Source organism: Lissotriton vulgaris, chromosome 2_2, assembly GCF_964263255.1.
Source record: "Lissotriton vulgaris chromosome 2_2, aLisVul1.2, whole genome shotgun sequence".
In the NCBI taxonomy this organism is placed as follows: domain Eukaryota; kingdom Metazoa; phylum Chordata; class Amphibia; order Caudata; family Salamandridae; genus Lissotriton; species Lissotriton vulgaris.
In genome coordinates, this window is record NC_141688.1 from 56,973,410 (window position 1) to 57,261,767 (window position 288,358).

Genomic DNA, 288,358 nt, shown 5'->3' on the forward strand with positions numbered 1-288,358 from the left:
CAAGTGGCGTCGATCTCAGCTTGAGGTGAGGTCAGTGTAGTGCCATTTCGGCATCTGACAGGACTATAGGTTGAAAATCCGCAGCAGATAAAAGTCGGTATTGGCGGATCACACCGGAGCGGCGATGGCCTCAGAAACAGCAACAGTGTCAGAGTCAGAACAGATCTAGAGGGCCCAACTGGCACCAAGGGAGGTCTGGCCAGTGTGGTTCCAGTTGAGAGACCTCTCAACCCCATGGGGCCCTCCAGAGGTAGTAGGTTGCACAAACTGAAGCAATATATACTCTTGGATTTGGGCAGAGAAGTGGCAGGCTCGTGCAGAGTGAAATGAGGGGCAGCTGCACATAACTTTAGGAGCGGGTCCTAGAGGCGTGGTGTCCTTATGCCCTCTCTAGGGACTTGGAGTGGAATGATGGGGATGAACTCTGTTTGGACTTTTTCCTTCTTGTGAAACTTACCTGACAAATGGGACCTGGACGACAAGTCCTCCAGGGAGATGAGATGAACCCAAACATGACAGACAGACCAAGTGAGGATCAGTGACAGACATTTGGCAGTAACATACCCCACAAGCCTTAAACCCTATTGAACTGTAGGGGTGGTGTTATAGTCAATAGTTGTCCTGGTTTCTTTAAGGACAACTAGTCAGTTCCGCGCTCCTGCCCTTGTGCGCTATTGTTATTTGACATGTCACTCATCCTGGAGTTCTCGTTCGAACCCTGCTGCTCTGTAGGTTTGGCAGTTACAGCGGGAATACTAGGATGAGCGGTCGTGGGTTGTGCTACTTACCACGCATGTAACCAATAAAGGTTTTCAAACTAAACCTGCGTTCAAGGACCATCATTTCCACACAAGAACCCTATTTCAACATTTGGCGACGATTAAGCATGGGCGAATTTTGCGGATCTCGCGTTCGCGAATTTTGCGGATTTGCGAACTCGCAATCCGCAAAATCCGCGAATTCCCGCGAATTTGCGGATTTTTTTTTTTGTGTTCGCCCGTGTTTCTGCCAGTTCGCGAGGGTTTTTACAATTTCGCAATTTGCGAACTTACCTGTCGGGTCGCAAGTTTCGCGAACTTGTTGTTTCTACGTGTCCAGCCTGTTTGGGACACTCTTCTTCATCACTGCCACTCTCTGACTACTCATGCCACCCTCTGGCCCACCCATGCCACCCTCTGTTTCATCACAGCACCCTCTGGTTGTCCAGTCAGTGTACATTATTGTGGCAACGCAAGCACACCTTCCCTGCCTCAAGTGACCTGAATTAATTTGGGGCTGATTAATGTGTCACAGAATATTTTTTTAGCTGGCGCCTGCTTCCTTAGTGCTTCCTGATTAGTGAACTTTTGCACTTGCTAAGTGCTTTCATTGTTGCAAAATTAGTTACAACACCTGCCCTGCCCCAACTGACAATAATGAATTAGGGGCTGATTAATGGATTTGAACTGCCAGCCTGGCTCCTGCTTGTCTCCCTTAGCTGTAATTCAGGACTTTTGTGGCATATGTGTAACTATTCTGAGGTTCAGAGCAGGGTCACATAATAGTTGCAACTGGCAACTGAACTCTGGAGGGGCCCCTCAGCAAGCACTACAGGAAATGGCTACTAATGATGAGCCTGAACTTTTGAACCTGGTAAGTAGTTTCAGTTTTGATTAGATCGTATTTCTGCAATTTTGCACTCATTCGCGGGGCGCGAAGTTGTACTGGGAAGCCGCGAACTCACGCGAACAGTGCGAGCAAAATCCGCTGCTCGCGGATTTTGCGGGAGATTCGCGAATCTCGCGGATTGCGAATTTCCCGAAAATCCGCAAAATCCGCGAGCGAAACGGATTTTCCGCCCATGCTTAGCGACGATTCTGAGGAAAGAACCTGGTCTTGCCACCTATTTTAGCACGGAAAATTGGAAAATAAAGAACAAACAAGGTAAAGCATTTCTTAATGTTGAGCTGCGCAATTAAAAATCCTGGTATCCCCCTTATAACCACAACCCACTGACCGACTCCAACGCTCATTGTAAACATCTTCAAGCAACGTACTTCAAGCAACATACTCCAAGCAACGTTAAGAATCGTAACTGGGAAAACTAGGAGAGAACTTTTTTCATGAACGTGCCTAAGGATTTCGCACTGCTGCCTCAATGCTGACCACTTACTTTAAAGCGCCAAAACACGTGTGCAAGTATTGATGTAACTGTGCGAGAGTTTAACTTTATCTATGGTCTTCATTTCTTTTGCATCTTTGCCTGCCACTGCTCTTTGACAGAGTTTAAGCACTTCTGTCCTTGCTGTCCGCACAATTCAAAAGACATTACGTAACCCTTTCCGCATTGTCAACACCTTATCAGTGTACAAGATCAGCCCATTGGACTCCAACATAGCGATTTGTTTCACGAGGGGTCACACCACAGGTGTGCTTATCCTCCTCCCTAGAGTGACTGCCACAGTATCTTCTCGTGTGTGGTGCCGCAACTTTTGTGAGATGATGTTCATTTTGGAGCGTCTGAGTTAACATGTTGTATGGTGGGCGTGGGCACTTTATTTTGGTGTTTCAGGGTCTCTACTATCTGCCGTTGCATCTTGGCAGTTGGACCGCTTACTTTCAAACACTCCTCGCGCTTCACATCACATGAACCTTCTCAGCACACACAGCATTACCTTTCTCATGCAGCCTGCTGCGCCCCACTGTGACGTCTGTGAATCATTTCATGTTGCTGCTGAGGGACGCCTAGCTGATTCAACGTCCCGTGAGCCATCCGGTACTGCGTGCTGTTCGTCCCACCATCTTGAGCTTGCACCTTATCACAAACAACAGCTTTACTCTGCGTCTGTTATATCGCATCACCTCAGGCAATTGCAGTTACCGGAGTCTACAGCCATGGCATTCGCATCACTTATTCCTGCACTATTTTCCACAGCGTTTACAACCAGCATATTTTATTTACAGATCTTAAGGTTATTCTGCACTATAGCAGTTATCGATCTCTCGAAGGAACTCATTAACTCAATGTATTTCCCGCTGATACCTTTCATTTCTGTTCTGCTGTTTCCTCTCAATGACTATGCATCTACTGTTATGAAAAGACCGCAACAGTTCTATTTGAAACAAATGCCTTCCCCTAGTATCCAGACACCAGACCACGGTGACCACTTTATTTTAATTTATTATTTTCTGGGGACAGTATTTCTTCTTTGCTATGTATTCTGTACAATGCTATTGTTGAAAAAGCCTAATTGTACATGTGGATTTATTTCTTACCACAATCTTATTTAGGTATTCTCCATGGAAATGATTCTTTGTAGTTATATTTAAAAACATGTATTTCCTGAATATCTTTACGATCATATTTGAAATAAGTAATTACATGAGTTGCACGCTCAGTTTTTCTGTTTAGAATTGGTGTAGTTCTACGGTGTTACATTATACTGTGTGGCATTATATTCCAAATGCCAAACCTACTTAAATATTGCAGTTTTTACATCTTTCTATGGCGTACATATACACCCATTTACATCCAGTTTTACAGTATGCATATAATGTTTCGTACCGTGTGATTTGTACAACACACTTAAATATACACATACACATTGAGAAAAAATATATATATTTGATTTGTTCAGTGTGCTATGTTCACACTTCATACATACAGTTTGCTTTGTTCAGTGTGCCATGTTCACACTTCATATTTACTTTTTGCTTTGTTCCATGTGCCATGTTCACACTTCATGGGTACTTTACACCACATCTGCGCATTTTACCCATTGTTTCATGTGGTACAACCACAAACAATTTACCCAGTTTCATGTCGTACAACCACATCTGTGCATTTTACACATTGTTTCATGCTGCACAAGTAGTTTGACCGTTCCACCCTCAGTGGATTAGTCACTTACAATGTATTCTACTATTTACAAGTAGTTTGACCATTCCACCCTTCCGGGGATTCGTCACTTACATAGACCGTTCCACTCCCTTGGGAATTTGTCAATTAAAGTTTCTCCTACACTTTACTGTATTTTGCTGTTTTACCATGTTTCTTACTACTGCTGTACACTGCTCCCTGTACTTCTTTCATCATTTCACTTTTTCAACTGCTTACTTGAACCCTGTACTTTACTCTTGTTGGCCTGGCCAGCTCTCATTATGCTTGTACTTGGGTTTTTTTTTTTGTTTTTGTTTGTGTGAGGGAGTGGGTGCTTTTTTTTTGTGAGAAGGGTGCATGAGTTGTTTTATTTTCTTTCCTGCTGTCCTTCTTTCATTTTCATAAACTATTATTATTCTCATATGCAACAATTGTTCCAATGCTCATTTCTGTTCTCATTTCATTGCATTTGTCTGCCCTGTGCTTTTTGTTAAATTTGACTTTTGCGCTGCTTGCTAATAATGCGCTCTTTTTTGTAAAAGAAAAAAAGAGGGTGATGTTATAGTCACAAGTTGTCCTTGTTTCTTAAAGGATAACTTGTCAGTTCTGTGCGCCTGCTCTCATGCGCTATTGTTATTTGACATGTCACGCATCCTGTCACTCATCCTGGAGTTCTCGTTCGAACCCTGCTGCTCTGTAGGTTTGGCAGTTACAGCGGGAATACCAGGATGAGCGGTTGTGGGTTGTGCTACTTATCATGCATGTAACCAATAAAGGTTTTCAAACTAAACCTTCGTGCAAGGACCATCATTTCCACAAAGAACCCTCTTTCAACAGGTGGCTTGTTCCTTGCACACTGGAGAGAATTTGTAGCCCAAAAAAAACCTCAAGATTTCCAAGAAAAAAACAGTCCCATAGAGACTAGGGGTAGTTACCGATCTGAGTCTTTAGGCATGGAATGAAAGCAACTGATGTCAGCACGCATGGGTGTCACCTATATGCTTGTGCAGGTCACATACGGCGCAGACATTAACGCTGACCCATTTGCGCAATCTTTTGCCCCATTGCTGCCATTTCTTGGCACAAAGGGGGTAGTGCTTCAAAGTTTTCCCTGATCCAGTAGGATGCCCGAGTAATATTCTATAGTTAAAAATCTGCAGTTAAACGTCCGTTAGTATGAGCCAGGCATGCATTTCTGATAATCTTAAAAGCAAAACTGCAAGATTATTTGGGATAAAACCAGAACTGCCACATGATATGCAGCTTCTTGACCGCAATTAGTATTTTTGGCTACCCCAGAAGAGTAGGTAAACATGTTACTGGGAAAGATTTTGTGTGGCCAGGTTAGGATTTATTAGCGGATAATGCAGTGTTGAGGGGTTTCTAACAGACAGCTTTGCAACCTATGTGATTTAACCAATCAGTTGGCACTCTGAAAATATGCCTTTAGCTTCATGTAGTAGGATACTGTTTGCACCTGTTACTCTGTATTTCAGCATGATACAGATTACAGCTATGAAGGTGCAGTGGCTTATCAGCACCAAAAACCTGCAAGAAACACCATTTCCGGTGAGGTCTAGGCACAGTTTACAGCTCTGCCCTCCCTCAGCAAATGTGGAAATTGCCTCTACTATCCGTATTCATTCTGGACAGTAGAAGTGCCACTATGCTAGACTAGTGGTTGCTGTGTGCTAAACAAGTACCAAATAACATAATAAATGTACAATCCAGTTTGTTTGTTACATTCACCAGATAATGCACTTCTATTTAGGATAATTTGCAGCTGGGAAATCAAACAAACAAATACTTTTTATTCGGTTTAATCACCAGTGACAAATATTCACTCATTCAAATATCAGATGAACTGCCCAGCAGCAGCCCATGCAGGTACGAGCGATAGGGTTGTGTGTGTGTGTGTGTGTGTGTGCACTATTCAGATGTAACTTGGGCCAGAACATATTCCGTGCCTTATTGAACGAAGCGCTGCATTTCTAAGTCTAAATTTTCTCTCTTGGTCACCAGCATTACAGTGAATAAAAACTGTAAAAGGCAAACAGCCCATATTCTCAGTGATGTATGCCACCTAACAGTTTAACACAATAGTTTGCATTGCACTCATCGTTTAAAAATGGTCACTTTCACGAATTTATGTTTGTGATACATACACAATTAACAAATAAGGCAAACTACAAAATATAAATTCACATTTCAGTACTGCCATATCCAAAATCTCTTTTCAAACCACGTTTTAATACTTTTTTAAATATTATGAAGAAGTTTATACAACGCAAAACTGTGTCAGTACTGTGGCAAGTATTACATCTACATCAAAAGAAAACTTTGGGCTTATGGAGAGCCACATATATTGTGGAGAACTCTACTCTTAAAGAGCAACTGGATATTTCACTTATTTTTTAAATATAACCTATTATTGTTTTTAAGATGTGTTGATGCCTCTTCTTAATCTTTCTAATCGGTGTATTGTAATGAGTTATTCTAATTTTAGTTTTATCCTATTTTCTATAATTTAACCAAACTGATGTGTACATTAATTCTTCTCTTTTCATATTTTATGTGCGTACTTCATTTCAGCTACCCATGTGGTCCCATTTTTATCAATCAGTTTGGGCTCCCATCACTTAATCTATATTTTTTGGCAACTCTTCTTTGCCAGGAGACATTTCCCACACAGATTACTCAATTTAAAGCCTGAGTCAGCATTGTTGGGATGAAGTCCATCATTTGTTGAGGTCTCTCTACTGTCCTAACAGCACTGCCAACCAGCCTCTTAATTGAAATACCCGTGTTTGGGCACCTACATTAACTGTAACTAAGTTACAAACTAAAGTACGATATAAGGTAAGACTATTCTAATTTGACATCTCAGTCACAGCGGATGACTCCCCCTCACTTCTAGAATATTCCCAGGTCATCTACAAATGCACCCCATAGACAATCATGTTTTAGGTATTTATTCCTCAGTGCCCGGGCAATTTCATTCTCCCACCAACAAGTTGGCAAAAAAAATATACGTATGATGTACCGATTAGTAGGTCCCTTGAATGGTAAACACTTATGATCACTAGGATAAAAACATAATTCTGCAACAAAAATTAACATTTCAATCAACATATCTTCACGCCGATGAGAATTTATATATTTACAACCTAGGAACAACCTCCTCATGTCCACATGTTGACTGGTCTATGTTGCTATAAAAAAAAAAAATGGAGATGGAGACACACAAACATGACGAAAAGAGAGTCACTTCCTACGGGATGCATTTATTGTAAATAGAAAAAAAAAAAGGAAATTCAAATCATTAGGGAGTTCATTGCAGAAAGAATGGGTCGTCTTTGTAGTTAGAAAGCTTATGTATTTTTGGCAAAATAATTAAATGATTAAAAATCCTAGCTCCCTGTAAATATTTATACAGTTTGGATAGTACCTGCTGATTTTGGACATTTTCGAAACATCTCAAATATCTGCTAGAATTTTCAAGCAGAACAAACGACGTAAAAAGGAACTAGAGAAGAGGAACAACCAGGGCCTTCGGAAAAGCAACTACAGTATATCGAAACTGTGCTGAGGTGTTAATTTTTTGCAATGGCAGCTCGGATGAGGCGCTGATGGACTGAGAAGTTAGATCCTCCCTAGTGGGTAACTGCGGGGAAGCAGATCAGTTTCCCTCACCCTAGTGGAGGATCGGCACTCTACTTGTGTGCTCTTATGAGAAGAGACAAAACAGGGGCCCGGAAAGGTATTGGAGGGTAGAGAGACTCTAGCATTAAAATACAGAGGCAGCAAGGGATCTGTGGCAGATGAACAGAACTCTTTAGATCAAGACATGCAAATGGGGCAGAGTTTTCTGTGTACTAGTGTGGGGCGAGGTCTGAAAAATGTGTGCCAAAGTTTATTCCACGACCTTACAATAAAGTTTTCACTACTTTCCTGATCTCAGCACAGCCACGCAGATTGTGTTAGCTTCCAGCTGCAGGATGCCCTGCCCAGAGAGGGTGGCATATATCGAATCAGGGGCTAAGCATTCAGCTCTAGGGACATTGCAGGTGTAAGTGACCCAGAGATAAGAACTTTGCCATAGAGCTACACAGCTTGGGAAGGCAAGTGCAGCAAAGTAGCAGCACAGACTCTTTACAAGCGACGTGACGGGAGTGGGTGCCATGACAGGGGTTTGCTAATGAGCAGCAACAGTCCATCTTGAGTACCTGCCATGAAGGGATTTTCCTTTAGTTTCACAAATGCTGCACTTAGCAGATTTATCTTTTTAAACTTATCAAACTTTGCAAAGTTACAATTCAGCCAATTTTAGTTAGCGTGCATCCTAACATTTCGGGATATTTAAAATGCGTCAGTAGAGTGCATGCAAATTTGACGTAGCTTGATCATGTAGTCCTTAAATTGACACTGTATTATCTGCACTTTTTTGGCAAGTGAATCCACAAAAATGTGCATGATTTCCACATAGGTTTGCATATTTTCCCAAGGATCTGGACTGGCAAGGGAGTTTTGTCAATTTCCTCTGGTCTAGAAGGTCAAAGCCTCAGGGGCTATTTTATGGCGAGGGATCTTCTTCCCTCTTCAGTAAATGCTGTCACTACGAGACCCCATACACTTAGTGCTTATCCTCCTACTCTGCATGGCGGAGTGGAAAAGTGACGTTTTTAGGCCAACAGAGATGAAGAGACATAGTCAGTCTTGTAGGCCTCAGTTTGGGACTGTACTCCGCTTGTCTGACTGATGGATCTTACAGTGGGAACGAGGACCTTAAAGTTGTAAGTTTACTCAAAACAACTTGCCATCCTGTTTTCAAATTCAGACACTGCCCTTAAACAGTCTTAGGGGCATGGGGAGACCATAAACAAATAGCCATAGTATTCAACATGTACAAAAAGTCACAATGGTACAAATATTTTACTGCAATCTTTATTATAAACAATTTTTAAACAATATCACAAAGTTATTTACAACCAAATTCGATTAATAAAAGGCAATACACGGTTTGCTACATTGGGACGCCAGGCAACTGGAGAGGAGAGTAAAGCCAATAACAGCTCAGGACATGTACAAAATGCAAGAGTCAAGATTATTCAGCCTGGAGAACATAAGGTGGACGAAGCAAACAGGTGGTCGAGATGAGAGGATATGATCATAAACGAGAGCAAAGGAAGAGGCTGAGGGCCTGGGGCAAGTGAAAAAGAGTGGCTTTGGGCGAGTGGGGATAACAGCCAACCAAGATGTGCAGACCATTGTCAGGAACATAGAATCTGGAACAGTGCAAGACATAAAGCAGGCACAGAAGCATCTAGACAGAAGTTTCACTTATGGTGGGCAAAAAAACCACAAGACTAATACGCTGGGCTGGAGAAAACAAAAAGAGCAGAGCAGGTGTGGCGAGGGGCCACCCCCGGTCCAGAGACCTTGAGTAAGCTTTAAAATACTTTAACAATCCTAAACTCCAGTCACAGGGAAAATCATAGGAGCAAGGTAAGCGTACTTGGGAAAAGCAGATGCCAAACACAAGGCAATTAAGAAAATCTATTAGAACACTGCAAAGGGCACTGAGAAGCCAGACGAACAAAGTTAATGGACAAAATGGATAGAAACAGCATCAAGAAAACACATCATAAGCACACACTCTGTGCATTAAGAAAATACAGAAGCAGCGCCTTTTGGCACTGATGTATACAGGCAGAATGGGCATTAAGAGTATATGTGCCGAGCATTTGGACACGAATAGCATACCACCAATAGTCTACCACAAATAATGAAAGCAGACATAAGCAGGAAAGTTAAAACACGCCTGTGCAAACCAGTTCGGATTAGGACAAATGCAGAGAAAAATCAGAGCAAAGTGGGAACTAGAAGTATTTCAAAAAGGATACGCTGGGCATCTGTTTTGACAGGAGGACTACAACCATAGCTCCAAAGAGCTCGCGAACCAGTGATAAGAGAATAACAAACATCAAGGGTCGACACTAGTGGAAATCCATCTTGCTGACTGGGCAGCAACGGAGGGACAGAGGAATTAAACAGTTTATTACAATTCACAAATGGGCAATGTAGCTTGGTCCTCCTGATGGACTTCCGTTAGATGCTTTCAGATTGCCATACGATAAGCAGAACATCCATCCAGCTTCCTTTCGCACAAAAGCACTCTTATATTTTATTACAATTATGTGTTCAAATGGATGACAAAAGTCACTATTTGGAAGTCGGGGACTCCTCAAGTTTCAAGAAGCCAAGTGTTTTTCTCCATTTCAGACAGCTTCTGATGTTGTTTTTCATAATCCTTCAGCTGTGAATGACTGGTGCTTGAATGAAGCAACAGAATGACACAAAAGCTGCCGTAAGCGTAGAAGGTTGTTAAGATAGCACTGTTTTCAGTTTGCTTGCTGCCAATGTACCAGGCATAGGTACCATGAAAGGCTAACAAAATGTATCCTGATAGACACTGCGTCCTCTGTAGTTTGCTTAGGATGAGATTGCGGACTATGGAGCACCCCCCGCAAAGATCAGCTCCAAAGCAGCTTGGATGTCACCTCCGGTTGCCTGCAGTGCCCTCAAGCTCAAGTCGTCATCCTGGATACCCATGTCCCTTAGCTGCTGGAGCTGTGGCTGCCACTGGCTCTGCTGTGGAAAAAAGAAACGAATAAGACAGTGAGCAGAACTGAAGAGGCAAGTGCACAACAACATGGTTCAGAGGTGACGAAAGCCCCACGCTTAGAGATATAAAGGAGGAAAGATATTAAAAGGAGGGATAGGAGCGTACACTAGCTGAGTGGCCAAGACTCATGGTTGTCATACCACTGATACACAGTATTCTGAGGAGAGACAATGTAACATGCTTTTTGTTCAAGGCACCTTATAGCACAGAACTTTGGAATTTCTAAGCTAGGCTTATCCACTGTGCCTCTTCGCAATTCATACTGCCTCCTGGCTCTCTATTCATAGGCAGAGGAATACGCTCACACTGGGCCACACTTCTCTTCAATGCTGAACGTAAATATCTGCTAACTTAGTAAACTATTGCAAACGGGTCAAACCTGTAGTATGCGCATAGTTCGCAACTAGCCCTTAGCCCATAGCCGTACCCAAGCTCACAAAGATCCAGCAAACCTCTGGTAAGAAAAGAAGTCATGACAATCTGTACCAAGCAGAAAGAATCATTTATTGTCTCTCAAAGCAAAGACTCACATAGCAGCTCATTATAGTTCACATAGACTTCTTGAAAGCAGGTCCATCATTTCCGAGGAGCATATTATACATACACACACACGTAACACACCTTTTCTACAAAAGCACAACATGAAAGACTGCCTTCTCAAGCAGAAAAAAACAGACGTCTGCAAGGCTCTGAAAACCCCTCAATTGGTGCTCCAAGGTAGGAACATTACAGCCTCTCCCCGCCTAGAGGTGTAGGATTAAAAAAAACAAAATTATAATCAACTCAGTTTCCCTGCTCCTGTGAGTCTGTCTTACAGTTTTCATTTATTAAGTTACTGCCTTGGTCACCAACATATGTGGAAGTCGTTCATGTAATGAATCATTTTTCCATTAAAAATATATATAATTAAATGAGACTAATCTCCTTCCACCACCCGCCTGAAAATTAGCACTCATCACACTTCTGCTGAAAACGTTATGTATTTTTAAATTAGTTAATTCCTTCAATACCTAAAATATGCATCTTATCCTCGTTATATTTCCCCAATGGGAAGTTCATACCTTCCAGTCCCTCTGAAGACTTAAGAAATGTATTAAGTTGTACTAAACCCAGGCCAAATCCCTGTACTCATTCCACCACCAACTGGTGATAACAGAATGAAATGTCAATCCCTCCACCTACGGATTAAAATCCTTTAAAGTACAGGTATCACATTTACCAGCCTTTTACAATCTCGTGTAATGGAGGTGGACCGCTTTAGGGCTACATCAATTACTTCAGTATTTTACATTCATCTGGGTCTCAGTCCATCAGTTAATGAATTACATTTACAGAATGCTGATGGCTTTACTGAGGACTGCTGATCCCTTCATTGTGTTGCTTCCATCTATATCCACTTACTAAATGAACATCACTAGATACACCTTCTGTCACATTGTACTTTGTTAAACCATGAAGCGGGGATGCGGTGGATCCTTCACATCTTTCTTTCAACAAGAACGACTCCTTCCTTTATATTCAATAGCAATATTTCCTCTCCCACTGAGGAGATGCTAACCGGACTGCAGAGTCCACCCTTTTCCGGTTCCACTCTTGCACCAGGATAATTGTGCTCATCCGTAACACTACATAAATGCTTTCTGATGCAAACAGTTTATGATATTAAAAATGCAATGATGATCTCCAGTCATTTCTCACATCCCTCCACCTTTGGAACATCCTTTTTCTGTTACATAACAAAACAAGTGATCATCCTGATGCACTGAGGATGAAATAAAATAGATTTAAAGCAGCTCTTCGCTGCTGCTCCAGAGAACAAGGCATCTGATGCATTGCACTGCAGCACACAGAGGAGACTAAAACATTGAATACCCAATAAGAAAGAAAAGGGAAATACGCCTCTGTGCCGGCACAAATTGATAAGGACACTCCGTACAAGAAAAAGCTGAATCTTGTTTGTGTTTTCTTTTGTTTAATGACAAAAGCTCGGCAAGCGAGACCCAGCGAGCACTGACGGGGGTAATTGAGCCGAATAGGTTTAAAATGTAACAGGGTTTGATAGGGGAGGATGAACAAGACTTTATAGAAGTAACCAGAGATCACTTTGTATTTTACACCTTTAAATACCAGCCTTGTAATTTGAGGTATCGGTATGAAATGTCTGCAGTGTAATTTAGAGCTACATTATTTTGTGAGGTTACAGTCAGCTGGTACTGCGAGCAGTTTACTAGTACCTTCACTTGCTCAGTCAATGCTAAGAACTGATTAGGCCAGCTGTGCTAGCAGTTAACTGTAGCTACATAGCACGAAGGGCAGCAGTGCTCACACGTCTTCCTATGAGTTTTCGAAGTCTTTACCAAGCATTCAGACACACGAGTAAGAGCTCTTCTGTCTTACAAAATATTGAAAGCTTCGAAAGCAATTTTAGCGCTGCCTGTAACTACTGGTAACTGTGTAAACTGTGTCCAAGTGGTGTCTGAGGATGCCTTACAGGATATGCATAGGATGAGGGACAGCTCAAATGTTTCATGAGCTTCTGAGAGTCTTCACAACCATAAGAGACTAACCAATGTGGAACAGAGAAAAACACAAGCATTATCATCAGGACAGAAAATAGCCCCAAGTGTTCCTATCAGAAGGTATTTAATGTGCAGTCTGTACTGACGACTAAAGTTGTTCCATTAATCACAGGCTCAACATCTCAATTCCCGCAGCCAGTTTTAATTTCCTCCCTCCCATCCACAAAGTTATTGCGAATCTCGGATGCTATTTACCTGTGGTGCTGGCTGGCCGGACACTTGCAGAGCATGCTGCAAGGCCTGGCTGAACAGATCATTTGTGATGGGTGTTCCAGACTGGACAGATGTAGACATTGGAGATGTCCCTGATGAATGCCCCTGTAGAAATCAAAATGAACACTGGTCTTATTACCCACATGCAGTAGAGTCTCTTTGTCACCAACAGTTACTACGAAATAGAGCACAAGGGTTTTTCACATTGATTTTGGAGGGCTTCCCAAAGCACCACTGACTGAAGAGACGTTTAGCGTGTGCCTGTGGAAATTTACACACAAAAGCATAGACTAGTAACACAGTAATGTTTGCTTCTATTCATAAAAAAAAATTTTGGGGGTGGGGGGGGGGGGGGGGGGGGGAGTGATTAGCTTAAGTGAACTTGCAATGTCCAAAGAAATGGTAATTAGATTTTTCACTATTTATTATCCTACCACGAAAATTATATTGCCTTTTCTTTGATGGGAAAAAGTACTCTAGAGAAGGTGACTAACTTATCACTCCACCTCTGTACGGTATATAACTGTTGTAGAGGTTACCTTCTTGCCAAAATCATCAAGCTGTCTGCATCTCCTGTCAGACAGCGCTGTACAAGAATTCCAAGAATTTCAACACTCTGTGTGGGTGGTAACTGTCCTAAATGAGTGTTGTTTTGGGCTCTAAAGCATTTGGCTAAAGTATCTGCTTCGTTATGTACTACTAATAGCTGGTACAAGAAACTTCGGAAGTAATGGTTTTGACTGTATTAGATGAAATATGGCTTTATTTTTGTCCCCATCTTCAAGTTAAACATGGCTGTCAGAGCCCCTTTTGAGTTGGCAACAAGGCAAGCAGAAGATACTGGGCCCAACCGTGGAGGTTGTGGCCCAGCAGTGTGGAATTCCTATTGCCCAACGCCCAGAACATTGTTTGAAGTCAAGGAGATCAAGTTTCCATGTTTAATTTGCCTACTGGACGAGCAGGCCCAATTACCTGCAGTACAACCCCATTGGCTGCCAGTTCACAGTACCTCAATTCTGGATCTGAGAAAGCAGTTGAGGTAAGATTTGTATCCCTATGTGTATGCTGTTAGAAATGTTATTTATGGTTCGTTAATATTAGGTCTTTTTTAATAGAATGAGAGCTGTAAGGAATCCTGTGAGCTCAGCTTACACTACAGACATTGGTTCTACTATGAAAACATGTACACGTTTGGAAAGTTAAACAATTGGAGGATACCTATAGTGCTCACAGAATGCTCCCTGTTTAAATGAAAATACTCAAAGAAGTCTGAAAACAAGGTTGAAGATTCTTTGCTATTTTTTGTGCACATTTTACTTTGAAAGTAACTTAAAAAAACATTCAGTTAAATTGTATATATCACATGGGGCTTGCGTCCCTGCTTTTATCTTACTCCAACTGTGGCCTTCAGAAGAGTCAAGATGCCGGGGGAGATTCTCTTCCACACATTCCACATTATGCAGCTTGCACCACGCCTTTACAGCGGGTGACCGGGTCAGAGTGCTTAGGTGGTTACAAATGGCACAGCTTCCAGGTGATGGAACAAGGTTGCATACGTAACGAAACTTGCTTGTATTCAGCCCTCTCGAAATAACATAACATATTAATCAACATGTTATGTTTTACCTATAATTACATTACACAACATTTTTAGTAAGAAGGGGAAGTTTGCTTAGATGCTTTCACTAACTGTAACCCGAATGCATTAAAATGGCCGCCGAAATCACGGGAACACTTCTGCGCATGCGTCTGCCACATCTACGTGGTATGACTCATCTATCGCTTTTGGTGGGAATTCTTGCAGCTGCGCACTAGTGCCAAGATGGTCGCTTCATGTCTCACATTTATGCACATGCTCCTGCTTAAACTAAACTTCGTATGTTCTGCTTAACTATTAATGCTATAGTTCAATTAAAGTAATGGGGTTAGAGTAGAAATAAGTGGTATGCAGTGCATTAATTTCTTTTCGCATTCTAATGTGTCTCTCTGACTTTATTATTAGCTCGTATTTGGGCCTGAAATTGATTGAACCACCATACTGAATTTACTTTGCTCATGTGCGGGGAGCACTGAGAAACCTCAAGCGGTAGCATTGAATTCGTGCCAAAGACTGTCTTGCCTGCAATGTTCCTTGGAAGCGCCCGTTTGACCCCACAAGAGGAAGATAACTTACAAAATTGTTTTAACATTGTATATTAAATGAAATAATATTGCTGGGTGGAATAAAAGTGCATGGGAAAATAAAATTATGGATGGGAACATTGATCAATTACAGTGAATAAAAATTATTTCATACTGGTATGGTGTGATGACCTCTCCTCGCCTTTCTAACAAATCAAATGAAGGGAATACACACATTTGCAACACTGGAGGGTGGTACATTGTCCTGGAAAATAGTAGAACTAAGGTAGGCTTAGTCAGTTATTTTGTCCGACTTGTCACAGACCGGTCACTGACGCAATGTATGCTGAAGGAGAATCTAGAGCAGAGTGCTAGTCAAGCACTCGGTCAGAAGAATCTGGAGTTTTGCGGAGGGAAAAGACTCGATGACCCAGTTGGGTCAGAATGTTAGCCGCAGAGAGGGGTGTCACGCTGGCGTTGCACTTAGCTGAGGATACCTGTCCTGACCTGCACCCGTCGGCACCTGATTAGTCGGGAGCCCTTTTTCTTGTCCCAGCCCGTGGCCAGGGTTGGTCTTCGCACAAATCTAGGTAAATCTAATCTGTGTGGGTATGTCCTTGTAACGTTTCCCTTTCTCACCCTTCCCAGGTACCAATGTCTAGAAAATAATCTTTAAAGTCTTGCAGAATTATTGCTTTAATAATTATTTTCATAACCGAAAAGTCTTCAGTTTCACTTTTGTGGCAGTTAGCTCACAAAATATTGCATAGATAAAGCGTTTAAACTTTCCCTGAGTCTGTGGTTATTTCATGAAGGTAAATGTTATAAATCTACCTATTGTTCTAACTCCCTTTCCGATCCTTACGACTTCGAGTACAGGTGACAAGCATTTGGTAACTCATGGTGAACAGGTATAAGTGCTAAAAGTGAATATAATTCGGATAGGCAGGAAGTTGAGCAGGATCATCATTTCAAGGTGTGAATGTTTATGGGCCCAGGTGAGTATGGTAAATTCAGCTGGGAATCCAGCGCGCCATCACAGGTGCAGTGGCTCTTTCTTGCTGGTAAGTCTGTGAACAAGCAGCAGGCGGCTTCTGGATTTGCTCTAGCATCACTCTGCTGTTAATGGGGACTTCTGACACAGATGAAACCATCCTAGCGGCATCCTCCTGGCACAGGGGGTCACAAATATAGGTGACAGTCCCAATCAGGTCAGATCCTCCGGGCGACTGCCCCAACGGTCTCACGGGTCCCCTCTGGGCACATGGTGTCACATACACAGGTGATGGCTCACAGTGTTCGCTGCACGGTGATGTCCCCAACACTCACTGCCTAATTAAGAGTCTGCGGGGGAGCAGCGGTGATTGTCCAGCCACAACCGCCAGGGATTAGAGATCCCTGGCCATGGCGCAGCAATCTTGAGGCCGCGATATGCTTGCAAGTCCCACCTACAAGTCCCACCATGCATATTGAGAGTTTCCTCTTCGCCCCTGTTGTCATGGTAGTTCCTCCTCCTGGAAAATCGTGGCAAAGAGGAAAATAAGGAAGCCCTACAGGCCCCCTTGTTGCTTCAGGGCCATTGGGTGCAAGCACATGCCCCTGTGTGCATGCACTCCAGTTCCTGCACGGCCTGGATTTTACTGTCCATGCTGTGCAAAAACAGTTTTTGGAGTTCCCATTGTGGTGCCCATTTTCAGAGGCACTGCTGCGGGACTGCCTAGAAAAAGCCCGCCAGCCAGGAGGAAACTCGTAATCTGACGAGGGGTCCATATACAGGTTTGATTGTGTGGGAGCGGGTCGCCGGCATGGTGGCCCGCTCCAGCACTGCCAAACTCTTAATCAGGTCCTCAGTGGCATTGGCTTTAACAGTCCCATTGAACCCCCTCCTAGCACACAGGGGGTACGGGCTATGTTTTTGGCAAGCTGAAGACTGGTGCTCCAGGCACAGAGCAAGTGTTCTTTGCTCCTGGGTAATGGCCTCTCACCGAATGGGAGACTGGCAGACCTTCTTGGTCCCTAGTCTTCGTTCCAGCAGCAAGAAGTTTGGCAATCTCTCCTCTCCTGAGAGGGTGCTGCTGAGAGCCTGAACTCATGCTCCCACATTTATAGCCCAAATCAGACACTTGTGATTTTGTTTCAGGCCTTTAAAATTAGTATTCTGTGGTGTCGGCTCTTGAAGTGCTCGTTCCTCTGTACAGCCCTTTGTCAAATGGACTGTCTGCCACTGCAAGAACGGATCCAGTTTTGAATGTCCCACAACACAAGCAAAGAGAGTAACCGGGGATCACACCTGGCTGTCAGCCTGCCCCAAAACACGTGCCTTAAAAGTTCAAAAAGCTAAGCCTTCATCTCTATCAAGATTCCCCGGTAGTGCCAACCTTATCAGTTCCACAATCACCCTGACAACGAGCTCATGCTCTAATGACCAGTAACTCTTCCTGGAATCAAACAGCACTTTGCTGTGAACTTCGGATGTTCTCCTGCTTGCCCTTCAGCGTGTGTGCCCCACTCCATCCCTCAGAAAGGTCAGCAATACACATATCCTGTATGGGGGGATACAGTCTGCAACTCTACAGCTCCTAGGCTTCCAAAATGGAACTCACAGGCCTCCAAGTTGTGTACCATCCAAAGGCACACACATGCAATCCAGCATACACATGCAAGTATCACTCACCATCTGGCACTATATGCAATTCATGCAGGCCAAGGGTGAGTTAAATACACAGCCATGGAACTTTACATGAGTGGGCCCATAAGCCCCACTCCAGTAACAGGTAAACTGATTCTACTGAAAAAAGAATGGGTAAGTTGCCACAACTGCACTCATGCCACTAAACTCTAGGTAGAGGCAGTAGCCCTCTATATTCACGTGGGTAGCTCTTGGTACACCCATCAAGATCTAAGCAGAGGCCTAGGTCATGGTTTACATGCACAATCCGTGATGGTCCGTGGCCGAAAAAAGAAAATAAATCTGTAACAAGGATTCAGATGTCAATAAAGGGGAACTCTGGGCAGAGGTGCACGAACAACGCCACTTTTCCATCCCAACAATGGCCGAATCCTTTTACTGTGATGGAAGCTGCCATTGCAATCTAGAGATGGATCTGGGAGTTCTGTGGCTGAATAGAAGAGTAGTTCCACTACCCTTCAATATCTTCATCTATTATGAGAGCCGTAAACTATAGGTAGTCTATCCGGTTTTTGGTTTCAACCCATTACGAACAGTGGAGAAAAAAAAAAACTAGGCAGAGATAGATAACTTTTCATTGGAAACTGAAAACTACTAAATAAACAACAGATGGCAGCAGAACATTTTTAACAAAAATTATGCCATTATACAGGAATGACCCTCAAAGTACTTGATTTTGATATCGTTTAACTGAAAAGGGTCGGTCAAAGGAAAGTTTTGTATGCACTGAAATGTGCTTTGATTTAAATGATTGAGCAAATAAAAATGGTTGGCTTGCTATTCCGTCATATTTTAATGTCCGCAACCATGAGAATGAGAGCATGTGTACAAGTTGTTTCACATTTTAAAATCAGTACTATTCATCAAAGCAATCCATTTAACATTAAAAAAAATGGTTCATTTATTTTATACAAGTATAGAAGGGGAAGGGAGGCTTTGAAAAAAACAAGCATTTACAATGCAATAGGTCTCGCATTAGGAAAGTTTGAGCTATTGGTATTGTAAATTACAAATATTTTATTTATGTGTTGGTTTTGAAAATAGCTAAATTAATAGCTTGGTCATTTACAATGCCAATAGTTTTAACTTTCGCAAACGTGACACCTATTGCATTTGTAATGCAATATGTGTTGTATTTACATGACTTAGATGTATTAATATTACAAATAACAATGGCTTATTTTTTTTAATAATTAATACTTAAATAAAAGTTATTGTAATTTATAATTGCAATAGCTTAAACTTTTGTAAATAACTTTTGGGAAGATTATGTTCAGTGTATTTTATTGTGATGAAAATCCAAGAACAGCAGTGAAATATTAACATTTTTGTGACATTTGTAATAAAGCTTGAAAAATTGAGAGAACATATTAGAACCCGTTGTTGTTGAATGGTTGCACAGAGTGATGCTGTGGTCTTCAGTGGTGCTGAGTGATGCTGTGGCCTTCAGTGGTGCTGTGGCCGTCAGTGGTGCTTAGTGGTGCTGTAGCCATCAGTGGTGCTGTGGCATTCAGTGGTGCTGTGGCATTCAGTGGTGCTGTGGCATAGAGTGATGCTGTGGTGTTACTTATTTAAATATACAGTTGACAGGCTAATTAATTTTATACTTTGTTTTAAAAAAAAAAAGGGGGGGGAGGGGGTGTACACAGTAAAGGGCACTGCTGCTTTACCGCTGGACAGCCCATGTTCTGGAATAGGTCACCCAATCTGCATGTTCGGCATGGATTACTGTAATTCAATACTTGAGTGGTAACCACTCACTGCTCGTGTACACCACTATTAAATCTTACTGGTTAGATTCTGCACTGGTTACCAGCTTTTTGTGCTGTAGTAGCTGGAAGGATGGTGTACCGAGGTCCATGAGGTAGCCTGTGTCTATGGCTCATGAACAAGCCAACTGAGCGGGCCTCAAGAACATCTTTTGCAATATCTCGAGTGGCTTCCTCTGGGACTACTTTTCTGAAAAGGGTCTTTGCAGCTTCTTTGGGTTGTCAGGTTGTACCAAGGGCAGGTTATTCAAGTACAATGGACCGCAGCGTAACAGTGCCACTGTGAAGAGTGCCTGGGAGTCGCATCTTTCCACTACCATAGTATGAAATTCCACTTTAAAAAATATATGAACCTAGCTATTACAAGAAAGCTTGTTTTAAGACTTTGATGGCGGCATTTCGAAATTGGTCTGGGATTAGGAAAAAATTAGGGATTAGCAGATACAATAGGTACAGGCCATCGATCGAAAATGCACAGATACCGGATGTTTTATCAGATCTGCTTTTGCAGAGATGGGAGAAAGCAGGGGTATATAGGATAGGTGATCTATTAACAGGCGATCACATTGCCTCTTTCGAAGAATTTAGGATTAAATTCAATATTGATCGCCACGTTTTTACAAATACGAGATTTTCTTCTCAAAGAAGCTGGTGGTGCAATGGGAATTTCAGTAGTATTATTGATGGAAGCCTAATGTCATACATCCAAACTCAATTTTTTCTCTCTATAGCTTATTGCTGGAAGATACAACAGATGATCTAGAAAAACATGCACTGAAATGGCAAGTTAGGGTGGATGTAGCAGATTCATGCTTTTTAAAATCTACAGAATTGGGCAATCGGGTACTATGCACTGCCAATTTGCGGGCACAACATTTTAAGACTTTGTTTCACTTGTATATAATGCCCGTAAAAATTGTCAAATGGTGGGGAATAGAGGGAACGCACTGCTTTAGATGCAAGGTTTACGATGCAGAGGTAGCTCATATTTTTGCAACATGTCCCATTTTGAACATAAGGAAAGAAATTTCCGCATTCTAGCAAACTGTGTTGAAAGAAGAAACTTTGCTTTCGCCTCAGTTAATGTTTCTCGGGGTAACGACACAAGATAGTCACAACAGTGAGTTCCTATTTATAGCTATGTCTGTGCTTAGATTATGTGTGGTCTCAGCGTGGCTTAATCCCTCCCCTCCAACTTTTCTGCAATGGAAAGCACGACTGGTTCATATATTCAACCTTGAAAGGGCACTCTATGCACAAAAAGGTAAAAAAAGGTAGAGAATTAGGTTTAAAGATTTGGAACCCATTAAAAGGCTGGGTCAATGGAGTAACTCAGGAGTGACATAGGAGAAGCAATAACTTTATTATAATGTAATTTTATGTATTTGATTATATAGCCTGCTTTTTTTGTGCTTCTTTGTATCTTAGGATAGGTTTTGAACAAAAATGTAATGCTATGTAGATTCAAACCTGTGCTTTGCTTTCAGTATGTCTGTTTTTGTTGGGAACAAAAGAATAAAAAAATAAAATAAGAAATACTACTGTGCTGGCTGTTAGATTCTGATACTGATCCTGGCCAGGATTACTTTTTTTCCACAAAAACAAACTTCATGCAGGCGAAACAGCCAATGGAGAACCACATTAGCAGGGTGACGCATCAATAAATAGCCCACCTAAAAAAGCTCTTAAAATCTGCTTTTATATTGCAAAATAATTTCCTTAACCAGACACCTGCTAGTCACTTATTCTTTTCTGGTCCCCTTTCTCAAATGGAACCTTGCCCTGACGCTGTAGGCTTTGCTATGCCCCTTCTGGCCCTCCTGCCTCACCATTGCCACGGTCTCATTTGCACATGGGTGCTGCCTGAGCTACCATTCACAACCCTTCTGATTAGAGCGGTTGAAGGAGCAAGAGGGGGTATAAAAAAATAGAGCATATGAGAAAACCTCAAATGGCCTCACAGAATTTGTTTGGTACAGGTTTTGACTATGAAGAAGGGCTGATTGTCTCTGAGGTGCCATTGCCTCTTTATTGTCCGTGTGAAAAGGAAAAACACAACATAGTGATTTCTGGAATCTTTAGAATCTATTTTCCACCACTTTGATATATTGTGGAAGCTGGATATCCCCGCATATCTTTGTAGTAACCAGAATGTGATTACAATGAAAACATGACAGATTAAGTTCTGAGTGGTTTATTTTTAAAACTGGAATAGCACTGTCCACATCACATTTTTGGTGCGTTAAAAATATAAATACGTAGAACCTCTTCATTTTAGAAAACAGAAAAATATTGAATACCCACTATTAATTATAAAACAAACACGGAATATACGTTACCCTAACCATAGGACAATGTTTAAGGATTTGAAGAAGTACATTTTCTTTTAATCCTCTGGTTAAACACACCAAGTACTACCAGCCTAGCTGTCGGATCTGACAGATTCAGTGACAAAATGTATACATTTGCCCTACAGACTACAAAAAAAAGCATAGCTTCCATTAGCCACATATGGCGATGTCTGACCCATGAAGTGTGTGGCACAAAAGCCTCAAGCTCTTAGAAAAGTGTCTTAGTCCATGTCTCTGGTCTATATTAAAAGTGTGCTGTTGCCTCTGTGTTTGCAGAGATGGCTGGAGGAGAAACAGACCTTGGTTGTGTTATGTAAGTGGCACTGTGAACATTGAATATCTGATATGTATGTATGTTCTTGGAGTCCTCTTGGTCCCATGTCAACAATGACAAGACACGCAAGGTTATGAACTCCATCCACTCAGGATCTCCGTCAGACCCCTGCCCACACCACGTGTTCAAGTTCAACAAAGCAGACGCAACCATCGCACCCCAACTAAAAAGAACGTCACTTGCCTGAGTCCCAGGAGTAGGCGTGTGGGAACTGCTCTCAGGGGTGCTCGCGAGGGCAAGCGCAGTCGCTAGTTCACTCTGTGTAATAGGACGAGGCCCAGCAGCACCAGTGTATCCAAGTGAAGCAGGGCGAGAGCCTGACGTGCTGCTTGAAGGGGTGGATCTTGAGCTCTAGAAAGATACGGTGGGACATTTCAAAACAACAATACGCAAGATACAAAATAAGGACACGTTACTTTTAGGTTAAGTCTTAGCCATAAGCCACCCATTTAACTACCTTTAAAAGCAGCAGAAACATTGGCAAGTTCCATCACTAAAAGACGTGGCGCAATAGTGAATGAAACAAGCAGAAAAAGCGTTCCAACACTCATGCTTGGCAAGATACCTACCGTACACTGTAGGTGAAGGTAGTGAAAAAAGCCCTTGCATTTTACAGATACTTGTGTCATCCTAGTGTTTGTTTGACTGTCTGCCCGATGCTGTGTTTTTCCCCCAGTGAACTCCAGTTCTGTGAGGTCACTGGAGGTCCCCCATGAACTTTTGAGTAGGCTCGCCAACCAAGCAAAGCCCTCATCTGCCCATCGTACAGGGTGCTGCAGCCTCTCACCAGTTCTTAAAGGATATGGACAGTCTGTGGCAGCTGAGATTATACCGATGGGTACAGTTCTTTTTACCAAAGTCCTTGAGAGGGGAGTCCACAGGCTCTCATCTGGTAAAACAACGTTCATTGTCCCACAAAGAGGTTCTTTTTCTAACTCAATGAGGGTGCAGTTTATCATCGCGGCATACAAATGGCATGTAAACATTCTAACTATCATGTCATGTACTCCGACCTCATAATGTACAGTAATCTTCAGACAAGTTTTGAGATCTACTGAGAAAGGCAACTAGCGGAGAAAATCAACAAGTGCTGAGGCAAGCAGCAAACACAAAAGCATCTAAGACAGAAGTACGGAGTCAAGTGTTGGTGGTGGTGGGGGGTGGCAGATGAGAAATGCTCGTTGAGGAAAGAGATGAGAAACTAGTAAGCACAAGAACTGCCGAAAGGAAGAATGAAACGAAAAGAGGGCAACAGCAGAGAAGCACTGACTGGGCGGCAGACAACGAGGAAGGACACGTGCAACAATAAGAGCAGGACAACGAAGGCTGGGATGTTTTGGATCCACTCATGCATACCCCACTGATGGCTTCAGAAATCGCATCAGGTCTTAAACATTTAGATACCATCTGACAGACTGATGCAACAACCACCGAAATATGTGTGAATCCTGAGGGTCACAGCGCCAAATCATAGAGGTCAACTCGTATTCATAATTCTAAATGCAGTATATATTTAAAATGTGTCTTTAGTGTGGACAAGATCCAAGAGATGTATTCAAGAATGGGAATGATACAGTAATAATTAAATTGCCGTGCTCTGGAGGTAAGTGATTTGTACCCATGCGCAATATGTCGGCAATGGCAAATTAATATAATATATATAATAATCCACATTTGTAAAGTGCGAACAATCACCCTTAAGGGTCTCTAGTCGCTGGGGGCCGTCGGGAAGATTAAGCAAGCTATTGCCCAGAGTCACATGGTGCTGGGCTAACCTGCCACAGGAGCCGGGGATCGAACTGTGAGCCCCGGGTTCTGGAGGCAGTCACCATGGCCGCTGCGCCACACCTCTTCCCTCCATCCTTTTGGATTTGTAAATAAGGGCACCAATTCCATGTGGAAATTGAAAGTTCAGATATGGATGCTTCCCCCTCGACAGAATGGGGTGATCCTCAGAACATGTTCATGGTTGATGTCCCCAAGAGTTCAGGAAATCATTAGCATGTGGTCCGCTGCTTCAGGAGAAGGTGAATTTCCAAGGGATACCTGAAACACGCACAGCATTAGGTCCATAAAAGGAGTAATATTGGCTTAAGCGACAGGCTTCTATGAAGATAACCTTCAGTTACTCTAATGGATGCTACGCTCTTTAACAGCACATCCTCTCATGTGAGTAATATCACTCATGGGTAAATATTGCAGAGATCTCAGATGAAGGTTAAGTTTTGGCAACAGACACAGGGGTGTCTGCTGATCGAATCCATATTCACCTACTCTGAACTTCATCCCACCAATTCTTAAGGCCTAACTCGAATATTCCCATAGTCCATTCGAATCACTGCTTATTCCAATATTCGTTGGCTGCATACAAACTACTTTATGTAGTGTCAAGGCAAGGTCTGGCTGCTGGTGCAGCACGGTGCCGCCATCTAGTGGACTGTAAAAAAAAAAAAGTTCTGTTTCTTGTCAATAATATTCCACGTTGGCATACGCATAACTATGCGCCAATACGTTTTTATTTCCCAAGAACGACATTCTCCTCTCCCTTCTTTTCTCCTCTGGGGTTTCTGTGCATTCCATTTATCAATGGTATGTCTCCACTCACCAGCCTTCTCTTACTCCGTTTACCTCGGTTTGCTCGACGTCAATGTATGCCGATATGCCAGTTTCAATCTTTCGGTCTTCTCCATTTGGGCCAGTCTGGCAGGGTTTCATGGGTCCTTAATAGCGCTCTCCACCCTGAGAGAATTTCTGCAGGGCTTTGCTTGCCATATCTTCATATCAGCGATGCTGTCTGAACAGGTCAGAGGCCACAGGGCAGAAGACACAGGGCGGGGCACTACCTCCAACAAAGGGTAATGCACTAGAAGGGGAGGGGCTCAGAAGAGGTGTTTGAATCGCCATCGTGAGAAGCAACCCATATAGATCTTTAGATCCGAAAGCTGCTTTGTTGACATAGGGGCCGCTTCTCTTCCTACAAATCAAGCACATCTTGAAATACCAGACAATCTTTTTCATCATGATCATCAAGAAGGACTTCAATGAGCGTATCAGAGAAGCAGAAACAAGAGGCAGGCAGCCCAGACAGTCATGGATAGGCTTGCAGATGCAGAGAATCTACTCCGCAACACAGCGGTCTTGGAGGTCAAAGTTGGTGTGTCTGTGCAGTCAACAAGACCTCAAGAGATGTCTATGCAGTGGTCGAGGGCATGTTTAAGATGGAGATTTCAGAAGGAAAGGTGGGGCCTGGAAACCAAGAGCGTTTAGGCACAAATGCTGAAACGGCTGGATGAGCATCATAGAAGTACCGGGAACGGAAGCAGCAAATGGTTGTGTATTAGTGGCTCGTAATCAGGCTCTTGGTAATACTGGGATTAGCATAAGCAGTACTGGCTTGTAAGGCATGGATTCATAGTGATAATGGTGGGGTTTGCTAACGGCGCTACTTACGTTCATATTGGCATTGTGGCAGTGATATTGGTCTTCGTAGTTTCCGCCACGGTTTTTAATCATGATTTTCTTTTAAAAAAAAAAAGAGACCGAATGTTGCTTTCCGTACACATTTCACAACGGAGAAGACTTCAGAAAGTGAACATAGAGTGATGTGATTTTTTTTTTTTTATCTTGCTTTGTTCGGGAAGTGCTTCCTAGGAGGTGAATGATGCACCAAACAGCCAATAGCATGAGGCAGAGAAACTCCCTTGATCTAAGGTGTGCGTAATAAAGCCTCAATACAATGGCTGAAAAAGGGGGATCCAAATGAGTCAATGGCCGGGTTGCTTCTCTTCCGGTTCGAAGAGGACCTGGCCTGGTAGTTCGGGTTAGACTGCCCCTAATGGAGCATGATCAGGACTGATTATTATACGGTTGGGTCTAATCTAAGATGCCAATGTGCGCAAAAAAAAACAAAACGATAGGTTGGTGTGCTACCCTGACAATTGCCAGTGGTTAGACTATTTGCAAGCATTCTTCCCATTACTTTTTGCTTGCTGATTATCTATAAAGGCAGGCACAAGAAAAGTTCACACAGGGCGAGCGTACTTCAAGCTTCGGCAAGTAACCAGCAGCAGTGTCTGGTCTGCTGTTGGCATCTCGTGAAAAAAAAAAAAGGAAAAAACTACAATGTCCGGGCAGTTTTTAGCAATGGAGGGGGCTACTTTTCAGGAAGAATGTTGTCAATCACTACAGGGGAGGATAATGGATTAAGTGTACTGACTCTTTACCAGATGCTGTAGTGGGTGAGAGCAAAACTAACTTATATGGCATTACAACAGACCAAAAGATGAAGCGGGCGGACTGAAAACTCTTCTATAAAATATTTGTATATTTTAATGAACGTCTGGGGGAAAAGAAAGGTCTGGGCTAATACCCAGCTATTAGTAGACTACAGTATGAACCCTATTCCAAAACACAGGGACAGCTTTTCATGCTAAAAGAGGAGAGATCCTTTTAGGAGCATATGCAGATGTGTGGGAACGAATGAAATATCTTCCAGTCTGTCCTCTTTTGAGGAGGCTTGGAAGTACTTCCCTCAAAAGAATATAATGCTCTTTTGGCTTTTTCCTGATCATGTGAATTATGGCCGTTCTGTTTATCAGTCGCGGTCCTGGCTCCAGTAAAATGGTAGAACATGTCAATTTTCCAGGTATCTGGAAAAGCAACGAAGAGTTAGTCACCTGTAATGCTTTTTGTTTGTAATGACTATTCTCTCAGAAAACCACAGAGCACTTGCCGTAATCCATACGCTTCTTATAGCATTTTTTCATGTGCACAAATAATTAAATAAAGCATGCCTATATAAGGCATGATTTGCATTACTTGTTCGAAATTAAGAAATCTACCCTATCAACTAAATCAGTCGTATAACACAAAAACATCATGGCTTTATGTTATATACAATGAAACCATAAAAGGGGAAAAGTTGCACGACATACACAGCACAGTGTGAAACTGAACTTGCACTTTTAAGAATTCTAGACACTTTCAGACTTCCCATCATGCTCTTGAGGGTTAGTGAGGCAGTTAGTTTTTTTTTTTTTTTTTAAAGAGAAAGCAGGGAAAGTATCTTAAACTTAGTATCCAACTATGATATCGGTAAACAGGGGGGTGGGTAGGAAACCTGTATTCAGATAATGACAGAACTCGAATTACAGATAAGTAACTTTTCTTTCTAAATTAATGGGTTCTCTCTGGCATTCATAAACAGTAGAACAGAATAGCAGGCTGAAAAACGAACCCTAAAGCAGAGGTGAGACCAAAAGCATAGAATAGAAGAAGCTTCCAGATCAAGCATTTACATTACGGAGAGAGCGACCATGAATGCTGCTTGAGGTTTAGGGAGAGGAGTGTAAAATTGGAAAATCGTCTCCTATAGGAGCAGAACACCTCTATGTTGAACTTCCTACTTACTTTCCACAAGATAAATACAACAGCAAGCTATGTCATCTACTAAATACGTCCAAAGAGAGGAGAATCTAGAGTTTTATCTGAATGTATTCTCAGCAGAGTTTAAAGTGTAAGATGGTGAAACATCTCTGCATACTGGAGTTCGGTAATCATCACCTGCCTACATAGGCATTTTTTGGAAGAAGGAGAGACTTAGGACTTGACTATACGTCTCTATATATAACTTGTTTGAATTTGGTTTGTGATTTTTTATTTATCCATTCAGTATTCTTTTCTACGGAAGCTCAGAAACAATTCCCCTTTGTCTTGATAATGACTTACTTCCTTGCACAGGGTCAATACGTGATTGACAGCCACAAGTCATTAAAGACAACCATGACAACACCAAGAGCTCTATATACTTCTTTCTAAACTTTATAAAAAATAAGTGTTCTTTTAAAGTGAATTATAGAGAAATTATAATTTGCATTCAAATGTGTTGCAGGTCACTTCTTTCACTAGTAGTACCCTGTGTCCACAATCTACACTGAGCACATTTCACCAATTATTATAGGGTAAATATTATTGTTATGTCATACAACAATTGGTTATGTAATCTTACTCTCTGTCAAACCGAGTCCAATGGCCAAACCCCAGTGTAACGCAGGCCTGGAGATAAAACTCTAAAGTGGGTAGCTGCATTCAAATTAAAATATGTTTGCCAAGAGAGAAAACTGAACATTTCAAATTCAAGCTTAAACAATTGAAGGATTTTTCATATCTACCTGATGAAATTCGTCCTCTTCATCGGACAACTCATCGAACAAAAATCCACCTTCGAGAGAGGAGAGGTGAAAACTAAAAAATTTGGAGTACGCATACATAAAGCACTTCATGCATGAAGTTCATGCACAAGCTTTCAGCATTATGTGTTAATAAAAGTTTAGGATCACTCGATCTTTGAGGTCTATAAGGGAAATAAATAGGTCTAAGCAATGAATATAACACAACGGTGGAACAAATACCATTAGAATAAAATACATTTGAGGTTTACAAACCACAGTTGAGGAGAAATAATTGAGCGACTATACAAATAATTTTGTAATAGCAATAGGCATAGCTAGTTGTGCATGTAGTAACAAGAATCTTAGCGCATGGAGAGTTGAACTTTATTTGCATATTAATTCAAAATATCAGAAGCGCACGGACTAAACTGAAATTCCTATATTGACGATAGATTAACTGAAGTCAGAATGGGGTGCTCCTCCATATCACCCTGGGAACCTATGCCGCTCAATAATTTTTTTTAAAAACAGCCCGAAACAATGATTTAGGAATGCATACCTAAAATACATACTTACGGGGAAAAAAGATAACTCCTAGGGTCTAAGCCTTTTTGGCTATTTGCGGTAGTTCGCACTGAGGTTGGTTTGATTTGCTTAAGTCATCATCGTCCTAGCTTTCAGAATATGCAGAGCATAATAAAAAAATAATGATTTTGCCACGCTTTTGGCCTTTTTTAAAGAGGTGAACAAGTTACTTACCTTCGGTAACGATATATCTGTAGGAAACATTAGTTAGTGTTTGATTCCTTACCTTAGAATATCCCCAGGCGTCAGTCTGGATCCGGAAACTTTTGCGTAGCAGTACCCCTGCGCGTCGGTAGGCGTCGTCTGCAGGCGTCCACTGCGGCTCCGCGTCCGTCGTCGGCGTTGTGCGCCGTGATGACGTCGCTGGAGTATATAGACGCCGCCTCCGCGCGCTGACGTCAGTTCTTTGTACACAGCTTTTCCGCGCCAGAAAACGCAGAGCCATGAGAGAACCAACACTGGTGCCATTTGAAACTAGGGCCCTGAAAGGGATGTCCTTAACCCTAGGTATCAGTTCGCAGAACGGGGAGGATGGGTGGGTTCGGTAAGGAATCTAACACTAACTAATGTTTCTTACAGATATATCGTTACCGAAGGTAAGTAACTTGTTCATCTGAAAGAAACACGTTAGTGTTAGATTCCTTACCTTAGAATAGATACCCCAGCAATACCAACCCCGGTGGTGGGTCTGCGAACCAATACATTCCTACACCAGAAAGTCCTGGAGAACAGAACGGCCAAAGAAGCCATCCCTCCGGACTTGACTGTCCAGGCAGTAGTGCCTCGCAAAGGTGTGCAGCGAGGCCCACGTAGCCGCCTGGCAAATGTCCTGCAAAGGGACTCCCCGGCCCAGGGCAGTAGTAGCCGCCGTGGCCCGAGTGGAATGGGCCCTCAGCCCAACAGGAGGCTCCTTCCGAGCCAAAGAGTAGCACGCTTTGATGCACAGAACGACCCACCGAGAGATGGTTCGTTTACACACCGCCCGTCCCTTCTTCGCACCCACGTAGCCAACAGTTGGTCATCCACCCGGAACTGGCGTGTGCGATACATATAAAATGAAAGCGCACGTTTTGGGTCCAGACGATGGAGCCGCTCTTCATCCTTTGAGGGATGCGGAGGCGGGAAGAAGGAGGGGAGGGTGATGGACTGCCCGATGTGAAAAGCAGAAACTACTTTGGGCAGGAAAGAAGGCCTAGTCCGTAGAACCACTTTGTCAGGATGAATGGACATGAAAGGGGGTTGGACAGAAAGAGCCTGGAGCTCACTCACTCTCCTGGCAGACGTGATGGCAACCAGAAAAGCCGTCTTCAAAGTCAGGAGACGGAGAGGACAAGAATGAAGGGGCTCAAAGGGAGCACACATCAAAAAGGTTAGAACCAGGTTCAAGTCCCACTGAGGCATCACAAACGGAACATGTGGATACATGTGTGTGATGCCCTTCAAGAATCTCGTTACAATTGGGGACTTGAACAAAGAAGGCTGATCAGGAAGCCTTAGAAAGGCCGAAAGGGCCGAAAGGTAGCCCTTGATAGTGCCCAGAGCAGAGCCCTGCTGGGCAAGAGAGAGAAGAAAAAGAAGAACCTCGGAAAGAGGGGCAGAAAGAGGATCCACAGCCTTTGCTGTGCACCATGCCACAAATCTGTTCCACCTACAGGCGTATACCGACTTTGTGGAGGGACGCCTGGCTGCCAGAATTACATCACAGACTTCAGGAGGCAAGTCAAATGGCCTCAACTGCCGCCGCTCAATCTCCAAGCATGGAGGTGGAGACTGGACAGGTTCGGGTGGAGGACCGTCACCTGCTGCTGCGACAGAAGGTCCTCCTGAAGGGGCAGGCGGATCGGGGGACCGACTGACATGCTGAGTAGCTCGGGATACCAGTACCTTCGAGCCCAGTCCGGAGCCACAAGGATAACCTGGGCCCGGTCGCGCCTGATCTTCAGCACTCTGGGCAGAAGTGGTATAGGCGGAAAGGCGTATAACAGACCGCAACTCCACTCGCGCCGAAAGGAGTCGCCGTGCGAGTGCAGTCTTGGAAACTCCAACGCGCAGAACTGATGACATTGCGCGTTCTCTTCTGTGGCAAATAGATCTAACCAAGGCTCTCCCCATTGCAGAAAGAGGCCTTGCGCCACGTCCGAGTTCAGACGCCATTCGTGATCCATCGAGCACCGACGGCTTTCGGCACATTGATGGAGAACCCCAGGTCGTGCAAGAGGTCTGCCGTCATCTGAAGGTGGTGGACGACTGTCTGGGGCGAGCCCGCCTTCAACAACCAGTCGTCTAGGTAGGGGAAGGCTGAAACCCCTAACCTGCGCAGATGGGCTGCGACCACCGCCATCACCTTTGTGAACACCCGTGGGGCGCTGGTAAGGCCGAAGAGGAGCACGATAAACTGAAAGTGCTCCTGGCCTACCGTGAACCGCAGGCAACGCCGGTGGGCCGGCAGGACGGGGATGTGAAAATACGCATCCTGCAAGTCCAACGCTACCATCCAGTCTTGCGGGTCTAGAGCAGCCAAGACCTGAGCTAGTGTCAACATCTTGAACTTCTCCTTCCGGAGGAAGCCATTGACGTTCCGTAGATCCAAGATAGGACGTAGGCCCCCCTTGTCCTTCTTGGGTACCAGAAAGTAGTGGGAGTAGCAACCACGCCCTACTTCTGGCCCAGGAACGCGCTCAATGGCCCCCTTGGCCAAGAGGGCCGTAACTTCCTCCTGCAGAAGCGTCAAGTGGTCCCCCGACACACGGTGGTTCTGCGGTGGCATGGCTGGAGGAGTGGTCTCGAAGGGGAGGGAGTAGCCCCTTCGGACGAGTTGCAGCACCCACCTGTCCGACGTAATTGTGCGCCAGTGAGCGTGGTGATGGCGAACCCTGCCACCCACTGGCGTCACATGGGGCCGAAAGCACGGACTAGGAGGATTTAGAGGCAGATGCTGCGGGGGGAGGTGTGTCCTGACCCCGTCGTTGAACCAGACTGCCGCCACAGCGGTTTCCACGGCCGCCACCGCGTTGAAAGGATTGTTGCGGCGCGTGGCTGGCAGCACGTGTGGGGACGCCCCTTCCTTGGCCACGAAAGGATCGAAACAAACCCGTTTGCTGGCGCTGGGTCGAGAGACCGAAGGACTTGGCCGTGACCCTGGAGTCCTTGAAGCGATCCAGCGCGTGGTCCGCCTTGTCACCAAACAGGCGACAGCCATCGAACGGCATGTCCATCAAGGCATTCTGGACATCTGCCGAAAAGTTGGCGGATCTCAGCCAGGCGTGGCGACGAATCGCCACCGTCGTGGACATCGCTCTGCCTAGCGAGTCAGTCGTATCAAGACCACACCGTATAGAATATTTAGCTGCATCTCGGCCCTCAGCTACAGCCTTGCAGAGTTTTGCCCTCACCTCCATGGGGCATTCTGGCAGCAGTTCCGCGACAGAGTGGGTGTAGCGGCCCAAGAGGCAAGCGGTGTTGCAAGACCGCAGTCCCAAACTCAGGGACGAGAAGACCTTCTTGCCATACTGGTCATACCTCTTGGATTCCCGATCGGGCGGGGCCGACGGGAATGCGGTCTGGGAGGTAGAGGCCTGGATCACCAGACTCTCGGGGTGGGATGGGTGGACAGGAATTTGGGGTCGTGCAGACAAGGACGGTGGCGTCTGGCCACGTTCCAATCAACAGGCGAACCTGAAGCGGGCCTGGACCACGTGCCCAACAGAACGTCTGACAAGGCTTCGTTAAACGGCAGCAGTGGCTCCTGTGGGCATGACTGCGGTTTGAAGACCTCAGTGAGGATGTTAGGCCTCACGGCCGCGACGGGGAGCTCAAGGTGTAAGGCCTTGCAGCCCTCATCAGCACCACTGAATATGCAGCTCCCTCCTCCGACGCCACGGAAGGAGGAGAGACAAAGCCAGGGTTAGGAGAGTTGTCCAGACCACTGGCGTCCCCCAAATCACCTGTCCAGTCCGGGTCATACTGGCACTCACGTGACAGAGGGTCCTCAGACCCCTCCCAACCTTCCCCGTACTCTTCATCATCTCCATACTCTGAGTCAACGATGTAGACCGGCTCCTCGGGGTTCACAGGCCCCAACGGCGTCGAGCCTGGCGTCGATCGACGTCGGTCCGACTCCGCGTCCGGATTCGGGGAGGGTATGGGGACGGCGCCGCCCGAAGCCGGCACAGGAGAACCGGCGCCGCGCGGGGATGGCGTCGGGGGTAACCCCGATGGAATCGGCGCCGGACCGGCAGGCCAGCCGGCGTCGAGCCCGAAGGCCCTTGCGGCGCCGGGGTCGGAGCAGTCGGCGGCACCGGGGCCGGAGCACCAGATGGCATCGAGCCAGGGACACCCGACCCGCTAGGGCCCCCAGACGGTAGCACTGGGCCCGAAGGCGCCGCGCCGTAGGCCCAGTGAGTCCCTTTCTCACTGCTCCATCAGGATTCAAGCAAGCCGGGCCGAAGAAGGCTGAAATGCCAGAAACCGGTCCCCGGTAGCTTGTCTCCTTTCTGGTGAAGAATTGGCTTGGTAGTTTAGTCTGCCCTGTTCCCATGATGCACTGGGCCAGGGACAGACTGATTTGCATATAGCCAGGTTCTGAGCTGGGATGGGGCAGTGAGATAAATAACGGTGATGGATCAAGCCCTGATCTTTGGACTGGGTAAGAGTGGTCTGTTTAACTCAGACACTCTGTTCATCACCACCCCCTTTTTGTAAATCAGTCGGAGAACTGAGCGCCCTCATGGCCATGAGGAACGCCTCACTCCTCAGGCGTCGCACCGTGCCCAGGGACCGGAGGGTATGGGGCAGGCCGCGCCGGCGACTCTCGCGGAGCCGTGGGGTTGGGGTCACCGAGCCCCCGGCCGCGTCGCGCGAGCGTCGGGGGGGAGTCGGGGGTACGATGACGACGCCCCGACTTCTTGTGTTTCTTACCTGAAGAGCCCGACGAATGGTGACGACTTCCGGAGCGCTCGGCGCGGCTCCGCGACCGCTCCCTCGAACGCTCCCTGGACCTCCGGCCGGACCGGGACCGCTCCCGACGCAGGGCCGACACCCGGAGCTCAAGCAGCTTGCGGGACCGCTCCCGTCTAGCCTTGTTAGTGAGAGCCCGGCAGTCGACGCAGGCGTCCACGTCGTGGTCGGGGCCCAGGCACCGGAGACAGAGTCGGTGATGGTCCGTGACCGACATCGTGCGGTCACAACCGTCACAATTCTTGAAACCGGGCATCCTACCAGGCACCAAAAAGAGATTAGAAAGTTTAACAAAGTTGGTCAAAAGACCGGAGTACTGCTCTTCGGATCTGCGCTTACTGGCGCGGAAAAAAGAAGAACTGACGTCAGCGCGCGGAGGCGGCCTCTATATACTCCAGCGACGTCATCACGGCGCACGACGACGACGACGGACGCGGAGCCGCCTGCAGACGACGCCTACCGACACGCAGGGGTACTGCTACGCAAAAGTTTCCGGATCCAGACTGACGCCTAGGGATATTCTAAGGTAAGGAATCTAACACCAACGTGTTTCTTTCAGATAGCCCATTTTTACTATTGTTTGTGCTTTTGACCTACTTTGTTTGTGCCACAAATCACTGTGAAACCTAGGGGTGATCCAGGAAAGCTATACATTTATGAAAAGTAGACAAAATTACGAATTCAGAAGATGGTCATGTGTAGACCCCTCAACTTTATCCCAAACAAATAACTTAAAATAAAGAAATACTGAAAATGAGTAGGAACAAACAGCCATTTATGACCATGTTTTCATCTGTAACTTTCTGTCACATTGGTAGACTTATAAAAGCAATTTACCATTAAATTCGCTAGACCCTTTTGGTTGTGGTAACAGAGGGTTTGAAGGTACTCCAGGAACTTGAGATACCCAGACCAAACAACTGAGCTGCACTGTACAATGGCTTTTCATTGTGTACTGAGTCTAGACCAATTCATGTGGTGAAAAATGTAGAGTGAAAAACGGGTATCAATGTAACAGATGTATTTCTGAAATGGGCGCAAGATATGGAGTTTATGAGCAGTGGTCTTTTGCAGATCTCTGAATTTGTGGGTACCCGTAGGAGCAGATGATTTAGAGGATACTTTTCAAAATGCCTTCTTTCTTACACACTGGCTTACATTTGAAAGGTACAAATGCAACAAAATCCAATTGGCAATGTATATCCTACTATTCCATGCTCCCATGCTTCTGATGAAAATGGTACCTTACTTGTGTGTGTAGGCAGAGTGCCTACAACAGGAAATGTCCCAAAAACCAACATGGACACATCATGTTTTTCCACTCAAAACTGACACATCTTTGTCTAATGGGCATTCTGCCACCTCCCGGGGCAGAGACATTTGGGTATGGGGTAGATAAGGAGCATTAGCCCATTGCCAGGGGGCCACTCTCCCCTTCAAATAAAATAACTGGTCGTCTAGTAGGCTTTCTGCCGGGAGGCAGGTGGGCAGAAATGAGGCTGGCAGAAAGTCTGCTGGTGGTTATATGAGTGGGTAGAGCTAGGTCTGATTCCTAGAAGGGCTGTCACCACCCATTCTGCCTTTCAAAATGAATCCTTTATGTCTAGTGGGTTTTCAGCATCTCACCGCCTGGGGTTGATTGGAGTTAAGAACCTCCAATCTGCTACCTTGTAACAACAAAAACAAGCATTAGCAATGCCAATAGGCTCCGCTTTTGCATGAGTGCTGTTGGAGTTCTAAAATACTATGTCTTATCCACGTGTTATGGAGTGGATGTATGTGGTGTGGAGTTGGATCATGTGGCTTGGATTGTAATTGTAAATTGTGGAATTGTCTGGTGGGGAGAGGATTTGTGTAGTGGGATTATGTGGATAGTAAATATGTGGCATTGAGTGTACTGGAATTATGTGGAGTGGAACTGTGTCATGGAGTATTATTTGGAATGGCATTTTGTGTTGTGGAGTGGTATGAAGTGGAGTTTAATTATGTGGTGTACTGTTGAATACTGTGGCATGATGTGAAATTTTTCATGTAATTGCGTCGCTCAATCTGGATGTGCTGTTGAAGAGGAAATGCTGAAAAAACTGAATGGCCCAGTACCATGTTCTGTGTGACACCTTCAGCACCTGCTTAGTGAGAGAGAGAGAGGACGTGAAAGCTACAGGAGTTGACTTTCTCAGTCAGTCCTTTTACGGAATGCCCGAAACACACTTGCCCCTCACCATCTTGGGAGTAGCAATCTTCTCCATGATGGTGAACAATCTCCAAAGAGGGACTACTGGACAAAAAAAACAAAAAGAACATTTCAGACGCAGGCCTTTGTTATCTATTTCTTTACTTTTGTTTCAATGGCAGCACCCATGCTTTACCTTTAAACATCTTAAGCGAAAGCGTGGATGCCATGATTTCTTCAAAAGTAAAGAAATAGGAAGAAAAAAAAAAAAAAGAGGCGGCTGAGTGGGGACGCATTTGTTTTCTATTTATTTACTTTTGAAGCAATTGCGGCCTACCCCTTTAGCTTAAGATGTTTAACCGCATCGCTGCTGCGGCGATTTTTGCGCTGTGCGGCTTTTTTCAGAATACCGCGTTACATGACGAGCTCAGCTCGTCATCAGCACACGCCACCCGTGGTTGATGACGAGCTGAGCTCGTCATCAGCAGCGAAGGGGTTAAAGCTAAAGCGGGGCTGCTGCCATTGAAACAAAAGTAAAGAAATTAGTTTTTTTTAAATGGTTTTAAAAAAGGCATGCGGCCAAGTACGCAAATATCAAAAGAAAGGCAAGGCTGCCATTACTGCAGCTGAGGCGTGCTGACATTGTTAAACAAAAAGTGTTGAGGGCGAACAGGTCTTAAGTGATTTAACAAAATAGTGCCTCAAGGCTGTAATTAAAACGGCCCGAGTAACAAAGCATTCAACAGGGGCAGCCCTCTGAAGGCTACATCTGAGGGGTCAGTGCAGCCCGCCCTACCAGTAGTCAAGAATAGATACCAGCTAAGCTCTCAGCTGGATGGAGAGCTTTTGTTGCCCCATACCAGCTGCGCAGGCGGAGTGGTCCCTCTTACTCCACAACAAAAAACGAAGGAGAGGAGAAAAAAAAAACAATACAGGGGAGACTAAGAAACGTAAAAACTGCTCCCCTTTATTAAAGCCCACCCCTCATTGAAGTCCTTTTTTAAAATAGTGGAGCAGGTGACTGCCTCTAAGGGACGAGGGGCACCATCTATAACCAGTGCAGACGTCAGTCCCCTAAAGGTATCCAAGCAGGCAGCCTACCCCGCCATTGCCACCACCCATGCTCACATTTCGGTAGAAAACAGATATTCTCCACTACTGTCCGAGCCAGAGACAGATCTAGGAGCTGGCCAATTAATTTCTTCCCCCGAGGTAGTGGAAGTTTCGGCATTTCAGGCACCTCCAAGTCCACAGTCCACGGCTCGACCACTAGAGGAGAATATCACAATGGGTAGTGGTCGTATCCATCTTGGGTTACTCCTCCAATCCGTTAGAGAGGATCTGCTCTCTAAATTTAAAATTTCGGAGGGGAACCAGAAGGAGATAAACGAGAAATGCGCCAGCCTTGAAACAAAACTAGACGATATCTGTAATCGGACGGAGGCGCTGAAAGGGGAGGCTGCTACTCTGTCTGAAGTATCTCAAGCCCACTCTAGAGACATAGCTGATTTAAAAGCTCAGAATAGATCGCTGCAAATGGATATGGAGCGACTGGAGATTCATGCCAGGAGTAATAACTTGAAATTTCTCAAGATACCTGAAGGGGCAGAAAATGGCGATGTAAAGTCTCTCATATGTAAGCTTCTTAGAGAAGGGGTGCTAAAAGACAAACGAGATATTGACCTTGAAAGCGAAATCCAGAGGGCACACAGGGGCCCATTTAGGCAGCACCCCGATAGAAAAGCTCCAAGGAAGATCTTAGTTAACTTCCACACATAGGCGGTAAAGGAGTTGATCTTAGGTAGGGCACTTAGAGACTCGTCTCTCCAGATAAATTCAACATCATCCGTTCAAATGTATGCAGAGTCACAGCACAGAGGCAGTGTGAGTTGGGGTCACGAATGTCTGACTTGAGGAGCCAGGGTGCGCAAGTTCTGATGAAATTTCCCGCCGCTTTGAAGGTGGTGTGGAGGAATAAAACCTATAATTTTACTTCTCCTCAAGAAGTCAAAACTTTTTTAAACAAAATGAAAGAAACACAGCGCTAGACTAATCTCCTTCCCTCTTCCTACAGGTCCAAGGTCTATGGCTCAAGCCCGATAGGACAGACAGTACCGCCTCACTTCTAGTTTTTGACGAAAATTCAGGGGTTTCGGGGAGAGCTAGAGTGATAGCAGTCATAAGGCACCCAGGGGAACATAAATTCAGAAAAAAAAATATTATATATATATATATATATATATATATATATATATATATATATATATATATATATATATATATATATATATATATATTATAGGAAAAAATTGCTTCTCACTTTTAGATCAAGGATGGGCACAGTTCTCTTTTTAGTTTTTTCACACATGGAGGTATATCCTAAGTTGGAACGGAGGGTTCCCAATTGGCGACAAGATCGCCAGAGGTCACGGGGGGGTTCCTCAAGGGAGGTGGGAGGGCGCAGGGGGGGGCGGGGATTAGAAAAGGGAAAAAGCATTCCTCATATCACCATGAAAACAAATAACGATAAGGCGCAACTCTCTAGTGGGAAAAGAAAGGAAGCAGTATTAAGTCTTCTCCATGATATCCTCTCAGATGACCAACACATTTAACAAAATAAAAATTGTAAGCTGGAACAAAAATGGGTTAAGGGACAGCAGGTAACTCTAGGATCTGTGAATTCCTGAACAAATCTGGGGTCCATATTTGTCTGCTTGAGGAAACGCATTTAGATTCACAAGAGTGCAGGGCAGCATTTGGCAAACATAGGTGGGTCCAGGGCCTTCTCTGCTCGACCAGAGTGGAAACACTAGAGGAGTGGCCATTATAATCCATGTAAATGCCGGGATTAAGGTAGAAAGGTTTGAGACTGACCATTCAGGCAGATGGTTGACTGCATCTCTAGTAGTCAATAGCTCACGGTTGGCATGTGCAGTCTACTATGGGCCTAATGTAGACTCTCCTGGGGCCTTGTTGAGCTTAAAAGCTAGCCTTCTGGCTCTGGCGACACCTATTATTATAGGAGGAGATTTCAACTTGGTCCTTGCGCAACCCTGGATCACACTTCCAGGGCCAAATTTACCCCCCCCTCGCAAATCACAAACTGAGCCTAAAAATATCATGAAAGACTTCAATCTCTTAGATATCTGGAGGGTGAAGCATGGGAATGTGAGCAATTTCTTATTCTATAGCCGTAGGTATAGACACCATTCTAGAATTGACTTCTTTTTATTAGATCAGGTGCTTTTTCCTGCAGTAGATACTATATCATACATCCCAGCTTTGCTGTCTAATCATTCTATGGTCGAACTAACAATTAAGCTTAAACAGGGGAAACAATGGAGAAGGTGGACTCTCGATAGGTCAATACACCAAAAAGAGGAGGTAAAAAATGACTGAGTTGCGGGTAGGGGAGTATTTCAGGCTAAATTGCGGTACCACAAATGACCAAGTCATATGAGAGGCCTTTAAGGCCTTTATGAGAGGATCCCTGAGCTCCTTAATGATTTGGAGAAATAAAACTAGAAGAAGGGCGGAAGAAGAATGTCTTCGCAAGATCAAACAAACAGAGCAGCATCTCCAGAGGGCATCGCTCAACCAGCAGACTAACCTGCTTTCTATACAAAGTGTGCTAGACTCCCTACGGGCAGAATATCAGGCCACACTAGATAAAACACTTAAAGACAGATGGGAGGCAAGCAAACTCCAAAATATTTCTTATGGGGAAAGGTGTGAATGACTTCTTGCCTGGAAGGCCAGGATAGACAGGGTCAGAAATCTGATTAAGGCCTGTCAGATGATGACCAGATTCGTGAGGATGCCAAACTATTCATGAAGAATTTATATACTGAAGAGAATAATTTTTCTTCACAAAGAGCAGATGTTTGGTTAAAACAGCTCGAGCTGCCTCAGTTAGCAGAGTTAGCAGAGTCGGATAGAGCATTTTTGTCCTCATCGATAAGAGAGGGGGAAGTCCGAAATCAGATCAAAAAAATGACCAAGGGAAAGGCAGCCGGCCCAGATGGGCTCCCGGTAGAGTTATCTGATAGGCTTAGACAGGTACTTTCGGTTTTAACGAATTTATTTAATAAAATATATCTTTCAGGTGAGACTACCCCACAAACTTGGTCAGAAGCCACCGTCACTCTGATCCTGAAACCAAATAAAGACCCCTTAACAATTGAGTCTTACAGGCCAATCTCGCTGCTAAACACTGACTATATGATCTTTGCAGGGGTTTTGGCACAAGATTGGCCAGAGTCATAAAAACCATAGTACATCAGGATCAGAAAGGCTTCATCCCGGGCAAGCAGCTAAACAAACTAACCTTTCAAGCTATAGCCGCCATAGATGTTGCTACAGATAAGAAGCTTCCATTGACTCTGGTAGCTATCGAAGCCGCTAAGGCTTTTGACCAAGGAAATTGGTCACATCTATGGTTGGTATTATCCGGTTTTGATTTCCTGAGAATGTTATAGCATCAATTAGGTCTCTATACTCTAGCCCTCGAGCAAAAATTCTTGTGAATGAGTTCCTCATCGGCTGGATTACAATATCTCGTGGAACCAGGCAAGGGTGCCCCCTATCCCCCCTTCTGTTCAATTTATATATTAAACCGTTTGTTTGCCAGTTAAGATCAGACCCTTTGATCAAACCTTTTAAAATCTCAGATCTAGCTTTAAAATTTGCCTTATACGCAGACAATTTGCTTATGTTCACCTCCAACCCGGACAAAGCTATCCCCAGACTATTCGATCAGGTAGAGGCCTTTGGGGAAATCTCGGGATACAAAATAAATCAAGACAAAACCGAGATTATGCTGTGGAACCGGGAAGTGGAGACTCCAGGAGTTAAGCCACGAATGAGATATCTGGGCATTCATCTTGCCCAAAATATTTCTGAGATATCCAAATTAAATCTAACAAGAGTCTATAAGGACGGTTGCGGTTTACTACAACGGTGGTCAGGCCTCCCGTTAAACATTTTTGGGAGGGTGAATCTAATCAAAATGATAATTTTACCAAAAATCACTTTTCTTTTCAATTCAATCCCACTAATTTTTAAGGTATCGGACATTGCCAAATTGCAGGGGAAAAATTGGTTCCTTCATCTGGAACACCAAGACATCAAGAATCTCTTGGAAAAAACTAAGGAGAAGTTTAAAAACAGGAGGGTTAGCTCTACCAGACCTACTTATCTATTGTCATTCTTTTCATTTTGAAAATTTCAGACTCTTGGCCGATAAGGCGGATGCTTCCTCGTTAGGTCTTCTGTTTCAGGCATTACTACATAGCATTCCACATGGGCAAGAACATTTTCTTTTTAAATATGGTGATCCAAAGTTTTACAAAAAGGTGAGGCTTAAGATCTTGAGTGCGGCATTGACAAATTGGGCATATATTAGAAAACAGCTTGGAATTCCATAGTACGCACCCCAGGCCCCGATATGAGATTCTCCAGGGATGCCAGACAGTCTCAATGATCAGCTATCTCGCCCCCTTAAATTGGCTGGGTTAATATGCTGGCGTGACCTGCAAAAGAATTCAAAGCTTATGGATTGGAAGTTCCTGTCTACTTTGACTGTCGGGACTCTTACCCGGTTCAAATATTATCAATTGTCAGGGTGGTGGGCAACTATACCTTGGGATTTTGATACACCTAACCCAAAGTTTGATTCAGTATCGAGGAAGGGTGGTTGGAAGAGGGAGGTATCTTTTTGGTACTGGGCCCTGATCGAGGCAGAGGGAGTGACGGAACTGTGGCAGAAATTGTAGGGTAGTGCTACTGGTCTAAATTTTAACAATATAATAGACCAATGGGGGTGACTCCTTCACTATGCTGCAGGCAGTGGTCAAATCAGCCCCTCTCAAGAGAAACCATCTTTTTACTAATTATAGAGCCTATATATCACCGAAAAAATTAGTCAAGATCACTGGCCTAGAACAGTACTGTCCCAGGTGTAAACAACTGGCAGCTGATGACTTTCATATGTTTGTAGATTGTCCAATGATAATAAGCTACTGGACCAAAGTACAGGAATTCTTGGCCGATTTACTACACACAATTGGAGGTCTCCCCGGGGACTATCTTGTTTGGGTTAGATACAGATTATCATCTAAATGACATGGCCACATCCTGAATACAGTAGGTTTTGAAGAGACAGCGCAATCACTGCCTAGGCAAGACCTAAAAGTATAGTGGGCTTTCTCGCCCTCCCATCAGGGCAGATTTGCGTTAAAAACCTCACATCTGCCCCCTTTGGAGGGGAGGGGTGGGGTGGAGGGACATGGGGACAAAGACTAGAAAGACTATTGCAGGTCAATTAAAGGGTGGGGTTAGGCCCAATGCCTAGGTGGGCCGCCTCACGCATTGCTCCAGACGGGAAAAAAAAAAAATGAATACCGGTTGTCTAACGGGCTTTCTGCTCCCCTTCCCACCCCCGGTGACAGTAAGACTTTTGGGGAGGGCTAGTGCATTGCAGGGGGGGCCACTTCCCCCTTCTAAACAAAGTTCTTGGTGGCTTAGTGGGCTTTCTGCCCTACACATGGGGCAGGCTGGAGGAAGACCCCACTAATCTGCCCCCAACAGGGAACAGAAAGACTGCTGAAGTTATAAAAAAAAAAACGGGTGGGAGCTAGGCCCGATACCCATCGGTATCGATATCGGTATCGATCGCGGGGAGACCTTCGCACTCATCCTTTTGGATTGGAGTGCAGCGTTCGATACCGTGTCTCATTCCATTCTTCTTGACTCTCTCCGCTCCCTTGGTGTTGCTGGATCTGCGCTGGCCTGGATTGCCTCCTTTTTACGTGAGCGCACCTTTCAGGTGTTTGACAGAAGCTGAATCTGCTGTCTATCCATCGGCATACGGCGTCCCCCAGGGGTCGATTCTCAGCCCTCTGCTGTTTAATATCTATATCAGACCCCTTGCTACCATCGTGGAGGACGCCGGGTTGACAATCTATTCGTATGCCGACGACACGCAGATCGTGTTCTCTCTTTCCAGCAGTGAGGGCCATGAGGTCTCTGCCTTGAAATCTGGCCTGTCACGCGTTGCTGCTTGGATGCACGACCATCTGCTCAAGCTCAACGGTGACAAGACCGAGGTTGTTATCCTGGGCAAGAATAAAGATCTGTGGGGCCCTCGGCATTGGCCCAGTGATATGGGTCCTTTGCCGAATCCAGCCCCCGTCGCCTGCAACCTAGGTTTCCTCATAGACGATAGGCTCTCTATGAGACAGCAGGTAACAAAGGTCGCTGCAATCTGTTTTTCCACCTTAAGATGGTTGCAGAAGATCCTATGGATGCTGCCTTGCTCTACTCGGAGAACTGTCGTCCAGGCTCTTGTGATTTCTCGCATTGACTATGGGAATGTGCTCTATCTTGGGGCCGATAAGGCCACTATAAATAAGCTTCAAGTGGTGCAAAACTTGTCAGCTCGTTTATTGTGCAATGTACCCCGGAGGTCCTCCGCAGTTCAGGCTCTACGTGACCTTCATTGGCTTAAAGTCCCGAACCGTGTAAAATTTAAGACCTTATGCCTCCTCTTTAAAATCAGGCAGGGTTCTGCCCCTAAATACCTGCAGAACCTTGTCCAAGTCTATAAGCCTGGTCGGACTTTAAGATCTTCCACTCGTGGCGATTTCTCTGTTCCCAGAATTAAACTGGCCAAAATGGGCAGCCGCTCATTTTCTTATCTTGGCCCTAAGATGTGGAATGCTCTTCCGCCGGCTTTGAAAGCCGAGACTGATCTTCTCCCTTTTCGTAAAAAACGGAAGACCCTTTTATTCAATTAATTTCCCTGCACGGTTTGTTCAGTTTTTGGGCCTTATGCTTGTTTTTCTTTCTTTTATCTATCTCTGGCGCCGGGAAACCCATTGAGGGTAGCTGCGCGCAATATAAGTTCAAATAAATAAATAAATAAATATCTGGGTGGGCCGACCCCATCCATTCATGCCCCCATTAAAAATCCTTGGTGTCTAGTGGGCTTTTTGGATAGAATTAGCCACTAAATGTGTATTTCAATAGGAAGTGTGATTTTATGTACCACTACGACTGCTTTGTATTTCTTAATGTTCAGCATTACGTTAATCTGTTTGTGTTAGTCGCCCTACGTAGAAAAGGGTATGCTCAGACTTGGGTCATGTGCTCACTATGCCACTGGATTCAAGCTAGCCTGGGTGATACCCCAAACCAGTCCTGGGAGGTTTGTTTCCAGTCCATGGAGGACCTGGACTGGCAGTTTGGACTGTTCCCAAGGGAGCAGGATCAAGACTGATTTTCATATGGCTGGGGCCAAGCTGGAATAGCATAGTGAGGAAAAAAATGATGGATTTGGGCCCAGATCTCTGTACTGGGGGAGAATGTTTGTCTGTACTGGGGGCAATTCCGATAAGTCCGAGGTACTCTTCTTTGGGTGTGACACTGAGCCAGACTGGCGGGCTTGGTGGCCTATTAATATGTTCCCCCCGACTTGTTCATCCCAAATGGCTAAGAACCTGGTGGTCAAGATGGACAAGGGGTTGACGATGAAGTCCCAGATCCTGGGGGTGTCGGGCATCTGCTTCGGCCTCCTTAGGATGCTGCGGAGGTTTCTTCCCCTCTTGTCGGAGGAGCACAGGAAGCTGACCGTGCAGGCCCTGATAGGCTCTAGGCTAGATTATTCAAACGTTCTGTACCTGGGCCTGCCAGAGTACCTGCTACAGCGGCTCCAAGTTGTGCAGAATGCTGCGGCGAGAGCTATTTTTGGCTTGAATAGACGTGCTAGCGCTGCGGGTTTGTTGCAGACTCTGCACTGGCTCCCAATCCGCAAGCGGATCGCCTTTAAGGCTTTGACCCTGACCTACAAGGCCCTCCATGCGATGGGAGCAAAGTACCTCCTAAAGAGACTTGCCTTCTACCATCCGGCTCGTTCTCTGAGGTCAGAATCCCTGTTTCTGGCGACTGTTCCACGAGTGAAGAGAGCGCGCCTGGGAGGTCGCTCCTTTGGACTAGTGGCGCCACAGTTGTGGAACTCTCTGCCGCTTACACTTCGGGGAGCCACCAGCCTACTTGCTTTTAGAAAAGGCCTCAAAACCTGGTTGTTTACCCAGTAGGCCTTCTTGCCTGTTGTGTCTTCTCTGTCTGTGATACTTTTCTTTTTTAATTGTGTTATGTTATTACACTGTAGCCCTCCTTACTAAAAGCGCTGGGACACTCTTTTTGAGTAGCCGCGCGCTATACAAAAGCCAATATAACATAACATAACATGTTTGACAATGTTCAGCATTCAATCCATCATGCTTTTGTGTTGTTAAAGTCACCCCTCAGCACCAACATGCACACTGCCATAGCAGGCTGCGTGTCATGGTGCAGAGAAAAATGAAGACACAACATGATGCACCTCCTGTATGCCATGCCTACAGACACTGCACGCAGTATAGTTAAGTCAGCCCTACAGAAGGACTAAACTAAGGAAGGGTGCACTATACTACATGTGTTGACATATCTACCAGAGTAGATATGCCCCTGTGAAATCCAAGTCGTTTCTTGGATACTACCAGTGAACAGGAAAGCCATTTTAAGACCATGTACTGGACACTGGTGTTAACGAGTTACCCAGCTACATGACTGCTTCACTGAACCTAGAGAGGTTTATTATCAAACCATTTGTATAAATAAGCCTACACAGATCCCAGTGATAGATTTATTGATAAACGCACCGGGAGGGCACCTAAGAAGTGCCCCCAAAAAACCTAATATTACTACTACATTGGCTGACTGGTGTAGACCAGCCGGTCACCACAGACAGGTTTCTGACCCACTGCAGGTGAAAGCCTGCACTCTGAGGGGAGAAACAATGCCTGCTCTGGACAGAGGTGTTGTCACCTTCACCAAGCAGGGTGGGATCAGTATTATAAAGTCCGGAGTCTTCTAAGGCCTCTGCCGCCTTTGATATGCGATCCAAGGAATCCCCAGACAGTGGAAACACCACCCCAGCCCAGGCCCATTTGGCACCAGAACAGATGGGAAAATTAGCTAGTTTGGAGGCATGCCCCCCCTCTCAGGCAAGTACCGCCCCTAAAGTGGGCTACCTGATGTGGATACAACTTAGAATTCCACTATCTTGCTTTTAGTGGAATTAGGCTCTCTGGGTCAGGGTTATGCCCACTTCCCACAGGAAGTGATCATATAGAGGCTGTAGATACCATATAGGCACGTAGCTGTCCTCCCTACGTCCCCCACACTCTTCTGACCAGAATCTCCCCTGTTGAGAGCTCCCAGACTTGTCCCCAAGTACCATTCTTCAGCATGTCTTTAGGTGCCGCCCTCCTTTCTACTGGCGTAGCACACACAGCTAACCAACATAAACACTTTAAAATAATGGACAGTGTCTAGCCTGGAGACTAGAGAAATGGTTTCCTGAGAATGTTGGCTGCCATATATGGATCAAAACAGAGCAAGTTTTAGGACCAGTGCTATAAGCTGTAAATACCTAGTCATTCTTTACCCACTCCACCCATGTACTTGTTGTATTAAAGTATACTGGGGGGCTTGTGGATTTCAGCCAACTGACCACACACACTGACTGGAGAAATGCTCTCATCATGGAGAATTTGACGGAACTGAATTATGCAGGGTCTGGTGGCTTAGTGGACAAATGTGGCCACTGTAGGTGTCAGGGTTTGACTTGATGGTCACAGGTACAAATCACAGAGGTTCCACTAATCCTTTTATCCTTTCAAGGCTGATAAAATGAGAACCATGGAGTTGGGTAACAAACATCTGTCATTCAGTTCCGAGATACCCATCTGGGTGAGCATGCTCTTTACAAATACATGTAATGTTATGACTGCAAGCAGTTCATTGGAACACAACATAATGCTCTGGACTTTATGGAACATCTTTCAAACAAGCTTTTGTTGGGAATTCTTTGCTCTGGCATTGAACTGTACAACATGCCATAGTGTCAGTTTTGTACAGCTCACTGAACAGTATTATTCCCATATAGTTGGCCATCTAAAGTTGTTCACCTAAAGGCAAGCCACGTTGCCAAAAAAAAGAGTCTGTAGTGAAACTCTAGGAAATAATCCAAAAGGTGGTATAGCAACCTTACAGCGCCTTGATCAACCATTCCTCAGACACACTTCAAGAATTATGGGCCAGATGGGAAGCAAATATTGTAGACGACAGATTGGGAAGCGGCACTCATATACCCAAATGAAGTTACCTATTGAGTTACAATTAAGGTTAGTACAGTTGAAAATACTAAACTGGATCTAGTACAACCGTAGTCAGTTGTATAGAATGGGGTGGGCATCCAGGCCCGGATGCCCGAGGTGTATTTCCGATGAGGGAACATCACTACATGCCATATGGGGATGCCCCAAAATTGAAGGGTACTGCAATGGCGTGATGCAGGAGCTAGAAACAGTTAGGGGCCTGGGGTTACTTAGAAAAGCCCCATTACATAGTTTTGGGAATCCCAAATGACACAGATATTTCACGTTCACTGGCATTATACATGTTGGGATTCATACTAGCCAAGCGAAAAATAGAGACAGACAAGCACTGACAGTGGAGGGAGGGAATGTATGGAGTCAGAAAGGGTGGTGTTTGAAAGTGGGAGGGGGGGGGGGGGGGGGTGCCACATGAAGTTTGAAAAGGTGTGGGGAAAGAGGTGACCCTATCACGGGCTTGATGTTCTACAAGGTGATAAGGAAAACAAAGGAACTCTGGACTGATGCTGGATCCCAATCCTAGGGAGATAGGAGGGGAGAAGCCTACTAAATGTAATGGGGTTGAGTAGACCTAACGCCAAGGGGGGAAGATTTCAAGAGGGAGTGTGAGGAAAATGGCTATTGTACAAATAAGCAGATTAATACCCTGCTGTACAGTATGCTTGTTATTGTGACTAAAATCAATAATACTTTTTTTCTTTTTTAAATATAAGAGTCGGTTTTGATTGGAAAAATCTTATATATCCATGTTGAATTTTGGGCCCTTTCCTGTCATAAGACATACCCACACAGATGAGGTAACATTTTTGTATGGAGATTTGGGGGGGGAATGCTGGATGGTAGGACATTTGTGGATCCCTGCAGACTACTGAACTTTCCCCCACAAAAATGTGAAGAAAATTAGTGTTTTTAGCCAAAGTTTGAGGTTTACAGGATATTGTGGGTAAGAAAACCGTATGAGAGCTGTGCAAGTTACATCACCATGGACTTCCTAGAGTGTTTAGTTTTCAGAAATCTGCAAAGTTGGTAAGTGTCCCCGAGTGCAGGCTGAGCTAGGGCCCAAATTCTGCAGCCATCAACATTCCAAAAAAAAAAACAGAGCGGGTTTTTGGGTGGATAAATTGGATCCGTCCATGTTGCATTTTGGGACTTTACCTGTTGGGGGTGCAAGGCCCACTCACACATAAGCGGTAGTATTTCTACCAGGTGATGCGGAGACGGTGGGCGCTTGGTGTTAGGAAGTTTGTTGATCCTTGCATATTCCAGAACTTTCCCCCATAGAAATGCAACATAAATGTGTATCTTTACAAAAACTGAGGTTTGCAAGGGCTTCTAGATGAAAAACCCTGGTTAGAACCACATAAGTCAAAACACCATGGAGACTCCGGCATGACTAGCTCTCAGAAATATCTGGGTATGGTAAGCACCATATGATTTGTTCTGTACACAATGAAAACTAAGTAAGGTGAACCTCTGCTGTTGGCTTTGTGAGACCGTACAAACCCTATATAAATCGTCACGACCAGAAGGGTCTCTAGGGCGTGTAACAGTAGAATACTTTTTGAAACTGGCTATAGTGAGAAGAATTTATAGATGAAAACATGGTCAGAAATAGATGTTTCATTCCAATACAATTTCAATATTTGTTCATTTCAACAGTGAGTTTCTTTGGAAACATCCTGAGCAACCTTTAAAAGTTTAGCCCTAGCCGAATCTAGTATTTTGTAGAGAAATGTAGAGCTTTCTCTCATCACCCACAGGTTTTCACCACAAACTGAAAGCACAAACATTAGGGAAAACATCTTTTTTTAGATCCAGCTCTGATTGTTCCTAAAAGCTGGGAAGATGGTCATTTTAGTACAGATGACCTTTAATTGATGCCTTTTTTTAGGAAGAGAGGGGCGGACACTCTTGCAGAGCACTTTATTCCTAATATTTCACAAAAACCCCAGCATCTAGGTATATTGTGGCTATTTTCTCAGGGAATCTACATTAAACACTGGGTACTTTTACAATCCCCTTGATGTTGGGAAAAAAGATTCATATTTGGTGGGGGTACCTTATGTGGAAAACCATGTATGGAGGGGTAAGTGCGAAGTACCCAAAAGGGCTCAGCACTGGGGTGGAAAAGCCTTAGCAGTTGAGGGGTTATAGCACTGCTTTAGTAAATATTCATGGAATACACAGTAAAAAGGAAGGGAACTCAATAACATTTAATTTACCAACTGATAACCGCTCAACATTGAAGAGTTATCCCCAGACTAATGGTAGTAGTGCAATGCCATACTAGTGGAAGACTGTACACTTTGGCGCTACTACCATATAAAGCAAACCAGAAGTCTCTGATGAGATATTGTGGGATAGCGCACAAACAAGTCATACCCCCCTTCCAGCCATAGGGATTTACTAGATTCCTGAGAAGAAAACACTTCAATCATACACAAACCTAGGTTGCCAGCAGTGAGTTTGATGTGTAAGTTATGGCTTTGGTTAAACAATTAGTGCTGCTAAGATGCAGGTAATCATACCAGGCATTTGAACAGTGGAGTGCAAATTGCGAGCAGCAGCATCAGTCGGTGGTAAGGAGGTGCTTCCAGCTACAGAATGCAGAACCAGGATTAAGGCATTTACCAGTGCAGGATGAGCAGCTGCTAGCCTGGTGAAAAGGGAAAACAAAGGAAATCAAACACCGACCTTTACGATATGAATATACAGCCCAAACCCTAAAGAAAAAAAGTAACTCCTCTTCAGCAACAATCTTTCTGGCAGATACACAACCTGCAGATTCCTCCTCATGAATCTCCCCACGAGCCAGAGTGGATCCAGAAATCTTTCAACAGCTGTCTGACCCCCGACATTGCTCAACGCTGGTTTCAGCACCTCCTCGGAAGTCACGTCAAGGCTATATGGTGACATACGCAGCTTTGAGCTCAGTTCCTGTCTTTTTTTCCCCACCCAGTGCACTTCGAGACAGAGAAGAGCCCGAATAACTTAAAGGAATGCAGTACATAAAAATCAACTTTAATGCCATGTTACCAGTCCAGTAAACAGTCCTCACAATAGGGAGTCAGACGAGTCAGTAGGAAAATTGCAGATATTCACCACAACCAGTAATTCATGGATTGATGGAGAGCATCTGGATTTTATGCAGTAGAACTTCCACTGTTTTAGGAGTACAGGGTTTATAGAAGTATAGAGTCAATAGTTTGTTTGGCAAGGCGATATGAATTGGTATATCATAGATATGAAAGGGAGACTTGAAGGAAAGATAGGGGAGGAGTTACCAGGTGGTCAAACTTTAACTTTTGGGATTGAGTGAGAGTTCCTATGTTTAGAAGAAGTAGCTATTGTGCTGCTGAGCTTATTCAAGGGGGAAGTGGTCCAATGTTTGCCAAAGTCTCAGATATTCTGTGGTTCCCTGAGGGATTACCTTGTGAGGTATTGTCTATCTGATAGGACACGGTCAGGTTCAATAAGAGCTAAAGAAGATGGATAAACCCATGGCCCCAAGACTACAGTCGGGAAGTCTAGTTCATTTTTGTATCAAAAGATATTGGCAAGTTGATTCACATTTTTTTTCCCCACCCACTAAGGATTAACTAATTTACACCTAAAGAACATGTGTTCAGAGTATACTTGAGAATTATTACAGTTCCAGCATTTGTTTGCGTCTATCAACTTTAGCTTAGAAAGTATGAACCTGACCAGTGTAACAAATGCATTGAGAAAAGTTTAGTCTGAGTGAGGGAAGGAATGATTTTGCTACTTAAGGCTTTGGTGCATTCGGTGATCCATGTCTCATCCGGTAATGGTTTCCTATCTAACTTTTTGAATGGTTTTGCCCATTTGGTTAGAATAAGTGGGAGTTATTTTGCTATATGAACGTTGCCTATTTGGTAAATTTTAGGCAGTGTGATCTGAGGAGTGCCATTGTTTAAGTTTGGGTATTTAGTCAGAGTCCTTGAGAGGGATTAATCTAGAGATCTTAGCTTTTCTTGTTGGGAAATTGCAGAAGCCTAGGTTGGATAGCGAGTATTTATGTTGGAGATCCAAAAAAGAAAACTATCAGGAAAGTCATACAAAGATTTTTAACTAGATAAAGCCCTTTTGTTGGCCAACTTGGACAGACTGATGAGAAGTTTTCCATATTGTTTTTGTTCCACAATATAGATGAGAATAGATTTGGTGACAAGTGTTGCCATTTTTTCGTCTCTACGGATAGTGCTTTGACTGTGCCGAAGGGTATTTGTTTTGAGTAGGAAGACATGGTATTAAGACTGAGGAAATCTGGAAAGGGAACGTAAATGCTATACAACGTGTAGCCACCAAAGTTGATATAATGGGTCGCTATGGAGTGAATGCACCCCACTTCACTTTCTGAATGAACAGAACATCATTTTGAGTTATCTTTCAAGACCAGGCCCTAAAAATAGTTTGTCCTGATAAATTCTGACTTTCAATGGCAAGTAGGTTTCTCGAGGCCTGAAACTGTAAGATGCTCCTATGGAAGGCCTCCTTTCTTGAAAACGTTCATGCATTCCTGAGGTCAATCTAAGTGTCTATATTGCAAGACCTGAGGAGCTGTACACCCAAATTCCAAGACTGCATGTTGGGATGATGGATCTTCTCCAGCATCTTTGGTCTGCGGAGCAATTTTGTGTGTGGTGCCATTGATTGATGAAAAAGTTGTTGGAACTACAACTGTATGGGTCTTTCTAGGTAAATAAGAATCATATTCACATTGCAATGCTTCAGTCTCATTAGCACTGTTGGAATTAGTGTAAAAGCATGCAGAAATGTGTTCCACCAATTCATCAAAAGGCCATCGCCCCTTCACCGTGGGTCTCACACTCAATGTAAAGTTGTAGCATTCAGATTTTTGCCTTGCTCCTACAGATGGTTTGAAGGACATCCGCAGTCTCCGAAAAATGTCTTGGAGAAAAGTTCATTTTCCATAAATGGTTCTCAATAAAAACCCTGCTTAAAAGGTCTATTCCACAGTCTGAAGCCCTAGGAAATTTACAGCCTAAATAGTTTCCTTGCTAGGAGACAATACAAGATTTATTGGGCTTCTAGAGAGTCCTTTAATCTGTGCCACCTTTCTTGCTCAAATAATAATTGTGATTGTGTCTGCCTGAATTAACAACCTTTTAGATGACAATGGCAGTTGAAATGTGTCTAAAGCAAAATGTACAGGTTTAAGTTAAAGTATATTTATATGAGATCATCGCTGCTTCTTTGAACACAAACCATGTATTGTGAGATTCTTTAACACCTTGACTGCTAAGGCAATTCCCGCTGGTTGCTGAGCTTATTTGAATACCATTGTTTCATGACGAGCTCAGCTCGTCATAAGCACATGACCAGTGTACTGCATGACGAACTGAGCTCGTCATGAGCAGCGAAGGGGTTAAGTGGGCTCCCCATCTTCACGGGGACTCATCCATCACTATGGCCTTAAAATGGAAGCTCTGATGAAACAGAGTTAGTTTCAGCAGATTCTATGTTTTTCACCACCTGCTACTTGATACTCTGGTTTGTGGAGTGATCTTCAGTTGGTCTTCCCAGTTGTTTTGGTATTAAATACATTTGTCTTACATGCATTGTGGGAAAGGCCCCTTGAGAGAACTAGAAAAATGTACAAGGCCATCATTCCCAGAACTTGGACAATATCAGACACGCAATGGGTGAAGGAGTTTGCAACAGGCATGGTCTTGGTCCAGATCTCAAATACAAGTAGACACACCAAAAAAAATAAGTCAGACAAAGGAGCTCAATCAACAATACACAGGATATACAACTCTCCAAAACAGAAGAACCAATCACCCGGAACAGTTCAGGCACATTTGATATCAATTAACTGAAACATGATCTCTGCATTAACTATTAAATATTTAGTTTAAGTCCCATTTTTCCCCAAACAGCCTATGTGCGATGACGTGTTCCTTTTGTCCCAAATTGACCAACACCATCTGTAGAACCACCCATGGCACTGTTTATAAATTAGTGACATTTACCTTGCCGTGAATCCACCTACCTGGACAAGACCAATGTCAAAGGCATAAACCAGTTTTCTAATGTCCTTTCAGATGACTACAATTAGTGACCTAGCTTTCTGCTATGAAGTCCTGCCCAGAAATACAACCATATGGCATCTAAAACGCCTTCCACCGTGCCCATTCTCTCCTCCCACAACTTCTCTGAACTCCACTTACGTGTCCAACATGTTTGGATCAGCAAAAACAGTGAACAAGTCTTTGTCCTGTAGAACTCCTGTTAAAGGTAGAAAGAAACAATGAAGCAAGAAAAATCAACATCATAGGAAGTGAAGGTGGATGAGCAGGGTAAAAAGAGGACTACCTATTTAGTAGGCTCAACGAAAGAGGAATGTATGCTTTTATTCACCTAGGTAGTCTAATCTTGTATAGTATTGAGTTGATATTTGTGAGTGTGGATTTGTAGGAGTTGGTCAATAATCAACTACAGGAGTTTGGTGCTTGTAACAGAGTTCAAATTGACGCATAGTAGTGGCATTTTGAATATTGGGACAGTTATAACTCTGGTGTAGCAGCAGAACTTGAGTCTGCGTAGGTCTTGGTTTACAGGAGAAATGTCATCCAGTTTCTCGGTTGGTGAGGAATGTTTTCAGTTGTGCGTTAATCAAGGTACTCCACACATCAAGTGGATTTCCTTATCTGTGAATTAGGGACTACTTTTTAAGTAGAGGAACCAACTTAATACAGACCTGGTGAGATCCGAACACTCAAGTTTCAACGGCTCATGAGTAAGTAGGTAATCTAGCCCAGGCTATCCAATTTACAATCTAGAATGAATAGTCATGCTCATATCATTACAGCGTCTGGGCAATGCAAAGACAAAAGTCATGATGTACATGAGTCACTCATGAGTGGACCATGAGAAACGAAAGAGCTCTGTGAGCCTTTTGTATGTGTAAAGTGTATTGAGCAGAGTCTTATAATGAAAGGTTCTATTCACGTCTGACCTATATGTACCTCTTTCGATATGGCACCCACTATTCTAAATTCAGCCAGGGTCTATTGAGCCCAGCTCGGAGTCATCCAGAAAGGGCCAAGCACACCTCAACCCCACCCAGCGGCTGTCTACAGTAAATTTACATCTCCAGCCCCGGTCACTCCAAAACCAGACCGTCCAAGCAAAGGCACACAGAATGGTTGAACTAGACAATGCCTACTTTCTAAAAGTGGCATTTTCAAACACAATTTAAAAACAATCTTTACCAAAAGATGTGTTATTAAATTCTGAATTCAGAGAGCCTTAACGTTATTTCTCTATCTTGTTCCAATGGGAAGTTCTATTTATAAGATGTTATCAATAAACTCTAATCTATCCTATGGGGCAGGAAAGCCTTTTAAATAGTGAAATACTGCCAATTTCGTTTTTCACCAGCAGGAAAGGTCACACACACCAGTACATGTCCTACCTTTCACATACACTGCACCCTGCCCGGGAGGGAGTGGCGTACCTTGGGCCTACCATAGGAATGCTTTATATGTAAGAAAAGGGAAGGTCAGGGTGCACTTGCCAAGTCGAAATTGAAGTTAACAACTGCACACAGACACAGCAGTACATAAACTAAGGCAAAGGATGTGTGGGAAACGATCAGGGATGTAGGGACTAATGTATTTTCTTCCTACAGTTAATTCACTGTAGAAAGAAAATCCATTAGTCCCTACATGCGGGAACCTAGGTCCCAGGCTAAGTATTTAAATAATTCAAGTGCTTACCAAATCTGCCCCAATTGGTTCACACAGTAGAATTTTATATTTTCTTTAACAATACAAAACAAGAAACATAAATCACACAATAAAATAGTCCATAATCATTCATGATTCCTTCCTACCCATACAATCTAAACCCGGTTGCACACAAGCACAAATTCATCTGCAATCCATGGGGAGATAGTCCATTACACACAGGTGAGGTATACTTCCATCTCTGTTGAATCCTAGAAATGTGTATTCGTAAATTTATGCATATAATTTTTAATCCATTAGACTTCTCCAATTTTTTTTCTAGTCGACACATTTCGGCCCACTGGCACTGGCCTCCTAAGGACTTGGGCAAAAAAAAAAACCACCTAGAAAACAATTTACTCAAGTCAATATCTTTAATACTCTTTGTTGCTTATAGGAGATGCCACATGCATGTGATTACACAAATACTACAAGTAAAAAACAAAGGAGAATGAGAACCACATAAAACCATATAATCACGGAACAGAAACTCGTATAAATGATATCACCTCAGTGGCCTGCATGAAGAAATCAAATCACGCCACCAAATAAAGCCGCCACCAGTGCAAGATAAATATACCCTTGTCTACTGGTGCTTTGCAACCTGTGCAACAGAATTTGTGCAAAGAACTACGTGCGAAAAGAGGACATGGTATACTCAAACAACCGTGCACTTAAGATTTGAAACTAGTCAGGGGGTAAATACGATTATTTAAAAGAAACCGAGACGGGTAGAACTCGTACAGATGATCCGCCTTGTGGGTCTCCAAGCACGCATGAGAAGCCAAATCAGTAACCTATGCTGTGTCCTCTCAGAAAGAAGTGCTACAGAGCTTATACTCCACCAATTACCTCAAATGGACGCAATACTCTCCTCTACGAGAGCATGAAGATGGAACTGCTTCGCCACCATAGCCAAACGTTCTTCTGCCAAACTGCAAAAAGGCTTCTGACTGATAGCCACAGTTCCTACACCACCATCACTCTGTAAACAAGGAATTATCTAGTGAAAAAAGGGCCAGCATCAAAACCGGCCCCCCAAAGAACGTCTATCTCAAAATACCAAGGAGGGTGTCCCGGGCCATACCTTCGGTGTTCTGGAACATGGAAAAGACACGGCGGCTCCAACCGGCCGTCTGCCTATGGATTGCATATGAATTAGTGTTTGTGTGCAACCGGGTTTAGATTGTATGGGTAGGAAGGACTATTTTATGATTTATGTTTTTGTTATGCATTGTTAAAGAAAATATAAAATTCTACTGTGTGAATCAATTACTGGACTGACCATTTTTTGGTTGAGTTCTATCTGGCAGGACCTACCAAAAGACAACCTAAAACACCACCTCCTCCTATTTATCGCCGCAAATGGCATAAAATATCAGTTGAAAATCTGCGTGAACACTGGCAACAACCTCAGTTCTCTGAAGCAGACTCACCAGAAGTGGCACTGGAAAAGTACAATAAATCTCTTAAACAAGCCATTGATACTCTTGCCCCGCTTTTACTTCATAAGCAGTATTCCCCTGCTAAACAAGAAAAGTGGTATACCCTAGATCTCAGGAAAGAAAAGCAGAAATGTAGGAGGCTTGAAAAAGCGTGGAGGAAATCAAAAAAAGAGCAGGAAAAGAAAATGTTTCTAGATGCTCAGTCAAACTATTACAAGAACATAAAACTCGCAAGGAAAAACAACCTTTCCCTTCAATTTGAGGAGGCGGGCAATTGTCCATGGGAATTATTTAAAATCTTGCTCAGCTTTGTAAAGCCGTCTGCTGCTGAAAGTCCTGATGATGCTTCACAGTCACTGTGTGATGAGATTTCTATCTTCTTTGAGGATAAAATAAATCTGATTTATAATAAAATCATTGCTTCTCAAAGCACAGGAACCAGGTCCCCCCCTGCGCGTGTATCTTCTGCACCTAGTAAAAGCACCTCTCACCATTCCACCTGTCAGTGATCTAGACCTTCCACTCCTCAACCACATGAAAACTGGCTCCCCAAATGATCACCTTCCTGCTAAAATGGTGGCTCCTCTGATTTCCATCCTTGGACCCTCCATTCAGTCAGTTATGAACACCTCACTGGCAAAAGGACAGGTGCCGAGGGAATGGAAAATAGCGGTGGTAAACCCCATAAGGAAGAAGGCAACCTCCCCCTGGACAGACCTTTCCAACCTTCGGCCCATCTCCCTTCTACCCTACATCGGTAAAATGACGGAGAAGCACGTAAACACCCACCTATCGAATCACCTGGAAGCAGCAGAAGGCCTGGACCCTTCACAATCTGGGTTCAGGCCAAACCACAGCACCGAATCAGCCCTACTAGAAGTGACCAATAACATCAGGCTGACACTGGATAGTGGGGGATCTATGATTCTGGTGCTGTTGGATTTGTCTGCTGCTTTCGATACGGTGTCTCATAAAGTGCTTCTCGATCGTCTGAAGGATGTAGGGGTGGGAGGTGTAGCCCTGTCCTGGGTGGAAAGTTTCCTTTCCGGCCGCTCTCAAGAAGTCAGGCTGGGCTCCCATAAATCCACCTCCAGGGAGCTCACCAGGGGTGTGCCACAGGGCTCATGCCTACGCCCCACATTATTTAATGTGTATGTGGCCCCCCTAGCCGACTTAGTGAGGCCATATGGGTTTACCCCGATATCCTACGCTGATGACACCCAGCTGATGTTCCCCTTTAAGACTTTCACTTCTGCCCTGCAAAAATCTTTTGCTCAAGGCATGAGAGCCGTCGCAAATTGGATGGCCGAGAATTGCCTTCAATGCAATGTGGGCAAAACGGAAGTCTTACTGTTTGGAGAGGCGGCAACATTATGGCCGGGGGAGTGGTGGCCCACAGAACTAGGACCAGTCCCTGTCCCAAAGCAGACTGTCAAAAACTTGGGGGTGCTGTTCGATCAAGCCCTGACTTTCAAACAACATGTCAACCAAGTTGCAGGCACATGCTTTAGGGCCATCGGACTATTGAAAAGGGTGTTCCCTTATATTCCTGATAGTCACAGGAAAACCCTAGTCCAGGCACTTGTGATCAGTAGACTGGACTACTGTAATGGCCTTCTATTGTCAACTAATGAAGGCCAACTAAACAAATTACAAGTAGTCCAGAATACGGCGGCAAGGCTAGTTCTCAATGTTCCATCTAGAACTCCCTCCCGTCCTCTACTAGCTAAGCTCCATTGGTTGCCAGTGCGGCAACGCACGAAGTTCAAAATTCTCTGTACCATTCATAGATGCCTGACAGGAAAGGGCCCCAAATATCTGACCAAAGCTTTTCAACCCTATGTGCCAGGTCGATCACTTCGATCGAGTAACCTTCATTTACTTCAGGTCCCCAAAATAAAAAAATCTCGCCTGGGTGGTCGTGCTCTTGCACATACAGGTCCCGCTCTCTGGAACTCCCTTCCCCTTAAACTTAAACTCATTACCAACCACTTATCCTTTCGCAAAACACTTAAGACCCATTTATTCACCACTAATTAATTTCAGTTTATGATTCTCATCTCTGTAGTGTTCAGGTACAGGTCTTATCTTCCCTTCCAGCATGAGCGCGGAGATATCCCTTCGGGGATCTATTCAGGCGCTATAGAAGCATATAAAATATAAAATAAATTAGGGCAGATTCGGTGAGCGCTTGAATTATTTAAAGAATAAGCCTGGGGACCAGGTTCCCACATGTAGGGACTAATGGATTTTCTTCCTGTAGTGAATTAGCCTGATATTTTCCCACACATTCTTTGCCTTTGTATCTGTATGTCTTTGCCCAGATGTGTTGGGGTGATCAGGTCAAACTCCTGTGTAATGTACACACAGACACTACAGTGGCAAGTCTGAGTTACCTTTTCAGAGCTACTGATGTGGGTGGCAAAATCAGTGCTGCAGGCCGACTAGTAGCATTTGATTCATTGGCCCTGGCACACTTCAGTGCACTTTACTAGAGGCTTATGAGTAAATCAAATATGCCAATCGGGGAGAACCAATTGTAACAACAATTTACACAGGTAGCACTTGCACCTTGACACTGATCAGCAGCTGCAACGTGCCCAAAACATCTAAGCCAGCAAAAATGAAATTGAGCTCAGCATAAAAAATACACCAAGTAGAGGCAAAATGTCAGGGGGAACCACGCCAAAGATGCCAAGTTTAACAACTTCCAACGTCACAGCTTTTCTCTCAATGAGATCACATACTCACAGCTAAAGATGGTGTCAAATAAACAATGTGCTAAAAGATCTCTCTCTGTATTGAAAGGACGAAAGGATATCTTCCCATTCTAGAGCAAACAGGGATTCTCAATTAGCACTACTGGTTATTTAGTCCAGCAAGTTAAATGATAAATACACCCACTGCATGTGAAATATTCAAAGGTGAAGGCATTCTATATCAGACTTCTTACCTAATGCAATAGGGTCATGGCTCAACCCAGGAGTTGCTGCAATAATCTGATCAAGAGACTCCTTATTCGCTAGCATCTTGAAAACCTAAAGAGAAATGGGAAAATGTTATTAAACAAAGCCAATATACATACCTAGCCAAAGTCGAAACAGCTTCTCCACATTCTGTGCTGCAGTGCAAGAATATACACGGAAGACTACATTTATTTATTCATTTATAAAGTTTTATATAGAGCGAACTTGATCCCGAAGGATATCAGAGCGCTTTACAATAAGAGGGAAAGGTAACAAATCCAAACACGAGTCAAGCATGGGGAATATAATAGGCGTTGAATCAAATAATGCACAAATAACAGCTCATATATCAAATCTGAGTGAACGAGGAATGGGCTATACGATGGAGCGTAGTGAAATAAGGGGAGTAGGTAAAATAATCATATACAGGAACATAACCAATACCGAAACAATAGACTAAACAGGAGTCAAATGGGGCGTCTAATAGCATTGAATCAAGTGGTGAAACATCTAACAGATCATTTAAACACCTGGGTGAAAGAAGAATGTGCAAGACGATGTAGCATAATGACTTAAGGGGAGTAAAAGTATGCCTTGGTCCCTGATCTGCTACACATTCATTTCTACAATGCTGGTCACCACTAGAAAAAAACTGGGACTTCCAGGGTGTACTCAAAACTGCATACAATGGCCCTCACAAAATTATTAATCTAAGCAAAGTGGCATCCTTTAGTATTGTCCTGGTTTATGCCAGTCAACCGTTCCAATATTTAAGGCAATCCATCTAACCTGAACTTCTAGTAGCCTTAGGAGCTGCTTGACAATTCCTCACCCTACAAAATTTTCTGAGGTGAATACAAATCATTTACATTGTGTAAAAAGATATTGACAAGACTATGCAAATCTTCCTCTATTCCACACTTTTGATATGACATTTACATTTAGTAACCCGAAGCAGAAAGTGGGACAACGGTAATAGACACCAAGTAGCTGGATGGAGGAAGTAACAGCTCATATACAGCTTGAAATGTATTCCACTCAGTCATGATTCCGGTCTCCAAGTTGGATCCTGTTGAATATTCAAAACTTGACCAACAAGAAGAAAATGCAGCAAGAAGCAGCACTTAGTGAGGATGGAAAATAATGGCAAGACAAAACAAGGAATGCTAGCAGAAGATGATATTAATAAGAGCACTGCTAATTAGAGAATGAAAAGAAACAATAATGTGTGGATACCACAAAAGGATAAAGCAAGCATGGGAAAAGAGAGAAGGAATTCAAGTGAGAGGAACACAAAAGACTACTTAAAAAAAAAAAGAGAACAGTACTGATCCACAAGGATGTAACCAACGACAAACTGAAGAGAAGACATCTCTTTGAAAGCCCTTACAGTCTATCAATTTATTTGATAGGGGGATGTTCAAGTCTCTTCACTGTTTCCTTGAAACTGAAGACCACGGTTAAGAAAACTGCAGTCTTTTACCGCCCTTTACAAGAATAGAAAGCTTCATAACGAAGGGCGTTAACATGGACCCTTCTGCCAGCCCTGGAGAATCTCATACTTAATTTCCCAATGGAGGTAGATGGTAAGGCACGCACATTAAATCCACCAAAAACACAGGTATTAATATGGTGAAAAAACATTGTCACACTATACATGTCCCAGTAACCCACCAAATATTTTCAAAGAGACTTTATTTCAGTTGTTCGGCATGATATCAGAGCCAACGAAAACTCAGATGAGAACAGAGTTTTTAGGCGCAAGATATCCTTGCAAGTTTGATGTCCCTTGCAAAACACTGCACACATTCTGCCCCGCCCACCAAATTTACGCTGATGGAAAGGTTACCGAGGACTGAAAAAAAATCCAGGAAGAATATTTAATTCAATAAACTGAATGATGCAGTTTTGAATTTAGAGATGACAGTGGACCACTATTGTATCATCAAGGGAAGAAGAGCTAGCAGTTGAATGGCAGTGCATTTTACCTGTGTGTTACATACACAACCTAAAGCAGAACTAGAAGATGGACATAAAACTTGAGGAAATAGAAAATAAGCAGATGTTCGGCAGGCTGAAAGCAAGTGGTTCTCCAAATACAGAGGAAGGCTCCAAAAAAGTTAATGTCAAAGAGCTTCCACTGTTACCAAATTATAATAGGAAGAGATACATCAGAAAATGGGAATAAAACAGGGAGGTACAACCAAGTCATGGCAGTTACAGATGCAAAGACAGACCCATACAATGTGCATTTTTAGAAGCCTACACTTGACACAAGTTCAAATTAAAAGAAGAAACAAGAACCACAACTACAAAGGTACAAAACTACAAATAAAAAAATTGAGATTCGCTATTTAGTAATCACAAACTCCAATGTTGAAATGGGTCTTTTACACATTTAACGATTCCCAGTGTGTCACAAACAGACCTACCTGATGAATATTGTTGAAGTAGATCTCAGCTTGCGACCCACTGGGAATCTATAAAATCACAAGGATTATGGCCAGCGGAGGTCAGAAGACCACCATGTCTGATTTCTTTTAAATAAAGCAAACTTTTTCTTTAACTTCAGCTCTTTTCCCATAAAGGAAAATTGGATGCATAAATTATTTTTTACAAATGAAAAGATTTTTCATTTTTAGGTCTTTGCTGGAGACAGCAGCGAACATACGCTGCTCCCGGCATCCGAGAGCTTCTTTGAATCAATACGGATTCCGAAGCTCTGAGGCGGAGTTGAAGCCCCGCCCATCTTTTTAATTGGCCAGAGTCAGCTTCCATGCAAAACGCTGGCTTTTGATGGTAAAGGAGGTGTCCCTCCTTTTTGCCACCTGGTCTCCTTTTGGCCCCGCCCACTGGGATTCAATCTCTCACTAGCGGCGTGACACACTCTGCTTCCTTAACTGGGACGCACTATGTTTTCCACACAACGCTGACAGCTTGTCTTGTAATGTCCCTCCCTCCTCCCTTTATTCATAGCCTCCTGCTTTTTGTAGCAGTCCACCGGTTACTTAATGTTTGATGTCATCTCTGGTTCAGTATTTCAGTCTGAGGTAGTCACCAAACAAAAATAATAAACCAAGCAGGCAGCATGTGTTTTTGCTGGTCAGTGCATTTGTGGGCAGAAGAGCCGATTGACACATACGCACTTCACAGGACTGCCTGCTCTTCATTATGATCAGTTCTAATGAAGCCCGAGTAATTAATGAGCCCGATGCTCGCACCACCACTACTTCGGAAGGCACCACGGAAGCATACAGGAACATTTAATATATTATTATTGTTATTAGTGTTATAGTGTCAGGATTCGAGGTGTGCCTACCTGAATACAACGGACTACATCTCCAGAAGGCCATCTGTTGTGGGAGGTGGTGTAGGAGCCATATATTCGCGTGAGAGGTTTGGTGCAGTGCACGTGATTTTGTCCTTTTTGTTGGATTTTGGTAATGGCGAATGCTCTGCTCCTGCGTTGCATGTTAGCTGTGTCCTAATGGAAGTCTTTTGGAAGTAACCCGTGGCTGCGGTGTTATGTGACACTGAGTTGGTGCCCGAGTGATTTTGTGGAACGTTTCGTACTGGAACGGGAGACGCTGGATTTGCCCCCTCCCGTGACCGGAGACAATTGTGCGGGTACTAAATAGGCCGGAGACGATGGATTTGCCCCCTCTCGTGCCATTCAGATATCCGTTTAAGTTTGAGTATTTATTTTCATTTATTTATTTTCAAACTTTTATATAGCGCGAACAAGATCTTTGCAGATATCAGAGCGCTTTACAGAACAAGGGGTAAGGGAAACAAGGGAGCGATTAAACAAACTTTTGGGTACAAAATAGTAGTAGTCAAGTCAAGTCAAAGGATTTATATAGCGCACTACATACCCGTAGGGTTTCAAGGCGCTTAGGAAGGGGAGGAGAATTACTTGTCAAAAATCCACGTTTTAAGTAGCTTTCTGAATGCTAGGTGGTTCTGGGTAAGGCGAAGGTAAGCGGGGAGAGAGTTCCATGTTTTAGCAGCCAGGTATGAAAAGGATCTGCCTCCCATGGTGGTCTTGTTGATGCGAGGTACAGTGGCGAGGGCTTGGCTGGAAGAACGTAGTTGGCGGGAGGGGGTGTAGAAGGACAGTCGTGAGTTGAGGCATTCTGGACCGGTGTTGTAGAGTGATTTGTGTGCGTGGGTAAGCAGTCGGAAAGTGATCCTCTTATTGACGGGTAGCCAGTGGAGGTCTTTAAGGTGACCAGAGATGTGATCGTTGCGTGGGATGTCTAATATGAGTCTGGCTGAGGCGTTTTGGATTCGTTGGAGTTTCTTCTGGAGTTTTGCGGTAGTACCTGCGTAGAGGGTGTTTCCGTAGTCCAGTCGGCTCGTGACCAGAGCGTGGGTGACTATTTTCCTTGTTTCGGAGGGGATCCAGCGAAATGTTTTTCTGAGCATGCGAAGAATGTTGAAGCAGGAAGAGGATACGGCGCTGACTTGTCTGTTCATTGAGAGTGAAGAATCCAGGATGACGCCTAGGTTCCGTGCGTGGTCTGTCGGGATAGGTGCTTTTCCGAGGGCTTCCGGCCACCAGGAGTCGTCCCATGCAGAGGGGGATGTACCTAGGATGAGGACTTCTGTTTTGTCCGAGTTCAGTTTCAGACGGCTTTGTTTCATCCATTCGGCAACTTCTTTCATTCCTTCGTGTAGGTTGGTTTTGGCGGTGCTGGGGTCATTGGTGAGGGAAAGGATCAGTTGAGTGTCATCCGCGTACGAGATGATGTTGAGGTTGTGATGGCGTGCGATGGCCGCGAGGGGGCTCATGTATACGTTGAAGAGGGTGGGACTGAGTGAGGATCCTTGTGGTACGCCGCAGATGACTTCAGAGGCCTTGGTTTTGAATGGTGGAAGGCGGACTCTCTGGGTTCTTCCGGTGAGGAACGAGGTGATCCATTCAAGTGCTTTTCCTTGGATTCCGATGTTTCTGAGGCGCTGTAGAAGGGTGCTGTGGCAGACTGTGTTGAAGGCTGCGGAGAGGTCGAGGAGGATGAGGGCGGCTGTGTCTCCATTGTCCAGTAGAGTTCGAATGTCGTCTGTTGCTGCGATGAGGGCGGTCTCAGTGCTGTGTTTTGCTCGGAAGTCAGATTGTGAGGGGGTCGAGGGATTTGTTGGCTTCGAGGAAGGCGGCGATCTGGTTGTTGACAGCTTTCTCGATGACTTTGGCCGGGAATGGGAGAAGTGAGATGGGGCGGTAATTTTTGAGTTCGGTGGGGTCCGCTGTGGGTTTTTGCAGAAGGGCGGTGAGTTCAGCGTGTTTCCAGTCTTCCGGGAAGGTGGCGGAGTTGAAGGAGCAGTTCATGACATCTCGGAGGTGCGGTGCTATGACGGAGTCTGCTTTGTTGAAGATGTGGTGAGGACATGGGTCTGTGGGGGATCCTGAGTGGATGGAATTCATCAGGCGGATGGTGTCCTCAGTGGAGATTGGGTTCTTGTCGTTAAGGGTGTTCACGGGGGGAAGATGATCAGCAAATGGTAGGGTGGGTTGGTTTCCGGGTTGGTTGTCAAAGCTGTTGTGGATGTCTGCAATCTTGTTGTGGAAAAATGAGGCTAGGGAGTCGCAGAGGGTTTGAGAGGGGGTGATGTCGTTGGAGTTGGCCGAGGGATTGGAAAATTCCTTGACGATGTTGAAAAGTTCCTTGCTGTTGTGGGCGTTGTTGTCAAGTCGATCCTTGAATGCTGTTTTCTTGGCTTTTCGGATTAGTTGATGGTGAGTGAGGGTGGCGTTTTTGAAGGCGTCCTTGGTGCTGGTGGTTGGGTCTTTTTTCCAGGTCTTTTCAAGGGAGCGGCAGAGTTTCTTGGACTTCTTGAGATCATCGTTGAACCATGAGGCCTTCTTGCTGCCAGGTTTGTTTTGACGTTTTTTCAGTGGTGCTAAGGTGTCAGCGGTGTTGGATAACCATAGGGTGAGGTTGGCGGCGGCTTCGTTAGCGTTAGAAGAGAGGGCTGGGGTGTTTTGAAGGAGCGATGCGGAGATTTGGTCCGTGGTGATTTTGTTCCAGTTCCTTTGTAGGGTAGGTTGGAGGTGGATGCTGGGTTTTGGTTTGTTGTAGGTGAAGTGAACGCAGCTATGGTCAGTCCAGAGGAGGTCCGTAGTGTGGCTGAAGGAGACATGGTTGCTGGATGTGAAGATGGGGTCGAGTGTGTGACCTGCGATGTGGGTGGGGGAAGTGACTAGTTGTTTAAGTCCGAGGTTGGCGAGGTTGTCCACGAGGGTGGCGGTGTTGCGGTCGTTGATCTTTTCGAGGTGAAAGTTGAGGTCTCCCAGAAGGATGTAGTCTTTGGAGGGGAGCGCGTGTGGGTTGATGAAGTCAGTGATGTCTTTACTGAATTTTGCGCGGGGTCCTGGTGGTCTGTAGAGGAGGGTGCCTTTGAGTGTGGTCTTGGGGTCGATGTGGATCTGGAAGTGAAGGTGTTCGGAGTTGGCGAGGTTGGCGTCCGAGCTGGTTGATATGCGGATTGATTTCTTATGGACGATAGCGATTCCTCCTCCTGTGTGGCTGGTACGGTCTTTGCGAGTGATCTTATAGTCTTCAGGGATGGCAATGGTGATGTCTGGTGCGGAGGAAGCATTCATCCATGTTTCCGTTAGGAAGGCGACGTCTGGAGAGATGGTGTCAAGTAGGTTCCATAGGTCAATGGCGGGCCTGTGCACCGAGCGGGTGTTGAGGAGGATGCATTGTAGGTGGTTGGGGTCGGGAATCTGTGGTGTGGTCGTAGCGGAGATGTTGTCGGTGCCGCTGAATTTGCAGGAGAAGCAGGAGAAAGGTCCATGGGTTTGGCCAGGGGCGGCTTGGACGCAGTTGGGAGCGCGACCGGGGTTAAGGGCTAGGAACTGTTGCGGCATCGTAGGTAATCCGGGGGGGCTGGGAGGGACGGGGGCCAGGGGGTCTGGCGCTGGGCGCGGTCCAGGCGCGGACGGGCTTACCTTTGGCGCACCTTCGGCGCGGCCGAAGCGCGTGGACGCTGCGCGTGGAGGCATTGGCCATAAATGAATGGTGGAGGGGGCGGAGCGTGGGAGGGTCAGCAGCTGGGAGGCGGTAGCGGGGAGGAGGGGCAGGGAAAACAACAACAGCAAACAAAATGGAGGTCAGAGGGGAGGCGAGGCAGGGGCAGTAGGTCGCCTGGGACAGCGAAAAGGAGATTAACAAAATGATACACGTTGCTGCCAGGTGGGCAAACACAGCTAAATGCAGTGCAGGGCGGGCGGCGCTACAATCACATGCAATGCAGGGCGGGCGGCGCTACAATCACATGCGCTTTGGGCTATAAGTTTCAGAAAACACAGCGCAAATTGGCCAAATGCAGGCGATACCGCTTATTTACTAAATGCAGGCGATACCGTGATGTCAGTCAGCAGTGCGAAGATCCCCAGGAAGACAGCAGCAGTACTGGGAGAGGAGCAAGGAGGGAGCAACCGGTCAGGAGCGAGTCCGGGCGGTCACAGGGGCTGAAAGGACTAGGTAGGCTCTGTGAACGTGGGTGGGAGGGTCAGCAGCTGGGAGGCGGTAGCGGGGAGGAGGGGCAGGGAAAACAACAACAGCAAACAAAATGGAGGTCAGAGGGGAGGCGAGGCAGGGGCAGTAGGTCGCCTGGGACAGCGAAAAGGAGATTAACAAAATGATACACGTTGCTGCCAGGTGGGCAAACACAGCTAAATGCAGTGCAGGGCGGGCGGCGCTACAATCACATGCAATGCAGGGCGGGCGGCGCTACAATCACATGCGCTTTGGGCTATAAGTTTCAGAAAACACAGCGCAAATTGGCCAAATGCAGGCGATACCGCTTATTTACTAAATGCAGGTGATACCGTGATGTCAGTCAGCAGTGCGAAGGTCCCCAGGAAGACAGCAGCAGTACTGGGAGAGGAGCAAGGAGGGAGCAACCGGTCAGGAGCGAGTCCGGGCGGTCACTCGTAGTAGGTAGTATGTGAGTAGCAAAAATAGGATAGCAATCAGATAAAACAAAAGTACAATTAGACAGTCAGATAAAACAAAAAATACAAAGTTGGTGCAATGTACTCGATATATCCAAAAAAAGAGTTCAAGTGAATTTAGCCATAAGGATGGCTTTTACTTCTTTCTTAAAAAATGCAGTGGAGGAGATAAGCCTTGTTTCGGGAGGAAGTGCACTCCAGATCCTGGGAGCCATTCCGGAGAAGGATCGTTTATAAGTTTTTTCCTTCCGGAATCTTCGCGGTTTCAAGAGGAGATTTTTTGTGCTTCTGGTGGATCTCAAGCCCCCTGATATAGTCCGCTTTAGAGTGAGGTAGTTGGGTGACTTGTAGTGAACAGCCATGTGAGTCATACAAGCGATTTTCAGCTGTATCCTGGCTTCAAAAGCCAGCCAGTTCAGAGATTTTAAATCAGGGGAGATTTGCAAATGTTTTTTTGATCCAGTGATAAGTCTCGCTGCAGCATTCAGGGTGGCTCTAAAGGGTGCAGTTGTTGATAGGGGGAGTCCGCAGAGAGCGACGATTCCGTAGTCTATGCGCTGAATTTCCCCCTCCCGAGTCCGGACTAGATCATTCAGTTACTTGCCTGGTCGGGAGATGCTGGATTTGCCCCCTGCCGCGACCGGGAATTCCTGTGTACATTATTTGTTAGTTAATCCGGACATGTTAGTTGGGATACATCAGATAAATCGCCGAACGGAGTGATTTGACAAGTAATCGACCTGATAACTTCACAGGCTGTACGGAGCACTAGCGCCATCTTCTGTATCTTTTAAGAATCGTTTCCTTGGTGCTGGATTTCTTCAGGAGTTCAAAAGGGGTGAGAACAAATGGTAGGTATGCACAATAGTCATGTGTTTTTCCTAGAGGGAGGTACAGATCAGAGATCAGAATAACGAGGGGTTTGTCTTTTTCAGGGATACCGTCCCATTAATGAGAGAGATTATCTCATTATAAAGTATTCAAAGGAAGGGAGTTCACGCCTGAGAGTTATCAGGTAGGGATTGTGTTATCTGAGAGCATTGTACCCTAGTCAGTGTAGAGCCTGATATTGTGTGGTTCTTGTTGTTAGAGGCATCCCTTCCACCGCAGTTCCTCACCCCGGCTTTATCCCTCTCCTGCTTACTACCGTACTCTGTTAGTTACTTTAAATCAGAGTGCGGGGAAAGCTGGAGGTGGAACCCTTTTTAGCATCACCCTGATTCTGAGGAGCCGCTGGACCGTGACATATAGTTATTATGATAATCATTCGTATTCTTGTTCCGATTTATTAATATAATGATTATTGGCATTTATTAACATTTTCGTTATTAGCTTTATGCAAAGTTTCACAGTTTTCGGGGCTCGGGTGAGCGAGAGCACGAGGCTCCTTTTTTTCTGCTTTTAAATCCTCAGTGTGTCGTGTTAGAGTTCCTGAGAAAGCAGTGTGTTTCCCTTTTCCAAACATGATCTCCCACATCCTCGTTCTTCCTGCTAAAACTCAGAGGTCCCAATCATACGTCTGAAGAACACAGTTTCGTATAAATGAGCGGGTCCGCACTAACGTCTGCTTCTGCAGATCTCACCCTGTGACTTTTTGCAGAATGGGCATGCATTGAATGCTGCCTCAGTCTATTAGAGGCATCAGAGATTAACATCGACATTCACTTTAACAGCCTCGAAGCGCTCAGATATTTTGGATAAGTACATGCACCTTGAGCAGTTTGCGCTATGCTGTGGGTGTATTTGAATGTGCTAGAAATTTAGAAATTGGGAGAACTTTTTCCTTACCTGTAAGTAATTAAGGCCACAGGACCGGACTAACAAAATGTTTTGTGTTTTTTAAAGTCATATGGATGCCCGGGAGATTTCGATCTTTGTTTGTTTGACTCGGTCTTGTAGCATGGACACATTACTTGTGTCCTTCCACTGCATTTTATGTGCTTTAAAATAAAATCTTTGACTTAAGCACTAAAACAAAGTGCATTGGTTTCAACTAGTTCCTTTGTGTACTTCTCATTTGTGTAGCTCTCCAGTTCATCTGCCTGCCCCCACTCGTGGTCCCAACTTTAGTCATCTGTGTTACCCCCCACTCCACACATCCTTTCCTCCTCTGTTGTTCGCGAACTCACCCTCCCTCAGTTGTACATGTTGGCCCCTCACATGCCATAACAAGTAAAGCGCTATGACGCTGGCTGTGTCACATCGCTTTTCCCCCTCCGCATCCTCCTCATTAGTCTTGCCATCCTCCCCCTCTGTCTTCCCTCTCCCCCGCTCTACCATAGCAATAAAAAACAGGCATTAAAAATGCAATAGGTCTCGCCTTTCATGAAGTTAAAACCATTTTCTTTGTTATACAATACCATTAGCAAAGCAAATGGCTTTAACTTCATCAAAGGCGAGACCTATTGCATTTTCAATGCATGTTATAAGAGTGGGCAGTGGTGTGGGACCACTGCCTGCTCTTGAAAAATGTTTTGATTGGGCTTTCCGAAGGGGTGCCGGTGGGGTGGGGGAGAGGCATGGAACAGTTCCTCACTCGGTGGCTGGAGAGCTGGCTTCCCCAGAGTCCCTGCCCCGTTGTTTTGTCATTTAGCGTGCTCACAGGGCTCTCATGCAGTGGCTTCCGCGTGGTGCCCGTCCGAGACCGGTTATCATGACAGCGATGTTATACTCAAACAGGCCAGGGCCAAGGAATCTCTGCTCTTTTACAATGCACGCATATTGATCTTCCCTAACTATACGAAGCTGGTTCAGCAGCAGCGACAGTCCTTTTTGGCAGCCAAGGCTCGACTTCGTGATCTTAAGCTTCCCTACGTGCTGCTGTACCCTGCCCAGTTGCGGGTGGCATATCGATCCCACATGCATTTCTTTAACTCGCCGGAGGTGTTTCAGTGGACAGATGAGACATTGTCGCTGCGTCCCCACACACCGCCTCGGAGGAAGTCAGACTCCTCTTACAGTGAGGCGGCTCGTGGGCAGCATCACACGAAGCTCAAGGATCACAAGCGCTGCAGGTCCAGCCGTCGATCACGATCCTGAAGTACGTCCTCCCAGGCTGGCTTGGCATCCCAGCAGACTACTTTGGCCTCCTAATTGGTGGGGGAGATCGCAGTCCATTGTACCTTTGACATGGTTGTTTGGATCGGAGGAGTCCATGTGAGGGCCGGCTTCTCTGTTGGACCTTCCGACGGAGTGGGGGCCTGCTGATGTTGGGCTGTCACTTGGGGATCCATTGGACGAGGTGGGCCAGGACTCCCTGTTGGGGTCGACGGGCCGCAATCGCTGCGACAGATGCTTCATCAGTCTTGAAGTATTGGATGGGGGGAATGTTGGGTTATTTATGTTTTTATCAACAAGTCGCACTTTACAACAGTATTATTAGGTCTCCCTGCATACACCACTGGTGGGTCCTGGATAAAAATAAGCGAGGGGCTGTTTTCCTGCAGGCAAAGAGGGCTCATGCCGATGTACTCATGCTCCAAGAAACACATCCTATGGGTTCAAAGGTGCTCTGCCTCCAATGTTGTGGCTATGTTCACGTGTTCCATTCGGGGTTTGTAAGGGGGTCAGAGGGGGTGGCGATTATGATCCACCGCAGCGTCCTATATACACATGTGAAGACATGGGCAGACACCCAGGGGCGCTATCTATTCTTACAGGGCATGGTCAGAGAGGAATCAGTGGTTCTAGGTTGTGTATATGCCCCACCTCCGCTTTCAAGGGGCCTAGTAGAGCAGCTTATGTCCTTATGGGCGGATATGCCTGATGGCCTGCTGGGGGCGACTGGAACAACGTGCTGGACAGGTCCCGGGAATCGCTGGAGGCCTGGGGAGGGTGTGGTTGCTAGCCAGTTCACGAAATCTTCCTCTTTAATGTCTGGGCTTTATTGGGTGGACCCCTGGCACTGGATGCACAGGGATGTTCAGGGCTACACGTATCTCTGCGGTTCACAATTCCTACTCTCGCCTCGATTATTTATTTGCCCCTCGAGTGGCAGCGGGTAGGGTGGTGGTGGTGGTGGTGGATATCCTTCTGAGAGGTCTCTCAGATCACTCGTCGATTACTTTAACGGTTCGGATGGGCTGGACAAAGCAGCCCTTCCGCTGGTGCCTCTCGACGTGGAATCTCCAGAAGGCAGATTACAATTGATCAATACCGGACAATTAATTTGGGGTCGGTCTCTGGGGCTGAACCTCTGTGGGAGGCACTGAAGCCCACTTTACAGGGTGTAGATATCTCCTTTTGCACGCTGACCCGCAGGGCTCGGAGGGAGTCTCTGTTACTAGTAGAGGCTAATATTGCAGTTCTCGATCATTGCAGTAGGGGCGTGTGGGTGAGCACATATGGCAACAGTTGCTGCTGGTGCAACAGAAGTATGCAGCTCTTCTTAGGGATGAGGCCTGTCTTATTTGGCTGGCGGCGTGTAGTACAGTTTACCAATGTGGAGACAAATCCAGCAAGATGCTTAATCGGTTGTGTCAGGGGATGTTCCATGCCCAGCGCCTTCCCGGTATTGTCGATCCGAATGGAAGGCCCTTCACGGATGCCCTTTACATTGCTAGAGTTTCTCTTCCTATTTTGCTGCGTTGCATGCCCCCAGAGAATGCCTCCACGAGGACGTGATAGGCTGGGTTTTAGACTACCGGTTTTAGGATGACCTCCCGCCGCAGCCTCTGTCAGATGAGGCGAGTGCCGAGCTCGTTCTCCCGCTCACGGAGGAGGAGTTGGGTGCAGCCTTGGGAGATCTGAATTCAGGTAAGGCCCCGGGGCCAAATGGGGTTCACTGTGAATTATTTAAGAAACACTTCCTGCAGCTTGGTCCCCATTACCTTCGGGTGGTGGAGGAGTCCCGCAAGCGGGCAGTCTTCCTCGGGATTGGAGACACGCGAAGGCGCTGGTGTTTCATAAACCCAGTAGAGCCCCAGATCACCACGCTTCCTACCACCCCACTTGGCTGCTCAATGTGTAGGCCAGGATACTGGTCAAGGCACTAGCCAATCGCTTGCGGTCCCACATCACCACCTTAGTTAACCCAGATCAGGCCAGGCTTATGCCTCAGAGGGCAGCCAGACATAATCTCCGCCGCGCACAGGTGGCAGTGGCGGCTATCCAGGGGCTCGGCATGCGGGCGGCGCTCCATTAGGCAGAAATGGACAGGGCGTTTGACTCCCTCCGCTGGGTTTACCTATTTGCGCTGTTACGTAGATTAAATCTTGGTCCACGCTTCCCGTCCTACCTATCCCTACTCTACACTGATCTTACAGCGTCGGTACATGACGCGCGCTCCGGTCTGGGAGCATGTGCGGGAAGATCTCAAGACATGGTCACATATGCCTTTATCGATCTATGGCCGATCGGCCATTTTCAAGATTGTTTCTCTCCCCCGCTTGCTGTACCAATTGCAGAACCACCCCTATCCGATTCCTCCTAGATGGTTTAGGCAGGTTAAAGCGGCATTGGGTCAATTTCTATGGGCATGGGGTGTGGGTAGTCGCCCTACAGACATGCTTCCTCTCCACGTACTGTGGTGGACTGGCGACCTCTGACATACTATCGTATTACATGGCCTCGCACTTGCTTGTCTTCAATGAGTGATGGTATGGGGATAGAGATGACCCTTATGGGGATCTCTCCCTCCATACTATTCTGTATTCAGCACCGGTGCGTAGATCACTGCCACTGACAACACAGGTGGTCTTTCAACTCTGGCGGCCTTGCGAAGGATGGGGTGGTGAAATACACTGACACAGGAAACACCCCTGTGGAACAATGGCTGCCTGCTGCACTTGGCTACTCTGTCAGGGTTCCGTCGTGTGGACAACATTGGTATCTCTACCCTGGGGGAAGTCATGCAGGGGCTGACTCGGACGTCCTTTCAAGACCTACAAAAGGAGTTTTAGATGCCAAAAACCCAATTTTACAAATACCTACGGTTTCGGCACTCCTTTTCCCCTAGCTTAGGGGGGCCTGGAGTCATTGGCAGAGTTCAGCCCAATAGAAGAGAAGGTGTTTATAGGGGACCTCCAGGATCATAAAATATCTAAGATCTACCAAACCCTGGTGACTCACAGCTCCCCCACACGGCTGAACCTCAGAGGGGCCTGGAAGGATGATGTGGGTCCACTTGATGAAGAGGACTTGGCGGAGGCCCTGGCATCCCCAGAGGGGCGGCCATTGCGGAACCGCTGCGCCTAGTTCAGCTTAAATATCTAAACCAGGTCTACTTTACGCGGGTCCGGCTTTGGAGGGTGGGACTGGTGGCCTCCCCTATAGGTCTTAGATGTGAGCGGGAGGAGGGAACCCTGATGCACACGGTTTGGCACTATCTCTTTGTCACGGTTCTGGAGAGGGATTGTGACCGGTCTTTCTGAAGTGCTGGGCTGGGAATTGCCCCATTTGCCAAAACTGGTGCTTCTAAATGTTATGGATGGGAGTAGGGGCAATGTCTATAAACTGCATCTTATGAGGTTGGCGTTTACCTTGGCTGAAGAGTGATATTGCTAGGGCATGGAAGGCGCAGGTGCCACCTTTGGTGTTGACAAGGAAGAAGGGACAAGACTTCTGCATGGCCCTGGAATTTCCTATTTACATTGCAAGAGGGTGCCCGCAGAAGTGTTTTAAAGTGTGTTGGCACTGGGCAGACTATCGGGCCTGCTGTTGGAGCTAGTTGCTGCATCGGGACACCTCAACTACGGTGAGTGCTTCCTCGCTGGTGCTGGCTGTTGTCTTTAGTGTTAGAGTTCCCTGGAGCGAGGTAATGGTGCATAATTTACAGCTAGGCTGGTATTTGGGAGGCTGTTAGTGCGACGGGGTTGGGGGGTAGTTGGGTGGGGGTTTCTCATTTGACATATTTCCTCTGAATTGCTCTCACTTTCTCCTTGAATTCATTAGTGAAAAGTCAAAGTCATGATGCTGAATATTTATCGTGCAGACGTCTCTGGTTTACAGAGCTCTGCTCCATATGTGTCATTTGATAAATAAAATTTGTTTTAAAAAAAATGTTTTGAAATAAAAAAAAATAAAAGGGGCTTCTCTTACCAAAGGGACAGGGATCTGCATGAAACTGTAAAGTGGCCAGACTTTACATTTGGGGTTAAGAATTACCGTCAAAACTCATTTCATACATTTACTCCCTAATCCAAGTCATACACCCGATCCCTCGCCTGAGTAACATACCACACCTTGTTCTGACTCAGTTGTGTTTAATAAAAAAAAATGATTTAAAATAAATATGTACATATGATCTAATCTAGCTCAAACATACAATAAATCAGTTAAAAAAACGTTAATAAATATACATAAGGATGTTGCTCGTCAATTTAAAAACCACAGTCACACATATATAACATAGGCAAACAGGAGAGAACATAAGTCAAAAGCCTCGGTCTCTAAAAATGTGCTAATCAGTACAGGCACGTGAAGAAACAATTCAGATCTAACATCCTGGTTATGTTCCACAGATTTTAGCACGTTATATGTGTCCATGCATTTCGGTGGTTTGAACCCAATCCGGACCACCTTCTCCAAGACAACAGTTTCTCTTTCAAGCATCAATGTTAATAAATACCAGATCGGCACCTAGCTTCGTACTCATTCACCCTTTTCCTTAACACCATGCGCGCGGCGGCTTTTCCCGCTGCGCGCTGACTTTTTTAAAAACCCGCGTTACAAGACGAGCTCAGCTCGTCATGAGCGTAGGAGAACCGTAACTCATGACGAGCTGAGCTCGTCATGAGCGCCGAAGGGGTTAATCATTCAGGACCTCTGAACTTATTGTTAAATCGTCCGGGGCGTTTCACACCAGCGGGTATTCACATTCCCTGCCAGGTTAATGACTTGTCATATAAGGGAGCTTTCCTTAACAATGGAGAATATATGCACAATTTCTTAATGTCTTGGCTACCTTGCCAGTACCAACTGTTGTGGAGATGCTGGTTACCAATCATCGCTCGCAATGTCTCGTAACCAGGGTACCGCATTTCCACGTCTACCCCTGACTTCGTGTTTTTGCTGCATTCGATAACACATCATCATACAAGATGAGTGAGATATCTGCAGTCGTGTGTTAAGGGGAATATTGTAATGAGTGGAAAGGAAAAAGGTGACTGAACTAAAAAGAGTTTCTGGATCATCAAATATAAATTGACTTTTGAACGAGTGGATGGTTAACAGTATTCTCCAATTGGCCTGAGATCAAAACAGTTAACAATGAGTTCGGACTTTGATGAAATCTTCTATGGACACAGTTTACCCTGTAGCTTGCTAACGGACAATGGTCTACAATGCGATTACATGCCATGGAAACATTTTTGTCCTTGAGCAGTATCACTCACAAAACATGAGCACTTTAGTACCCCAAGACAAATGGCTTTGTTACATAGATGTGCTAAGAAACAAATAGCGAAGAGTGCTTGAAAACATTGGTACTAATGAACTGGCTAGTGGCGCATAAAATCACACCACATGCCACCACTGGTATGGTCCCATTTGTGATGATGAAAAGAAGAAAAGCAAACTAAGCTTTCTACAGGTTGGTTGAAAAATGACAAAGAAAAAAGTGTGTGTAAGAAAAGGTGTTACTGGTTGAGAGAAGTGAAAACCTACTCAGGCAGCAACAACCCTTGTCAGGGTGAGGTCACAAGCCAAACCTAAATTAACCCTTGCGTATCCCTCTAGTAACTTGGCACAGAGCAGTCAGGCATAACTTAGAGGTAATATGTAAAGTATTTGTGCAACTCTTCAAACAGTAATAATGTGAAAACACAACACAAGAAGAATCCTGCACCAAATTGGAAAAAAGGAGTACATTTTAATAAATAAATCAAGGACAAAAATCCAAATCAGTAGAACTTGAGATATGAACGTGTAGGGAGCTGGGTTCTTGTTGCAGTACCTCCCCCACCACCACTTTTTGCCTGGTATGTGACACAATTTTGACTGGAGAGTTCTGGGTTCCTGCTAACCAGGTCCAGAATACCAGTGTCCTTTCCCAACACTGTACACTTGTTTCCCCCAATTGGCAATACATTTAGCACCCTCTATAAGCAGCTAGTAAAGGGTACCTAGGTCCTGAGATACAAAAGAGTACCCATAGGACTGCAGCACAAATTGCGCCACCCTGAGGGACCCCTCACCAAAACTCATGCATGGCTGCTATAACTAGCTGCGTGTTTTGGTGCAGACCGAAAACACGACCCAACACACATTCCTGTGTGCTTGGTCCCCTAGCACTGCATGTAGTACTTGTAAGTCAACCCTACAGCAGGTCTTTCTGCCCTAAGGCAGGGTGCTTGTTATTACATGCGAGTGCATACCTGCATGAGCGGATATACCCCTATGCTGGTTAGTTCCATTACTACTATTGCATATGGACAGGGTAGCCATTTTAGAACATGTGCTGGACACTGGGGAAAACAAGTTCCCCAGCAACATGATGGTTTCACTGAAAGTAGGGATGGGTGGTCTCAAACTTCTTGTATTGATAGACCCACACTGATTCCATTGATGTTCTGACCAATACATGCACCCAGGAGACACCTTACAAGTGTCCCCTGAAAATCTACAAGCCTCTGGTGTGCTCCCTGACTGGTTTCTGCCAGCCTGTCACCCGACACACTGTTTTGACCTCCTAGGGTTCTTACCCTTTTGCTCTCAGGAGACTGTCCGAGAAAAGCCCCCTACCACAGGATGACCTGCTGATTAGCCTTTCTTAGGCAGGCAAGCTTCAAAGAGCTGCCGCCTTTGAAATGCAAATCTGGCTCCCCTCACAGGAGAGGAAGCTGACCCCCCTTTGCCCAGAGCACCCTTGGCACATGGACAGGTGGGAAAATTAGGTAGTTAGGTAGGAGTGCCACTCACTGGTTAGTCCCAACCCTAAGGTGGGCTAAACTGAGCTGGACACTATTTTTCAGAAGTAGCGATCTTTGTGATGGTATACTTAGGAATTCCAAAAGGAAGAGGTCATATGGAGGGCAACGTGACCCCAGAGGTCAGTAGCCCACTGGCTACTCCTACACTCCCCTAACACCCCTAAAATGACTAATTAGGGGAGCCCCCGACACCCGAAGAGGAGATCCAGTTGACCCGAAGAAAGACAGACAAAAAGAGACAGCAAGAACCGAAGACCCAGCAACTTACTACGCTCCATCCCTTCCGTCTGCCTGTAGACATCGCCCAATTACCTAAAGTCGACTTGTCCTGCAGCTGCGGAGTTCCCAAAACTCTGGAGACAGGTCAGCCTTTGCTCAGGAACCAAGCCCTTCCGGAGGGACAGCAGAACTGACCCCTGCATCCTGCAGACAGCAAAACCAATCAATCAGGCATTTGTTGAGCGCGACTACTCACCCGTAAGGGTCTCAAGGAACTGGGGGTGGAGGGGGGTGCAGGTTCCAGTCCATCAAAGTGGGGGTCCCAGGATTGCCAAAACCTGACACCACCCAGCGTCACTGCACCCAAGCCCCGCGCCAGTGTCGAATGGGTCAACAGTTTCAGCATATTCACCAAGACCTCGATGTAAAAAGTCCACTGTGGAGTGACTCCTCATGAACTCCCTGGTGTCGCCTGCAGCCTCTGTTGGCAGGCCTCCTCAATTGCGAGTGTTGCGGGACAGAGAAACCAGATACCCCAAAGACCCTCTACACCCAGACGCTCTATCCAGAGGAGAAGACCACCAAAGTTGTCCGCACCTCCAACAGCGCAAGAACCGAAGTCACACATTGACTTTTTGAACTGAAAAGTATTTCTCTTTGAAAACTTACTTACCTGAATGATTTATTTTCTTATAACTAAACATATAAAAAGATACTTGCTGTTTTTAAAAATTGGTCTGATCTCCTTTTTGAGGCATGTCTCTCTCCTAATGACAATGGTGTGTATTTGCAGATGTCTTGCACTCCTCTGTGATAAGCCTAAGGCTGCTCAACCACACACCCCCTAGCTGAACACCTTGGGATTGGCACAGCAAATCCCCTGTTCACTCATAAGGGAACCGCTGGACTTTTCCCACAATATATTTCATTTTCATATATCATATAGAGCCAGATTCCTACGGCAAGTGTAAATATTTCAGTGAAAACAGCACCAAAAAAAAGTACAACATGCCAACTGTGATAATCTGGTTGCGCCAGACTCGGACAAAGTCACAAGTTCAGGCTGATGGATCACAGGCCAGCTACAGGGACCACATAGGAATGTTAAACACAGTACTTTAATCCTGCTAGCAGAGAGATGTGTAGTCCCATGTTGAGGATACATTACCCAGCATAGGAGATGTGAGGTCCGGGCACAGAGATGCGCGACACCGCAGCAGTTCTGGGGAGCTGCTAAGCACAGCATGCCAGTTCTCCTGAATCCACAGATGGGCTGACAGAGCACCTTCAACCCCACTTGCAAGGGCCCGGGACTGGGGTAGCACCACTTGGGATTGCAAGATACAGAGATAGCAGAGTCCAAGTGCTGAATGCATGGTTTTGGAAAGCCTCTTCTGCTCCTAAGGCTTCTGATCAGGAGGCCAGCCTACTAGCCCTTGTAGTCACTCGGAGGTGGTTTAGAGATGCATGTCCACTCCTTCTCACCCAGGCAAGAGGGCAGACCACCAGGTCAGCACAGCAGGTCAGCACAGCAGAGCAGAAGGTCAGCACAGCAGAGCAGAAGGTCAGCACAGACAAGCAGCAGTCCAGCTCTGCTTTCAACAGCACAGCAGTCCTTCTTCCAGATAGAGTCCAAAGTTCCAGAAGTGTACTGAAGAGTTTCCACCTTGCGGTCCTGGCCCCAGCCAGTCTGAGGTAACTAAAGACCAGTGTCAAACCCCTTGCGAGACTGGTTAGGCAGAGCCTTTCTCATGTCCGGATGCGACTGGTCCTTCCCCTCGTTAACTCAGAGTGGACTATCCCACCAATACATAGCTTCCCTTTGTCTCACTGTCTGGGAGCAATAAACAGAGACCAACTGCGAGCTATACCTAGTCATGTGACCTAGGATCAGGCTGCAGTCAAACGGTCTGGACAATAAAATGTGAACTTTCTAAATTGTCATTTTTAGAATTGTGACTGGAAATCAGACATTACCATTAAAGTGAGCTTTTACTTCTAATTCTTTTGACACCAAACGTGACTGGTCTACCTGTTCCCAATTCGAAGTTACAGCTTATTAAATTTCATAAGGTAACTCCAATGTTCTCCTATAAAAGAGTCCGGCCTTGCAGTAGTGAAAATGATTAAGAGTTTTTCACTACCAGGACATGTAGAAATTTAAAGCAACTTCAAAAAGTTGGTCATGGACTTTTAACTACATTATTCATAACATATGCTCATGTTATCTTCAGTTCACCATGCTGATTAATCCGCGGGCTGAAGTACTAAAAATGCAAAAAGAACTGCTGTACTGTACAGAACCTGTACTTTGGAGTCATTTACATATTCCACAAGGAATTCACACACTCATATACAAAGAGGCATTACCCTTGTACCTACAAAGCAACACAGTCTAGAGAGATCCTGGAATCAACTACTTTTAAAGACAAGTGTTCATAGATTTTGGAAATTTAAATATCTAAATTACCAACTGGTGATCAGGGTTATACAAAAAATATTGACTGACGCAATGAATGTGAAATGTAAAGACTATTCTTATGAACTAAGAAAGAGGAAAGGGTGTTGCAAGAGGATACATAGCACAATAATGCATCTACATGATTTGTAAGGATGTAGAGTTGATTATGTGAAGGTATCATATGAAGTGGTGAACATCTAGATATAGATTCACAGACATTAGCTCCTACATAATTTAGTTACAGAATTCAGAATCAACAGTATTCGGTTTCATTTCTTTGGCAAGACGTGGGAGAGCAAGTATTTTGATGACTCATAAAAATGAGTTATTGAGATGAATCATGAACTGCTCAAACCTTAAAGAAATTGAATTAGCGGTGATATTTATTTACCAACAGCTGTATGCATACAGTATTGAAATTAGAAGATGAAACAGAATTTGGAGCTGTCTGAATGCAAGTACATTGAGAAATTTTACGATAGTCATATTTTCTGATCAGCGATTACTATTCATAAACAAAAAGGTACAACATGCAAACTTTCTAATTCTCAGTAAGGGTATGCAGCCTGAGAATGCGGTTTGTTTGCCAATTTCAGAACGAAATCAAAACCATGCATTTAAAGTTCATTGCATATATACTTATGGTATCTTCAATTCACCATGCTGAATAATCTGTGGGCTGAAGCACTGAACATGCATGAGATAAAACCTGAACACAACAATTGCAATGGAGTGCAAATAATCCTCAACTATTTATTCAAATACAGGAATAAATGCAATATTACACCAGTATGGTATAATATTGGTCAAGAGTAAATAAATATGCTCCAAGAGGCAGCAAGTGGCTATTCCAGGATGGAAATACCTTGCAAACAGGCGAACACTCAAATCAGAGAGTTTGTGATTATGCACAATAATTTACAAGGCCCATTTAAAACCCTGGACCAGATAGGAGATGTTCTCCTCTCAATGGCAGGAGTCAATGTGTGTCCAGAGTGGGAATAGAGATGAACACCAAATACGGATGTGAGTGTAGGAGAAGAGATAGCTACATGGGGAATATAATTTTCCTCTTGGAGGAGAAAACAAAGCTAGCATGTGCAACTGAAATTTGATAAAATGTATACAACAATTAAATTTCCCATTAACACATAAATGCTTGCATATTGGAGTACTGCTTCAAAAAGGAGATTGTCTTGGCTAGGTAGGGTCATTACTGAAATTTGAGGATACAAACTAGAGGTATAAATCTTATCTAGAACACAGGTCCACACCAATAGGATTATTTTAGACTTGGGCCCAGAATATTGCTAAGCAGCACATTGGCAGCTAGGGACCGAGATGCCACTGGAACGATCTACAGAACGGAGTCTTTGGTTGGCAACTTAATAATAAGCAACAGACTAGATATGTAGTGGAAAGGTAACAGACTGGCAATTTAGAAGAGTGTTTTAGGAAAGCACATAGGAGAAGATTGTGGGAATAATAAAAAGGGCAAAGACAGACATCACCGCCTAAAGGAGGGGGAAGAAATAACTGGCTTGAGACAGCCACAATTTTAAAGGAAGAGGGGCAAGAAAGCCCAGGAGTAATGGAGTGAGGCTATGCATTACAGTCTCTGGCTCCAACAGTGGTCAGAGAGATGAAGTGCAAGAAAAGACTGTTGGTAAGAGTCACATTTTCACAGCTCTTCTGTATCAAAAATTTTAATTGCATAATATGAGCTTGCAGGGATTCCAAAAGACCCATCATCTAGTTCTTGGTCACTAAAATAACCCTTCAATGGAGAAGTAGACCTGAACATGAAGCTACATGGTTCTGTTTGAGTCTTAAAATTGACACAGAAGATGATCACGGCCCTATGTGTACTCACCGCTTCCCTGTAGCCAGCACTGCTGTGAAGTGCATTGTGCAAGACTCTAAACTCCCTGGCTGCAGCAGCTTTATCCACGGGCTCTGCAAAAGATAAAATAGTGTGTTACAAAAGAAAATACATGCTAAATTCTTGTTTCAACTAAATAAATTTCAAAAAACACAGACTTAAATAAGTACTATTCAGTAGAGCTATACCAAGTCTTTAGAATCATATCTTACACGTTTAGACAACTTCAGAAAGGGTCCTGCTTAAAGCTGAGAACATGGAAAGTGACTAACTTAGTTACTTAGTTACTCATAGTTGCACTATGGACCTAATTTACAGATGGGGTGTGAATGATCCTCAGATTTCTAGAGAAAGTGCTAAATCTAAAGAGAATCCACTGGCAGCATTTCCTGCCTCATAAGAACAGCACAGTATCCCCCTATCACATTATCACAGATCCAACAAGGCCACAGCAGAACACAAGGACTCCAGATTCCTGACCCAGTGCTTTTCTTTATTGAAACTGATCTATGTACAATTCAGGGAAGTAAACTTAGCCTATTGAGATGCCACTGCAATAATGAAGTCTGCAGCCTGGGGAACCGAGATAGGCCAACAGAGATATGCAGGAGGTTTTCGCTCAGACAAACTCCTATGTGTACGAGGTTTTTAAGACTCAATGGCTTTTATTGGAAGAAACAACTATCAAAGATTGTGTCTGGATGAGGATACCACATGGCTCGAGAATTATGTACAATGGAAAATAATCTATCTCCCTAAAAGACCTGTACTATTACCCCGCCCGCCAATGCGTATGGTGCATTTCAACCATGAGATGAAACCAAATCACAAAAAAGATTAGATTTGTGGTGAGCTGGTGAAGTGACAGGGGCCTCTCACCTGTTTTGACGGACAAGGTCAGACACCGGACCTAGCAGCAGCATCTCTGGGGGAGCGGGAGAGAAGGCCGACACAGCCAAGAGTCAACTATCGCAGAACAACTCTCTGACCCCATTTCAGCGCCAGGAGGCGCACTAAAACAGCGCGGCCCGCGCATCGCGGGACGCCGGGCGAAGCCCGGGCAAAGGGCGGGCCCTCCTAGGCCAGAGGAGGCTGGGCTGGGCTGGGCCACGGACTTTGGTTCTGCATCCAATGAACTATACACTCAAGTGAGACCTTTATTTTTTGTTAACAGGATAAAGTGTTTTCGAAGTCTGTTCTCTTTCCCCAAATTCTGACTATGTCTAAATCCAAAATTGATAAGACCACATCTTGGTTGGGCACTATGGACAATTATCTGGTAAAAAAGGTGAATCAAATTAATAACGAACGTAGGGCCTCGCTAGGTCGAGGGAGTCATCTGGTGTCAGATGAAGATATGTCATCCCCAGTTGCAGATTCAGCTGTTGCTGATATCCCTGATGTGGGCAACAGGTCTGTCATGGTAGCTGAAGCGCAGGTCCATGTCGAGTCCCAGGAAAATGTACTCTATATATCTATTGAGGCATTAGATCAGCCATTGCCTACCTCTAGACCAGTGAGATCTTGCAGAAAGTCACAGACCAAACGCGGGGGGGGGGGGAGTATGGTAAAAAAAGAGTAGAAATAGCGCCATCAGTCCCAAATAGCCATACTAGTGGATCTGATTTACATGACGGTAAAAATGTAGTTGCCATAAATTTAAATCCGGAGCAATTTGCCCTATTGATTAGCACTTTTGAAGCAAAAATAGAGGCAAAGATAGAAGAGTTAATGAAACCCCTGGCCTCTAAATTGGATACTACGGCCCTAGAAGTTAATAGACTAGGTGGATTGATAGCAACACACCTGGCCTCGGTCTCAGCCGTAAGACCTAAGGCTGTGGATAAGGGCCATAATGGAGATGGGCAGGGTACTGGCAGAATGAACACACAGCAAACTAGCCTGCAAATAACTGTAATTGAACCTGACCCACTTGATCTTGTAACTCCAATCAGTCAGAATAAACAGGCTATAGTAGTTCCAGAGGGTAACCCGGACATTAGACAAGTAAAAAAAAGTCGCTATATCAACCTTCCTCCAGACTGTGCACCTTATGTGGCTGTCCTAACAAATGTCCCGCCCATTGAATGTCAATCTGCTCAGCCATATGAGGAATCACATGATTCATTAAAAAACAAAACGGTATCATGGCTGAATAACAAATGTGGTTTCCCAATCGCATACTCTGATCAAATTTTGTCAACTAGAAGGATGAACTGGATAGGCCCGTCCAGAAAAACATCTAGTGGGGATCGTATTATTGTCAACTTTAAACATCCAACACGTGGCAATAGTTTTATTAAGAGCAGCCTCTTTAGTTTATAATGTGAACAGTGTATGTGTACGCCCACTTGGTTATTTTTATACCCATCAAATCAAAGGCCCTCCTAATCCTAGGAAAATTAAACCATTTATTCCAATTCAGCCCCCGGTTCCTGAAGCAGCATATCTGTACAATGTTGATAGTCATTGTATGAATGGGTTCAATGTTGTAACGCAGAACAGATTTGATTCACTCTCAGGCCTGGAGGCGTGAGATTGACGCGAGGAATCTGAGGGCCAGGAAATAGAGACATTGGCTGAAGTGGGACATACGGAAATCACATTAGTAAAACTGAGTGGAAACAATGTAATTTCCTGGAACATTGCTGGACTGGGTGCTAAAATGGAGGATTGCAATTGGATTAGGTATATCAAGCAGTTCCAGATTATCTCTCTGCAGGAGACTTGGTCAGTTGACTGTGACTATTTTCTTGAAGGGTACAAGGCATTTTATGTCCCTGCAATAGAAACAACTAGGGGAAGACCAAAGGGGGAATGGTTACGTTAATTTCTGTTGCGTTATCTTGTAAAATTCGCAGAGTCTTAACAAGCAATTCTGGTATTATTAGTTTAATTTTAACGGGAGAAAACTGTATGGCTGGTATGGTCAATTTTTATAATGCTGTCAACTCATGCTCAGTTATCAGTCAGATATCAGCACTGAATGTCTTCATTAGTAATTCAATGAGGGATTGCATCCATAATCTTATGATTATGGGTGATTTTAATGTTCACCCTTGTGGCGACCCCCTTCTGAAAAGTATCTCAGATTTGCATTGTTCACATTCCGAGGGTATGCAATTGGACCACACGACAGAGTGAGGTTCCGTGACGATTTGAACCCGTGTTTTCAGCATAGTCGTAAATACATAATTTTGGTATCAGCGAACCGCAAATGGTCCATTTAGCATATCCTGGTGTTTTCGCTATGCTACGAGTAAGAGTACTCCTGTTACAAACATATTTCTGATCTACCCATGGCATCCATCTTAGATTATGGCAGCCATTTTGTGTTTCTTGCCCTCACATAGACAATGGACACGCAATGACCTCTGATTACTTCATTTCGATTAAGGACACGTAGGCTTTAGCCGGAGATTCACCTCTCTAGTGACACGTGCACCTTAGAACAGAACACGCCATGGCTGCATGACTCGACAGAAGCTGCCTCCTCTGCCCGAGGCTAGTCCTGCTATACTGGTTCTCGTGTTCGTTGGCCTGATCATGATTAGGCGGCCGAAGCTGGTAGCCTTGCCCATTTACGACCCACAAACATCTCTTATCCTGCTTTTCTATCTTCTGCACCTGGCTCTGCTCCTTTCCTTCTGGGCCTTTATTAGGGGAGGTAACGAAATTTACGATGAGGCGGTCCGGGTCTTGAATGAAAAGTTGACATGAGATTATGATGGAAAAGTGGGAACCCCTCGTTCGTAATGTTTTGACATCAGATTTTGTCGACGATTCCTGTGCAACGCCAAATATTTATTGTTTAGGACACAAAGGTTTGGGAATATACTAACATGTAAAGAATTTGCCTCAAGCCCAATTTTTAGTATATAAGGAGCAACCCTATTTGTACAAATCGAACAGGCTCCTAGACACTGCCCGTGTGTAGTTTCTGTGACTTCTGTGTCCCTGCAGTAATAAACCTTTGGTCTTTGACGCCACCATCGAGAAGCCCGTGTTTCTGTTTATTTTGTGCACGAGACAGGTAGAACTCCGGGGTCTTCGGGTGTTATCCCTGACACCTCTGGACGGAACCAAAAAGTCCAGAACTCCAATTGGCGCCCGACGTGGGGCGACGTCATTCGGTACCGGTCCAAAAGCCTGAAGAGTTCGAGAAGCTTCGTGTGAAGATTCCTGAGGGAGGCGCCCCACTTCATCGATCCCGGCATATCGCAAAAGTGGCCCGACGTTCTCTTACACAAGGGTTCCCGTTCAGGACGGCTGCAGTGGTCCGTTGCCTTGACCGTCGCCCTGTCTTGGACCCGAGGTGCAGTCCTTAGTACGGCGAGACGTGACGGGTTTCTCCTTGGTGACGTCTTCAGTGCCTCAGTTAAGTATTAAGTGGTTGCTAGTTGGTTACTTCGTAAGGGTTGTTCCTGTTTGGATAAGATCCTTTTAGTTCTTGGTTTGGTTTCGTAAGATTATCACTGGTTGTTCTAGTTACGATAATCTATTGGTTTAGTTTGGGTATCGATACATTTGTTCGCTTTTGGTAGGCCTAAGTTCTTGGTTCGAGTGCACATTTTTGTTTGTGTTTGTTCATTCTGTGTTCCGGGTTATAAAATGGTAAGTCGGAAAAATTGTATGTTGTCGTGTTTTGGTTGCAACAGTGATTCCCGGTTGGAAGACTCATGTCTGGTTCCTCCGATCGGAACTCCTCTTTATGATCTATATTGTAAGTTTGGAGTGGGTCCTATATCTTATAATGAGGTATGGGTCCGATATACAGAAAAAGACGGTGTCCTTAGTTGGCCACTGCATGGTAGTTTTGAACCCCAAGTTATTGATAATTTAGAAACGAAATTGTTCAAAAAGAAAGCCCGGCCGGCAATGTTTGATTCTCTTCGTTATTGGCGAAAAGAATCTAAACAGAGAGAAATTAAAAAGTTGAAGAAAGAACAGAAAGAGCAAGAGTTGACTTTAGAGCAGTCTGCTAAGCAGCTGCAAGTCAACGAATTCGAGAAAGCAATGGTGGCCAATAGAGAGCGTAATTTAGCGATAGACAAGTGCTATCCTGCCTTGCCATCGAGTACAGCTAAGATAGTAGATGACCCCGAAAATGATCCTCTATTGTCTTACTTGTTACGGTCACCCCCACCGTATGCACAGGGTGCTACGGCTCCACCTGTACCGAATGTTCAATAACCGGTTGCTGGACAACCTGGTATTCCTGCTCCTGCCCCTCAGAATCAAGCTCCTGTACCTCCTGTTGTCAATGTTAATGTTCCTTCGGCACCCCCTCTTCCAGGGTTGCCAGCTTCGTTGCCTATACCTGTATCACTTACACCTGCTAGTTCACAGGCTACTCTGCCTGCTACTCCAACTGTTCCTGATCTATCTGTCCCAACTGCTACTGTGTTCTCTGCTTCTGCCAGTATTATGACTCCACTTTCTGTTCGTAGGAGAATCACTGATTCTGTATCGAATATTCTATCTCCCTTCTATAAAACTCTGATTAAGACTCCTACTTCTGACTCTGTACAGAGACGCAGTCAGCTTCCCAGTACTGAAGAACGGGGAATATTAGATTCCACAGCTCTTAGATGGATTTCGAAGAGTAGGAGATATAGTACTAGAGATGTATTAGATACATTTATGCAATGGAAAGAACCAAAACAACGATATGTGTTCGACGAAATGTGCTCCCTTTTACGTGAGGAATTAGAAGATGGCTCTGAATCGAATTTAGAAGAATTAATTAGTGTTCAAAAAGAGTTTGCTGCTGGTATGATAGTTGGTCAGGATATAAAAGAAGCGATGGAACTAATTTTAAGTTATAGGAATGATCCATCACTTCGTTCACCAAGGGAGTTAGAGAAGAGTAGTACTAAGCAGAATCGCCAATATCCAATGAGGGAGGTTCCTCCAATTTGGCGCGAAGCTGTACAAGCTGATGCTGTCAATGGTGTTGTTGCCGCTCCGGCGCAATTCCAAAGAGTGTGGATACACATTCCGTGGAAGCGAGCCGAAGTGTTAGCAGTGAAACAGGCCTTGCCAGATCCGCGTAAAAATCCAGCCGGATATTATAAGGAGTTAGCACAGACAGTTGAGGCTTGTGTGATGAATCTAGCGGACATTGACATGTTATTTGGGAATGTAGTTCCGCAACCAATTTGGGCTAAAATTCGTAAAGAAAATCATCCAGTTGCTCTAGGTGGTGATTGGGCAGCTATAATTGCGGCAGATGGTCCGCAAATAGGTGGTTCCAAACCCGAACCTCTAATTGCTAACCTACCAGGTAGAATAATTGACTTAATGAAGACTCTGATGCCAGCATTGCGCGTTAACTGGGACAAGTTGTCCGCATGCAGGCAAAAGAAAGACGAAAGTGTCTCCGACTTTGTCACAAGGTTCGAAGAGACTTTTGTAGATCACAGTGGTCAGGATATGAGCACAGAAGGAGGACAGAGACTATTCGTTGATAAATTTGTACACAATTTGTTGCCAGAACTTAGTAATAAATTAAAAGATTCCGAGAGTGCGTGGGCTGTCTCTACGACTGCGCAAATTCTTGCGACTGCCCAGTACTATGAAAACAGGGATAAAGAGGAGAAGGAAAAGTCAGAGAAAAAGACGAAAGATTTAAAAACTAAAGTTCTTTTACAGCAAGCATATCCGCCTCGCACGAACCAGACTAATACACAGCAAGGGTCATATCAAAGGACAGTTTATGGTTCTCAGAGACCGCAATACCAGTGGAATCAATGTGCATATTGTAAGAAAGAAGGTCATTATAAGAATGAGTGTCCAGTCTTAGCACAGAATAACGCTGCAGCAGCTCAAAGAGGTCGTGGTGGTCTTGTGCAAAATTCTAGGGGTCGAGGACGAGGTGCTATGCCTCCACAAACGAATGATCGCCCTTCTAATCATTTTGATCAGCGAAATGGACAGTCTGCCCAACAAAATAGATCTCAACAGTACCACGTTGAAGACTATTGTGAAGTTGATGAGGGATTTCAGCAAACGGAGTACTAGGACAGCCATAGACAAAGAGAGGGAGTAGTATCAGTTCCAGTGGATCAGAGTGGGCCTTATGTCGCAGTAGCAACATCAGGTGTAGTCGAACCGTTTCTGTTGGATACTGGTGCAGCAAAAAGTTCTATCATACATGAGAAACTCCCTGGAGCACCTTTGTCTGGCTTAACAAATGTTTCTGTAGGTTTTTCAGGCGCCCCTGTTTACAACCCTGTATCTGGTCCTTTGTCTATTTCTGTTGGACCCCGTCAATTGAAAGCACCTTTGATTTTGACGACAGGTTGTAATGAAAATCTGCTTGGTTTAGACTTATTAAAACGACTATATGCGACATTGTACTGTTCTCCGGAAGAAGTACAGCTTACATTGGGTAGAAGAATCACCTCTCCAATGTACTTGTCGATGGATGCGCTCCCACCAGAGCTGCGTTCTCTCCCTGATACTCTTTGGGCGACTGGTCCTAACGATGTAGGTCTTTTAGAAATTCCACCATATGTAATCACTTTGAAAGCAAATGTAAAATTTCCACGAATTCCTCAATACAAAATCTCTAGTGAAGGTGAACGTGCACTTTTATTGATTGTGCAAGATTTGATTAAGAAAGGCGTGGTTGAAGAAACTAGAGGAAATGTCTGTAACAGTCCTGTATTGCCAATTTTGAAGCGGATCCTTCAAAACCTCCAGTATATAGGTTTGTTATCGATCTCAGAGGTTAATAAAATTGTGATTCCACAGTTTCCTGTGGTTCCAGACATCACTGCATTGTTAACGTTGATTCCTGCAACAGCCACATGGTTTTCAGTTATCGACTTGAAGAATGCCTTTTTCAGCATTCCGATAGCCGAGGAAAGCAGAGATATTTTCGGCTTCTCTCTAGGAGGTCGAAGCTTCAGATTTAAACGTGCTCCACAAGGCTATTGTGAGAGCCCATCCATTTACAGTCAGGCATTAAAAAGTCAGTTAGATTCCTTCGTACTTCCTCCTGGTTCTGCTTTAGTGCAGTATGTAGATGATCTTCTAGTGGCTGCCGATGACAAGGAAACTTGCAAAGCAGCTACAATTTCCTTATTGCATCATTTGTCCAATTTGAATCACAAGGTGTCACCTTCGAAAATGCAATATTGTTGCCAAGAAGTAACCTACCTAGGTCATCTCTTGTCAAAGGAAGGAAGGAAGTTGACCCCAGAGAGAATAAAAGCAATTACACAGATGAATGTTCCTCGCACACAGAGAGAATTACGTGCCTTTTTAGGTATTACCTCATACTGTAGGCAATGGATCCCAAATTTTTCTCTTTTAGCATAACCATTGGTAGCTTTGACTGGGAAAAATGTTCCGAGTCCGGTGCCATGGTCTGCTGAATGTCAGGAGAGTTTTTCTGAGTTACGAAATGCACTATGTTCAGCTCCTGTATTGGGTACACCCGATTACAGCAAGCCATTCACGCTCTATGTTCACGAGAGAGAAGGTTGCGCGTTGAGTGTTCTGACACAGAGATTTGGTGATAAACAACGCCCTTGTGCGTATTTTTCATCAACACTAGATCCGGTAGCTAGGGCGTTGCCTAGTTGTTTGAGAGCTACAGCAGCAGCTGCAGCTTCAATTCGACAATCTGCTGGTTTGGTGATGAATAACATGCTAGTGGTCATGGTTCCTCATGCTGTGGACACACTCATGAATCGGACTAAGACGCAACACCTTACCAGTGCTAGATTATCTGGCTACGAGCTGACACTGCTAGCAAGTCATATTCAGATCAAAAGATGCAATGTATTGAATCCAGCAACATTGTTGCCGACTAATCAGGAGTCGAGTGATTCTGAACCCCATGATTGTTGTTTCAGAACTGAGGAAGAGACAAAAGGACGAATTGATTTAAAAGACACTCCGTTGTCAGATCCAGATGGCACGTTGTATGTTGATGGGTCTTGCTTTAAATTGGAGAATGGTGATGTGACTGCTGCCTATGCAGTAACGACTTTGAGTACGATTGTGGAGACCGCAAGAGTGAGTCAGAATTCTGCCCAAGCTGCGGAATTAATTGCGCTAACAAGAGCGTGTGTTTTAGCTAAGGGAAAGAGAGTGAATGTGTTCACAGATAGTCAGTACGCGTTCGGCGTGGCCCATAGTTTTGGCCGTTTGTGGAAAGAGAGGTTTCATTACGTCCCATGGGACTAAGATTCAACATGGTCAACTAGTTAACGACTTGTTGGAATCTCTAACCTTGCCGACTGAAATTGCGATTGTGAAATGCAGTGCTCATAAAGCAATCACGGATGATGTTGGTCGTGGGAATGCTTTTGCTGATGAGACCGCTAAACAGACAGCTAGGAATATGATGAGTAGAATGTATGTTGCTACGTCTACAAGATGGATTTCTGAGTCTGGAATGTGTGAGGACACGGTGGAAAGCGTGAAAGAAATTCAGAAGGAGGCGAATGAGGAGGAAAAGCTTGCATGGAAAGAGAGTACGGGTAAATTGGACTCAAGTGGGTGTTGGATTGATTTGTCGGAACAACAGCGTTGGATGTTACCTGATGCGTATGTGCTTGCAGTAGTGACGATGGCACATGGAGCAGCGCATATTAGTTCTAAAGGGATCTGTAAGATGTTGGCTCCAGTCTGGAAGAATGATGGGATTAGTAAGTGTGCAGAGAGAGTGGTGAAAAATTGCATGGTATGCCTGATGCATAATCCTGGCAAGGGAATCCCTACACCTGCTGGTCACTTCGCTCCTCCTTCTTGCCCCTTTGAAGTGATCCAGTTAGACTTCATTCACATGGATCGTTGCAACAACCTAAAATACGTCCTAGTGGTAGTTTGTGCTTTCTCCAGATGGATCGAAGCATATCCACTGAAGGACAACACTGCCTTGTCAACTGCCAAAATTCTTCTCAAAGAATACTTCCCTAGGTATGGAATGCCACGGATTGTATGGTCAGATAACGGAAGTGAGTTCGTAGGGAAAGTTATGCAGAGTGTGTGTGCCGGTCTAGGGATCAAGCAAAAGTTCCACAGTGCGAACCATCCCCAGTCTGCTGGTTTAGTTGAGGGTTACAATGGCACCCTCAAACTAAAACTTGCTAAAATACAGGCATCCACGGGTTTGTCCTGGCCAGATGCACTACCCTTGGCTTTGTTATCCACGAGATTAACTGTACATTCTAGAGTAGGGCTTAGTCCTTATGAAATAGTTTTTGGTCGTCCCGCTAATGTTTGGGGAGTGCCAAGGCCAAAAGAATTCTGTTCTCTGGAATATCCAATGTTGATTGATTACCTTTACGACTTGACTGCTAAATTGAGTCTTATTCACCAACAGGTTTTCGATGCATTGCCAAAGCCACCGGAGAGTCCAGGTCATCAGCTGAAACCAGGGGATCACGTTGTCATCAGGAATTTTGCAAGAACGAAAAATCTTCAACCCAGATTCGTCGGCCCATACCAGGTGCTGCTAACAACGAGAACTGCTATTCGTGTGGCCGGTCGGAAGAACTGGATTCACACGACGCACGTCAAACGTGTGCCCCTGCCACTTCCTTACGATAACTTGGTGAAGAAGGGAATCGGTGCCTCTGAGTTTGAACAGATTTCTAGGTTTATCCCTTTCAGCGATGCCGAACTAATAACTGACACATCAAACTCTGGCTCTCCTCCTGAAATTACTCCTTTGAATTCTGAACATTTGTCCTCTGCATCAGAAGAAACTTTGCCATCTGCGAACTTAAACATTGCAACGTCTGTTGAAAATACACTGTTTCCAGATCAAACAACTCCTGCAAAACTGAGATATAATTTACGGTCTCGCAAAATGGACAAATAAAGCAGGAAACTGCCTATTTTACACATTTGAAATTTTGACACTTTGCCTCCAGCCAGGAACTTTGCTATTGTTTTGTTGTTTTAAAATTGCCTTGCCGTCTGGGTAGCCGTAGGGTCGTGGCTGTGTGCCTAGTTGAATCTGCGGGGGTCAGACACAAGGTCGATCTTTCTGTTAGTTCTGGGAACTCCCAGGGCTGATAGAGGCTTTTTCATCTACGTACACATCATCAGTGGTCGCGAGCGGATTGTAGAAGATGGAGCTTCCTGAGCTGCAACGAGAAAATGTAATTTATGTGCGCAGAAATAGACTTTACAGAATTCTTCATAGCAAATGTTTTCTGATGCAATGTGCCATTACATTTTTAATTGTTTTGATAACGTTGGTGGGTGGAATCGTTTTTGGTGTGAATTTAATTTTTATGCCGGTAACTACAGTACCTCCCCTTGATCCTGCTACTTCTACTGTTTCTTCTATGCATTCTTTTCACTCATTTCCTGAACACGAACAAGCTCGACGCTCAGAGTTTATCAATAACACATTTGTACAACTCTTGCACCAACACCAACTGGTAGTCAACACTACAGACTGCTGGGTGTGTGGCTTGATACCCCACACTATGGATAAAGGCATTCCCTATCTGGTTTTGCCTTTTAGCTATAATGGATCATTTCAGGCCTTTCAGACCATTTTTGCCTATGCCCTTGAGACCTATCCTCCGCGTCCACCACGTTCCACTAAATTCAACTCTGCAAACAAAGCTTTAGTCCAGGGAATTATTGACATGATAAAAGACGTCAATAATACTCCATCTTAACCTAGAGATGAATTACGGGTATATTTGAGTTGGAATTCTACAGAGTATCGCCTTAGTTTGGGAGAAACCAAGCGTAAAAGCTCCACTCCAGTCTGGGTCGTGCCTCACCGAGGTCAGGTCTGTTTGCAAGGAAATGGGAGAAATCCGAGAGCTCAGCTGGGGAGGAGTGAGTGCGTTGAGACTTACGTGTTTCCGTCTAACTCTTCCCCTGCCTTTCTTACTGCTAGGGGTACCTACTTCATTTGTCAAGACAGAGCGTATACATGGTTGCCTGCTGACTTTTCAGGTTCATGTTATATTGCTCGACTATTGCCTCCAACGTACACTGCTTCTTCAGACTATCACAAGACCAGAGTAGCACGAGGTGTTTTCAGCAAGGAAGATACCGCTCGTCAGGAAGCTGGAGACTTCTTCAAAGGTTTCCTTCCGTTCTGGGGGCCTATGGCCAATAGTAGAAATATACGTCAGCTAACATGGGTAGTTGAATCTACTATTACCGAAACTGCTGGTGCCCTTAGCAACTTGACAGCTGAGCTTCAGGCGGATCGACTCATGACGTTGCAGAACCGTATGGTTCTAGACGTAATACTTTCAGATCGAGGTGGGGTATGCAGAATGATCCAATCGAGCTGCTGTGTCTTTATTCCCAATAACGCTCCAACAGTCTATGAGGCGATCTCTAAGCTACACAAGATTTCCGACTCTATACACGTATACAAGGGAAACTGGTCCTTCATGGAGTGGTTTTGGACTCTGATATCAGCGTGGGGATGGAAGGTTCTGATGGTCATTGGTGTCATCTTAGTATTCCTATTCTCATGCTGCCTGATTATCCAGTGTGGTCCAGCTTTGTGTAGTCTCTGTGCTGCAACCTGTTTCAGAAAACCACCTGTGTTTGGAGAAAAGGCACGAGAGAGGATGATGATACAACAGCATGTCACTGACCTGATGAGCATAGAATTAGACTCTGACATAGACTGAGTAATTGCCTATGTAAGGGCAAAAGGAGGGTCTGAGGTTCCGTGACGATTTGAACCCGTGTTTTCAGCATTGTCGTAAATACATAATTTTGGTATCAGCGAACCGCAAATGGTCCATTTAGCATATCCTGGTGTTTTCGCTATGCTACGAGTAAGAGTACTCCTGTTACAAACACATTTCTGATCTACCCATGGCATCCATCTTAGATTATGGCAGCCATTTTGTGTTTCTTGCCCTCACAGACAATGGACACGCAATGACCTCTGATTACTTCATTTCGATTAAGGACACGTAGGCTTTAGCCGGAGATTCACCTCTCTAGTGACACGTGCACCTTAGAACAGAACACGCCATGGCTGCATGACTCGACAGAAGCTGCCTCCTCTGCCCGAGGCTAGTCCTGCTATACTGGTTCTCGTGTTCGTTGGCCTGATCATGATTAGGCGGCCGAAGCTGGTAGCCTTGCCCATTTACGACCCACAAACATCTCATATCCTGCTTTTCTATCTTCTGCACCTGGCTCTGCTCCTTTCCTTCTGGGCCTTTATTAGGGGGAGGTAATGAAATTTACGATGAGGCGGTCCGGGTCTTGAATGAAAAGTTGACATGAGATTATGATGGAAAAGTGGGAACCCCTCGTTCGTAATGTTTTGACATCAGATTTTGTCGACGATTCCTGTGCAACGCCAAATATTTATTGTTTAGGACACAAAGGTTTGGGAATATACTAACATGTAAAGAATTTGCCTCAAGCCCAATTTTTAGTATATAAGGAGCAACCCTCTTTGTACAAATCGAACAGGCTCCTAGACACTGCCCGTGTGTAGTTTCTGTGACTTCTGTGTCCCTGCAGTAATAAACCTTTGGTCTTTGACGCCACCATCGAGAAGCCCGTGTTTCTGTTTATTTTGTGCACCGAGACAGGTAGAACTCCGGGGTCTTCGGGTGTTATCCCTGACACCTCTGGACGGAACCAAAAAGTCCAGAACTCCAATAGGGGGAACATTTTAATGACCTATTGAGCGATCTGGATCTATCGCTGACCATGGCACTGACGTATCCTACCAAGTGTTTGGAGATCCCGACTTCCAAGGGCCATGAAAGGGGAACTTTTATTGATTATGTTTTAGTAACATCCTCAATGCAGTTCTTTGTGGACTCTTTCGCTATCGAAGACAGTGAATTCAGTGACCATAACCCGCTCACTGTACATTTGAGGGGTCCCTGGACAGCTAATGAACGCTCAAATCTTCTCTCTGGCAGGGTGAGCATAACTGATGGGAGACGTCGGCTTAGATGGTCTAAGATCACCCCAGACTTGTTGTACAAAGACATTAAAGCCATCTGCGCAGATGAAATTATGGTTTGCATGCAAGAAGGGACACAGGTTCTTATAGCCTTCCAAAGTATATCGGACAAGGTGACACCGCTGTTGTCGGTTCCAGCAAAGAAATTAGAGACTGTGGGACCAAAGTGGTTCAACAGAGATTGCTCTAAAGCAGCTAGGTTGGCACTAGCAGTTAAACCAAGAATAAAGGCGACAGTTCAATTATGCCGTAAAGAGTATAAATCTACCATTGCTAAACATAAGGATTTCCTAAGAGAGGAGGCATGGAGAGAGATCCTTGACCCTACTACTTTGCGGTGTAGCTGCAGATTCTGGGCAGTAATGAAGCAACCGTTCCTGATACAGGTAGCGGGTGACGGTCTGGAATGCCACATATCAAAGGAGGAGTGGGAAGTACACTTTAAGCAATTATACTGCTGCTTGATGGACGATATGCCCAACCCTGCCCCTTGCAATAATGGACAAATGATTAGATTCCCGATGGGATTCCTCCAGACTTATTAAAGTCTGAACCAAGCTTTTGGGCACCTATATTAGAGTCTGTTTTTAACACTGCGGTGAAACATGGCTGTCCACAATCATGGGGTGTCTCTATGATTGTCCCGGTCTTCAAGAAGGGGGACAAAGGCAGCCCACATTGTTATAGGCCTATTTCATTAATAGACTATGGTTAAAATCGTAGGAAGAATCCTACTACAGAGACTTTCTGACTGGGCGTTGGAAAATAATATTATGTCCATCTCGCAGTATGGTTTTTGTAGTGGCCGTTCAACAGTAACCCAGTGTCTTAACCTTTTTCTAATATTAAGCAAGTACACTGTGGCTCAAAGGAGCACCATCCACCTCGCCTTCATGGACTTGTCCTCAGCTTTCGACTGTGTAAACAGGGGAAAGCTCTGGCATTCCATGAGGGCGAAAGGTGTAGATGGTGTTATTGTCAACTTTCTTGTTGATTAACATAGTAATACTCGAGCAAACGTGAGATACTCCCAAGATCTGAGCACAACAAATAACTTTGACATCAGAAAGGGTGTTCGCCAAGGTTGTATCTTGGCCCCCTTCCTTTTTAATTTTTATATTAATGACCTTGATAGTGTGCTGCAGAATGTACCGGCTGATTGCCCTAGAGTCGGTAGGCGGGGAATTCCTGTACTTTTATACGCAGATGATGCGGTTTTAATTTCTAGAACTGAGATGGGTCTGCAAGCTTTATTAAATGCATTTAAACTGTTCATGACTGTTAGAGACCTGATGGTCAACAACTCGAAATCTTTTATCATGCAAGTTGGCCAACAACCAAGAAGGAACTTTTTATTTAAAATTGACGATGTAGTAATCCCCATTTCGAAAACACTCTCGTATCTTGGGGTCCTTTTTGATTCCAAACTTAACTGGGGTCCTCATCTTGCAAAAAGGGGGAACTGATTAGGGTTAATGCCTCCATTTTTAATTTTGCATCGAAACTGGGGAAAAAACCTACCAGTGCCATGTTGAAACTTTATAATGCAAAATATGTGGCAACTGCCACATACGGCAGTGAAATCTGGGGGTATGCGGCCGGTGAGCAGCTACAGATTGTTGAAAACTTTCTTGAAGCGTATCCTGTGCGTTCCTACAGGTACGCCTAATCTTGCAGTACACGGAGAGTTAGGGATGCAATACTTAAGTGACATTTTCTCCTTACGCCCGTTGACCTGTTGGTTAAAACTGTGGTAGAACCAGGATATACCACTGACATTTTATTATGAGGGACTATATGATCCAGGATAAAGCAATGGGCTCCCCTTGGATAAAATATGTGAAATCTAGTTTTTCTAGGCTTGGTCGTTTGGAACTGTTTGACCACCCAAGTCAGATTATAAAGGGGGATCTGGAGGCAATTAAACGGGACTTCCTTTTGGATAGGAAGATCCAGAGGGAAGAAGTGGAGCTCCAGAAACAAAGTGTGAGAACATTTGTCATGCTGAAAACATGTGAAACTGCAGAGCCGTACCTGTTGGGCTCACTGACCTCTCATGAAAAGTTCCTGTTAACAAGGTTTACGTTAAATCTCTTTCATCATCTACTGAATAGGCCAAAAAATGATGTTTTTAATAAACTGGCAGCACCCTGCGGCTGCGACGGAAATTCTCCGCAGGATATGCTGCATTTTATATTTTTATGTCGATTTTATGAATACCCACGCAAGCGCTATCTGGTAACTTTTAAAAAAAAATCAATTTTACTCAGATCAGACCGGCTTTAATGTACTTACAACTTTTGCACAATGACAGTATTCTCCATATTACTGAATTTTTAAAATTGACTGTTAGGCTGAGAAATTATATGGACAAGTAATGGTTTTTATTCTCCTTTTGTGATGAATGTATTAGTTCTTTTTTTCCCCATTGTGAGGATGACACCGTACTTTTGCACTTCTGGCACTTTATCTTATATGTGTTTATAATTATTGTATTTTTAAATTGCTTATGAATGTATATGTACTTTTATGGTTTGTGCAAAAACCGAAATAAAGTCTCGATTGATTGACACTAAAAATAAAAAGGAAGGAAGCCAGTCCATATAATGAAGGCTTGTCAATGACATATTGGAGATCAAAAGGAAAGGATTAATAAAATCCTGAAACTCTGTTACATGAATAAACCTACAAAGACAACAAGAATAGTCTTCTGCTTACCTGCCATCTCCTCTGGCTCAGGCCAGGATTTGCGGAGCACATGAATAGTAGACCCAGGCTGGATCCCATAGAAATCAAGAGTCTGGGCATCCTTTAGCTTTCGACCGCAGTAAACTAGTTCTAAAAGACAAATTAAGCAATAGTGAGTTAAACTTGACCAACCATTAGAATTACCATACTTCATTAAATATATAAAAAGATCACTAATATATTACACTGATTAAGATAGATGTATCAACTGGTGTTTAAGTGCACCTGAAAAGAGCGTGCTAGTTCTGGTCTCACTTATACAGCGCAAATAGCATGTAGATAAAGGGTGGGTGAAATACTCCATTATTTTCCTGTGAAGTTTCATGAAATTCAAAATTGGTTTTGTTAAATTACGCTTTGAAGGCGATATCTTGTTTGCTGGTATCTCACGTGACTTTCCAAGGGAAAAAAATCTTGATACAATGATTCCAGCAAAAGAGGTTCTCATGGCGAGATTTTCTGCACGAACAAGTCTCTTGCATGCAAAAATTACAAGTACTACGCAATGCAACGTTTCAAGTGACTTCTAGATTTCTGCATAATATGAAATATTGTAATTAGGCGGGTTCCCCCCACGCCTAATCTAGATCATTTTAAATATGGCTGGCTGAAATCCAGTGTGAGAGGAGTGGTCTCAAGATTAAGAGTACAATTAGAATGTATTGATAAAGTTCTAAGGAGATGAAATGGTGCAGAGACCACAATAAATACCGCAACAGCAAACAAGTTGTATTATGTGATGTTTGACTGTGTATTGTGAGCCCTGAAGAAACAGATATAAATCTACACTGTTACGCACGTTTAGGCTTTTCTTTTATTCACTGTTCTGGACTACTTTTTGCCTCCATTTCTGCATTATCCTTTTTCTCCATGGAAAATTTGACCTACATTGCGGATTGTGTTATATTCCTTCGGTTGGGAGGAAATGAAGAATTTAGATTTGAAGAAAAAAAAACTATTACAAAGTGGACTGATTCTGCATTCTTCTGGGAGGAATTGAAACTAATACCATCACCAAAATGATCATGAACCACTAAATCAAAGAACTGTGGTTTCATTTCACTAATTGCACTTAATTGGATTTTTTTTATAATGACGTTTGAAATTATGATGGAAAGGAAATGGTTTTAAGATAATAAAATGTGCTATAGCAATTTAGTGAGTGACATTAAATGTTAGGTCATTTCAGTTAACTGATAAGATTGTGATATATACTAAAAACAAAGGTGAAAGTTGCTTTTGAAAAAAAAAATTGCTTAATAGAAACAGAAGCCCTTCACACTTTGATAGTCTCTACCGTTGAGTATTAAATTTGGCTGCATACTTGGGTCATTGGGATTGCTGACCTTAGAGTGTGGAAGCTTAAATTCGGCAAGGCCACTGGTATGGGATGAGAAGTAATTTTCCTCTCCCTTCCATTTATTGAATCTTGTTACCATCCTATAGGTAGAATTAGACCTAACCTAGATCATCACAAGGAATCTTGTCTAGAGCTCTTACAAGTAGCATTAGAGGGCAGAGGATGTGACATTCTGGCCAGACCTGCAGACGTTGGACCTGGAGAACTAGGTTAGAGTGTCAGCGTGGACTCAAAATCAGGAGGAGTTTGCGCAAGTAGCTGGCAATTTTTATTAAAAAAGGCGTCCTGTGCCAACTTAGACACTGCAGTGTGTTTACCCTACAAGCAGTGAGAGCAAGCGGAGGGTCAAGAAAACATTCACAGCAATAAACTAAGGCCGAAGACTTCCAATCACTGAGCAGACAAGAACTAGCTTCAAAATGTAAGAAAAGTTACTTGCAAATGCGCCATTTCTGACGACATAGTTAAATTGTACCTGTAAATAACACTGTAACAGACAAAAGTTCAAATATCAACAGACTTAATAGAATGGAGGGGGGGTGCTGCAGTGCAGGCTAGCTAGAGTTTAATGATTTATTTTGAGCACTTGGCTTCAATGAGATGTTCGTAAGGTTCTACATAAGAAAGGTAAGAGACTGGTGGTTTAACTTTGTGTTTTTTTTAAATTTAAGTTGAGGGAATAGAAGTGGCTATTGAAAGATTAACAATGGCTCTTTTTGGTTGCTACTGAAATTATTTAACTTTTGAGGGGCGATGTGACATTTTCAAAGTCCATGCATGCGCAAGAAAAGAGAAGACTGCCTGTTGGACCTAGAGTCTCCAAGTCACATAGGGTAGCTTGGCACTAAGTAGCAAGGCTTAACTTCAAAGTACATGTGCTAAGTTTGCGTCACACCCATCAGTAACATCACCTCCATCCACTCAAAAACGACACTACACCAATTCTTTTTTTTAGGAAAATAAGAGCTGTTTTATAAAAATACTTTGTTAAATTTTCTCTCTCTTCAGTAGTTCAACAATTTAATACACTGTACATCTTGACCTGTTCTCCCCAAACATATCCTGTAACACCAGTAGTACCCGGTTCAGCAACCTCTTAGCATTTCAACTTCCTACAGTGATTTTACATAGGATGCACTGTCTTAATACTCAGAATCGGCACCTCCTACAACAATGGATTGCACTTACAGGAGGAGGTTTTCTTGTACCTGGTTTCTAAGAACCAAAGGATTAACATCTATACTGAAATTCCCTTGTTAGGCGATCTCTGGTTATTATGCGAGGCACAGATTGGAAGACATTTCATTGGTAACTAGAACCAGGGCATCATTACACCAGTTAGGTTGAAGAACTTCCCCCTAACTCTGCAAAGAAAAAGTTATGCAACAATTCTCCACTGGGTGCCAAGAACTTTCTCCCGCCTCTATTCTCTGTGCTTCCAGTCAGGGATTAGAAGAAATGGGGGAAGACTCCTTTCCGGAACCTCTTTAGGTGGAAGACCTCAGACCCCCAACAGTTCCCAATTCACTCCTTACTTGTTATAGACAGTAATGAAGTCTGTCCCTGAACAGTGGAGAGGTGTGGCTCACTGGTTAGAGGCGGCAGACCCGAGTGCAGAGAACGGCCCGGGACCAGGGTTCGATTCCCGACGCGGCAGGGTCTTGGACCAGGGTCAGCGGACTGATAATTCTCGCATCGGTGCCTACTCCGACCGGGGAGCACACTCGGCAACTCTGGGCATTAGCTTGCCTCATCTCTACAACGGCCCCCCACAGACGCCAGGGATGCCTGGTTTCACCCTGGAGATACCCAGAAAAGGGACCATCTCACAGGGAAAACCAGGACGGGTTCCCCAGCGGTCTACAGCGCCGGGACACTCGGGTAGAGTAACTGTGCGCTATACAAGTATCCCACATTTACACTGTTCCAGCCCAGAGGTTCAGCTCTCCTCAGTAGGGTCCTTCGTTCCCAGCAGCGCCTCCCTCGAGGGCCAGGCCGTAAATTACCCAAGCCAGCCCCGAGGAGAGGGCGCACTGGGACGGCCTCCGAAGCTCGCTCCTCCCGAATTCCGCCTCAGGCCGCCTTCCTCGTTTTCCTTACAGGCGGCGCTACTGCGCAGGCGCAGGAGAGTAGCGGCCCCGAACGGAGGCTGCTCCGTACAACTTGCGCAGGAAGTGGCTTTCCTTTGGCCCTGCGCGATCCTAGGCCCCCCCTGACAGGGAAAGTAGTCTCAGTTTGGAGAATGCGCAGAAGCGCTCTGCCTCAGGCTCGGTTGGCCACCCGCTTTGCTCGGCCATGCTACCACTGCAGCGCCAACGATCCCCAGCCTGGCCCGTCAACAATGGGCCACAGGACGAGCGGAACACCCCACCGGAGCCCTGACTCTCCTCACCTCGGGCTTCACAGGTGGAGGGGGTGTAATCCCTGGCTGCGCCTCTTGACACAGGTGAGAGGCCAGGAGCTAAGCGAAGGCAGCAGATAGCACAACAGTCAGAGAAGGGGGGTAGAGATGAAATCCCTCGCTTTTGGGCCCCAGTCCTCCAACTTCTTCAAGGGTCAAACTAGTCCTCAATACTGGACAGGGGGGCTGCTTCTCACTTCCCTCCCCTCAGCAGAGATCTCCTGTGCTTTACTTCTAGCTAGGGTCAGTTCCTACTCCCAACTTGAGGTAACTTCCTGTCCAAGGTCAGCAGGACGGTACTAACTAGGTCAGGTCAACAGGAATGGGGGTGGTGATCCCAGTAGGGAGGCAACCCTTGAAAAGTAGTCCACCCTCTGAAGGCCCTACCCCTTCCAGACCCACAGCCTGTACTCCAGCTGTGCAGCGTCAGGCTTGCATCCTAAAACGTTTGCTAACTAAGCATCTAAGTGCAAAGCAGTTTGTGGAAAGGCTATTGCCACAGTGGAGTAATTTGCAAGTTTATAAAAAGCTGGAGGAATCCTAATTTCTCCTCCTTTTCTTGTTTGCCCCCTTTCTTATTTAAACGCGGCGTTAGGTGTCTGTTAACGCTGTTAATGGGTTTACTTTGTCCCGCATTGGTATTTAAAAGAGTGATTACGGAAATTGAGCAGGGAGTGCAAATGAGAGCAAATTGAATTCCCCTCGGACACAAAGTAATGTTCCCGGCTCCCCAAATCCCCGCGCTGCCAGTGAGCCAGCCCCGGGGGCCATTGTGAGGTGTTTGCAGGACGCCGCGCCTCCCACTGGGCCTGTGGGCTTATCTCCACCAGGAATGCAGGGACACCGTTTGCCTGGGCCAAGGGCACACCTCGCCTATTCTCTTGTGGATTTACAAATTTCTACCTAACCCCCTGCCCGCCCCACCCGTCACATAATCTCATTGTGCAGTTTGGGCCCTCGGTGGAAGGGGAGAGGAGCGGGGCAAACGTTCTGCTTGGGCGCGTTGTAATAATGGGTGTAATTACGGGAACTCCGAAGCTCTGCTTGCTTTACTGAAAGCAACTGTAGCTGCATGTACTTGTGGCACAGTCCCAACCATGAACGAGGGCGGGGTCTTGTGTGGTTTTTTAAAATTGTATTTTTCTTTTATAGCGCGCACTGTTCACGGAATTGCCTCCTGGTGCTGCGATTTTGTCCTCTCCGGTAAGGGGGGGTGTTGGTCTAGTGAATTGGCAAGGGTCACGCACTGAGAATTGGCTCCTCAGTCTTATCGCGGTCAGTATGTAGGAGGGTGAGTCGCACTTGTTTAGGAGTACGTATAAGAGAGCTCCTGCAGCCCGGTCATTGTGAATTGCTCCTAAATCGTCTAAAATGGGAACGAAATTGAAATATCTATATACTGTTCGTACAATTTGAAAGGATTGGGCCCTTTTTTCACCTTTACTAATAGGGCATGCGTCTATTCACAAAGGCATGTACGGGAACTTAAGAGTTCTCCCACGAGGTCTGTAGTACTGTGCCCCCTGTGCTCAAATGATTTTGTGAATCGGCCCCTTGGAGTGACTGCTCTCGGCCCTTGGTTGATCCTGAGGCTGTGGGGCATAGGGCCTTTATGCTCCATTACTCTTGGCTCATGAACATAGATCGACAAGCTTCTGCGTTGCGGGCAGTCTGCTAAGCAAGGTCGTGTTCTTCATGTTCAAGGAGTTTGTGACGTCACGTGGCTCGCTTTCACAGTACTCCTGGTTGAGGGAGAATGGAATGTAAACGTCTTGGCAAGCTGTCTGTAAGGTTGCCTGGCTCACACTCCCTGTTCTATGTGAGGGGCTCGACTGCCGCCCATGGCCCGCTCCCTGCTTTAGAAATACCCCTATAAAATAATAGGTTTGGTTTGGAGGGAGTGAACTAACACGTTCTTAATACCATAGCAGATCCCTAAATCACCCCCTTAAAGTCAAAGCTTCAAACAGACTTGCTTGTTTTGTTGTGAAGTTTCTCACAAGTTTGGTGACGTTGCCAGATTTGGCTTTTTAGGTTTCGCCTGTCGAAAGCTGCGCACTGCGCAGCTTTTCGCGCATGCGAAATCTTATGCCTACAGTAGGTGTGTGTTGTCCCGCCCCTCTGTTCCATTGGCTAGCTCCATAAATGGTGGCTAGCCATTGAAACAGATCTGTCCGTCATAGCCGGAGCAGATTCGTGGACGTTCCGGCGATTTTTAGGCTTTTCGCAATGTCATGAAGACGTGGCCACTGTGGGTGTGTACTTATTTATTTATTTTTTTACATGGCTGTTTTTCCTCATTTGTTTGATCGTCCTGGTCCCGCATGGTTGTATCCCGCTGTCCGTCCCCCCTCCCGCTGTCCGAGTCTTTGTTCACCCCCCCACCCCTCGTGACTCCTGCTGTCCGTGTGCCAGTCCTCGCCGTCACAAGGGGCACCTCTAGCCGTATCTTTTTTTTTCTGTCTTGCACTTATTCGCCTTTACTCTGACACAGTCCTAGCTTCGGCGTATGGCAAAAGATACTGAAGATGCACAGCTTGTCAGCCACAGACAGGTGGCGGCTGTGAGAAGTTGGCCTGATATATGATGCTCACTAGTTCTAGTGATCACCTTTTATCAGTCCAAACAACCCTTATGGTGATTGGTTGTAAAGTCAACCTTATAGACCAGCTATACTAGTAGCGTGGACAAGAGCAGTCTTTAGGCTAAACTCTTTTGGCATGTGAAGCCAGCTGTTTTACCACATATAACCCCTTGAATACCAAATGAAAGGACACCACACAGGTTGTTATGAAAATAAACACAATATTTATTAACTAACATACACCTCTGAACTCTTTATGAGATCAGAGGGCTAAGCACATGACAATACTAAAAATGAAATACGAGTTACCACAATATTTACACGTGTGCCTTAGGGGCACGACAAACCATATACTTGAAACAATGGAATGCGAGGAAAGGAAATACTGTAAGGAGATCCAGAGGCTGGAGGATCGCTGGGACTACGCTACAAACTAGGTAAGTAAGGAGCAGGAGGCCCACGGAACTCACGTGCAGAGTGGAAACTCTCACGCGGGATGCGTACCAACATCTATGGATGCTACAGTTTACAAAGCTACGGATTCCGGACAAACCCGGCTGGATGGAGGAAAAACAGTGGACCTGAACACTAGGATAGTGAACACTGGCTTCAGCACCTAGACGCTTTAGTTACCTAACCCACAGGCTGCGGGTGCATAGGGCTGAAGTGGTGTCGGGTTTGCTGCGTTGATCCCGGTGATGCCTGAAACAAGAAGTTGCTGGCAGGCGGCCAGGTGGAGTAGTCCGGTGGTTCCAAGGATGGAACTAGGAAGAAGTAGTCCTGAAAGGGAAGGGGACAGTGTCTCGGTCACTAGCCAGTGACGGTGCTGGAACCAGGAGGGAACCAGATGCTGTCGCCGCGTTCAGATGGAAGAAGGGACTCTGTAGCTGCGCGGACCAAGAGCTGCTCTTCACGACCGGGCTAGAGGCACGAGCTGTCCCACGTAGTCTGCTGCTGTTGGCGGTGTTGGATCGTCGATCTGGTCAATAGGCCTTGGCAAGTGCAAGCCACGTGGTGGAGCAAAGATGGCGTCTGGTGCGGACCAGGAGGGTCCGGGGTGCTTCTCTTTCACAAGGAAGCAAGGGCCAGTCTGGGGGACCAGACCAGCAGTGTTGGAATCTTCGGATCATCGTCTCAGAGGTCACTAGCCAGCCGGCAAGTGACCAGACAACAGGAAAAGCAGCAACCAGGCAAAAGGGCCCAACGCAGATCACGTGGATGCTGGGGGGCTGATCTTTGGTGCAGGAGCTGCGTCGGTGTGGGGCTTCTCAGACCCCGGTGCACTCACTCGAGGATCCCTCGGCGGTCGTGCTGGAAGCGTTGTGCAGGTTTCTTCAAGATGGCCGTCTGCAAGTTGCTCGTCGCACCCACGGGTCCCAGCTGTGCTGTGGATGTAGGTTGAGGTCAGAGGAGTCTGGAGGTCCGGGTCTCGTCGAGCTGGGTCGTCTGGTTCCGGGAAGGAAGGACTTGCAGCAAACCGCACAGGAGCTTGATGGTGCCTGCGAAGCAGGATGGTCACTCCCTGACCATAGGGGAGATTCTTCAGTCTTCTGATATTCAGGAGGGCGAAGGTCAAGAGTTCTTCGTGGAAGTTGTCAAGATTAATCTAAAGGGGAATTGGACCAGCTCCTACCTTTATTCAGCTAAAGGGGGCTGCACTACGACTAGGTCCCTCCTCTGGGTGGGACCAGGAGAGGGGGTGGTTACACCCCCTATCCTTTGTCCGGTCTTGCGCCAGCTCTGGGGCTGGAGTGCCCCAGGAACTGGTTTAGACCGGAGTATGCACAGGGACACCTTGTGTGCCCCAGGCATGTCTCATTCCTTTCAGCCCTTTCCTACCTAATACACAAAATCCTGTCTGGGGTGGTGCTAGCACCTCCCAAGGCAGGAAACCCTTTGTCCAAGCCTCCCTCGCTGGAAGGACTCCCAGCAGCAGGAGGTCAGACTTGTGTCTGTGGTGGCAGCATCCATTTTGTGATGCTGAGGCTCGAGTTAACTTTAACCGGGGTTTACAGTTACATACATGTCGTGTCCCTCTAGAAGGGTGGAATGCTACCCCCGTCGCCAGAATTGGCGAGGGGGTAGTATTCCAATTCGTATGACACCTTACTCGACATGTTTTGATAATGCAATACCAAAGATAGCATTTGACCGCGAGGATCATAATGCACTTAAGAGTATATGGTATAGCGTTATCATGGAACAGCTATTAGGACTTGGTTCCGCAAGCTGCAAACAGGCTCAGCTCATGCTAGAGCACCATCTCACATAATTCCAAGCACTCTGCCTTCAGGATTGATAAGGCCTGCCATATGAGTGACTGATAGGAGGATATGTGTCCATTTTAGGGTTAGAAATAGGTATACTATATCTACAGCAAAGGGTGATTACACCACCTTGCCCCAGGTGATTGATCAGCCAGTTGTGTCAGATTTGGATGGCCAGCCAGGGGTGGCATAATACATGCTGCAGCCCCTGGTAGGCCCCCGAGTGCACCTATGCCCTGGGTACCTAAGGTACACTGTACAGGGGCTTATAAGGTGACTCAGTATCCAATTAGATATGTACCTAGAGTACATGGAATCCATTTTACAGCGAGAGCAGTGGGCCTGGGGTCCTGAATAGCAGGGCCCCAGGTCAACTAAGTCGAAAAATCAGCAAAACACCAGGCAAAAAGTTGGGGGCAACCATAGTCAGATATCCACCTTCCTACAGCGGCATCATTCATGATGGCCTTAAAAGTGGTCAGCAAGGGGAACCAGCAGCGAGCCTTTGGGGTGGGGAGGAGTTCGGCATATGTCCTTTGATGCTGGACGGCAGCCAAGGGTCGACAACCCTCGCGCAGCCCAGCGTGTGCATAATCAACAAGGCCAGCGTGGCGCACATTAGCGGCGCGCGGCGTTTCAAGGAGACAGATAGTATTTTGTCATCATCAGAGTGCTGCCTGCCGGCCCTCTGGCGCGAGGCACCGGAGTCACAGGCGGGAACCCGCGTGGGAGCGCACGCCCAGCTGCGGGGCAGTCCCCGGTAAGGGGAGAAGGGCCGCGTTTCATCCCACAGACAAAAGCAGCAGCTGCCCACGGCAAGCGATCGTCTTGATCCGCACAGGTCTCAGCCCGCCGGTTACAGTTCCATGGGCGTCTTTTCTGTGTCACAAAGGTAACCTGAGCCGCTGACACCTGCCCACGGCTGTGGCCTGACTAAACGCTTCCCTCCCGCTCCACTGCCCCCCCGCCCTCTGTTAGTCACACTTTCACCTGATGTACACATGCACACCACGATGGATCACGAGATACAGTTCATCACATACAGCTAACCACACACTGCTCACGAGACACACTCACCACACACAGCTCACTACCATACATGCCAACATTTCAGAAGAGCAAAGTGGGTGTGTGTGGCTCTGGGTGGGTGGGTGTGTGTGTGTGTGTGGCTCTGGGTGGGTGGGTGTGTGTGGCTCTGGGTGGGTGGGTGTGTGTGGCTCTGGGTGGGTGGGTGTGTGTGGCTCTGGGTGGGTGGGTGTGTGTGGCTCTGGGTGGGTGTGTGTGTGTGGCTCTGGGTGGGTGTGGGTGTGTGGCTCTGGGTGGGTGGGTGTGTGGGGCTCTGGGTGGGTGTGTGTGGCTCTGGGTGTGTGTGTGTGGCTCATGGTGTGTGTGTGTGTGTGTGGCTCATGGTGTGTGTGTGTGTGTGTGGCTCTGGGTGCGTGTGGGTGTGTGGCTCTGGGTGTGTGTGTGTGTGTGTGTGTGTGGCTCTGGGTGTGTGTGTGTGTGGGTGTGTGGCTCTGGGTGTGGGTGTGGGTGGCTCTGGGTGTGGGTGGCACTGGGTGTGGGTGTGTGTGGCTCTGGGTGTGGGTGTGTGTGGCTCTGGGTGTGGGTGTGTGTGGGTGTGTGTGTGGCTGTGGGTGGGAGTGTGTGGCTGTGGGTGGGAGTGTGTGGCTGTGGGTGGGAGTGTGTGGCTCTGGGTGGGAGTGTGTGGCTCTGGGTGGGTGTGTGTGGCTCTGGGTGGGTGTGTGTGGCTCTGGGTGGGTGTGTGTGGCTCTGGGTGGGTGTGTGTGGCTCTGGGTGGGTGTGTGTGGCTCTGGGTGGGTGTGTGTGGCTCTGGGTGGGTGTGTGTGTGGCTCTGGGTGGGTGTGTGTGTGGCTCTGGGTGGGTGTGTGTGGCTCTGGGTGGGTGTGTGTGTGGCTCTGGGTGGGTGTGTGTGTGGCTCTGGGTGGGTGTGTGTGTGGCTCTGGGTGGGTGTGTGTGTGGCTCTGGGTGGGTGTGTGTGTGGCTCTGGGTGGGTGTGTGTGGCTCTGGGTGGGTGTGTGTGTGGCTCTGGGTGGCTGTGTGTGTGGCTCTGGGTGGCTGTGTGTGTGGCTCTGGGTGGGTGTGTGTGTGGCTCTGGGTGGGTGTGTGTGGCTCTGGGTGGGTGTGTGTGGCTCTGGGTGGGTGTGTGTGTGGCTCTGTGTGTGTGTGTGGCTCTGGGTGGGTGTGTGTGTGGCTCTGGGTGGGTGTGTGTGTGGCTCTGGGTGGGTGTGTGTGTGGCTCTGGGTGGGTGTGTGTGTGGCTCTGGGTGGGTGTGTGTGTGGCTCTGGGTGGGTGTGTGTGGCTCTGGGTGGGTGTGTGTGGCTCTGGGTGGGTGTGTGTGGCTCTGGGTGGGTGTGTGTGGCTCTGGGTGGGTGTGTGTGGCTCTGGGTGGGTGTGTGTGGCTCTGGGTGGGTGTGTGTGGCTCTGGGTGGGTGTGTGTGTGGCTCTGGGTGGGTGTGTGTGTGGCTCTGGGTGGGTGTGTGTGGCTCTGGGTGGGTGTGTGTGTGTGGCTCTGGGTGGGTGTGTGTGTGGCTCTGGGTGGGTGTGTGTGTGGCTCTGGGTGGGTGTGTGTGGCTCTGGGTGGGTGTGTGTCGCTCTGGGTGTGGGTGGCTCTGGGTGGGTGTGTGTGGCTCTGGGTGGGTGTGTGTGGCTCTGGGTGGGTGTGTGTGTGGCTCTGGGTGGGTGTGTGTGTGGCTCTGGGTGGGTGGGTGTGTGTGGCTCTGGGTGGGTGTGTGGCTCTGGGTGGGTGTGTGGCTCTGGGTGGGTGTGTGGCTCTGGGTGGGTGGGTGTGGCTCTGGGTGGGTGGGTGTGGCTCTGGGTGGGTGGGTGTGGCTCTGGGTGGGTGGGTGTGGCTCTGGGTGGGTGTGGCTCTGGGTGGGTGTGGCTCTGGGTGGGTGTGTGTGTGGCTCTGGGTGGGTGTGTGTGGCTCTGGGTGGGTGGGTGTGTGTGGCTCTGGGTGGGTGTGTGGCTCTGGGTGGGTGGGTGGGGGTGTGTGTGGCTCTGGGTGGGTGTGTGGCTCTGGGTGGGTGGGTGTGGCTCTGGGTGGGTGGGTGTGGCTCTGGGTGGGTGTGGCTCTGGGTGGGTGGGTGTGGGTGGGTGTGGCTCTGGGTGGGTGGGTGTGGGTGTGTGTGGCTCTGGGTGGGTGGGTGGGGGTGTGTGTGGCTCTGGGTGTGTGTGTGCGTGCGTGCGTGCGTGTGTGCGTGTGTGTGTGTGTGTGTGTGTGTGTGTGTGGCTCTGGGTGTGTGTGTGTGTGGCTCTGGGTGTGTGTGTGTGTGGCTCTGGGTGTGTGGGTGTGTGTGTGTGTGTGTGTGTGTGTGGCTCTGGGTGTGTGTGTGGCTCTGGGTGTGTTTGTGTGGCTCTGGGTGTGTGTGTGTGGTAGTGATTGCTGTCTGCTGAGCTCGTCCGTAGGGTACAATAGGTCTCACATTTGCGAGAGAATGGCAATGTAAATGACAATGCCATTTATTTATCTGTTTTCAAACCCAACACATAAATACAAAATTTGTCATTTACAATGCCAATAGCTCTAACTTTTCCAAAGGCGAAACCATTGCATTGTAAATGCTTGGTCACTTATTTGGTCACACACGTTCCAACTACAGGACACTTGCACAGCAACATTCCTACACATTCTATCTCTGCACAGATGCGTTGCAGAATCATAGACCAAGTCCTTGATTGGACAGATGGAGTGGGATGACAGTTTACATCTTCTCCACTCCCATATTAGGAAGGAGTTCCTGCAAGGAGGGAGTGTCGGAAAGCGTTAAGTACTGTGTAGGCTATGAAAGCCGGCAAAGAGCATATAGGAATCCAAAGTTAGTTTCCCCACCTCTCCACAGTGTAAGTAAGGCTTTGAACAGAACCATAGGAGTCGGTGTTTTCAGTTTTAGTCACCAATATACTCGTCACAAAACACAGACCTACAGATGAGCAGAGGGAAATAGGAGGAGAGGTGAGACAACTAGTATCCCTGCAGACTCCCATTAGGAGTAAAATAAGTTCTGTGTGCTTCGACTTTGGTACCAAGTGCGACACTCGTAGTCACAGTGTGGTTACTGCATAGTTAGTCTCCCAGTCACATCCATGAGGTGACATGGGCCACAAAGCAGATTAACATTGTACCAGGGACTGCTGAGAGTACCAATTTAAAGATCCAAACATATCTGCAGCTTGAAGAAATAAGCCAGACACAATCTCAACATGCCACTTTATTACGGTTTGAGTGCTGCATAAATACTTTACAAATGGCCTCTAAGTTAAGCCAAACCATGTTCACGCCACGCTATAGGAGGGTGAAGCACAGGTTTATTTAGTGACTTTTTTGGTTTACCTCAACAAGAAATTGTATTCTTTTAAGTGGGTCTCCACCCCTTTAACAAATAAAACAATTTCTTTCATATGGTTTCTAGTATTTCTCACCCAGTCTGTGTGAAAGGAATTGGTAGTATCCAACTGTGTGTCTAGTAAGAATTTAAATTCTCCATTAATAATGATTGCTATGCAGCCGTTGACACATTGAGCGTCAGATCAACAAAGAATTTAGAACAGTCTGATTTAGGGGAAAATAATGTCAGAAGTGCGCAATTAACTAACGAGCTGGATGGAATCTTGTTTAGTAATCATCATGCTGATGGATCACCTGTCAATAGTTTAACTGCATACAAATTTATACAAGTTATTATGGCAACCCCTTGAGTCTTTATGGAAGATGCAGAGCTAGCATAAATATAAATGGAATATCGACTGTATTTAGTAGAGAGGAGTTTGCCAGTTCCTTATAGCAGTTTGCAACGCACATAAGTCGCACAGTGAGGCTGTTTAGAGCTGAAATGCAATTGTCAAATCTTTCTGCACTTCAGTTGTTGATTAGCTTTATCCAGTATTACATATGCTCTGGTTTCCTATTGAGGATTGCAATTCTATGTCAGGACTGGAGGCGAGGATTATGCCTTCTTTCTTCACTTTTTCCCCATAGCAGCGTTAAGATTAACAAAGACTACGTTTCCCATGACCCATAGGAAAAGGTAGCAAAGAAAACAACATCCAATCACAACAAGGTATCAGTGTCCAATCTGAGGCCCTTGAGCCCAACATGCTGGTGTCCCCTCTTCCTTCACTGCTAGGTAAGTGCTATTCATTTATTTTACTGTTTAGTGCTTTGTATGCTAATGGTCTCCGTTTCATGCTTTGTTGAGGATTTATGCTAATTCCCATTCACTCACGCTTGCGCTGGGCTTTTTACCTGATTTGTTTACGTTTCATTAGGCGCGCTTGCGATGTGTCATTTAATTGATCTGATCTAGGGATCGCACTGTCTCCTTTTGTTTCTGCCGGTTTCCTTTACAACGCGTATCTGCACTTGCAGTCTCTGTTTGCCTGTCCCTACGCGGCACCTTGCTGGCTTGTGCTCTGCGGACCTCCCACGGCCTTGAGGTGCAGGAGGCCGTTTCCAGTGCGTCGCAGTGTTTGAACTTCTCAGAAATTCAAACGCAGCACAAGCTTACAGCAGAGCCTCTGGTCTGAGGAAAACGCCCGGTTGTGGGTCGGTAGGCGGATATAATATGCCCCTGACTAGCGGTCCGCATTGGTTTGATGACCGCCTCGTGAGTTCTTGTATGAGCCAATGACGGCATTAAATGGGACGCGGCCCAAACCAGTTATATTCCCTCAAGATTGGGGATTTGGAAGTAATCTGCCGCTCACAAACCGGATTATCGCATACCTTGGAAATAGCTCCTGAACTGTTGCTCGCAGCGCATTCCCTGTGGCAGAGTCGGCTGGTGGGAGCGCTACCGCACTCGACGGGTAGATCATCTGCTCCCAGCGCGACCGCGCCCAGGTAGTAGTGCTTGGAAAGGGCGTCTTCGTGAACAGCCTAGCGGGGGACTGCGAGGCCCAGAATCCACCTTGCTGCTGGCGCCTCTTCCCCCAGAGACCACGCCCACCTAATTGGCCTCTCTTTAATACTTTTCGCGACACCAGCTGCGCGGGTGCCGCTCACAAACCGGATTATCGCATACCTTGGAAATAGCTCCTGAACTGTTGCTCGCAGCGCATTCCCTGTGGCAGAGTCGGCTGGTGGGAGCGCTACCGCACTCGGCGGGTAGATCATCTGCTCCCAGCGCGACCGCGCCCAGGTAGTAGTGCTTGGAAAGGGCGTCTGTGTGAACAGCCTAGCGGGGGACTGCGAGGCCCAGAATCCACCTTGCTGCTGGCGCCTCTTCCCCCAGAGACCACGCTCCTAGAATCACCTTACAAAAACAACACAAACTCACCCGCCACGCGGGACGCGCGCGGGTCGGAGCCCGGGGCGAAGACCGGGCAAAGAGCGGGCCGTTTAAGGCCGTTCAAGGTCGGCAGAGGACAGCCCTGGCCCTGAACCCCTGTTACTTCGCCTCCAATCCACTCATAAGGTAGGCGGCACTGTGATTTCCATCTCTTCCTCAAGTACTTAGTGGCCACCTCCTAGTCCTAATACTTATCGTTCTTGTGAGGCCAACTTTGCTGCATCTGGCCCAGCTCCACAGATGTCAACTATGCGTAATAGAACCAGAAGCTGTACTAAAAAAGCCATGGCCGTAGCACAAGTGACTGGACCAATAGATCTTTTTATCTCACGGGTGAATGATAACATCGATAAAAGTATTATACTGCTGGAAAAAAGAGTTTCCTTGGATCTTATGAACGCCAAGCGCTCGTCCTTGGGCTCTCTTGCAAACGTTAATTCGCCGTCCCAGCAAGCTTTGAACAATTGTTCCTTACCCCTACCCTTGACCACCGCTGGCGCATTTACAGTACCGAATGCTGTCGATTTGTCAGTCACCCAATCTGACTCCGATCCGTCTTATGTTGATCTTGAGGCTACCCCAGATCTAGAAGCCTGTCAGCCATCTGATAAGACGGAGCTGAGTCTAGATGGGAAACTTGATAAGCGAACAGCTCCTGTATCTATCGACACCGGAGGAAGGGTTACTACTCCTACAAAGGTTGCGCCTAAGCCTAAGACTAAGGAAAAACCCAAAGCTCAAGCCAGGAACCATAACCTGATAACGCCTACCCCACATTCGGCATCAGGCATACCATGCTGGGTTGAAAATATGGTAATAGATCTCAAATTGGACCTTGAGGCCACAATAGCAGCCCAAATTAAGCCCTTAATTTCCAAACTTGATAGACTTGCGTCGCAAATGAACTCGAAATGGCCTAATAAGATGAATGGGTCTGGATCTACCCAGTTGCAAGGAATTAAAGAAACACTTCCTAAGCCTTCACCTTGCGCCAAGCTCCCTAAAGACACATCCAACAAGGCCAAAACACTATTAGCTACTAAGGACTCAGCCACATCACACCTGTCCCAAACAGGGAATAACTCTGCTCAACTCCCACTCTTATCTACCCCGAAGGTGGTGGGTTCTATCCCTGCTTTGCAACCGTCTGCTGATGGAAATAAAACTACCATCTCACAAGCAAAAGATCTTAAAGGAAAGCCAACCAACCCAACAGCTCCTCCCTCTACAAACAAGCCTGAAGGCTCTAAGTCAAAACAGGCACGTTTTAAGTCAATCAGCCTGCCACCGGAAGTCTCTCCTTTTGTGGTTGTGCTGACAGCTGTTCCCCCACTGAAGGAGGGAGTAAAAGAAACCTTTGTAGAGCTAAGAAATAAATGTGCCCAGTGGCTCCAGTTACATAAACCTTTGCCTAGCCATATGAGTGGTGAAATTCTTACTGTGCGTAGAGGGGACTGGGTGGGCAGGAGCAAGAAAACAATAGCAGGGGATGTAATTACAGTTAACTTTAGGGACATAGGGCCAGCTAATTTCATATGCAATATACCCAACAGTGGTACTGCTACCCAAATTAATCCACTCCCTTTGTCTTACCTTCATCCTATGACGCCAAGATTAAATTCTCACCTGCCTATTTTTCCAATTAACAGAGGGTCTGTGTATCCCCCGCAACATACTACTAAACACTGGCAGCAACCATCACATTTCTCATCTTTATTTCCAAACCAAACTAGTCTACAGTGGCAACAACCTTTCCAACACCACCCACCCCTCTATCAGCCTGCTCAGCAGTGGCAGCAACCCTTTCAGCCCCCACAACCTGCTAACCATCAGTGGCAACAGCCTTGGCAAGACTTGCCCCCTCCTTTCGACCCTTTGTACTCACAGTAAGCTCACCCCAATAGATTTTGTGTGCTAGATGAGGTAGACTGACTCAACCTCATGGAAGCTCCAGATTCAAACTTTACTATGACCAATAATGATATGGAGGATGTTCCCCTAGCCATCCCTCTCCCCATCTGTCCTGAATCCCCAACAGTGGCACCTGCTATACCACTTTCCCACATATCAACTAGGGATAGTGTAAACCCACCCAACCCCAAAACTATTACCATCCCCGGCGGTGATCCAATACATGGCGAGATAAAAATTCTCAGCTGGAACCTTGTGGGGATCTCTAGGAAACTAGGCCTCCCGGAGTGGAACATCCTGATTGACGCCCATAAGATCTGTGCGTTCCAGGAGACCTGGAGTACTGAGCCACTGTATCGTGTTGGGTTTGTCACCTTCTTTACACCAGCTGTAAAACTTAAGACAGGGAAGGGGCGGCCATCAGGGGGGCTTATTATCTGGGTAAGCATCTCGCTCAACTGCCGGATAGCTATAAAGAAGTCAGGAAACCCAGATATCCTTGGTATCTCTCTATCGGGCCAACGTGGGGGACTACCTGTAGATCTCTACGATGTCTACGCTAGAGGCTCCAAAAATGGGTGTATCTCACCAACAGTATCAGAGATTGAGGCCCAATTAGGGGATCATAGTGAACCTGGCCACATCATAATAGCAGGAGATTTTAACTGCACATATGAGCCGCTCCCCCTAGATGGAATACCTGATCTAGGAGAAGAGGACAGTAGGTGGGGTATTCCCATGCTTTCTATTCCTCCCATTAAGCGCTGGACTCGCAGTGCAATACAGCTTAATGCACTTACTTTAGAGTTTGGATTAAGAGCAGCCAATGGCCGCACACCTTCTGATCAGATGGGTGCCCCAACGTTCAACAGAGTTGGTCACTCCACGAGGATAGACTATATTCTGTTGGACCGGGGGCTTTGGAGCTCGGTCATCGATATGGCTGTCATCCCTACTATAGAAAGTGACCATAATTCACTTTCCTTAACCCTAATGAATTCCTGGTCCCCCGGAGCGCCGTTAGTACCACTGGACCATCCACAGGAGATTACGGTCTCCTCTTGTGGAAGACGCCTTAAGTGGAATAAATTCTTGTGTAATGTTAATAAACTGTCCACTATTGAAGAGGTGATCAAAGGCTCACAAGATGAAATTAGCTCCATAGATCTACTTATGGCAGCAGACAAGGTAACACCTATCTATGAAGTAGCCATAAAAACTATAGGGGATCTTTTTTGGGTAAAAGGGACTATAGGGAAAACCATACCTCTAACAAAACCCAAAGGTAGACATGACTGGTATTCTGCATCGTGCAGGAAGGCCAAGACACGTCTAATTGAGGCAGTCAAAGGGAAGTCCCAACTATCAATACAAATAGCTAGGAGGGAACACAAAAGGGTTTTGCGGTTAGCCAAAAGGGAGTGGGAAGACGAATACTGGTCAACCCTCAAAGAAGCCAGCCTGAAAAAAGATTCTAAATGGTTTTGGGACACTATAAGGGCACGCAATAGACCAGATAGTGATCTGCTAACCTGCAATATCCCAAACCAGGCGTGGGTGGATCACTTCTCCAAACTCTATTCCTGCCATGATGCTCTGGACGAGGGAGGGCTTGCCACATCTTTGCCTACCACAAACTATACACTTTGCCCCACTGACTTTGATTTTACGCTAAAGGAAGTGGAATACGCAATAAGCACTATCATTCCACAAAAAGCGGCCGGACCTGATGGGATTCCCGGAGACCTGCTAAAATCCGATAGTGCTAAATGGGGTAAATTGATCCATTCCCTCCTTATTGCCATTTGTAAAGGTGCCCCTATTCCCTCATCGTGGAAAGGGGCTGAGGTGGTCCCTATCCACAAGAAAGGTTCGAGGGATGACCCATCTAACTACAGGCCGATCAGCTTGCTAGACACCAGCCAAAAAGTTGTCGACAAAGTCCTGTTAGTTAGAATTCTAAATTGGGTAGAAGAAAACAAAATCCTTTCTGACTTTCAGGCAGGCTTTAGAGTGGGTACTGGAACGATTGAGCAAGCATTCAGGCTCATGATGGTATATTGGAAGGTAGTGGTTTGGGCAAGGGCAGTCTTTACCTCGCGTTTATCGATTTAAAGACTGCCTTTGACCTTGTACCTAGGGACTTATTATGGAAAGTACTTGCTGACATGGGGCTGCCCCATTATTTGTGGTCCTTATTAGTCAGATTACACCAGGACAGCTTTGCCCAAGTCAGGTGGGGTCCTGGAGGGGAGAAAACGGGTAGTATTCCGGTTGAGAGAGGAGTCCGCCAGGGATGTGTTCTGGCTCCCACCCTTTTTTCTCTGTACATCAATGGGGTGGTTGAGCATCTCCTCAAACATCCATCTGACGAGCCATCCCTGGCTGGTGATCGCATTCCGACCCTCCTCTTCGCGGATGATACGCTGTTAATCTCCAAAACCCCAATGGGACTCCAGAGACTTTTGGACAATTTCCAATCCTTTTGTACCAAACGAGGTCTGGTAATAAATACAAACAAAACGAAGTACCTCGTCCTCAATCCACCGAAGCAACATGTGCGTTCCCCCACCCTAAATGCTGAGCGCCTGGAAAGGGTAAACGTTTTCGATTACCTTGGGATACGCCTATCGGACAAAATGGACTGGACGCCACACCTAGACAAAATGCTGTTAAGTCACAAAAGGATTACAGGTGCCCTCTTGAGAGAGCAACGGTCAAGTACAACAAAGCCTATAGGCACAGTCCTTGAGATCTACACAGCTAAAGGTGTTAGCTCTGCCCTCTACGGGGCCGAACTTTGGGGTTCTTCGTCCACCGATGCTCTGCAGAGATCCGAGAACAAATTCTGCAGAGAAATAATGTCCCTTCCACAAGGCACCCCGACACTTCCCTTATTTATGGACCTTGGATGCACCCAGATTGGCGAAATTGCAAAATTTCGCCCATTATTACTATGGGCCCGCATCTGGCGGGTAGATGAACTAAGTGGATATGCCAGAGGCCTTAAGGAAATCATGTCATTGCCAAGCTGGCATAAAATCAAATGGCTAAAAGACATGAAGAACTTATTAACTAATTTGGGACAACTTGAATCATGGCTGAATAGAACTTCACCCCCAAAGCAAACACTTAAAAAGCTCTATTGGGACTGGATTTACAAAGAAACTCTAGTACCTCCCTGGGCAGGCTCACAGAGGACTTTTTGATGTTTAAAGACTGCCCCAGGCAGGAATTGTACTTGGATGCGATTGGAAAACCCTTTGATAGGGCCTTGTATTTCAGATTCAGAATGGGAACTCTTCCACTTAACACTTTTATCAAAAGATGGAAATCCTGTATGGAAATGTCCGAGCTATGCCCAGCATGTCTTGATAAACCGGAAACACTGGCACATTTTATGTTCGTGTGCGGCGAGTACGCTACTCCAAGGAGGGTCTGGCTCAAAAACCTATGCCGTCAGCTGGGGACTAGGAGTCATGAGGCGGCAATCAGGATACTTATTTCGGACAGTAGCGTACATTATGCTTGCGCCCTAGCCAAATTTCTATCTTGGGCTTGGGCTATCCGAGCCAAAAAGCTAAAACAATCTGTTCAATTCTTCTTTTTAGAAAAACTTCTTATATTGAAACTACTGTCATACTTGCTTAATCTGTAAAATTTAACTAATTAGTTGGCTAGTCCAACATTGTACAAGCATTTTCATTTGAAAATATTGTCCTTTTAAATGTTTTGTACAGAGAAACAACATTTTTTTTAAATTTATTACTGTTGCTTTTACTTGTAACTTTTTATACACTGAGCTGCTTTTATGATAATTATCTTTATCGAAATAAAGCTTTTTGACTTGACTTGACTTGTATTTGTTCTTACAGCTAGCAGCTTTGTCCCCTGGGGCTAAAATCCCGAATAAATTGTGGTATATCCGCCCATAGTGTAGGCTGACACCCAGCCCTTAACATCTTAGGCCCCATTTGTTGGCCTGGTGAGTCACTCTAATAATCAGCTTTTCCCATTTGTGACCGGTACCAGGGAGTTCTATGACAACTTCCAAGAGTAGGAAGACCCTCTCGCAAAGATGCCTTGGGGGGATGCCTTTTATGAAGCAGGATATTCTTCGATCTACCAGGCGGTGGGCCAAGCTATCACTCCCTTGGAGGACAGGCTCTCGTGCCATATCAATCAGGCACTTGAACGTTTTGAGCAGCGGATGGCTGCACCCCGTACGGCCACTGTCCCTTTGACCCAGATACCCTTGGCTCTCTGCCATATAAACGCCCTGAATACCTGAGGAAGATTCAAACACTTTGGAACGTTTGCAGGAAGGCTTTTGTGGATAGCCAAGCAGCGCTGCCTGCAGGGAATCCTCCCCGGCCCCCAAGGGCATTCCAGTCTGCCGACCCGGACGCGGCTGGTGATTCTGACTCCGACCTCGGTCCTTCGAGGCCTTTGCTCCCCTCCCGCCCTTCTCAAAATACTTAGGATATGCTCAACTCAAATGATATCATTCATCCTGGCTCCTCAGAGTGGGTTCCAGCAGATAAGGTCGCTGCATATGTGGCAGAGCACATCCATTGTCCTCTAGAGACAGAGGCCTGCAACTGCCCTTACCCCAGAAATTGACCCTGCATGTCTACCTTCCTCCAGAAGTTTATCAGGGATCCCAAAAAAGGAATAAATAGATCCTGAAGGGCTTGCTAGGAAAAGCTCCTGGATGACCTCGGTCCCATTACAAAGATCCTCGATATGGCCAAGGAGGGCAAAGAGTCTGGCTCCATCATTTCCACGGAGACCCTATCCAGCTGGGCGCAGAGCGTGGTATTTTATTTTTGGGCAATGCGCACTGTGCCCTCTCAACCAAGCATCGCCGGTCCCTCCTTATAACAAGCATTGGCATAGCCAATAGGTCTCGCCTTTAGGACCTTATATGTGTTTAGCAATGCAACAGTTGATGTTGTTGCACCAAGGATATTGTGCTGCATAACTAAATACTTATAAGGTCCCAAAAGCGAGACCTATTGGCTATGCCATTTTCTTCCCTGCTTTTTCGGATTTTGATGTAGGTAGTAGCTGCCATTTCGCTGATTGGAGCATCCATTTTAGAACGGATGACCTCACAATGGTACGAAACACTCGGGTGCACCCTACTACTGCAGCACACATTAGAGCTCAGAGAGAGAGAGAGCGAGCGAGCAACACACTTTCAGAAGGACTTTCGAGATAACTCCCATTGTATTCCAAAGTATAGTTTGTTTTCAATTGATCCATAGGTACTGAACATGAGCAACTGCAGGTCAGAAATTAAGTTTGCTTTATTAAAGCAGCAGCTTAATGCGGTTTTGAAACAAAAATGCTCAGGCTTGATTATTATTGTAAACTAGGCTTATCCTCTGCATAGTGAATGAAATTAACACTTGAAATGGCCTTGCTTTTACTCATGCCATGAAAGAAGGCTGGAGATCTAAATTTTGCATTTTAAGTACTGTTTTAGATTCAATTATGTTTTAATTTCCTGGTCTTCTCTTGTAATATTTTGCGGGCAGCAATGTATATCTAATACACCAGTGCTTCCCAAATATATTAGAACCATTACTCAATTTTTAAAATGACAAAATGCCCTTGACCCACTTAGCTTTAGTGGATATGAGGCCGATACATTTTCTTTATGGTAACTAATGAATCGCGTGGTAGTGTACAGTCATTTACAGGCAGCAAGGCATTTTCAGTCAAAATGGCCACTAAATTTGCACGGACATACAGTTTTAATGATAAAACTATGTAGCACACGAAAATTGTTTCAGTGAATAATTATCATACGTGCATCTCCAAGTAAATGGTCTTGATTTATTTTGTTCCCATTAAAATCTTTGTTTTCATCACACTTCAGAATTTGTAAACACCAATCTCCATGTTAAAATAGTAAGCAACAATTTGTCTGAAGACCTAGCCTGATGTTGACCTCTACCTTTGAAGTGCAGCAAATGTGTCAATTTAAATACAGAATTTTAAGGCATCTTTATTTATTGCTTGGACATTCGTAACTCGCCAAAAATCGATTTGCAGCCCACAGTTTGGGAAACACTAATACACCATTCATGGAGGCGGAGGGCTTTGGCTCATGGGTGATGCAGGATACTCTAATTATAAAGTGTCTAATTCTGTAATGCGGTTTCAAATATTTAGCTTGATCTTGTTTCAAGGTTCAATCATATACTTTTTGGAGTGACCAGTATACAAATGTGAAGAATTCTACCACGATGTGGCAGCCTTAACTTTTCTTGGGAACTGATGTGTCTTCTGTGTAGCGGAGGGTAACATCATTGGGAGGATAACGCCTTCCTTTTTGAGCTAGGATATTAGCGGATTCATCCACTGAGGTTTCTGCAATTTTCAGGCCTCTAGTTTGAAGCTGGGTGAGTGGTAACAGTCTTTTATTCTGACCTCATTACAATAGACATCGAACTGGATAGTGGTAGTGATTGTTATTTACAACACTCCAACACTCTTGGATGAATATTCTTATAAAGTTCTAGAATTTTTAGACATGATTGGAGTCTTATATAGAATTAGGGAGTGGGAAATGTTTACACTCTCACCTTTATCAGACTAATAGGCATACACAATTGGTTGCGCTCCAAACTCAACCTTGATGTCTGAGGTAGTCCTAGGCTGCACATCCCATTGAGGGCTTTATACTCATAAAAACCCCAAATGAAAAACCTTGACATATTTTTCACCTAGAAAACCTAAGAATGCTCTGCCTTCTGCAGTGGGGTTTTTGTTACCTTTCCAGTGGCTCACATGCTACTAATTACTGTCCAAGGCTGGCCCGTTAATCTATCTCAGCATCCAATGCCATTGTTCTGCGACTGCACAACAAAATCACTTCACTCACATTTTTGTTTTCACTTTGTATGCTGCTTTGGTATAATGAGCCCACATTGCATCATTGGACAGGCTATATGCCCTCTCTTTGAGACCACACATTCAACAAATGATAATTTTCTTTGCATTGTTTGATGGGCGGTAATTGCCTTTTTTGTACGTCAGTAGCTGCATACTCATTCTTGGAAAGCCTACCCTGTTCTGCCACACAATGGTATAGATTCCTATGGCGGTGTACAGCCAACAAATGTTCCTTATAACACATAGGGCCGTTGTACAATGAGAGGCAGCTCGAGCTTTACCGTGGTTGTTCCCAACACGCTCAAATTGGAACCCCTTGGCTGAAGATATCCCTAGTGAAGATAGTGAGCACCTATTATTTAGATCTTTTTTTTTGCTGGGCCAACACAATCTAGACAGAGCAGTCATACTCACCAGGGGAACATTTGAAAGTGCACACTGCAAACCAGATTACCTAAAGCTCAGTCCTGCATAGATATAGCAATATATTTGACAGAAGTGAGTTTAGAATAGTAAATTAATGCAGTCCTACTATATGTTGGCAGGAAGTTTGGTTGAATCTAATAAGTATGAACAGGTGTCTGTGTATATGCAAGGTATGCATCTTGGAGTCCGTTTTTGCAGTCTGTTTTCACATGGAACCTGGTCAGTAACAGGACTAGTCACGTTTCGGGAACATTTATCCCACTAGCGGACGCCGTGGCAAAGGATTCAGAGGAGGATCCGGCACTTCAAACACCAGTGAGTGTTTACCCTTCTTCCCCATTAAAATCAAACATTTACAATGCAACGGTCTCGCCTTTGCAAAAGTTAGAGCTATTGGCATTGTAATTGACAACATTTTTATTTATGTGTTGATTTTGAAAATAGATAAATAAATGGCATTGTCATTTACAACGCCAATAGCTTAATCTCTCGCAAATGCGAGACCTATTGCATTTGCACCCACACAGAGCAACACACAGAGACACATGCACCTACACACAGACACATAGACAGAACCACACACACACACACACACACACACAGACAGAACCCCACACACATTCAACGCAGGTTTCAAGTTGTCACTTTACCACGTCTCTAACCAAGACGACATGACCTCACTCTCGAGACAAAAAGGATTTGGGGAACAACTAAATGGGAGGCCGATGGACAAATATAAGCGGTAGAACTGCATTCTTCAAAAAAATGAAAATTGGACTATAATAAAAAGACTTGAACCTGCTTCTCTAGCTATAAAGTTGGCAGCTTTGAGAGAGGGAAGGAGGGCGGAGGAGAAGAGACTGCTGGAGTGATAGCATGAGACGAGAGCGGAGGTACGAATAGCTGATGTCAGCAGCGAGGAGTTAAGGAGAGAAGCCGGTTTCAAGAGGGAATGGAAGCAACAAGCTCTGAAGACTGAAGGGGAGAGAGGGAATAAAGGCGCAGGAGAAAAGACTGCTCGACAGACAAACACTAGACAGAAACTAGACAAACATCAGCAAACAAGCTTTGGCAAAACCAATAGGTCTGGACTTGATGGCTGTTTTTTTTTTTTTTTTTTTAACAGATTTACGGAAGAAGATTTTCTGACCAGAGCCCCTCTAAGTGGATAGATTATGAGGGAAATGTTTAGAGAAAACAAATGTCTTAAAGGCCAGACCGAACAAAAACAGTAGACTGGTGATACGGCTAAATCTGCCTGAAAGGCCAGATCTCAAAACAACCATCATAACTAGGCTGTTAGAGAAATCACTATTGGCGGGCACCTGGTGTGTAATTCTTTTACAAGTCAGCATCCAGCACTCGGAAGGGGCGAGCATGCTTATGAAGATTAGTCCCCTCGGAAGCCACAAGTTATTTTCAAGTTTATTTTAATGTAGATAAGAATAGAGCCCTCAGTGAATACTGATATTAAAAGGGAGTTAAAAGTGAATGAATATGGTAGCTTAACATGCGTGGGAGTTATGACAAATATAATGATAGGTGGGCGATTGGACTGATTGATGGACAGGTGGATGCAATGAGGGGTGTAGGGAAAGAGGAAGGTAGGCAGGAAAGAACGACCAAAAGAGAGATGGATGTGCGGATGAATGAATGACTGCATGGACGGACGGATGAATGATGCGTGGGTGGATGGTTGCAGGGATAAATGGTGGCAGTTGGTAAGAGGTAAACAGTGAGGATCTGGATCGGAGGAAAGGGCATACTTGCCTCGGAAACTATTGCGGTAAACAGTGAGGATCTGGATCGGAGGAAAGGGCATACTTGCCTCGGAAACTATTGCACTCACCAGAAGTAGTTAAGTTAGCGAGGATATGTGGAATTTCCGTCCGCAAACGGACAGCCCCCCCCCCCCAAATTGTGTTTCTAAACTCGAATTCGAAAACGAGCACTTGCCTCTATGAAAAAAGCCCAAACTAGCCCTAAACTTCTACCAAATCTAGCCCAACTTCAATAAATCATGGAATTATTAATTTTATTTATTTAATGCGATTTTATAGAGCGCGAACATTACCCGAAGGTGTCCGAGCGCTTTACAAAAGAACGAGTTGCGATACATAAGGACTTCGGATTACATAAAAGATTCAAACAGAAAAATTCAATCCAGCAACAAAAAACGCCCAGAAAGGCATGACAAAAGGGGCGGGACTTAAAAAAAGACACGGAAACGCCCCCTTATCGCGCCATGACGGGGGAAAGAGTAATTGACAACCATCTCTTCCAATGGCTAGCCTCCATTTATGGAGCTAGCCAATGGAAGAGAGAGGTGGGACAAAGCCCCATACTGTAGATCAAAAGATTTTGCCAGCGCGAGCACTGATGTGCAGTGCTACGGCCAGGCCAAACCTAAAAAGGGGGCGACTGGCAAGTTGTTACCATGCTTGGTTGTCTCTAACTCACAATGCTTGGGGTTTTCCAAACAGTGCAAAGGTTTCACATAGAGTTCGTGGGACTACCAGTTCAGAGATCCAACACCCAGCCCATTCAGTTTTCCGCACAAGACGCAGCCCTTGTGGACGAGGGAGTTACATCCCTCCTCTGCAAGGGGGCTATCTCCCTTCCCGCTCTCCATCCCATGGTATTTTTAAGCGATATTTTCTTGGTGGGAAAAACAGACAGCGGCAAGAGGCCAGTCATAAATTTAAGCAAATTCAACGAATGGCTACTTTATCGCTATTTCAAAATGGAAGAGATTAATCTCCTTCTTACGTACCTCGCCCCACGATTGGTTGGCCCGCTTAGACCTCAAGGACGCATATTTGGTGAACCCGATTTTCCCCCCTCACAGGCGTTTTTTTCAGTTTGCCTGGAGTCACTTCATTTACGAGTTTACAGCTCTTCCGTACGGCCTCTCCTCGGCCCCCTGGTGCTTCATCAAGATGCTCAAGCTGGTGGTGGAGTTTTTGAGAGCTCGGGCGGGGGTAGAGGTGGCGGGGGGGTCAGAATGATCTATATTTAGATCTTCTCCTGATGGCTTCCTGCCCCCGTCAGCCGACTGCTCATCTTCTCCTTCAAGACTTCAGCCTTGTGAGCGAGGGGAAATCTCTGTTACAGCCAGCCCAGTCAGTTACCTTCTTGGGATTCGTAATCAACTCCACGGCCTCTGCTCTCAATCTTCCCTCCAGGAAGATCACCAAAATCCATCACAAGTTGCAACGCGTCCTGTCCAAACAGCAGGTGTCTCTCAGTTAGCTGGCCGGGTGGTAGGTCTCCTGTCAGCGTCAACACAGGCCATCTTCCCAAGTCCGCTTCACTACAGAGCCCTTCAGCACCTCAAAGCGTACTCTTTCCGCATAGAGTATCCATACTCTCCCAGGGTCTCCCTGTCGGCTGAGGCAAGGGCTGAAAGTCATTGGTGGTTGGATCACATGGAGGCCTAGATCTGGTGATTAAATCAGACGCCAGCAGACTTGGGTAGGGTGTCAGGTGCAGGAAACTTTCTACAAGAGGGTTGTGGTCACCCGAAAAACAAACATTACACATAAATTGTCTGGAACTTTTGGCAGGCTTCTTTGCCGTATGTTGTTTGACGAGAGACTGAGGGCAGTCGTGCATTCTCCTCAAAATGGAAAACGTTTCAGCGGTCCAGTATGTGAACCACCTGGGAGGCACCAGTTTGAAAGCCCTCTCGGACCTGGCGGCCAGTTTTTGGCAATCTTGTCTGGACAGCCAGATCTCGCTCTCAGCAGAATATCTGCATAGACGAGACAACTTGGAAGCGGATTTCCAATTGCGCCACTTCTGAGATTCCAGTTTATGGAGGCTGGGCAGTCCGTTTTTGCAATGCTGAACAACCACTGGAGTCCCTTCTCAGCTGACCTGTTCGCATCCAGACTGGTTCTACAATTGAGGCCGGATCCCTTGGCAGCGGCCACAGATGCATTCCTCCAGGAATGGAGTTTGGAGGAGGGATACGAGTTATCTCCCTTCGCGATAACGCGTACAACAGCGCAAGCCTGCAGACAATCAGGGGACCTGGTGCTGGTCACTCCCTTTTGGAAGTCGTAAGTCTGTTTTCAAGTTTTTCTAGAACTTTGAGATTTTCCAGTCCTACTCCCCCACTTTCCATCACTTAGGGGCGCATTAAGCTCGTGGAGCTATGGCCTTGAAGGCATGCTGATTGGTCTTCGGACTCTACCTTTAAGAGGCTCTACTTTAAGCGGGTGCTTAATATTGCTTAGTCAGTTGTGGGCAAGCTTTAAACAAGCATAATCCTCGCCTCCAGTCCGGACATAGAATGAAAAAATTCCTAGCTAACATAACGGAAAGTTTCAATTCTATTAAGGACTCGGATGCAAGGATTATCCCACCCTACACTCCAGGAGGAGAACCCTCACCGTACTTCAGTAAGTATTTGGCTTCAAGTTTTGATTGTATGTATTACTATGCTGTGTTCCAAGTAACTGCTCAATGCTCTTTTACAGGCTGTAGCAGTTTATTTCCTTTGGGTAATGTGTCTGTCATTTACGGTTCTGATGCTCAAAAACAGGATGTCTGACTTTGCTCTCCGAAAGAGGAAGAGGGGATACTAGCAAAGGACTATGTTGGGCTCAAGGGCCCCTGATTGAACACTGATACCTTGTTGTGATTAGTTGTTGCTATGTTGTTTTCTTTGCTACCTTTCCCTATGGTTCATGGAAAAACGTAGACTTTGTTAATCTTAATGCTTCTATGAGAATAAAGTGAAGAAAGAAGGCATAATCCTCAACTTCGAGTCACTAATAGAATTGAAACTTTCCGTTACATTAGCTAGGAAATGTTTCATTAGACTCCATTAGACTTCATTTAAAGTGAGCCTTGGACAGCTATCATTTGCCACCTTGGACTGGTTAGTCGAATCATGCTTAAATAACAGCTTACTTTAGTCTATTGAATTATAAATGATTAGTGTGTAAATTTCTTCTTTAGATTATAGTCTACCTATAGCCGTATCGGTATAAAATGGAGTAATAGTTTTTGCATTTACATTATTGTCAAATGTGATAGCGGGATTAAGTTCAAGTTTATCAATTGTAGAATGACTTTCCTCACGATTGCCATTAGCATTTACGTTGGGGGTAGGAATGAAGAGTCATTCTCTACCCTGTTGTGCTTTTGAGGAGATAGTATCCTTAGGTTACATATGATTTATGCATTTTTGCATTTCCTGGGCACCTTTGCAGAAAGCCTCATGTTATATTTAGTTTACAGGGGGACTAGTTGCAAGCTTAAAGGATGAGGAGGTGGGATCTGGCTGTTTGATCTTTATCACCAAGGTCTTGGTCTTTGTGTCCTACTATGATAACACTGATCAGATACCATTGGGTGATCGGGTCATAGTTGCTCACCCTGTGGGGTAGGGTTGTTCGGATTTTGACTAACCATCTGAAGCCAAGACCACCGCCGGAGGCTACATCGACTGGTGATGTAAGACTCAACTCTTACCAGTGGTTACTTTTCTCAGATCTGTCATCAAGACATTTTTGTCTTGAGCAAAATGTCTGCACTTCTGCAACGCATTTTGAAGCGAACAGGATTCTCTCTTCATTCCAGTTGGTCTCAGTTATCTTCACGATCTTCCTGTGTTTTTCCCTCTCCCCCGTCTCTCTTCACTCATTTTCCCTCGTCCGCCCTCCCTCTCTTCCTGCCAATGGGCTTTTTTCCTTTTGTCTTTTCCTTCTTTCCTTTTTCCACCTCCCTTTTTACTGCTTACATTTTCTTTTCCCTTTATTTCTCCTCCTCTCCATTGCTTTACATATTTTCTCACTCTTCCTACTTTTTACTCTTCCTTTTAGGGGCTAGTGCTGCCTTCTGAAAAAAGGTTTCTTGTTCTCTCTCAAACTACAGCAGACTGTATCAATCAGGTCAACCTTCTAGCAAGAAGAGAATCCAATAAGTACAGCAGGAAAGTAGGTAGTAAATCTAAGTGCTTACCAGATGATTCTCAAGTTTCCGGAAGGCCCACTGGTAGGCATTCCGAGATTAGGGAGAGGCTAAAAGCGCAGATAGTAGAGATCAGTCTGCAAAATAGATGTGGCATAAGCACACTAGCATGTGTGAATAATTTTGCGGTGACTGTTCCTTTGTACACTACTCCAAGGACTCCTATTTGTTCTTCTCCTTATCAAGAGCCATCCAAAGCGTTCACAAAGGCTAAGGAAAGCTCAGTCACTAATGGCAATCCTCAGATAAATTATCAGCACCTCAGCTTTTTTTCCAGTGCATCCTATTTGGCATGTACTCCCATATGCAGTTGACATCTGTGTGTGCTACCAGGAGTAGAGTCGTTCCTTGGAGTGTCTGAAGCCTCTGGAGGTCAGCAACAATCCTGCTTTTCCTGGGGCTCCAAATAGGCCCACCTATTTGCTCAGGCATGAAGGTAGCAAATAGATGGGGTGGACTCAGTCTTTGTTAGTCTATGGAGGCATGGCATAATTTCAAATGCACAGGTATCACAGTTAGGGCTTACTTTGAAAGGTCTGAAATAGAATGCTTATTTCGCACTGAAATTATTAACCAGGCATCTTATATCTGGTGTCTGCAGTCGAGGTTCTCTGGGAGCTCACTGAGAGCTCACCTTGCTGTCCAGCCTGCCGGTCGGCATACTGCCCAGTTGTAAACCTGAAATCCACCATTTGCTATACTTGGACCAGATTGTTGTTTTAATGAGCTGTTGGGACGTACATTTGCTTAAAACCTCTTCCCAACTACTTAGAAAACAGAGATTTCAATAAATACCTGGAGAAAAAGGTCACAGAATGTATTCATCTTAACGTAGCAACAGCACCAGGACACAATGTATGAAAGCATAGAGGACCTAGCACCATGCTTTGCTGCACAAATAGGTCTATAGCACGGAAGAACAAATCTTACAGAAATTGCTAATAACTTTCAATAAATTACAAGTTATCCATATTAATAGCAGGTAACCTGTGGCTACTTCTAGGTACTCTCAAATCTTCGCTCTTAATGGGATTATTCAGAGCACACATAACCAAACCTAATTAACACATTTTCAAACAAAAATTCAGAACTTGGAGATAAATGAAATAGGGCAAGTTACTGGTGTAACAAAGAAGACTAACAGAGTAGACAACAGGGGTAAGTAACACAATCAAAAGGATATCATTGCAGCTTTTGATAGATTTTACATCACTATCTTTTAGAAAGTTATAACCAAACCTTACTTTCAAACAACATGCTGTGAAAGTCTCAGCCACCTGTACCACCATCATCAGATGGCTGAGAAAGATCACCTGGATGCTGCCTGCGGACACCTTGAGGACTGTAGTCCAGGCTCTTGTCATCTCACGCCTGGACTATGGAAACATCCTGCTCCTAGGTGCCGCTAAAGAGGTAATTAAGAAGTACCAGGTGGTACAGAATATGGCTGTCTGCCTGATCTGTCACCTTCCTGCCAGATCCTCGGTCGCTCACCATATGCGGAATCTGCACTGGTTGCGGATTGAAAGCAGAGTCAACTTCAAAGCATTATGCTATATGCACAAAATCATGACTGGTAGAGCCCCTCGCTATCTCTCTGCTCTGGTGCAGCAACATATTCCCCCCCGTACACTCAGGTCCTCGACGCAGAATAAATTTAAGATTCCGCGCACCAACAGAGCCAAGATGGGAGGACGCTCGTTTTCCCTGCTGGCTCCGTCCTTATGGAATTCCCTTCCTCAATCTCTGCGCACGGAATTGTGCTTTCTGAAATTCCGTAAGGGAATAAAAACTTGGCTCTTCAACAACTAACATTATGATCTGTTGCTTCTCCCTCCCTCTCATCGTTTAGTTTTCCCTAGCGCCGGGAAACCTCCGGGTAGCTGCGCGCTTAATAAATGTAATTATATATATATATAAATATATATATATATATATATATATATATATATATATATATATATATATATATATATATATATATATATATATATATATATATATATAAATAAACAGGGCAAATTACTGAATATCTCAACCAAACAAACCTTCATATAAGAGAAGAAGCAAACACTGGCTTCATTGCTAAATTCTCTCTAGAATGGATCATATTTTTATTGCAATACTTCCAAATGGTAAGGCTCCTGGACTAGACAAAAAAACAAGTGAAATATATACGAAAGCAGAGCGGAACTTACAAAAGTAAAACAACTAAGAAGGGGGCACCCGAGCCTACTACAGGACAATACGAACTAAATATACCAGAATGCAACACTGTGCTTAAATGATGACGCAAATAAATGTATGTGTCAAAAGGGTGCGTCCTTCATTTCTGTGCCTTCGTGGAAGCCCGTGAACAAGGAGCAACAAGGGCTCCGAAACGCGTAGGGCAACAGCTAATTAACCCGAGGAAAAGGTGAACCTCGTGCACTACTGATGCTTGGAAGTTGTGTGCTCTTCGAAGTGCTGGTCTTTTGATATATAGATATAGATATAGATATATATATATATCCCTCAAAGGAAGAGATCAGAGGCCAGAGGGGATTACAGGGCTGAAAGCACGCTTTATTCAGATGGTCCCAGTGGCGGCGAATGCATTTCGGCAAAAACAGCCTTCCCCAGGGCTGTAGCGAGTCCTTCACCAATAATCTCCTTCCTGTGTAAAATACGTGCTAGCACCAAACACTCCTTTTCTTCCTCCCCTCCCCCCCCCTCCTCCCCCTTCTCCTCCTCCTCCTCCTCCTGATGCTGTCGGCACACCTGGGAAAGTTTGTAATCCGTATGTAGAACCTCATTTCCCAGAATGCACTGTATCGGCCAGACTGAGTTGGTGGCGTGGGAGAGTGAGTAAAGACAATGGGTCTGTGCTGGCCTGCAGGTGAGTGGTGAAGGGAGCCTCAGATCAACCAAAAGTCCACGGCTGCTGCCCTGAGTCCCCTCGTGCTGCTGCAACCTTTCCTCCCAGGTTCGCGAAATGGGCAGGGGCTGTCAAATCGAGACATCACGCCCCATAGAGATAAAATACCTCATTATACCCATGCTAGTCTGTGGTTCCTGACGGTCTCCGGATATATCGATTCCTCGATTTAGGTAGCGCTGATATCAGCGTGGTGCCAGTGAAAATACGGGACACTTCATGTAGCAGGGCCTTCTGTGCTGCACCCCTGGCAGGCGCAGTATATATGACGAGAAATCCCTCAAAGGAAGAGATCAGAGGCCAGAGGGGATTACAGGGCTGACAGCATGCTTTATTCAGATGGTCCCAGTGGCGGCGTATGCATTTTGGCAAAAACAGCCTTCCTCAGCGCCCAGCACTGTATATATATATATATATATATATATATATATATATATATATATATATATATATATATATGGGATTTTCCAAAGTACTTGACCTGCAGGACTAGTACCATTTTTTAGATTTTTCTAGCCCTGATCCCACACCAACATCTTTGATCAATAGACCAGAAACTCAACCTGCTAGATTTCATGATGCCAAAAAAGCATTTCACATGGTATCCTGGAAATCCTGATGTAAGACTATGAGAGCATTGGATTTTCATCCAGATTTTATTAGCATAACTCAATGCTATTATTTTGAAATTTATTTGGCAAAATCAGTCACCTCACTAATACCTAAAATCTCTTAAACCATCAATTACTGGAAGGGGTAAGGTATTCCTGACTGAAGGCTCTATTAATGGGCTGGCATGGGGAAACAAATGGAATATTCGTATTGTAATCACACATCTACAAATCTCTAGATTACATGCTAGATGAATGAATCTCTGATGGGCACGATCTGGAGATCCCAAATTCTTCAAACATGTTACATTCAAAACTTCAAGCTATATCAGTAACTATCAATAACTACCTACAAAAGATAAGAAACTGGAAGTAATATATTTACATTCACCCGTAATGGTCCATAGATAAGTTTAGATTAATGTAAGAGCCAGCAAGGTGATCTATTATCAGCATATGTTCCACAAAGGTCTCTTGGAGACAAATATGCATTAACTACAAATAAAAAGGTCAATAAAACTATCCATGCTGTCAAACGAATATGCATTCTTACCCACCAAGTAATTGGGAACAATGAGTCCATAACAAAAGTTCCTTTTCCGACTATGGTAACACTCTGGTTGCCTAATTTTGAGTAAACAGCAGCAAAGCAATTGGCAGCTGCTCTTCAGATACAGAGTGGAAACAGCTAGGCACTTCTGGAAGGTAAGCGGACACAAATGCCATTAGAACCCTAATTAGAATCATGAGACACTACCTGGCTCACTGTTGTGTTCTACATGCAAAAAGAGTGGGTCATGGAATGTGGCTTTTTCTACCATCTGCACTACAAACTACTTACCAATAGCCAAGGTAGAACTTCATAAATTTAAAGTTAGACACACCCGGTTCCAAAGTTAGGATTGGTCAGTGTGTATTTCTGATCAATGAAGAAATATTTTTCCATTCTAAAATAAAGTTTATTGCTTGATAAAAAAAAAAAAAAAATACCGATAAATATTACACTGCATTTAGACATGTAATTGAGACAATTGTTAAAATCTAAAGACAAAACTTATTTCCCGAATACATCACAGGTAAAGTGCTTCATCCTATGGGGTAAACTTAATTTCAGATCTTAAAGATCATAGCATGTTTTACGCAGGTATGTAAAAACAGGACAAATTAATATTAAATGTTCAGAGTTCTCAACACCTACAAAGCAAGGGCAATGTTAAAAATGGGAGTCTCTAGTTGGCAGTGGCTGGCCACAGTCCAAGTAGGGACCCTTCTTCCTAAGTCAGAGTAAGGGGGCTACACCCTTTGATAACCCCTGCTCAACCCTGTAGTAACGTAGCACGAGCAGCTAGGCTTATCTCAGAGGCAGTGTGTAAAGCATTTATGATCATACACAGTAACACAGTGAAGGACACTACAAAGGGAAACCACACAAGTAGTTATACAAATAAAAAATAAGTATCTTTATATATAGACTTAACACAAGACCAATAACGGTAAAAAGAGTTCAAAGTGTTCAAATAGGGGTCCAGTTCAAAGCAGGGGTTTCTGCGACCCTGTTACTTACAAAGTACCTGGATTTCGTAGCAAAATAAGCAAAATGTCGCAAACGAGCTGTAGCGAGGATTTTCCCCACGCTAGGCCGGTGATGCGTTGAATCCTTGCCGCAAGGGAGGATGATGTGCCGGGCTGCGGGTGCGTGCGGGACAAAGCGCCAGACTTATTCCCGCTAGGCCAGCGATGTGATGAATCCTTGCCGCGGGGAAGGATGATGCGCAGATCCTGTTGCGTGTGCGAACTTGTTGCGACGAATTGCACCCCACGAGGGAGTGACGATCCGGGTGCGATGCGAGGAAAACGGCAGACGCACGGCGCCCGCTCTGCGATTATCCCGATACGATGATCCGAGGCTAGCGACCCTTCGACAAGCCCGCAAACATGCAATGCGATGATCTCTGGGGTTATCGAGCACTTCGTGGCCCGCAAGCGTGTGATGTGGTGATCTTCGGGTTGCTAGCGCTCGGCGGCGGCAGCAGCGCGACGATTTTTATTACGCTCTTAGCGACGATTTTCAGCTCTCTTCACTGTAGTAGAACTATAGGCCCTGGAACTCACAGGGGCCTCACCTGCAGATAGAAATCCTTGCTGGGAGGAATCAAGAGGGTGGTGGGGGTAAGTAAGTAAATTTTATTATGTATAGTTAATTTAAACCAGTACAATCGTTACATTTAAAACAATTTCTTAAAATGTAGTAAAAAAATAAATCTGTGTAATCGTCCTTGTCGAAGACCATGCAGTGGGAGACCGAGAGTAGTTATCTGGCAGTGTTCCCTGAGCCGGGGCGGGCTAGGCATTTGTAGCCCAAAGTTCGTCCGTTAGGTTCCAGAACCAATGGTTGCTGCAAGTTATAGATTTGGTAGTCTTTGCTCTATCGTAGTCAGAAACTTGACGTATCTACAATTCAGTTTTGTGTTCACAGGGTTCAAGCATGCAAGCACAGCCTGCCTTCGCGTGCTGGTCCCTATCTGCTTGAGCTGGTCCCTTAGTAGCTGTTGGCGGACTTGTCGGAGCTCTTCGCAGAAGCAAGTCATGTGGAGTATGTCTCCCGTTGCTAGGACAGACTTCATGGCCATTGCTCCTGAGCCATGGTGGTTGATGCTCTCTGCTAGGAAGGATCCCTAATCTATATTTCAAAAACTTCAGTTTAGTGACTTTTTGGATAACCCTGGCTGAAGTAAAGTTGTGGTGTCAGGGATTTGTACGCGTTTAATGTCATCCACGCATGGTTTCTTTTAGCAAAAGCGGCCTTGTCCTCTATTAGGGAAAGATTTTTTTCATTTTTCCAAACCGCTTTTTTAAACGGGTTGTGCCCCAGTTGCATGTCCCAAAGTGCGGATGCCTTGACAGCCCCCAATGCTGCCTTCAAGTAGGAGCGTGCCTGAGATACATCCCTGTTTATGTCTTGCCACAGCATCGCGTTTAAGGTGTCATTGGAGGCAGAGCGGAGTTTGTGGCAGCAGATAATGTGGGCTCCTTGTCTTGCAAGGCCTTGTTTTTTTTTAGGCCGAACTCCAGCCTTATTTGGGCAGGCGAGGTGTAAGACGGAAGTGAGAACAGAGTTCTATATGCTTTTACCTGGATGTTATTTAGGTTCCTGGAGTCTCTTCCTCGTAGTGCCTCGCTGCCGTAGGAAATTGAGGGGAGCAATTTAGCCTGAATGACTTTTAAGTATGGTGTCAGGGTTGGCCCCGATAGTTGGTTTGCTAGATTTTTCAGTGTGACGGCGATCAAGGCCCCTCTTCTTTTAGTTTCCTCCATCTGCCTGACGAATGAGCCTTCGGTGTCAAAGAGAAGTCCCAAGTATTTATATTCGCATGAAGACTATTTTTTGGCCGCCCAGATTTCAGGACTTCTGATGTTTGTTCCTGCTGTTGATCGACATTGTACGCGTTTTGCTTAGATTGATTTTTAAGTTATTTTCCATTGCGTAGCTGTGCATTTCGATCAGCAAATTCTGGAGGCCAATATGTGTGTGACTAAGAAGTACCACGTCATCCGTGAATAAAAGATTACTTAGGGTTTTTCCTCCCAGCCTCGGAGAGCGGGAGTTGCATGTGTCGAGTCGGCCTGATAAGTCTGCCATAAACAGTTTAAACAAAGTCGGGGCCAGCACACACCCTTGTTTTAGCCCTTTAGTCGTGCAAACTTTGGAAGACAGATGGGTCCCGCTTCCCAGCTTCACCTGCACCCAGGTGTCATAGTGAAGTAACTTCAGCATATTTGAAAGCGATTGAGGTATGACCCATTGTGCAAGTTTCCGCCACAGCATGCCTCTCTCGATGTTGTCAAAGGCTGCGCTGAAATCAATATAGCACAAATACAGCGGCAGTTTTTGTTTGTTTTAGCTCCGTCAACTAGCAGCGAGATAGCCAGGATGTTGGTTGTTCTGTTTTTTTCCGGAAACCCGTCTGGTTCCATGGTATAATCTGCTTTGAGTCCGATCAGGTCACAATCTCCTCTAAGATTATTCCAGCAAAGTATTTGTCCTCATTATCAAGGAGGGCTATTAGACGGTAGTTGTCGGGGACCGTTTTGTCTCCCTTTTTGTGTATGGGGACAATCGTCGACCATCTCCAGGAGTCTGGGATTCTGTTTAGGAGTCTGACTTCTATGAATAAAGGTTGTAGTATGGTGGCCCACTCTGTGTCTTTCTTCATGAACAGGGCTGGCGGGATGGTGGTGGGGGAGCCAGGTGTGCCTGTGACTCCAGCAGGAGGCTAGCTTCCTTCCAGCCATTGGGTGATTGCTTAGCAAAATAAAAGTCTCTCAAAAGTCCTTTCCCCGCTTCTTCTAAGTCCAAGGGGAACTACTGCAGGCCACTCCAAGAAACAGCGCACAAGGACAGTCCTCTCCTGCGGATTCCTTCAGTAACGCGGACAGAGGTTCCTCTTGACATCCAGGAGCAATACCAAGGGGTTTGGGCACAGATATTTATACCCCAAAAAGTCTTTGTTCTCAATCTCTAGTCACTGAACCCAGCCAGAACCAGTTCTGCTCAGGCCTGGAGCACTTTGTTTACCAGGCTGCATCCTTCCATTCAGAAAGAGGGGGTATGCCATCAGACGCACAGTAGGAGGTGGAGCCAGCATTCACCTTGCCAGGTACAGCCTATTCAGGTCAAGGAGCTAGCCCTCCCCAGTACTCAATGCAGATCTCTCTCTTCAACCCAGGTCTGACTCAGCCTGCCTTGCCCCTCTAAACCCAGACCACCAATACACATAACAGTAGAGCACACTGGAAGGCTTAGGCAAGAAAATACCTACTTTCTAAAAGTGGTGTTTTCAAACACAGAATGTTAGAACGAACTACACTAAAATATGTATTTTATCATTCTGAGTTCAGGCATACCAAACTCTAATTTCTACCATGTTCCCTGAGTCAGATAGGACTATAAGATGTAATAGCCAGTCTGTCCATTCTAGCCTATGGAGAACAGGTAGACTTGCAGCAGTGAAAACAAAATGGAGGACATGCGACACATATCAAGCCATGTCCTACCTTACACACACAATGCACCTTCCATAGGGGTGACTGACATGAGGCTAAGGGAAGGTTCAGGGGCGGGGAAGTGTGGGCACTTCACAGCCAAGATGGCAGTTCAGGACTGCACGCAGACACTGCAGTGGCAGGTCCGAGGAACACTTTACAAGCTGCTTCTGTGGGTGGCGCGAATCAGTGCTGCAGGCCCACCAGCAGTATTTGGGTTACCAGCCCTGGGCACACACAGGTCACACTACTAGGGACTAATAGGTAAACCAAATAAGCCTATCAGGGATATACCAATAAACAGTCATTTATACAGGGAGCATTTGCGCTGTGGTACTGAATGGCAGTGGCACAGCGCCCAGAGCATCCAATACCAGCAAAAACAGAGGAGACAACAGCAAGAAATGGAAGGGAGACCCACGCCAATGGTGCCAGGTCTAACACGTGTCCCCCCCCCCCCCAGATGAAATGTGGGGAGAACTACCTATCTCCTTGGGGATTCTCTTCACTAAGGTGGAAAAATCTGGACAGACCATCAGCATTGGCATGTTCTGTATGAGGGCGGTGTTCCACCATGAAATCCATAATCTGTAGGGAAATGGACCACCTCAACAACATGGGATTCTCACCCCCAAAGCTGCAGCAGCCATCTGAGGGGCCTGTGGTCTGTCTGAACCCGGAAGTGAGTCCCAAACAGGTATGGTCTCAGCTTCTTCAGTGCCCAGACCACAGCAAATGCCTCACGGTCAATTGCACTCCACCTCTGTTCCCGGGGAAGTAACCTCCTACTGATGAAGGCTACAGGTTGGTCTAGTCCTTCCTCATTCATCTGTGACAGAACAGCCCCCACCCCATGCTCTGAAGCGTCTGTCTAGACAAGAAATTTCTTAGCAAAATTGGGGGCCTGGAGGACGGGTGCTGTACACATGGCAGTCTTGAGGGCATCAAAAGCTTTCTGACAGGTGTCAGTTCAATTCACAATCTTTGGCTGCTTCGTGGAAGTCAGTTCAGTCAAGGGGGCAACAATGTTGCCATACCCCTTGACAAACCGCCTGTAATAACCTGTGAGACCTAGAAAGGCTCTCGTCTGGGTCCAGGGGGGCTCCCATGCCAGGATGGTTTAAATCTTAGGCTGCAGAGGTGCCACCTGGCCACTCCCAATCTGGTGTCCCAAATACACCACAGAACCCTGCCCAATCTGGCACTTACTGGCCTTCATTGTGAGGCCTGCTCTGCGCAGTGCCATCAACATTTCCAAGAGGTGGCGCAAGTGGTCCTCCCAGGAGGAACTAAACACTGCAATGTCATCCAGGTAGGCGGTACTGAAATCCTCCAGCCCAGCCAACACCTGGTTGACCAACCTCTGAAAGGTGGCAGGGGCATTCTTCATTCCAAAGGGAATCGCACGGCACTGGTAGTGCCCATCTGGTGTGGAGAATGCGGACCTCACCTTGACCTCATCAGTTAAGGCGATCTGCTAATACCCAGACGTTAGATCTAACGTGCTGAGGTGCTGAGGTACCGAGCAGCCCTAAACCGATCTACGAGATCATCAGCTCTGGGAATGGGGTGCGCGTCAGTCTTCGTGACCGAATTGAGACCTTGGTAGTCCACACAGAATCTGAATTCAGGAGTGGCACCAGGCGCCGCAGTTTTTGGTACCAAGACCACGGGGCTGGACCATGGGCTGCTAGAGGACATTTTGGAGACCTCCTTAATGTAGGCCCTGACCCGGTCAGTTATGTTAACAGTATTTTGTAAAGCGCACGGACACCCAGGAGCTTCATGGAGCTGACTACCAGAGTATCCTGATGGAAGAGGGAAAGTGCCTAAGCTGATGAAAAGAGCCGGATCTTAATCTGTTTCCTGAATGTCAGGAGGTCGGTGCAGGAACGCATCCCCAAAGGAAGGGAATTCCAAAGTCTGGATGCAAGAGTAGCGAACCTGCGTCCGCCCTGGCGTTGCAGTTTGAATGTTGGCATTACCAGAAGATGAAGATTAGCAGACCGAAGATTGCGGGAAGGGATATACCTGGGCAGGAGGATGTTAATAAATTGAGGGCTACGGACATGGAGAGATTTGAAGACCATACAGGCTGCTTTAAATTTTAGTCGCTATGCGAGAGGGAGCCTGTGGAGTTGTTTTAGCAGGGGCCTAGCTGACTGCCAGCGGGGCTGCCGATGAATCAGTCTGGCAGCCTGATTCTGAGCCAGTTGGAGACGTTTACTCAAATAAAGAGGGAGGCCCAGATAGATGGCATTGGCATAATCCAGGTGGGACAGTACAAGTGATATCACCACCTGGATCAGGGCCGGCTGGGTCAGCATCCGGCTGATTTTCTTTATTCTGCGGAGTTGGTAAAAGCAGGAAGATACCATTGAGCTCATCTGAGCCTTCAATGACAGTTCACTGTTGAGGATTACTCCCAGGCTTTTAACCGATGCGGAGGGAGTAGGCGGGAGACCTGATTCATGGGGCCTGTAGTGTGGGCCCCAGAATATTTGGCTTTTACCATTAAGAATGATTTCCGTCTTGCCCGGATTCAGTTTTAAATTATTCAAGTCCATCCTCCAGCGACATATATGTAACATGGTTTTCTTGAAATTCCCTGACAGAATCTCGGGAGAGCTATCCACAGTGAAAATAAGCTGTAGATCGTCCGCATAGTTAAATGTAGCGACCTTAAATTTCCTCAAGGATTGGATCAAAGGGACTAGATTAAACAAAAGAGAGGACAGAGAGGAACCCTGAGGAACCCCACAGGTAATCAGGAGTTTAGGGGCAATGAAAGAGGCCGAGCAGACCGCTTGAGTGCGGTCGCTGAGGAAAGAGCTGATCAAGCTGTACGCTGAACCCCGGATGCCAGCTTGTGCGACAAGGTCGAGCAGGTTTCCGTGATGAAAAATATGTCGGGTTTATAATCAAGGAGAAGCAAAAAGATGTCCAGTTGGTGTTTGGCCAGGGAGCGGCTATTGAAATATAAAATGCTAAGTTCTTGGTTGGAAGCCGTGGTAGATGTGGACCTATGGCTGTGGCAGGGGATAGCAGGCAAAGGCTCGAGTATATTGGAGGAATCACGAAGAACATGTAGCTGATTTAAGTGATCCAAGATAGTGGAACAAAATGGAAGTCTTGCCTGGTATGATCTTCGTAAGTCCTCCCAGGAGTACGTGATCATTTGGGCAGGGGGACAGGCCCCAGGGCCCATCCAGGCGCAGACGGGCTTGCCTTTGGCGCGCCCGCTGCGCTCGTCCGCTGCGCGTCCGGGAGTATATGGCCATTTGTGCCAGTGAGTGAGGGAGGGCCGAGCAACTGGTCCGCTCGCCGTCTTCCTCACCTAAGATGGCAGCTGAGGAAACCCCAGGACAGCGCCTAATCGGCTGCGGTGGGGGCGAGGGGCAAGCAATGAGTGCAAAAGATGGCTTTTGGTCAGTCATTCGGTAAGCCTTGTGCTTGACAGGAGGACTATCTCCGGTGTCCACATCATGGACGCACCACTCAGTGACACCAGGCAAAACAAATCAGAAAATTGCCCCAACAGCTGGTGACAATCGCTCTGCTGCTCGGGGGTCAGTTTGGTGGAGAGGACCACACCCTCCACTGACCCATCTCTCCTGCACACAGGTCAGGAAGAGGCTCACACTACTCCTCCATCCCAGCATATGTGGCAAGAAGCATGCCCACTTCAGACATCGCAAAGTGGAGCTTTAGGCAATTCACATGCAGGACCCGCAAGGGGTTCCTGGGAGACTGAAAGTCCACCAAGTAGGTAACTGGAATTTTGCGCTCCACCACCTCAAGGGGACCAGTCTACTTATCTTGGAGCGCACCAGGCTCCACTGGGGCCAGTACCCAACCTTCTGACCAGGTTGAAACTCGACCAGAGTGGTGTTCTAGTCGTGCCAGCGTTTCATTTCCTCCTGGCTGGCTTCCAGATTTGCCTCAGCAATTTTTCTGAAACACCAAGTCTAGTTCCTGAAGGCCAAGATGTAGTTGAATGCATCTTGGGGAGGTTTCCTGGGAGAAGGCTCCCAGCCTTCCTTGACCAGACTCAGAGGCACTCTTACCGGATGGCCATAGAGCAGTTCAAAGGGACTGAACCCTAAGGACTTCTGTGGCACCTCATGGTAGGCAAACAACAAGCATGGGAAGAGGACGTCCTACCTACGCCTCAGGGGCTCCTCTAGGCCCATAATCATGCCCTTCAAGGTCCGGTTGAACCTTTCAACCAGACCATTTGCTTGGGGGTGGTAAGGAGTGGTGAACTTATAAGTTACCCCACACTCCTTCTACAGAGACTTCATGTACTGGGAGATTAAATTGGTCCCCCTGTCTGACACCACCTCTCTGAGGAACCCCATGCGGGAGAAAATCCCCATCAGTGCACGTCCCACCACAGGGGCCATCACCGTCCTCAGTGGGATGGCTTCAGGGTACCGGGTGGCATGGTCCACCAGGATAAACCTGTTGCCCATGGATGTCCTTGGATCCAGAGGCCCCAAAATGTCAATGCCCACTCGCTCGAATGGGGTACTAAAAAATGGAAAGGGCTTGAGTGGGGCCTTGATCTTCCCCCCACTCTTCCACTTGCCTGGCAAGTCTTGCATGACCTGCAATGAATGTCTGAACTCTTGCTCATCTGGAGCCAATAAAAGGTGGTGACCAGCATTTCAAACGTCTGTCTGCCCTAGATGTTATGCCAACGGAATGTCATGAGAATGAGGAAATATAAATTTTATGGTCAAGTAATGTTCCCTAACGTGTACCCCACCGTCTCCATGTACCAGCTTACAGTGCATGTAACTTCCCTCCTGTGCCAGCTATGAAGACGCAAATACATTTGCGTCCAACGTTAACATGTCCTCTTTCAGACCCACCCTGAATGGGTTGAATATTCCGTTTCTAAGTATGCTATGCCAACGTCTTTTTATGGTGTACTTTACACGTTTTTCAGCTCTGGCGAAGTAGGCCCTGAATTCTGCCATCGAGCCTTTTTTCTGCTTTCTGACTCTGAAAGCCTCAGCCCAGGCTGTCTCTGTACCCGTGACCTCTGCCTTACTCCCTGTGCGGCTAACGGCGCTTGGCTCAGCCTGCTGCCTGCCAAGACTGTATTCAACCTTCGAATTATCTGTTCCGCTCCTCGAAAAATGCATTCCTGCCTACTAGTTTAAGTAAACATTCCCCCAGCTGCAGAGCAAAGGGCCCGGCCTCACTGTCTCCGTGCAAGTAATTCATAGCCTCTGTTACCATGGAAGGCCCATGCCCCTCGCATCTCATGCAGACACTTAAGCGCTTATACACGCACTCACAGTCAGTATAGAATAGCTTCTGCCCCAGAGACCTTTTCCTTTTAGATAATATAGTTCCTAAACATCAGATACCAGATATGATAGAGGTACGAGTTGATCTGACATGCCAGACTTCGGTCTCTTTCCGCCAGTGTAAATGTCAAGTCCCCTGCACCCTCCGGTTTCACGTCAATCATACGTCATGCAGCTGCGCGCGCATCCAGGCCTCAGATTTCTGCTGACGTTACAAGATTCTGCTTTGTTGCCACCCACTTGTGACACCTACCTGTGACGTTTCTAGCACCCACCTCTGTGTTCACGCCCAGTTCACGCCTTCTAATTACGTATCACTATCACGTGTGTGTTTTATCTTGTTTCTCTCAGCTGTTACGCCTACTGTATTGGTTTCTATAATGCGACTTAAGTATATAAGCTATGTATTGTCAATAAAATATTGCTCTATCCCTTCCTACACCCCAGTGGTGGTAGGAACATGATATCCGGTCTGACCATTCCTTTTTAAGGAATAAAACCCCTAAGAACTCTAACACCACGGACTCTACCTCTTTCTTTCCGATTGAGTTATTATTGATTAAGTACTTACCTGCATAGAAATTAGGACGGTAAATCAAATATTTACCACATTATTCTGGCGCCCGAATAGGGACCCCTCCCCTGCATAGAAATTAGGACGGTAAATCAAATATTTACCACATTATTCTGGCGCCCGAATAGGGACCCCTCCCCCACCCCACGCGCCGGTTGGTGCGTTTGCAAGCTCTGTCCCCTGCCATCAGTTAGACGGAACTACGCGTAGTGGCAGGATTTCCTGTATCTCCCTCTGGCCCACGGAGGTGACGAAGACTGCGACCAGCACCCAGACGAGGCGGTGAGGAGTGCGGAGGATCCCGACCAGAGCCTAGCCGAAAGAAGCAAGGTCCGAGGTGTCAAGAGGCCCACCAGTTTCCGAAGTATCCACGTGTCGAGTCGAGTCCGGTCCAGTCCAGTCGAGTTTTCCGAGGCCTTCTGTTTCCGTGCTTCCCGGTGAGTACCATTGCTGGGACGTATCTAGACGGGTGCATTATTATGTATCCGGTAAAGACGGGTTTGGGTACACAAATTCGGTCTGCACTGTTTTAGACAGTGTATCTGTACTGTTTAGCAGTATATCCGTTGTTCCAGTTCTTGCACTGTTCTTAGCAGTGTATCTGTGCTGTTTAGCAGTACATCCAGTATAGGGGGGTAGTCATATATGTCTCAAATGTCCTTCATGTGATAAATGTCGTGGTATGAGTGACTGTTTTTAATGTGCATTATTGTGTTTTTGTGTAACTAGCTGTGTTCAGAATTAAGTAGCAAGGATTGAGCATTCAGTACTGAGTAAACAAGATGCCGTTTTTCAATAAGTTAAAGCAGATAGGAACTAGGAAAGGGATACTAGAGGAAGAAATTCCTATCCCCCCTAGGGACACTCCTGGAAATTTCATGTACCACAAGCATGGCTTAGATGCCATATTGTATCTAGATTTATGGGCCGATTATACTAAGCATCTAGACGAGAGACACAGATGGCCTGTTACCGGAACATGGGATGCCGAGTGCATCATGAAGGTAGAAGAAGCACTATGGAAAAAGAAAGCCAGACAATCTCAGAAAGACGCCATAGAATTTTGGCATAAGGAATCACATAAACGTGCTGAAAAAGCACTCCGTAGAGAAGACAGACATAGAGAAGAGTCAGATAAAGCCCGAGAAAACGAACTAGTTACTGAAGGGATTCGAGTAAAATCAGAACAAGTAGACCGCGCACGAAACAATCTTATAAATGGCATGTACTTAGTGGCCGAGGGTTCGCCTGAAGCCACTTCAGAAATACCGAAAGATCTGCCGCCACCATTGGTTCCAACTAAAGTAAATCACAGGACTACTAAGGACATATTTCTGAATTCCTATCTAAACGATGTAGCACCCGCTTACACCAATCCACGTGCCCACGTCCCGCCTACTGACGGTGACGGAGATGGCAACCCGCCTCCAGACCATATCCCGCCATTATCGCAACAAAGTTCCCCCATCCGACAGCCTGTCGTTCCTCCTCCAGCTCCACCACTTCTCACACCTAAGGTTAAGATACCAAATCCGTTTCTACCTGATCCTACTAAAAGACAGGTTCAAGTACATATACAGACTCCCCAGAGGGATAATGCCCAAGCCTCCGTCTCAGGAGGTGCGACTGGGGGTTACCAGACCCCGCCAGCAACACACAGATTACACCTTAGGGACATGCAGAACCACCCTACGCTCCAATCACCCCGTCTCGACATACTCAAAGAACAGCTTCCAGTTTGCAGATACGATCCAGTACCCGGCAAAGACGATAGAATGTTGATAGCATCAATACGCTTGCGACAAGCTACAGATTACCTAGTATTATTCTCAGGAATGAAAGAGCACCTAGATAGAATATATCATTTTGTCCAGACTGGGGAAGATCCTGAAAGTATTAAGGAGGCCCTGGCACATCAGAAAGTTGACACTCAAGCATATATATTACGTTTTTTCATAAATTGCTTAATAAGAGAACGAGACAGGCCTGAGACAGAACAGGATGAAATGGAAGCACTAAACAAGTGGGGCCAAAATATATCCGAGGGAAAACATGATAGACAGAATTGTATATCAAGCATGTACAAGAAAATAAGAAAAGCGGTAATAGACATACACGAAAAAGAAAGAGAGAATGACTCCGAGGAGGAGGAAGCACCTGAAGAACCAGAAAAGACTACAGATACGATAGCGTATGTAGGTAAGGGAACTTACCTTAGGAAAGGCATTCGTCCAGAAAGCAAGAGAGTTTTTCTCTCTGGCATATCAAAACCGAATTCTCCTGAACATCAGTTCCAAGAGACTGATAAAATGCTTCGAGAACGAATGGGGTACCATGTACTCAATTCTATGGATGAACAAGAACTAGCCCGGTCAGCAGTACTATGGGCTGACAACCCGAACATATACAATGATGACACAGTAGCGCAGACATTTCTGAACCTATCCCCAGACGAGCAGAAATTAGCAGGTACATATATGATTCAGCACCTCCTCACGTTATACAGAAACCAACATTCTGATCCAGGTCCCTTACACGATACATTAGAAGCACTACTCATGGATAGATGGAGAGGCCTAAGTACCAAGTTAATACAAATAATTCTAGAACAACGGCACAGATATAACACTTTCTTAAGCTCACAATATGTTCCCGCTCCGCCCCCAGAAAGAAAAATGTATCATATGGAGCGTCTTGAAAGACAGAACCCTTTGCGAGAAGTACATCCAGTTATGGGTACCGATAATGCCTTGAGACGTGTGTATGTACACACACCTCTGACCAAGTTAGAACTATTGGAAATGAAGAAACTAGTACCCTGTCACGACAAAGACCCTGCAGGTTTTCACAGAGAACTTAAAGACATGTTACTGATGGGAGATTACACATATGCAGATATCATGAAAATGTTAAAGGTACTGCTGCCCACCGGCATCTACGAGAAACTTAAGGAACGAGAATGGGAGGTGGGAGACAAAAAGATTATATGGGCAGAAATAGAAGACGAGGAGAAACTTCGTACCCCAGGGCTAGGCCTTGGGGAGAAAACTAAAGCATTACCAGGTTTGATAGTACAGGTTCTGCCAAGATTACTGACAACTAGAAAGGAAGACTGGGACGCAATCTCAGCCTGTAAACAGAAACACGACGAAGATACTAGTGACTTCTATTCAAGATTCGAGAAATGTTTCATTATTAATAGTGGCCTTAAACCAAGTAGCGAGTCGTACCCGCATCTTTTTGTATCAAAGTTAGTAGAAAATTCCCTGATAGCAGTTAAGAACCGTGTATATAAAGTTGAAAGTACATGGCAAGCAAATACGCCATCCCAGATGTTACAGATGTTACAATATCATCAGAACAGAATCAGAGAAGAACAGGATCATGAACAGAAACGCATGAAAGACACGAAAATGAAAATGTTAGTGGCCCAGTCGGTTCCAGCCGACGGCCAGAGAAAGGGTACGGCCCAGACAGGAAATGCAGCAGCTCCCGTTAAAGGGACATGCAACTATTGCAAGCAGCCAGGTCACTACGTACATGAATGCCCAGTCCTGAAACACAATATAGCAACAGGTAAAACTAAGGAAAGACCGCATCCGCCTAGACAAGACCAGACCCAGCAACAGACTTCACAGAATATACAGCCCATGCAGAATGCACAGCCTATGCATGCTCCACCACATACGAGACAAAACGCAGCGGTATCACAGGCACAGTCACAGCCACAGCCCATTGCCGCGACTCAGCAAGTTTCACAACAGATGTACCAGTATGCCCAATCTGATTACCCACGATACACATGAAACAGCCTAGAGAGGGAGGTTGGCTTGCCTCTTATTGAGATTCCTGTAGATCAAGAGGGTCCTTATGTACACAGTCGAGTATTGGGAAAAGACAAAGTTTTTAATTGACACAGGGGCAAGCCGCACAACAATCAGTCATAATGAAGTCCCAGGGGCACCCCTCTCAGGCTCACAGAATGTTTCCCTTGGTTTTTCAGGACAACCTATTGTAAATGAGGTATCGAAACCCGTCCCCCTGGCTGTGGGTCCATTATCACGTGTTACAGACCTGTTGCTTACGAAATCATGTCCAGAAAACTTGTTAGGAATAAAGACACTGAAGGCTCTAGGAGCAGTGATATGTTGTTCTCCGGAAGGAGTTAGACTCTTTTTGCGAGATTTCAAGGGTCACTATGTATTACGAGAGTTTGATGTCAGATTGAAAAATGTACCGGATCACTTGTGGGCACAAGGCCCAACCGATGTAGGCTGCATGCACATTCCACCATACCGTGTTACACTGAAGCCAGGTGTTGTTTTACCACGAATCAGACAATACAAGTTACCACCCGATGCTGTAGTGGCTTTACTGGAAATCATTGAAGAGCTCATTGCCCAAGGAGTGGTCGTAGAGACCGACTCCAATATCTGTAATTCCCCTATCATTCCGATTCTTAAACGTACTGATCCCAATGCACCGCCAGTATATCGGCTGGTGATTGATTTACGAGAACTGAATAAATGCATTGTACCACAGTACCCTGTGGTTCCCGACATCTCATCCCTATTGACTGCCATTGATTCAGAAGCAACGTTCTTTACTGTAATTGATCTCAAGAACGCCTTCTTTAGTGTGCCTATTGATCCAGAGAGCCAATATCTCTTCGGATTCAGTTTAAATGGACGAAGTTTCAAATTTTCACGCGCACCTCAAGGATTCACAGAAAGCCCCAGCATCTATAGCCAAGCACTGAAAAGACAACTTGATTGTATTCAAATGCCAGTTAACACTGCTTTACTGCAATACGTCGATGATCTGCTGATCACCGCACGAAGTGAACCCGAATGTGAACAAGCATCATTGACAGTTTTACATTTTCTGGCCGACAAGGGACACAAGGTGTCTCCTTCGAAGCTACAATTCTGTGTTCAGCAAGTTGTGTACTTGGGTCACTTGCTGTCCAAAGTGGGGAGACAGCTCACTCCTGACCGTATCCAGTTAATTGTAAATATGCCACAACCCCAGACACAAAAGGAAGTGCGGGCCTTTATAGGCCTCACCTCGTACTGCAGACAATGGATTCCTCAGTATGCATTTCTAGCTAAACCACTCATTCAGTTGACAACACAGGAGGCAGCGACTTCGACTGTCCTTCCTTTGACTCAGGAACATACACAGGCCTTTGAGGAATTAAAGAAAGCTTTATGCCAAGCACCAGTTTTAGCGACACCATGTTACAGCAAACCTTTTACACTTTTTGTTACAGAACGTGATGGTACAGCGTTGTCTGTCCTCACTCAAGACCAAGCAGGTTCACATAAGCCTTGCGCTTATTTTTCAAGTACATTGGATTCAGTAGCCCAGGCACTCCCTGCGTGCTTGAAGTCAGTAGCAGCAACAGCACTAGCAATCAGACAGAGCGACTCAATTGTTTTAGGACATCAATTAACAGTTCAAGTCCCACATTCTGTAGAGGTTCTTTTAAACAGAACTCAGACTCAACACTTGACTATAGCACGACTGACGGGTTATGAATTGACGCTATTCCAGCCACACATAGAAATCAGGCGCTGCAGCATTCTAAACCCCGCAACATTGTTACCTTCGATTATGACAGATCCAGCCCCGCATGATTGTATAGAGATCATTAATGCAGTAACAAAGCCCCGACGAGACTTAACAGATGTTCCATTGACAAATCCAGACCTGACACTTTACGTGGATGGTTCAGGTATGAGAACAAGTACAGGAGAATTAGTGGCCGCGTATGCCGTGACCACTGAAACTGAAGTCAAAGAAACATATCGTATTGATACACTGTCTGCTCAAGCGGCAGAGCTCATCGCTCTGACCCGAGCCTGTATACTAGCCAAGAACAGAAATGTTAACATATACACTGATTCCCGTTATGCTTTCGGAGTCGTACACGACTTCGGAATGTTATGGCAAGAACGAGGTTTCTTGACCTCTCACGGTGCCAAGATTCAACACGGTCCCCTCATTCAAGCACTGTTAGAAGCAATACATCTGCCTTCAGGCATATCCGTCATGAAGTGTAAAGCACATACTAAAGTTACAGATTCTGTTTCCCAGGGTAACGACCTGGCAGACCAAACTGCAAAACATACAGCATTGACTCACTTCCAGATAACTGACGTGACAAAGACAATAATACCGACACATTGTATGACAGTCAGGGATCCCACATTAGATGTAATCGATATTCAGACACATGCTACTACAGATGAAATAAAGAAATGGACTGAACTAGGAGGGATCCAGACAGATCAAGGTTGGATGACGAAGGGAAAATCTACATGGTTTCTCCCCGACTCTATGGTTCAAGTCATAATCAATACAGCACATAGTCCAGCACATCTAGGAGAAAAAGCTATGTTAGACAGTTTACAGAATCTCTGGTACAACAAACACTTACGAGCAGCAGCAAAACAGAAAGTGCGTACTTGCATGATCTGTTGTCAGTTCAATCCAGGTAAAAGCGTCCCTGTAGAGCAAGGTGGATTTCATCCTCCCGATCACCCTTTTGAAGTCCTCCAGATGGATTATATCCAGATGGACCGTTGTCGAGGATTCAAATATGTCCTCGTAATTGTTTGTGCACTTTCCCGTTGGACCGAAGCATATCCAGTCCCAGATTACACTGCTCCGACCACTGCCAGGCAGCTGGTTCGAGAATTCTTCCCACGATACGGCTTGCCTCGTGTCGTGTACTCAGATAACAGACAGCCATTCTCATCCGAACTCATGAAACAGGTTTCCCTGCTGCTAGGATATCAGTGGAAATTCCATTGTGTCCGACATCCCGAAGCCGCTGGCCTTGTAGAAAGGCATAACCAGACACTAAAGACCCGCCTTGCTAAAGTTTGTAAAGAGAAAGGGGTCGACTGGATAGTCGCCCTGCAAGTTGCATTGTTCTATATGAGAATGGTCGCCCATTCGAGATCAGGACTATCCCCGTATGAAGTGGTCTTTGGCAGACCACCGAATATGTGGGGGACGCCCATACCTAAGAAAATTACCGATGTTGATTGTAATATGCTGACAGATTACCTTGCCTCCTTGATGTCTGCACTCCAATCATGTCGTTCACAGGTTGCCGCAGCCTTTCCTGACACAGGTGTAAAGCCACATGATGTCCGTCCCGGCGATACGGTGCTAATTAGGAACTTCGACAGGAAAAGTCCGCTGGAGCCCCGCTGGAAAGAACCGAAGACCGTCCTTCTTACAACTCGGACCGCTATCAAGGTGGAAGGACGAAAGGGGTGGATCCATGCGAGTCATATAAAAAAATGTAACGAACTGCTGCCAGAAACCGACTCGTCCACCCCCTCCAAGGACTGCCTCGATACTAAAGACTTTAAAGTTACGAAACAAGAGAAAACTCCCCAAGAGGAGTACCGCATGAAACTTCGATCTAGCAAGTCAGACAGTTTAATTGTTTAAGTCCTCCCCTAGGTGAATAGGTTAAATAGTTTGACATGTATCCCCTAGATCGAGATAGAGAGAGAGAGACAACTCAAGAAACGTACATATTGCAAATCACTCCGTAGTCACTGTATAGTGACATTATTGATTATGTTTTTTCTAAGTCTTCTGATTATTGTTGCAAGTATATTGCTTCCCCTATATTACCCTATCTTCAAACGTGAACAATCTGCTTACAATGTCACTGCCGAACATTCTTTTAGTGAATTGCCTCCCCACGAACTATCTTACAGACTCGCACTGCGCAACAACACATCCATTAGTATGTTACACCACTCCCATCAGACTAACAACGCTACAAACTGTTGGATATGTGGCCGACTCCCTCCCTACCAGAAATACAAGGGAGTTCTGACCCTCTTTCCGTACCCGTTCACTCACAATGGCTCCTGTGGTGCATGGTTTAGAATAATTAATTCCTTAGATCCTGATGTCGCTGTTTTTAAAGGGAGCTGGGTTTGGGGAAACTTGAACTTAGTTCTGCTTAATGACAAGAAGGGACTTCCCATTAGAATAGGAACTGATCTAGAAAATGAAGTTTATGGATTAGGTAATTATACAATTAACCTTATGATTCTTACTGTCGAATCCGAAGCTGCACCAGTTCTCCCTGCTATGTCAGTATTACCAGTCACTGGTGATTTATGTGTCAGTAAGAAGGGTTTAGTACACTTAGGTCATAGCAAATGTACTACTGTGGTCGAATTCAGTGACCAAGGCAAATCTTCCTTTAGAGCTACCCGTCATTCCTACTTTGTTTGTGGCCATACCGCATACATACGCTTACCTCCAGATTGGGATGGTACCTGTTACATTGCATTCCTTCTGCCACCTGTTTTTCTAGCTCCTCCTGATTATCACAGAAATACAAATCTAGTAAAGAATAGACTCCGAAGAGATCTCCAGATTGTCGACTATACTGAAACGGCATGGGAGCAATACACAGATTTCAATAAAGGATTCTTTTTCTTCACAGGCCCCGTCCAAAATAGTAAACTAATCCGCAGATTAACTAGAACACTTGAAGCTGTAGTGAATGAAACTGCCTCCGCCCTAGGTAACTTAACAGAGGAGCAGTCCGCCATGCGGGTTGTTGTTCTTCAGAATCGTCTTGTTATTGACGTCATCTTGGCAGATAGAGGCGGAGCTTGTAAGGTCATCGGGTCAAGTTGCTGTGTTTTCATCCCAGAAAACGCGCCGACAGTATACCAAGCTATTACACGTCTTCATAAAATTGCAAATCTGATACATCAGAATCCAGGCACCTGGACTTGGTCCGGTTGGTTCTGGACAACGTTGACCGCTTGGGGATGGAAGATCCTATCCTTCCTAGGCATTGCCCTTGTCATAGTATTCAGTTGCTGCCTGTGCCTACAGTGTGGGCCAGCGATTTGTGGACTGTGTGCCACATCGTGCATTGAACATTCCAGTTTTCTCTCAAAACGTGAAAGGAAGAAAGCAGAGCAAATGATGTTACAAGAACAGACTGATCGATTCATGAGGATCGATATATCATGAAGGGTCCGTAGGGAACAAGGAGGGAATGAGGAAATATAAATTTTATGGTCAAGTAATGTTCCCTAACGTGTACCCCACCGTCTCCACGTACCAGCTTACAGTGCATGTAACTTCCCTCCTGTGCCAGCTATGAAGACGCAAATACATTTGCGTCCAACGTTAACATGTCCTCTTTCAGACCCACCCTGAATGGGTTGAATATTCCGTTTCTAAGTATGCTATGCCAACGTCTTTTTATGGTGTACTTTACACGTTTTTCAGCTCTGGCGAAGTAGGCCCTGAATTCTGCCATCGAGCCTTTTTTCTGCTTTCTGACTCTGAAAGCCTCAGCCCAGGCTGTCTCTGTACCCGTGACCTCTGCCTTACTCCCTGTGCGGCTAACGGCGCTTGGCTCAGCCTGCTGCCTGCCAAGACTGTATTCAACCTTCGAATTATCTGTTCCGCTCCTCGAAAATGCATTCCTGCCTACTAGTTTAAGTAAACATTCCCCCAGCTGCAGAGCAAAGGGCCCGGCCTCACTGTCTCCGTGCAAGTAATTCATAGCCTCTGTTACCATGGAAGGCCCATGCCCCTCGCATCTCATGCAGACACTTAAGCGCTTATACACGCACTCACAGTCAGTATAGAATAGCTTCTGCCCCAGAGACCTTTTCCTTTTAGATAATATAGTTCCTAAACATCAGATACCAGATATGATAGAGGTACGAGTTGATCTGACATGCCAGACTTCTGTCTCTTTCCGCCAGTGTAAATGTCAAGTCCCCTGCACCCTCCGGTTTCACGTCAATCATACGTCATGCAGCTGCGCGCGCATCCAGGCCTCAGATTTCTGCTGACATTACAAGATTCTGCTTTGTTGCCACCCACTTGTGACACCTACCTGTGACGTTTCTAGCACCCACCTCTGTGTTCACGCCCAGTTCACGCCTTCTAATTACGTATCACTATCACGTGTGTGTTTTATCTTGTTTCTCTCAGCTGTTACGCCTACTGTATTGGTTTCTATAATGCGACTTAAGTATATAAGCTATGTATTGTCAATAAAATATTGCTCTATCCCTTCCTACACCCCAGTGGTGGTAGGAACATGATATCCGGTCTGACCATTCCTTTTTAAGGAATAAAACCCCTAAGAACTCTAACACCACGGACTCGGCCTCTTTCTTTCCGATTGAGTTATTATTGATTAAGTACTTACCTGCATAGAAATTAGGACGGTAAATCAAATATTTACCACAAGCCAATCCCAGTAGGAGGCTCTGAAGCATGCGGGCACCGCCAGCACACGGGCTGATCCCAGCTCAGCAGCCTTAGGCTCGCTATACAGGAGACCGTTCTCCCAATAAAATCAGATGTGAACCAGACTGGTCACCTGCTGCCTGTTGCCTCAAGAGAAGGGCAAACTCTTTGCTGCTCACAAAACTCCTCCCTGGTGGGTCCTCCTTCCTGCTGCCAATGGGTCAGCTCAGGCAGGTCCCAAGGTTGGCATTCTGCTTCTGGGTAGGCTCCAGGGCATCCCCATTGGGGTCTGCTCCTTCCTGGGCATCGAGGGGGGCACCTTCCCATGCCCCCTGCCCCTTCTCTGGAAGGCATGGATCTGGGCCATACTCTCAGGTCCCAGATCCTTCTCAACACCCTCCTAGGCTGCAATGGACCTAGTGGTTGCACAAGCCCACTCAGGCAGACCTAACATTTGCAAGTGAGATCTCCTCTCCACAGCAGCCCAGGAGGAGTTCTCTAAATCATTGCCCAACAGACAGTCTACAGGCATGGCGTGCCTCACAGCTACCTGAAGAGTTCCTGAGACCCCCCCCCCCCACAAAAAGGGATAAGGGTTTTAAAAGAAGTCTTCTGGGAGCGTCAAGGGTGGGATAACAGCACAGAAGATGCAACCACGATTAGGACCTTTAGTTGCACAGTCTGCAGGCCCCCTCCTCACTTGTTAGAGCCCATCGGTTAAAGGCAGTGGAGCGCAGACCTAAGACGCATGAACATTATGTTCTTCCGGGCCACTGCGTTCAGATAGGTAAGATTGAGGTAAGAGGTAAGATTGAGGTACCCCGGGGAGGTATGAGATATTCAAGGGAAACAGGACAGTTGATGTTTTTAGAACCTGGATGTCCATCCGGTAGGAGATTTGGCTGACCTGCTTATTGATAACCTTTTCCAGACTGTGTATGGAATAGTGTCTGTGGTCAGTAATGAGTTATCGATGTCTAGCGTTCTTATGGCCTTTATGATTTGACGATTCCCAGAGCTGGCAAGAGTTTCTTTTAACCGGGCTTTTAGGGTGTTATCTGCGGCTTTTAGTGTCTTTATAAAGTATTTCAGGGTATCAGCCTCACAGAAAGTAGATTGTCTTTGAAGGCCCAGCTTCAGTCATAGTCTTGCCCTGTGGATGAAATTCGGAAGATGGAAGATTTAAAAAAAATGAAAACTTGGGCTTGGTCGAGACTGGCCGAGCATGCGCCAGGAAAGGCCTCATGCCCATAGTGTAAGGAGGTGAGAAGAGTGGCTTTAATCACCTTCAGAATAGGTTCTGCAGAAGGACTACTCAGGGACTGGTTGAGTCGGGTCAAAGAGTATGTTATTGCTACAGCTCTCTTTTTCAAGGCAGCTAGGTGAACTGATGGTCTAGAATACTCGCTAAACCAGACCCCCAGGTAATAGTATTTTGATGTTTTTATCTTTGCGGGCCCAATGTTCCACCTTAACCCCTTGTATGCTGATGACGAACCCCAGCCGTCATGCACTACGGTGCTCGTGTGCTGATGACGGTTGGGGTTCGTCATGGCCCGCCCCTGTTCATTTGTTTACCGCACAGCGGCGGAAACGGGTCAGCAGCGAAGGGGTTAAACTTTTCTTGTTCTTGCAACAGCCGAATATCAAAACCTTTGTCTTTTCCTGGTTGATTTTTAGAGCGTCAGCAGTATTATATTTGTGGAGCGTGTTTAAGGCTCGTTGGAGGCCAGATTTTGCCTGGTCCATTATAACAATATCGTCGGCATATTGCAAAATTTGCAGGTTCGATTTCGTGAGGCCCAGTTTGGGCGGAAGGAGATTGCTGTTCTTCAGGATTCTTCTCAGGTCGGCGGTGTAAAGGTTGAACAAGAGGGGGGCGAGAACACAACCTTGCTTTAGGCCGTCTGAGGTTGGAATTTTTGCAGAGACTGTCGTTGGGCCAGTTCTGACTCGTACCCATGTGTTCTTATGCAAATAGATAAGGGCTCCTAGCAGACTGAGGGATTCCCCCATTTGTCTAATTTCCTCCATAAGATGTTACGAGACACTTTATCAAAGGCAGCACTGTAGTCTATAAAGCAGCAATAAAGAGGGAGATGATTTTTGTGCACGGCTTGTTGACTCCATGATGGCTAGAGTGGGGATGTTGTCTATTGTGGAGGCCGAGGATCGAAACCCAGTTTGAAAGTATGGTAGAATGTGGTTTTCTGCAACTCATTTTTCTAGCAACATGAGAAGACACCGGGCATATACCTTGGCCTCAAGATCTAAAAGGGTAAGGAGTTGATAATTAGCTGGAAGAGAGGGATCTCCTCTCTTAAATATTGGGCATAAGATCGAGCCTGTCCATGAGTCTGGTAACCGATAGGTAGTAAACGCGTTATTGTATAAGGGGACTAAAAGCTAAGCCCAATCTTCCAGCGCACATTTGAATACCACATAGCTTTCAAATACTTGGAGACCTCGGCGGGAATAGTCAGCTCATGGGTTTCTATCTGCGTAGTATCAACACAATCTCTAAATTCGCCCTCCACAGGGGCCAGGGTATCACAGCAGTATTGTTGAATCACATGCTGGAACCAATCTTCTTCACAGACCGCGTTCCCCCTGTTCTTATTGGAGAAACGAAGTTTGTTTATATGGTTCCAAAACTGGGTCAGATTTTTTTCCCTTTAACATGGCAAATATTTTTAGCCACTCATTCGTTTCTTTTTGTCTCTTGGCTTCCTATGATGATTTTTATAGGCTTTGTGCAGTGAGGCCATATTGTTAGCAGAGTGCACAGTGCCTTTCGATTTGTGCAGGCGCAAAGCTCTCTTTGGATGGCTAAGACCGGGTCAAAAATCTGCTTCGGGCGAGGCATGTGGGGTCTGTGGTGAGCTTCAGGGCCTGTTAAGAGGTCTTGTAATTTGACAATGGCGTTGTCCCACCAGTGATGGAAGTCTGTGAGGGCATTGTGCGTGAAGTTTGGAGGTGTTCCCATGAGCCAAGTGCCCACCTTATCAGATCCCGAGGCGTCCCATTTCATTCATCTGACTAGAGTGTGGAGTTAGACCTGCATTGAATGCCCCACTTCAGTTATTTTGGCAGCTGCAGGTCCATTGTTACAGTCAAAGGGTTATGGTCGCTCTCGGTACGAGTGGCGATTTCCATCATGATTAATTTATTTGCTAGAGATGTTGATAAAAAAATATAGTCAATGGTTGAAAGATTCTTAAATGTTGGCGACAGATGGGCACCAGGATTCTGCTGCAATGTGATTTGCTTCGCAGAACGTAAATTGTAATTAGTTAAAAAAGTGCTCTTTAGTTTTGGTGACTGAATGGGCGTTGGTAGCCAGGTCTCTGATGTTGAAATTCCCTAGTAACAGTACTTCTGCAAAGGCAAATTCCAATAAAAGTTCTTCCAGATGTTTGACCAATAAGACTGTTTTCATTGATTTTGATGTTTTAGCGATGTCGTTGTAACAGTTAATTAAGAGCAAGGGAAAGGCCCTGCTTGAAGTTGAAAGACCGGTAATTAATAGTTTGCCCTGCCGTTAAGTTCCGGTAGATGGGAGTAGCTGCAATCTTGCACTTGTGTTTAATGAAAATGGAGAGGCCCCCAGAAAGGTCTTCCAAAGGAATTGGTCAGGGAGGCTGATTGAAAAAGATTATAATAGCCGTGGAGAGCAGATGGAGATGGAGACCAAGTCTCTTGAAAACAAATGATGTCACTTTTATTCAGAAATTTCACTGCTGATTTGGATGAGAAGGTTGACTTTAACCCAGACGCATTCCAAGAAGAAATGGTCAGTTTGGAGTCTGACCATTTGGCTTCTCAGTTAGGAGGAGTACTGCTGGGAGCATGTGGTTGAAGGCTCTCGATGGAAGTACCCATAGTGGCTGTGAGTGGTGTCGGAGACAGGGCTACTGGATTTACAGTTCACCAGACGCTGACTGCTATTGCATCAGATGTTTATGAGGTTATCCGCTTTCGAAGCATCTGGAAGCCAGACTTGGGTTGCACCCAGAGTCCCCTTCAGTACGCTGATGTGCGGCCTCACTGGTCATTCTGAAGAAGAACGTGGGGATGTTTTTGTTGTAGGGGAACCCACAGTTCTAAGCTCCAGTCTTCAAAGAGGCTGGCTTCCCTAAAGATTGCATCCCTTAGGGATTCTTGAGACCATGTTGTAACAGTTGCTTCCGAGCCCCCTTTGCCTGGTAATGAGGCAAACTTGACCTGATCTGAAGAGGTGACCCCAGAAAGCTCCGGATCATCGTTGAATAAGCGGATGAGGTTGTTTCTATTGAGGATGTTGTGCTGGCCCTTGTGTACAAAGTGAGGGAAAAAAACAATTTCTGCATCCGGACTTTGGTATTTCTGTCTCCCAGCTATTTCAGGTAGAGGTGCGGGGACCTTGAGATGTTGGGGTCGAACTTCAGATAGATGATTATTCCCCACCAATTGGCTTTGCCCTTCCGAGACATGTATCAATTGGGACTGAGAAGGCGTCTGCATTTGTATAGGATGATCCTTGGTTGGGTCACCTGACGAGTGACCCAACCAAGGATCTCTGTTGTAATTTGGAAGTCTACGTTGGTTTGTTTTGCATTTTCCTAGCATTTGTTTGAGCTGTTCCATGTGCTTGGGACTTCCCTTAGGGGCTGAGCTATGTTGTCTTGACTGCCCAGGTTTTGGTCTTGAGAGGCTGTCCCCTTTGTTTTTGTTGGCGAGGAACCATGCATCGCAATTGTAGAGCATAGTTCAGTGATTCCAGAGACCGGCGGCGTTTCCTTAGACCAGTGGTTCCCAAAGTGTGCGCCGCGGCACCCCGGTGCGCCGTGATGAGAAGCCAGGGGCGCCGCGGCGCCGCGCAGGATGAAAGAAATGCCACCTTCAACACGAATTGCACGTGCTTCAATCGCCCTCTCTCCACCTACCGCCCCCATTCCTGCAATCACAGGCTGCGACAAGCTCACCTCCACCACACACTCTTCAAGAGCGCCCGACTGGACTGGGCAGCTGTACCCCCTCCCTGCCCCTGCCCCTGCCCCCCTTCCAGCTCCAAACACATCCCCTCCGTCACACGGGCCGGCGGCCTTTGTTTCTGACAGGATGGGGCTCTTTGGAGAAGAGTGGGCAGTGGTGGGGGTGGGGGGAGATAGTTGTACGAAGTGATGCTAGTTTCTCTTCTAACACAGCACCCAGGCGGTTCTCTGTAAACACAACACCTGCTCAGCCTTTCTGTGATTAAGCGTTATTATAAATGAATGCATAAAGTATTGACACCTTAATTTTTTTGCCTTGTTAGACGAGTGCTCCTAGTCCTCATAGACTTCTCTGTGATGCCCTTTCTCCCATTAATGGTGTACAACTTACCACCTCCTTTCACATTTTTAGGTTATGCCTACATACCGCTTTCGTTGTTTCACTAACCTCATGTTTTCACAAAAAAATCATAATAAATACATATATGGGCTTTTGATCAGCCCATATCCTACTTTGGTCTGTAGAACTAGAATTAACATTTTTCTTAAGCCATGCAGCCTACAGAATGGTGGAGTGGGTCAGCCATTAGCTCGCTTTACTGTCGGTGACGGCATATTGCGCTTGTTTCCACATGGAAAGTAGCTGACTTTGATGGAAAGTAGTGAGGCCGAGCTGCTTTTATTTCATGGATTTGGTTAAATGTATTATTGCAATGAATAGCTTTTTCTTTCCCCCACAAATTCATGCCACTCTTATACAGCAGCACTTTTCTAAAAAAAAAATTGGAGACTTCCAAAGGGCAGACCTCTTAGCTTTGCCAGTGAGCCTTCATACAGCATTAGCTGTTTCACTAGATGCAATTAATAAATTACCATCATTTTTAAACAAATACATATAGAGGTGGCTCCCTGTTCAGCTATTTCCATTGGTCTGTTTAGTTTTTTACATTTTAACTCCAGCCGACTATAGGATACAGGCTGGACCAGTGGGTCAACTCACTTCAGCTATGGGCTCTCATGCATTGTGAGTTTGTTCACCAGCCAAACAGCCAAATACACAAACAAGCCACCGAAAGAACTCTGCCAAGTGTCTCTCCAAACATGGGAATACATCACCACATCCCCAGTACCCCTTGATCTGTCTGAGCTAGAAACAACCCCTCGGTCAACATCTGCAGACTATGCAGCAGATGGTGAACCATGCAGCTCATCCCCAATCCTGCAAAAAAGCAGCTTCAGCAAAATCACACCACTCCAGTGGCGCTTTTCAAAACACAAACCCATGCAGCTAGTAGCACGACGGGTGAAGCACTCCTACATCCATGCAAATGCAGGGCCCCAAGTGGGATGAAAAAAAATGGGGGGGGGGGGGGGGGGGGGGGGGGAGAGGGGGTTGGGGGGATGCTGCCTGGTGTTGAGCTTCACGCTGTCCAAAAGCGAGCCCAGAATTTCTGGAAGGGATGAGAGTTTGTCAATTAATGGACAACAGGAACAAGAGTTCGGACTGTCGGGAGGCCCTACAGATTTTTCGAGAAAGCTTAGCCTAGAGCCCAGGTCTGACATTGCTAAAGCCAAAGTTGGAATTAAGTCAATCTGTAGTTCCATTTTTTGAGATTGCCATAACAGAGCTGTTGCAATTGAGTCTTGCCTTACGTTGAGGGACGTCAACGAGACCGAGGAAGGACTTATAGGTCCTGAGGAGGTTGACACAGATGGGTCCTTGTCTTCTTGCACAGTGCTAAAAAGACTTGTAGTGAGGGCTGAAGCCCAGTGTATGGGCTAGGGAATCCTCGATTTGGGCTTCTAGGGAAGCCAAAAATCGATCGGATAGGTTTTTAGATAACAGGGGACTTTCGTACTTTGGGCTCTTCCTTAAAGATGAGGAGTCACTGGGCTCAATTTGATGTTCACCCGGGCTGCATCGTGGTGCGGAATTCGATAATGAATGAGCTGCTGCCGGGTCTCTGCTGCTTTCTTGACGATTTAAAGGGGCGGGCAAGATGCTGCCATGGACTTGGGCTTGAACTTGTACTTTGGCTACAGTAGTTGTTACAATAGTTTTTGTAAAGTCTAAGCAAGGGTGTGGTACAGAGACGTTTCCAGCGCCGATGGGGGTGAACTCTTAATGGGTCAATAAAAGTGTCCTGGATCGTGATGACATCCTCCTGAAAAAGCCTATGCGGCTGGTGATTCTCATGTGGAACCTGAGCCTCAGGCGAGCACAAGCGAGGACTCTCAGAAAGTGATCTTTTAATATGACCAGGGCTGTGGGAAGAGAGCTGGTCGTGGGCCTGGACTTCCACATCGCACTGCGATGTTGGGGTAGGGGCAGAGCCAGTTTGAGGAGCGGGCTTACTGAAAAACTCACTAATCCGTGCTGGTGACAGTTGGCCAACTGGGTATGACACTTTGTCTTGCGGTGACTGTTGAGGAGCACTCCGCGGGAGACAGCGCGAAGGGTAGTACCCTTTTTCGGGGAAGTTTCCTAAGTGGCATAGTGACTTGCCCCTCCATAAAGCTCCTGCAGGGTACTGCTTACAGATTGGCGAGTTGGAGCTTGCGCTCTCCCTGTCAGCAACCCCTCTGCGCACTGTCCAGTGATTGCTTACGCCAGTGAGGGTGGGCAAACTGGCTGTAGATTATAAGCAGCCCGGCTGAATGAAGTGGAGTGGAAGGCACTTGCCGCCACCCGAGGCGCTAAGGACAATTATGGCGTTTTGCAAGGCCTTCCTCTCTCCTCTTTGCCGCATAGGTGAGCAGAGCTAGGTGAGCTGGGCCACTCCTTGCTGCCCAACAGTCTTCACATGCATAGGATCAAAAGCAATGGAAGACACCCTTTTCCCCTCGTTGCCACCCAACTGGGCGTCTCTCGTTTGCTGAAGGCGGTGTGGAAGCGGTTATCCCCCTCTGATGGTGTCCGGTCCAGTCCAGTCCGGGTCTGCCATGGGTCGTCCGTAGGAGCGGGGCTCTAATCCCTGCTCTGCACCACTCTACACCGCTCAACCTACACGCTGCGTAGGCGTGAGAGAGGAAGAGTAGATGGTGAGCTCGCCTGAGGGACTGAGAGTGGGGGAGCAGGAAGAACTGCCGCTCCCGCACTGACCTGCGCGACTTGATCCTGCTCAACCCCCTCAGCTCGACCCCAGCAACCCTGGTGTGGTGAAGGTATAAACTATAGGGACCACAATCCAACACGTGCGGGGCCCACAACAGCCTGGAAGAGTCTATCGTGCTCACTAACAGGAGTGCACCCTGTGCGAGCTCCGCCTGCAGCTGCAGTGGCCCAGGTGAATACCCACTTTCTGGTACGTGCTGTTTAGTGCCTCTGTGCTCACTTTCGCGTGTCTGCCCTGTGAACAGCGGACCATGAACAGCGGGAGCAGACACTCCGGTACTCTGGGCGGCAGGCAGGCAGTCCGGCATAATGAGCAGCCCCAACCACGGGGCAAAACAGCAAGCAGCAGTCAGTCGAGCCGTGAACCGCAAGCAGCAGCGGCAAGAGGCCCTCCGGAACTCTGGGTGGCAGATAGGCAATCCAAGCAGCCCCAGCCACGGGCAGAACTGCGGAAAACAGGCAGCCAAACCGCGAGACGCGGACCGCGAACAGCAGCGGCGGCGGGAGCACAGCTGAGGGAGTGCAGGACTCGCGGCCGCCAACCAGTTTGTTTACCAGGCTGCATCCTTCCTTTCAGAAAGAGGGGGTCTGCCATCAGATGCACAGGAGGAGGGGGAGCCAGCACTCACCTGGTCAGGCACAGCCCTATTCAGGTCAAGGAGCTACCCCTCCCCAGTACTCAATGCAGATCTCTCTATTCAACCCAGGTCTGACTCAGCCTGCCTTGTCCCTCTAAACCCAGACAGCCAATACACACAACAGCAGAGCACACTGAAAGGCTTAGGCAAGAAAATACCTACTTTCTAAAAGTGGTATTTTCAAACACAGAATGTTAAAACCAACTTCACTAATAGATGTATTTTATCTTTCTGAGTTCCGGCATACTAAACTCAAATTTCTACCATGTTCTCTGAGTCAGATGGAACTATAAGATGAAATAGGCAGTCTTCCCAGTCTAGCCTATGGAGAACAGGTAGCCTTGCAGCAGTGAAAACAAAAAGGAGGGTTATCCACTACCAGGACATTCTACACATATCAAGCCATGTCATACCTTACACACACAATCCACCTACCATAGGGGTGACTGACATGAGGCTATGGGAAGGTTTAGGGGCGGGGAAGTGTGGGCACTTCACAGCCAAGATGGCAGTTCAGGAATGCACGCAGACACTGCAGTGGCAGGTCTGAGGAACACTTTACCAGCTGCTTCTGTGGGTCGAGTAAATCAGCGCTGCAGGCCCACTAGCAGCATTTGGGTTACCAGTCCTGGGCACACAGGCCACACTACTAAAGACTTACAGGTACACCAAATAAGCCAATCAGGGATATACCAATTCACAGTCATATTTACACAGGGAGCATTTGCGCTGTGGCAATGAATGGCAGTGGCACAGCTCCCAGAGCATCTAATACCAGCAAAAACAGAGGAGACAACAGCGAAAAATGGAAGGGAGACCCATGCCAATGGTGCCAGGTATAACAGGCAACATTCAGGACTAATCCTGATTTTACCATTTCATGATACTGCAAAACAAACAAAAATCAAAATTAAGTCACCCAAGAGAAAAAACTGCAAAAGAAAAAAAAAGCATGTTTGTCATAGAGTGGTTTTGAACTCCAAAGATAAGCAAAAGCCCAACCTCAACTAAAATACTGCAATTATCTCGAGTAAGATTTTTTTTTTTATTCTAAACAATATTGTATTAATATTGTTCCAGAACAAATAATAAAAATTAAACTTTCTTGGTGGATATTTTAACAAAAACCTTATTCGTAGGGTCACGTCTAAAAAGAACATTAAAATCTCTGGACCTACTGAACAACATAAAATAAAATCACCAGCTGCAGCAATCCATAGAACACAATACTAGAAATATACTATCATCCGCAGTCAGTACTACAAACATAAATAGCATTGTTCACTGCAAACCATCAAGTTAGCAGGAAATATGTTGATTGCTGCAACTGAACAACTGTACTATTAGAAGATTGCTTTCCAGACTGCTTGATCCTTTCGCTGCCATTACTTCTTTTGAGAAATAATATTACAAAGTAGACAATTCATGGTGATCCTCATAAACGTAATCTCCAGAAGATTAGATATTTGTAATCCAGTTACTGGAAATTTGATGTTCTGTTATTTTCAATCGTAGCTACTCATGCCCACAATGAGAACAATACATACATGTATGTGCTGGCTTTGCTCTCAACTCAGTTACATGTGCTCTTTGCCACCCATGAGTAAGTAATGGGAGACATTCATGTCAAACAAGGGTAAGTTAAAAGCATGGGGCAGCAGAAAATCTGCTTTGGCTGCTGCCGATATGGTATCAAGTGATGCAATGGGCCAGGCGCTGGTAGTTGTACCACAATTCTAGACTTCAGTATATTTTCAGAGTAGTGATTATCTTCTCAAAATGTTATGGGATGTTGATCTATTTTGGCAGAGTAATACATAAACCTGTATTCAACAGAAAGAAAAAAAAGCAAAGCTTAAAGCCCTCCTCTAACTGGGATCCCTCACCGTAGCACAAGTTTAACAAACAACAAATGGTGTAAAAAAATAAAAAAAATAAAAAAAAAAAAAAAGGAGGTGGGCAAAAAAAAGGAAAAAGAAGATGCTCTCATGACGGTTTCCTCTTTATGAGGCAAACCGTGGCAGAATATTTTCATATTTAAACCACTGCAGGTGATGGAGCAGGGGAAATAAAAAAATGTTCGTACCCCCTTCGAGGTTAATGAGCTCATAACTTTAATAATATTAACTGTGTGACGCACGTAAACTAATCAACAAATGCATCTTTTATTTAGACACTACACGTGGGAAATAAACTGCCATTTGCAAAAATCTAATTTATTAATAAAATGTGAGTCGAATTAACATAGGTTTATGATTGCGTAGAAATAAAGAGTAAATTGCATGTATTTGTGTCTGTCATAGAATTATATTGTGGCATGAAAAGCAGATGGTAAGTAAAATGGCTTTAAATGTCGCTTTGCTAGGTAATACCTAACACGGGTAATTAGAATGGTGGGCGGTAAACAGAAGGGCTTATTTTCTATATCTAATTTCTGTTATGTTTACTTTCGTGCTAGTTCCCATTCGGGCCTGATTGGCCTTGTCTGAAAATGGCTCATGTTAAATGCGACAGCACACGGAAAATAAAGATGGCCCCCGCGCATGAGCAGAATGGATGTTCAGTCACAATTGTATGGCCTATGCCCAGAGTGAGAGATGTCAAGGCCAGCCTGGACTGCAACGGGAGTTGTGGCAAAGACACTATTCTAAAAGCATGGGTACAGAGGAAAGAACTGAGCTCCAGCGGATGAAAAAATACATGACTGCGGAAGAATGTTACAAATGGTTTAACATAGTATAAATATTAACATTTTATAAAGTCATGTGAACCCTTAGAATGAGTAAGGACTTTACGAACTGGTTTGAGCTAGGAGGACAATGAGGTGATCATCACCACCCCTCCAATGGACCAATCAGAAATGGATGTAGCCACTAAATGTTTCAATTTTGGGTATACAAAGTTAGAGAAAGGGTATAAAAAGGTGCTTGTGTATATGCGGATAATCTTTTTCTTCCTTCTTTTTTGCACCTTTGCTCAGCACAACATGCTGTCTGTTGAGACGATTTTTAGGTCTCGCCTGAGACAGCATATGCACGGTCTCTTCGAGACATTTAGTAAGTGGTTTTAAAAATGCCACCAGAGACTTTTGCTGGCCTCTAGCTTGCGTTCACGAGCTGGTGCACGTGCATAGCTGCCATCTGTGTTTTTTATTGCTGTAATCAGGCTCCTCTGCTTGCACTACCCCTCTCCCTTTACACCATCCCTCCTGGTCAGCTTCATTTGTGTTTTCTAGCTGTGAATCATGCTCCTCTACTCGCACTCCCCCTCCCTTCTCCCCCTCCTCACCCTCCTCTTCGTCAGTTTCATTTGTGTCTTCTATCACAGTGAATGCTCCTGCTTCCACCAGGCACCCACAACACCAGCTGTCAGTGCACGATTCCACAAGGCACACACACCACCAGCCGTCAGGGCATGATTCTACCGGGGACACACACCACCAGCCGTCAGTGCACGATTCCACCCGGCACACACACCACCAGCCGTCAGTGCACGCTTCCACCAGGCACACACAGCACCAGCCATCAGTGCACGCATCCACCAGGCATACACACCACCAGACGTCAGTGCACACTTCCACCAGGCACATACACCGCCAGTCCTCAGTGCACGCTTCCACCTGGCGCACACACACCACCAGCCGTCAGTGCAGCAGGCAGGCTCTTCTCAGAGTTTCTTGGCAAATATGTGTTCTATGTCTGGCAGGGAGTGGGTCGGGTTTCCTTAAACCATGCGGGGTATGCAGGTGCAGTGCATGAACTCCTGTGTGAGTGAGTCATGCTGCCTGGGGCTCACTACTCCACACTTGTAAATTGAGCCTGCACCAGGCGTTCTCATTTGCAAAGTTTGGCGCATGCGCACAGCTAGGCAGCCCCCACATGACTGTTTCCTACAACCAGAATGGAAACAACATTCAGATCAATGAAAAAAAAAGTTCATTTGCTGCAAAGAACTCTTAACAAAAACCATGTCCAGCTTTTGTTGATCTGGCAACTTAAGCAAAACCGCAACAAAAAACAAACAAGCATTGGCATAGCCAATAGGTCTCACTTTTTGGGCCCTGTAAGTATTTAGTTATGCAGCAGAATATCCTAAGTGCAACACCACCAACTGTTGCATGGCTAAACACTAATAATGTCCCAAATGCGAGACCTATTGGCTATGCCAATGCTTGTTTTTTTATGGTGCACGAGACTTTGAAAATTTCCAACTTTGAACTCTGATGGGGGGAAAATAACAAGACCGACGCTGAAATTCAATATCGGGAGGGATATATCAAAGTAGGTTAGAGGGACAGACAGTCAGCTTGGGAACCTATCCTGTGATCTGCAGTTCATGTTCTAGTGAACCATTCTCATCATCGCCCTATGGCCAAGGGGTAATGAGTATTTTCAGTTTTCTAATTTCCTATGCTTAAATGTATTGAAATAGTGCTTAAAATGTATTTGTCTAATAAAACTTAACGCAATTTAAGATTTCTCTTTAAATTAATTTAGATCAAATCTTGTGAAAATATAAACCCGAGTCTGCGGTTACTGGAATAAAAGTCATGACAGATGTTAAAGGTTTTAAATTGTGATTGAGCTGGACTTAATCACCATCAACTGATTACTACTAGTTGGTCCATCGACCAAATAGCAGAGTACCTTGATGATTTTTAGAACTGACAGCTATCACAGCTTAATGTATAGGGTTAATGTACAGGTTAATTAGGTAACCTGCATGTCTTGCAGCACGTCTACTTATCACCGATTCAGGAACTGTGCGAATGTGTCTTTGCGGTGTTATGGGCCCCACTGATGAGTAAATGGTAAGAGTTTCCTGGATTGGTGACAAAGGGAAAGGGTTTTATGTTACACCCTCTGCATCACAGGATAACATCGCACTCCACTTACAATCAATTAAACCTAAACCTATGTGTCACTCAACCATTCAACCAATACTGAAATCATTATAAAAAGATGCCTGCTGCAAAGCTTTGAGCTGATTAACAAGCTGATGTAATTGAAAACTATGTCCAGCCTAGGCTCAAAGCTATTTGCTAAGCAGCCTTAGCCAGAGTTCCAAACAAGTGGTGAACAGAGGAAAGTGTCTGAGAACATATGCCAGGACAAGGATGGAAGGTAAAGTTCAATTGTGTAACCATCTCCAATAAACTCTTCACCTGTATTTCTGTGGAAATTAGCAAAATCAAATCAACCTTTATTCAAGTGTTAGAAACAAACATTAAAAAAACTTTAAAATATTAGTAAAATACTAAATTAATTGATACGTTAATAAATCAGACAGATAAAACATGTAAACTTAGAGACTTACAAAAGCATTGACTTTTTTCTATATTTCCAATTTCTGAACGAGAATTCTTGCTTTTGACCCTCTTTAAATCGCCAAATATCTATGTAGTCATATTGGTTCATTAAACCTAGCAGACAGTTTCTGGATTTAGAAATGGTTTTCTGCCTACTATTAGGGGATTTATCCAGAAGTGGATTTAAAGTTATGTTGAAATCTCCTGCTATAATCACAGGGTCTGGGAAACTAAGCAAATGGCTAAAAAGGGTTTCCAATACAGAGGGGTCATCTATATTGGGGCCATAATATCCTACAAGTGTGAACTTAGTGTCTCCTAATTCTATTGCTGCAATAGCCCATCTCCCTCCGGTGTCTACTTTCTGCTGTGTTAGTTTAAATGTGACAGATTTTTTTTAAGAACCTTGTGTTGTTGAGATTGCTGATTCTATCCATCTATTCCTCCGAACCAGATCGAGTATCTCGCTCTCGATTAAGTGAGTTTCCTGGAGGATAATGATACCCGCATCGAAATCTCGAAGATACTGCATAATTTTGTTAGCACGTGGTTTGGTGCGGAGACCATTAACATTCCAGGATAATATCTTTAATTTACTCATTAAGTTGTGATGTAAAGTCAAATATTAGGGCTGACTGTAAGAAGAAGAAACTGGACAATTCAAGCAAATTATTACTATGTAACTTAAGATAAGAAGAAAACATAATGTTGAGAAAATTATTTACACATAACGATTGGAGCTCTTTTCTAGAAATGTAATTGTGCCCCCTTACCCCCCCCGTTCCCTCCCCAACTCCCACCCTGGGAAAACCCCGTACTCACCAACCGGAAAACTTCCGGAAGTGCCCCTATCTCTTCCCCATCTCGTCACCGCGGGCCTTTAATATCTACAGTGTGACTCGCCATTATATTCTATGTTTAACTCAGATGCGAGTTTTGTTATGTATAGTTTTTGTGTTTGTGTATTTTTTTTTTTCCTTATCTTTATTTACACCCTTTTTATTCCCTTTTATTCCCTGTTTTTTTCCTCTTATTTTTTTTTTTTTTTTTACCAGGTTTACTCTTTATGAGCTTTATGGGCTTTTTTTTATTAGACTTTTCCACTATAGAACTTCAAGAAAGCTACGCAACAGTTGTAAGGGGGTTCTTTAGATCCAAGAGTCATTAACGATCTTAATTCAACCGATTGTGATTGGGGTTATTTTCCACAGATCTTAGTATCACACTCTTTGTTTCTTATTGCCAAAAGACAATAAGAGATCATCTGCAGCTTGCACTGATCTAATGTTGTGCATTTTATTATCTAACATGATTTTAAGGGATGCAGGGAAACCCATCTGTACTGTCGCGCCTAGCTTACGGAAAGCGCCCATCCTTTGCCCTAGCTCCCATTGTTTATCCAAGGTAAAGCGGGACAGATCTGAGCGAATCTGGAAGTTATAGCCTTTGTATGTTTGTGACTTCAGCTTAAGTGCCTGATTCAAAATTTGTTCTTTCAAAGAGTAGGTATGAAAGTTTACGAGGATTTTCCTAGGCTTGGCCCGCTGGATGTTACGTCTGAAAGGATCTCGGTAATGCGCTGAATATCCGCTGCTAGTTCCTCATTGGATTGAGAAAGATTCAGTGTTTCTTTTAGTAAAGTAGTTATGTAACTCTTAATATCCACACCTTCACTTCCCTCAGGAATATTCAAAATGCGTATGTTACTCCGCCTTGCATTGTTTTCTAAAATCTCCATTCTTTCAGAGAGGGCTTGATCTTCTTTCCTTAGTTTTACGATGTCCTCCATGGTGCCCTCTGCTCTCATTGATATTTGGCCCACTGTCTCCTCTAAAGCTTGAGTTCTTAGCGTTAGGTTACCTAATCTCTCATCAAGAGACTCGCAAAAGCTCCTTATCGCTCTCTGGTTAGAGGCTGACTCAGCAAAGCCTTGTTTAATCTCTGCAGATAATGCCGCAAACATTGTTTGTACTGATGCTACGGATATTGTCTCTACACCTGAAACAATCGCGTCACTTAATTCTTGAGGAGTGCTCAAAGAAGCTTCTGAGAATATCCCAACCTCAAAATTATCTTCAATGTTGGTAGTAGGGGTTTTGACAGAATGATCCTTCCAACTGCTGGAGGATTAGATAATAGTAAATCATCTACTACCTTTAAATTTTCAGCAGCTATTGTGACTTGATCCGCTAGATTTTCAAGCTCTGGGCTCTCTGCCTCAGACTCTTCCAAGGGGCTCTCCTCTACTTGCGTTGTATGAGAGATCAATACTAGCAGCTTGATACTCGACTAGAATGGTTAGGGTCTCGAGTGGCATAGCTGACTCTTTGTTTTCCATGGTCTCGGAATCAAGTTTGGAAATATTACTGCTAGCTTGGACTTGCTCTTTCCCAAGGTTCAAAATCTGAGGGATCACCTTGAAATATGAACGCAAAGAAGGGGTTATTCTGGGAATAGGAGCTGTAGAAGGTTTTGCTTTAGAACGTTTCCTTCCCCTTTTTGCTTTAGCCTCAGTAGAGAGATATGAGGATGTTTCCTGATCTGATTGTGGGCTTTTCCCTGTCACAGAAACTTCCTTATCGGCCTCTTCTTCAATGTTTTGCAATGTGCTCTTTATGCTCTTTACTCTCTTTTTGCGAGATACACTGGCCCCCACTAAGTCCTTAGCTACACTCTTTCCTCTTATTTATTTATTTATTTATTTATTTTGAAAGTTTTATATATTAGCTTCCTAACGGACTCTGAAGCACTCATGTGTGCCAAAGTTTGGCTAAAGGAAATGCAGTAAGCTCTGCTTTCAATCAGCTCATTCACAGAGTTTTTACTTACTGCAGAAGACCCGGAGGACCCGTATTTTAATGTAGCGCTTGTGTGCAGGAAAGCAAAATCCCAAGTGTGTTTCAGTACCTGGTGGAGTGCAAGATCCGATTATCCGGCTGTAGAGAGCTCTGTTAACTCCGTTAGCGCTGAAAATGCCGAAGAGACTTTGACTCCGTCTCACTCTGTGCAACTCGACGGCGGCTTGTCTCCACGGATACAGCGCAGGTGGGGGCTCACCATGCGATGGGCGTTCACTTCCTCGTTCGTCTCCGCGGCTGCCGAGACTGCCGCGCCCTTCCTCCTGATCTCTGCTCCTGACTCCAGAAACTCGGCACCTCAAGCAAGGTAGCGTTTCCACGCTAATAAACGCTTAAACCAAAAAATCGTAAGAACGGGAGGATCAGCAAGTGAAAACCTGCAATTTGCAAGTTGCTGGCGTGTCAAGTTCCCAAACTAGCGATCAGGCATCTGAGGGACGAGACGGAGCAGAGCACTGCCGCAGTCAGCCGACTGCCGCCATGTTTTCCGAGGAGAAATTGGAAATATAGACACAGATCCAGAATTGATTTCATTCTCACAAGTAGAGCTCTAGCTGAAAACATCACCTCAATAAAGTACAATCCAATACATCTCTCCGATCATTCTGCAGTTGAGTTAGATCTAAAACTGGCTACGACACCTCTCACTAGAATATGGTCTTTTGATAGATCTCTTCTTTCTTCAATAGAGGATATTACATTTTTACAATCAGAGACAAGATACTTCTTCAGTACCAATAAGGATACAGCCCCCATGGGAATAATTTGGGACGCGTTTAAGAGTACACTAAGAGGTCTCATTAAAAATAAAGTAGTGTACCGTGCCAGACAATATACAGACGAAGTAACCTCTATTGAAAGAAATATTTTGACAGCACAAACCGATATAGATAACACCGCTCCTATAGATAATCAAACCCTTGCCGTTAAACAAGCAGAATTGAATTGGTTGAAGCTTTTATTGTCAGCAGTTCTGGAGAAGCGGGTTATTCAGAGATGGGAGGCAAGTAAACTTTCACATTTCCAATATGGGGAGGGGGCAGGAAAGCTTCTTGCCTGGAAAACAAAATCTGATCGGTTCCGTAACAACATTAGTTCAGTCACATCAGCGCAGGGCACCGTTTCCAGGGATGAGGAAATTAGAGCAATTTTCAGGAATTTTTTTAAGTCTATATACCAAGACGATCTTAAGCCCAATCAGAGTGACATAATTAATTGGCTTGAGGGTATATCTCTTCTGTCCTTAACAACAGAACAATCCTGCTCTTTAGACGGGGAAATAACTATACTAGAGGTTGAGGAGGCCATAAAGAAAGCAAAGAGCGGAAAGGCGGTAGGTACTGATGGGATGCCTTGCAAGATTTACAAAAAACTTATCTCGGAGGTTTCACCAGTGCTGGCCACTTTGTTTAATCAAATTCTTAGAGAGGGCGAATTACCACCAGAGTCATGGAATAATGCCTCTATAACCCTCATCCTGAAGCCTGGTAAACCCGCCTCCGATTGTGGCTCATACAGGCCCATCTCTATATTAAATGCCGACTACAAAATTTTTACATCTATATTAGCTAATCGGCTCGGTAGGGTGGCTCCTGATATTATAGCTTCGAACCAAAAGGAGTTTATAAAAGGGAGACAGCTTGGTGAACTTACATATGAATTGATCGGCTCAATGGATATTGCTATAAAGGAGGAAATTCCACTGGTTGTTCTTACTCTGGACGCTACCAAGGCCTTCGATAGGGTGAACTGGTTGTACCTATCGGAGGCTTTGAAGAGGTTCAACGTTGGGGATAGATTTCGGAGGACGATAGAGCTTCTGTATCGTAATCCATCTGCCTCATTGCTAATTAATGGTGGCTTGACAGAGCCCTTCAAGGTCATGAGAGGAACTAGACAGGGTTGTCCCCTGTCCCCCCTTCTTTTTGACATATATATAGAACCATTTGCTCAGACTCTTAGGGACAACAGACTCATTAAACCTTTTATTTTTGGTGGCTGGGATAAGAAGGTGGCACTTTATGCAGATGATATTATGATTTTTTCTACAAGTTATGAAGAGGCATACCCTGAGATAATTGAACAGGCCCTTACATTTGGGAAAGTGTCAGGGTATGAAATTAATGCCCTCAAGACAGAGTCAATGTCCTGGAATTGTAATAGAACTAATAACAATGGGACAGATAAAAGTCAAATTCGCTATCTGGGGGTGAACATAGTTAATGACATCAACGCGATTGCTTCCCTCAACTTTAATAACCTGCTCACACTTACCTGCCGCCACCGGACAGAGCCAAATCACGCCGCCAGTCCTTGCGAGGAAGCCGCCCACCGCCGAGAGTCACACCGGGTACAGCTAATCGCGTCGCCGCTCCGGGAGGACCACAACTCCCGGCAGGCAACGCGGCGGCGCGAAGGAGTGACGCGGAACGCGCCAGCAGGGCGCAGGGCGCCCGATAAAGGGACCAGCCGACCGGCAGAGCGGGGGGACCTGCTCACACTTACCTGCCGCCACCGGACAGAGCCAAATCACGCCGCCAGTCCTTGCGAGGAAGCCGCCCACCGCCGAGAGTCACACCGGGTACAGCTAATCGCGTCGCCGCTCCGGGAGGACCACAACTCCCGGCAGGCAACGCGGCGGCGCGAAGGAGTGGCGCGGAACGCGCCAGCAGGGCGCAGGGCGCCCGATAAAGGGACCAGCCGACCGGCAGAGCGGGGGGACCTGCTCACACTTACCTGCCGCCACCGGACAGAGCCAAATCACGCCGCCAGTCCTTGCGAGGAAGCCGCCCACCGCCGAGAGTCACACCGGGTACAGCTAATCGCGTCGCCGCTCCGGGAGGACCACAACTCCCGGCAGGCAACGCGGCGGCGCGAAGGAGTGACGCGGAACGCGCCAGCAGGGCGCAGGGCGCCCGATAAAGGGACCAGCCGACCAGCGTCGCGGGACGCGAGCGGGACGCCCGGGGCTAAGCCCGGGCAAAGGGCGGGCCCTCTGTGGCCCTCCGGGGACCGAGGAGCCGGGCCGGGGCCATTCCCTTTACGCCCCTCTATCCATCATCTGAGCAGCTTCTTGATATGTGAGTGAGACCCTGTTATTTTTCATCTATACTTCTCGTATTAAGCAAGCATCTGACTAACTGCCACTATGACAACTAAGGTGGTTACTATGGACAATTTCCTTATAAAGAAGGTAGCGCAAATTAATAGTAATAGGAGGGCTTCACTGGGTCTGGAACACTCACCAGCTATTATTATTGCACCAGAACCCCCAGTAATTATTACTGATAATCCTGTGGCCAAGGAACACTCGGTCCCTGCAGGCAAAGTAACCATTGTAACAGCTATGGTCCATGCAGGCCAGTATGATGAAATTCCTTGTGCTCCTGTTTCCTCAGCATTACCCATATCACCTACAGGATTACATGATTGTGTAACTAAAGAATCCCCTAGAAAATTTAAGAAAGCCCGAGTGAGACGGAGGGGGAAGCAAAGTAAGACAAATCATAAAATTACACAGGGAGGGGGGAGTGTGCCTGAAACTGCACCTCCACTTCCTGAGTTGAGATTTTCAAACTTGGGAGGAACGGGGGATGCTATTTCACAGAGCCAACCCATAGATTCCGTGATGCTTATTGATTTTTCACAATCAGGGATTATAGAGAATACGGGTAATTTTCCTCTTGATCCCACTATAATGAGTAAGCAACTTTTGTCTAGTACACCAACCAGTCCATCTCTACTAGATTCATCTATAGGAAATGATAATGGAAGGCTATCAGGATCACCGAAAATGCCCATTGACTCATCTTCTAGGTCATCTATCTCACCCCCCACTATAAGAACAAGTAAAAAAAGGAGGGGTGAGCCATTGTGTAATCGACCCCGGAAGATAAGGAAAGGGGCAGATCAGACCCCACAGTCATATACTGGGCAAACTTTATTAGGCGAAGAGGCCATGTTGGCCAAAATTTTAGAATTAATCAGGGGTGTGATGCAACCGATTTTGGATAAGACAGATCTAATGTCCACACAATTGAACATCATAGAGAAAAAGGTTGAACAGAATTCCATCCTTTTACATGACCTAATAAAAGGCCCGGGAAAAGCTAAGACGAATCCCACAGCTAAGACTAACCCTTCTGCAAAATCTAATGCTGTAATGACTACTATAACACCAGCTCCTATAACTCCAATAGTCAAGAAATCAGTACCCATGTTAAAAAAGAAATTAGTGCAAGATAAGGGAATAGTGGGTAGTCCAACGATTTTGCCATCAACTCCCACGCTGCAACCGCCTGCGACTCAGCCGGCAGCCCCAGTAACTAAAGAACAATCCCAAAAACCTGGGGGAGCTCAAAATCAGGGAGGCAGAAAAGACCCTACAACAACTAATCCGAGAAATAAGAATCCACCATCCACCGCCTTAGAAAAAACGACCCATACTATAGATTTACCCCCAGATTCTGCCCCTTTTGTCATCGTAATGGCAGGTGTTCCAGAACTACCTGCAGGCAAATGGGAAGATCATGTTGCCTTAAGGAACAAGGTCACATTTTGGCTCCGAGACAACAGACCGTTGCCTGCATCCATCAATGGAGAAATCCTAAGTGTAAGGCGCGCCCATTGGGTGGGAGTCAGGCCTAAGGATAGAAGTGGTGACGTGATAGTCATCAATTTTAAGGATTATAGGGCCGTGAGGCACATTGGAGACTGGTTCGATGCTAGCAGCAGCGATGCCATCTCCACACATCTCTTATCCTATTTCTATCCCTATGCACCGTCAAAAGATTCTAACAAACAGGGTTGGAATAGGCAGCTATTTAAGAAAACATCATATCGAAAGCGGGGTTTTAGACAAGTGGGACCATGGGATATGCCCGGTTTAATGGGGCCACCACCTTTGATGGATTATCCTGTTTATGTAGATGCTCAGGACCCCCATATCCATATGCAAAGGCCGGAGGAGTCTTATCCCAGATATCGGGCATCAGACTATCAATATCCCCCTATAAATAGCCAATACCGACCACACCCCGAGCCCAATCGGCTGCAAGGGAGGCCATGGAATAATAGAGAGTTCCACCCATTCATGTACAATCTACCTATTCAAAACCGTTTCCAGATTTTTAATGGTCTGGACGGGGTGGATTGACAACAAGCTCAGATATTCCAAGAAAATTTGGCTGGGAACAAGTTACATTCTTCAGTTTTTCACCCCCTGATTAAGGACATAGTTCCCCTTAAAATTACTGAAATTGTGAGTGGGATTCCCCAAGATCTGCCAACTCTACAAAAGGCCCCTAATACTGACAGTCTGTTACCATGCAATAGTAATACCCTGGAACAGATGCAAAACCCCATAGTTGATATCAATATTAGGGGCGGGGAACAGGCAGGTGGAGGCCTGGCCCAGAAAGAGAAAGATCTATGTGCACTGTTGTTTTGGAATATAGCAGGGTTTAGGCAAAAAATCACAAATCCAGCCTGGGAATTAGTAATAAATGGTCAGGATATAGTGGCCTTGCAAGAAACTTGGATACAGGAATCAATCCATGTAAGTGGCTATAGAACCTTCTTTACCCCAGCTGTTGGAGGTCATTTTGGAAGAGCTAAGGGTGGGCTGACAACGCTTGTCTCAAATCAACTTAAAATTAAACAAGCACATTGCCAGTTAAATTCCTGTTACTTCCAAATCATAACCCTACGGAATCACAAAGGAGCTGTAGTGTTAATTATAAACTTTTACAACAATGTCCCGAAAGATGATATCCTAGTTGTAATGAAGCAACTTAAAGATGAAATTCAGTCAGAGGTAGATAGAAATGAAAGGGAGTTGCTAATCATATGGGGGGGGGATTTTAATTGTTCATTATGTACTAAAAGGAATCAGGGCCTATGTGGCCTAATGATTGAGAGAGATATGCACTTGACACACTTTGATCATACCCTGATGGGGGACTTACTAAATGAATTATTATTCATGTTTGACTTGGGGTTTGCCAATGAATCTGCCCCAGAACCCACACCCTTTGCTCCGACTTTCGTTGGTAGAGGCTTATCGACAACTATTGATTTTATTATTACCTCCAGTAACCTCAATCATAGACTCATGGGGGTTACGAACATCCGACTACCCATAAGTGACCACCTTCCACAATCTGTTAAGGTAGCAGATTTGTTCCCAGACCCATCGACGGCCGCGCCTCTTATAGAGACAGCGGTTGATGTTGTCCTGGGGAGACAAAACGGGTACACACTTAAATGGAGTAAAATAATCCCCACAACCTTTTTTGAGAAACTATGGGAGGTGTGTTCAAACAGTTTTATGATTTGCCTAAGTGAGAATTCTACTAACGATCAAATTATTGAGCACTTTGGAACAATAGCTTCAAATATAAAAAGTAGTCTAAGGGTGGAGGCAAAACGCAGAGGCAAGGGGCCCAAGAGCTGGTTTAATACTGCATGTACAAGGGCTTTGAAAAATCTAAAACAGGCAGTACACCGATGCCCTAGGGATAAAAATGAAATAAGAGAGTGTAGGAACACATATACTCAGGCCCTGAAAGCAAGGAGAACCGCATTGAATAAGGAGGCACTAGACTCCCTATGTGAGGCCTCGCAATCTAAAGATTCTGCTGCATTCTGGAAAGCAATTAACACCCCTTTCCCCTATGAAACCCATAAGGCAAGAATCGAGATTGCAATAGATGAGGATAAATGGGTAGACCATTTTTCAAATCTCTATAAGGCACAGGATGACATCCATGGTGGGGGTATTAACTCTAGCCTGGATGCACAACAGAGTTATAACTTGGTTACAACAATTGATGAAGTGCTTTTAGCCTTGGGGTCAACTAAATGCGGTAAGGCTGCCGGACCTGATGGGATTCCGGCAGACCTATTTAAAGCGAATATTGAAATCTGGGGGCCAATGTTAGTACAACTTTTTAATGCAGCTCTCTCACTGGGTCTAAAAGAATCCTGGTTCACCTCAATCATTGTCCCGATCTATAAGAAGGGGGATAGGAACAGCTGTGCCTGTTATAGACCAATCTCCCTTCTTGATTCCTCAGTAAAAATTTTAGGACGTGTTGTATTGGCAAGACTCCAAAGCTGGGCAGAGGAAAACGATATTATTAGTGATTTACAATTTGGTTTCCAAAAAGGGATTGGTACAATTGAGCAAGGGTTAAACCTAATGCTTTTGCAGCATAAATATATAACGATTAAATCCGAACGCCTGTATTTTACTTTTGTCGATCTCTCCTCAGCGTTCGATTGTGTATCACACTCTAAACTGTGGGATATAATGAAAGGGTTGGGAGTGGACAATAACATTATCTGTTTTTTGAGGGAACTCTACAGTGGAGCTACAGCCTCTGTTCGTTATGGCAGGGGAGGAGAATGCTCCAGGCAATTTAGTATAGGTCGCGGAGTGCGGCAAGGTTGCGTATTGGCACCTTTTTTATTCCTTCTTTATATTAATGGTCTCGAGCGTCATCTGCTGCATGAGTGTAGGGATATGCCCAGGGTGGGGAGGAGGGAAATCCCTGCGCTCATGTATGCGGACGACGCAGTACTTATGGCACGCACTCCTTGCGCTTTACAAAAACTAGTAGTTAGCTTTGAGAAATTTATGTTGAACCTGGACCTACTAGTAAACTGTAGTAAGACCTTCACAATGAATTGTGGCCTAAAACCAGGTAAATCAATGAAGCGCATTTTCTTAAACAATGTGCCGCTGGATAACACCCCAACCTTTTCTTATTTGGGCATTTTATTTCATGAATCAGGTTCCTGGAAAAGCGCTATTAAGGCTAGAACTCTTTTATTCATGAAAACGATCATGGCTTTACAGAACTTTGTTAGGAAATTGGGCAGGAAGCCAATAAAAGAAATGTTAACTATTTACAAAGCTACATGCTTGTCCGTGGCTATGTATGGTTCGGGTCTGTGGGGATATGCAAATGTTGATCAAATCCAGCTGGTAGAGAACAAATTTCTGAGGGGAGTTCTAGCAGTTCCACAGTGTGCAGCCACATTTAATTGTCACGCCGAACTCGGCCAACCCTACATAACGGACATCATTAGAATTCAACCCATCCTATTGTGGCACAGGGTATGGACCACTAACGAATGCGTTATGAACCGGGCCCTGCTACGTGACACCCTCAGTTTGGACCATGCAGACAGAATGGAATGGTTGAGCTATGTAAAGCACTTTCTGACCGAGATTGGACTACATTCATATTTCTCGGACCCGACCACAATGGACACTATTCCTAGGAAGTCACTAAAAACTATCTGCCTGGACCACTTGCTGGATAAGAGGAAGAGAGTGGAAATTTTAAAATCTACGGTACACTCGCACCTTCCTACCCTCTGTGAGACTAATACTGTACAGCCATATTTATCCCTGCCCATGACTAACTATGATCGTTTTCTTTTAACTCGTTTTAGATTTTGTATATTTTTTAGATTAGTGTCTTTTCCATGTATGAACTCGTGGAATCATATCTTGCCCACCTGCTTGTGTGATGGTACATCGCAACAATCTGATATTCATATCCTCTTCTTCTGTAAATTTTATACTGCTATACGTAGAAAAATTTTAGTCCCTTTTTTAAAAAACATGAATTTAACCAGATGCCGCCCAGCTTTTTTAGAAGTACAGAAAATGGACACGATTTTAACTGTCACTGTGATTTTAAACTATTTAAAAAGTGTTTTTAAATTCAGGAAACAAATTCAAACTGAAACATCATAGACTCCCTACCGATCTACCTCACTGTATCATTAATCATGAGAAGTATTTATTTTAATTATTGTAACCACTGTATTTTGTTTTGTGTTTGTCGCTTTTATGGTTATCTGCTTTTAACCGAATAAAGTTTATTGATACTGATACTGAAGTGGCTGCAGAGTGCCGGAAACTCATGAGAGACTGGTCTCACCTTCCACTTTCTGTTCTGGGTAAACTTAATTTGGCGAAGATGAGCATTTTACCGAAAGTTTCTTTCTTATTTAACACAATACCACTTTATTTTGAGCCAAAATTAATTTCCAAACTACAGAGTGCGATTACCAGCTTTATTTGGAACAATAAAAGTGCCAGAATCTCGTGGAAAAAAATTAGGCGTCGTAGGGAGGAGGGTGGGCTTGCTGGCCCTGACCTTCCAATATACGCATGAGCGTTCCAGTTATCGCATATGCGTATGTTGCTCAAAACACCTATATCTACAGGGATGGGCCCTCTTTTCTCTAGATTACTGGAATGCGAAGGAGTTAATCATGCCGGTTTCTTGTTTAAGTTTGGTGATCCCAAATTCTTTAAAAAGATAAAACTGAAAGTTCTAAAAGGGTTTGTATCCACTTGGTATAAAATTAGGCAAGCGATAAAGATCGGCTACTTTTCTGCGAAGGCTCCGATATGGAACCTACCCGTTCCTCCCTTATGGACAATAGACGCCCTTAACAATCCGTTAATAGAAGCCGGTATCCATTGTTGGGACGACCTGTTTATGGACAGGTCTTTACTCCCATGGGATTATCTTAGTAATAAAGTAGGTCCTGGGTTGTCAAGATTTAAATATATCCAGATTACCAGCTGGGTACAGTCATATAAAGATCAGCCACTGAGACGAAACAAACAATCTATAGGCGGCTTCAGCGACCTGGTAACTTGTTTATTAAACAGCCCAGTGGCTAAAAAAGAAATCTCGTGTTGGTATAATAAACTAATAGACGAAATGGATGTCAGTTTTCAGTTACCGACTATATTGTGGGCAGAATTAATGCCAGGCTTAGATTTGGAAGAGCTCTGGACCGCTTCTTGTTCATTGCTATGGGAGTTAGTTAAACCTTCGTGGCTTCGTAGGAACCACCTTTTTACCATACATAGGGCATATTATTCTCCCTACAAGTTAAGTAAATTCTCATTAACAGGTCCAGTTAAATGTCCAAGATGCGGGTTAATTGCAGCCACGGATACACATATGTTTTTAGAATGCCCAAATCTATCAGAATTTTGGGAGGCCATTAAAAATAAGCTATCACAATCTTTGGGTGAACATGTCACTATAGACCTTGCTCTTGTTATTTTTGGTCTGAGAAATAAAATTCGCAACGCAGCAACCAGACTGATATTTTATTCCATACTTGCTGCACGGAGGGAGATATGCAGACATTGGAAAGATGTTCAACCACCTACAGTGCATGAATGGCGAACATCACTCCTTCAAATTTCCAAACTTGATCTAGCCAGGATAGGAAATTCGAATAGCAGAGCGTTTTGGACAATGCTTGGATAATCGTGACTACACCTGGGTTTTTTTTTTCCCCCCAGGTCCTATGATTAATGTGTGCATTGCCTATCCCGGCTAACAAGATTAACAGTCTTGATACCAAAGGGGTCTCGATAAATCGGGCACTATCAACTGAGGTATCATCCCAAGCTGGTTTAAGATTGGTCACAGTATATAGTGCCGATGGGAACTGGCCTCGTTTCGCGGCTTCTAATTTCCCCTACCAGCTATAAGCTGAGTTGGCACAATACATGACTAGTCGGCCTATCGCTCTGTGGTGGGTTTTCTCCTTGGTTTTGGTAGATTAGAGCTACGCACACAAATGAGGATAAAAAAAAAAAAAAAAAAAAAAAAAAAATTGACTTTCTACAATGAACTGGCTAAATTCAAGAAGAACTCTAGCCTTTTAAACATGCCTTTCCATCATTTAAAAGTTGTAAAAAGACAAACCTACTCTGCATTGAACAAATTTGAGTTTTCATTAAAAAGAATAGGATTAAGAACCGCATGATAAAAAGTAGTGTCAAATTTGCAGTATAAATTAAAGTGCACTAGTTCAGACATCATCACACGGACAAGTGCTTCTGGAAGGACCGGTCAGATGATCTAGCTGGAAGCAAAGCAAATATTTGACTATCCCTTTTCTGCTTGGGAACAGTAATAACCTTTCTCATTGCCCTTAAGCCACTGACAATTAGGGATCCAAGTCGAAGCTCATTTTAAATAGGAATAGGCCTTTATAGGTTTCCCCAGCTCGAATTCTTGCCTACGGAGATACTAGCTTTCCACAAACTGGGACTTTTAAAAAAAAAATAATAATAATTTAATCGGCAACTCATAAATAGGTTTAGATTATCAACCAGCGAAGATCGCCCTCACCCCGTCAAGAGTTTTATGAAAACAGACAAGCCATGGTATTCAGAGTCCTTTTGTCACAAAAAGGACGATCTCTAGTTATATTGTAATTTAAGCTCACTTCAGGGTTAAGTCAAATCAATGGCCACAAAGGTATCGAGCGCCATTTTAACACGTTCTTCTATATATGAAAGCCCCGGTTTTTGGTGGCACATATTAAAATGTGAAAAGGTGCAAGAAGCGCTTCTCCTCAACCAAATGGATTATCCATTAGTGTAACCCCACACCCCAGCACGGAATACAGCTGTAGGGCCCGTAGGGCAGATTAAAAAGTGTGCCCACTGATCAGATGAGCTGTGTACGACAATTTAAAATGGGAGTACCTCAAGCCCCAGAGGAATCAATAAAAGACCTCAAGATAGGGAAAGTTGTTAATCCAGTCTAAACTATTGCCACCAAATACAAAGGTAGAGATGCTTAGCCATTTGGGGCCTCCTGCCATAATGAGCAAAGTCATGGGCCATTTTAAGAAGCATATGGAAGGTATCTATCGCAACAGGACAGAGACCAAGGTCTAAAGAACATGCCTCTATCAGCCTCTACATTACCTTTGCTCAGTCCGTGATGCGATACCACAGGGCTGATCAAAGTTGTTCTGGGAGGGCCAAATCCATTCTAAATGTTCAGGTTATCCACATGAAATAAGTTTACATACAGTGAACTTAAATCAAATGAATTAACTTGGTCAGTAATCATCCTGAAGAAAAAAAACTATTATGGATCCATTACTTGTGGACCACCCCTGGGAAAACTTGCTATACAATATTAATCACTGAAATACTTTGATGCCTTCTGCCATGCAACAAGCAATTCGAATATCACTTACCAATAAGTTCTGGGTCAGGGACAGACTCCTGAAGTTTTCTTGTGATTAATTGCTTTAGCGATGCTATTTTGTACCCTCCTTGTGCGCACTCTCCTGACTCACTCTCTGGCAGCCGCAGGATGGATTTGGGAGCAAAAGGTTGATCTGCCAACTTTACTGCTATATGCCATTCTGGCAGAGGCATTCTTCTGTGGCACACAAACAACTTAGCAAAGTAGATGCAGAGAAAATATAGGGAACCCCTGAGTAAGAAAGAAAGTATTAAAAGTTACAAGCCTGTTTCCCATCGAAGAGAAGAATAGAGCTAAAGTAAAGTCGAATAGTCACCTTGTTTCTATGATATCCCAGAGGCAGCCACTAGAGGTATTAGTTAACTGAGTTCACCCTCATCCTTTTGCTCTGGAAGTTCTAACTATGTCCATTTTCGACAATTCCTCCCACTACCCCTTTGCCAGCCAGTCTGACACCCAGTCCTTTCTTGCAGTATCCATTACAATTATATTATGGAACAGTTCCACGTCTGTGCATAACTCAAAAAAAATTCTACTATCCACACCGCACCTATTTTATGTTTATACCAACTAACTTCTAGTGATTTTTTTTGTGCCCATGTACTGCGTAATTTGTAGTAAAGTAAAATTAAAAAAGGGCTCAGAAAACAAAGCCACTGTTGGCCAACTGGTATCTTCCTAAAAGAGGACTTATTTTTCTATCACCAATAAGTGCCAATGCGTGAGCCGTCCTGTACCTGGGTTTACCTTGTGATGCCCCTACTTGACACCTTCACAACATTCAGTTACCCTATTCTTACAACCTGCAAAACTCACTCAGGGCTCCAAACAGGTCTTCTAGAAATATTATACCCACACTGTGACCCTAAATATGCCCAGTTGCAATATTGGTATCCCAATTAAACCCACCACAAGCCAAAGAGCTGCCTAGGTTTTAATTGACTTGCCCTTATATGTTTGCGACCACTGTCGCGGTTTTGGAGTTCACTGATGAATTCTTGGAAATCTTAGGCAGCCTTTTGGGAGAATTTATTCTCACCTTTGGAGACTGACTAGCTAGGAATTCAGGCCTGCTCCCTGCCGGTGGCATCCTAATCTTGGAGAGCCCAGACTCCTGCCTTTTACTGACTGTTCTCCTCGGGAGATGCATGCCCTTCCTCAGTGGCATTACACCTAGTTTGTGGAGTCCTTTGCCCCTGTTAAGAGAGACAATTCTCTTTCTGCGAGCCAATATCCCTTTCCTGGGTGCATCGTGTTCCTTCTTATGCAACACAAGTCTACTTTTAGAGGATTTCAAGTCATTCGCTTGAGGGGCATACTCGCTTTCAGATGAGCCAGACCCACTCTCCGACAAGCAAGAACCGCAGTCTGACTCACTCCCCGATGAGCCAGATGTGCTACCCGATGAGCCAGATGTGCTACCCGATGAGCCAGATCTGCTCCCCGACGAGCAAGACCCACTCTCCGATGAACAAGACTGCCTGCTTGAGAGCCTTTGCTCTTTTTTTCGAAGCATCTCCTCTGTGCAAGGCAGTGATCCTTTCCTGCTAAACACAGTTGCTCCTTGGAGAGACTGCTGCATTCTACTTGCCCCTTCATGAACTACCCTAGATGACCCAGGCTTCCTGTGAGAACGAGAACCACTTTCAGCAGACTCTGCTTCTTCTGTTCCAACGGAGGCATACAGTTTCCTGGTAGAAGAGACTGGGCAGCTCTCAGAGGATGGGGAATTGCATGTGGGCCGTGGCAGATCATAAGAGATCATTTGGCCTTTCCCAGCAATTGCAGATTTACGTCTGGAGGACCCCAGCGATCTCCTGGACCCCAGCGATCTCCTGTTACCATCTTGCAAAGTATCGGAGGATAAGGCCGTTTTACTGGGCAACCCCCCTTCTCTTTGGGGGCTTAATGGTCCTTTTTTGACACGTGCTTTTCCTATGCTCAGAGCAGCAGGCACCTTATTCAGATGCGCAGATGCCTTCTTCAGAGATGCTGACCCCTGCACCTGTAAAGATAGGTCATTTGTTTTGGTAATAGGTACATTCTTTAAAGCCACAGACACCCTCTTGGGAGTTTGCGACCAACTTTCAGAAAACTCAGATGAGCTACTAGAAAGCCCTCCGCTCTTATGGCATACAGAAGCCACTCTAGTGATGGGTCTCGCCCAGCTCCTAAAATCTCCCGAGCCCTTTAAGGAAGCCCCAGAGACCTTGAAACTTACTCCTCTTCCTCTCGCGAAGCCCACTGCCTTTTTTGAGCCACTTTTCTTCCCTTTAATAGAGCCCACCGTACCTTCCAAGGAGTCACCTCTACAGTTGACTATGCGCTCTCTTTTACAACCACCGGATGAACACTTGTCACTTGGCTTTCTCCTTCTTGTGCTAGCTCCCGTCACCGCACCCTCACTCCTTCTGCCTGATCCCAGACCCCTACCTCTTGATCCTCTCATTCCACTACCCCCCAGGCTGCTCCGTCCCACTCCCCTTTTCAGAATGCATCCTACCATGCCACACGTCCCATCACTCATATAGTCATCATCCTCACTCAAGCCACCACGAGCCCCCATCAAGTGCCCTCTTGTTTTTCTTGCACCCCTTTTCATAAAACTTCCTCCTCGTCTCAGGCCACCTTCACCCCTACTCTGCCTTCCAGCCATAAGTTTTCCTCTACCTAGTCTCTCACTGGCCCACACATGTTTTCTGCCACCCCGTCCCATACCACATTCCTCACTGCTGCAATCTTCTTCTTCGCTTATACCACACTCTTCATCACTTTCAGCACACCCGTCACGCGTAAGCCCCATTTTAACACCTCCTCTTTTCACCCCACTTCCTCTGCCTCCCGAGTAAGCAAATTTGCCTCGGTTTCCCATGCCACCACCTCTTCCCCTCATGCCACCCAACCCTCTGGCCCCTCGGCCTCCTCGTCCGCATGTCAATTCGCACTCTTCTCCGTTCATCCCACCCATGAGACCACCTCGAGTTCGATTTATGATTCCACATTTACCATATCCTCTCGTGCCTCTCAGCATCCCACCCCGAGTAGGTGTTCCTCTCAAGTTACCCTTTGCTCCTATGGCATTGCCTCGTCCACCCCTGCTGCCTCTTCCCCTACTGCAGACATCCATTTCGCCCCCTCCTATTACGCCTCCCCGCCCTCTGCCCACCATACAGCTCCCTCCCTGGACACCCATCCCTCCTCGTCCTCCTCTTGCTTTGCCCCTCATACTACCACCTCTGCCGGCCCCTGTTCCCCTTCCTCTGCTGCTCCCCACCCCGCTCCCTCGACTGGCTCCTGCACCTCTCCCGCCACCCCTCCTGCCGTTTACGGGTGCTCTCATGTTGCCCCTTCTCACTCTCCTGACGCTCGTCCCAAAACCAAATTAATCCCACAATGCCGGTACCTTTTCTTCTCCTTATACTTGAACCAGAGGCGGGGCACAGAGAAAGGGCGGAACTGATGGGTTAGGGGCGGGTACGTCAGTAACCGAGGAAACGGTGTAGGTTTGAGTAAAGACCACAGCTTTTCGATCCTGCAACGTTCAAGACGAAATCGGAACCAGCTGAGAGCCTACGTATTAGATGTGTCAAGGGAAAGCAACAGCCCGTCTTCGCTATTAGCGGCGCTCATACTACAGTCCGTTGTTTTTGTTGGCAGCACAGCGCAATTGAGAAAGAACTAGAACACTTAATCTCTTTTAGAATGTGCCAGCACCGGGGCCATGCTGCGAAACAAAACCTCTGTGCAGTGCATATAACATAGCACAATGGGATAACGCCCCGCCCCTGAGCGGCTGCGTGGTGGGAACTTTCCACCATGAGTAATGCTTACATGTAGTAGCAGTGAAAGCAGAAATAACTTTATTATTTAAATACACCAAGAGCTGTAAGTGCGCGGGGTCTTATTGATGCTGAGCACCAGCAGTTCTTAACAAGCATTTACAATGCAATGGTCTCGGCAATATTATAGGTAGAGCTATTGGTATTGCTCATTATTTTTTTTATCTTTTTTGTATCCCTAAATAAATGGCATTAGCTTTTTTTTGCATATGTGATACCTTTTTGCATTAGCATAGAGCGAGTGAGGTAGTGCGATAGAGACAGAGAGAGAGGTATAGAAATAGAGTAAGAGTGAGGTAGTGAGAGAGTGAGGTAGTGATCTAGAGAGAGTGAGGTAGTGAAAGAGTGAGGTAGTGAGGGAGAGGGATGATGTGAGGTAGATTGAGAGAAGGAGTGAAAGAGAGTGAAAGTGAGATAGAAAGAGTGAGGTAGTGAGATAGAGAGAGAGAGTGAAGTTGTGAGCTAGAGAGTGAGGTAGTGAGAGAGTGAGGTAGTGATGTTTTAAGAGAGAAGTTGTGAGATAGTGAGAGAGATAGAGTGGAGTAGTGAGGTAGAGAGAGTTATGTAGTGAGAGAGAGTGAGTTGGAAGGTTTCTGGTTTGTGTCTACAACACACCTTCTCAGCCAACTGCCGCCCCTCCCCCATTCTTTCCCTGCCACTTCCCGTTCAACATGAATACTAGAGACGGATGGCAGACACCTGATGGACAGAAACACAGACACAAAGTACAATCGGACGATAAGTTCCTGTACGAGTTCCTCTAAAAATAACACGCATCGTAGGTATACGTTCGCCTTCTACTACTCACTTATCTACCTTCATCTGTACCAAACACGTCTCTGGGCTTTAAGTGTCCATTTTATAAAAAGGAAAGCACAAACCAGAAACATTGCTGTGAGTTACACTGTTCACAATAAGAAATAAACACGGAAAGATAAAACAGGCGAAATTTAACCTTCTGTGGCTCATGGTTACATTGTAAACATTATCATGAACTGCGACCCGAACTTCAGTCCTAACCACAATACTAATCCAAACACCATCCATTACTCAGACCCTAAAACCGTACTAATTCTAACCCGAAATAATTATTTTTTTTGGTCATGTTCAATATTCAATAACATGTAAAAACAAACATATAAAATGTTATTTTTAGAAACCCTTCTGAAAAATTAAATTAGCAGAATACCCTGAGTGTGACTCAATCAACAATTCTATCACCACTTGTTTTAACGTAACATTTGTACTTCGAACGTTATGCCTGTGTGGACCTAAACACATGCAGTAGATATTAACCGCAGCGATTCAACCCAACCTTCATATCACAGAAGACATTTTTGAGAATAAAGACATTATTCTGACTAACCGAGAACTTCTCTGAATGTTCGAGTGCAATGCATTTATATTTTGCTCTACCTGAAAAATGGATGCACATACGAACGCACTACCTGCAGAGATGCTACAAGCAACATGTTTTTATTAGGGGGAGCAGGGGTAAGTACATCTCATACAAAACGGAGTTTTTCCGATCCATATACACTTCTCAGACCCCCAAGAATGTACACAAAAGACTGAAGTTTCTCCTACTATGCCACACATTTGGGTGGTGCCGGTCGCCACATATCACAGCACGCACTGAGTATTTAGTTTACAGGGGGGGGGGGGGTGGGGGCGGCACTACATGTAAGGATACCTCCACAACATCTCATATCGCCAGCATTTTTCTATGCTAGAGGACTTAGCTCACATTTTACCAAGATATAAATACCACTCCACTCCCATAGCATTCTTTGGATGTGCGGACTACGATCCATCAATGCTAAAGCGCATCAGCCTCTTCTCTTTCTGACAGTGCAGAAGGATCCCTGGTAACGACAACAACTATAGTTAATGACGTTGATGGGTATGTCTGCTGTTGTGCAAACCGTACACAAGCAGTGACAGAGTGGATGGAGTCGGTGCTGTCAACCCCGTTTCACCATGAGGGGGTGGGTTGAAGGGGGGGCACAACTTCTATTTGGATGGATGAGATCCTATTCCCTCTCTTCCATACCTTAAGGTGTTAACGCAAGGACTCTATAAAGCAAGCCCCAAGGGCCTCCGAATCTCCATGCCAACTTGCTAAAGTACCACATTGGCTGCATATAACTCTGGGAGGTGCCAGCTGCTCTGCGGTCGGCCATGGTCCGCCAACGCATACCCCGAATGGGGAAACGGCGACTCTGCTCCCAGCCCATCGCACCCATGATTGTAGTTTGCAGGGGAGCTTTTGGGTCTACCACCCCTCCCCCCAGGCTATACCTGCCCTACTCTTACCTGCAACTTTGCCCGTTCCGTCTCCCAACGACATTTCTCAGCCTCAAAGCGCGCCCACTCGTGCTGGATGTAGTGCAGGATGCCAGGCATGCTAAATTCCTGCCGTCCTCCAGGCTCTGGAGCTGCTGTCCCCCGATTAGGCACGGCCCGGAAAGCCGCTCTCTCCTCCATCATGGAAGCCGTGGCCTTCTGCCTGTGTATGCTACAAAGGGATCCATCAGGGGAGGCACTGACACTATCTGTCTAAGCGCTATGTAGAGTGGCTGCGGTCGAAACTCAAAATGTGTATTTTATTTTTTTCTATTATTAACCTTTTGGGGGGAATTGAGATGGGAGCGCAAGAAGCATTGATGTGGTGAAATTGGGGCTTACTGTGAGTTAATTGTGTGTCCTCTCCCCCACCCCCTTTTTTTGCCAAGTGCAAGCATGGAATGATTACATTCCACCTCGTGCTCACAAGATCACCTCTCGGGCACTTGGATTTAATTGGCGCCAGTCACTGACGCTGATCACATCAGAGCCTTAAGGGTCCGGCCTCTTTCTTCGTGTGCAACAATTTTTTGTTTTTCTTCCCCACACTCCCCCTGAAGTGTGAATAATGCATGATTGTAAAGAGAGTGGGGAAAACTGTTTTTCCTCCTCATCCTTGTAGCACAGAATTTTTTTAAAAAACCTCTCTGTAAATTGCATGATTGGGGAGATAGCCTGCTTTCAAATAATTTAATTCATGACAAAACCTAATTACTGTCAGGTAATACCCTGTCAGCTTTAATGCATTTCATCAGTCATAATGAAAAGAAGAGCATTTTATGACCCATCTAATTATCATTGCATTTTAAAGGGAAATGAATGGCGTGGCGCTGAATGTTAACTATTGACTTCATTATATCCTCTTACGCACGATGTTCGGTTGATTTTCGAAGTTTTCTCCCTGTGCCCCCTTCTTCTGTTAGAAAAAGCAACTGAGATCGCAGGGGTCGATTTGAGGGCGCTAAGTACTGAACTGGGAGATTTGAGCCTGTTTAATGTGTGGTGCCGGTTGGCTGTTAATACCAGAAATCTTATTGTTGCCACACTCCAAGTGGGGGCTTATTGATGCGAATGATGTCACCTTAGGCGAGGAACAATCCCGACATGTAATTAGTTAAATGATTTAAAAAAAGATTTGTATAGAGGCAGCAATCAGTTGCCATGAATTAGCGAGCAGCAGTTGCCAACGACTAGTAGCGGATCGGGGAGGGGGTTGCAATCTCATCTCCTTGAACATAACTAATTTAATTGTCCTCATTAGCTGTACCATTTGTTTTGCTGTTATTTCTCGCGGTTTCTTCCTCTGCCTTTTAAGAGCTTTGGTAAGGGGTTGTGCAGTTCGGTGTGTTTTCCTGTGCAGACAGCGGTGGGCAAACACTCTTCTTCCGGGTGTGTGAGTGAAGGAGTCCAGTTGGTGTCTTCTGAGGAGAGAGAGGGGGGCAAGCTGATGGACAGACACTTCCTTCCAGGGGCCTCACGGTAGTCTGCTTTCTCGGCCATACCCTGCCGGCTCTCGATCAGGTCGGTGCCCACGGATGCTGCCGTTTGGGGGGGGGGGATGCTTTACGCAATGATCGTGAGTTCCCTTAGTCCATGGAGTGAGGTGTGTAGTGCCTCTTCTGGGCTGAAACGATGAGCTACGTGTTCTGAGTGGTCAGGCACGGTGGTTGCTATGGAATGCTGGGAGAGAAAGGGGTTGTTAGGGGTAAGGGTTACCAGGGGTGAAAGGAATGGGTGTGTCGCTGAAGGCCTGCGAGCACTTATATGTTGACACTTGAACTCTTGTTACCACAAGTCGCGACTTGGGGTGTATCTTACCCACGGCGACTGAGCTAGGGTTTTGCTGGGGCTCACACGTCATAAGAAGGAGCGAGGTACGAATATCATTGGAGTTACTGAGAACCTGGGGGGCCTGCGTCGTAGATAGCTTAACTCCAAGATGAGACTTTTATTAGTGGAAAGTCTAGACTGCAACAACTGTTGGTCAAAGCAGTGTGACCTCTGGATTGGAGTGCGCTTCCGTTCCGGGCATAGAATCATCCACCAACATTACAGAAAGACGGCTGCCTTTTTCGACGCGCTTCCTCCAAATAGGGCCCTTTAGAAAGACTTCCAGCCTGGTGTTCGTGAAGGAGCTCTGATAGGACAGCAGCTGACTCTAAAGTGTCATCGTCGGTGACGAGGGGACAGAAGCAGTTGCCCGCCTGCCGTATTTGTAGGTGCAAAGGCCTTCCCCTCCCCGAAGGATTGAAAAGGACATATGTCTCTGGAACCTTGTCTGTGTCTAGTGCGCGCGCTTTCACTGACTTCACAGCTAACTTAGTACAGTTGCATTATGCAAGCCATCCTGCTCTTGATTGGGGGGGAGGGCGGGGGGGGAGGGGTGATTTGCTTGCATAAGGATGTGCCAGCGTTTTGATAAGGAACACCTTAAAGGGGGTATTAATGGGAAGAGGCAGGTGGATGGTTACCGTTTAATGTGTGGGGTGGTTATAACGCCATTAGCGGAAGATCTCTTTTAGGCGGTAACAAAGGTCAGAAGGCATAGAATACTGCGGGAGGGGGGTCTCGACGATCGTGGTGGGGAGAGTTAACCGGGATAGATAACAAGGCCGCTATGAAAAGGGAGGGTAGCGGATGCGCTGAGAAGAGAGGTGTGTATAAGGGAGGGGCGCACTGGGGCCACTAGGAAGAGTGAGGTAAACACGACTCTAGAGGAGGGGGCAGCTGCAGGAGCGGGGGGGGAGGCGAGCGGGGGGGGTGCGCTTAAAGAAAGGGGCTGCCGACTGCCATGGTGTTGTTTGACCCGCCGCGTGCCTGCCTGTGTGCTGCCCGAGCTCGGCCGCCTCTGCTCCGCTGGTGACCTGTCCTGCCTGGCTGGTGAGGGACCGAAGGCACAGATGATCAAGTCCGGGTCCTCGCAAGCTGCCCCTGCTGCCGCTACACTGGGTGAGTTGTCTGGAGCCAGGCTGCTCGGTGGGGGCCAGGGGCACAACACATGTAGCTCGGCAATTACGCGCAGCTCCTGGCGGAGCTCATTATTTTAAAATTTCAGCCTTGCCGTGGCCTAATCAAAACGTTTGGGTACCAGACTTTATTTAACAAAATTACCCCCTCTACCCCAGGCTCCGCGGATGCCCCCTCCACAGAGGTATGATTACGAATGCGGGAGGGAGGGGTGGGGGCCGGGGAGCGGCAGAGCACGACGGAGGAGAGCTGCAGCAGAGGGAGGGGGGGGGGAGAGGCGAGAGCGCGACGGAGGAGGGCAGAGGGAGGGGGGAGGCGAGCGGAGCCGAGCAGCTCCTAAAAGCAGCAGGGAAGGGAGGCGAGCAGCTCCGAAAACACCACCACGTTTCTCCGAGGCAAGGAGACAATGCCTCGGAGAAACGCACGGCCATTTTCGGATTCGGGGGCGTGTTTTTGCGCCCTGAGTGACAGACGACGTCACAGGGCTAAAGAATGCAAAAAAACACGCGCCCGAATCCGAAAAAGACGGAGCTTCTTTGGAGGGACGGCTCTCACCTCCAATGGCTGACCTCCTTTTAGGAAGCCAGCCAATGGTGGAGAGACAGAGCAGGGGGGCGGGTTCTGAGCCCCACTAGAGGACATTAATTCTCTGACCGGAAGCTGCTTCGCAGCTTCGTCCCGAGACCTAATAAGCAGGAGCCGAAACGGGTCTCTATCGGGCTCTCAATTTTCACCCTCACTCCCAGAAAGGAAAAAAAAAATCTTAATTCTACAGCTATTCACCTATTTTGATGTAACTTTTATTTGTTTCAGTTCTATATTGCAAAACACGAAGTGCTTTACATGAGAACCAACAAGGACATATTCATTAGGTCTCGCCTATTATATTCCGCAGGGATAAATAGGCAAGTATATAGTAGGCAAAACAAAATCTCTACCTACTGCGGATTACATCTAGTTCATGTGATGCACTCGTGTGAGACGGGCGTGCATGTCAAACCCATCAGCCTCGCACCAGACTTCAATGGAATGCGCTCCCAAACTGCTCCCCCGCCGCTCTGCCTCACTTCTCACTCACACCCCATATGCTCGTTCCCTCCCACTCGCTCGCTCCCCTGCTCCCCCGCCACTCCCATCCGACTTGAATGCTAACACTTCATGAGCTCACTTAAAACATTACCAAGATAGCTCCCGCAAAGGCGCCCTTTCTTTAAATGTTGTGTATCGCAAAAAACAACAATCTGCGTTAGCTCACTCCCTTTACCTAGCTTCTTCTCATTATATGACTCTGTCAAACATTCTCGATTCTATTTCAGGAGAGGAGGCTCTGATTATGCTTATACTCATTTCTTTACTGACATATAGCAGCCAATCACAGAACAGTAAAGAAAAACAAAAACTACGTTACCCATGAACCCAGGGTAACCATAGAGTACACCAATAGTATATAAACAGTCTCAGAGGTAACCACCTCCTCTTTCTTTGCTGCTCCGCAGCCAGTTAAGTGCATATTTGTTATTTCACTGTTATTTGACTTGTGTTTTGATATTATTAATACCGCTTTGCATGCGCTGTGTGCTGCTTTCATCGGCGCTTCTCTCGCGCTCTTGCTGCCGTTTTTGGTCGTTCGTTTCTTCGACCGGCGCGCGCGGTGGGGAGCGTGTGTCACCTCCCTGGGTCGGGCACTTGCTGCCGTTTGTCCCGTTTCTTTGTGGAGGGAGTTTGGGGTGGTCCTGCCTCGCGCACGTTCAGCGCGAGCAGGTTCCTTGGCTGTCTGGCGAGCCTTGTGACTGCGCATGCGCGACCTTTGTCACGCAGAGCTTTCCTCGCGCTGCTGCGTTTGTTGACATCGCAGCGCCGGCTCCTGACCTCGTCTGTCGACGAAAACGCCCACTGCCTGTCAGCTGGCCCCATTTGACACTGGAGCTTGAGGAAAAAGTCCCGGTTGATTTATAGCATAGGCTTTGCCGAGAGTGATTGTGTTTTTTGTCAGCAAGCCTCCCTCCACGCTCTACTTGTTGTTTTCTACGCAGTTTTTTCTGCTTGTACTTGCTGGCTGTGAGGTTTTTTCACTCCCTCGGACTGTGTCACTGACATACCAGATTCCTTGTCACCTGGTGGGCTATAGTCACACGTTCCCTGTGTATCATGAGTGGCTCCTATTATTATGAGGAGGAAGGTGACTATGAGGAGGAGGGGTCCGAATTTTTTGAGCAGGACCTTGTTGAGGCACTGGACAAAGGGGTTCAGCATTCTATGAACAAGGCGATGGTTCGCGCCATTACACCCCTGAAGCGCCATTTGACGTAATATGCGCAACAGCAAGGTTGGGTGCCTTCCAAGAAGTCCTCATCCCCTGGTAATCCCCATTCTTCTGATTTTCGAAGGCTAGCTCGGTCATTGTCCTCCAAGTCGAAGACTGTCCCTGTAATTGTTGAGAGCGACGACCATGATGCTTCCTCCTCCTCCTCGGAGGTTTTGCCTCCTCCTCCCAAAAAGCGTAAATGTAAAGAACATTTTGTTGACGCCTCCTCTCAGCCTCCTGTCTTGACTTTTGAGCCTGAGGATATTGTGCACCCTAATTCTTCTGCCTGGCTCCCCTCCCCAGCTGTGGCGGAGTATGTTCAGCAATATATCCACCATCCTTTTGATAAGGACGTACGTGCACGTCTTCGCTTGGAGTGTCCGCGGCCAGATTTAGCGGATAACCTTGCGGACACGCCTGAGGTCGACCCTACAATGCTGACATACATGAAGAAATTTTCTAAGGACCCCAAGGAGGGTCTAGACCGTTCCTGGCGGGCTTGCCAGGATAAGGTCTTGGACCTCCTAGGTCCTATCACTAAAATGTTAGATCTGGGCTTCCGAGCCAAGGAAGCATCTTCCACGGTTGATCCTGATGAGCTCATTGAGTGGGCACAGCGGGCCGTCTGCTTTTTAGGGAACGCCAACTGTGCCCTCTCAAGTGAACGTTGGCGTTCAATTCTGCTGAAGCTGGACCCAAAATTGTCTGAACTTTCTTCTTCTGAGGCAGGGGCTGCAGCTCAGGGTCTTCTTTTCGGCCAGCCCTTCTTAAAGGAGCTCACGCATTTTGTCAATACCTTTAGCAGTATTGACAAGGCACAGGCCACCTTGAAACGGGCCATGCGTCCGGTTTTCAGCAAGGCCGGACGAAACAGGGGACGCTCGTCCGGCCGTGGTCAATACCAACCCAATCAACGTGGGTACCAGTCCCATAAGGGAGGCCAGCAGGATTCCGGTTATGCCCAGCGGTCTAACTTCTACCCTTCCAGGAAAGGACGTGGGCAGTACAGAAAAGGAGGTTCAGGCGGCAACTCCGGCGGATATCAGGATTCCGCCACTTCAGGTGAGACTTCTTCCTGCATGCAGTGTTGTTCTGGGGGGCAGGATTCGCCATTTTCTAGCCAATTGGCGCGCAATCTCAAGCGATGCTTGGGTGCTGGAAACGGTTCAGGGATTCAAAATCGAATTCTATCATCCCTTCCACCAGTCTCGTTCTCCCTTCCCTCTTCACTTCTCAAGGCAAAGTCAGGAGTTCATCACAGAGGAACTCAAGTCTCTGGTATTGAAGGGGGCCATTGTGCCGACAGTACGCCATCCTCAGGGGTTTGCCAGTTCGATCTTTCTGGTGGAGAAGAAGGGAGGGGGATCAAGGTTGGTCCTCAATCTGAAGGATTTCAATGCGGGAGTAGTTTACCGGCACTTCAAGATGGAGGGCATCCATCTGTTGCGAGATCTCTTGAGGGAGCGGGATTGGATGGTTCGTCTGGACCTCAAAGATGCTTATCTCTCTGTCCCGGTCTTCCGTCCCCATCGCCGTTTTCTGCAGTTTCAGTGGCTGGGGACTTGGTATCAGTATCAGGTCCTGCCCTTCGGCCTTTCGTCAGCACCGTGGTGCTTCACGAAACTGTTACGTCCTGTGGTGGAATCTCTCCGCAGTCGCGGAGTTCGTTTGATCATTTATTTGGACGACATCCTCCTACTGGCGGATTGTCCGGTCAAACTAATGACTCATCTAGACTGGACCATAGACCTTCTTCAGTCACTCGGTTTTCTGGTGAATGTTCCCAAATCCGTACTTCATCCTTCTCAAGTGATCGATTTCTTGGGGTTCAGAGTCAACTCCCTCACTTGTCAACTTCTGCTTCCCCAACAGAAGATTCGGTATATCAAGAGGGAATTGAATTCCATTATCTCGAGTCCGACTGTGTCATTGAGGTTGTTAGCACGAGTTGTCGGTCTCTTGGCGTCTTCCCTGCAAGCGATATTTCCAGCCCCGCTACATTATCGGGCCCTTCAACGTCTGAAGATTCAACATCTTCAGCGGGGTCTGCGATATTCCGACCTGATTCCTCTCTCGGAGGAGGCCAGATTGGAGATGCAATGGTGGTTGGATCACATGGAGGCCTGGAACGGCAGGGCTCTTTTCGGCTTCTCTCCGGAGATTGTGATCGAATCAGATGCCAGTCGTTGGGGCTGGGGAGCTCGTTGCGGTCCAATCTCGACGGGGGGACGGTGGTCTCCGCAGGAACTTTCACTCCACATCAACTGTTTGGAGTTGCTGGCGGGGTCGTTTGCGATCAAATGCCTGTCGCCTCTTCGGTCCCACTGCTGCATCCTTCTCCGGATGGACAATGTTTCCGCAGTGCGTTACATCAACAAGCTGGGAGGGACTCGATCGAGGTTGTTGGCAGAGATTGCCAAGGAATTCTGGCATTATTGCCTTCAGCACAAGATCACAGTTATTGCAGAGTACCTTCCCGGGTCTCGCAATCTTGTGGCGGACTGGAACTCCAGATATCTGAAGGACTTCAGCGACTGGAGACTCCATCCTCGGGTGTTTCGCCAACTACTTCGCAGTTGGGGTCCGTGTCTGATCGACCTATTTGCGTCCCGTCTCAACACCCAACTTCCCCAGTTTTTCAGTTGGAGACCGGACCCAGAAGCTCTGGCCACCGATGCTTTCCTCCAGACGTGGCCGTCGTCCCTCTGTTATGCATTTCCCCCATTCATGATGCTCCCGAGAGTTCTGGCCTATGTGACGCGCTTTCGGGCGGAATTAATTCTGATTGCCCCTCTCTGGCGGGCTCAGCCGTGGTTCCCTGTTCTTCTGGAGATGGCATGCGACCTGCCCTTTCTTCTTCCTCAGAAGGAGAATCTCCTTCTAGATCCACTGCAGAATCCGCATCCCCTGGTTCAATCCGGATCCCTCCTTCTCCTGGCGTGGCGAATTTCGGGGAACGTTGGACGGTGCCAGGCCTTTCTGCGGACGCTACCAGATTCCTCAGCAACGCCTGGGCCCCAAACACTCACAAGCGTTACAGAAGCTCCTGGAAACGTTGGAGTGATTGGTGTGCTCAACGGCAAGTTGATCCCACATCGGCTGATATCTCTTTGATAGTCAATTTTTTGGCTTCTCTGTCCTCTTCTTCGGGTTTGGCTTACTGCACAGTCAACAATTTCCGTTCCGCCATTTCGGCGGGTCATCTTCCTGTGGATGGGAAACCTGTTGGTGAACATCCTCTTGTGGCCAAGATTCTAAAAGGTATTCGTATGGCTACTCCTCCTCGTCCTAAATATGTTTCCTTATGGGACGTTTCAGTGGTCTTACGTTTTCTGGAAGCTTGGCCGGTTAATTCCCTATTGACTCGTAAACAGCTTTCGGCCAAGCTTACTATGTTGTTGTGTTTGCTTTCCTGCAAACGAATATCAGACGTCCGCGCTTTAGATCTTGCGGGTCGTAGCTTCATGCCTGAGGGTGTTTCCTTTCGCCTTTCCCGGCGCACTAAAACTAACACTGAGGTCATCTCTTACCCTTCTTTTCCGGCTCGACCTAACCTTTGTGTGGTCCCATGTCTTAAAGATTATGAGGTAAGTACTTCTCTTCATCGATCTGATATGCAAGGCCAATTGTTGATTGCCTTGCAAAAGCCCTTTCGCCCCGTTACTCCGGCCACTTTGGCTCGTTGGGTACGATGGCTCATGGGGGAAGCGGGCATTGATGTTTCTGTGTTTGGTGCTCACTCGGCTCGGGGAGCCATGGCCTCTAAGGCTTTTTCGTTGGGTGTCACTTTATGTGACATTATGAAAGCTGCTGACTGGTCCTCAGATTCTGTGTTTAAGACCTTTTACTTCAAGCCTGTTCCTACTGTTGCTTCTGTTGTGGTGGAGGAGCTTTGAACAAGCATAATCGGAGCCTCCTGTCCTGAAATAGAATTCAAAATTTGCTAACATTCGTGACAAGAATTTTCAATTCTATTAAGGACAAGGAGGCGAGGATTATCCCACCCATTGTATATGCATGTACTATATCTTATATTGTTACTATGCAATGATTCATGGATCTTATTCCTAATGTAATGTGATGATTGCCTTGTTTTTTCTCTACCCACCCTTTATTTGCTCATGGTTACACGGAATGTGTATTACGGCTTTGTGTCTCTTTTCAGGCTCTGATCCCAAGTGATGTTCCTCCGGCTCCGTCCTTGTGGAAAATGTGCTGCGAATTTCTTCTCCTCGTTGGCCTGCTTTTGTTCCTGTGGCTTTGGGAAGTTCCTCCGCCTCCTCGTTCGGATTTTGGTCCTTTCGGATGATGTTCTTCTTGGATTTCTGATGTTTAAGTTGTTCTTCCTAATGGATTTTGGACAAAGAAAGAGGAAGTGGTTACCTCTGAGACTGTTTATATACTATTGGTGTACTCTATGGTTACCCTGGGTTCATGGGTAACATAGTTTTTGTTTTTCTTTACTGTTCTGTGATTGGCTGCTATATGTCAGTAAAGAAATGAGTATAAGCATAATCCTCGCCTCCTTGTCCTTAATAGAATTGAAAATTCTTGTCACGAATGTTAGCAAATTTTGAATTGTGCTCCATCTATATTTCTGACCAGAAGTCATAGCCTAGTGTTCTCTCATTCTATTTCACCACTGTATCTTTCACTCACATTTTGTCACTTCCTATTTTTTCTCATTCTGTCAGTTTTATCCAAATTTTCTCCATACTGTGAGCAGCTATGAGAGGCCCCAACTGGATCCAATCAGAGTGTACTACCAAGTTGTCAGTGAGTTCGCTACTCCCTTATTGGCCGCTTCTGCGGACCACGCTCATTCATACTAAAACACGCAAAGCACTATATAAGTTAACAAAATGATCTGCCACCAATCTCTTGCAGCCTTGGTGTATTTTTTTTTGTGCATTATTAAGTAGCGCTTCTACCAAGCTCCTTAATAGCCTAATGAATGTTGGGAGTCATAGTGCAGCTGAGCGTTAGTTCATCCACTGAAACTAACAAACCTGGAAACAATCATGGGTAAATTAAAGGCCCAGGATTGAAGAGGTGCGTTTTTGGCGGCATTGAGCCGTCTGGTTACTTTAACCCTACGCAGCTGAATGTAGCAGTATTTTTTTTTGCACTCTGTACTGTGAGCAGCTATGAGAGGCCCCAACTGGATCCAATCAGAGTGTACTACCAAGGGGTCAGTGGGTTCGCTACTCTCTTATTGGCCACTTCTGCGGACCAGGCTTTTTCATACCAAAACACGCAAGGCACTCCTCTTTTTTTCTTTAAAAAAAAGCAAGTTAATCTTTCATGCTTCTTGGAAACATGATATACAGCAGAGTTCATGGAAAACGCTGCCCCGCGGGGAATTTCTTTGACTTAAAGGGCAAACTCCAGGCAGATGTAAACATTCCATAGTATTCAAATGTTATTCTTCTCTTCTGGCAGCCCATAAGCCTTTTAGTCAAAACCTTTGCTGGCTCCCGTTTCCTTCTCTATCCGATAGACTCAATTCCTTGAAACCAGAGGCACCCCACTGTAACCAAGGACATCATCACATCACTCAGGGACACCACCACATCACTTAGGAACACCACCACATCACTCAGGGACACCACCACATCACTCGGGAACACCAACACATCACTCGGGGACACCACCACATCACTCGGGGGCACCACCACATCACTCAGGGCACCACCACATCACTCAGGGACACAACCACATCACTCAGGGACACCAACACATCACTCAGGAACACCACCACATCACTCAGGCGCACCCCCACATCACTCAGGGGCACCACCACATCAATCAGGGACACAACCCAGGCAGTAAAACTAGGCACTTTTTACTCGCCTATCTTCACCCTTCCATGCGGAGTGCCGCAGGGCTCCTCGCTAAGCCCCACAATATTCAATATATATGTGGCGGATCTGGCGAGAGTCATTAAAGCACAGGGTCTCCGTTTAACCACCTATGCGGATGACACCCAACTGGTGTTGGCGTTACACAAAGATGGACGAGCTGTGGCCGCAAGATTTCAGGAAGGAATGAGGACCATCAGCTCATGGATGTCAAGCAATTGCTTGAAGTTAAATTCGGACAAAACTGAGGTCATGACCTTTGGCAATCTTTCTCCGGAATGGTCCTCCATCTGGTGGCCCAGTGAAATGGGGCTACCCCCGACACCGGTTGCCAAGGTCAGAAACCTCGGTGTTATGTTCGATGAGAAGCTGCTGTTTAAACACCATGTGAATGCGGTGGGCTCATCGTATTTCTTCATGCTAAGGAAGATCAAAAAACTGTTGCCATATCTCCCTCCAGGAGCAGGGAAAACCTTGATTACCACTCTCGTTTTCTCAAAAATGGATTATGGCAACGCCCTCTTTCTTGGCACACAAGAACAGATCTTATCCAAATTACAATCGGTGCAAAATGCAGCAGCCAAAATCCTGCTTGGCATCCCTGCCCGCCGCCCCACCTCCATGGCCATACGCCATCTGCATTGGCTAAGTGTTAAGAGTGGTATAAAGTTTAAGGCACTTTGCATCCATGACTCTGGACCAAGGTTCCTCAAAGATGCTTTTCGGATCTATGCTCCGCAAAGATCTCTTCGTTCAGCTGGTACCTACCTTCTTTCTGTCCCACGCACCAGAACCACCAGCTGGGGAGACAGACGCTTCTTAGTAGCCACCCCCAGGCTGTGGAACTCTCTTCCTTTGCCCATCAAAACCAGTCCCACCCTTACCATCTTCCGCAAACTCTTGAAAACTTGGTTATTCAATCAATGATTCATCTGGTAGCTTTCCGTCTCAGGGAGTCCGATATGCGCCGAGACACCCTTGGGTAGTTGCGTGCAATAAAAATCTCAAAAACATAAACATAAACCACCACATCACCCAGGGACACCTCCACATCACTTAGGGACACCACTACATCACTCAGGAACACCCCCACATCACTCAGGGACACTACCACATCACTCAGGGACACCACCACATCACTCGGGGACACAACCACATCACTCAGGAACACCACCACATCACTCAGGGACACCACCACATCACTCTGGGACACCACCAAATGACTCTGGGACACCACCACATCACTCTCGGACACCACCACATTACTCTAATACACCACCACATCACTCTAATACACCACCACATCACTCAGCCCAACCACATCCTCACTCAGCACCACAACAGCACTGTTCTTGCTTGCTACCAATAAGCATTGCCATAGCCAATGGGACTCGCATTAGGAAAGTGTAAGCTATTTGCCTTGTGAATAACAATCCTATTAATTTATATTTTACCAATAGCTCATACTTTCCTAATGCGAGACCTATTGCATTGCAAATGCCTGTTTATATTTTGGTAGGCACCGGCAATTAAGTGATTTGCTAAAAAACAAAGGATGTTGTGCTGATGCTGAGACTCAAACCCGCTTCCACAGCTCCAAAGTTGGAAGCTCTGGTCATTACGCCACAATCTCTTGTGTCATAAAACGAAAGCAGAAAACGTGCAGGTGCTTTTGAATGTGTCCTGGAGTCTGAAAATTACACTGAGACAAGGGCAGCATATTTCTGTGTGATGCAACTTCTTTGCAGGGTAGATGTCATTCACCTTGTGAAAATAGTGGCTAGACGCTGCCACTCGCATGTTCCCTCGACTTGTGCCCTGCGGCCGGCCCGAAAGACAATGCGGATATCAGATCCCGCTGGCCTGGGGGTGCCAAATGGGGCGTGCACATGAGTATTTGCACCATCTTTGCCCCCTTCGCACAGATGCTGGCCTCCAGATCAACTGTGGCACCATGGAAGGCGTATTGTTGATGTCCCTCATCCTCGTCCCAGTCTTTAAAATATGAGATGTATGACTCAATTCCCTTACCAGTATTCTTCATTACTCTTATTCCTACTCGCCCTCGTCATCACGATTGACATGTCGTATACATCATGGTGAGTGGCCGTGGCTGCCTTCACGCACTCCAAACGAAACTGGACCTCTCCAAAAAAAGTCGGAAGCCCACCAGAACCCACATTGCAAGACATACTAGTAGCCATCACTACGGTGCGCACCTCCCTAGAGGCACTCTGCAAGTTTGGGGTGGCAGTTCATTGCCCGCCATGCAGGGAGAGCGGTTTAGGGGTTCTTTTTGGGTTATGTTACTTTTCTGCAGCAATTTTCATCACTTACTATACCTCATGTCCACGTACATGCTCCTATTAAATCAATATGGGGATCGCAGGGGGTACTCAAGGTTGTGGCTACTGGACCACTCATAAATTTCCAGATTACACAGTTTGACCCATGGACACACTACATGCCCTCTTGCGTTCAACACCCTCAGGGTGCAAACACAGACAGGTCCCCTTTTCCACAACTTTACATTGGCCACCTACCTATCCACCCATGGGACGACATTTAGATCTCAAATTCCTTACATGGAATGTTAACGGTCTGGGAGATAAACTTAAACGTAGTATAGTTCTCCAATATCTGAAGCGACAGACACTGGACATTGTCCTTCTTCAAGAGAAGCATTTAATTGGCAACTCCTATGGCGCCTTGAATAGATGGGGGTACCGCCTAATCAATCACGCTGGGTTTACGTCAGGGTCTCCTGGGGCGGGAGTGCTCCTACAGAGGGGTTGTCCATATATGATACACAGGTCAGGATGAGCAGGGCAGATACATAGCACTCTCTGGCACCTGGGAGGGGTGGACTCTCAATGTCATTTCAACATATGTCAAATTCAAAGGGTCTTGATGAGCGCACATATCACTAGAAAGGTCTCATGGCACTTGCGGAACTCAATAAAGACTGGCGGTCAGATCTGAACAGCGGAATTTCTGATCAAATAGCCACCTTTTTAAATCCTTCTGAAAACGTTTGTGATCAGCAATGGGAAGAAGATGAGATGGAAGCTTATTCCAGAGATTGGGGGCAAAAAAGGAACAAGATTGTCCTCCACTTTGTGCCGTGCAAATTCGTAGCAGGGTGAGGAGAGATTTTGTGCTGGATCTTAAAAGTCTTCCTGGCTGATACCTGTCGAGCTTTTTCGCTAAATAGCAGGGTCCAGCTCCATACATGATCTTGTGGGTGAGGCATAGGCTGGCGGTTGGTGGCGGTCTAGCACGGACTGGCTTGACTTTGGCGCGCCTTTGGAGCGCCGTTGCATGTCCGCGCCCCTTCCTGCTTTGAGTAGGCAGGAGGGGAGGATGCAAAAACCACTAGACCGTCGACACACCGGAAGTTTAGAGAATTGAGCCCCAACCGGAAGTGTAGGAAATAGAGCCCCTAGTCCCTCCGCACAAATGGCACAAGCTGCGGCAGACCAGGGACAAGGCAACACTCACAATACAGGATGTCTAGAGCAAGAGGTACCTGTTAAGCAGGCTACTTTGTGTAGCGTTTGTAGTCAAATTAAATGTGCACATGATGCAGATAGGGCAACGACGATTAAAACAGTTAAAAGTTTAAAAACATCATCACAATTTAGCAGTGCTAAGGGGGCTGTGGTCCAAGTGTTGACCTTTCAGCCTGGAGTCTGCTGGCCTGGGAGATAAACTAAAACGGGGTATAGTTCTACAATATCTGAAGCGACATGCGCCGGACATTGTCCTTCTTCAAGAGACGCATTTAATTGGCAACTCCTGCGGCTCCTTGAATAGATGGGAATACCACCTAATCGCTCACGCAGGGTTTATGTCAGGATTTCGTAAGACGGGAGTGCTCCTATGCAGGGGTTGTCCATATATGATACACAGGTCCTGGTCTGATGAGCAGGGCAGATACTTAGCACTCTCTGGCACCTGGGAGGGCAGACTCTCAATGTCATTTCAATGTATGTCCCCCCTGGGCTGCAGCGTTCCACACTGCGAAACCTTGGAACACTCCAACTTCATCTACCACTGGACCTATTAGTGCTAGGGGGGGGGGGGGGGAGTTTAATCATGCAATAGATGGTGCCAGGGACCGCCTCCCTCCCCGCAGGCACCCCCGAGGGGATCCCAATTGGCTAGATTTTTGTCCACTATGGCCCTTGTTGATATCTGGAGACGACTTAACCCAACCACTGTACAATTCACGTTTCATTCTAGGGTCCACAATAGCCAATCACGCATTGACCACGTGTTCACTCACACTCAAGATATCCACGAGTTCACTGAATCCTGATGCTTCGCACATGGAATCTCTGATCACTCCTCTATCCTTACAACGTTTACACTCGGCCCGCTCAAGCGACGCACCACCCTTACCATAAACTCTTGGGCACTTAATGTACCACATATTAAGGAAATGTTAATTAAAGAAACCGACTTCTATTTTAAAGAAAAGATGGGAACGGTCTCCTCAGCCCAATTCCTATGGGGCGCATTCGGTGTTGTCATGAAAGGCAGAGCCTTGGCATTGATGGTTAGTCTTAAAAGAGAACTTACCAAGCGCATAACAGTGGTCGAGGAAGATATTGTAACTATGGAAAATGCCCTGACACTCTCCCTAACCAGGAGGCACAACATTCGCTGCCGATGTTGGAAGCGGCCAAGGCGAGGTACAAATCCACATGTCATAAGATATGTGAACATGGAGAATGGACAGGTAAACTTCTTGCCTGGTTAGAAAAAAAGGAGCAATTATCAAGGTGGGTTCACTCATTGCGCGGGGACAATGGGGAGACAATTACTGATCCCCAGCAGATCGCTGACACGTTCCCTACCTACTTTTCATTGGTATACACATCCTCCGGGACATCCCAGCCACCCGCTATCGCGGACCTGCTCTTGACTACAAAAGTCACCTGTCTGTCCACACAAGACAGGGATTTCCTAGAGAGCTAGCTCACAGAGGAAGAAATTCAGAAGGCTATTCAGGATGTCCGATCGGGTAAGGCCATGGGACCCAACGGGCTCCCAACTGAATTCTTTAAACCAATGGCTTCCAAACTCTCTCCCCATCTGCTTCAAATGTATGCCGAAAGTTTTGATAAAGGGGCACTACCAGCAGATATTAGGACGGCCTCCATTGTAGTTATCCATAAACAAGGTAACCCGCCAGATGATTTTAAGGCCTATCGAACCATCTCACTCCTCACAGTTGAGGCGAAAATCTTAGCGAAACTGTTGGCCAACAGACTCATCCCCTGTATCACCGAACTAGTGCACCCGGATCAATCCGGGTTTTTGCCAGGGAGGAATACGGCTTTGAACCTAAGGCGATTGCATGGGGTCCTGGGTAGATGCGACACGATCAGAGAGGACGTAACCCTATTGTCGCTAGATGCTTCAATGGCATTCAATACCATCGAATGGGACTTTCTTTTCGCAGTGCTGATGAGGATGGGATTTGGGCCGAACTTTATAAAGTGGATTCAATTGCTCTATGTACCACCCCACCGCACATGTGACAGTAAATAATCACACCTCTAGACAGTTCCCATTGGGGAGGGGTACCAGACAGGGGTGCCCTCTGTCACCCTTGCTTTTTGCCCTCGTATTTGAGCCACTGGCAGTTTGGGTCAGTGGGTACCTGCTGATCCGTGGTCTGAAGTGGATGGAGAGCCACGAGTACAGCATCTCATTGTACGCGGATGATATCCTCTTATATTTGGCCTCACCCTCACAGTCTCTTCGCCGGGTCCTCTATATAGTCCACATCTTTGGCGCTCACTCGGGGTACACCATTAACTGGACCAAGAAGATACGACATACCAGTGATTACAAAAGGCTGCAAATATTTTGGCATATATATCATACCAGACCGACCCTATTTTATGAGACAAACCTGCTCACTACCCTTGGCACGTCTTCGATCCGACGCAAAACATTGGCGATCCCTCCCCCTTACTCTCTTGGGACGTGCAGCTCTCTTTAAGATGTTGGCACTGCGGCGCTTTCTTTATGCATTGCTAAACACCCCTAACATAATCCCTTACTTTGCCAACATCGAAAGCACCGTGCGGGGACTACCATGGAATGGCCAAGCTCCACGTATAGCCATGAAAAAGTTTACGATGGGGTGGTACAATGGGGGTATTGCATTACCCGACATGAGGCTTTATTATCAGGCGTCCCAACTGGTTGCAATCAACAAATGGGGACCACGACGACCCAAATTTTCGACAGACCGATGGCTTCTGGGACCAGGGGGGTACAATAGAGTACTTTACACAAACCCTTGTAAGCTCAACTTCACGGGACCCACTGCACTCACAGTAGACACCTGGCATAGAGTGAACAGGCAATTGGGCTGGCATAACAAACTCACAAGAGCCACACCACTCTGGGAACCAGACCTTCTGGGCCATCTTAGCAACTGTCCTGGGTGCGACATGTGGGATCTTTTAGGCATTTCGACGGTGGGCGATATGTGGATTGCCGGGAGGTTGGCCACCTTTGCAGACTTACAGAATAAATACCAACTCACACAGACCAAAACATTTCGGTACCTGCAAATTAGCCGTGCAGTCAGAGCGGAGTTACCCAGGGATGCTCCACTACCTGAGGCCTCTCCACTGGATGACAGGCTGATACTCTACCCTAGTAATAAAAAGATCATATCCCTCACATATAAAAAGCTGCTAAATAATTGCCCAAACCCTTGTGACGCCTGCGGCAATACTGGGAGATGGACCTGGGGGATTTAGAAGACGATGATTGGCGAGATGCTCTGGCTTCCCCCACGGAAGTGGCTCTCCCAATGAGATTGCGCCTGGTCCAAAATTGAAGAGCCTTCACCGTGTATACCTAAATGCAGGGATCTTGGTCAAAATGGGTAGGCTGACCCCTTGTTCCTTCGACAATGTCACCAAATGGGAACCTTTTTTCACATCATCTGGGATTGCTCAATAGTGCAACGCTACTGGGGCAATGTTACAAAGCAGATGGAGAAAGCAGGTGGTAAGACTCTGAAGGCCTCCCCCAACAATGTCTCCTAAATATTTGGGAAGCCACTGACTTAATGCAAACAAAGAAAACATGGGCCTCATTAGGATGGGCCATCGCAAAACGCAATATTGCACAAAAATGGGGGATGGGTGTGGTCCCGACTGTACGCAATTGGGCAGTTGACATGGGCAGGGCAATGATAGCCAAAAACGATGTCTTTAAACACAGGGGTTGCCCCAAGAAATGGCACAGCAAATGGGTGGGGTGGAATAGATACAGAAGCGACATATGCCTATCTTCCCTATTTGAATTGCGCCGTGAGTGACACAAACTAAAGGATATATCAGATATTAATAATGTGCCCTTATCTGGCGATGAATAATGTGATTACCTGTATATCGAGTACTAAAAGCCGCAAGTATCTGTCTCGCAATCTCGACCTAATGTGCGTGAATTATCTAATGGACATGCCTGATATCACCAATGTGATTGCATGTGGGGGGTTTGTACTGTGATTCCCATATATCACTTGCTCTGAAATATATAACTGTGGACTCATATACTGTTTTATTGCTGCTTTATGTGTTTCTTAACACTAAAAATGTTTATTAAAAAAACAAATGATATATAGACCAATGCCTGGAATATGACTATATGAATATGACCTCGAACTATGCATAGCGGTAACGACTTTTGAGGAGAAATCTCTCTGCATCAGGTTCAGTTTCTCAAGCTCCAGACCGAGTGGGTGATCTTAAGCTCGTTGCTAAAGCTCTGTTCCTTCAATGGCTGAGGGAACTCAAAATTATATCTATTGTATTAGGAGTCTAGATGTTCCCTCAAGAGTGGACAGGGGGCTCGCTATAGCAATCCCAAGGTGCTCAGTTAGGGGGTTGTGTGGCTGAGCAGCCTTAGGCTTCACAGAGAGGAGTACAAGACATCTGAAAATACACACAATGGTCAATAAACGAGGCACATGACCCAAAAAGGAGCTCCACACCAATTTATAATATGGAAAGTATCTTTATATATGATTAGGCTTCAGAAGAAAATCGTTCAGGTAAGTACGATTTTAAATATAAATTCTTTTCAGTTCAAAAAGTTGGCAAAGAGCAATTTCTAGGTTCTGCAATATTATCCTATGAGACGAAAATCATATGCGGTTTACAAGTTCTTTACAGCGATTTACGGGACCCTTCTTCAGGAGTTAAGGTGAGTGGTGAGCAAGGTACAAGGCAGCACCAGCAGAACACCACCAGCGACACTAGGGCGGCGGGGTGCAGAGTTGCTAAACAGCGCCAGGCGCCCAATGTTATCTTATGGAGAACGTGCATGGTAAAAAGAGGCTGCAGAAGAGGTCTGGGGGACCAAGCTGGTGAAACTAACAAGTGGCTCCAGTTCTTGCAATGCTGGAGGACGTGAGGGCACCTTGATTCCTCTTCACCGGGACGGGTACAGTTGGTCTTTGGGGTGTCGGGTTTCTCCATCCGGCAACACTCTTGATTGAGGGGGGCCTGCCAACAGAAGCTGCAGGCTGACGTTGGGGAGTTCACAAGGAGTCACTCCACAGTGGACTTGGTACCATGAGGGCTTGGGTTCCACACAAACACCACTGGCCCACTTCGATACATGCTGAGGGGTTTGGGTGCAGTGACGTTTGGTGGGGTCGGAGACCTCTTGGTCCTTCTTGTGTTGTCTGGAGGATGCAGGGGACAGTTCCACTGTCTCTCGGAAGGTCTTGGTTTCTGGGCAAAGTCTGGTAGGTCTCCTGGGTTTTGGGCACTCAATAGCTGCAGGACAAGTTGACTTTTGGTACAATAGGTGAAGTCAGCAGGTAGGCCGTCAGGGTTGGCGCGAAGTCAGGTGCTGGGTCCTCTGTTCTTGTTGTATGACTCTTCTCATTCGTCTTCTTTCTTCAAGGCATCCAAATCTTCTCTTGTGGTGCCAGGGGCTCCCCTAAATTCTCAATTTATGGGCATTAGGGGAGTGTAGCCAATGGGTTACTAGGGTCACTGCGCCCCCTATATGACCACTTCTCGTTGGAAGTGAGCATAACCCTGTCCCAGAATTCCTAAGTATGCCATCACAAAAATGGCTATTACTGAAAAATTGTGTCAACCTCAGTTTAGCCCACTTTAGCGGTGATACTAGCCTCGTGGTGGTACGCCTACCTGACTAGCTAATTTTCCTGCCTGTCCAGGTGCCAAAGGGGATCCGGACAAAGGGGCTTAGCTTCCTCTCCTGTGCTTCCTCTCCTGTGAGGAGAGGCATACTCACATTTCAAAGGCAGCAGCTCTTTCAAGCTTGCCGGCCTAAGAAAGCTAATCAGTAGGTCATCCTGTGTGACACCCTCTTCCCAGACAGGCTTTTGTTCTGGGTTTTCTGAGAGGCTCTCACCATTGGATATCAGAACAATGTCTCAGGTAGCAGGCTGGCAGAAATCAGGGAGCACACCAGAGACTGGTAGGTTTTCAGGGGGCACCTTTAAGCTGCCCTCTGGGTGCATGTATTTGTAAATCCATCACTGGAATCAGTGTGGTTTTTCAATATGAGATGTTTGATATCAGACATCTGTTTGCCCTAGCATAATTGGCGTGGGTTTCCCCAGTATTTTTGCCTTTTACCTCCTGGTATTTTGGTGTGTGTTGGATTTCGTTTTGCTGATCTAGGTGCTTTGGGCACTTTGCCACTGCTGTTCAGTGCCAAAGTGCAAGTGCTCCATTTGTCAATTGTTGTTATAAAGTGGTGATTCCATAAATGGCATATTTGATTTACTAGTCAGGCCCTAGTACAGTGCACTGTGTATGCCCAGGGACTGAAAGTTGAATGCTGTTAGTGGGCCTGCTGCACTAATTGTGCCCCCAACATAAGCAGCCTGTAAATGTAACTCAGGGCTCCTAGTGCAGAGCCAGTGTGCAGTCTGGTACTGCCATGTCCACTTCGCAAGTGCACCCACTTGCCAGGCCCTTTTCTTACATGTGAGTCACCCCTAAGGTAGGCCCAAGGTACCCCTTTGGGCAGGGTGCAGTGTATGTGAAAGGTGGGACATGCCCTGATCAACGTTCCCTCTAATTATTTCCCTCTGTGTGCGGCAGTTTAGGGTCTCTGTGCGCTGCAGCCATGGCTATGTGCGCCAGTAACCAGACCTCGAGTGTGAGTTTAGCGCACAATATCACTCCAAACATTTGCTTAAAAAAGTCAGTGCATTTCCACAAATACAGCACCACGTTAAGGGTCTTAAGGCAGGTTTGCAATTTGGATATAATAATAATAATAATAAAGCGCACAATCACCCGTAAGGGGGCTGTCGGGAAGATTAAGCAAGCTATTGCCCAAAGTCACATGGTGCTGGGCTAATCTGTTGCCGGTGCCGGGGATCGAACCGTGATCCCCGGATTCCGGAGTCAGTCGCCCTAGCCGCGGCGCCACACCTCTGTCACCAATTCACGCCATGACATGAAATGGTGACATAGGCAAGTACACTTTGAGTTTAGAAAAGCACAAGACTCCAATGGTGGTACCATCATAAGATTTTACTGCTGTAGGTGCAATGTTACTTGTTGTATTATAAATCTGGATGCAGAGACAAGAAGATGCAGCAAAATACCAATTTCCACTCTTGCCTGTCTCTGCTTTCTCCTTTTGTGCCTGTTTTCCTGTCTTTCTTTTCCTTCTTCTTTCCAGTTGGTGTGTTTATCTCTCTCTTGTTAGCGTTCAATACGAGATGAGGAAAAATAAAGGCCAGTCTCCAAAAAACGAGTGAGGGTGAGACTACCGCCTCAAATTAACCACTGGACATATGTAACGAAGAAAAATTTGTAAAATGTAATGGGTATTATCATATTCCTTTAAAGACAGTGAAGGGTTGTAGTGACAGGATAGTAAATTACGGAGCCCTGAGGAGTAGTTTGCACGTCACCTAAATCCTGCGATGGCTTTGTAGCACCACACGGCAACATGGATACAAATCTGTAGTTTCCATTGGCTGAAATGTTAAATTGCTGTTTTAAATGCATTATTTAACTAGCTGGAGGGAAGATTTGATGCCGGCTTCCCGCAGTGTTAAACAACAGACACCCAGCTGCAACTAAAGTTTTTTTTTTCTTCACTTTTTAGAGACATAGTAGGTTACTCATTGCAATGTCAACCTTCTCCTATTTTAACATTCTGCCTTCAGTGCCAAAAAACATGAAAGCAGGGCTTCAGACTTGGGGGGTGGTTATGTGGTGAGTGACTCCAGGGCGGGTAGATCAGATGAGTCACATGTATAGTGAAAAGGCAGGCCCAAACTGAAACTAGATCAAATAATAGTATTATGGAACTGCAAGTAAGGGGGATGGGCAGAAAACAAAACTGGTTTTATTTAGTGTAGATCATGGGTATTCACAAAATTTCTCTCTGGGCCAAATTTACAGTGTGGTTTGTGGCCGATGGCGCACCAGTGTGTGCAGGGTCAGTGGGGAAGGGGGCGGGCTAGAGCAAAAAAAAAACTGTGACCATGAGGTTGAACACAGGCCCCTGCAGCGGACGCCTTCGTCTACTGAGCCACCAGACCCGGCATACATACCTCTCTCTCTCGCTCGCTCGCTCTCTCTATCTCTCTCTCTCTCTCTCTCTCTTGCTCTTTCTCTCTCTCTCTCTCTCTCTCTCTCTCTCTCTCTCTCTCTCTCTCTCTCTCACTCGCTCTATCTCTCCCTCCCTCTTTCTATCTCTCCCTCCCTCTCTGTCTCCCTCCCTCTCCTTTCTCTCTCTCTCTCTGTCTGTCTCCCTATCGCTATCTCTCTCTCTCTCTTTCTCTCCCTCCCTCCCTCTTTCTCCCTCCCGCTGTCTCCATCTATCTGTCTCCGTCTATATGTCTCCCTCTATCTGTCTCCCTGCCTCTGTCTGTCTCCGTCTATCTATCTCCCTCCCTCTGTCTCCCTCTATCTGTCTCCCTCCCTCTATCTGTCTACCTCCCTCTATCTGTCTCCCTCCCTCTGTCTGTCTCCCTCTGTCTGTCGCCCTCTGTCTCCCTCCCTCTGTCTCCCTCTCTCTCTGTCTCCCTCTCTCTGTCTCCCTCTGTCTGTCTCTGTCTCCCTCCCTCTATCTCCCTCTGTCTGTCTCCCTCTCCCTCCCCCTGTCTCCCTTGACTCCCTCTGTCTCCATCTCTCTCTGTCTCCCTCTCGCTGTCTCCCTCCCTCTCCCTCTCTCTGTCACCCTCTGTCTCCCTTCCTCTGTCTCCCTCTTTCTCCCTCCTTCCCTCTCTCCCTCTGTCTCCCTCCGTCTCCCTCTCCTTCTCCTTCTCTTTGTCTCTCTGCCTCTCTATCTCTGTCTCTCTCTGCCTGTCCCTGTCTGTGTCTGTCCCTGTCCGTGTGAGTCCCTGTCCCTGTCTCTGTTTCCCTCCCTCTGTCTCCCTCTCTGTCTCTCTGTCCCTGTCTCTATCTCTGTCTCTATCTCTGTCTGTCTCTGCCTTTATCTGTCCCTGCATCTATCTCTCTCTCTAGCTCTGTCTTTCTCTCTGTCTCTGTTGCTCTCTACCTCTATCTGTCTCTGCCTCCGTCAGTCTGTCCCTGTATCTGCCTCTATCTAGCTCTGTCTGCCCCTGCCTCTTTCTGTCTCTGCCTCTATCTGGTTCGGTCTCTATATGTCTCCATCTGTCTCTGTCTCTATCTGTCACTGCCTCTATCTGTCTTTGCCTCTGTCTGTCTCTATAAGTCTGTCCCTGTCTCTGTCTATCTCTGTCTCTATCTGTCTGTTTCTGTCTCTATCTGTCTCTGTCTCTGTGCCTCGGGCAGGGCACAGTACTGTATCTACACGTCCCCGTCACCGACAAAAAAAACAATAATCCAATGTATTTAAAACCCAACATGGTTCTTTGTATATATCCTGGTTTTAAAATAAACTCCCAAAATGTATCTATGTATTGAGTAGGTTAACTACTATGATCATCAATCCAATTCCACCGATGTGGGGGTGGGCGGGAGGAACCAAAAGGGGATGAAAGACCGTTGTGCTACATACAAATCACAGGGATATACAATATGGGGATGGGATGCACACCTTTTGTTTTTACTTTTTAACTGGTGCTATTCAAACTTGTCCACATTCTCCTTTAGATGCATGCAGAATGGTGCAGTGCCAACCCGTTATGACACCAAAGACTGAAACACAACATGATAACAGGGGCGTAAATACACCCCAAACCACTCCCACAACTTAATTACGCCATTTCTGCCTCTCCTTTCTTTTTTACTCATCAATGTATTCTTTATATACTTTCTTCTTTTCCTCTTCTTTCCACAGTCATTTAAGTACTCATCCACACGTGGAATTATGTGCCATTGTCCAAGTTTCTAATATTCTTGATGTGTCCATCCAGACCTCTCTACATAAATATGACTGAACCAAGGTTTGTCAAATGGCAGTGTTTATTCTAAAAAAAACAATGCATTTCGGGCTGCAAGCGCCCTTCTTCGGGGGTTACTATAAAGAACAATAAAACGTGAATCAATTACAATTACACCATAATATTGTATTTTGCTCTATAAAACAGCACAAATTCATATGTGATTTCTTAAAATGAACACATATTGTAAACTGTTTGCTCAAATGTTCCCTCCAAAATAAAATGAAAAACATTTCCATCAATGCAGCTAATCACCCTCTGTTATCAAAACAAACCAATGAATTTTAAACTTTCATCTTCCCTTGAGCCTTTCCCCTCCCACCATCACGTTCTACCAAACTTTAAGCTTTTTCCCTTCTCGTGACGCACTTAGGGGCAGATTTACAATAACTGGCGCATCCCTGCAAATCAGTAGGGATGTGCCAGTTATTGTGCACCACGGCTCCACCACTACAGATGTGCTGCATTTACAATGAGGCGCACCATGGGGCAAAAACAGCGCCGATGCATGACACATCTGTGCCGTAAAGGCGGCGCATTGCTGGAGTTGTGTCGCAAGTGCAAAGCAGCTCCAGCAATGCTCTGGGGGGCCCTATCTGTACAATGCTGTGTCAATCCTTACACCTGCTTCAAGCAGGCGCAGGGTTTTGACACAGAATAGGCACAAAAGTGACTGGGTGAAATCTTGTAGATTTCACTCAGCCACTTTTAGTAGGCGTTCCTGCGCCGGAATGCCCCACCCCCCCCCCCCTGCACAGGAACACCTACTTCTGGCGCAGGGCTTTACAACGTAACACATCTCCCAGGTGTGTCACGTTATAAATACCCCGCAGCATGGCACATCTTTTGCACCGCCGCTGCGTCACAAAAGTGACGCAGCGGCGGCGTAAAAGAGGCACAAGAGGCTTGTAAATCTGCCCCAGTATATCTCATAATATTGTTGGCCCCTTCAAAACATTTACCTCCGTTCACCTCCCTCTCCTCCTCCAATAACATTCACTCTGTGCCGTGTGCGTTTAAATATTGCTTGCATTTCCACTTTCTCGCCACCATCTAAACTATCATATAGATGATGATGTTCCAAACCTCACACATTCACAAGCTGATGAAATCACCACCTTTTAAACCTCCCATCTACTGGATTAAACACCACATGCTTCCCCTACCTGCCATCACAGGTTAAAATCGGCCATATGCGTCTTCCTTTTTAGCAAGTAATCATCTGTGTCATTCCCTCACCCCTCTTTACACCCATCCGTTAAGGGCCAACATTCCTCCTAATTGGCCCTTAACTGCACCAGTTTACTGACGTTGATATTATTCATCAAAAAATAAATACTTCATTTCCCATAAGGCAATTGAACAATTTCCGAAGAGAACGGAATTATCATTCATGATCGTGTTGCACTATCCAACTATAAAAATCAATGTCATTGCAAAAAACAATAATTATCATATAAGAATTATCACAACTTTGAAGTCTGTTTCCAATAGAACATTAGCACCAACTTTCAAGACGAACTCAAGATCTTTCACCACACCGTGTGGATGCATGAGGCACATCTGTGTCTCGTTACTTATCCTTTTTAATGGATGGGTGCTATTCCGAACAGGTCAAAGTTCATTAAGATACAATATGGGGATGGGATGCACACCTTTTGTTTTTTACTTTTTAACTATTCAAACTTGTCCACATTCTCCTTTAGATGCATGCAGATACAAATCACAGGCCATAACAGGCAGCAGGCACCACCAAACAGAGACTGTCCAGCAGCCTCCGTGGCGGCACTCACCGAAGAGCCAAACAGAGCAAGGCTGAGGGCTAAATGTGGGCCATTGTGATAATATTCTTGTTAAATGCAGTGCAGTAGGTTCTGTAAGTAACAGGAATACATTCACAAGTGCCCACAATCAGCCCTCAGCCAGGCTACATTAAGAGAATAAATGCAGCAAGCCCATAAGCATGACGTGCGCTTTACACGTCGTGCTTTTGAACTTGATGCATGCCTTTTTTTAATAGAGTGCAGCTGTGGGCTGATTGTGGGCACTTGTGAATGTATTCCTGTTAATTGCAGCCCCCTATTGTGCTGCAGGAATATTTTCACAATGGCCCACAATCAGCCCGCAGCCTTGGCCCACTAAGGAAAAAAAGTAGCAAGTGCAGGAGACACTTGCTTTAGAACTCGACCCTGGAACCTCAAAGTGACCGGTTTTCGCGAATGCTATCCTGGGATGTCTGCGAGCTTCACTCGTCACACTGCTTGCTCGGGGCGCACTGAGGTGCGCGGCCGCCCAGGCGCACAGGTTACAGGGAACAGTGGCCCTGATGTGTGTAGCATGTCCCGATAGTGAAATACTGCCAATTCTTTTTTCACTATGGCAAGGCTACTGTCGGGTCCTAGCTGGATTCCATGGAACCGAAGATGAAGGCTCCCCACACTTCCAGCAAACAATACCTGGAGGACCTGGACGACTTGTAGCATATACTCACAGATAATTGTTTCTTAAAAGTGTGGGGAATAAACCAAAGAATGACCACCACTCTTTCCCTTTTGATGTAACTGGAATTTCTGTAGTGAGGAGGATCAGAGACGATGTATGCTGTAATAAAAAAGGCAATCTAATAGAATCTTGAATTCACAATGCAATACATACATTAATGCATATAAAGTTCAGTGCCCCACTCACCCAATTATGATCTTGTGATGCCTAGGAAATCTTCAGCAGCAGCAGCCTCTCATAAGATAATAGCCCTTAGTGCTGGTCGGGAAGAGGAATTTCTTCAGGTAGCACAAGGGTTAAAAAGTGAGGAAACTACAAGCTGGATCACTTTCATTCAAACACTCACTCAGAAATAGGCTGGCGATCAGTAGGTGATAAAAACAAGTGAGAGGGGTACAGAGAGCAATGTGAGGTAGACACTAGAATAATAATGTCTGTATTCAGAGGAGCATAGAACCCTCTATGATAGGAGTCAGGGCATTCTAATAGGTTCCACGAACAAAAGGTAGCGGGACTAACATGCTCTTAAAGGGCTGAGAAATGTAAGACGTGCCCTCCGGCCCGAGGGTAAAGAAAGGGCGGAACAGTCACTCACTTCCGAGGGAAAAGAAATGCCAGTAATGTCGTCCTGCTCCGGGTGAGGAGTAATGGAGAGGGACGACCCTTTGCGAGGAGGAAAACAGCAAAAGAAAAAGCTGGCGTGCAGTCTGGCTCCACGAGCAAGAGGAGCCGAACCGCAACACACGGGCTAAAGGAGGCAAGGTCTGCCGTCCGGCTCCCGTGGGGGTACATGGAGCGGAACAGCAAAACACGTGCAAAAATAACAGAATGACAACCAGGCTAGTCATACGGCTCAAGTGAGGGGGAACATGCGAGCGGAACAACAACGCACTGGCCCAAAACGATAAGGCTTGCCATTCGGGTCCGGTGGGTGTGCGAGGAGCGGAACGCACAAGCACTTACCGGCGCAAGAAAGGCTTGCTCGAAGAAGACTTCAGGAACAAGCTGCTCGGAGCAGAAGAAAGCTAACAGCAACTACAAGAAATGCTGGAAAGGACGGGCGTGGTCATGATGAGTCAGGAAGTAAGCCAAGCAATGCATTACGAGGGAGAAGGCTTCTTACGTGCATAAGGGACCGTCTCCAAATTACCCCTCAAGCGGGAGACACCTCGCAATATATGCAGTATTGTCTGTCTCTGGCCGTAAGAATACACTTGTTTCCTAACAGTTCTCCCGCCCAAAGGCCTCCTCACCAGTTGGGTTTTGGACCCGGCCTCGTGGCGTGGTCCCACTCCACCCGCATGGCGGGTCCCGGACTTCCTCGACCCCTGTTCCCCGGCCGAGAGCAGCACCATCCACCCTCCATGAGAGCCGCCCCTCCGGGCAGCCCCCAGCTCTCCCCCGTTGGAACTCGACAACCTCTCCTCAACACCCTCGGCTGGTCCGAATCCTATCCCGGACCACCATCTCAGACCCAGACTCCATCTTGGGCCCTCCACGACCAGGCCTCGTGGCCTCGGCCGGACCCCAGCCGCAGACCCAGCGAAGCCCCGACATCGAGGCACCACGATCCGACCAGGGGGTAAAGAGACCACTTGACGGATCAATGGGGGAAAGAGTTTCGATGGTCCTCCAACTGTCCCCCGACGCCTGGTTTCGATCGCCCCCAGCCTCCCTGGGCGCTGGCTCCACCCCCCTGCTGGGTGTCTGGACACGCACATCCCAGCCCCTCCGACCTCCAAGTGCGAGGGACCGGTCATCAAAGGACGCCAGACCTATAACTGGGGCAGCTCCGGAGCAGGTTGGCAGTTGTATCCTGGAGTCGAGAGACACCGAGACGAACTCATCCGCGTGGAACCCGTAACCACCTTGGAGCCCTGCTGGCGCTGCCGCGGCTCATCTTCGCCACACTATCCTTGGAGCCCTGCTGGCGCTGCCGCGGCCCACCTTCGTGAAACCATCTCTGGAGCCCTGCTGGCGCTGCCGCGGCCCATCTTCGTGGAACCATCTCTGGAGCCCTGCTGGGGCTGCCGCGGCCCATCTTTGTGAAACCATCTCTGGAGCCCTGCTGGCGCTGCTGCGGCCCATCTTCGTAAAACCATCTCTAGAGCCCTGCTGGCGCTGCCGCGGCCCATCTTCGTGAAACCATCTCTGGAGCCCTGCTGGCGCAGCCGCGGCCCATCTTCGTGAAACCATCTCTGGAGCCCTGCTGGCGTTGCCCCGGCCCATACCGAAGAACCCCCCCCCAGCTCGAAGATTGAGAGCTGAGCGCAGGGTATCCCTGTACCAGGTTGGTAACAAGACTGTCCCGCTACCCCCTTCCCTCAGAGACTAAGCTTGAAAGGATCCCTGGATCCAGTTATCCCTGTATCGTTACGATAACCTCCCTAAAAGTATTGATAAAAACGTTGAGAACCTATCTTTGTGTGGTGTCCATCTGTAGGGGGGTGATTGCTCGTCTGCACGATCCTAGGAGAGGAACCTCGCCAGGAGGCCTCTCACCCTCGCTCGGCCAGCCCTAAGATCCCCTTTCCAACATTGGTGGCAGGCGGTGCGATCCGAGCCGACGCAGATCGTACAGAGAGTAACTCGCCCCACTACGAACTGAAACACACGACAACCATGACGACTAAGGAAACCGGACCAACCTCGGAGTTCCAGATGGAACGACTAGAAGATTATAGCCACAAAGAATTGAAGCAATTCTGCAAAGACTTGGGTATCGCTACCACAGGACTAAGCACCAAAGACAATCTCAAGCAGGCTCTGCAGACCTGGGTGAAGACAGGAGCGTCGCCACCCCAAAACGAAGGCATCACAGTCACCGATCTGCACCCAGAGAAACACGGGCCTCTCCCACGAGGATGCCCGAGAACGAGAAAGGAGCCGGCTCCACGAATTAGACCTGGCTAGACTCCGCTTAGATGGGGAACTGCAACTGGCTGAAAAGAAGATAGCCCTTGAGCAACTACGGCTACAGGAAAACCTGGAAGAGAAAAGAAGGCAGAGGGAGTTGGAGGAGAAGAAGCTCGCGTACGAGCACGAGCGCGGTTTAAAAGAACTGGAGATTAAGGCGAAAAACGGGGACACCGGCGTCTCCGGGAGCCGGAGCCCCCCTCCCTCTACAGACACCAAGGTCCACATCCCCAAAGATGTCGTCCAAGAGTACTATAAAAACGACGACATCCAGCAATGGTTTAAGGCCTACGAGGTAGCCATGACCTCACACCGAGTACCACAAAAAGACTGGGGTGCCGGGTTGTGGGGGACGTTCGTCAATGAGGGGAGAGACGCCCTGCTACAGCTCCCCGACGCCGAGATGACCTCATACGAACACATGAAAGCCGCCCTCCTCACTCGCTATGGGCTCACCCCCGAGATGTACCGGCAGCGATTCCGAGACTGCAAGAGGATTCCCGGTACCACCTGGGTGAAATATGTGAACTTCTATAGTAGAGCCTTAGAGGGGTGGATCAAGGGCAGCCAAGTCACCACCTACGAACAGTTGTTCAACCTCATTGTATGGGAACACCTCTCCAACAACTGTTTTGTGGAACTCAGGCAGCATCTCCTCGACAGCAAACTGACCGAGCCACGTAAACTCGCCATCGAAGCTGATCGATGGGAGAGCACCCGGGTCCCCCGGAACTGGATGGGAGACCAAGGCCGAGCTCACCAGCGATCCCACCATCAGCGAGGCAGAGGAGGAGGAGGCCAGGGCCGGGGCAGGGACACCGCCACGGTGCCCCCCACCAACACTTCCCCTTTCCTGGCCGGAAGAGGAGCCCCCCCTGCAAGGCCGGGGCCCCACTCGAACGTTATCTGCCACAAATGCCAGCGACCCGGTCATTACGCCAATGACCCCAACTGTCCCAGAAACCAGCCATCCAACCCCACGGGTCCGCAAAACCACCAGATCGCCGCCGCCTCCCTGGGGGAGGAGCAGGGCGAAGAAGAAGCAGAAGACTATGAACAATACCAGACCGAGTGGGAGCCCGCAGCCATGTCCCTGGTATGTCTGGGCGAAAGAGACATGGTCCCCCGGGCCCCGATCCCGGCCAACACCCAGAAGTACAGCCAGTGGGTCACCATTAATGGACATCGGGCCGAAGCCCTCCGCGACACAGGAGCCAGCATGACGGCCGTCCGTTGCCACCTGGTGACCCCGGATCAAATTTTGCCCAATGTACTGTGCCCGGTACGGTCCGCGGATAATTCCGAGAGCCTGTGCCAGATGGCCCGCGTCCCCTTTGAGTGGGGGGGAGTGTCAGGCATGCTGAAAGTGACTGTCCGAGACGATGCCCCCATAGACTGCCTCCTCGGGAACGACCTCGAGAGCTCCCCCTGGGCTGACGTCGAGCGGAGGGAGCACCTGGGGATGCTTGGCCTTCCTGAATGGGTCTGTGCGACAGCCCGATCCATGGCCGCCCGAGCCATCCCCTCCACCGAAGAACCAGAGTGGCCCGAGCCTCCACCGCCCGTCGTCGTCGAAGACACCGACCCTGAACCCGGTCCACCGGGGCCCAACTGTGAAGAAGTTGCCCCGCTCAGCGACCTCCCGGAACTGGCCCAGTGGCGCCAAGAAGGTGGCCCCACTCGAGAACAGTTCCGTCAAGAACAAAAAACGTGTCCCTCCCTCAAGGGGATCCGACAGCAAGCCGCAGCCCAGAGCACAGGGGATGCCTCGGGGGCCCAGTGGGTCTATTGGGACAATGAGCTCCTCTACAGCGAGCAGAAGATTGCCGAGCTAGGGGCCAGCCGGGTGCTGGTAGTCCCCCTCCAATTCAGAGACTTCCTCCTGAACCTGGCACATGATGTGCCCCTCGCCGGGCACCTGGGGCAGGACAAAACTTACATCCGCCTGGTGACCCACTTCTACTGGCCCAAGATGAGGAACGATGTGATCAACCACTGCCGAACTTGCCCCACCTGCCAAGCCAGCGGGAAGAGCGGCAGAAAACTAAAAGTCCCCCTGCAACCTTTTCCAGTCGTCAACACTCCCTTTGAGCGGGTGGGAATCGACATTGTGGGGCCCCTGGAGCCCCGGACATCACAAGGTCACCGGTTCATCCTCGTCCTGGTGGACCATGCCATTCGCTATCCCGAAGCTATCCCCCTCCGGACCGTGACAGCTCCCGTGGTGGGCCGGGCCCTGATGGGGATCTTCTCCGGGTGGGCTTCCTCCGAGAAGTCGTCAGTGATCGGGGCACGAACTTCATCTTCCGATACATGAAGTCTCTATGGTAGCAATGCGGGGTCACGTACAAATTTACGACCCTCTACTACCCCCAAGGGAACGGACTGGTGGAACGCTTCAATCGCACCCTCAAGGGGATGATCATGGGCCTAGAGGAGCCCTTACGACGCCAATGGGACGTGTTGCTGCCCTGCCTCCTCTTCGCCTATCGGGAGATCCCCCAGAAGTCCCTGGGATTCAGCCCCTTTGAACTATTGTATGGGCACCCTGTCCGGGGTCCCCTAAGCTTGGTCAAAGAAGGATGGGAGGTGACCGCCCAAGATGCTCCCCCCGATGTGTACCGGTACCTCCTGACCCTCCGGAACCAGACTCGGCGGTTCCGGGAACTTGCCAAGGCCAACCTCGAAGCCAGTCAAGAAGGCATGAAACGTTGGTATGATCAAAACGCCTCGTCCATTGAGTTCGAGCCGGGACAACAGGTCTGGGTCATGTCCCCGGTTGAACCATGTGCCCTCCAGGACAAATGGACCGGGCCCTTCAAGGTGGTGGAGCGCAAGAGCCCCGTCACCTACCTGGTGGACATGGAGTCTCCCAGGAACCCCCTCCGGGTCCTCCACGCCAACAGACTCAAGCCTCACTTTGTCCGCTCCGAACTTAGCCTCCTAATGGCTACCGACAGTGGGGCTGAAGATGACTCTGAGCCCCTACCAGACCTCCTGAATGCCCTCGAAAAAGACGCTCCGTGGAAGGAGTCAACCTCTCGTCCACCCTGACCCCAGAACAACGCCGAGATTGCCAAGAGCTATTGAGACAATTTGCCGATCTATTATCTCTCACCCCCGGGGTCACCCCGTGGTGCCTCCACGATGTCGACACCGGGAATAGCCCGCCTGTGCGGCACCGGGCCTACCGAGTTCCCGATCGAGTGCGAGCCTGCTTCCAGTCAGAAGTGTCCAAAATGCTGGCTCTCGGGGTGGTCGAGCCCTCCGACAGTCCATGGGCCAGTCCTGTTGTCCTGGTCCCCAAGGCCGCCGCCCCTGGCGTCGCCCCCGAACTCAGGTTTTGTGTGGACTACTGGGGTCTATACGCCGTCACCAGGACAGACGCTCACCCCATCCCCCGGGCTGATAAACTGATCGACCGCCTGGGGGATGGCCCGTTACCTGAGCACCTTCCACCTGACCGCAGGCTACTGGCAGATCGGACTCACTCCAGGCACCCAGGAGCGATCCGCTTTCTCCACCCCCGATGGCCACTACCACTTCAGGGTAATGCCCTTCGGGATGAAAAACGCCCCCGCCACGTTCCAGAGACTGGTGAATAAGGTGCTGGCGGGGCTCGAGGAGTTCAGCGCCGCCTACCTGGACGATATCGCGGTGTACAGCCTCCACTGGGCTGAACACCTCCAACACCTCCAGGAGGTCTTGGCCGCCCTCCGCCGGGCCGGATTAACAATAAAAGCCAGCAAGTGCCAGATCGGCCAAAGTTCCGTGACCTACCTGGGGCACCAAGTGGGAAGTGGCCAGGTGGCCCCCCTCCAACCCAAGATCGATGCCATCATGGCCTGGGAGCCCCCGATCACCCAGACAGAGGTCCGAGCCTTCCTGGGGCTCACTGGGTATTACCGGCGCTTCATAAAAGGCTATGCAGTATTGTGGCCCCCTCACGGAACTCACTTCCAAAAGACAACCACAGAAGGTGCCCTGAACACCCGAGTGTTAGACCGCCTTTGAGACCCTCAAGACAGCGATGTGCACCGCCCCCGTGCTCCAAGCCCCCGATTACAGCCAGGAATTCATAGTGCAAACAGATGCCTTCGATCACGGCGTCGGGGCAGTTCTCTCACAAGTCAAAACCGAGGGAATTGATCAGCCGGTGGCCTTCATTAGCCGACGCCTGCTGGCCCGAGAACAGCGCTGGAGCACCATTAAGCGGGACGCCTTCGCCGTGGTGTGGGCCCTCAAGAAACACCGGCCCTATCTCTTCGGCACCCACTTCCGGGTACAAACTGACCACCGACCTCTGCGGTGGCTGATGCAGATGCGAGGGGAGAATCCGAAGTTGTTGCGTTGGTCCATCTCCCTGCAAGGGATGGACTTCACTGTGGAGCATCTCCCAGGCAACGACCACGCCAACGCAGATGGCCTGTCCCACTTCTTCCGCCTCGGCGAGGAGAATACCCAAGAAGATGGGTGACTCTCCCTGCCTTCAGCTGGGGGGACATGTGTTGAACCCGGCCTCGTGGCGTGGTCCCACTCCTCCCGCAAGGCGGGTCCCGGACTTCCTCGACCCCTGTTCCCCGGCCGAGAGCAGCACCATCCACCCTCCACGAGCGCCGCCCCTCTGGGCAGCCCCCAGCTCTCCCCCGTTGGAACTCGACAACCTCTCCTCAACACCCTCGGCTGGTCCGAACCCTATCCCGGACCACCATCTCAGACCCAGACTCCATCTTGGGCCCTCCACGACCAGGCCTCGTGGCCTTGGCCCGACCCCAGCCGCAGACCCAGCGAAGCCCCGACATCGAGGCACCACAATCCGACCAAGGGGTAAAGAGACCACTTGACGGATCAATGGGGGAAAGAGTTTCGATGGTCCTCCAACCGTCCCCCGACACCTGGTTTCGATCGTCCCCAGCCTCCCTGGGCGCTGGCTCCACCCCCCTGCTGGGTGTCTGGACACGCACATCCCGGCCCCTCTGACCTCGAGGGACCGGACATCAAAGGACGCCAGACCTATAACTGGGGCAGCTCCGGAGCAGGTCGGCAGTTGTATCCTGGAGTCGAGAGACACCGAGACGAACTCATCCGCGTGGCACCCGTAACCACCTCGGAGCCCTGCTGGCGCTGCCGCGGCTCATCTTCGCCGAACTATCCTTGGAGCCCTGCTGGCGCTGCCGCGGCCCACCTTCGTGAAACCATCTCTGGAGCCCTGCTGGTGCTGCCGCAGCCCATCTTCGTGAAACCATCTCTGGAGCCCTGGTGGTGCTGCCGCGGCCCATCTTCGTGAAACCATCTCTGGAGCCCTGCTGGCGCTGCCGCGGCCCATCTTCGTGAAACCATCTCTGGAGCCCTGCTGGCGCTGCCGCGGCCCATCTTCGTGAAACCATCTCTGGAGCCCTGCTGGCGTTGCCGCGGCCCATACCGAAGAACCCCCCAGCTCGAGGATTGAGAGCTGAGCGCAGGGTATCCCTGTACCAGGCTGGTACCAAGACTGTCCCGCTACCCCCTTCCCTCAGAGACTAAGGGCTCCATTATGATTTCGGGCGGATCGCCACCGCCATGGTGGCGGTGGCGATCCGCCCGACAGAAATGCCCGCCCGCCACCCTTTTCCCCTCCGCCTCATTACAATGGCGGGGGGACCGCAGCGGTGGCAAACACCGCCCGCCACTTTTCCGCCCCGGTCGCCTTGCGACCGGGGCGGAAAAGGTTTCATATGGTGGGGGTGTCTATCAGACACCGCCAGCCATATTTGCATGTGTGGCCATAGGTGCCTTTCTGCGGCGGCGATCCCGCCACGGAAAGGCAGGCGGTCGTTGCCATTGGGGGCCCCTGCGGGTGCCTGCCGCACTGCATATGCAAATGTCAAAATGCATTTTTTGCATTGTGGCGGGTGGTGCAGAGTGCACCGCCCGCCACAATGCTACAACTACAGGATGTGCCCGCCACTGTGGCGGGCACATCCTAATAGCCCCCACGGGACCCCCCGCCCTTATGGCGGGCGGTGCCAATCACCGGTAGGATGACGGGCGGACAAAGTCCGCCCGTCATCCTAATGGGCCCCTAAGCTTGAAAGGATCCCTGGATCCAGTTATCCCTGTATCGTTACGATAACCTGCCTAAAAGTATTGATAAAAACGTTGAGAACCTATCTTTGTGTGGTGTCCATCTGTAGGGGATGGTTGCTCGTCTGTACGATCCTAGGAGAGGAACCTCGCCAGGAGGCCTCTCACCCTCGCTCGACCATGCCCTAAGATCCCCTTTCCAACATCGGGGTTTTGTGGGATGAAGGGCATGGAATCTTCGAATCAATCTGAATGTTTTCCGCTGGTTCCCATGACCTATCTTGTGGGGCATAACCCACCCAATCAATAAGATATTGTAGTTTGCCACCGAGTCGGAGAAACTTTGTTTTTCACATTATTCCCACTATTTAAAGGTTATTTTGCACAGTAACTATATTTTTAGTGTTATATGTTGAATTTTAGTCGTTTCTGGTCTTGTTGGTTTAGATAACGTTTTGATTCTTTTTCTAAACTGGTGTGGTGTCCATTTGTAGTGTTTTCACTGTGTTACTGTATGCATGCACAAATGCTTTACGCACAACCTCTGAGATAAGCCTGTCTGCTCGTGCCAAGCTACCAGGGTAGTGAGCAGGGTTTATTTTAGAAATGTATCCCATTTACGCTGACTAGGAAGAAGGGTCCCTACTTGGACAAAGGTACCTACCTCTGCCAAATAGAGACTCGCATTTCTAACATTGGTGGTCAGCGGTGAGGATCTGGATTAACATTTGTGCCTTACATCAAGTTATTGGTGCGCACTACTAGCATAGTGCAGACCATTACGCAACCACATACTATTACTGAGCTTTTCCTTTTGGATTTTCTGCAACTTAAAAACTTCCAATTTTTTAATATGACCAAGCCAATTGCATCTATTGATATTGAATTTGAAGATGATAGGGTGGAAACCAACACTGCATCTTAGTTTAAAGACATCTGCAAGAAATGTAAAATCTCTGTGAAAGGCCTCACCAGATAGGATGAATACCAAAAGGCGCTGAGGGCCTGGTTGGAATCCAGAAATGCCAGTGGGCAGGATGAGGAACCTCCGTTGAAGGCATAGAATGTGAATGGGCAGCAGGAGGGGCTGTTGAATCTGCCACGGGGGAAAGGTACCTTCCAGAGATGGCAGTAGTGTTTCTTCAAGAGGTCTGTCTCCAGAGGAGTTGGATGACAGAGAAAGAAATAGGTTGCATGAGAGGGAGCTTGTTAAGCTCAGGTTGGAGAAGGGGAGTGGCATGGCGAGTATGAAATTGGACTTATAATAGCAGAGACTGGCCATGGAGTAAAAGAAGATACTTTTAGAGCATAAGAAAGGTTTGAGGGAGCTGGATCTGAAAGCAAAAAATATAGAATCCAATCCCCATGGTGGCAGCGCACCATCAGTACCTGGAGAAGGGAGGGTGTAGATCCCCAAGTACATAATTAAGGACTTTGTAAAGAGTGGGGAAATTGGGCAGTAATTTAAGGCCTAAAAGGCAGTGATGAGATCCTACAGAGTCCCTGAGAGAGACTGGGTTGTGGAGCCGACTTGTCTCTAAGGGGAGGAACATGTTGCTAGCTTTACCCACTGAGGATCAGATGTCTTATGCTCCCATGAAGGAAGCCTTAATAGGGAGGTATGGTTTGACCCCAGAGCTATACAGGCAGAAGTTGAGGGCTTGTAAGAAGCTGGAGTCTAGCGCTTGGGTGGAGTATGTCTCCTATTTTTGCAGAGCACAGGATGAATGGATGAAGGGTAGCCAGGTGAATGATTTTCAGGTGCTCTATGATTTGGTTGCATGGGAGCACTTGTCAGATAATTATTTTCCAGAGCTACGCCAGCACTTGATCGACAGTAGGCTGACTGACCCCAGGAAGCATGCTGTGGAGGCGGACTGCTGGGTCAGTACCAGGGTCTAAAAAGTTAGTGTGGGAGACTCCGCCAATGGTGGGCAGGGTCCTCAGCAGAAGAGTGGGGGAGACATGGTTAAATAGAAGGAGTTACAGAAAGGGCCCCCCAAAGTAGTTCCCAAGGGAACCAAGGGAAAAGTTCCCAGCCTCCCACTGAAAAGAAGCCATGGGTCCCTACAGATAAGCCTGGTCAGAAAGGTCTCAGGGCATGTTATAGTTGTGGTCAGGCGGATTACGTCCAGGGGGAACCTAGGTGTCCCAAAAAGATTACCACTATACCCACCAGTGCACCGCCCAGGGAGATGGCTAGTGTAGCCTTGGGGGAGGACTCAGGTGCCCAGGAGAGGTGGGGTTCCGCAGAGATGTACCTAGCCTCTTTAGGAGACTAGGGTCCTCTCTTAGGAGATGGTCCCAAGAGCTCATCTGCCTGATAACAGTAAAAGATACAGGCAGTAGGTGGCCATCAATGGCCATAGTGTGGAAGCTCTGAGAGACCCTGGAGCCAGTGTGACAGCTGTCAGGTGTCGGCTAGTGTCTAAGTAGCAGGTGGTCCCCAGCACATTTTACCCAATAGTTGCAGCTGACAACTCTGAGTGCCTCTGCAAAGTGGTGCTGGTTCCCTTTGAGTGGGTGGGGGCGTCTCAGGTACCTTGAGAGTAGCTGTGAGGCCATGCCTGTTTATTGTCTGTTAGGCAACAATTTGGGAAAAGGGGGAGCGTAAGTCTCATTTGGAGATGATGGGTCTGTCTGAGTGGGCATGTGTGACCACTCGGCCCATGGCAGCCAGTAAGAGCAATCAAGAGGACCTGGAGCCTGAAACAGTGGCCCAGGTGCCTGCCAGAAAGAGTAGAGGCGGGGTGCAGGAAACCAGCACTGAAGTTCCCATGGTCCAGGAGGAGGAAAACCTTGAGGGGGATGCCCTGGAACCTCCAGGGGAGCAAGTGGCCAAACTTAGGGAGCTGCCTGAGCTGACCCATTGGCAGCAGGAAGGGGCCCCTCCAGGGAGGAATTCTGCCAAGGGCAGCAGAAATGCCCTTCTCTTGTTGGTTTGCGACAGCAGGCTGCAAACCAGGCACCAGGTGATTAGTCTGGATCACATTGGATTTACTGTGAGAATGGTCTTCTGTATAGTGCCTAAGGATGCTGAGCCTGGGTCAGCCCATGTGCTGGCAGTACCCCAGCGCTTCAGGGCCTTCCGATTGGGTCTGGTTCATGATATACAGTTGGCAGGACATTTGGGGCAAGACAAGATCTTTAAAAGGCTTGTCAACCACCTTTACTGGCCCCAAATGAACGAGCACTCTGACACGCATTGTAGGTCTTGCCAGACTTGTCAGGCAAGTGGTAAGAGTGGGAGAGAGTGCAAGGCTCCTCTCCAACCTTTCCCTATTATCAGCACCCCCTTTGAGAGGTTGGGTATTGACATTGTGAGGCCTCTGGATCCCAAGACAGCCATGGGCAACAGGTTTATCCTGGTCTTGGTGGACCATGCCACCCTGTACCTGGAAGATATCCCTCTCCAGACTGTGTCAGCCCTCTGGTGGGCCGTGCGTTGATGAGGATTTTCTCCCATGTGGGGTTCCCCAGAGAGGTGGTGTCCGACCGGGGTACCAACTCCATATCCAGGCATATGAAGTCCCTTTGGCAGGAGTGTGGTGTTACCTACAAGTTGACTACTCCCTACCGCCCCAAGGTAATGGGCTGGTTCAGAGATTCAACTGGACTCTGAAGGGCATGATTATGGGTCTTGGTGAACCCACGAGGTGTAAGTGGGATGTCCTCTTGCCATGCCTTTTGTTTGCTTACAGAAAGGTACTGCAGAAGTCCTTAGTGTTGAATCCCTTTGAACTATTGTATGGGCATCCTTCAAGAGGACCCCCTGAGTCTGGTCAAAGAAGGCTGGGAGAAAGCTCCCAGTAAACCTCCCCAGGATGTATATAGCTACGTGCTGGCTTCAGAAATCAGACAAAGCAATTCAGGCAACTCACTTAGGCAAATCTCAAAGCCAGCCAGGAATAGATGAAACGGTGGTATGATCAGAATGTCACTCCGATCGAGTTTCAGCCTGGTCAAAAAGTGTGGGTCAAGGCACCAGTGGAGCCTTGTGTGCTTCAAGATAAGTGGACTGAGCCATTTGAGGTGCTAGAGCACAGGAGCAAAGTCACCTATCTGTTGCACTTACAGTCGCCAAGGATTCCTTTGTGGGTCCTGCATGTAAACCACCTTACGCCCCACTTGGAGAGCTCTAAATTGGACATGCTCTTGGCGACAGATGCTGGAATAGAAGAGAAGACTGGGCCTCTTCCTGACCTCTTGTCCTCATGATGGGTCAGTGGCTGGTGTAACCCTCTTCCCCACCCTGACTCCTAAACAGCAGAGTGATTGCCTCTAAATGTTGGGACAGTTTGCTGCTCCGTTCTCCCTGACCCCTGGTGTCACCCAGTGGCATGTCCATGATGTTGACACTGGGGACAGTCCTGCTGTGAAACACAAAAATTACAGAGTGACTGACAGGGTCAAAGCTTGAATCAAGGAGGAGGTCTCCATAATGTTAGCACTAGGGGTGATTGAGCTCTCAAACAGCCCTTGGGCCGGCCCAGTGGTCTTGGTCTTGGTCTTAATGGCTGCCACACCAGGTGCTGCTCCAGAACTCCGGTTCTGTGAGGACTACTGAGGGCTCAATTAAATCACCAGTACTGATGCACACCCCATTCCTCGGAGCTGATGAGCTCATAGATCGGATGGGAGCTGCTAAGTACCTCAGTATGTTTGACTTAACATCTGGGTACTGGCAGATTGCCTTGACTGATGGGGCAAAGGAGAGGTCAGCATTATCAACCTCAGAAGGGCACTACCAATTCAGCGTAATGCCCTTTGGGTTAAAAAATGCCCCTGCCACCTTTCAGAGGTTGGTCAACCAGGTGTTGGTTGGAATGGAGGATTTCAGTTGCACCTACCGGGCTGACATTGCAGTGTTCATTGCCACTTAGAAGAAACATCTGTACCACCTCTGGGAAGTGTTGAAGGCTCTGCGGAAAGCAGGCCTCACAATAAAGGCAAGCAAGTGCCAGATAGGGCAGGGTTTAGTGGTGTACTTAGGACCACATGTAGGGAGCGGCCAGGTGGCGCTCCTACAGCCCAAGATGAATACCCTTCTGGCTTTGGAATCCCCCAAAATCCTGACAGAGGTGAGAGCCTTCTTAGGATTCACTGGGTATTACAGGAGATTTGTCAAGGGGTATGAGACCATTGTGCCCCCTTGACAGAGCTGATTTCCAGGAAGCAGCTCAGGAAGGTGAACTGGACTGAAGCCTGCCAAAAACCTTTTGATGCCCTGAAATCTGCCATGTGCATGGCGCCCGTGCTCAAATCACCCAACTTCTCCCAGGGATTTGTGGTGCAGACAGATGCTTCAGAGCATTGTGTTGGTGCTGTGCTCTCACAGCTAAATGAGGAAAGCCTAGACCAACCTGTAGCCTTCATTAGTAGGAGGTAACTTCCACTGGAAAAGAGGTGGAGTGCTATTGAGCGTGAGTCTTTTGCTGTGGTCTGGGAGCTGAATAATCTGAGGCTCTACTTGTTTGGGACTCACTTCCGGGTTCATACCGACCCCAGGCCCCTCAGATGTTTGATGCAGATGAAGGGTGAGAACCCGAAGTTGTTGAGGTGGTCCATTTCCCTACAGGGGATGGGCATCATGATGGAACACCGCCCTGGTAAAGAACACAGCAATGCTGATGGTCTGTCCAGATATTTCTACCTTAGTGAAGAGAACTCCCAAGAGGGTGGGAAATTCTCCCCACATTTTAGCTGGAGGGGACACATGTTAGACCTGGCATCATTGAAGTGGGTTTCCCCTGTATTTTTACCTTTTCACTCCTATTATTTTGCTGTGTGTTGGACTTAATTTTGCTGGTCTAGATGCTTTGGGCACTCTGTCACTGCTGTTCAGTGCTAAAGTGCAAGTGCTCCCTTTGTCAATTGTTTTTATAATTGGTGATTCAATGCTTGGCATATTTACTTTACTAGTCCGTCCCTAAATAGTTCAATGTGTGTGCCCAGGGCCTGTAAAATAAATGATGCTAGTGGGCCTGCACCACTAATTGTGCCACCCACATAAGCAGCCTGTAAATGTAACTCAGGCCTGCCACTGCAGACCCTGTGTGCAGTCTGGTACTGCCATGTCGACTTGGCAGGCCCTAACCTTCCCTTTTCTTACATGTGAGTCACCCCGATGGTGGGCCCAAGGTCCCCCTGTAGGCAGGGTGCAGTCTATGTGAATTGTAGGACATGCCCTGATGTGTGTGGCATGTCCTGGTAGTAAAATACTGCCAATTTCGGTTTTCACTATTGCAAGGCTACCAGTTCCCATAGGATAGAATGGAGAGTTTGCTTACAACATCTCATAAGTATAACTACCACTGGGAACAAATTAGGAAGATAAAGTTAAGCATGCCTGAACTCAGAATGTTACACTGCATCTTTTAGTGAGGGTGATTTTTCCATTCTGTGTTTGAAAATACCACTTTTAGAGAGTAGGTATTTTCTTGCTTAGCCATCCAGTGTGCCTCTGTTAGGATGTGTATTGACTGTCTGGTTTTGAAGTGACAGCAGCTGGGGATGTGCAGTGGCTCCAGTGAGTCTGGATGAGTCAGGACTGGGCTGAATAGACATGTGCTGCCTTTAGAGTAGGGGGAGGAGATTTTCTTTCACCTGAATGGGCCTGGTCTGCCTTCCACAATGCTGGCTCCACCTCCGGCCTGGAAGCTGCACCAGAGAGGACAGAACTGGTTTTGGCTGAACAAAGAGCTTCTCTGCCACAGAGAAGAAAGGATGTTGCTCTATAAATTTTGGGGCCCAGACCCCAGAACTTTTGGTCACTTTTGAACTTCAAGAGGAACCTCTGCCAAGGAGAAGAGCTGGAGAAACTTCCCTTTGCTGTGTGCTGTCTGGGGTTGGCCTGCAATGGCTGTTTCTGCCAAGGGGAGGAACCGTGTGTGTATCCTGCTTGCAAAGTATATCCAAGGGCTTCTAGTGGTGCTTGGCCCCTGTTCAAGAGGCCTCAGGAACAGCAAAGACTTCACTATCATTCTGGTCACAGTCACTGGTTCTGCAGGTTCCAGTCACCATCAAAGAAAAGAGCAACCGACGCAGACTCCGTGCCCTAAAGGCATCGCAGAGAGCACCGCCATACTCCGCAAAGCAACCATGGTCTCACCGACCCTGTCACTAGGTGCTGCTTGCCACATCCTGTGGGCTCCGCACTCCACAGCGCTTCACTACACTCTGCACCGACGTCACCGACTCCGTCGCAGCCCAGCTCAAACATCAACCGGCTCCATCGCCGCACCATGACCTGCCAGCACTGCATCCAGCACCGCCTCACCCCTTGCACTCACCGAATGTCAACGAGCCGCTGCCTGCCTTGAGCCCTGAGGACACTGCACGCTGCGACGCTTCCATCTCTCATCGCAACCACTACAGTTGCCCCTGACCATCTCGTACCATTGTGTCGGCCGCAACAAGAAAGGTACTGTCTCTAAGTTTGTTGATGCTTTAGCTAACCTGTACCAACATGGTTGGCTGGAACTGTTAGACTCTGTCGTGTTCAGTATCGTGGTAGCCTCCACAGGAGCTACCGAGTCGGAGGAACTGTGTTTTTCACGTTATTCATGCAATTTAAAAGTTATTTTGCACAGTAACTATTTTTACAGTATTTTATGTTGGATTTATGTTGTTTCTGGTCTTGTTGGCTTAGCTAAAGTTTTGTTTATTTTTCTAAACTGAAATGGTGTCCATTTGTAGTGTATTCACTGTGTTACTGTATGCAAGCACAAATGCTTTACACACTGCCTCTGAGATAAGCCTGTCTGCTCATGCCAAGCTACCAAGGGGGTGAGCAGGGGTTATTTTAGGAGTGTAGACCCCTTACCCTGACTAGGAAGAAGGGTCCCTAATTGGACAAAGGTACCTACCTCTGCCAACTAGAGACCCCCATTTCTAACAACATTCCTATCTTCAAGTGAAGCCATGATGTAGGTGGAGACCTCGTTTTCACCAGTGCCAGCACATGTTTTAAAATTGCTACCCTGGTCACTTGTACTGGCAGTTATAAGACTGACCAGCACAGGGCATATCCACTCATGCAGGTATGCCCTCACATGGAATATTCAGCACCCTACCTTAAGCTGTCAGGCCTGCTGTATGGGTGACTTACAACTATTACATGCAGTAGTAGTGAACATGGCACACAGGGATGTGTGACGTTGTCTTTTCAGTTTTGTTTTCACCAAGACTAGCCCTGGTTAGTAAACTCTGCGCTGCGGGTGGGGTTCACAGAGTTTTTACCGCTTTGCGCTCCACTTGCAGAGCAGAGTTTGGCTAAAGCTTCACTTATGCTGCATGGCGAAGTTTACCTGCACTCTCACCTCCTTCACAGCAGCCCTTGCTTCTCGTCAAGCTTGCTTGGTGTTCACACAGCCTGGTCAAAGTATCTGGGCAGGATATGAAAACATCAGCTGCTAAGTGCCTCCAGAGCAGGCACTGAAATTCAATATTATTAAAAAAAAAATTTCAGTTTAATAAAGTTTTATTGAGCATAAGAGAAATGATACATCATAATATAACAACATGAGATAACGCAAAGTCAATAGGAGATAATCATGAAAGATATTTGGAGATATAAAGAAGAAAGAAACGGGGTAGTAAAATCATGTAATTGAAGAAAACCGTAGAGAAAAAGAAAGAAGAAAAAGAAGGAAAGAGAAAAAGAGGAAGAAAGGAAGAGAAAGGAAGGAAGGAGGGTTAAGGGGGGGGGGGAGGAGAGGATAAGAAGTTGGAGAAAGGTAGCCAGGTAAGATCAGACTTGATTTTTAAGAAGACAGATGAAGAAGAAGCAATAGCAATTCTATGCTCATCACACACAAAATTCCACCATGTCTGCACAGACAGTTTAGAGTTATCCTTCCAGCAAGACAAGATTACTTTGTATGCAGTTGCAATGAATAGGTCAAACAATTTAGCATTATAAGAATGTAAGTCCAAAACATCAGATAGAGAACCTAGAAAAATATGTAACGGTGAAAATGGTTCAGAGAAATGAAAAATACGCATACAGTATTTCCAAACTGAGTTCCAAAAGGTAAGAACTGATGGGCAATCAAATAAGAGGTGTTTAAGTGTGCCTGGGTGAGAGGAACAGGACCAACAAAGGGGTGAGGAGGATGGGGAGAATTTTGTAATGCTTACAGGGGTAAAAAGAACTCTATGGTAAAGAAAAAAAAGTGATTGAGTAATACGGGCCGAAACTGAAGTCTTAAACAGTTTGGACCATAACCGATCCCAAATATCAACAGATAACGAGAAAGAGAAATCAGTTTCCCAAGCAACTTCATTAACAGTTTTAGGTCTAAGACCAACATTCTCTAATAACATTTTATAAATCAGAGCAGCTTTGGGTATTTGTTGAGTAAACATAGGGTATAGAGGGGTGGAAGGAGTAAGGGAAGGAAGGATATCAAACGTAGGGAGGGTAGATAGGTGAGACACAATGGCATTGGTAATGATGTCAAATTCATTTCGATACTGTACATATAAATCAAACTTAGTTTGCATTTCATCAAATGAAATAATGGTTGAATCTGAAAAAAATTGGTAGACAAACATAATATCCTTTTCTTTCCAATACTTGAAGTAGAAAGATTTACCCTTGTACTTAAGATATTTGTTATACCAAATACTGGAGGAAAGAAAAGTTTGTAAGGGCGATGAGTCTTTTGAAAAGATATTGTGTAGCAGTGTATGGGAATATTTCAACACAGGGTAATTTGTCAAGAATGAACAGTTTGACATAAAAAGGGATTGTTGAAAAGTAAAATCCTTTAACAAAGATCGTTCAACTGCAATCCATCTGGGTAAAGGGGTATCAGTAAAATCAAACGCTAATGAAAAGGCTTGTTTTATTAAGAAGGCAGAATGGTACGATTGGAAATCAGGGAAGCGAACCCCCCCTTCAGATTTAGGGCGTATAAGTTTTGGTAGGGAAATTCGGGGTCGCTTATTGTTCCATAAAATTTTAGAGCAGATGGAGTTTAGCCTATTAAAATACAATTTAGGAATTTTTACAGGAAGCATGGAAACAGTGTATAAAATATGTGGAGAAATCATCATTTTGATGGTGTCTAAGCGACCCCACCATGAAAGGAAAAGAGGAGACCATGTCTAAAGGAGTGATTGAATTTTTTGAGTAAGGGAGGTAAAGGTCAGTTTGAGTGTGTCACGCAGGGTGGAGGAGAACCAAATACCCAGGTATTTGATCTTGGAGGGACACCATGCAAAATCGGTTGAAGCAAACATATATTGATAACAGGATGAGTTAAGGGGTAGGACTTCCGTTTTGGAGAGATTACGTTTATAACCAGAGACAAATGAATATAAGTGGACTTCTTCTAAAAATGGGGGGAGGGAGGAGACAGGGTTAGCCATGTAGACCAGAACATCATCGGCATAGGCCGAGATTTTTGTCTCAATCGAGGACTGTTTGAATCCCTGAATGAGGGGGTTAGAGCGGATTTTAATAAGGAAGGGCTCAAGGCAAAGAATAAAGAGTAAAGGGGAGAGAGGACAGCCTTGTCTTGTCCCTCTAGATAAGGGGAAAAACTTAGAGAATTGATTATTAACAAAAACACTGGCGCGGGGAGCAGAGTAAAGGAGTCTAACCAAGGAAATGAAGTGGGGGCCAAACCCAAACCAATGCAATGCCTTAAACATGAATTTCCAATTAATCCGATCAAACGCTTTCTCTGCGTCTAGTGAAAGGGCAGCTAGAGGGGCCTTAAAACGGTTACTGTGGGAAATAATATTGGCAAAAACACGGGCATTGTCTGCTGCAAGTCTGCCTTTCACGAAGCCAACTTGATCGGTTGTGATTAACAGAGGAATAAGGGATTCGAGGCGGGCTGCTAAAATTTTGGCAAAAATGTTACAGTCGTAATTAATAAGGGATATGGGGCGATAATTTTTGCATAGGGAATGGTCTTTGTCAGGTTTGGGAATTATGATTATGAGGGCGTCCAAAAATGAGCCCGACGCTTTGGCATTTGCAATAAAGGAATTAAAAAGTTGTAAAAGGTGAGGAACAAAAATGGAATGCATGTTGGCATAAAATTCAATAGGGAGACCATCTGGACCAGGGGCTTTCGCTTTCTTAAGGGAGGTTATAGCCTTGAGTATTTCCTGAGGGGTAATGTCAGATTCTAATTGATGGAATTCTGTAGGAAGAGATGGGGGAGGGGGAAGGTCTTCGAAGAAACGGGAGAGATCATCATCACCAGGTTGTGTATCATCTGTATATAGGAGTTTATAATAATTATGGAAGACCTGTGCAATATCCTCATCAGAGGAAACCTTTGTATTAGTGTCTTCATTAAGAATAGAGCCAATTGATTTTCGTTCAGATTTAATTTTAAGATAATTTGCTAGCATTTTCCCCGCTTTATTTTGACCCCCATGAAATTTGGATTTTACCTTTAAAAGGGTGTTGCAAGCTTCAACTGTGGCAATTTGATTACGTTCAGATTTGGCTTTAATAAGTTGGAGGAGAGCGTCAGGGTTCTTGGATGAGAAGTAAGAGTGTTCTAGGGTCTTAATGTTGGCGAGTTGGGCGGTGTATTTGTCCCTGTTGAGTTTCTTTTTCCTAGAAACATAAGAGATTGTGAAACCTCGCAATGCAGCTTTAAAAGCATCCCAATTGTTTGAAACTGATGTGTCTTGGGGTAAATTGAGGGAGAAGTACTCAGAGATGAAACTTTTAACTTTAGACATAAAAATCGAATCAGAGAGAAGGAAAGTGTTAAATTTCCAACGATTGAAAGAGGTGGCAGTGTGGGACAGGTCAAAAGTGGCATATACAGGTGCATGGTCCGAAAGGAAAATGGAACCAATTTCAGATTTCTGAATCGCAGGGAGAAGAGATTTACTGACTAGAATATAATCAATTCTGGACCTGGTATGGTGTACATTAGAGTAGAATGTGTATTCGAGTGAGTCAGGATTACAGGTTTTCCACACGTCAAAAAGGGGACGGGAGGCAATTGCAGATTGGAATGCTTTATGAGTCTTATCCGGCTGGAATTTGGAGGAGGATAGTCTATCCGAAAATGGGTCCAACCATTGGTTAAGGTCGCCAGCTATGACAACATTAGGGCAGTCAATAGATGAAATGAGGATTTTAATATCATTCCAAAATTTAGGGTCAGGACGGACAGGACCATAGATATTTAGGAGCACCATAGTTTTGCTTTGTATAGACACTTTTGACATAACCCAACGACCCTCAGCATCCGATTGAGATGATAAAATTTGAACATCCAGACCTTTACGGAATAAAATAGCAACACCCCCTTTTTTATCAATCGCAGGAGAAAACACCACTTGACCCACCCAAGCCCTCTTAAGCTTCAGCGATTCGACATCTGTACAATGCGTTTCTTGGAGAAAAGCAATCTGAGCATTCAACTTGGATAAGTGGGACAATACCTTTTGACGCTTAACTGGGTTGCTGAGACCACAAACATTCCACGTTACGAAGTTACACATGGTGGGAGGTAAGGGAGGAGGGTAACAGTTGGGTCCAATACACTGCAGGTAGGAAACTAAAGGGAGAGACAAGGAAGACAAACATGTTAGCAATACAAATCGGGTAAATATAGGGAAACAAAATATGGAGGAGCATCACAATCCATAAAAAGAGTAAGGAGTAACCATGAGGAGCACTAGAGACTACAAGAAGAAAGACAAGAAGGGAAACAAAGAAGATAACGGAACATGAATGAGCAAGGAATATGCAACAATGGCCTGTGAAAAGGAGGAGAAAGAGAAAGGAGGAAAAAAGAAGGAAACAGCTAAGAAACAGATCAAGGCAAAGATGCCAGACCTGAGAAGAAAGAGAAGATCTAAGTAAAGGAAGCATGGAGACGCCAACGCGGGCGCCTATCCAACAGAGCAAGGAAAACGCGGGAATATAGGTATGATATATTCGATAGGAAGTGAAGTTATAGCAAGACATGACAAGAAAGAAACCGGGACAAGGCCACAACAGTCGTCAAGACAGTAGAAAAATGATTGCAAAGAATAGAAGAAATTTAGTTTGTCATTGGTGTCCATCGTGGGTGAAGAGATGGTGAGAAGATACTCTCGAAGCTTCTGCGGATCATCAAAGGTACGGGAACGGCCATTATGGGTTATTTTGCAGAGACAAGGATGAAGGATTCCATATTGGATGTTGAGTTCCCTCATGCGAGGACGCAGATTAAGGAATTCCTTGCGACGTGCATTTGTAGCATTCGAGAGGTCCTGGGATATGTAGATGGTGTGGCCCGACCATATGAGGCGACGTTTTGCTCTTGCAGCTTTAAGAACAGTCATCAGTTCGGTGAATTCCAGAAACAGCAGGATGATACCTCTGGGTTTGGCCGGGTTGGACGTTGGTCGACCCAGACGGTGTGCACGCTGAATGTTCAGTGGGATAGATTCTGGTTGAAGACCCAAAAGCTCGTATAGGAGTTTGCGGACGAAGGTCACCATATCGCCCTCCCCAAGGGACTCCGGTACACCATAAATACGGAGGTTGTTCCGCCTGTTACGGTTTTCAAGGTCCTCAGTGTGAAGTTTCAGCTGCTGTATCTCCTTTTCGAGAAGAGGAATTTTTGTGGATACATCCTGGACGTCACTAATACGTTGTTCTAGTTGCAGGACTTTATTTTCCATGACAACCCATCTGTCTTCAATCTGCTTGAGCTTCTCATTAGTTGCCACCATGAAAGGTTGTAAGCCACGAACCTCTTCTAAAATAGAGTCCAGCACCGGGTTTTGAGAGGTGCGAATTGGGGACGGAGGGTCATTCTTGAGGCGTTTTGGTTTTGTTCCGGTGAGTCAAGTCAAGTCAAGTCATGGAATTTGTATAGCGCACTACATACCCATAGGGTTTCAAGGCGCTTAGGAAGGGGAGGAGGATTACTTGTCAAATATCCATGTTTTAAGTTGCTTTCTGAATGCTAGGTGGTTCTGGGTAAGGCGAAGGTAAGCGGGGAGTGAGTTCCATGTTTTAGCAGCCAGGTAAGAAAAGGATCTTCCTCCCATGGTGGTCTTGTTGATGCGAGGTACAGTGGCGAGGGCTTGGCTGTAAGAACGTAGTTGGCGGGAGGGGATGTAGAAGGACAGTCGTGAGTTGAGGCAATCTGGTCCGATGTCGTAGAGTGATTTGTGTGCGTGGGTAAGCAGACGGAAAGTGATCCTCTTATTGACGGGTAGCCAGTGGAGGTCTTTAAGGGGACCAGAGATGTGTTCGTTGCGTGGGATGTCTAATATGAGCCTGGCTGAGGCGTTTTGGATTCGTTGGAGTTTCTTCTGGAGTTTTGCGGTGGTACCTGCGTAGAGGGTGTTTCCGTAGTCCAGTCGGCTCGTGACCAGAGCGTGGGTGACTGTTTTCCTTGTTTCGGAGGGGATCCAGCGAAATGTTTTTCTGAGCATGCGAAGAATGTTGAAGCAGGAAGAGGATACGGCGTTGACTTGTCTGTTCATTGAGAGTGAAGAATCCAGGATGATACCTAGGTTCCGTGCGTGGTCTGTCGGGATGGGTGCTTTTCCGAGGGCTTCTGGCCACCAGGAGTCGTCCCATGCAGAGGGGGATGTACCTAAGATGAGGACTTCTGTTTTGTCCGAGTTCAGTTTCAGACGGCTTTGTTTCATCCATTCGGCAACTTCTTTCATTCCTTCGTGTAGGTTAGTTTTGGCGGTGCTGGGGTCATTGGTGAGGGAAAGGATCAGTTGAGTGTCGTCTGCGTAAGAGATGATGTTGAGGTTGTGTTGGCGTGCGATGGCCGCGAGGGGGCTCATGTATACGTTGAAGAGGGTGGGACTGAGCGAGGATCCTTGTGGTACGCCGCAGATGACTTCAGAGGCCTCGGACTTGAATGGAGGAAGGCGGACTCTCTGGGTTCTTCCGGTGAGGAACAAGGTGATCCATTCAAGTGCTTTTCCTTGGATTCCGATGTTATTGAGGCGTTGTAAAAGGGTTTTGTGGCAGACTGTGTCGAATGCCGCAGAGAGGTCAAGGAGGATGAGGGCGACTGTGTCTCCATTGTCCAGTAGAGTTCGGATGTCGTCTGTTGCTGCGATGAGGGCGGTCTCAGTGCTGTGTTTTGCTCGGAAGCCAGATTGTGAGGGGTCGAGGGATTTGTTGGCTTCGAGGAAGGCGGCGAGCTGGTTGTTGACAGCTTTCTCGATGACTTTGGCCGGGAATGGAAGAAGCGAGATGGGGCGGTAATTTTTGAGTTCGGTGGGGTCCGCTGTGGGTTTTTTCAGAAGGGCGGTGAGTTCAGCGTGTTTCCCATCTTCCGGGAAGGTGGCGGAGTTGAGGGAGCAGTTGATGACGTCTCGGAGGTGCGGTGCTATGACGGAGTCTGCTTTGTTGAAGATGTGGTGAGGACATGGGTCTGTGGGGGATCCTGAGTGGATGGAATTCATCAGGCGGATGGTGTCCTCAGTGGAGATTGGGTTCCAGTCGTTAAGGGTGTTCACGGGGGGGAGATGATCAGCGGATGGTGGGGTGGGTTGGTTTCCGGGTTGGTTGTCAAAGCTGTTGTGGATGTCTGCAATCTTGTTGTGGAAGAATGAGGCTAGGGAGTCGCAGAGGATTTGAGAGGGGGTGATGTCGTTGGAGTTGGCTGAGGGATTGGAAAATTCCTTGACGATGTTGAAAAGTTCCTTGCTGTTGTGGGCGTTGTTGTCAAGTCGATCCTTGAATGCTGTTTTCTTGGCTTTTCGGATCAATTGGTGGTGAGTGCGGGTGGCGCATTTGAAGGCGTCCTTGGTGCTGGTGGTTGGGTCTTTTTTCCAGGCCTTTTCAAGGGAGCGGCAGAGTTTCTTGGATTTCTTGAGATCATCGTTGAACCATGAGGCCTTCTTGCTGCCAGGTTTGCTTTGACGTTTTTTCAGTGGAGCTAAGGTGTCGGCGGTGTTGGATAACCATAGGGTGAGGTTGGCGGCGGCTTCGTTGGTGTTCGAAGAGAGGGCTGGGGAGTTTCGAAGGAGCGATGCGGAGATTTGGTCCGTGGTGATTTTGTTCCAGTTTCTTTGCAGGGTAGGTTGGAGGTGGATGTTGGGTTTTGGTTTGTTGTAGGTGAAGTGAACGCAGCTGTGGTCAGTCCAGAGGAGGTCCGTGGTGTGGCTGAAGGAGACATGGTTGCTGGAGGTGAAGATCGGGTCGAGTGTGTGACCTGCGATGTGGGTGGGGGAAGTGACTAGTTGTTTAAGTCCGAGGTTGGCGAGGTTGTCCACGAGGGTGGCGGTGTTGCGGTCGTTGATCTTTTCAAGGTGAAAGTTGAGGTCTCCCAGAAGGATGTAGTCTTTGGAGGGGAGCGCGTGTGGAGTGATGAAGTCCGTGATGTCTTCACTGAATTTAGCTCGGGGTCCTGGTGGTCTGTAGAGGAGGGTTCCTCTGAGTGTGGTCTTGGGGTCGATGTGTATTTGGAAGTGAAGGTGTTCGGAGTTGGCGAGGTTGGCGTCAGAGCTGGTTGAGATGCGGATTGATTTCTTATGGATGATAGAGATCCCTCCTCCTGTGTGGCTGGTACGGTCTTTGCGAGTGATCTTATAGTCTTCAGGGATGGCAATGGTGATGTCTGGTGCGGAGGAAGCGTTCATCCATGTTTCCGTAAGGAAGGCGATGTCCGGAGAAATGGTGTCTAGTAGATTCCATAGTTCAATGGCGTGTCTGTGGACTGATCGGGTGTTGAGCAGGATGCATTGTAGGTGGTTGGGGTCGGGGATCTGTGATGTGGTCGTGGCGGAGATGTTGACGGTGCCGCTGAAATTGCAGGAGTAGCAAGAGAAAGGTCCATGGGTGTGTCCAGGAGCGGCTTGGACGCAGTTGGGGGCGCGACCTGGGTCAAGGGCTAGGAGGGTGGCGGCATCATAGGTAATGCGGGAGGGCTGTGGAGCGCGAGGGGCAGGGGGTCTGGCGCTGGGCGCGGTCCAGGCGCGGACGGGCGTAGACAGGCTTACCTTTGGCACACCTTCGGCGTGTCCATAGCGCGTGGACGCTGTGCGTGGAGGCATTGGCCATAAATGGATGGTGGAGGGGGCGGAGCGTGGGAGGGTCAGCAGCTGGGAGGCGGTAGCGGGGAGGAGGGGCAGGGAAAACAACAACAGCAAACAAGATGGAGGTCAGAGGGGAGGCGAGGCAGGGGCAGTAGGTCGCCTGGGACAGCGAAAATTAATACAATAATGCACGTTGCTGCCAGGTGGGCAAATACAGTTAAATGCAGTGCAGGGCGGGCGGCGCTACATTCACATGCGCTGAGAGCTATGAGATTTTAAGAAACACAGCGCAAATTGGTGAAATGCAGGCGATACCGCTAAATTACAGAATGCAGGCGAGCAGATTTTAAACACAGCGCAAATTGGTCAAATGCAGGCGATACCGTGAAGTTATTCAGCAGTGCGGAGATTCCCAGGAAGATAGCTGCAGTACTGGGAGAGGAGCAAGGAGGGAGCAACCGGTCAGGAGCGAGTCCGGGCGGTCACAGGGGCAGAAAGGACGAGGTAGGCTCTGTGAACGTGGGTGGGAGGGTCAGCAGCTGGGAGGCGGTAGCGGGGAGGAGGGGCAGGGAAAACAACAACAGCAAACAAGATGGAGGTCAGAGGGGAGGCGAGGCAGGGGCAGTAGGTCGCCTGGGACAGCGAAAATTAATACAATAATGCACGTTGCTGCCAGGTGGGCAAATACAGTTAAATGCAGTGCAGGGCGGGCGGCGCTACATTCACATGCGCTGAGAGCTATGAGATTTTAAGAAACACAGCGCAAATTGGTGAAATGCAGGCGATACCGCTAAATTACAGAATGCAGGCGAGCAGATTTTAAACACAGCGCAAATTGGTCAAATGCAGGCGATACCGTGAAGTTATTCAGCAGTGCGGAGATTCCCAGGAAGATAGCTGCAGTACTGGGAGAGGAGCAAGGAGGGAGCAACCGGTCAGGAGCATGACCTGCGTCCTGAGACATGTTGCCAACAGAGGGGCAGACTAGGAGGACCGCAGGAATAGAAGCCAATTCAAATAGTAAAAGTTGTGAGACCCTAAAAGTAAATATGTAGAGAGTACTTGTTGAAAGAGGTCCTGGGCGGGGTAACAGGCAGCACTGGAGAAGCACTAACTTCAATCTATACGACAGGCGTCAAGAGGCAGCAAAAATCAGGAATTCACAGCCAAAGAGCCAACCAGGAAGAAAGTGGAGAAGAAAGCAGCATAGCGTCCATGGGGAATGGAAACCATGTGGTTTATTCGATGAGCAGCGGAGGCTTAATGGTGACAGAAATGGAGGTATATAGCAAGTGCGCAGGTATCACCTCAAAATGGCCGCCGAGAGGTAGAGCTAGTAGCAATAGAGAAGCTGAGGAGAACTCTGGCGCCAAGGGTCATAAAAATGCAGCGGAGACATGATGCGCAATAATTATGACATACCTTGTCTGAATGCGACCTGTGGCGGCAATATACGAGCAGGGACAGTGCTGGAACCGCCAAAAAAACGGGACGCGAGCGCGGCGGCACAAAATGGCGGCCGCTCGCGTCCCTGAACTCGGACCAGAAGCTGCAGCTCGAAAAGACGTCAAAGCGGCAATTTTAAACCCCGCTGCCGCTCGCAAAGCACGGGGACCATGTTCCGCCGTGCAAGACAAGCTTTTCCCGGTGTCCGTAGGTGGAATGGAAGCAGAAATCCAGGAATGACTCCCGCGTTGTCACGGAGCTCAGCCGGGCAGCGCCATCACACGCCGGCGCGTAAGCCACGCCCCCTTCAATATTATTAATACTCATGGCTAAACGCTACTAGTGCTCACTCTTCTTCAGTGTCTAAGATGTGTGCCATATCAAGCTCTCCGCGCGGTGGACTCCCAAGGACTCGCTTTTTCGCATTTCACATTTAATAAATTTGTTTTGCTAGTCACTAATTAAGTGCTCCTATCAAAATAATGCTGCCGATGGCAGTCAAGGTGACTCTATCTCATGCCGGCCCCGGAGACGTACCATTGGTAGTAAAACTACAGCAAAAGCCAAGTAAATGTTTTTGTCAAATTTGAAGCAAATGTACTTCTCGGAGGATAAAGTAGGATTTATTAGTAAATTGCATTACAATGAATAATTCATAAAGATATAATTAAACAGCAATGTCTAATTTTGCATTAGAGTCAGATATTGAAAATTGTGTCCAGAAATGCGCTATTATGAATACATTTTTAATAAGTTAATTAGAAATGTCACACGTTTCTGATTTACCATTCTTTCTCTTGTAAGTGATTGAAAGAAAGTACTTTTTAACATGGCTGTTTCATTTGCTCAAGCCTGAATATGGTCGCTGGAACGTCTGGCACTCTTGTCTTTCTTCTATGTCCGTGGCTGTAGGCCAGAGCAGAAGAGGGAGGGTAGGCCAGATGTATTGGGGTGCTTGAGGCAGCACCCGGAAAGGCTCCAGTCCATGCCCCGCTCTATTGCTGATTAGTCAGTACTTCTCCTGAGGAAGCAGTTGGCAAGTGAGGTGCCCAGTCCTTGTGTGAAATCCTGGGTGAAAGAGTAGACGTTTCGGACGGTATTCATGGTATGGCGGAGCGGACGGAATTGTAGCCTCAATTCAATTTCGAAAGGATGTATTGATCATGAGGTTATATTAAATGTTTTTAATCAGTCCTCATTGAAATGCCCAACGCAGTTCATGCCCAAAATATGGATACAAAGATTACATTACCTGCAGGGGCGCACTGACTGAAGTTTAAACAGGTAGGGGATCTGAGGGGTGGATAAATAGGACCGGAAGGCAGCATTCCGCTGCATACGGAACTTCACTTAATTTCAGAGTATTTAGATAACTTCATGGAATTCTATAGAGTAGAACTCAGTGAGTCCCGCCCACCCCTAACCAAGGCACGCAGCCTAAAATAGCAGCCCTGCTTTTGCTTGGTGAGAAGTCCCTTAGGGTGACACAATTTGTGGTACTGCCCCTAGTTACTGTCTTTAGTACATCATGCCCTTTGTACCAGAGGTACCATTTCTAGGGACTTACAGAGTGTGCTAAATGTTGTATAAATTCGGGGAACAATTGTACATTTTTAGCTAAAGAACACTGGTATTGGGGTCCAGGTTAGCAGGAACCAACTACACTTCAGTCAAAGTTGCATCGAACAGCAGGCAAAAAGTGTGGGGGGTACTGCAACAAGAACTCAGCTCCATACACAAGCCCCCAGCCTACAGGTAAGAAAGCTCAGCCACAATCTGGGAGAGTCTACCTTGTCTGTCAGGCGAGGAAGGGGGTGGGGTACTCTAATAACTACCAGGGGGTTACATGGCCATTTTTTTCGAAAGAGGAAACTGTGAGAAGTTGGCCTGGTATATGCTGTCCACTATTTAAAGTGGGCACCTTGCACCACTCCAAACGACCCTTCTGATGTATGAGGTCAAAGATAACCAGACTTCAGGCTTAACCTTGAAAGAATGTAAAACAATTTGTTTTACTAGAATATCACCTTTAGTATTAACTAAATGAAAGGAGAACCACACAGTAGGTATAAAAAAAATATGTATTTACTTATATAACACTATCTACAAGAGGATAAAATACAAAGTACACAAAACTTTAGCAAAGAAACAGTTGTAAGTGGCACAATACACAGTGGGCTCCAGGGGGAGCCAAACCATATACTAAAATAGTGATATAAGAACCACAACTTGAGTCGAGACAGTGTCTAAAACACGTAGAATCACTGGGACCTCAAGTAACCACCCAAGGTGAGTAAACAGGTGCAGTGTGCTGCACGACCGCGAGCTCCGTACAATTCTACTGGGTAGTCACGTTTCAGTTTTAAAGTTTAAGGACCCTTCTTGGTGGACTTTGAGGAAACCCTTTGGAACTTAGTAGCCACCCCACCTGTGGATACTGGAGTAGCAGAGTTACCTATCCCAGGGGAAGCGTAGGTCTGAAGTGGTGTCGGAAACCGCTGTCGTTTTCAATGAGCACTTCAAAGAAGAGCTGCTGCCGGGAAGGAAGAAAGTGTTCATGATGGAAGGAACTTCAAAGCAGAGGGGACAGAGTCTGGGTCACTTCAGGGTGACCAGGGGCTCAGTAGACGAATGCCCTCTGATGTTGGGTGCTTCAGTTGCGAAGAAGGGATGCTTGACTCTGCAGCCTCGAGAACCAGGAGACATTAAGGATGACCAGGAGCTGGATGCGAGCTGTCCCACGAAGGATGTCGAGTGCTGAGGGGTCGGTGTCTACTGGAACACCAACAAGCCTTGGCAACAGCAACCCACGTAGGAAGGTCAAGCAGGTTACGGTGTGGACCAGCAGGGTCCAGGGGACTCACCACACAATGGGGAGTCAGGACACGTATGGAGCTCCCAGGGAAACCCAACAGAATTCAAGATGACCCTCAAGAGGACCCACAGGCCGAAGGACCAGGAGTTGCAAGGGGACCTCCAGCAAGATCACAAAGAACCAGCCCACGGAGCACTGGGTGTGAGTATGCCAGAGTTGTTAGGCAGAAATACTGTTCTGGGTCGGGACTACAAGGAGTCCAATGCACAAGCTTGGGAATTGCCAATAAGCATATGCACTTGCATAAGTACGTGGTGCACCGGGGTTCGGTTATGCGGTCCCCACAAGGGATACTAGCCTCAAACTCAGTGAGAGGGCAGCTCAACCTCAAGGAATGTCAGAACCCACCTCCTGTGTTACTGGAGCCTTCGGAGTCCACAGGTGCTCAGGATCCGCAGACCGGTTAGTTGTCTTACGATGCCTGCAAATGCAGGGGAGTGACTCCTTCACCCCAAGGGAGATTCAGATGTCCTTGATGCTCCACAGGTCTTGCACGGAGCCTGTATGGTGCACGGGAACAGACAATGTTTTGGACGGAGAAGGAGACAAAGTCGGGCCCAGTTGAAGTCCAGCGAAGTCCAGAGTGTCCAGACGGTCAAAGGTCAGTGGATTCTTGTTCAGAATCTTGTCCACGTCAAATCTAAGGTCCTATGGCCAGGTAACTCTTATGTACCCACGGGAGAGGGTTGGACCGAGTCAGGGGACCCTCCAAGGGGAGGGTCAGGACAGAGGGGAGTTTACTCCCATGTCCTTTGTCCAGTTTTGAGCCAGAGCAGGAGCCAACGGCTTCCAGAACTGGTTTGAGCTGAACTATGCACAGGGACACCAAGTGTGCCCCAGATGCAGACTTTCAGGCACTTTGGAAATGCACCCACCGAGCCCCAGTACACCTCACTGTGACAAGATGCCTATTGTACAGCCTTCCCCTGCTCGAGCTTGGCTCAGCAGCAGGAGGGCAGAAATGTGTCTCTGGTCGGCAGCAACCATTTTGTATTGCCCAAAGCGGGAATAAAAACGACTGAGAAGGCTAGTACCGGAAAGACCAGTGACCCCACGAAGCTCGCTTCAGAAGAGTTTAATCAAACCTCCCACACCTGTTACCGGTGTGGGAGTATGATTCCAAGGTGTTTGAAACCATACACAAATTTTTTTTTTGTTTCAGCCGTTTTCAAGATAGCACATTTACCACAAGGTTATAATGCACCTCTACCTATATGTCTGGCTGAGTCACAGACAACCCGGCAAAAATGTCTCCGAAGGCTGGAGAGGAGCTCTGCTCGTGCAGAGGCACCCTCTCACGTAAAATCGAGCACCATGCCTCAAGGATTGTCAAGGTCTGCTATAGAGGTGACATAAGTTTTAAGAATACGCGACAAAAGGTGGCTGGGTAAAGTATGCGCACTAACAACTAATATAGTAATCTCCAAGTGAGGTGGCTCAAGGGAACAGGGGAAAGCGGCCACCAGCGACCCCAAGGCAATCCTCTGTAGAAACAGAGGATTCAAAGGCAAAAGGTAAGAAGTTCCCGAGCACAAGAAATCTCCAAAAAGTCTTTAGAAAATTAAAGATACTTTCAATAGTCCAAAGAATCAGTTCCTTATTTATATGTTTATTTCGTCTTTGTCTTTTCTCGTCACACATCAGAGAATTCTTCATAAGTGTTCATCAAATTCACATCAACGTAGCAAATGAAAAAAAGCAATGCCAACACGTGTTTCGTCATGGGACACAATCTCCCAAATGACTTCTTCAGGGCATATAGATTAGAAGCTTCAATAGGATATGTGTTTTCGAGTCCAAAGATCAATAGTATTCCAAATACAGAATAGGTACTGTGTCCATTCCTTTTATTGAATTTCTTCGTATAAGTAGTTATTGAGTTGATATTCTAGGAGAGTACTCCACACTGCATCAGATGGGGTCCATTTTCGTGCAAAGGCACCCTCTCACGTAAAATCGAGCACCATGCCTCAAGGATTGTCAAGGTCTGCTATAGGGGTGACTTATAAGTTTTAAGTGTAGTGACCCATAGATATTGTGAACCTATATCTAACGTAAGTGGTGCAAGCACCAGTTTACACAGGCTGCAATGACAGACCTGTAGTTCCATTTTGCATGGCCTCTCATGGGTGGAATAATACCTGCTTCAGCCCATGGGAGGCTATGCCCTGGATACATGTGTACCATATACTAGGGACTTATAAGGGTACCCCAGTATCTAATCTTTAGTGCGCCTAAGTACATGTCATTACAGTTTAAGGAGAAAGAAGATAGACTGATGTCCTGATTAGCAGGATCCCAGTCAGAGTGGTAAAAAGCAGTGTAACATCCAGCAAATAGGGGGGGATAACCATAAGAAGCAGATCCTACTTTTCTACAGAAACCATGTTCTGTGAGGTCAATTGAGAACCACCAAGATCATATTCACCTTTTCCTTCAGAATTCTCAGCAGCAGTTACGGACTCATGGGAAACAGGGAAAAAGGATAACAAAGGGGCATATTACCAACAACTAGCGATCATTTTTGTCTCTAACTTGTTTAGAGACAAAAATTATCGCCGCACATCAGCGATTTTTATCGCAGATAAACCTTGCTATTAGCAAGGTTTATCGCAAATGCGATAAAAAACGGCCGCAATGCATGAATATCGCTGAAAAGTCAGCGATATTCATGCATTATCGAGCAAATGCTCTTAGCCATGTTATCCACCTCCCATTGGATAACATGGCTAAGAACTGCTCAGGGCAGGTGTTAGCTTTTGGAGATATTCGCGCTTAGCGCGAATATCTCCAAAAGTTGGTAATAGGAGATAGCGATGTTAGGGACTGTTTCCAGTCGCTAACATCTTGGTACGCCCACTTTGCATGTCATTAGTGATAAATATCACTGACATGCAAAGCGGGGCCCAAGATGGTCGCTATCTCCTTTTAGCTGTCACTAACTGGTGTTAGCGACAGCTTGGTAATAGGGAGATAATTTTATCTCCGCTTTCTTGGCTTTTAAAGCCAAAAAAGCGGAGATAAACCCCCTTGATAATATGCCCCAAAGTTTCTTTGGCCACTTGATCAAAAATGCATTTGTTCCCCTGATGCCTTCTTCTGGAAACCTGGAGTAGAACCTCAGAAGAAGATGGCTTTACCTCGAGGCGTAGAGATCCAGATATCGTACGGTAAACCTCCTGCAGATCCTGTGAAAATATTCCCTTGAAAGCGGAAAAATCTGGGAAGAAAACACTCTGCTTAGGCGATCTGCCTTGATGTTGTTCACCCCTCTGATATAAATTGCTGAAATAGATAGAAGATTGTCTCCACCCAATATCCCAGAGTGTGACGGAGCAGGGGAGAGGCAAAGATTTTTGGGTACCCCTTGTAAAGTCATTCTCTCATAACTGTAACATTTATTAATAGTATGAAGCATGAAAACTAATCAACCAAGTGCACGTAGAATAAAAAGCACACGTGGGAAAACTAATTGCTGATATGCTAAAAACGAATTTGTTAATAAATGAAAGAGTAATACTAATATAGAGCTGTAAAAATGTAAAAATAATTGGTTAGAAGTGTGTATTTGTGCTTGTGGTAGAAGTCTCTGTGGCAAAAAATATTGAAATTTGTAAGTGAAATGATGTATATCTGTTTGCTTTTTGGTAGGTAACTACTAACAGGGAAAAATTAGAATGATGGGAGGTAAACAGAAGGGCTAAAATTCTATATCTGACCTCTGTTGTGTTTGTTTTCGTATTAGTTCCCATTGAGGCCTGTGCGGCCTAGTTTGAAAATTGCTGTTTGAGCGAGACTCCGGGAGAAATGGCCCCTATGCATGCGCGAAAATGTTAGCAATGAGTGAATGGCCTGGGTACGGAGTGACAGCTGTCAAGGTCAGCTTGGCCTGAGCAGGAGACGTGCCAAAAGGATGCTTGCATTTAAAAGCCTGGGAAACATGAGTGCTGTAACTTCATGATGTACAAAAGATACAAGGACGGAATGACAATTGCACAGTGGACAATTTTGCCTGTGAGAGAGTATGTGAGGATGACATAGCAAAACTAGAACTGGTTTGGACAAGGAGGACATGAGGTGATCATCACCACCCCTCTAATGGACCAATAAAAAATTAGTACGGACCCTAAAAGTTTCAATTTTGAGTTAGATAGTTAGGGAAAAAGGCTATAAAAGAGCTTGTGTGAAAAGGAGAAGTGTGGGGTCCGTGGATTTTATTTTGCACCATGACATGCTATCGTTTTGAACAATTTTTATGGTGCAAAGACTTTGAAATATTTTTTAACTCTAACTTTTGATGGGGGCGAAGAAATTGATTGCGGAAATTCTATGTCGGGAGGGTGACATCGAGGAGGCTAGGAAGACAGTCAGTTTGGGAACCTGTACGCTATAGTTCTGTCATCTCCTATGGCAGACTGGTAATATGTTTTCTAATTTTTCAATAAAGGCTAAATTGCGCTTAAAATGCTATTTTTCTTTACTTTTTGAATTTTAGATAAAGTTTCTATGAAATATAAACTTGAGTTTGTTATTATTTAAAATAAAAGTCATGACAAATTAAACTTTGACATCATGGGAATATTGTGATTGAACTGGTCTTAATCGCCATCAACTAACTTCTACCAGCTGGTCCATTGACCAAATAGCGGAGTACCTTGATGTTTATTTCCTTATGCTTGAAGGTAAAAATTGAAATGAACATAAATGTATATAATTTATACATTTTAGAATTAGGTTAATAAGGTACCCCGCTATCCAGCAACTCACCTTCTTATCCACTGATTCAGGAGCAGTGTGATGTGTGGATTTGTGACTCGCGGTGTTATGGACCCACCGATGAGTAAAAGAGTTACCTCCTAGGAAAAGTGGGATGAGAGTTGAGGGTTGGTTGGGAGCCGCGCTGGATCAGATTTCTTGGTAGCAGAGGTCTGGTTGCTATAGGTTAGTTTGGTGATTAGTAATGAAGTTTTTGATTAGTTAAATGTATATTAAATCTATATATTCAGAGGTTTGTGTCTAACACTTTATGTTGAGTCTGTATTACGTTATGTGTAGTCGGAATTTTGAAGCTTCCGGGAAGTAGGAAATTGGTTGCCCTGTATGCAGGCAGGGGAAAATGTGTGGCAAGTGAAGTTGCACAGTACATTGTCTAGTTTCAAAGTTGATAACACAGGAATGTGTTATGTTAGGGAATTCTTGTATGAGTCACGTTGAATGGAAAGCATTAGGTTTTCTTGTGAAACTCTGGCCTTAATTCCCAGGAGCTGTAGTCTCTACATGTGTTTTATCCCCAGAGAAACGGGGTTGCCTTCTGCACAATAGAAGGGTAAGGTAGAGGGAAGTGCTACTTTATCGCCAAAACTAAATTCTGTGGTAGGAAAGAGGTAAGCGCTGCCTACTGGAAATACAGAAAACCTGTGTGTCTGGACATACTATCACTATGGTTTTAGTGAAATAGGCAATGGAGATGTTTTTGTGTTGTAACTAACTGATTTAAGTGATATATAATATATAAATACAGTGCAGATACATTTTGTAAAGGAGGGGTCAGCAGAAGCAGGAGTAGAGCTGACATCAGCAAGAGTTGCGCTGGAATAGGTCCACGTGACTAAGACGTTTGAAAATCTGATTGGTGCTTTAGCGAGAACTACGCTGGAATAGGTCAGTGTGATTGGACATAAACTGTTCTCATTGGTTCGTTAGTGGGAATTGCGCTGGGATAGGACAGAATAGCGAAGCAGGCAAAAAGGGATCGTACGATTGTTTTGAAAGGAAAACTTGTGGAAAATTGATTATTATTATGAACAAGATAGGGAGAAACCTTCATGGTTCAAGAACATTACAAATCTATTTAAAAAAGACAAGGAAATAGTCACCAGAAGGGGGAAAATACTCCCTCCACCGTAAACGCCAGCATCATACATGATGACGAAATAAGGCTATCATACTTGTATTTGGCTAGAAAATTGGGCGAAGTATACTAAAAATGATGGAGTATTAGCATTTCCAGAAATAGGTTCATTTAGTGCAGCAGTATTTGAAAATTTGAGAGAAAAGATTATGAGACTTGAACTGAGAGCTAGACCAACACAATTTGAAGCATTAATGGAATGGGAAGATGAGATGCATGAAAGAGAAAGAGAGAGATTCAATGATGTAAAAGAAAATCGATGTGGTCTAAGAGGCTTATGGGGAACGACTCATGGGAGTAGAATGAGAAGATGGAGAAATGCTGATATGTAGGATAGAATGTATCCAATGCAAAGTTGATGAGACTGTAGGGAGAAAATGTACAGAGAAAAGGAAAAATGTAATACCAGAAAAGGGTGGATGTGGAATTAGTGATACTTTAGACGAGGTGCTGGAGGATATCTTAAATAGAAGACCCCCTCCATACCGACCAACTTCTGCAGTGGTGACACCAAATGCACCACCAATGGAGAATGGATTGAAAGAAACCCCAAAACGATATTATGAAGAAAAAGTACCCCAGAAAACGAGAGCTAAAATGAGTTGAAATCCCTAGTACTTCTGAATTAGCGAGAACAACAAATGAATTTGCAAAGAAAACTCAACAATTAACCAGAAATGTGGAAGCTGTAAGCGTACCAGTAACTAAAGGTCCTGAATGTCTGACAAAATGTCGATATACAAAATATCGACAAACAAAAGTATCGCAACAAAAATATCAATATCAATAATATCGACATCCTATCTCCAACAAGGTAAGTACAAAAATATCAGAAAAAAAATATTGATGTCAAAAATATTGTAATTAAAAAATATTGTTTTTTTTAAAATAAAAAGGAAATATGTAAAATAAATTAAATAATACTTATAAATGTAATAAACATAGTTAAAATATGTTATAATATTTAAAATTCATAAATAATATACATAATTTAATAAAATAATGAATTAAACATATATATACTACATAATATATACTTCCTTAATAATAACTTTGAAAAATTATTTTAATACCTTATAAATATTTAAAAATATTATGAATTACAAATTCATCTATACAAATAAAATAATAATATAAATGCAAATTAAGAAAAATGTAAAACAAATTAAAAAAAGTAAGTAAATGTTGGATAGCGTAAAGGGTAAAAATTACTATTCCCACACCAGAGAGTGCAACAGTAAGGGAAGTGTTGAATAGCGTAAGGGTAAAAATTACTATTCCCACTCCAGAGAGTGCAACAGTAGCGAAAGTGTTGGATAGCGTAGGGGTAAAAATTACTATTAGCACTCCAGAGAGTACAACAGTAGGGAAAGTGTTGGATAGCGTAGCGGTAAAAATTACTATTCCAACTCCCAGAGAGTGCAACAGTAGGGAAAGTGTTGGATAGCGTAGGGGTAAAAATTACTATTCCCACTCCAGAGAGTGCAACAGTAGGGAAAGTGTTGGATAGCTTAGAGGTAAAAATGACTATTCCCACTCCAGAGATTGCAACAGTAGGGAAAGTGTTGGATAGCGTAGGGGTAAAAATTACTATTCCCACTCCCGAGAGTGCAACAGTAGAGAAAGTGTTAGATAGCGAAGGGGTAAAAATTACTATTCCAACTCCAGAGAGTGACACAGTAGGGAAAGTGTTGGATAGCGTAGGGGTAAAAATTACAATTCAAACTCCAGAAAGTGCAACAGTAGGGATGGTGTTGAATAGCGTAGGGGTAAACATTACTATTCACACCCCGCAGAGAGTGCAACAGTAACAAAAGTGTTGGATAGCGTGGGGGTAAAAATGACTATTCCCACTCCAGAGAGTGCAACAGTAGGGAAAGTGTTGGATAGCTTAAAAGTTAATAATAACATACTTATAAATAAATTAAAATTTTAAAATTTTAAAAAAATACATTATTAAACAATCTAAACTATTTACAAATACCAACACATAATTATTAAAAACATAATTACCAATAAATAATTAAGTAAAAATAAATTAATAACAAATACCAATTATTATTCATTTATTACCAATTAATAAATAATTAACAATAATATAATTAACAAAAACAATTAAGTAAAATAAATTATTAATTAATTATATTTAAATTACTTCCCACCCAACTCCCCTATAAATTCATAACCCGCTACAGAACATAATTATCAGTTAATCAATTATTAAAAATGAATTACCAAATAATAATTAATTAACAATAATATAATTAACAAAAACAATTAATTAAAATAAATAATTACTTAATTTGTTTTTGGGAAAATATTTTTATTGCGAAAATTATAAAAAGGCACAGGTTACATGGTTATCCAGACCACTTATATGCAAAAGTTGATAACATGCAGGTTCCATGACAATACACAGCCATATTTGGCCCACATCCCGGAGGCTGGGCGGTGCAGGATCAGAGCATGTAAAAAGGAAAAGTGCAGTTGTGCCTAAAGGATATGGAATTATCATTGTATTCGCTAATTTTCCATTTTTTGTGCATTTATACTATTTAACGTTTAACAAGAACTAAATTCCCCAAGTATGGCATCATTAGCACAGAAGTTTAACGAGGCAGGTCATTTATGCGAGGCCCATCTAAGGCACAGTCATTATAATACAGTTAGGACCTGTGGGAATCACAGCTATTCACAGTAATGCGTGTAAAGGAATGTTTGCGTGGTTGCGTAGGGCCTTCACACCGGATCCAAACCCTCCAGCTCGGCTCCCTCCCCGGCACACTCAGACTCCGATTCAGCCGGGGTGAATAATTCAGCGCTGGTGGCATCCGAATCATCATCTGCTAGCCCTTCTATGCACAACATCCTCCAAGCAAGCAGATCTGTCATGCACGCATCTTTGTCTCGGAAGTGTCCTGGATTCACGCTGGTAGGCACCCTGATTCCCCCCGTCACCCTCCGGGATCCAGGAATACACACTGAACCCCAAATAGTAACAAGGGGGAACACAGGGGAAAAAACAAGGGTAGGAAGGGAAAGAAACAACACTCCAAAATCTTCTTTGTTTCAGAGTAGGTTCTATCTTCTGAGACAGGGTCTGTATAAAAAGATAACAAAAAGAAGAGTGAAAACTACCCCCCCCCCCCCTTATCGTGTAATTCCCAAGGTATGTGATGAAAAGCAAAGCAATGGTACCTTCTAGACAGTGGAGGGAAATGAAACCGAAAGAAGGTAGATAACTCTGGAACAGCAATAGTAGTCTGTCTATGTGTTGTCCAACACAAGATAACTATAAATACAAGAGAATAATATGAGTAAAGTTCAACCACCACTGTAACGAAGGAACATCTCTATCCCTAACACTCACCACAGGTTCTGAATCCGAACGCTGTATAACAATATTCAAACCTCACAAAGAAAGGTAAAGTTATAATCAAAATAAACACCACTCCGAATGCGATATACGAAACGTGGCATATAAATCAGGCAAGCCTTCAACATGCGACTTTGCCAAACCGCGATATATTTACAAAGCGGGATAAACAAAAATAGTATAAGGAACGAAAAGCAGTGTAACAGCCCGGAAGCAAGCCGCTTCACAGGACTTACGATATGAGGCACAGAAATCACAGACACAGGAAAAGACGAACGCCTACCCCAGCGGCCTGCTAGCTCCTCGGATGCCTTCACCGTGACCCGGAATGAGAACTGGACACAGCTAGCTAACGCGAAGCACTTCCTGGTTCTTCGGGGAGGTTTAAGTCTCGTGTCTCTTACTTCTGCGCATGCACGCACACTGCACATGCGCTACAAACTCTGTATATGCAGTTGCCAATCATTGCCAACCACGTTTCCCTAACAGTAGGCTGATTACCGCTCTAAGTAATTAAAACGGTTTTATAGTGTATCACGGACCTCCGCAAACACGACAGGCATGACAAGATCATCCTGTAGCTTCCCATCCCTGCGAGTGCGCTGCATTTGTGTCTCCTCAGCCAGGGCCCATTCTCTAGCATCCCTCAGCCACAGGGAAACCTCGGGCACCCTTTCACCTATCCAGGTGATAGCTACGCGCCTCCTCGCCAAAACTAGCAACAGTTCCACGAATTTATAAGACAGCTTCTTCTTTCTAGGTTTGGGCACTAGCGCCAGGAGACAATGGAGCGGGTCAAGGAGAATTCTGATTTTCGCGGCTCGAGCAATGTGGGCCACCACCTCCCTCCAGAAGTCATGAACAAGAGGGCATTCCCACGCCAGATGGAGAAAACCCGCCTTCTGTGCTCCACACCTAGGACAAGTGTGTCGTCTATCTGCCGATATACGATTTAGAGAGACAGGGGTCATATAGGTACGATGGACAAAGTTGAAATGTATAAGTTTAAAACGTGCGTTGCAGGAGACCTTACGGGTCAAAAGCCCGATTCTTTTCCGTTGTTCGGGTTCCAGCTCTACCCCCAAGTCTGCCTCCCAGGCCGCCCAAGCCGATGCGATCGGGGGGTCGACTCTCGACGCATGGCCGGGTAGAGCAGGGAAATCAGCCGTTTCCCTCTCCCACAGGATAAAATAATGTCAAGAGTGTAGGTGAGCGGAGGCGCTTCCGGGTATTGGGGCCCCGTTGTTCTGGCTATGTACCAGAGGCTTCTGTAGTGGAGGTACTGTCCCCCACTTAGATCAAAGGACTCCATGGCACGTTCAAAGGACACAAAGGAATCGTCTGGGTAGAGGTCTGCTAAAGTCTCGCATCCGCCACAGCACCACTCTCGGTAGGACATTTCTCCTCCAATCGGAGCACCGGGGCCAGAATCCACACCGGGAGCTCCCTATGAAACGGAGCCCTTCTCAGTACCTTTTCGACAACTCGCTGCCGAATTCCCGCTGTGTGGCACACCACATATGGTAGAGTTTTATCGGCGCCTCAACCCTGCATCAAGGCCTCCCTCAGAGCCCGTTCATTCGCCATAACTGCCAGCAGTGCCATTTCTCAGTTGTCCTCGTCAGCGAACCACTTAGCGGCTGGGAGAAGCTGCGCTGCATAATAATACAAATCAAATCTCAGTGCTTCCAGGCCTCCCTCTTCCCAACACCGTGTCACCGTGCGCAAAGCTACTCTACTACGCCCGCCCGCCCAAAGCAGGGATGTGAGGAGTGAGTCAAGTGTACGAAACACTCGGGGGGCAATGGACACAGGGTATTCTGCAATACATACAAAATCCTGGGGAGCATCACCATTTTGGCGATCGCCAATCTTCCCATAAGAGAGAGAGAAAGCGTGCTCCAAAAGGTAACAGATTTGTGGAGAGCCTGGAGGACCCTGTCAACGTTGTAAGCCAGGAGGGCCTCATCAGACGCAGCCACCTGAATGCCAAGGTATCGCTTCCCGTTCACAGCGCAGACCCAAATGCGGCATATCCACGCTTGGGTCTGGAGTACAACCCGTCATTGGGAAGACCAGGGATTTATGAATATTAATACGCAACCCAGAGGCTGCACTAAAGCGGTCAAGGGTCCGCATCAAGGCAGGGAGGGCCTCAGAGGGGGAAGTCAGATAGAATAGTGCGTCATCAGCGTAGAGTGAGATCACATTATTAGTGTCACCCACTGCTATCCCCCATTGCTGTAGCTCAGCGCGGACAGAGACGGCAAGGGGCCCAATTGCGAGAGCGAACAGGAGAGGGGAGAGAGGGCAACCCTGTCAGGTGCCTCTCTCCAATGGCCATTCCTCCGAATGGGCCGATCCCAGCCTGACCCTGGCATGAGGCGCCCCATAGAGCACTCGAACCCAGTTACGAAATCTAGGCCCGAAACCCGTTTTCTGGAGCACTTGCATTAAATATCCCCAATGTACAGTATCAAATGCTTTAGCCAAATCAATTGATACCAACACATGCGGACCTTCTCTACCTCGTACTTCATGTAGGACATGATTCAGGCGGCGCTGATTCATCGCCGTGTTACGACCTGGAATAAATCCGCATTGATCCGAGTGGATCAGACGAGTCATATGCGGGCGAGTCGATTGGCCAATAGTTTAGTAAGGATTTTTGCATCTGTATTAATCAAGGTTATAGGGCGGAACGTCGCGGGATCACTACTATCACCGCCCGGTTTCAAAATCATGCAGACTTCCCCTTGATTCATGGTGGACGGAAGGGTGCCCTTATTCAGGGCTTCATCATCCGTCCCCGCCAGGGGTCTTGGCACGAGGGAGGGCGACAATCGCCGCGTTGATCTCATCCAGTGTAAGCTTAGTATCAAGTTCCTTTACCGCCGCCTCCGGCAGAGTTTGGAGGTCCAGATCTTCCAGGTACGAGCGATAAGAGTCCTCTGTAACCAATGGGTCAGCCTCATACACGGTCTGCAGGTGGGACCGGGGGACTTCAAGGATATCGGACTCTGAGTGGACCATAACACCACTCGAGTTTCGTAGAGCAACTATCCTTTCAGGTGCAAACTCACGGCGAAGGATCCAGGCCAATAAGCGGCCAGATTTATCACCTTCGCGGTGGAGACGTTGCCTATATTGGCCCAACGTAAATTTGTCAAGGCGGGTGAGGACGTCATGTATCGATACCTGAGCTTCCTTCTCCGTCTGTTGATCTAATGCGTCCAGGTCCGAAAGGGACTGGGCACGTTGAAGCACAACATCTGCATCGTGCAGTTCAGACAACAATTGTTTCCGGACCCCGTAAGTGAGGCCCATACATGCTCCACGCACCACCGCCTTCAAGGCTTCCCATTTAGTAGAGTAGGATAGACCATCGCTCCCCCAGTTTAGCTCTAGGTAGTCTGATAGTGATGCCGCCACATGGTCCTTGCCCACCCGATCCTGAAGAATGTCAGTGGGCATTCGCCAGGTACGGGGCGGGCAGCCCGATCTGCCCACTGCGCCATGCACATCACTGGGGCGTGGTCCGATAAGTACCGGGCCTGATGTGTAACCGTCAAGGTGAGAGACGGGGTGAGATTAGCTGCAAGAATGCGGTCCAATCTGCTATGGGTACCATGTGTCGGAGTATAACACGTGTAGAGTTTCTGGACAGGATGACAAGTTCACCACACGTCCAGAGCCCCAAGGTTGTGCATCACCTCCCGAAGACGCGCCATCATACGGGGTTTAGTGCCCGATCTGGGTGGGTGACGGTCCAACTCAGGATGCAACACGCAGTTAAAATCCCCAAACCAAAGGAGGGGTGCATCCAAATCCGGGGCTATAAGATCCTGGATTTGGGAGAAGAAGGCCGGATTATCGGTGTTTGGTGCGTAGGTGTTGAGGAGCAGGAATTCCTTATCATCTAATCGAAGCCGTACTAATAGATACCCGCCGTCAACGTCTGCCTCAATATATTGGACAGCGCAAGGAATCCCCGGGGCTACCCAAATGAGGACCCCCCTGGCATACGTGGAGAAGGAGAAATGGAAGACCTGGCCTCTCCACTTCTTGGACAGCCGCTGCGTGCCATCTTCATCTAGATGGGTCTCCTGTAAACAGGCTACCGAGACCCCATGTCGTTTAAGGAAAGAGAGGACTCTGTGTCTCTTGCTGCAAGTACCCAAGCCACGCACATTCCAAGTTAAGAATTTAAAACCCATGGTCAATGATTCGGGCCACAACATATGTACAACATGACCTGTCGCCACTTGGCCCCCACTCCAGTCAGACCGGACGGGGTAGCCCTATCAGAGAGCCACACATAATTCGGATTCAACATGTAGATGATGCCACTAACAACTTCTTCATGAACCTCAGCCCACCCCCCAAAAACCCCAGAACACAGAACTTTTGCAAAAACAGGTGCCCCCCCCCACCCACGAGCAAAAGGATAGCAACAATGAAAAACGCCACCCCGCCCTTCCCTTGCCAGTGCCAGGACGTACACAGCCACCCCATACAACTCACTCAACACACACTCACACACAACAAACCAAACCCACCCACTCTCCCCCCAGCTCCCTGAGAGACCCAGTGGTCTTAAGACAGTTCCCGGGCATGTCTTCTTTCTTATATCAATAATCAGTACAGGCAACATGTTACTCAGGAAGAAAGCAACCCCCACTCCCGTCTCGCACCTTAGGCCATAGTGGCGCGAGTTCTCTATTGTGGCTAGTTATCCAACACCCTCAGTGTCAATGAAAAGCAGTGATGGACTAACAAAGTGTCAATTTGAGGTCCCCCAACACGGAGGACAACAGCATGCACAGCAATATATAACAGAAGTCATTAATTTATTCCAACCTTGGTTCAGAGAGGGCAGTCTCCGGGACCACCGGGGCTGTAGAGTCGGTATCAAGCGGTGTCTCCTGCAAGGTGTCTGGGACCAAAATCTCACCAGGGACAGGGGCCCCAGGCGACCCCGGTCCCACCCTCAACGGTGATGTTTCCATATGCATAGCGCCATCCTTTCCCACCGTGACTCGAGTCTCAGGAGAACCACGGGATCCAGAACGGCGCCTTCCTCTACCTCGGCGCTTCCTCTGTGGTCTGGTTCCCCAAGTTTCATGAGGACGACCATGCTCACCTGGGGCCAGATCATCTCCTCTATTCTCAAGCCACTCCCAGACTTCCGCAGGCGTCTTGAAGAAGTGTGCACGGCCCTGGGAGAGCACCTTAAGTTTGGCTGGATATAAAAGCATGTACTGGAGTTTCATTTCACCGAGCTTCTGTTTAACTCTAGGTATGATTTTCTCTGTTCCTGCACCTGTTGGGTATAGTCAGGGTATATTGACACTCGGCTGTTCTCGATTGTTAGGGACTCCGTTCCCCTTGCAGCTCGCAAGATGCAGTCACGGTCCTTGTAGTTTAGGATCTTGGCGATGAGGGCCCTAGGAGGTTCGCCCGGGCGCGGAGGGGGCACAAGGGCTCTATGTGCTCGCTCCACGATGAAGACATTGGACAAACCAGTCGGGCACAGGTGAGTGCGGATCCAGGTTTCCAGGAAGCGTTCAGCGTTTCCCGCCTCCAAACGCTCCGGTACTCCCAGGACCCTTATGTTGCTTCGACGGGCCCTCCCTTCTGCGTCCTCGGCACGTCTCTCCAATGCGCGGGTAGTAGATGTAAGCTGCGCAACTGATTTTTGCAAAGATGCGACCTCGCCTTGTAATTGAGTGATATTGCCCTCTGCGTCCGAAACCTTGTCTGCCACCTTGCGGAGGTCGGTCCGGAGTAGGTTTACATCTATAGAGACAGTCTCTATCTGTCGCTCCAGGGCAGAGTGGGATCCCTGAATAGCCTTCAATATTTCTGCTCTAGACGGCTCTGCAGGACCTTCACTCCCGTCTTCGGGCCCCGTCTGACGTGTGATCCTTTGTGACTGCAGACGTGGAGTAGTATATTGCACAATTGTGTTAGGTTGGAAGGCTTTCGAGGACCGATCCTTACGGGTCGCCATGGTGTGATGTAGGTGCTGCACCTATCCAGCACGTTCCAAAGGATTCACCCTAGGCCCCACTTGTCAGTGAGGGAATATGCGAGTGGGCCTAGGTCATGGATAGCAGGGACAATGAGGCCATACCAAGGCTCGCGGCAAATGCAGTGTAGGCAGTGCTCGAGGCAGGCCAGGTGACCCAATAGCAAGGACAGGATGGAGGCAGCGTGCTCTCGTCTCCCCCTCAATGGCTCTAAAGGTGTGTGCGTCCTGCCTTCGGGTGGTGAAGCCCGCCCCCCTGTTTTTTGCACTTCACAGACTTTTAACTTTCAAGTCCTCTGGTTGGGTGGGCCTTAGAGTGCCCATACCGCCGAGGTTTGACACCATAGGTCCTGACGAATGCCAGGTTAATGATACCACACCGGCTGAAACATGTTCATGTTGACCACTCACATTTTCACCTAATGCTAGTGGGAGTAGACCATTTAATTAGTTGGCCCTACTCACCAACACACATTTTTTAACCTTGCCCTTGATGATCTTTGATTAAAATTAAATTTTTGATACATACAAGGCAATTTTAAAATCACCACTTCACACTACTCACGTAATTTCTCACATAGCCCTCCCACCATCACAAAAACCAGCTCCGCAGTAATTCTGGCGTCGCAGCACACCGGGGTGGCATTCGGTCACACCCGGTGGGGCCCGATGATGAAGCAAGTCACCGACCAGGTCGGTGAGTGAGGGCTTTCCTAACAAACCAATGGTCTTTGTTGTTTTCTTGTGCTCTGTGCTTTCTTCTACCCTAAACAGAACAGGAACACTCTTTTGTTGTTGATGCATATTATAGTTTGGGGACTAAGAGTGTTCATGACTCTCCCTATCTCTCTTGTTGTTTACAAGCTAAAAAGAAATGGCCATGTCATAATTGCGGCAAGATAGGGTATTGGAAGAACGAGCGTAAGTTACCCCTAAAGGTTAACCCTGAAAATAAATAACTGAATCCACAGGTGCAGAATAAGGTAAATCAACAGTCACCACCACAGCAACAGGTAGTTACTCAACAGAGTCAGGTGCCATTACCACCTCTCCCACAGAGTGTTAATCTTCAGAAATATAGTGCAGAGACAGGATTCTACGGAGGAGAGCAGGTAAAAAGATTGCCGCGCGCAGCTGCTGTTCTGCAATTTTGGCTGAGGTCGGATGGAAAGGAGTCCGATGAGAGTTATTGACGGTGCCTAGGGAAGGAAGTGAGTGCGTGCTTGGCACAACTCTGGAAGTAGATCAGTCTGTTCCTTTTGTGAATGGAAAAGTGACTGGTGTAAATATTACTTTCCTAGTGGACACAGGTGCTACCCGTTCTACAGTTAGATCAGTAGAAATTCAAAACTTCCTCTCTCAGGTGAGCATATCTAAGTTGTAGGTGTGACAAACAGGCAGATTAAAACCCCTCTCACACAACCTGTGGAGGTGGAAATTGGAAATTTTAAAGAGATGCATTGCTTTGTAGTATGTGACAGCAGTCCTGTTAATTTGCTTGGGCACGACATACTCTGCAAAATGAACTGTTCTATTTACTGTTCACCAGATGGCATTGCTTGCCAGACAGCAGATGATGATATTCTGTATAAGATGACTATTGACTATGTCGGTAATAGATTCAGAAAATAATTAAATGTTTCTGCGTTTGACAAAGAGAAAATCCCAACTGAATTAAAAGAAACCATCAAAGAAGAGGTGTGGGACTTTACAGGAGAAGAAATAGGTCTAATGAAAGGTATAAGTCATGTAAAAATTACTGTAAAAGAAGGAGCTATTTACCCAAATTCCCCACAGTATAAATTAACGCCAGAAATAATTGAAGGAGTAACCCCTGTAATTGATAAAATGATTGAACAAGGAATCCTGAAAGAAATAATGAGTAGCCCATGTAATTCATCTATAACGCGATTAAAAAAGCCAAATGGAACTTTTAGGATAGTGCAGGATTTACGAAAAGTAAATAAATTTGTTGTTCCATGTTGTCTTATTGTACCAAATCCAGTTGTGATATTGTATCAAATTCCACATGAGGCTGAATGGTAAACAGTCATTGATTTTTGTAATGCGTTCTTTACAGTTCCATTACATCCTGAAAGTCAGCCAATTTTTGTGTTCAGGTTTGGTGAGCATATTTTGGCATGGTGCCAAATTCCTCAAGGGTATACTGAAAGTCCTTCCATTTTTAATCAGATATTGGAGAAATCATTGGAAAGAAAAAAAATACCTGAAAAATCTGGTTTGGTTCACTATATTGATGACCTATTAGGGGCATCAAGGTCTAAAGAAGCTTGCATTTCTGACACGGTAGCATTGTTAAATCATTTGGCAGACCGAGGACATAAACTGTCCCCATCAAAATTACAGTTTTGCCACCAAGAAATACAATATCTAGGTCATAAGATTGGAAAAGGAACGAGACAAGTGACCTCAGAAAGAATCGAAATTATCAGTGGAAAGAACCCCCCAAAGACACAGAGCAAGTGAGAATGTTTCTGGGAATGGTTGGTTATTGTCGACAGTGGATATGTGGGTTTTCATTGATTGCAATACCCTTACAGCCCTTAACAAAAGGAGATTTAAAATACCCTATAATGCTGAATGAAAAGGAGATGGAAGCATTTGAGCAGTTGAAAACAAGCTTGCGTGAAGCACCAGCATTAGGCATACCTGACTATGAAAAATAATTTGAATTTTATTACAGTGAAAGAGATGGATGTGCATTATCAGTTTTGATTCAGAGACATAGGAGAATGAGAAGACCATTTGCATATTTTTCAGCTGTTTTGGATCCAGTAGCCAGAGCGTTGCCTGGATGTCTGAAAGGTGTTGCTGCAACGAGTGTAAGTTTGGAACAGAGTGAAGGTATAGGGATGGGTTACCCAGTGAAGGTGTACGTGCCACATTCAGTTGAAATACTCCTCATTAGAACAAGAACGCAATACATGACAAACAGTCATTTGACCAAATATGAGAAAGCGATTCTAGGTGCAGACAATGTGATCCTTCAACTTTGCTACTTGATACATTGGATGTGGAAGTCAAAGATGGCATTGATCAAAAATGTCTAGATGTGCTTTAGTATTGTACCAAACCAAGACCTGACATTAAGTATGAACCTTTGGAAGAATCAGACTATGTGCTGTTTGTGGATGTTTCATGTTTGAGAACACATGAGGTGAAGTGTGGCTCACTGGTTAGAGCGGCAGACCCTGATGCAGAGATCTGACCCGGGACCAGGGTTCAATTCCTGTCGCGGCAGGGTCTTGGGCTCAATGTCCGCAGACCCGATAATTCTCGCCACGGTGCCTACTCTAATCATGGGTCCCACTCTGCAACTCTGGGCAATAGCTTGCTTAATCTCCACACTGGCCCTAATCAATAAGGATGCCTAGCTTCACCTTGGGGTGCCCCGGAGTGGGCGCCTCACAGGAACAGGACAGGATGGGTTCCTCAGCGGTACAGCGCGGGGACACACTGGCTAGTGTAACCAGGCGCTTAGTTAAGCTCAGTTACTCACTTACTTACTATGAGGTGTTTTGAGTCCTGCATATGCTGTGTGTACAGTGGCAGATGTCAAGAAAGCATCTTGTTTGAAAGGAATACGTTCTGCCCAAGTGGCTGAGCTGATTGCATTGATTAGAGCATGCAAATTGGGAAGAGTTGTCCAAATTACCATAGTGACTGATAGTCAATATGGATTCGGGTTGTCCATGATTATGGTCAACTGTAGTCACAAAGAGGATATATGACTTCTGCTGGATCACCCATCAGTATTGGTGAATTTGTACAAATGTTGCTTGAGAGGATACAGCTGCCAAAGAAACTTGCTGTTGTAAAATGTGCTGCTCATAAAAATAGAGATGATTATGTCACTGAAGGTAATAGGTTTGCTGATGCAATAGCCCATATTGTGCAAAGAACTCTGCATCTATCAATCGGGAAAGAGAGAAAGAACATGTTTCAAGTCCTTTAATGCTTACTAACATCGTTGAGACTTGGCAGGAGGTGAGGCAATTGCAAGAATTGGCAAGTGATGAGGAAAACTATACATGGATTAAGGCAGGTTGCAGACAAAGAGATGAAGATGAAATTTGGGTATACAGAGATGAAAGACCAGTAATGCCTGATAGCATGATCTCTAACATGGCCAGAATGTACCATGGTCAAGCCCACATTGGTAGAGATGCAATGATTAGACTTTTCAGACAAACTTGGTATAATCCCAAGCTCCGCATGATTGCTGAGAGTTTATGTCAAAGATGTCTAGTGTGCCAACAACTGAATCCAGGACGAAAAACTGTTGTAAGTCTGGGAACCATAGGACGGAAGGGAGGTCCTTTCACCAGAATGCAGTTAGACTTCATAGAGATGCCACCATGCAACCGTTTGAGATATGTACTCGTAATCATTTGTTAAATTTTCACGATGGGTTGAGGCATTTCCTACCAGAAGGAACGACAGAGTTACTGTAGCAAAGCATCTTTTAAGAGAAACCATTCCTCGATTTGGTTTTCCAGTGACAATTGAAACAGACAGAGGAATTCACTTCCAAAATGAACTTATACAATTGATATGTGAAGCACTGGACATTCGTCAGAAATTACATTGTGCTTAGAAGATAGCATCTCCTGAGGCGGAAGCCGGGAGCCAAACCCACGATCATTATTTTAGCATTTGAGAGTCACTAGATACGCGTGTTGATTTTAAAAACTCACATTTAGCATTTGAGAGTCACTAGATACGTGTGTTGATTTTAAAAACTCACCTTCCCAGTAACTCACGCTGCTAACTCTCCCCGCACAGCGGATCCTAGCGCTGACGCGGACACAACAACAAACAGCTTTTTCTGCCATCACCGGCGCACCCTAGGGCCACGCCCCTTTTCAGAGGCCACGCCCACCTACCCTGACTACAAATAGGCACTGAACACAAGCGTCAGTCAGAAGATAGCATTTCCTGAGGCGGACGCCAGGAGCCGAACCCACGATCATTTTTTTAGCATTTGAGAGTCACTAGATACGTGTGTTGATTTTAAAAACTCACATTTAGCATTTGAGAGTCACTAGATACGTGTGTTGATTTTAAAAACTCACCTTCCCAGTAAGTCCCGCTGCTAACTCTCCCCGCACAGCGGATCCTAGCGCTGACGCGGACACAACAACAAACAGCTTTTGCTGCCATCACCGGTGCACCCTAGGGCCAGGCCCTTTTTCAGAGGCCACGCCCACCTACCCTGACTACAAATAGGCACTGAACAGAAGCGTCAGTCAGAAGATAGCATCTCCTGAGGCGGTAGCCGGGAGCCGAACCCACAATCATTATTTTAGCATTTGAGAGTCACTAGATACGTGTGTTGATTTTAAAAACTCACATTTAGCATTTGAGAGTCACTAGACACGTGTGTTGATTTTAAAAACTCACCTTACCAGTAACTCACGCTGCTAACTCTCCCCGCACAGCGGATCTTAGCGCTGACGCGGACACAACAACAAACAGCTTTTGCCGCCATCACCGGCACACCCTAGGGCCACGCCCCTTTTCAGAGGCCACGCCCACCTACCCTGACTACAAATAGGCGCTGAACACAAGCATCAGTCAGAAGATAGCATCTCCTGAGGCGGAAGCCGGGAGCCAAACCCACGATCATTATTTTAGCATTTGAGAGTCACTAGATACGCGTGTTGATTTTAAAAACTCACATTTAGCATTTGAGAGTCACTAGATACATGTGTTGATTTTAAAAACTCACCTTCCCAGTAACTCACGCTGCTAACTCTCCCCGCACAGCGAATCCTAGCGCTGACGCGGACACAACAACAAACAGCTTTTGCCGCCATCACCGGCGCACCCTAGGGCCACGCCCCTTTCAGAGACCACGCCCCTCTTTTGCTGCCCGCCTATCCCATAAATCATGTGCATACTCCGTACTTGCAGCGGACGAGCGCAGCGGGCGCGACGTTTGCGCGCCAAAGGCGCGCCTAAGGCAAGCCCGTCTGCGCTTGTCCGCGCCAGCTTCGGGCCTAGGGCCAGCCATGCTGTGAGTCCTCCACCCGCCCAGAGACTAACGTGTACCAGAACACAGCTCCTAGACCTAGGTAAGACATCCTGCTCGTCTCCTACTTCTTGCAATTTTCCACTACCCAGCCCTTTTCTGCACAAATGCCTAAACTGCCCTTTTTCTCTATGCCCCAACTGGACTCGCCCCCGTAAACCTGCAACCAATCAGCCCCCTCCCACCAAAACCTACTCTATGGGATTGGCGAACTGCCGCTCTTTACCCTGCCACGCCAATGACATATGGCTATTATTGTCCTCCACATCCTGGGACGCATTGTTTTTAACTGAAACCTGGATTAAAGACTCCTCCAACCCAGACATCGCCCTAGCTGTACCCACTGGATACAGCTTTACTGGACTAAGCCGTGAAGGCTCCAAAACCGGTGGAGGAATCGCCGTGATCCTAAAGAATCACCTGAAAATTACCTCCAGGAAAATTACTAACATTAAGCCTATAGAAGCTCTATACTTCTCAATCACAGACTCCACAACAGCCATTTCCCCAGGGATCCTGGTCTACAACCCCCGATAACCCCCCAACCTGCCATCTTAGAGCTACTGGCAGTCGCGGCAGATCTCTCTCTTAAACACCCCCACTGCATGGTATTGGGAGACTTCAATCATCATGTTGATGTAAGTAGCTGCAACCGCGCCTCTCATCTCCTTGAATCTATGCAAAATTTAAATTTGATGCAAAAGGTAAATGGCCCCACTCATTCCGCAGGACACACCCTCGACCTTATTTTTTCAAACTGCGAGAAACTTAAAACTCTCCCTCCCTTACCTCTGACCTGGTCAGACCATTTCCTAATACCTTTCGAGGTACCCTCGGCCCAAACTGTCAAACAGGAGTCTGCCATCAGAACACAAGGCAGAAAATGGCACAAGCTCTCATTTACTGCCCTAGAGCAACAATACCATAACAGTCTAAACCCTCTACCGGACGATCTCAACGAAGCGGTGCGTATACTAAATAATGACCTCACGACCGCTATAGAGAAAGTTGCCCCATTACAAGCCCTCACTTCCCGCAGACAAAAACCTTCTGCCCCATGGTTCACTCAAGAACTAAGGGCACACAGAAGCATGTGCAAAAAGATGGATCGACTTTGGAGGCAGAACTATGACCCGGGAGCCAAGGCCCTTTACCGACAAGGCCTTAAAGAGTTTCGCAAACTCAAACGCTACTCCATGAGCACCTATTTTTCAGATACTATTGCCAAAGCAAAAAATTCGACTAAGGCCCTCTTTAATATAGTGAAAGAGTTCACTCATCCCAGTGCACTGTCCACTCCAGTACCAATGTCCCAAGCACTGAGTGAAAATCTATCAAACTTCTTTGAAGAAAAAATAGCCAACATTGTGGCAACTATTGTCCAGAACGGTACCAACATTACCGAGGACCTAGCCACTAACTGCAAACATGCATTTACAGCATTCCAACCACTAACTAAGGAACATGCTCTGAAATTATTTTTGGAATGTAAATCAGGCTTTCCTCTGGACCCAGCCCCGGCCATAATCTTGAATGAAATTGCCCCCCTAATCATTAACCCCCTACTGGAAATCTGGAACTCCTCGTTACTCACTGGTGTTGTTCCCTCCGCCTGGAAACATGCAATGTTAATTCCAATCCAAAAGAAAACTGGCATTGATCCTACCTGTCTAAGCAACTACCAACCGATCTCACTTTTACCCAAGCCCGCCAAAGTACTTGAGAATGCTGTTCAAAAACAACTATCCTACTACCTAGAATCAAACTCCTTGTTCCACGATACCCAATCAGGTTTCAGACCAGACTATAGTACTGAGTCGGCGCTACTTGAGGTATCCGAGTCGATCCGAGAATGCACGGATAGGGGAGAGGAGGCCATGTTGGTCCTCCTTGACCTATCCGCGACATTTGACACCATCTCTCAAGACAAACTACTGACTCGCCTGCAAGAGGTAGGTGTCTGCGGGTCTCCCCTCGCGTGGGTAAAATCTTTTCTTACAAACAGAGTCCAACAAGTGATGCTGGGATCCTTTCTCTCCTCCAAAAAAACACTGATTTGGGGCGTTCCGCAAGGCTCCGCCCTTAGCCCGCTCCTTTTCAATGTGTATCTCAAACCGCTGGCAAAAGTTGTTGAATCCTATGGCGTCAAAGTAACCTTTTACGCCGACGACACCCAACTGGTGTTGTCTTTCAAAGACCACTCTGAAAAATCATTCAACAACTTTTGCCTTTGTATGCAGAATATCGCCTCTTGGATGTCTGCCAATAACCTAAAGCTCAATACAGATAAGACTGAAGTCTTATTTTTTAATCAGAAATCGCTCTTACCTTCCAATCTCTGGTGGCCTTCTGAGCTCAACCCTCCCCCAGAACCAGTCCAAACCGCCCGAAACCTAGGCTTTCAATTTGACACCACCCTCTCCTGTAAGACCCAAATCAACAAAGTTACCTCAGCTTGTTTCGGGAAGCTACGAATGATAAAAAAATCATCCCCTACCTACCGCTAGACTCTCGAAAAACAGTAGTCCATGCTCTCATCACCGCCCACCTGGACTACGCTAACAGCCTGAATGTAGGTGCACCCATGTACCTCATTAACCAACTACAGAGAGTCCAGAACGCAGCGGCTAGGCTGATTTGCAATATCCCCTACCGTCACTCCATTTCACCCCACTTGATCAAACTGCACTGGCTCCCAATAAGACTGCACATCCAATTTAAAGCCTTAACTCTGGCTTTTACAGCTCTCAATGATCGAGGCCCTACCTACCTACGTCGCAGAATGAGGTTTTCACAAGCACCACAAAACCTCAGATCTAACCATCTCCGCCTCATGATCTGCCCCCGTTTTCGTCTCGCACGCACGGGAGGAAGGGCCCTTGCAGTAGCGACATCCAAACTATGGAATCAGCTGCCCACAGAGTTAAGATTTCTGACGTCAGAACCTCTATTCCGGAAAAAACTAAAGACCTGGCTTTTTTCCCAGATCTAATCTAAATTCTAATTCCACCTTTCCCACTTCCATGACCCTTCTGAGATAATGTCTTCAGCGCCGGGACACCTCCGTCGGAGGTAGCTGTGCGCTCTACAAAATTCTAAATAAATAAATAAAATAGACCAGAGGCTTCTGGGGAAGTCGAACAAGTAAATGGAACAATCAAAAACAGACTGGGAAAAATGTGTTTGGCCACGGGACTGAAATGGCCTGATGCTTTGCCACTTGTTCTAATGACCTTAAGGAGCATTCCAGACAGAAAGACAGGTTTAGGTCCTCATGAGATACTGATGGGACGAGTAATGAGACAAGCATTTGTACCTGTCGACAAACTGCTAACTATAAATGATGATATCATACTGGATTACTTCAAAAATGTATTGTAGCGATCGCTACCATCAGCAAGACACAAGGTAGATGATTTCGAATATCCTGTCCATGGCGGAAAAACTACAAGTCCCTGAAGGCCATCCGGCGCTGGGGGTTGGCTCAGTGGGAGGACGTGATATAAGCGCCATCTCCGGAACGTAACGGGGCTTGTCAATCGGATTCCGTATTCGCTCATTGTGGATGAGCCTTCCTTGCTTCAAGTCAAGATTCCCGAGAAACATCGCCGATCAAAAGCCTGCGTGGCCAGATTTCCTAGTCTGCACGACGCCGATCAACAGCCAGCGTGGTCAGAATTCTATAGAGTGCCCGACGCCGATCAACAGCCAGCGTGGTCAGAATTCTGGTGGAGAACCGTTGGTCCTGTAACCATTCCAGTCGTGCAAGTACCAAGAGGAAGCGGACTCGCCTCCTCTTTAATTGTTGTGTCCTGTTACTATTACAAACGGCGTCTTTTCAGCCGCCATTTCTTGTTTACATTCCGGGGAAAACCTTGGTGCCTGTTGTCAGTGGCTACTGACACAGTTTGGTAAATGTTCTAATCATAACCACCAAGATACCGTGGGTTTATTACGTGGAGGTTCCACGTTTTTGTTATTGTGTAATTCAAAGGCTTATTTGAGATTACTAATTAAGTAACAGCGGAGTGACGTTAACTCCTCTGTACTCCTGGTCGCCTATTTGTTGGGTTCTGTATTTTGAGGATTCCTTTAAGGATACATGGGGTGGAGAAACTGGTGAGTATAGGTCAAGAGGGAAGGGATCCTGGGTTCCTGCATATCGTACTGTGGAAGTAATCCTCTCTTCTCTGTCTCCCCTACCTGCAGAGTCCCAGTACCAGTCACCTCATGGTAACAGACCAGACGATACCTGACGTGCCATTCCCCGATGCCAATCTACCTCCCGGCCCCTATTCGTACAGGTCCAATCAGTGGGTTTATTCCATTGTGGGGGTTTGTGCGGAGCGGAGTCGGAAGGACTATCATCTATCGTCTCTGCGGGCCATCGGTAGAAGGTTAGTGGCGCTTGCGTACTCTTGCGCTACCCTCAATCCTGACAGATTGACAAGCCCAAGAATACAGCCCTGCCTAGACGATGGATACAAATGCCACTCTTACCGCCCTGTTGGAGAGTTTTACAGGCCTTCAACAGGAAGTCCAGAATTCCCGGTTAGAGAACCAGGCGTTATATAAAGAGATATCTGACCTACGTAAAGACGTATCAGATCTAGCCATGAGAGAGCCGGTGGCGAAACCATTGATTCGGCCGGCCACTCTGCAGCCTCCCCCTTCCTTCCAAACCGGGGGTTCGCTCGCAGCCCCTTCCACTTCTGCGGAGGCCACACCGACTGTACATATCATCCAAAATCATGGTATACCCCTGGCTCCACCCGAAAGGTTTTATGGGGACCCAAGAAAATTTGAAAACTTTTTGAATCAATGCCGTTTGCATTTTCTATGCAAACCTATGGTCTTCCAGGACGAAGCATCCAAAACGGCTTTTCTAATGTCCTATATGGGAGGGAACGCGTCCAGCTGGACTATTCCCTTGCTCGAAAGAGACGATCCCGTTCTACATGATTTTGCTGCCTTTTGCATCGAACTCAGGAAATTGTTTGATCGGAAGTCTCACATGTTGTCCTTGGATCATGAATTAATGACCTTGAGACAAGGGTCCCAAGATCTGTTGTCTTACATCACGACATTCAACCGTCTCATTGTAGAAACAGACTGGCCGGCCCAGAAACGGATCTCCTTGTTCTACCAAGGACTCCGGGGGGAACTAAAGGATGTCTTGGCTCAGGTGGTGCAATTACCAACTACCTGTGCGGAGTTAATAGACCTGACTGTCCAACTAGATCACCGGCTATTGGAAAGAAAGGGAGATAGAAGAGGGGGAGATTACCGACCCTCTTATCCTTTATTTAAATCCCGACAGGGGGTAGATGACAAAGCTAAGACACCCGAAGGACCAGAACCCATGCAAATAGGGGGAATACGTGGGCCCCTTTCCCGGGAGGAAAGAGACAGGCGAAGGAGGCTGAAACTCTGTCTCTACTGTGGTAAAGGGGGGCATTTCATCAATGACTGCCGGGCAAGGAATTATGTCCCTGGAAAAAATCCCCTTCCCCGAGGGCAGGCTGTTCTTAGTTCTGATGAACCGGCGGAAAACTGTCGGTCTTAAATCAGGTAGAGACCTCTGGTTTGAGACGACCTCATGATCCGGTCTCTCCTTTTGTAGCTAATACCTTACACCCTGCAGTCGCCCATATGAATGTAAACGTCGCTCTATGGGTTGCCAACCAAAAACCTGTACAGGTAGATGCCTTGTTAGATTCGGGTGCGACAGGTAATTACATAGACCAGACCTATGCCTTTCGTATGGGTATTCCATGTGAGAAGAAAGCTATACCTGAAACGGTTAAAACTGTGGATGGTACCATACTAACGTCAGGCCCAGTAACATACCATACGTTGGCCCTCGTAATGAGGTTTGGGGAGGATCACTGTGAATATATACAGTTTGACTTGATCGATGCCCCTCAGTTCCGGCTCATTTTAGGCATGCCCTGGTTGACACTACATGATCCGGTGGTGAGTTGGGCTTCCCGCACTGTGAGCATGACCTCTGAATATTGTAAGGAACATTGTCGAGAAGGAATGCATCACGATTTTCCCCTTGTTCCTTCGATCGCTACCTTCTTGGCTCATGAATGTGTGGTGGATGCTTATTGTTGTGCCAGCACTCTTCCTGAAGAGTACATATCCTTTCAGGCCTTGTTCGATAAACAGACCGCTACCCACTTACCTCCACATCGTACCTACGATTGTCGGATTGATCTCGTTCCAGGCGCTGATATCCCCTGTAGTAGGGTGTATGCTCTAACAGAAAAAGAAACGTTGTACCTCAAAACCTATCTGGAGGACAATATCGCATCTGGGTTCATCAGACACTCTACTTCCCCGGCCTCGTCACCCATGTTCTTCATACCAAAGAAGGATTGCGATGAATTAAGACCATGTATAGACTATCGCGCCATTAACAGGGTGACCATAAAGAATCGCTATCCTCTCCCCCTCATTCCGGTATTGATGGACCAGCTGAAAGGGGCGCGGTACTTTACAAAACTTGATCTCCGTGGGGCTTATCATCTAGTCCGTGTGATGAAAGGCGACGAGTGGAAAACTGCGTTCCGAACAAAGTTCGGTCTCTACGAATACCGCGTGATGCTCTTTGGCCTCTGCAATGCCCCCGCCGCCTTCCAGTTTTTTATGGATGAAGTGTTGAGGGGGTGCTTGGAGACATTTTGTGTGGTCTATATTGATGACATTTTGATCTATTCCGTGTCTCTAGCCGATCACATCTCCCATGTGAAAATCTTCCTGGAAAGGCTACAGCAGAACTCCCTGTACGCCAAACTCGAGAAATGCCTTTTCCATGTCCAACAAGTAGCCTTCTTGGGGTACGTGATTGACGCTAACGGATTTCGTATGGACATGAGTAAGGTGGATGCCATCATTACATGGAAAACGCCACGGAACGTTAAATCGGTGCAAAGCTTTCTCGGATTTGCCAATTACTATCGGCGTTTCATACAAGATTTCTCCAGAATCATCCATCCCATCACAGCCCTCTTGCGAAAGAATGTTCCCTTCAAATGGGGAGCGGACGCCGATTCCTCCTTCCAACTCCTCAAAGAGAAGTTCACGCAAGCCCCCATCCTTCGACATCCAGACCCCACGATTCCGTTTGTCCTGGAAACTGATGCTTCTCAGTTTGCTCTAGGGGGAGTCCTTTCTCAACGCCATCCTACCTCTGGTCAACTCCACCCGGTGGCTTACTACTCCAAGAAACTCTCTCCGTGTGAAATCAACTACTCAATCACCGACAAAGAGCTTTTGGCCATCAAAAGAGCATGCGAAGAATGGAGGCATTACCTTTTGGGAGCGTTGCATACGGTGGAAATCATCACAGACCACCGCAATCTCCTGTTCCTAAAGACAGCGAAGGCCTTGACTCCTCGACAATTGAGGTGGACCCTCTTCTTTTCTGACTTTGATTTTGTGATCAAATATAGGCCAGGAACTCGCAACGGGAAAGCAGATGCGCTATCCAGGTTGGGTGAAGGAGAAACTACTACCTGTACGGAACCCCCTTTTATCTTGCCAGGAGCTGATTCCACGGATAGAGCTATCGCCTTGATCACCTCCGAAGATTTCCTGGACGACGTTCGGGTTGCCCTAACGGACTTCGATATTGCTGACTGGGTACAGAAAGAGCCCGAACATCGATGTGAGAAAGATCACTTGGCCTATCATTTCCATGCCTTATATATCCCCAACCCTGCATTACAACGCAAAGTCCTGGAATGGTCTCACGATTCTGCTTTAGGGGGACACATGGGCATCTTTAAGACTATCGCCATTGTGGAACGTTCTTTCTGGTGGCCTGGGGTCAGAAAGGATACCAAGGAATACGTGCAGAACTGTGCTATCTGTGCACAGGGGAAAGCCAGTCACATCAAACCTCCAGGACTGCTACAACCGTTGCCCATTCCACCCAAGCCTTGGCACACCTTGTCCATGGACTTTATCGTAGAGATGCCCCCATGTGAAAAACAAACTGTGATCCTGGTAGTGGTGGATCATCTCACGAAAATGGGACATTTCATTCCCTTGCCAGGCCTACCTTCCTCCAGTGAATTAGCCAAAGTCTTCCTCCAACACATCGTCCGTCCACATGGATTACCGAAAGTGCTGATTACTGATAGGGGGACACAATTCACTTCCCGTTTCTGGAAGGCTCTCTGTGCCATATTACAGATTGATGCGCGACTCTCGACGAGCTTCCATCCGCAAACAGATGGAAAAACGGAACGTCTAAATCAGACTTTGGAGCAATACCTGCGGTGTTTCTCTCTACAGAACGCCTGCGATTGGACCGCACTCTTATGGTTGGCTGAGTTCGCTTACAATAACGCGGTACATACTACCTTGGGATGTTCCCCCTTCTTTTGCCTCTATGGATTCCATCCTAACATGCTCCCGTTTGAATGGCCTGCTGAATCTATGGTTCCTGCCATACATGAACACCATGCTCATCTTCGAGCTATACTGATTGAGGCCCGGAATAATCTCGAACATGCTCAAGAGTCCCAGAAAACATATGCGGATAGGAGACGTACTCCTGAGCCTGAATATAAGGTAGGGGACAAGGTATGGCTTTCTACGCGTAATCTACATATCAAAGGTCTGACGAAACTGAAACCGAAGTATGTGGGTCCCTATAGCATCTGCGAGAGGATAAACGCTGTGGCCATGAAGCTCTCATTGCCTGTATCATGGACTATACATCCTGTCTTTCATGTGTCACTCCTGCGTCCGTGCCTCCCGAGCGTGAGATTGCCTGATCGTCCCCATCCGGTGGAAGTCGAGGGCCACGAGGAGTATGAGGTGAGTTCTGTTCTGGACTCCCGTTTGGTAAGAGGTCGCGTCCAGTACTTGGTGGATTGGAAAGGGTTTGGTCCCGAGGATCGGACCTGGGAACCCTTGGACCATCTGCATTGTCCCGACTTGGTGGAACAATTCCATGAAAGGTTTCCGGGGAAGCCGGGACGTCCGCCGGGACGGCGGTCCACGAGAGGGGGTTCTGTAGCGATCGCTACCATCAGCAAGACACAAGGTAGAGGATTTCGAATATCCTGTCCATGGCGGAAAAACTACAAGTCCCAGAAGGCCATCCGGCGCTGGGGGTTGGCTCAGTGGGAGGACGTGATATAAGCGCCATCTCCGGAACGTAACGGGGCTTGTCAATCGGATTCCGTATTCGCTCATTGTGGATGAGCCTTCCTTGCTTCAAGTCAAGATTCCCGAGAAACATCGCCGATCAAAAGCCTGCGTGGCCAGATTTCCTAGTCTGCACGACGCCGATCAACAGCCAGCGTGGTCAGAATTCTATAGAGTGCCCGACGCCGATCAACAGCCAGCGTGGTCAGAATTCTGGTGGAGAACCGTTGGTCCTGTAACCATTCCAGTCGTGCAAGTACCAAGAGGAAGCGGACTCGCCTCCTCTTTAATTGTTGTGTCCTGTTACTATTACAAACGGCGTCTTTTCAGCCGCCATTTCTTGTTTACATTCCGGGGAAAACCTTGGTGCCTGTTGTCAGTGGCTACTGACCCAGTTTGGTAAATGTTCTAATCATAACCACCAAGATACCGTGGGTTTATTACGTGGAGGTTCCACGTTTTTGTTATTGTGTAATTCAAAGGCTTATTTGAGATTACTAATTAAGTAACAGCGGAGTGACGTTAACTCCTCTGTACTCCTGGTCGCCTATTTGTTGGGTTCTGTATTTTGAGGATTCCTTTAAGGATACATGGGGTGGAGAAACTGGTGAGTATAGGTCAAGAGGGAAGGGATCCTGGGTTCCTGCATATCGTACTGTGGAAGTAATCCTCTCTTCTCTGTCTCCCCTACCTGCAGAGTCCCAGTACCAGTCACCTCATGGTAACAGACCAGACGATACCTGACGTGCCATTCCCCGATGCCAATCTACCTCCCGGCCCCTATTCGTACAGGTCCAATCAGTGGGTTTATTCCATTGTGGGGGTTTGTGCGGAGCGGAGTCGGAAGGACTATCATCTATCGTCTCTGCGGGCCATCGGTAGAAGGTTAGTGGCGCTTGCGTACTCTTGCGCTACCCTCAATCCTGACATGTATCTGACATAGTGCCCTCTGTGTTTCACCAGGTTGGGATTGATGCAAGTGCTAAAGAAAAGCATCCAACTCATGACCTGTGTCATGGTGACTGGGTTCGAATAAAAGTGCACAGAAGGAGAAACTGTCTAGTTCCACGCTGGGATAAACCACGGCAGGTATTTCTAGTCAGCAACACCGCTGTGAAGTGTGCAAGTGTCACACCATTTGAGTACCAGAACCTGAAAATACATTTCTGGAAGAAACAAATACTAGTTCAGACTCTGACACAGAAGGGGAAACAGACCAAACTCCAGATCCTGAAGCTCGACCTGCAATTCGACATCTGGAGATATCAGATACAAGTTCAGCATGTGTAGCAGAAAATGAGACAATTGAAAATCCAGATCCTGAAGCTCGACTTGTATGTCGACATCTGGAAGTACTGGGTACCAGTGTGGACACTGACAAAGAGCAAAATAAAACTGGTAAAGGTGAAATCTCTGAAGAGGAAACAGGAAAGTTTGAGGAAAGGGACGTAAATCTCAGAACTGGTGAAAAAGAAAAAGCTCACGATGAGGATGAGGTTCCAAGTACCAGCCATGGAGAAGTTCCTTGCAAAATAACTGAACTGACAAAAGAAAAACCAGATTCAGTTGATAAACCGGAAATTATAAAGTTCAAAATAAGTGGAAGTGAAATAAGGTCTGAAACAGAGTCTGATGACAGTGAAGGAGAGACAACATTATGAAGAAGCTCCAGAAAAAGAGCTTGGAGAGTTGAAAGTGGAATCATAGAGCTTGAAATAAATATGTCAAGAAAAGGAGACAATTGGCCTAAAAATATTAAAGGACTGAAGTTCAAATTGATATATAAAACCAAAATCAAGAGAAACAAAGGATCAAATAAAAGAAAATAAAGAAACTGTGCAAAGGCAAAAAAGAGTAAGGAGACCAAACTAGAAATACAAATCACCTGAATGGACTTACATTTCTTTGCCTGATATAGAGGAAGTAGAAAGTAGTCAAGAGAACCAAGACACTTTCGATGAGTGAAAAAGGTGAATAAAGACAGATTGTGTTTAAACTGGAAACTGAAAGATGACAAATCAAAGAAAGTTGTGTGGTAAATAAAATTACCAGGACTATTTTTCCATACATTAATAACAATAAGAATAGCTCATAAAATGAGAGGAAGAGTCCGTGGTATCTGAGTCATAAGGGCTTTAATTAAGATGACTCGAGTCATTGAGAATCGGGTTCCATCACCACTAAGGTTCAGGAAGGGATATCTAACGTTTTATTAACATCACACATTATATATAGTAAAACCACATAATTGCAATGAATACAGTAGGCGTAACAAGTGAAAAGAGAGAGATAAGAACATATGGGCGTAAAAGAAGGCGTGTAAGGAGGTGTACACAGGGGTGTGCACTTGATGAGTCATAGAGGTGTCATAGGTGGGTGGATGCATAGAGGAGGTCTGTAGAGTCAGCAGAAACGTTTACCCTACATGTGCGCGTAACTGATCATGACGTGAGATTGACGTGCAACTGGGGAGAGCTGGGGGGTTGACTTTAGCACTAGTAGAGGAGTCTGGAGTCTGGGATGTCAGAACGACCTGCACCTTTGGCATATCTGATATCTTGTGTTTGGAAGATGTATTGTCTGAAGTAAAGGTCTCTCGAGCAGAGGCCGTTCATCACCAAATGCTAGTGTGTGCATATATTTCTTCGTGCAATGCGCGGGCCATGGGCCTACTATGGCAACGGGTTCAGTAAATCACTTGCATGGAGACAGGAAGGCTGGGCCCTATGCTCTGCAGGCGGAAATATGTTTACCTATTTCACTAGACTGGAATGTGTTTTTGCGGAGGCTAAGCAGATAACTGTAGGCAAAATACCGTCTTGGCAGGCAGGCCAGGATGAGCACCTCTCGGCTGGGCAGGGAGTAAGGTAGAGGTCAGGGATACATATCTAAACTGCAGCTTTCAGAGACAGAAGAGGCTCGGAGCCTGAATTCAGGGCCTGGCTCAGCTGGGGCACAAAAACGTGTGCTTCGCATATTTTAAACGGGTACCATGTAAATGCATTGGCAGCGCAGGCCTCAGTGCAGAATTAACATTACATTCATGAAAGGCCTATTAACTGACATGCTAACATCAGACGGAAATGCAGGGGCATTGTTATGACAGGCACGGGAAGGGAATTATACGATAACATGGACATACATGGGGCATAGGTACGTGAATAGGGTGCGAGGGAGGGACACACTGACTACCTAAAAATCTCTTTTTCCTCATTCCCTCCTTGTCCCCTACTGCGCCCTTTAGGATATATCTATTTTCATGAGACCATCTATTTGTTCATATAACATCATTTGCTCGTCTTTCTTTATTCGAGCACGGGAACGTGAACGTGGACGGGGAATACAAGCAGTGGCACACAAGCCGCAAATCGCTGGGCCACATTGCAGACAGAGACAGCAACTGAATAGTATGAGCAGTACTATTCCTAGGAACGACAATACTTTCCAACCCCAGGCTGATATCACACTCCAGAGCCAACCGGACCAAGTCCAGGTGCCAGGATTCTGGTGTATCTGGTGAGCTATTTTATGGAGCCTTGTTATTGCTGCATACACTGATGGTGCGTTATTAGGAATAAACACACAACAACTGGAGCCAATCACTCTACAAGCTCCGCCCCTATCGGCCAGGATGACGTCAAGAACAAGGCGGTTCTGAAGAACAACAAGTCTTATAGCAGACTGCTCCTCGGTTAAGTTACCCAGGGCAGAAGTAGTTTCGTTCACTACTGCTTCCAAAGTTCTCGTTAATCTACGTATTAATTTACTATTTTGAATGGGACCTATGAAGAAAAAGAATCCTTTATTGAAATCTGTATATTGCTCCAATGTTGTCTCAGTCTGATCGACAATTGGGGACTCGATCTCCCTCTTGTGTCTTACATGTACGAGTCGGGAATCTCGATGATAATTGGATGGGGCTAGAAAAACTGGTGGCAGTAAGAACGCAATATAACATGTTCCACCCCAATCTAGGGGCAGACGTACATAAGCTGTCTGACCACAAATGAAATAGGAATGGCGGGAAGCTTTGAAAGTAGACTTTCCTTTATCACTGAATTCGACCACAGTATTACAATCACTGTGTCCTAGATGTACTGAACCAATTTTCCTAACGCATAGTTCACCTTTCACTGGTAAGACGGTTATAAACGGTAAATTTGAATTGGTCTCAGACTGGACATTCAGAATCATGAGGTTAAGGGAAAAATTACCTAATTCGTACACTTCATTTTCTAGATCAGTCCCTGTCCTTTGGGGAAGACCGTCTTTGTCTCGAAAACATGCTTTATTCATAACTGTATTCAGGTCTCCCTATATCCAATCGCCCTGGGAAACTGTGGACTTACTGTCTAGTGATGACATTAAAGCAAACCATGCTCCGCACGAACCATTGTGCGAAAACGGATAAGGAAAAAGGGGCAGAGCTCCCTTCATTTTCTGGTAGGGTGGGAGACGGCCACATACCCAGCAATCTGTTACATTGCCGGTCTGGTGAGAATGGTGTAACATACGGATGAAAGTGTTGTTGCGCAATGCTAGTCGATAGGATAGTTCGTGAGGTGGCAGGTCACTGAATGAGTGCTCTACAGTGTCATTGAAAGAAGAATGTACATGTGAACCAAGTGGAGGAAAGAAAACATGTAGCGTCAAGCTTATACATATAATCAAAATACTTAAAAAAAACATAATGATCAAAGTAACTATGCATCTGCTGCGTAGATTTTTGCAGTATTTATCTTTCATTTTTCTCTGTCTATCTCTCTCACTATTTGGGTCTACAGTCTTATACATGTCAGGAACCTGTCTAACCGCTTCACCCGAGGGGGACTTAAACAATTAAACGCTGTCTGACTTACTAGACCGTAGCTTAGACCTGTACTCTTGTTGCAGAGTTTTCTCTAGCAAAGGGAGTTTAGTGTCAATATCAGAACAGTTCTCAGAAACCTTCGTAAAACAGTCTTTGGAATGCTTTTCCGGGCCAAGTCCATGAAACCGCTTCACGTGATGGGCATGGATCCAGCCCTTCCTTCCCTCGACCTTGACGGCGGTCCTCGTGGTCAACAGGACTAACTTTGGCTCACGCCAGCGGGGCTCCAGAGGGCTTGAGCGGTCGAAGTTACGAATGCAAATTAAGTCTCCTGGAACGATTTCATGGCTTTTCACCTGGGTGTTGTCGGGGAAGGCAGCGGCAACCTGTGAACGACAAGAAAGTAGTGCAGACATCAAGGAAGCCAGGTAATCTGTCAGCATATTACTGTCAACGTCAGTTATTTTTCGCGGCATAGGCGTACCCCACATATTCGGCGGTCTACCAAAAACTACCTCGTACGGAGATAGTCCGGTTCTGGAATGAGCTACCATACGCATGTAAAAGAGGGCAACCGGCAGGGCTACCATCCAATCTACGCCTTTTTCTTTACAGACCTTCGCTAGTCGTGTTTTTAGAGTCTGATTGTGTCTCTCTACGAGACCAGCTGCCTCTGGGTGTCGTACGCAATGGAACTTCCACTGGTACCCTAACAGGAGAGATACTTGTTTCATCAATTCAGAAGAGAATGGCTGTCCATTATCTGAGTACACGACACGGGGCAAGCCGTATTGCGGGAAGAATTCACGGACCAACTGCTTGGCAGTGGTCACAGCAGTGTAATCTGGGACTGGGTATGCTTCTGTCCATCTGGATAGGGCACATACAACTACGAGGACATACTTGAATCCTCGACATCTGTCCATCTGAATATAATCCATCTGGAGGACCTCAAAAGGGTGGTCAGGAGGATGAAATCCACCTTGTTCCACAGGAATGCCTTTGCCTGGATTGAACTGACAACAGATCATGCAGGTACGCACTTTCTGTTTCGCTGCTGCACGTAAATTCTTGTTGAACCAGATGTTCTGTATACTGTCTAACATGGCTTTTTCTCCTAAGTGTGCTGGACTATGTGCTGTATTAATGATAGCTTGAACCATGGAATCAGGGAGAAACCATGTAGCTTTTCCTTTCGTCATCCATCCCTGATCTGTCTGGACCCCTCCTTGTTCAGTCCATTTCTTGATTTCGTCTGGGGTGGCATGAGTCTGTATGTCGAGTACATCTTGTGAGGGATCCCTAACTGTCATGCAATTCGTCAGTGATAGTACTTCAGCCTTTGTCGTGTCAGCTGGAATGTCTGTATGAGTCTGTGCTGTAAGTTTGGCTGTTCGATCTGCCAGGTCGTTGCCCTGGGTGATAGTGTCAGTAACTTTAGTATGTGCTTTGCACTTCATGATGGCTATTGCTGTAGGCAAGTGTATTGCATCTAACAGAGCTTGAATGAGGGGACCATGCTGTATTTTGGCTCCATGGGAGGTCAGAAAACCTCTCTCTTGCCAGAGGACACCGAAGTCGTGAACGACTCCGAATGCGTACTGTGAATCTGTGTATATGTTTACTTTCAGGTTCTTGGCTCGTATACAGGCTTGGGTCAGAGCAATGAGCTCTGCTGCTTGAGCAGACAAGGTGTCAATTCGCTGTGTTTCTATTACTTCAGTTTCGGTGCTCACGGCATACGCGGCCACTAACTCTCCTGTGCTTGTTCTCATACATGAACCATCCACATAAAGTGTCAGGTCTGGGTCGGGCAGTGCAATGTGTTAGGATGCGGGCTAGTCCCTTTTTTGTGACCATGCTTTTACATCACATGACCGGGGAGTGGTTACAAAAACTAGTCCTACCTTAGGCTCAGTGCTCGATATTGCCAGTGTTTAGATTCCCTTCCTGGTTGTTGGTTGCAGAAACGTGCTGAGCAGAGCCTCCTCTCTGCTCCCCTAATCCTTTGTAGTTTACCCTTCCCCTCTCACGGGCTCGTGTAGAGGCTTTTTCCCTTTTGTATCCAGATCCTGCCTTGCTTTTGACCCGTTTTTTGTGTTGCGTGTTGTCTGTCTTTAGAGTGTTAGAGGTATCCAGGTAATTTTCCCCTTGTTGTCTTCCCTTGTTTTTTGTTGTGTCAGCACCTTGTGTGTGCAGTTATTGAGGGTTCGGGGGCTCCCGTTCTCTACAGCGTGTTTACTACGCTGAAGTGCTGAGGGACGCTGCAAGCGCGAGCGCGTCTCTGTTTTGCAGGCGGTTCGCCTCTTTGTGAGCGGTAGTGACGTTTCGGGTCACTCCGCTGCTGTTTGTTTTAGGAAACGCGCTGAGATTGTAAGCGCTACGGAAGGCTCCCCTTTCTTAGTCTTTCCTTGTTCCGTTTAGTGTACACGGGGTTTTTTTGGTAAAGGCTGCTTTTTAAGCCCACCTTTTTCCCCTCATTATTGTTTTTTCGGTACGAGGACCTTCCGTTAATCGGCCCCTTCCTCTGCTGCCCAGTATCCCAGAGCAGCTACAGGAGTACATATTGATTGCAGTTGCAGTACTCCATCTCTTTGCAAGGCAGAGCCTGCATGTGCAACAGGTGCAGAAGTGTAAAGATCAAGGAGGCCGGGTCCCGGTACCAACAAGGGTGGAAGACTTGGTGTCTTTTCAACTTACCACCCTCTTTTCAGGTCTACCGGTGCACCCTTAGAGTTTAACCTGTGGGTGTCCTGTGGGCCGGGGAAGGGGATTGGTGCATGCTACGTTCCTGCAGTGCTTGGGCTTCGTGGAATCTGACAGAATATCGAGCCCACGTTAATATAGCACTGCCCGGACGAGCATGGATGATGAGGGTGGAAATACAGGAGGGCCCTCAATGCAGGATATTATGGGGGCGGTTCACACCCTACAGGCACAAGTGCAAGAGTTACAACAGGAGAATGTGGGGTTGAAACAGGAGTTAGTGGCGGTAAGGGCTAGAGAACAGTCACAGCATAGGGGACCTACTCCCGTGATCCAGCCAGCCACTTTTCAGTACTCAGTAGGAGGTGCAGGAGCAAGTACGGCAAGCAGTAGTTCACCCATAGCAGTGACAGTTTCAACTCCTGTAGCAGTACCCTTAGCCCCCCCAGAGAGATTCTCAGGAGAGAGTGAGAAGTTTGGTACTTTTATGAACCAGTGCCAGCTCCACTTTATGTGTAGAACAAACGCCTTTCCTGATGATTCCGCGAAAGTTGCATTCATATTGTCGTACCTGGCTGGTAACGCGGCCCAATGGGCTATTCCACTAGTGGAAAACAATGACCGTGTGCTGTATAATTATTTGGCGTTCAAAGACTTGATGCGTAGCCTATTCGCCAAACACGCATTCATGCAGGCTAGTGACGCAGAATTGTTGAAATTACGGCAGGGCAGGCAGGACCTGTTGTCTTACATAGCTAACTTCAATCGATTGGTGTCTGAGACGCATTGGCCTACCGAGAAGAGAACATCATTATTTTATCAGGGTTTAGGCGAGGAGTTGAAGGATATTGTGTCACAGGTAGTAGATCCGCCTGAGGATTGTGCGGCTTTCATCGATTTGGTGGTGAAATTGAATCACAGGGTGACGGAAAGGCGAGGAGAACGTAGTCGGTTGCAATATTCACGGGGTGGTTATATGAAACCTGAGGTAAAACCGGCAGGAGAGAGTAAGACCGTTCCCGAACCCATGGAGATTGGTGGAGTACGGGGTCCTTTGACTCCAGAGGAAAAGAAAAGAAGGAGAGAGAAGAACTTGTGTCTGTACTGCGGGCAGGGGGGACACTTTGCACGTGACTGTCCAGTGAAGCCCTCTGGTGTGGGGTTTGGAAAAAAGGTGGCATGCATACAAGGGGAGAAAAAAGCTGATAGAGAAAGAAAGGCACAGTATGAAGTGGTAGGGGCGATAGATCAGGCTCCCAGACATTTCGTGATTACTGCTCACTTGTTGTTATCAGCACAGAACCGAGTCCCGGTGTCGGTATTACTTGATTCCGGGGCCACTGGGAACTTCATGGATATTTCGATGGCAGACAAACTGATGGTTCCGTGTCACTTAAAGGAACAACCAGAGCCTGTGAGAGCCATCGATGGGACTGAGTTGACGTCGGGGTGTATCACCCGACAGACGGAACCTCTAGGGTTATTGTGTGATAATGGGCACGTAGAATCCGTGGTCTTTGATTTGATTGACGCACCTTCCTTTGGCGTGGTACTGGGAGTCCCGTGGTTACAAACACATAACCCCAGGATCGACTGGGCGCAGAGACTGGTCACCTTGGATTCGGTTCACTGTTTAAAGAATTGTTATGTCGTGGCGGCAGAGCAGATTGATCCCTTGTCCTGTGCGGTGACGGAAACGGGTAGGATTCCTCCACAGTATTCTGCCTACAAAGATGTGTTCGATAAAGGATGTGCCCAAGGTCTCCCTCCACACAGGCCTTATGATTGTAAGATCGACCTAATACCAGGGGCCCCTTTACCATGCAGTAGGGTTTATGCTCTCTCTGAGCCTGAGGAGGTTCATCTGAAGACATATATAGATGAGATGTTGTCAATGGGTTACATACGTCCTTCTTCCTCGCCTGTGTCATCGGCAATCTTTTTTATACCCAAGAAGGAAGGGTCTTTGAGGGTGTGTGTGGATTATCGCACATTGAATTCTGCCACAGTAAAGAATCGATACCCTCTTCCGCTCATCTCCGTGTTACTGGACCAGCTCCGCAAGGCTACCATCTTCACGAAGCTGGACTTGCGGGGCGCATACCATCTTATAAGGGTTCGGCCAGGGGATGAGTGGAAGACGGCTTTTAAAATTAAGTATGGATTATTTGAATACACCGTAATGCCCTTCGGGTTGTGCAATGCGCCGGCGGCGTTTCAATTCTTCATAAATGAAGTACTTGGTAGATACCTGGACCAAACCGTCATAGTGTACTTGGATGACATCCTCATTTATTCGGAGAAAGGGCTTGATCATACTGAGCATGTGTTGCAAGTATTGCAGACGTTACAGGAACATCAGTTGTACGCTAAGTTGGAGAAGTGTCAGTTTGGAGCTTCTGAAGTGGAGTTCTTGGGGTTTGTCATCTCTGCTGCAGGCATTCGTATGGATCCCAAAAAGATTCAGGCTATTGAGACCTGGCCAGTGCCTACGAATGTGAAACAGATACAGGTGCTTCTTGGATTCGCTAATTTTTATCGGCGGTTTATCCTGCATTTCTCTGATATAGTGGCCCCAATGACTCGCCTCCTGAGAAAGGGTGTCCCTTTTGAGTGGACCAGTGAGACTGAAGACGCCTTTCGTATGTTGCTTAAACAATTTGTGTCTGCCCCGGTGTTGGTGCATCCAGATCCTGCCCTGCCATATTACGTAGAAACAGATGCTTCCTTGTGTGCTGTAGGAGGTGTATTGTCACAAAGAGATGAGGCCACAGGTCATATGCATCCGATTGCGTTCTTTTCCAAAACTTTACTGCCAGCCGAACGCAATTATACGGTGGCAGAGAGAGAACTTCTGGCGGTGAAACTGGCGTTTGAGGAATAATAATAAATAATAATAATAAAGGATTTTATAAAGCGCCTGGTGACGCCATCACGGCGTGTCCCCGCGCTGTGGAGAGAGAAGCAGGGGAAAAATGAGCGACCTAAAGGGTGAAAAGGTGAGTTTTTAAGAGTCTCCTAAATACGGTCTCTGTCTCAGCCAGTCTGATATGCAGAGGAAGAAGGTTCCAATTCTTGGCCGCCAGCGCACGAAAAGAGCGCCCTCCCATTCTAGCTTTGTTTATCCGGGGGGCACACAGAAGCCCGGTACCCTTGGAGCGCAGTTCTCTGTTGGGCATATAGGGGATTGCGAGATCCTTCAGATATTCAGGGGCTACCTGAGAGGTAATCCTGTAACATATAAGGAGCGCTTTAAACAGGATTCTCTTTTTTATAGGGAGCCAGTGAAGAGCCACAAGTGTAGGCTTGGAGGCCGCTCTTCTGGGAAGCCTGAGGACCAGACGGGCCGCCGTGTTCTGGAGAACCTGAAGTTTTTTAATGTTCTTCTCAGTGGTTCCTAAGAGAAGGACATTACCGTAATCAATACGGGAGGTAACCAGAGCTTGAGTCATCGTGCGTCTGGCCTCTAAAGGAAGGAGGTCCAGGGTGCGATTTAAGGTCTTCAATACACCAAAGCACTTTCCTGTTAGCTTCTGGACGTGGCTGTCATAGGAGAGTCTGGGATCAACCCATACACCCAGGTTCTTTGCTTCCTTGCATGGGGAAGGCATAGGACCTAGACAGGAAGGCCACCAGTCCAGGGTCCAACTGGCCGAGTTACCCCCAATCACCAGCACCTCAGTTTTTGAACCATTGAGCTTGAGGCAGTGTTGGTTCATCCAGCCTGCAAGCTCCTGCATGCAAGTTTTGAAATTAGCAGCAGCCAAGGTGGGTGTCTGGGATAGGGAGATGAGGAGTTGGGTATCGTCGGCATAAGATACTATTTTTATTCCGTACGATTGAACCACCTCCGCCAATGGAGCCATATAAAGGTTAAACAAGGTGGGGCTCAGGGCAGAGCCCTGAGGCACCCCCTGTTCTAGGGCAATGCTGTCAGAAAGGGAATTGCCTCGCTGAACCTGGAA

General features: G+C 46.4%; 1 protein-coding gene across 2 annotated transcripts; it reads right to left on the reverse strand.

The window, feature by feature from the left end:
* Window positions 1-8,789: 8,789 nt before the first annotated feature.
* On the reverse strand, window positions 8,790-186,419 carry UBL7 (ubiquitin like 7). Of its 2 annotated transcripts, none has more exons than XM_086959281.1 (11): window positions 186,214-186,419; window positions 182,800-183,041; window positions 98,947-99,066; window positions 82,275-82,357; window positions 59,877-59,961; window positions 53,919-53,976; window positions 50,232-50,359; window positions 28,771-28,820; window positions 22,784-22,951; window positions 13,319-13,441; window positions 8,790-10,510 (listed from the first exon to the last, which is right to left on the reverse strand). In XM_086959281.1, the coding sequence occupies exons 2-11, from the start codon at window positions 182,981-182,983 to the stop codon at window positions 10,370-10,372; spliced, it is 1,140 nt and encodes a 379-aa protein (XP_086815407.1). In that variant the 5' UTR covers window positions 182,984-183,041; window positions 186,214-186,419; the 3' UTR covers window positions 8,790-10,369. The 2 variants fall into 2 exon arrangements, with proteins under 2 accessions (XP_086815407.1, XP_086815408.1); XM_086959282.1 differs by lacking the exon at window positions 186,214-186,419 and adding an exon at window positions 183,127-183,580.
* Between the last annotated feature and the right edge of the window lie 101,939 nt (window positions 186,420-288,358).

Bases quoted from the DNA above. Each gene is read 5' to 3' on its own strand.
- UBL7 (XM_086959281.1), bottom strand. From the start codon at position 182,983: ATGCCTCTGCCAGAATGGCATATAGCAGTAAAGTTGGCAGATCAACCT. The intron at 99,067-182,799 runs GTAAGTGATATT...TTTGTCTTTTAG, and splicing joins CCCTGACCCAGAACTTATTG to AACTAGTTTACTGCGGTCGA. The intron at 13,442-22,783 runs GCAAGTGACGTT...TGATTTCTACAG, and splicing joins CGCCTACTCCTGGGACTCAG to GGGCATTCATCAGGGACATC.